Source organism: Ochotona princeps, chromosome 13, assembly GCF_030435755.1.
Source record: "Ochotona princeps isolate mOchPri1 chromosome 13, mOchPri1.hap1, whole genome shotgun sequence".
NCBI classification, from domain to species: Eukaryota; Metazoa; Chordata; class Mammalia; order Lagomorpha; family Ochotonidae; genus Ochotona; species Ochotona princeps.
Genome location: NC_080844.1, coordinates 41,033,324 through 41,321,681, shown reverse-complemented (window position 1 = coordinate 41,321,681; position 288,358 = coordinate 41,033,324). Strand labels below are relative to the sequence as shown.

General features: G+C 41.4%; 7 protein-coding genes across 35 annotated transcripts in view; all 7 read right to left on the bottom strand.

Moving 5' to 3' along the window:
- The window catches only part of LOC131481795 (cytochrome P450 2C14-like), a 19,546-nt gene extending 16,710 nt beyond the window's left edge, over positions 1 to 2,836 (bottom strand). For 2 of the 3 annotated variants that reach the window (XM_058672024.1, XM_058672026.1), the window contains exons 1-4: positions 2,669 to 2,836; positions 1,315 to 1,477; positions 907 to 1,056; positions 7 to 167 (exon numbers count right to left, since the gene is read on the bottom strand). In XM_058672024.1, coding sequence (XP_058528007.1) covers positions 7 to 167; positions 907 to 1,056; positions 1,315 to 1,477; positions 2,669 to 2,836 — 642 coding nt within the window. The remainder of the gene's footprint in view (positions 1 to 6; positions 168 to 906; positions 1,057 to 1,314; positions 1,478 to 2,668) is intronic. The other variant, XM_058672025.1, reaches the window with a different exon arrangement.
- Positions 2,837 to 18,571: 15,735 nt separating this feature from the next.
- Positions 18,572 to 43,083, bottom strand: LOC131481791 (cytochrome P450 2C14-like). 6 transcript variants are annotated; one of them, XM_058672007.1, is made up of 10 exons: positions 42,916 to 43,083; positions 41,567 to 41,729; positions 41,157 to 41,306; positions 40,259 to 40,419; positions 35,614 to 35,622; positions 28,961 to 29,137; positions 24,748 to 24,889; positions 22,903 to 23,090; positions 20,936 to 21,077; positions 18,572 to 18,780 (listed from the first exon to the last, which is right to left on the bottom strand). In XM_058672007.1, the coding sequence occupies exons 1-10, from the start codon at positions 43,081 to 43,083 to the stop codon at positions 18,599 to 18,601; spliced, it is 1,482 nt and encodes a 493-aa protein (XP_058527990.1). In that variant the 3' UTR covers positions 18,572 to 18,598. The 6 variants fall into 6 exon arrangements, with proteins under 6 accessions (XP_058527990.1, XP_058527991.1, XP_058527988.1 ...); XM_058672008.1 differs by lacking the exon at positions 35,614 to 35,622 and adding an exon at positions 34,741 to 34,755 and having other exon boundaries at positions 40,265 to 40,419; XM_058672005.1 differs by lacking the exon at positions 35,614 to 35,622.
- A 9,647-nt stretch (positions 43,084 to 52,730) lies between these two features.
- LOC131481794 (cytochrome P450 2C14-like) lies at positions 52,731 to 76,904 on the bottom strand. Of its 4 annotated transcripts, none has more exons than XM_058672020.1 (9): positions 76,737 to 76,904; positions 74,178 to 74,340; positions 73,770 to 73,919; positions 71,711 to 71,871; positions 65,163 to 65,339; positions 60,957 to 61,098; positions 56,893 to 57,080; positions 55,092 to 55,233; positions 52,731 to 52,939 (listed from the first exon to the last, which is right to left on the bottom strand). In XM_058672020.1, exons 1-9 carry the CDS (start codon positions 76,902 to 76,904, stop codon positions 52,758 to 52,760), a joined length of 1,473 nt encoding a protein of 490 aa, XP_058528003.1. In that variant the 3' UTR covers positions 52,731 to 52,757. The 4 variants fall into 4 exon arrangements, with proteins under 4 accessions (XP_058528003.1, XP_058528004.1, XP_058528006.1 ...); XM_058672021.1 differs by having other exon boundaries at positions 71,711 to 71,842; positions 73,771 to 73,919; XM_058672023.1 differs by lacking the exon at positions 65,163 to 65,339.
- A 9,649-nt stretch (positions 76,905 to 86,553) lies between these two features.
- LOC101528927 (cytochrome P450 2C14-like) lies at positions 86,554 to 213,323 on the bottom strand. Of its 6 annotated transcripts, none has more exons than XM_058672004.1 (9): positions 113,305 to 113,472; positions 111,953 to 112,115; positions 111,543 to 111,692; positions 109,485 to 109,645; positions 104,964 to 105,140; positions 101,443 to 101,584; positions 90,712 to 90,899; positions 88,912 to 89,053; positions 86,554 to 86,762 (listed from the first exon to the last, which is right to left on the bottom strand). In XM_058672004.1, the coding sequence occupies exons 1-9, from the start codon at positions 113,470 to 113,472 to the stop codon at positions 86,581 to 86,583; spliced, it is 1,473 nt and encodes a 490-aa protein (XP_058527987.1). In that variant the 3' UTR covers positions 86,554 to 86,580. The 6 variants fall into 6 exon arrangements, with proteins under 6 accessions (XP_058527987.1, XP_004580103.2, XP_004580104.2 ...); XM_004580046.2 differs by lacking the exons at positions 86,554 to 86,762; positions 88,912 to 89,053; positions 90,712 to 90,899; ... (4 more) ...; positions 111,953 to 112,115; positions 113,305 to 113,472 and adding exons at positions 182,044 to 182,225; positions 184,887 to 185,028; positions 186,906 to 187,093; ... (4 more) ...; positions 211,309 to 211,471; positions 213,156 to 213,323; XM_004580047.2 differs by lacking the exons at positions 86,554 to 86,762; positions 88,912 to 89,053; positions 90,712 to 90,899; ... (4 more) ...; positions 111,953 to 112,115; positions 113,305 to 113,472 and adding exons at positions 182,044 to 182,225; positions 184,887 to 185,028; positions 186,906 to 187,093; ... (4 more) ...; positions 211,309 to 211,471; positions 213,156 to 213,323.
- Positions 147,780 to 173,623, bottom strand: LOC101528381 (cytochrome P450 2C14-like). Of its 6 annotated transcripts, XM_012925436.2 has the most exons (10): positions 173,456 to 173,623; positions 172,167 to 172,329; positions 171,771 to 171,920; positions 167,800 to 167,960; positions 162,711 to 162,887; positions 161,806 to 161,825; positions 158,619 to 158,740; positions 155,279 to 155,466; positions 150,098 to 150,239; positions 147,780 to 147,961 (listed from the first exon to the last, which is right to left on the bottom strand). In XM_012925436.2, exons 1-10 carry the CDS (start codon positions 173,621 to 173,623, stop codon positions 147,780 to 147,782), a joined length of 1,473 nt encoding a protein of 490 aa, XP_012780890.2. The 6 variants fall into 6 exon arrangements, with proteins under 6 accessions (XP_012780890.2, XP_058528010.1, XP_004580100.2 ...); XM_058672027.1 differs by lacking the exon at positions 161,806 to 161,825 and having other exon boundaries at positions 158,619 to 158,760; positions 167,800 to 167,929; positions 171,770 to 171,920; XM_004580043.3 differs by lacking the exon at positions 161,806 to 161,825 and having other exon boundaries at positions 158,619 to 158,760.
- A 10,148-nt stretch (positions 213,324 to 223,471) lies between the features above and the next one.
- Positions 223,472 to 245,555, bottom strand: LOC101520888 (cytochrome P450 2C14-like). Of its 5 annotated transcripts, none has more exons than XM_058671998.1 (9): positions 245,388 to 245,555; positions 244,241 to 244,403; positions 243,775 to 243,923; positions 241,799 to 241,930; positions 236,557 to 236,733; positions 231,959 to 232,100; positions 228,267 to 228,454; positions 226,298 to 226,439; positions 223,472 to 223,716 (listed from the first exon to the last, which is right to left on the bottom strand). In XM_058671998.1, exons 1-9 carry the CDS (start codon positions 245,553 to 245,555, stop codon positions 223,535 to 223,537), a joined length of 1,443 nt encoding a protein of 480 aa, XP_058527981.1. In that variant the 3' UTR covers positions 223,472 to 223,534. The 5 variants fall into 5 exon arrangements, with proteins under 5 accessions (XP_058527981.1, XP_058527982.1, XP_058527979.1 ...); XM_058671996.1 differs by having other exon boundaries at positions 223,476 to 223,716; positions 241,799 to 241,959; positions 243,774 to 243,923; XM_058671997.1 differs by having other exon boundaries at positions 223,476 to 223,716; positions 231,959 to 232,094; positions 241,799 to 241,959; positions 243,774 to 243,923.
- A 21,010-nt stretch (positions 245,556 to 266,565) lies between these two features.
- The window catches only part of LOC131481792 (cytochrome P450 2C14-like), a 22,626-nt gene continuing 833 nt past the window's right edge, over positions 266,566 to 288,358 (bottom strand). Inside the window, exons 2-9 of one of the 5 annotated variants that reach the window (XM_058672011.1) lie at positions 287,257 to 287,419; positions 286,783 to 286,932; positions 284,754 to 284,914; positions 279,461 to 279,637; positions 274,868 to 275,009; positions 271,283 to 271,470; positions 269,316 to 269,457; positions 266,566 to 266,749 (exon numbers count right to left, since the gene is read on the bottom strand). In XM_058672011.1, coding sequence (XP_058527994.1) covers positions 266,568 to 266,749; positions 269,316 to 269,457; positions 271,283 to 271,470; positions 274,868 to 275,009; positions 279,461 to 279,637; positions 284,754 to 284,914; positions 286,783 to 286,932; positions 287,257 to 287,419 — 1,305 coding nt within the window. In that variant the 3' untranslated portion in view covers positions 266,566 to 266,567. The remainder of the gene's footprint in view (positions 266,750 to 269,315; positions 269,458 to 271,282; positions 271,471 to 274,867; positions 275,010 to 279,460; positions 279,638 to 284,753; positions 284,915 to 286,782; positions 286,933 to 287,256; positions 287,420 to 288,358) is intronic. The other 4 variants (XM_058672012.1, XM_058672013.1, XM_058672015.1 and 1 more) reach the window with 4 other exon arrangements.

Here is a 288,358-nt window from a genome sequence, read left to right as displayed (position 1 = left end):
TCTCACCTGTACGCTCAGGACATTACCATTCCTGAAGTTTTCATTGATTTTTCCCATCAAGTTAAGAAATTGCTGGTCTTTATAATCAAAACGGTTCTGGAAAATCACAGAGCAGATCACATTGCAGGGAGCAGCACCCAGGATAAAGGTGGGGTCACAGGGTGAGGCTGAAGAATGAGAAACATTTTTAAGCACCATTAGAAAAGCCATACAAACATCCTACACTTTGAACTATGAAACACAGGTGATTTTAGACTCTAAAACAGTAACTATGTACAAATGACCTGATCAGCATCATTTTCAAAGTGCTGAGAACAACACTACTCCCCTTCCCAGAAAGGACTGTTGACCTCATCCCTTATTGAATGACAGTCTTCCAGCTTCAGGAACACCCAATGCCAGAGGAAACATCACAGCCTCTGTGCGCAGGACTCTGACCCAAGTCAATGTTATATGGAGGCTAAAGGGAAAACCTTAGAGGCCACCCCTAAAACTCGTAATAATTCGAGTTATCAGTGTACAGCCATATCTACCACGGCAAAGAATGCAGTCGCTCACTGTCCTTGCAATGAGTCCATCCAAGGCTATCACTAGACAGGGGAGAGGTTTCTTAAGGACATTTAAAGGGTCAGCCACCAGATCCTAGGATGGCATCAAGTGGCAGTCCCTATCCCCGGGTACTGATGTGGTTAGACTGCTGGGAGCAACCCTACTCCTCCTCTCCCCTCTACTCCCAGTTACAGGGAAAACAAAATCAAAAACTAATGTCTCACTACTTTCCCCCATTCCTCAACTTGCCACACCAATCAGTGGTCCTTATGCACATATATCTTCCAACTACGTAATCTTCATCAAAAAATAAAACAAGTGTGATTTTCAAAGGGAGAAAAAGATAAATAAACTCACCATTGGTTTTCCTCAGCTCCTCCACAAGGCAGCGGGCCTCCTCCTGAACTCGTTCCTCTATGCTCCTCTTTCCCATCCCAAAATTCCGCAGGGTCACAAGTGAGAAGCGCCGAGTGTGCTTCCATGTCTTTCCATTGCTGAAAATGACTCCTGAGAGAAGAAGTGGAAAGTCAAGGAGCATTTCAGGAGAAGAAGAGGAAGCTGGCATTTGAAAACTCTACAGTTAGATCCCCCAGCTTCTGCACTCACCTTCCCAATATCCATTGTCAACACCAACACACATGCATGTAAATAAACTTGAAAACACATGATCGTATATGTGAACATAAAACATGTGAATGTACAAACAGAAATATGTATGTGAACACATGAAAACACACATGTGTAAATGCACATGAGAACACTGACCTAATCCTTTAGTAACTTTGTGATTCACTGGCAAAATCGTTCTTCCAGAAAACTCCTCTCCAAGGTCAATTAGTGCTTCCTTCACTGCTTCATAACCGTGCAACACCACAGTGGGCTTCATGCCCAAATACACAGTGAACACAGGGCCATAGACTTCTGACAGCTGAGGGAGGAAAGAAAAAGAGAAATCTCATTTGGTTTACATTATGTGAATTACTCAGGTTGTATGAACTCTTGGATACTTTTGTTCTGTCAGATACAACATCAACATTCTGGAAGGTATACACAAACATGATGATGATTACAACAGCGCCACACATGGTGGCTCCCAACAACAGCCCTATTGCAGGGAAAATTGGTTTCAGATCGTCCTGGCTACTCAACAAGGATTGGTTAGCGTACCTTCTACATTAATAAGACAACAGTCTAAAGGTTTAGAGATTTGTAATTGTGTCTCCTATGACTAATAAATAGAAGGCCCATATTTAAATTGTGCTTCAGTGACACTGATGCCTGAGAATTTATCAGGACTCATGAGTCAGATCAGACCCTGACCTCATTGTACTATGACGATAATTGGATCACCTACAAGGGCCTGACATGGGAAGCACAATCAGTAGTAAGGAATACTAGATTTATACTCACCCAGGAACCTTGAAAGGCCAGCCAAGTAAAGCTCTATGTGAGTAACTAACACAGAGCGTGTGGGTACCACTGCAGCAGACCAAGAACACACAGACCTGATACAAACATGATTTGACCCCTACTGTGCATTCTCTGAAACAGACGGTGGCTTTCAACGCATCCAAATGCATTCCATTACCTCCCAGAAGACCCTGGTTCATTCTCTCTTTTATTCATTTGTACCATCGAGTATTGTATTCATACAAACCATAGAGTTTTCCTGGACATCAGTAAAAATTTGCATCCCTAACGGTTAAATGACTTACCATAGATTTTTTTCCTTTATATTAGTAATAATTTGTTTTCTTGAAGTTTAATTCCCTTGGTTATCAAAGCAAAACACAAAGAATAAGTATGGATGATTTATCACTAAAATCAGTATTCACAAAACTCTCTGTTAGCAGGGACTTTGAAGAAACAAAAGCAACAATGAAAAGAGTGTGAAACAAATGGCTTTGACTTCACCCTACTGCTTTAAATCTTCTTTACTGACCAAATGCATTACTTTCTTCCAACTAATTCTAATAACATCACATTTAATATTTGGATTCCAATGGATTGTTTCCTTGAAATAAAATACTTTGGTAATTAATCTCCACTCATGCAATATTTTTAAAATTTAACACAAATTATACATTACAAGCACTGGGACATAATAATGCATACTCACTTTGGTTAGGGATTTGCTTATGTCCTTAAAACCTAGCTGTAGGATATTGCCAAGAATTGGAAGAGGAGTGGGACCAGGTGGGAGGTTCCCTCGCCCATGGCTCTGTTTCCAGAGTGAAAAGAGAAGCAAGAGGGAGAGACAAAGCACCAGCACCACCGTGGGATCCATGGAGCCTCCTATTCTTCCTGAGACAAGTGGGAGCTGGCAACCACAGGCTTTTATAAGTAATCCTGGCTCAATACATGTACCTTGACCTATGTACCTACCTGTGGGTTAGATGCGCTTTAACTCTCCTTTGATGAACTTTGGTTCATTGACAAAATGAAAACAAGATGTAATTTTTAGTGTTTTGTTTTTCATTGCTCACTTAGTCCTTTCCAATTCAGAGGTTCTAATCAACTCAGTGTGTTTGTGAAGGGGGTAGGCGGGCAGCACAGGCACTCTTTTGTGGTTTTGTAACCATCCCCAGTGCTTCCAAGCACAGTGAGAAATAAGAATGGATATAATAAAATAGTGCATTGTGGATCCTGTTGCTGGACTCGCCCTGAGCCCCAGAGGCTGGGCAACGCTCGACAGGGCCTCATGTCCTGGGCAGAGGAGCAGACTAGTGGGGGCACGTCTCACCTAAAGGGCTCTGTGCCTCTCAGAGATCCGATTCCATCCTTGAGAGAGTGCAGCTGAGGAAGTGGCTTCTTCAGGGCGGAGTCCCCAGCTGGGCTCAGCTAGAGAGGCCAGACCATAGCGGGCTCAGCTGAACTGGCCGGACTGGTTTTCCCAGCAGGAGCCCGCTGGGAAAGACCTGCCTGTGGTGTTGCAGCCCTCGGCGGAGCAGCGCTTCCGAGTTTGGCACTGGGGCCGCGGTGATCTCCAGCCCAGCACAGGCCGGGGTTGGGGATTTTAGGCTCCGAGCAGCAGGAGCCCTTGCTGTGCTAACCTCAAGCCCTGAAGGAGAGTCTCGGCTCAGCACTGAGGCAGAGACCCCCGCTGTATTAGCCTTGTGACCCAAAGCCCAGGCGCGGCTCGGCAGAGTGAATCTGTAGGGAACTGCCTTTGAGAGGGAGCCACAGGGGAAGGGGCCTGGCACTAGGGCTGGCCCACAAAGCCTCCTGACCCAACTCAGGGCTGTGATCTACAGACCCTGAAAGCAGCTGGTGACTCAGGCAGTAAGCCCTGCTGGGCTCAGCCGGAGACCCCAAACCAGAGCCGGCTCAGCTGAATCACCGCTAAAATCTCAAAACAACAAGAAGTAAAAACACAATGAGGAGAAGTATCAGAAAAAGCAATGACCCAGAGGAAAGATCAAGCACTCCCTCCCAATACAACCAAAAACTAATCCCAATATCTGAGATGCAAGATGAAGACATAGAGGAACTATCAGATAAGGACTTTAAGAAGCTAATGATGAAATTCGTCAGAGAGAGTGAAAAGCGCTGGGAAGAGTCTAAGGCATTCGAAAACCATATCACTGCAGAAATAAATCAAGTCAAAAAGGGAATCCTTGATATAGAGAACAAAATTGAAAGCCTAACCAACAGAATGAACACAGCAGAAGACAGAATATCAGAATTGGAAGACAATCAGAATGAAAGGCAGCAGCTCATCAAACAGTTGGAGACAAATCTAGAGAAAGCCAATAGGTCCATACAGGAAATGAAAGACAACCTCAAAAAATCAAATATTAGAATAATAGGCCTTCCCGAAGGAGTGGAAAAGGAGACAGGCTTGCAACGAGTGCTCAATGAGATAATACAGGAGAACTTCCAGAATACTGGAAATATAAATCTAGCACAAATCCAGGAAGGACAAAGAACCCCCAGTAGATACGACCCAAACAAATCGTCTCCCAGACATGTGGTCCTCAAGCTACCTTCAAGTGAATACAAGGAAACCATTCTAAGACAAGTAAGAAAAAAGGATAAGATTACTTTCAGGGGAAGGGAAATCAGGATCACAGCCGACCTATCAGAAGAAACGCTCCAAGCAAGGAGAGAATGGGGTAAAACCTATCAAATCCTGAAACAAAACAACTGCCAACCAAGAATAATGTACCCAGCAAAGCTCTCATTTATATTTGAGAATGAAATCAAATACTTCAACAGTAAAGAGAAACTCGAAGAATACATCAACACGAAACCAGCTCTGGAAAATCTCCTCAGGAAGGTGCTAAACCCAGAAAGAAAAAATACAAACCAAAATCAAAGATGGCAAATGGGAAGACCTCCCCACTAAAATCCATACAAGAAAAGTCAACCAATCAAAAACTCAAATAGTCGCAAATACACACTTGCACACTTACACTCATGGCAGCCCAAAACCAATTCCTCTCAATCTTATCTCTAAACACAAATGGCTTAAACTCACCAATCAAAAGGCATAGATTAACGGAATGGATCATCAAGCAGCACCCAACTATATGTTGCCTACAAGAGACACATCTAACCAGAAAATCCTGTAAGAAATTTAAAGTGAAAGCATGGAAAAAGACATTTCATGCCAATGGACGAGAAAAAAAGGCTGGTGTAGCTGTTCTAATCTCAGATGACCTAGACTTCAAGCTGTCAGACATCAAAAAGGACAGAGAAGGACATTATATATTGGTGAAGGGACTGATCCATCAAGAAGTAATTACAATCGTGAACATATATGCACCTAATTCCAATGCGCCTAGCTTCGTGAAGCAACTACTTACAGACTTAAGGGGAGACATAGATACACACACAATAATAGTGGGCGATCTTAACACCCCGCTAACAACTATAGACAGATCAACAAAACAAAAACTCAACAAAGAAACAACAGAGCTCGTACAAACATTAGAACAACTGGACTTGGTAGACATTTATAGAATTTTTTATCCTAAGACCACAGATTATACATTTTTTTCAGCAGTACATGGCACCTTCTCCAGGATCGACCACATGATAGGACACAAAGCAAATCTAAATAACTTCAAAAAGATAGAAATCATACCATGTACCCTCTCAGACCACCACGGAATGAAACTGGAAATCAGCAATTCAAAATGCCCAAGGAAATATAGAAACTCTTGGAGGTTGAACAATATGCTATTGAACGAACAATGGGTCAGGGAAGAAATTAAAGATGAGATCAAAAAATTTATGGAAACCAATGAAAACTCTGATACAACATTCCAAAACTTGTGGGACACTGCCAAAGCAGTGCTACGGGGTAAACTCATCGCAATTGGAGCTCATGTCAAGGCCCAAGAGAGGCGCCAAATACAGGAACTAACCACACACCTCCAGGAATTGGAAAAGCAGCAGCAGAAGAGCCCCACACAAAACAGGAAACAAGAAATCATCAAAACAAGGGAGGAAATCAACCAGATAGAAATAAAAAAAACCATACACAAAATCAACGAATCAAAAAGTTGGTTTTTTGAAAAGATAAACAAAATAGACACCCCACTGGCCCGACTGACAAAGAAAAAACAAGAGAAAGCAAGAATTAACAGCATCAAAGATGAAAAAGGCAACATAAAAACAGACATTACAACCATTAAGAACATAATCAGAAATTACTACAAAGCATTGTACTCCAACAAATCAGAAGACCACCAAGAAATGGAAAAGTTCTTAGACTCACACAACCTGCCAAAAGTTAGCCCAGAGGCAACAATCAACCTGAACAAACCCATAACTGAAGCAGAGATTGAATCAGTGATTAAAGACCTCCCAACAAAGAAAAGCCCAGGCCCAGACGGTTTCACTCCAGAATTCTACAAAACATTCCGAACAGAACTAACCCCAATCCTCTACAAACTCTTCAAAACTATAGAAAAGGAAGCAACCCTTCCAAACTCATTCTATGAAGCCAACATTACCTTAATCCCAAAACCGGGCAGAGATCCTACAGAGAAAGAAAACTACAGACCTATCTCTTTGATGAACATTGATGCTAAGATTCTCAACAAAATCCTAGCCAACAGAATTCAAAAACACATCAGACAGATCATTCATCCAGATCAAGTAGGATTCATCCCTGGAATGCAGGGATGGTTCAACATTCGGAAATCCATAAATGTGATACACCACATCCAAAAACTGAAAAACAAGAATCACATGATAGTATCAATAGATGCAGAAAAAGCTTTCGACAAAATCCAGCACAACTTCCTGCTAAAGACCCTAACCAAGGTAGGCATAGATGGAAAAATCCACAACATAATCAAAGCAATATATGCAAAACCCAATGCCAGCATCATACTGAATGGAGAAAAACTGGAACCCTTCCCACAGAGATCTGGAACAAGACAGGGATGTCCGCTTTCTCCGCTGCTATTCAACATAGTTCTAGAGGTACTCGCTGAGGCCATAAGACAAGAAAAAGAAATCAGAGGAATCCAAATGGGAAATGAAGAAGTCAAGCTTTCACTATACGCAGATGACATGATTCTTTATATGGAAGAGCCAAAAGGCTCAACACAGAGACTACTAGAACTTATACGAGAGTTCGGTAGAGTGGCAGGGTACAAAATTAATGAACAAAAATCAACAGCCATAGTGTATGCTAACAGCCCCAAGTTGGAAAAAGATCTAACCAGCAAGATACCATTCAAAGTAACAAAGGAAAGCATGAAGTATCTGGGAATTAACCTAACCAAAAATGTTGGAGACCTATTTGAGGAAAACTACAAACTACTTAAAAAAGAAATTGAACAAGATCTAGAAAGATGGAGTAACATCCCATGCTCCTGGATAGGTAAAATCAATATCATTAAAATGTCTATACTGCCAAAGGCAATATATACATTCAACGCAATCCCAATCAAATTGCCCAAAACATTCTTCACAGATCTGGAAACAATGATTCAAAGGTTCATCTGGAAACACAAAAAACCACGAATAGCTAGAACCATTCTCAAGAACAGGAAGTTAGCAGGGGGAATCACAGTCCCAGACCTCTGGACATACTATAGGGCAGTGGTTATCAAAACAGCCTGGTACTGGCAAAAAAAATAGAGAAGAAGATCAATGGAGCAGAATAGAAACACCAGATGGGAACCCACACAAATACAGCCAAATAATCTTTGACAAAAAGACAAACGACAACCCAGGCAAATGGGAAGGTCTGTTCAATAAATGCTGTTGGGACAACTGGTTGATAGCCTGCAGAAACAAAAAGATAGACCCACATCTCTCACCATATACTAAGATCAAATCCAAATGGATAAAAGATTTAAACCTACATCCAGAAACCTTCAAACTTTTGGAAGAAAATGTTGGAAACACACTGCAACACTTAGGGGTAGGCCCTCACTTCCTAAAAAAGACTCCAGATGCAGTAGAAATCAAGACCAAAATAAACAAGTGGGACCTCATCAAACTAAGAAGCTTCTGTACAGCTAGAGAAACAATCAACAAAGTAAAAAGGCAACCCACAGAATGGGAGAAGATCTTCGCACACGACTTAGGTGATAGAGGGCTAATCTCCAGAATATACAAAGAGCTACAAAACAACCAAAATGTCAAAACAAACAAGCCACTCAAGAAATGGGCACGGGAAATGGGCAAACACTTCACAAAGGAACAAACCCAAATGGCAAATAAACATATGAAAAAATGCTCAAGTTCCCTGGCAATAAGGGAAATCCAAATTAAAACATCAATGAGGTACCACCTAATGCCAGTAAGACTGGCCCACATGAATAAAAGCACCAACAACACTTGTTGGCGAGGTTGCGGGGAAAAGGGAACCCTACTCCACTGCTGGTGGGGCTGCAGGCTGGTACAGCCTCTATGGAAATCAGTGTGGAGAACATTCAAACAACTCAAATACAACATACCGTATGATCCAGCAATAGCACTCCTAGGAATATATCCAGAACAATTGTTTTATGAGAAACCAACATGCACTCCTATGTTCATAGCAGCACAATCAGTAATTGCAAAAACATGGAAGCAGCCAAAATGCCCATCAACAGAGGATTGGATAAGAAAGCTATGGTTCATCTACTCCATGGAATATACTCAGCTATTAAAAAAAACAAACTGCAGTTCTTTGTGGCCAAATGGGCCAAACTGGAAACCATAATGCTAAGGGAAATGAGCCAATCCCAAAAGGTTAAATACCACATGTTTGCCTTAATTTGATATGATGTTATGTATAACAAGTTATGTTATGAATGTTATATGTTGTGTATAAACCAAAATTAAATGTCAATGAGGTGGTCACAGAAGGTGGATAAGAAATCGCATTTACTTTTACCATATTGGTTACTCATTACTATGTCAATTAATTCCATAATGATGTAAATTTTTGCTGATGGTATGTTGGAGCTTTTAATTGATCGGGATGATACTCTGCTGGCTCTGTCTTCAGACCAGAGAGGGTATACCTGGGAGGCCGTTGAATTTGACTGGACAATAAGATGCTGGACTCTATGTTTGGTATATGCTTGCAATGGGGGAATCTCGACTGAACTTGAACTGTGGTTATGCAACAAGGTGGAGGAATCCACCATGGTGGGAGGGTTTGGGGAGGGGTGGGGAGAGTCCCAGTACCTATGAAACTGTGTCACATAATACAATGTAATTAATGAATTTAAGATAAAATTAAAAAAAAAAATAAAATAAAATAGTGCATTGAGAAATGTTCAATGTTATGGTTTATGCATTGATGCCAGTTGTGAATTTGTAACACTGAGGGCAATCCAAGTATTCTGTATATTGTATATAAACAGTTTGTTCCTGTAACACTTTCTGAAATACAAGAATATTTTCCTTGAGAATGAGCACCACTATAAATATTTTCATGTGCTACACTAACAGAGTAATAAACATGATAAGTGAAATAACTCACACTTTCACAACTTGGATGATAGAACACCTTTTCAATTAAATATTCACACCTTGCACCATGAAACACCTTGAATGCAGATAGGACCCTTTATTTCAGGGGAGGAATAGGATCCTACAAACAGGACACTGTAGGGCTCCACAGCTCCCATATGGTATAGCTGGGTTTAGAACGAGATCATTTGATTCCTCACAAGTCAGCTTCAGGGACCACCAGACTGCTCACTGTTTAACAGAGCACTACACTCTCAAAAGAACAAATAAAGACAGGGTTTCTCCACTTGCTTGCACACAGAGGTGACATTCTCTATATAATGAGGACAAAGCCAATCTCAGAAACACAGTGAGAACAGCTGAGGAAACGGTGGGCTCAACCAACTCCAAATCATTTCCACACAGCTCTCCCACTGCTGACATGCCTTGGTATTGTCAGCAATGACATGGTGGGATGAAGAGCACCCAGGAAGAAACTGGGGGCAGAACCACAAGCATGCCCTGAAGTGGAGCCTGAGAGCAAGGACTTCTCCAAACAGATCCAAGGCACAGACGGACCTGCACCACCTGCAGACGCCAATGGCAGATGACCTGGAGTGGGCAAGATTGGAATGGCACTGACACGGAAAGCCTGACTGCATCACCAAGGTGATTGCATGCAAAGGCGTGTTCTTTTGTTTAACATTAAATAAAATTTTTATTACACAAAGGATGTCACATAATTGCATATTTCTCTAGTTTGTACACAATTATTCTCACTCTCCACAGAAAGGCTGGTTCTTCACTTTTAATCTGGTCATGAATAAAATTCTGACTTTTAATTTTAAAAGTACTAAGAACGCTGCAGGTGATTAAAGCTAAAAACAGTATACTTGCACATGGCTCTTGCACACAGTATCAGGAACGTACAAATATTTTAATTGAAAATACAAAATATGGCCAGGCATGGTAACCTAGCTGCTAAAGTCTTTGCCTTGCACATGCCAGGATCCCATATGGGTGCCAGTTCTAATTCCAGCAGCTCAGCTTCCCATCCAGTGTGCTGCTTGTGGCCTGGGAAAGCAGTGGTTCCTGCAGGGTTAGTGCTCAAGTCGAATTTCTCACCCTCTGATTCTTGCTCTCTTCCAACTGAATGAACAGTTCAACAGAGTTCACTGATATTTACTGAATGTCTTACACAGCAATGACTTGCAAATAAACATGAACTTAATTTACAATTGAACCACAAGTTAGTGAAGAAAAGAGGGAAAAAAAATTTCTGTACTTTAGAATAACTGCAAGACAACTTTCACTGCTTGCCTGCACTCTGCACTTGATTCACCTGGTTTGCAGAAAGTGAAATCCATCCCTGTCTTCGCAGACATCAGTTAATAGCTGACAAGTGGGCTTTTCTGTTCCTCCTTCTTTATGTGACCCCTTCCTGACGTTTATTCTTTATATGATAAGAAACACTCACACATAATTAGATGAAAAACGGGACCTCAGATATCTACTAATGTGTCCCTACTCAATTTTATACATATGACATTTTTAAAGGTTTATTTATTTCTACTCCAAAGTCAGATTTACACAGAAGGAGAAAAACACAGAGAGAGAGTAGAGAGACAGTAAGTGGGAGAGAGACAGAGAAACAGACAGAGAAAGCAGACAAGACAAAGAAAGATCTACCATCCCACTAGCTCAATGTAAAAATCGACACCATGCTCACAGCTGGGCTGTCCTCGAGCCTGCAGCTTCATCAGGGTCTCCCATAGGAGTACAGGGTGCTAAGACCTTCAGACTTCATCCACTGCTTGTCCAAACTATTATCAGGTCTCTGGATCAAAAGTGGGACAACCAGGACACAAACCCATATGTGATACCAAAGCCACAGGTGGAGGTTCAGCTTGATAAGGCTCCACACAAACGCTTAGGAATCCCTGTGAGAATTCTGAGATGAAATTTCAACAGAACAGCAGTACCAGACCTTGTTTCAGAAGCCAGATGTCATTCAACGATTCTCACATCGAAGCAATTTCTCATCACTGAACAAATGGATGTCTGGAAGGGCATCGTTTGAAGCCATCCATTGTCAGAGAGGAGCACTAACTTCCTCTAGGGCACAATATAAACTAGAAATGTCTCATATTCAATGACCACCTACCTTGAACCATAACACAGAAAAAAATATTGTAGGCATCCTAAATGTAGAAGGTACATTGTTAAATAATCATGAAGAAACTCTGTGTGATCCACACATCGCTCAAGAAAAAGGCATTTTTCAGACCCTCAGAATCCCATTATGTCTCTTTTCCATTACCATATTCCCACTCCAATATCCTGTGTCATGTTACGTTAATTGGATCTTTTTTGTAAAATTAATATAAATGGAACTGCACACTATGTATTTTTAGTATAGAGGTTTCTTTTTCGTTTTTGAATTGTTACTACTGTCTTCTGTGATACAGTTGGTAGGTATAGGGATGCCTCCCTTTCTCCTTTCTCCTGCCCCATTTTCCCTTCTCAGCATTTCTCTGCCCTTGTAGATTTTGAGGTGCAAATCCTGAGAGTTTGAGAAATGTCATTCAATCTGGGATTGTCTGAAGATTCCTCATGATTAGATGGTGGAATGCAACTTTGGCAAGATCACAAGAAGATATACTTGGCTTCTCTTTGCATCCAATTAGATGGCAAATCATTCAGCTCACTTGTGCCCATTAATGTTTAATCTCACCAAAATCTTGATGAACTTTACACGGTCAACTGAGTGCTCTTAGAAATTGTTGTCTCATTGTACTGGGTCACAATCCAGATACTGGGAATTTAAGATAAGCATCCAAGAGACTGCAATGTGCAGTCATGACTATGATCCACTCAAGAAAATTACCTGATGCAAAGATTACTCAAAATGCTAGACTCTTGGATTCATGAGTGAGTCATTTAGGACATTGAGAGGAATCAGAATTTCTAAGATATGTATGTTAGAAGTGTCTGTTGGGTGCTCTTCTAAAATCTAAGATACTTTGTTCGTGACTTGGAAGCCTTTCACTCCGCACCCTCTACCAGCATGACAGCTGCCAAACCATGAAACAGCTAAACAGCTATAAGCTATAACCTTATAACCTATAGCAAGTTCTAAGTTAAATAGATGTGCTTGTCTTTCACCATTAAGTGCAAGGTGACAGCAACAAGAAATGATACAGGGGTTCTTGGCCGTAGATCATCCACCCAGGTAACATGCTGCAGGAGGCATTCTCTGCAGAGAAGTACCGAGACAGTTATGGTGAACTTGTCCATTTATTAGCAACCAAGCACAAGCATATATAAGGCAGGGGCAGAGAGAATAAACTAGGAGTAGTAACTATGTTGTTATTGGATATAAGTATCTAATACATATTATAAACCTAGCCAATCAGTATATCTGTCATGCACATTGCAATATGGCACTGTGTAGCCCACCACAATTTATTGAACTCGCATGCATCCTCAAGTTGCTTATTTCAGGACTAGCACGAGCTTGCCACAAAGACGCATGTGGGCCAGGGCTGGGCTGAAGAAGGAGGAGACCAGGTTACTGGAAAGCACCCAAATTACCAGAAGAGGTTGAGGAGCAGAAAAGTTCCCAGAAAGCTTTGGATCTTGTCAACTGCGAGGGTCCACAGGGTTCTCTAGGCACTGCCGAGATAGTGGACATATCCCTAGGCATAGGCTGAAACCTAGAGGAGCCAGTCTCTATTCATGTGTGGAAACTTCAAACCTGCAGGCCTTTGCATAGGATAGTAAGATGAGATCCATCCTAGCACTCTGTTGCTCACACAGAGGTCAATGTTTTATTTTACCTTTGGGAAAGGGAGACTGTGGAAAAACAGAAAACCTGACCACAGTCACACACATCATAAATGACAAGAAAATGGATTTGAGGAACCTGTGCCGGCATACCCTAAGTGCACCAGATCATGTCCTGCCTACTCCACTTTCAATTTCCTTCATCTGCCAGAGAAAGCAGCAGAGGAGAGTCCAAGGGCTTGGGTCCCAGCAGCTATGTGGGATGCCTGGATGAAGAGCTCACTCACTTGCTTTCAATCTTTCTCTAACACTGGTTTGAAAATAAATAAATAAATAAATAAATAAATAAATAAATAAATAAATAAATAAACATTCTTGGAAAAGCATGAGATGGATTTGACTCGAGATCTTTTAACATATGTTCTGCTGTGCTACAGCTAACATCACTGTTGCCTGGGCAATGATATTACCAAAACTGAGCAAATTCAACCATGCGTTACACTAAATGAGCATCACTCTACATACTGCTTCACTGAGTTAAGGTCGTGGATGTCTGTACACTTTACAGGGTGATAATTCCATTATTGGCTCTCCTGCTTCCAATACATCTTCCTGCTAATGCATCCAGGAAATTACCAGATACTGAAAAAGGTGTTGGGCCTTGGCACCATTGTAAGACCCAGATGAACTTCTGACTTCTGAATTCTATCACATGCAGCCCTAAATAATGATCATTTGGAGAGAGAACCAGCAGAAAGGAGATCTCCCTTTTCTCTGTGTTCCCCACCACTTTGTGTTTGGGTGTGTGTGTGTGTGTGTGTGTGTATGTGTGCATGCCTGTAGTTCATTCTCCCTCTGTCTCTGCCATTCAGGGCAAAAAATAAAACAAATAAAAAATACAGTAAATACAATACAATACAATATAGTTTTCACAGTAAGGAGATGTCTCTTATTTGATTACTACAGCAATGAGACAGGGGATGCGCAGGTGGGATTTTCCCCTTTTATTCTTGTAGGCTGAGTCTTGCTCAGCACAACTGTGACAAGAACCAGCACAAGAGAACCTAATGAGAAGGACTGTAGAGACTATACTTCTTTCTCAACACTGACCACCCACCCAAGGCTGTTTCTGCTGCTTTTGGTCTCTCACTGTCACCAATGAACACAAAATAATGCACAGCAAGGAAGCAAATTATAGACACAACAATCTTCTCCAATGTTGTAGAGAAGATGGGAGATAGGTATACCATAGCTGACCCACAGGACACAAAGACCACAATACCCAGACCTGAACAGCAAGGGGCACTCAGTGCTCATCTGCATCAGAGCATCACTGCAGTCCTAAACTTTACCTGATCACTAAAGATAATGTTGATACAGAAACATGTGTGTTTTAAGAGAGCAGCACAGGTTTTGTTTGTCTATTTCTAGAAAAATTAAGTCTTTCCAGACCCAGTTACACCATGCTTTATTGATGATGGTGCCATGGATTCTGAAAATTCATACAGTCATAGTCCTCACATGGCTTGGATTCTAATTTTACATATTATAAATCTATCCCTATTAGAGGAATAGAGAAGGTGAACCTCAAACAATCCCTTCCATCCAACGACACGTAAACTACAATTACTATTGTTCACACTGGATCCTGAATACCCATGTCATCATCCCCTCCACCCAGTAAAACATTCAAGTCTGTGGGGTTCACCAACAGTTATTGATTGTGTCAATATTTTATGACAAAACTAAATTTACATAAGTAGTTAATAATTACAGGAGCAATTTCTCAAGATCAGGGTCAAAAATGTTTAGGGTTTAACCTTTAGGACTTGAGTGACTTTATGTCCTGATGAATCCAGGACCTACCCTGTAAATGAATGACTTTTACAAAATACTTTTAGGGTCACAGAAATACTTTGTATGAAATATATAATGTCATACATATGCTACTTAACTGGATTTAATGTGGTTTTATAGAATATCCTAAGTGGATGTATAAAGTATTGCTTTCATTTTTTAAATTTTATTTTTAATATTGTTGACCCAGTTTAGAAATGCATGTCCATGCGGGCCTCCCATTATGGTGGGGTGGGTTAGGCTCAGAGGCACATAGGTGAAACAAATGCTTCAAGGTTTTCTTTCTCCTGTATCCTCAAGGGATGAGGAAGGACATCGTCTGAAAACATCGTACAAACAAACATCAAAACATAAGGTGTTTCTTCAGTGGTTTCGACAGTTCTGAGAAATGCCTGTTTCATTGACTCAGGGTTGAGAAAATCTAAGGTCTATTGGCTGATAAAATCTTACCTTAGTGAATCCACAAACACATGGAACACGCTAAAAAGCTTGGGCAGTAGAATTGGCTTACCTGATGTAGTTGTTTTAAGATTTATTCATTCTTCCTTATTTGAAAGGCATCAGAAACCAAAGAGGCCCAGTCACAATATATGCACTCCAAGGTGAGAGGACACGTCCTGTGATTTTCTCTGTGGCCAGGTCTGATTTCAGTAGTCCAGTCAGAGAGTTCCACAAAAATCCTTGCCTGGGGTGATGTCACACTTGATTTTGACATGTACCAGCCACCTACACTAGTCAACATACTTACCAGCAAATGCAGCTACCTGGTCAGTTCCAACTCAGCCTCAAATCTCATATGAACTCACGGAAGCTGTGGCCCAGCCCAACCAGCCTAAGACACACCCAGTCCTCACACATCTCAGTGCATCCATGCAGCCATGGTTGTTGCTTATCCATACTCTGCCATGGCATAGCATCACCCAAATCACATCTCATCAAGCTGTCATGCACATCCATGGGCACTCGGGCTTAGCTCTCTCCAACCAACCTCCATATACAGTCCTTGTGCGATAAAACATGTGTGGCTGCATTCACCATGCTTGACTGCCCCAAACCTTGTTTCTCATGTTCAACAATGGAAAGTACAGCTTAGCCTACAGGGGAATGCCTACAGTTCTAATGCCAGGCATCTTCTCAGTGCTGGATTTGCACCTGCTAGAGTAGAGTGTGTTCCAGCTGACAAGAATCATACCCAGTCCTGGCACTTGTCAGCTGGCAATGCACCGAGCTTAGCTGTACCATACCCATTCTGTCTCCTTTGTGCTACAGGGTGTTGCTGCCCAGATTGACACGACCAGCCCCAACAACTGGAATTCGCAGTGCACTGAAGTCTAGTCTGACTGGCCCACACCCATTTTGGGTTTCACTCTTGGGTGCGACAACCTAATCCAGCCTGGCCTACACTGATACCCAGCTCTTATGTGATCTCTTGGGTACTGCAGGCGCACACATATTATGTTTCTTGAGAGCATCAACAGATACTGGAACCCAGTCCAGTCTGGCCCAGTCCAGACATACCTAATTGATGCGGCATTTGCCCAGCCTGGTCTAACATAGCTCCACCTTTCACAAACAGCAGTGGGAGATGCAGCGCAGTATGTGGGTCCCAGTGTTCCCCTACCAGGTTAGTTAGTCCTGGATTCTGTGTGTCCTGCCGAAACCTTCAACCCAGTTGCCATGGCACACCCACAGCCTCAGCTCTTGCGGACAGCTGTTGCGGCCCAGCCTGTCCAGGCATGATCCATACCATGTCATGAATCTCCTTTATGCCAGCAGCTATTAAGGCCTCGCCAAGCCAGACCTGGTGCACACATTTGGAGACAGGGGCTGTCTTCCTGCCTGGCCTGGCACACCCCCAACGCCAACGCATGTGCTCAATGAGGGAAAAGGGGAAGTAGGCTGCAGACCAATAGGGGAGTTCCCAAGTTCTCCAACCAGACCTAGACCAATGCCTGTGAATGCAGGTGCCCTGCTTGACATGGTCTGGCACCAGTCTCTGAACTTGCATGCATTGATGAGTGCGGAAGCCTGGCACCAATCGGTATTCTCCCAGCCTCAGTCAGTCCTGCAAGTGTCACAGGTGTTCCTGTCAGCAGAGTTTCATGGTCTAGCCTGAATTGGCCCATCACTACCCCAACTCTCTGCATAATCCATCAGGTGCTATAGTCCCACAGAAGTCAAACCCACAGTTCCCATACAGAATCTGCCCCAAGAACTAGTTCTCTCATGAAGGAGTGGGTATTGTAGTGAAACATGATGTGGCACACCCCCTGCTGTGACATTCACTGGTGGAACTGCAACCCAGTCCTGCCAGGCATATCCCCAGCCCTTGCTTCTTTGGTGAGCACCAGCAGGTTTCAGGTGATGCTGTGTAGTCCAACCCAGGTTTCCCACCTGGATGGGTGCCTTGGCCTGACCCAGACATGACCTGCAGTTTACCCTCTCTAAACCACTCTGTCTCAGTCCCTGCCCTGCCTTTGAGGGCAGTGGCATGTTCCATGGAAGACCCAAGAAATCATTTCTTTCCTTTCAAACATGTCTTCAGCTGCTACTACTCCAATATCCCCAGACTCCTTTCCCAGGGTAATCTGTTGCCAGACCACCACTGCTTGGAGCTGCCCAGGCATGTCCCAGCCTGCTTTCCCCAAGTATGTTGAGAAAAAAAGAGAAAAGAAAGGAAAAGATAATAAGCAGCTATCCTGGCATATTGGTTTAGTTAACACAAATTTGGCATTAACAAGGCCCAGAATGCCACCAGCTCTTCTCTGCTTGTCTCCCAACAGTGTAACGCTTACCTAGGCACAAAGCAACCTAGGCAATTGCCTAGAGCTAGGGATTGAAACTTATGTTTCTCCCCATGATTAATGCTTTCTTTGAGAAGCAGAGTGACTGATAGATGAAGAAAGGCACAGGTACTTTAAGTTTCCCTTTTGTAATCCTTTCAGTATTCCCCTATAGATTGAAGTTACACCTAACACTGTTTCTCTCTTTCACATTAAAGTTATAGTACCTACACATCACAACAGAGTTCCTTTTCTGTTTCACTTTGGGAATATCATTATACAGACCAACATGGGTTCCTAGTAATTGATTTTATTTCACTACATATTCACTACATTATATGCAAAGATGGAATTTGGAAAAATGACTTAACATTTAATAATGCTTTTATTATGGACACTTAGGAAAGAAAGAAATCTGAATTATCAAATACCAATGATCTTCCACCATTTCACACTGATAACATTAATAACACAGCATTAGGCATGGATTGAAACATGTGGCGGTCAAATCAGAAATTACAAGCTACCAGGAATAGCAAACATACATTTATGAAGGACCCAGGAGACTTCCTAGTGGAGAGTAGATCTAGAGAAATGAGGATAAGTCAATTACACAACATGGAAGGAACTGATGCTGGGGGAATGGATCCAGGGTGCTTGGAACAGAAGAGCTATAGATAACAGCAGAGCAGCAGGCCTGTGACCTGCCCTCTTTAGACAGGAAGGAAGCTGAGCTTGTAAAACCGGGGCACACGGGATATTCCACTAACAAGTGGAGTGGTGTCAATGTGCTCTGGGTCAACTTGAGACTTCAGCTTGAAGTTCTGTAAGATGGTGGTCAGGAACAGAAACAGCTCCATGCGGGCCAGGGCCTCTCCCACACACGCTCGCTTTCCTGAAAATAACAAGCACAGAGGATTTTTCATCTAAGCATTGAGTCTGAAATGATCAAAACAAGTATTCAGTAACTAAGTGATTAATGATTGAATTGATAAGTGAGTGGAAGACAAGGTAGTTGGGAGGGTGTTGTGATATTCACATGGAAAGAATAATGAACACTTGCTATACAATAGCCTAATGTAACATCTGTCATTTCTCAACAAATGTTTATTGACTATCAGTTCCATGTCACACATTTAATTCACTATTACCACAATGTAACCACTATGAGCTTATGTGAAGTTTTAAAAGTCACACATTGTGGACAGTAGGTTAAAGAAAGATGGGATGAAGGAAGGACATTCACACATGAGCATAAATATTGATCAAATGGAATGTAACGGTAAGATTTTTAAAGCTCAAGGACTATTAAAGCCATGAGAAACTTTCCACCTTATACTTTCTAATGAAGTATTGAAAACCACTCTAAAGTATAAATAATGAAAATTTTGATCAAAATAAACATTTTTAATTCTAGCTTCCATTAATTAGATTAATTCACTTATGGTCCTTTAAAATTCAGAGGGCCCAAATGGTAGCCTAGTTACTAAATCCTCGCCTTACATGCACTGGTATCCCGTATGGGCACTGCGGTTCTTGTCCTGGATTCTCCACTTCCAATCCAGCTTCCTGCCTTTGGTGACTTCCAATCCAGCTCCCTGCCTGTGGCTTAGGAAATAATGAGAATGTACAAAGCCTTAACACTATGCCACCACTTGGAGGACCGGGAAGAAGTTCCTGACTCCTGGTTTCAACTCCACTCAGCTCTTGTTGTTGCAGGCATTGTACCATTTGCTGAGTGAAACAATGGACAGATCTTTCTCTCTGTCTCTCCTTCGTCTGTAAATCTTACCTTCCAATAATTCAATAATAAATTTTAACAATTCTGCAGAATATTTAGCCAACTATTACCTTTCTGCCTATCAGGACAGTGTATAACTGTGCGGTTCCATAAGACATGCTGTCCATTTAAAACCATTAATGATTATCATGCCCATATCTGATAATGAGGTCAAAATGGTTGTATTGGACCCTCATGATTTATTCCCGATTATGTTCTCGATTATGTTTAGCATCACTCCTTTAGTGTAAGCATCCCCATTCAGCTCTAGACTTATCCTACCCTCATCAACATTGCCAATCCTGCGTTTTCATGCTGTCCCATCGATCTCAAAAGCTCTTCTCTTCTGCTTCCTTTTGGAACCTCTATCTCATGTCCCATGTCAATGACCAGAAGCCACTTCCTCATCTGCCGCCTCAGCAGCCTGTGCTTTCCTTCCTCAAAGCACTCATCCTAATGGGTTGCTATACTCTGGCTACTTCCTTCCTTCAGAATGTGAAGGCAAGTGTCTTAACAGCATTTTATGCACCCTGGGATACTAACTCCCCACAGTTCTAGGTCCATGCTGTAGCAGGATGAGTTAAACCACTGCCTGCATCACCTGCTTCCCAGAACAATGCTGGTTCTATTCCCAAACACTCCACTTCTGCACATTTCTTGATAATGTACCTGGAAAAGCAGTAGAAAATAGCATAAGTTCATGGGACACTGCATGCATGTATGAGCCACTGATGGAGTTCCAGGCTCCAGGCTTTGTCCTGGCCAGACCTACTTCTCGAAGTATTTACAGAGAGAACCAGTAAGTGGAGGATCTGTCTCTCTCCACAGCACCACATCTCTGTCTGTCTCCCAGTCTCTGTAGCTTTGACTTTCTTATAAATGAAAAATAAAGAAATCCCTTAGATCAATCAATGTGAGGACCATCACCAAAGTACATCAAAACTATCAATACATGATAGCTATCACTGTCATGATCAATGAGGAAAGTTTAAATGAGTCTCATTATAAGAGAAACATGTGGCTACTAAAGTATATCTATGTCACCAGAATTCAGTTAGCATATACTTCAGGTTGCTCAGTTTGGAAGAACTGGTCATACCCAAAATACCTTACAAATATAGTTTTACAATCATTAGTAAGATAGACACAAGGAGTGAAACTCTAATCACAAACAATACATCTATTGTTTCCAGCACACAAACTACCCAAGTTTACACAGATTTCAAAAATATGTTCTGTACCCTCTGTTCATTGGAAATAAGTTGGTTACCTGTTGAGAAAGGTACGAAGTAATCACTTTTCCTAAAATTGCCGCTCTTGTCCAGGAAGTGGGCAGGGTCAAACTCCTTTGGGTTGGGGAATTCTTTGTTGTCATTCAGCACAGAACTCAGGGATGGAAATACGATTGTGCCCTGGATAAAACAGACAGAGAAACTGAATTCTGAAGAAGCCAAGTAATTGTAAGAAAGGATGGAAATTGGGCTTGTAAGCGTGGCCTATTGGATAAGGTCCTCGCCTTGATCCCATATGGCCGCTGGTTCTAATCCTGGCAGCTCCACTTCCTCTCTGTCTCTCCTCCTCTCAGTATATCTGACTTTGCAATAAAAACAAAATAAATCTTAAAAAAAAAAAGGATGGAAATCACTTCCTAAATCTCATTCATCTGTAGATGAGAAAACCCATGTGCAAAGGGGTACAGTGTCATTTCAGCCAGACCATGCAATAACCAGGATGAGCTGAAACTCAGAAAAATTATTTCCCTCCAGTAGCATTTGATGTACTGAGCCATTTGAAACTCAGTGGCCAGTTATTCCTCAGTCAACCCAGAATTCCAGCAAGCCTGCACTTGGGTGCCTGCACCCACTTGCTGCTCTAATCTATTCTATGCACAGTAGAAGACTACAAATAAAAGTAATGTAGTGCTTATTTTTATTTTTAAAAACACATGAAAATATTTTGAATGTTTCTAAATGTTTGAGGAAATACATGTATGTACCTTGATGAAATAAATGTGAGAGCAAAGCTTCGTAATTAAACTACAAACTACAAACATCCTGAACCAATACAGCAAATCTAGTGCAGCTGCATAAGATTCAGTGTAAGATAATATGTAAGTGCTTCCTGTATGTACTGATTACATATTGTATAAAAACAGTCCTGAATCAATGGCCATACTTACAGATGCAGAGAATCTACTTCATTCAACCCTACATGCATTCATCATAAAAAGGATTAGGACAAGAGGGTAAATTTTTATTAATGAAAAATAAATTTAAGAAGGTTGCTAGATATCATGTAACAAAAATAAGCCAATTTTATTTCCCTATATCAAAACCAAACAGACTATGAATCTATTTCCAAAAGACTATAATCAATTGAAAAATACCTGCTCTTAATGGAAGATTTTTTTTCTGTGCAAGTCAAAGAAATTAAAATAAAACAACAGTGCTGAAAAATAAGTCGTCTTCCAAATATTGGACATAAGTATGGGTTGCAAAATAATCTGTGAGTTGGAAAATCCAGCATTAAATGTCATCAACTTATTCCAAATTCATCTAAAAATGTATTGCCACTCTGATAGAAGTCCTGAGTGTTGGAAGCTGATAAGCTGATATATTTAACACTTATGTGGAATTGTAAGCACCTAAAAGTAGTACACCTATTTCAACAGTAGAGAAAAATTCTAAGACTCTAGAAATCAAGATTGTAAGGGAAGATTTTTCTTTCAAAGATTCATCTTAATGTATTCAAAACACATACTTACAGAAACAGAGCAAGAATAGTATACAAGGGAGGGAGTGAGGGGCAGAAGGAAACAGAGAAGCTTCATCCACTGCTTCTCTCTTCAAATGGCCACAGCAGCAAGAGCTGGTTCCGATGAAGCTGAAAGTGTCTCCCTGTTGACCTGTGTGAGTGCTTGGACCTACAACTTGGGCAATCTTCTCTGTTATCCCAAGCACATCAGCAGGGAGTTGGAGCTGAAGTGGAACAGCCATGACACATACTGCACATGTGAGCTGCTGACTAACTGACAGAGGAGTCACTCACTATGCCACAATTCTGGGCCTTATGCAGTTTTCATAGCTGCAAACCACAAAGGCACAAATCAATCTATTAAGACACCCCACTTAGGAGGCTCACACTGCTCTCAGGCTGTGCTAAGGGAAAATTGAAATCATTCTCTGTGTGGGGGAACTTCAAGATCACAGACCTGTGGTGTAGGAGAAACAAACTTACCTTGGGGATGATGTAGTTTCTGAATTTAACATCACAGAGCGTTGCATGGGGCGCACTATTAGGGACGAGGTCAATGTATCTCTGGATCTCATGTACGACAGCGTCCGTGTAGGGCATGCGGCTCCTGTCCTGCATGCTGGGGCTCCGGTGTCTGCCAATCACACGCTCAATCTCCTCCTGCACTTTAGCTGAGAAGACACAAGAGAGGAATCAGGGACTAGGATCAGCACAGCCCATGTCTCACAGCACGTGAGGGCTGAGTGAAGCAGGAGGCAGGTGTCCAACAGCCCTGAAGATCAGAGTGTACAGAAAGCATCACTGTAGCAGACACAGGAGGTTCATGGGAAATTCTTCCTCTGAGAAGAATTTCCTCTGAAGAATTCCTCTGAGAATCTTCCTCTGGCCGAATGAAAATACATTTATATGCACAAACTTACTTTGATTAAAGTAATGCATATAACTCATCCACTTGATGAAATGCTAGTCTAAATTAATTTTGAAGTAAACAAAAAATCTTTTCTTAAATATTATTTTGATTGTAATGTCAGATATACAGAGAGGATGAGAGACAGAGAGGAAGATATTATGTCTGAAGATTCACTCCCCAAGCCACCGCAATAGCCAGTGCTGCTCCACAGCCAGGAGCCCAGATCCTCCTCCGGCTCTCCCAAGTGGGCTCAGGGTCCCAAGCCCTTGGACCGTCCTTGACTGCTTTACCAGGCCACAAGTAGGGACTGCATGGGAAACTGGGCTGCCAGGATTAGAACCAGCAGAGCAGACAATGAACTGCCACTGGTAAGACTCTGAAAATAAGCAAGCAAGTCAAGAATTTTAACGCCTTTCTATTCCTGAGTGTTTATATATACTGCTGATATACACATTTATCTCTAAATAAAATCTTTATGATTTGTCTTTACCCTTTAGTCTTCTTAAATGCCAAGACCCTGTATCTTTTTGGATATATTCATCTATTTAATTCAATTTAATTTACAGTGAGAACTTTCCTTGCTGATGGCAGCACCTGCAGGCCTTTCCACGGGTGCTTCCTTGCTCTGACGGCACTTAGGCTGGAGCTTCAAAATCTCACAGAACTGGAGGTCTTGTCATCTGCTCTGTGTGGTGAGAACAATTCAGGATTCACCAGGAAGGATGCTCATCTGTGATTGAACTATCATAGTTTCAATGGGTTTCTGAACCAATACATATATTACGTATATATATATATATGTAATCCAATACACAGAAACAGAAGCTACTAGAGAACGGTAAATGCTTATTTAAAAAGAAAACACATGATTTATAAAAGGTAAACCTTCAGCAGAATTCATTTCTGGACACAAGTTGCTAGGTTGATAAAACCCTTAAACACACCACCTCACCTATATACAAATTTAGTATTAGGAACAAAAACTTTTCAGTGTTGGAAAATGATGTCCCAGCATAGGAACACTAAATTGTCGACTTAACAAAAGACCTCTGAAAGACTAACAGCTATTCAAAGTGTTCTGTTCTCAGGGAAAAACCAGCAGTCAGTCCCAGGGCAGTTCATGAAACCTGTGCCTATGGCAGACCCCTCCGTGAAGCCCAGATGCTTTACCCACAGTTGTTGTCACTGTCCTCAGATTTATGACATTGACTACTGCTCTCATGTCCTCACTGTCCCAGTTACGCTTCCTGTCGTGCACATTGCTCTCATCATTATCCCTTCATCAGAGCTGCACAAACTGCAGCTTCCAGTACAGAATCTAAAGGACAAAGCTGCTCTGAGAGAAACAAGGTGCAGGCTAAGGCCCGGCTTCCCGGTGTCTCTGCTGACCCTGCCATGCTCTCTCCCGGTGCTCATACCTGCGACCTCAGGATGCTTCAGCAGGAGCAGGAGCCCATATCTCAGGGTGGTGCTGGTCGTCTCCGTTCCCGCAGCAAACAAATCAAGCACCGTGATCAACAGGTTCTCAATAGTGAATTCACTCTGTGGATTGTGCTTTTCCTAGGAATTAATTGAAAATTTGATATTGTGCTAGTGCACATTTTATCACACTCAGCCCAAGACAACTCAGATTTCTCTAAAGGGTGCAATTAAGATGGAAAGGACAATATTAAAACACTTTCAGCTGCTGGATCTAGAAGACATTATGTTAAGTGAAAGCAGTTAGACACAGACAGATAATCACTGTATGTTTTCACCCACGTATGAAAATGCAGAATCAAACCAAAAAATTTGATATGAACAATGCAGGACAGATGGAGGGAATTTGATTTATAAAAGTAACGAAGGGTCAGCATTGTGGCTTTGATATTAAAACAATTGCCTGAGATCATGGCATCCGATATGGACAAAGCTTTGCATCTTAATACAAGTCAAATACAATTCTGATTCAGCTCTAGACCTATGGGCTCGGAAAGTCTGTGGAGGGTGACCATACCTGCCTAGGAGATGGTGGATGGCAGGTCTCTTCTCTCTGTAACTTGGTTTTTCATATATAAATTATCCAATCTTCATATTTAAAAAAGAATGGAAGCTGGGTGTGATCCATATGTCAGGACAAGTATTTCAATGCTAATATTGGCAAGGTTAACAGGAAAAGCTGGATATGGTTTTAAGATTATGGCAAATACATCATAACATAGTATGTTAAAAAACAGGGAAACTACCTTGGGATTACAAAAATAATTGGAACTACCTCACAGATTTTGTTTTACAAATTTGAAACTATTCTATTATTAAAATGTTTTCAATTACTGTAGTAAAACCATTGGCCTGTATGTGAGCTCAGTTCAGGGAACTGTCAAATCAGGCCAGGCCACTGCATGCACTGGCACATGCAAGAGCCTAGACAAGTGCCAAGTGTAAGGGCTTTGCAGCAGCATCCACTGGCAAGTGCCAAGAGAGGGTGCAAGTTATGTCAGACTGAACCCCTAAAACACCTGGAAAGTGCAAGATCTGGGACTGGGAGAGGGACATAAGAGAAATTGCAGACCCTCTTCTGCTGGACAGATCCCTGCTGGTAGGCACAAGAGCCAGGTGGACCAGGCTAGACAAGGCAGCAGCACCCATTAGCATACTTGTGGACTGAAATGTGTGGTGGGGTTGGGTGGGCTGAGCTAAACTTCATCACCCATAGGTGTTGAATATGGACCGCAGCTTCCTGCATTCATTAGATTAGGTTTATTAGTGTCAGCTGGGAAATAAATAACTTGAGATCCACTCAATGTCAGATAAATCACTGTGTTGCAAGATATTTTTAATAGAAATTTCATCAGTGTGTTCAGAAAAAAAAATTAGATCGGAGAAATAATGAACCTTAATTGAAAAATACTATAAACAATGTTGAAAAGACTACATGTTTCAGTGTATGAAACCAATACAGAAGAAGCTCTTCAATTTTCCACACAATCTACACATGTTCTAAATGCACATAAATTTACAAATGAAACTCCAGCAAGACAAAGCCCCATAAGTTGATAAACCACAACAACAACTTAAAATATCCACATAAACAGGTACAAACAGCTGTGGGAAACTCAGACATCCATCCCATCCCATGCACTGTGTCACACAAGCCAGAAGCACACCCCAGCATTGACTTTCTTCCCGAGCAGACAAGCTTTTAGACCAAACAGATGGGTACCGATCGTGTATTTCTTAATTCTCTAACTTGGAAGTGGTGTTTCTCTAAACCAAAGAAACAAGTAGAAGTTGTATAAAGGATGCACACACAGCCAATGGATTCATCCTCCATGGGTATGACACAGGATGAAATATGAAGGTCATAATTTCCCCCTTTGTGAGAAAGTGGTGTCACTGCTGACAGGAGAGGGTATAGAGAGCCCGTGTCAGGACGCTGACAGGCACTGCACACAGCAAACCTCTGAAATCCTGAGCAGAAGCCTCCCCTTTCCCCCACCCTGGTCCTAAGTACTCCAATGTACCTAAGGACATACCCATTCATCCTGCAGAGGACTTATGCAGACACTAACTGCCACATATTTATGATTCTCCTGCATCATCAACTACCTGTTTCTACAAGTGCCTGGGCCTTCTCATTCCCAATCCTCCTTAGGTCACAGAAACCAGACATGCAAATGCAGTGGGTCCATATCCAGCAGTGTCTCCCAGTCAGGGATAACAGAGCATTCAGAACATGAGTGCAGGTAGTTTCTGCAAATCCTCTCTCTGGAAAATGGAAAGGGAATGAAGAACAGACAGCCACTCTCAGCCCCATCGGGAGGATACATGATCTGGAATGTGTATCTAACCCCCACATGTACAGCTGCAACTCCACAGCCCATCTTCTATCCTCACTATCTTGTAGCACTACAGAACAAAGCACATCCTCACCTCCTAGTGAGCACTGAAAACAGAGGAAACAGCTGTGAAGAACATGAACTTCACATGGCATCTCAGAATGGCTCCCAGACGGAGGGGTGAGATGCTTGTTATACACAAGGCCAATCTAACAAGATTGGTTGGGGCAGCTCTATTCTCTAATACACAAAAATAATTACAAGGAGCAAGGAAAAGCACAAGAGTGAATTGAAAATATGTGACTTATCTGAGATAAAATTCAAAATGTCATTATAAAAGTGCTCAATTTAGTAAAGAGGGCACATGAACAAGTGGAGAATTCCCACAGAGATGAAAGTGTCTGAAAGATCAAAAGGAAATCATATAGCTCAAGATGAGTGTGACTGGAACTAAGAAGTTCACATTTATACTTGGACAGCAAATGAGAGCAAATACAACAAGGAACCTCTAGTACTAAAGGACTGAAATGTATTGACTGAAATGTGGCTGACAATTCCCCAGAATCAAGAATCCAGTTCTGGAAATAACAAAGGATATCAGAAACAATAACAACAATAAACCTAAGACCAACTCAAGTCACAAAAACCATCAGGAGAAAACTGAATTCCTACACACAGTGTAACTCAGGTAAGATAATAAGTGAAGATTTTCCAGAGAAGAGCAATATATTCGAATATTGAAAGAAAAGCTTAAAAAAATACTATATCTGAACAATGAAGGGGAAAAGTGAGCTTTCACATAATGGCAGAAGTGGCACCAGCCAGTTGCCATTGCCAATAACAGAGTGGCTGAGTCCAAATCCCACCTCGCTCCTGCAGCATTTCCCTGTTAGTTCACACTGGAGCAGGAGGTGATAGTTCAATTAGTTGAGGCCTGGTCCTCTTTAGGGGACAGTAAGACTGAATCCTTGATTTGTTTATTTGTCCTGGTCTCATTCTAATTGGGAATCTCTCTCTCTCTCTCTGTCTCTCTGTCTCTCTCTCTCTCTCTTTCTCTCTCTTTCTCCCTTTCTAAAACCTTTTTTTCTCTTTCCCTCTTCCCCGGATTTTCCCAGTCTGTTCAACTCCTACATTCAAATAAGTTTTACAAAAATGTAAACATTCAAACATATTGGTAACCTGAATAGATAAACTTGATTCCCAATACAGCTCTTAAAAATATCTTGAAAATAGGATGCTGGACTTCTACCATTGTCTATAGTGATGATGTCGTACTTAACAGAATAAACTCAACTGCTGCAAAAAGACAGTCCCAATGTAATAATATGGGAAAATAAGGGGCAGGGAGGGGTGATGGAACAGCAGGAAGGAGAAATCACTGAGTCTATGGAAATGCATTGTGAAATGTAAAACTTCTTTGTACAAAACAACAATCCTGACAGTCGCATTCCAATCAAGAGAAAGAGAGAGAGAAAGAGGGATAGAGAAACCTTCATTCACATTATCCCATATTCTGCAGGATAGGAACATGAGCAAAATCAGTTTCTGTTGGATATTTTAATTTTTTAACTTATTTTTACATTAACTGAGGTGTGTGCATTCCATGTGACCTCAGATACCATCTAGAAGGAGAGACTATACACTCTGTTAAACAATTCATTTCAAATCCCCCATGATACTTAGTCAAGACCCAAAAACACAGCAAGCACCTAAAATGATGGCCAGATACTTCATATCTGATCATGCAGATGTTCTCAATAAGCACAGAAATTACTAATAAGCTAAAATTGCAGAAAAACAAATAATGCTTTACCTGTTCCATTTTGATCAGGAAACAGTCAATGAAATCCCGAGGGTTGTTAATGTCCAGAGATTCTTGATGTTCTTTTACTTTTTCCAACACATAATTTTTTATATAAGTATTATTTCTAATTGTTGTTTTCTGACTTCCAGGAAGATAATCAATAAGAATGGGGAACATATTGCAGAGCTTAGGAAGATAATTTAAAAATGCAATTAGAGTACATTTATTAAACAGCTAAACAACACATAAATCTACAAGTCATAACTTTTCTAGAAAAATGCATCTCTACCTTGAGCAGCACCATTGGAGTGTTTGTGCAGATTAACCCTTGGTGCTGACAAGCAGAAGTAAGGGAGAAAGCCCTGATCCCTTGATCAAAGATGACAATAACCTCTTTACACACATACTAGTTTCATCATCTTTATGTCAGTTCTTACTTATTCTATTAATTCTTCCCTACAAACTTAAAATATAGAGTGGCATGAATGTGATCACTCACATTCTATAGAAAAACGGAGAGAGAAGAATGGTTTAACACGTAAATAACCACATCAGGCTCTGCTATGTCTTTATTGAGCCTGCAGCCTCAAGAATAAAATCACCATTGTGTGAATGGGGTAAAAGTGAAAAGATCAAGTAATGCAGACCAAACTTTCAGGATGAAAATCTGGGCTTAGAGTGCTTAGTTACTTCCATAAATCACAAAATGTGTCCACTCATCACAGGACAAAATTGATATTTTTCATGAATCTTTCATCCCCAACCAATCATTTTTTCCAATAAACCTTGCTTTGTTAATATCCCAAGATTTTCAAAGGTTCTTTGTGGCATCTGTGCTCCCATTCGGCCTCCTTGACATGCCTACTTGGGGTCTTTCAAGCAAACAATACAATGAAAATCCCTCTAAGTCAAATAGTAAACACATATGTGAGAACCAAAACCTTTCAACAGGAACCTGGGATGTCCATGAAGAGTTGTGAGCAGGCTGGTGGGCACAGAAACACCTTGAGAAAACTGGATGTCGGGGAGACTCGCAAGATGGCTGACATAGGAGGAAGACTGTGAGAGTGCTCACAGACAGAGAGGGCTAGAACGCGACAAAAGCGTAAGTGGAGCAGCATAGAACTACAGGGAGGAGAACGTGAAGTTCCCTGGACAGTGTGTAGCCAAAAAAATCAACACAACTTGGAAGAGCAACAAGGGAAAAACAAAACAAAGGGCAGGGTAGACGACTTTCCGCTCCTGACCTGCTGAGTCACTTTTGAGTGCAGACGCTGAAAGCCGCAGACCGACCTGCAGACCGACCTGCAGACGCTGTGGCCATGAGGACCAGCGGTGATTGGAACCCACTGGCACCTGCTCACCATGGTCACCAGGACCCGCCAGGACCTGTGCCCGCTGTGGACATCAGGACCTGGAGTCATCGGGACCCGCCGGCATCAGCCCATCCTGGTCGCCAAGTCCCGCCGGGACTTGCACCAGCCGCAGCCTCCAGGTTCCATCCGCCGCACCCGCTGGGACCTGCAACGGACGCAGTACCCGGGAGACGCATCCGCGGCGAGTGTTCCCACCAGAGGAAGAGGCAGACTGCAAGCACCTGAGGTTTGAGTGAGTTGGGTGGGGACAGTGGTGGGTTGGAGGCTCCGGGAGTTGGCCCCCCAGGGGCATGCACAGAGCCTGAACCCCCTTGGTACTCATCTCCCAGCCCCTCCCCCCCCCGAGATTCCAGCGTCTAGGGATACTGGGCGAGTGCCTTGAAACTGCCAAAACTGTGTCTGGCAGGTGACGCACAGTGATCCTGTGCGCTGAGGAGAAAGGCAAAAGGCACACTGAATACTCCCCCGTGCCTTTGCGGTCTGGCACTCAGCTGGGTGGTGCTATCCCACAGGAACCCAAGCACGCCTCTGGGCTGGGCAGTCCTGTGCTAGCGCTGGGGCGGTCGGTCCCCTGCAAGCGCTGGGGTGGGCGGGCTTGCACAGGAGGCGCTTCCAGAGAGCACCTGGAACACCCCACGCCCTATAGTCCCGTGCTTGGGAGACGAACCAGGAGAGCACTGCGGACCCGCGTGCAGGAGGCGTTCCCAGAGAGCACCTGGAACCTCCACGCCCTGCAGTCCCTGGCACTGGGGACACACCGAGAAAGCACCTAGAATCCTCCGAGACCTGTGATCCCATGCACAGGGGGCGCGCACAGAGAGTGCCTTCACTCCCCCACGCCCTGTGGTAGCATACCTGTAGGGGACGAGCTGAGAGTGCGCTTTGAATCTGCTGGGCCCTGGAAGTGGCGCCCTGAGGTCCAGTGTTCTGGAGACGCACCAAAAGTGCCTTGAAAATTCCCACACCCTGCTACTCCACGCCTGCAGACTCCGATCTCTACAGGATAGTGCTTGGAGACCCCTCAGCACACTGGTGCCTAGGTCTCTCAAAAAAAAAACACTAACACAATGGGAAGAAATACCAGAAAAGGTAATGATCCAGATGAGAGTGCCCACACCCTACCAATAAAGGATCGAAAGCCAATGTCTATTTCGGAGATGCGAGATGAAGACATAGAAGATCTACCAGACAAGGAATTCAAAAAAATAATGTTAAAATATGTCAGAGACAATGAGAAGAATTGGGAGGACTTCAAGGAATTCAAGAACCACATAGCCTCAGAAATACAACAAATGAAAAGTAAAATCCTTGACTTAGAGCACAAAATTGAGAGCCTAACCAACAGAACAAATACAGCAGAAGAGAGGATCTCTGAAACGGAAGACACACAAAACGAACATACCCAGTTCATGAAACAGCTGGAGACAAGTCTGAACAAAGCCAATAAGACCATACAAGAAATGAAAGACAACCTCAGAAAATCAAATATTAGGATTATTGGCCTTCCTGAAGGAGCGGAAAAAGAGTCAGGAATGCAAATGGTGCTCGACGAAATTATACAGGAAAACTTTCAAAACACTTAGAACATGAACCCAGCCAAAATCCAGGACGGTCAGAGGACTCCCAGCAGATATGACCCAAAGCGATCTTCACCCAGACATATGGTGCTCAAGTTCCACTCCAACGAAGACAAAGAAAGAATCCTAAGACAAGTACAAAGCAGAGAAAAGATCACATACCGGGGAAAACCAATCAGGATCACCGCTGACTTCTCTGAAGAGACTTTACAAGCAAGAAGAGAATGGACAAAGATCTTCCAAATCCTGAATCAGAACAACTGTCAACCAAGAATATTGTACCCAGCAAAGATCTCATTCGTATTTGAGAACGAAGTCAAATACTTTCACAGCAAAGAGAAATTAGAAGAATATGCCAGCACAAAACCAGCTCTACAAAATCTCCTTAGAAATGCACTAAATCCAGAAAAAAAGGAGGTGAATCATAAGCAAAGATGGCAAACAGGAAGATCTCCCCACTAAAGTCCACACAAGGAAGGGCAATTACACAGATATCAACACCCACAAAAACAAGTATGGCAGGGCAAAATCACAACCTCTCAATTTTAACTCTTAACACAAATGGCCTGAACTCACCAATCAAAAGGCATAGATTAACAGAATGGATTATCAAACAGCACCCAACTATCTGTTGCCTACAAGAGACACATCTAACCAGAAGAGATGCGAAGAAGCTGAAAGTGAAAGGTTGGAAACAAATATTTCATGCCAATGGGCGAGAAAAAAAGGCTGGGGTAGCTGTCTTAATTTCAGATGATGTGGACTTCAATCTGACACACATCAAAAAGGACAGGGAAGGACATTATATATTGGTGAAGGGACTGATCCATCAGGAAGTAATTACCATTGTGAACATATATGCACCAAATTCAAACGCACCTAGCTACATGAAGCAATTACTCACGGACTTAAGGGGAGACATAGATATACACACAATAATAGTGGGTGATTTTAACACCCCACTAACACCAATAGACAGATCAACAAAACAAAAACTCAACAAAGAAACAACAGAGCTCATACAAACAATAGAACAACTGGACATGGTAGACATTTATAGAATTTTTTACCCTAAGGCCACAGATTACACATTTTTTTCAGCAGTGCATGGCACCTTCTCCAGGATCGACCACATGATAGGACACAAAGCAAACCTAAATAACTTCAAAAAGATAGGAATCATACCATGTACCCTCTCAGACCACCACGGAATGAAACTGGAAATCAGCAATTCAAAATGCCCCAGGAAATACAGAAACTCTTGGAGGCTGAACAATATGCTGTTAAACGAACAATGGATCAGAGAAGAAATTAAAGATGAGATCAAAAAATTTATGGAAACCAATGAAAACTCTGACACAACATTCCAAAATTTGTGGGACACTGCCAAAGCAGTGCTATGGGGTAAACTCATCACAATTGGAGCTCATGTCAAGGCCCAAGAGAGGCACCAAATACAGGAACTAAACACACATCTCCAGGAATTGGAAAAAAAACAGCAGAAGAGCCCCACACACAATAGGAAACAAGAAATCATCAAAACAAGGGAGGAAATCAACCAGATAGAAATAAAAAAAACCATACACAAAATCAATGAATCAAAAAGCTGGTTTTTTGAGAAGATAAACAAGATAGACACCCCACTGGCCCGACTGACAAAGAAAAAACAAGAGAAGGCAAGAATTAACAGCATCAAAGATGAGAAAGGCAACATAACAACAGACACCGCATCCATTAAGGCCATAATTAGAAATTACTACAGAGCACTGTACTCCAACAAATCAGAAGATCACCAAGAAATGGAAAAGTTCTTAGACTTCTACCACCTGCCAAAACTTAGCCCAGAGGCAACAAACGACCTGAACAAACCCATAACTGAAGCAGAGATTGAATCAGTGATTAAAGACCTCCCAACAAAGAAAAGCCCAGGCCCAGACGGCTTCACTACAGAATTCTACAAAACATTCCGAACAGAACTGACCCCAATCCTCTACAAACTCTTCAAAACAATAGAAAAAGAGGCAACCCTTCCAAACTCATTCTATGAAGCCAACATTACCTTAATCCCAAAACCAGACAGAGAACTAACAGAGAAGGAAAACTACAGACCTATCTCTTTGATGAACATTGATGCTAAGATTCTCAACAAAATCCTAGCCAACAGAATTCAAAAACACATCAGACAGATCATTCATCCAGATCAAGTAGGATTCATCCCTGGAATGCAGGGATGGTTCAACATTCGGAAATCCATAAATGTGATACACCACATCCAAAAACTGAAAAACAAGAATCACATGATAGTATCAATAGATGCAGAAAACGCTTTCGACAAAATCCAACACCACTTCCTACTAAAAACCCTAACCAAGGTAGGCATAGATGGAAAAATCCACAACATAATTAAAGCCATATATGAAAAACCCAACGCCAGCATCATACTGAATGGAGAAAAACTGGAACCCTTCCCACAGAGATCTGGAACAAGACAGGGATGTCCACTTTCTCCACTACTATTCAACATAGTCCTAGAGGTACTTGCTGAGGCCATAAGACAAGAAAAAGAAATCAGAGGAATCCAAATGGGAAACGAAGAAGTCAAACTCTCACTATATGCAGACGATATGATTCTTTATGTAGAAGAGCCAAGAGACTCAATACAGAGACTGCTAGAACTTGTACGAGAGTTTGGTAGAGTGGTAGGGTACAAAATTAATGAACAAAAATCAACAGCCATAGTGTATGCGAACAGCCCCAAGATGGAAAAAGACTTAACCAGCAAGATACCATTCAAAATAACAGAGAAAAGTATGAAATATCTGGGAATAAATCTAACCAAAAATGTAGGAGACTTATTTGAAGAAAACTACAAACTACTTAAAAAAGAAATTGAACAAGACCTCAAAAGATGGAGTAATATCCCATGCTCCTGGATAGGTAAAATCAATGTCATTAAAATGTCTATACTGCCAAAAGCAATATATACATTCAACGCAATCCCAATCAAATTGCCCAAAACATTCTTCATGGAACTGGAAACAATGATCCAAAGGTTCATCTGGAAGCACAAAAAACCACGGATAGCTACAACCATCCTGAAGAACAGGAAGTTAGCAGGAGGAATCACAGTTCCGGACCTCTGGACATACTATAGGGCAGTGGTTATCAAAACAGCCTGGTACTGGCACAAAGATAGAGAGGAAGATCAATGGAGCAGAATACAAACACCAGAAGGGAACCCACACAGATACAGCCAAATAATCTTTGACAAAAAGACAGACAACAACCCAAGCAAATGGGAAGGTCTGTTCAATAAATGCTGTTGGGACAACTGGTTGATACCCTGCAGAAACAAAAAAATAGATCCATATCTCTCACCATACACTAAGATCAGATCTAAATGGATAACAGATCTAAACCTACATCCAGAAACCTTCAAACTTTTGGAAGAAAATGTTGGAAACACACTGCAACACTTAGGGGTAGGCCCTCACTTCCTGAAAAAGACTCCAAATGCAGTAGAAATCAAGAACAAAATAAACAAGTGGGACCTCATCAAACTAAGAAGCTTCTGTACAGCTAGAGAAACAATCAACAAAGTAAAAAGGCAACCCACAGAATGGGAGAAGATCTTCACACACGACATAGGTGATAGAGGGCTGATCTCCAGAATATACAAAGAGCTACAAAACAACCAAAATGTCAAAACAAACAACCACTCAAGAAATGGGCACGGGAAATGGGCAAACACTTCACAAAGGAACAAACCCAAATGGCAAATAAGCATACAAAAAAATGCTCAAGTATCTGGCAATAAGGGAAATCCAAATTAAAACATCAATGAGGTACCACCTAACGCCAGTAAGACTGGCCCACATGAATAAAAGCACCAACAACACTTGTTGGCGAGGTTGCGGGGAAAAGGGAACCCTACTTCACTGCTGGTGGGGCTGCAGGCTGGTACAGCCTCTATGGAAATCAGTATGGAGAATATTCAAACAACTCAAATTCAACATACCGTATGATCCAGCAATAGCACTCCTAGGAATATATCCAGAACAATTGTTTTATGAGAAACCAACATGCACTCCTATGCTCATAGCAGCACAATCTATGATCGCAAAAACATGGAAGCAACCAAAATGCCCATCAACAGAGGATTGGATAAGAAAGCTATGGTTCATCTACTCCATGGAATACTACTCAGCTATTAAAAAAAACAAAATGCAGTTCTTTATGGTCAAATGGGCCAAACTGGAAACCATAATGCTAAGGGAAATGAGCCAATCCCAAAAGGTTAAGTACCACATGTTTGCCTTAATTTAAGATGATATGATGTTATGTATAACATGTTATGTTTTGAATGTTATATGTTGTGTATAAACTAAAATTGAAGTATAGGTGAGTTGGTCACAGAAGGTGGCTAGGAACTCGCATTTACTTTTAACATATTGGTTACTCATTACTATGTCAATTAATTCCATAATGATGTAAATTTTTGCTGATGGTATGTTGGAGCTTTCAATTGACTGGGATGATACTCTGCTGGCTCTGTCTTCAGACCAGAGAGGGTATACCTAAGAAGCCATTGAACTTGACTGGACAATAAGATGCTGGACTCTATGTTTGGTATACGCTTGCAATGGAGGAATCTCAACTGAACTTGAGCTGTGGTTATGCAACAAGGTGGAGGAATCCACCATGGTGGGAGGGTTTGGGGAGGGGTGGGGAGAACCCAAGTATCTATGTAACTGTGTCACATAATACAATGTAATTAATGAAATAAAATAATAAATAATTAAAAGAAAAAAAAAAGAAAACAGGATGTCTGCTTTGATGGGAAAACCACCAGCCAAGGGTTTGAATTTCAGCATGATTTCCAGGCACCTGTGCTCTAAATGCTCAATTCTATTTCCAGGAAGACTTCTATGATACTACAATATGAGCAGTTCTGTGGTGTGCAGTCACTTCACCATTTGATATCAATAAAGAAGTCACAGTAGACAGAGCAAAAGTCCCATTTCTCCTCAAACCTTTTACTAAATCAATTCATACTAGACTGAGTCAGCTTCATCAGAACTCTATACCACAGCAAACAGTTTACAGAAACAACAGAAAGCTCAAGGAAACAATAATATTTCAAGAACTTTGTGTCCTGTTATGTGCCATTGGCTCGTCTTACTCCTAAAAGGAAAGTGGACTTCTCAAGGGCAGCCCTGATATCATGGTGGGACTATACTCCACAGCTCCAGACAAAGAGGTTGTGTCTCTGTTATAATTCTGGCAAAGAACATTCAGAGCATGACCCAAGACATTTGTCTCCATTTGTGGTTAATTATGAATTCACTCACATGCAAAAAAGCAAACATTCCTCCATAAACTGTAAGAAAAGCAAATACCCTGCTGCCAACCCTCTGCAAAAGATTGTACTTGAGCTACACAGCACAACATTGAGACCAAAACACGAGGATCTTGGGAGAGAATAGTGTAGACAATTGAGCATTCAAAAGGACCTGAATACTGGGAAACTGACCAAACTGCAAATATACCTTGGCCAGACAGAGGTCTAGGAAGGGAACTGAGAGATGTATTGCACTAGAGGGAAATGAGGAAAGTAAGACCTGAACTTGGAACGCCATGTTCTGAAGAATCAGGAAAGTTGGGGAATCTGACAATGGTCTGAACTTCAGGTTTAAGAGAACAATTTGAGAAATGATGTACATTCACCCTGGTTAAAGAGAACATTCTAAGAAACGAGGCACATTCACCAATGCTGTGATACTGAAAGACCACAAGATGAAGTGTTCCAGGGCCTTTGCTTTTGTGATCTCACACCTGTGTAGGAGAGGTGTGCTCCAACATGCATGGTACATGGGCATGGGGTAGTATCAGGGAACTGTTTCCAGAACGAGTCTTCTACAAGCTGGTACCCACATAACAATGAAAACTGTTGTTGGTGTTATTAAAGAACATACATAAGCGTAACATTTGAGGGAGTACTTACAAAAAAGTATGGAAAGATGAGATACAGAAGTTAAGGAAGAGAGGCAGATGGAGGAGAGAAGATTTGCATTTGTAGCCTCTAAGAATCATGACAACATTGATACAATGATTGTTCAAAAATGCCAGACAATTGGTGGCATAGTTTTGAGGTGAAAATGGCCTTTTCTAAGCAAGAGACACAATCAGCTGCTGGATCACCAAGGGGACACAGGGATAGAGGTGACAATTTTGTGTCACAGAGGGAACACTGCATATGGTTGAGGTAATTCTGACTAAGTGGAAATTTGGGAGGAACAGAAGGCTCTTGTGGTGGAGCTGGCTGCAGCAGCAGGCGAAATTATGGTGGAGGTGATGATGCATAGAAAGTGTGGAGATGATATTAATAGTCGTGGTTAAAAGCAGCAGAGTGGTTGAGGACGAGGATATGGAAACCAAAAATTGAACCTAGTAGAAAATATGATTCCAATGAAATAAATATTGAAGTACCAATGACAATATATTGCTGGTGGCAATATAATAGTTTTGTAAGTTATAATGAATAGCACCTGTAAAACTAAGGATATAGGGCAAGAGGCAGTTTTGGAGGAAGTTGTTAGGGCAGCTTCCGTAGTGGTGTTTCTTCTGGAGCTGGTGGTGGAAGTAGTCGATCAGGTAACTGAAGGATCCAAACCCAACACAAAAGCACTAAGGTTCTTAGCAGGAGAGAGAGAGAGAGAGAGAGAGAGAGAGAGAGAGAGAGAGAGAGAGAGAGAGAGAGAGAGAGAGAGCGCGCAAAGATACAGGTTACTTTGAAACTCATCTGCAGTGCACAGACAACGACAAAGAATCTGCCAAAAAAAAAAAAAAAAAAAACAAAGATGCTTAGCATTAACAAGAATCCTTCTAGTTCATGATGTCATAGCCATAATTTCTCGCCACTATAGCCACTGAATAATGGATATAGTGTCAATTAGATGTATATCATCAAGGCCTTTAACTCTGAAAATTTGGTATTTATTTTCCATTCATTACACCAACTATATAGCCTACACATTCCAACAGAAATTTTTAGCTTGAAACAAAAAGAATTGGGGAGTAGACATTAGGTAAATCTTAAGATTTCATTCTGAGGTCCAATGCAATAGCCTAGCAATTACATCCTTGCCTCGCATCCACTGGGATGCCATATGGGTACCAGTTCATGTCCCAGCTGTACCACTTCCCATTCACCTCTCTGTTTGTAGCCTGTGAAAACAGTAGAGGATGGCCTAGGGCCTTGGGAACCTGCAATCACAGGCAAGACCCAATGAAGCTCCTGGCTCCTGGCTTCAGAATGGCTCAGCTGCAGTCACTGAAGCCACCTAGGGCATGAACCAGCACATGGAAGATCTTTCTCTATATATCATCTTCTGTTTGTACACCTCTATTTCCAAAAATGAGTAACGAATAAATAATGAATATTTCACTTTGGAAAAAATTCCTAATTGTAGTCTCTCTACTCATTTCTCACAACAACTGCCACTCTCACCTTCCTGGTAATACATCCATTGGGAGGCAGCAGGAGATGCGGCAACACTTGCACCCATGCCACCCATAGAAAAAACTCAACAACGTCCCAGATTGCTGACTTCAGTTGGCACACTTTTGCTGATGTGGGCAACTGAAGACAGAATCAGAGGATAGACATTTTGTGTCTATGTGAGACAGTCTGAATCTCCTCCAGTCTCTACCAATCAAGTAAACTCAAAGAAAAATAAACATTTTTAGCAATAAAAAGCACAGAAAGGACTTGAGAAAATCCTGAACGTTCACCAGTGACTGACACTGAGGTTCAGTTTGAACAACATGTATAAGTGGAGGTTAGAGGAGCCCCAACACAGATCCAGGCCTTCTGTCCCCTTTCTCATTTTCCTTCCTTCCCATCACTTCTTTTGCTCTTCTTCTGGCAATTACGTTTCTCCATTATGTATCTCTCCTGCTTGCTCTCTTTCTCATTTTGTATGTGTATGCAACTTTTTGTTTCTCATTTTTCACTTTCACTTAAAGTTTCATGTCTGTCAATACCAGTTACTAAGAAGGTAAGGGAACAGAGAAAGCATAGAACACGCAACACATCAAACACACATTTTCAACGATCTAGAAAAAGTCACTAAAAAACAGCTAATCCTATAGAAAAACAATAATGGTAAACATGCTACTGGGTAAAAAGATAAAACAAAATCCATAAATAGAATTCAACTTTCTCACAAACTTTGATAGAACACATTGCAAAGTGAATGTTGAAAAGTGGAGAAGCTGCACTGTAAGGCACAATTCTGAGCTTGTCACGAAGAAAAGAAAGTTTCATTCGAAACAAAGGAACATCATCTCACCTGTACGCTCAGGACATTATTATTCCTGAAGTTTTCATTGAATTTTCCCATCAAGTTAAGAAATTGCTGGTCTTTATAATCAAAACGGTTCTGGAAAATCACGGAGCAGATCACATTGCAGGGAGCAGCACCCAGGATAAAGGTGGGGTCACAGGGTGAGGCTAAAGAATGAGAAACGTTTTCAAGCACCATTAGAAAAGCCATACAAACCTCCTACACTTTGAACTATGAGACACAGGTGATTTTAGACTCTAATACAGCAGTTATGTGCAAATGACCTGATCAGCATCATTTTCAAAGTGCTGAGAACAACACTACTCCCCTTCCCAGAAAGGACTGTTGACCTCATCCCTTATTGAATGACAGTCTTCCAGCTTCAGGAACACCCAATGCCAGAGGAAACATCACAGCCTCTGTGCGCAGCATTCTGACCCAAGTCAATGTTATTTGGAGGCTAAAGGTAAAACCTTTGAGGCAACCCCTAAAACTCGTAATAATTCGAGTTATCAGTGTACAGCCATATCTACCACGGCAAAGAATGCAGTCGCTCACTGTCCTTGCAATGAGTCCATCCAAGGCTATCACTAGACAGGGGAGAGGTTTCTTAAGGACATTTAAAGGGTCAGCCACCAGATCCTAGGATGGCATCAAGCGGCATTCCCTATCCCTGGGTGCTGATGTGGTTAGACTGCTGGGAGCAACCCTACTCCTCCTCTCCCCTCTACTCCCAGTTACAGGGAAAAAAAATCAAAAACTAATGTCTCACTACTTTACCCCATTCCTTGACCTGCCACACCAATCAATGGTCCTTATGCACATATATCTTCCAACTATGTAATTTTCTGAAAAAATAAAACAAATGTGATTTTCAAAGGGAGAAAAAGATAAATAAACTCACCATTGGTTTTCCTCAGCTCCTCCACAAGGCAGCGGGCCTCCTCCTGAACTCGTTCCTCTATGCTCCTCTTTCCCATCCCAAAATTCCGCAGGGTCACAAGTGAGAAGCGCCGAGTGTGCTTCCATGTCTTTCCATTGCTAAAAATGATTCCTGAGAGAAGAAGTGGAAAGTCAAGGAGCATTTCAGGAGAAGAAGAGGAAGCTGGCATTTGAAAACTCTGCAGTTAGAGCCCCCAGCTTCTGCACTCACCTTCCCAATATCCATTGTCAACACCAGCACATATACATGTAAATAAACATGAAAAAACACGATCGTATATGTGAACGTAAAACATGTGAATGTACAAACATGAATATGTGTGTGAACACATGAAAACACACATGTGTGAAGACTCACATGAGAACACTGACCTAATCCTTTAGTAACTTTGTGATTCACTGGCAAAATCCTTCTTCCAGAAAACTCCTCTCCAAGGTCAATTAGTGCTTCCTTCACTGCTTCATAACCGTGCAACACCACAGTGGGCTTCATGCCCAAATACACAGTGAACACAGGGCCATAGACTTCTGACAGCTGAGGGAGGAAAGAAAAAGAAATCTTATTTGGTTTACATTATGTGAATTACTCAGGTTGTATGAACTCTTGGATACTTTTGTTCTGTCAGATACAACATCAACATTCTGGAAGGTACACGGAAACATGATGATGATTACAACAGCGCCACACATGGTGGCTCCCAAAAACCACACCATTTCAGGGAAAATTGGTTTCAGATCGTCCTGGCTACTCAACAAGTATTCATTAGCGTACCTTCTAGATGAATAAGACAAAAGCCTAAAGGTTTAGAGATTTGTAATTGTGTCTCCTATGACTAATAAATAGAAGGCCCATATTTAAATTGTGCTTCAGTGACACTGATGCCTGAGAATTTATCAGGACTCATGAGTCAGATCAGACCCTGACCTCGTTGCACTATGACGATAATTGGATCACCTACAAGGGCCTGACATGGGAAGCACAATCAGTAGTAAGGAATACTAGATTTATACTCACCCAGGAACCTTGAAAGGCCAGCCAAGTAAAGCTCTATGTGAGTAACTAACACAGAGCGTGTGGGTACCACTGAGGCAGAGTAAAACACACAGACCTGATACAAACATGATTTGACCCCTACCATGCATTCTCTGAAACAGACATGGGTTTGCACACGTCCTAATGCATTCCATTACCACCCAGAAGAATCCTGCTCATTCTCTTTTATTCATTTGTACCATCGAGTATTGTATTCATACAAACCATAGAGTTTTCCTGGACATTAGTAAAAGTTTGCATCCCTAACGGTTAAATGACTTACCATAGGTTATTTTTCCTTTATATCAGTAATAATTTGTTTTCTTGAAGTTTAATTCCCTTGGTTATCAAAGCAAAACACATAGAATAAGTATGGATGATTTATCACTAAAATCAGTATTCACAAAACTCTCTGTTGCAATGGGCTTTGAATAAACAAAAGCAACAATGAAAAGAATGTGAAACAAATGGCTTTGACTTCACCCTACTGCTTTAAAGCTTCTTTACTGACCAAATGCATTACTTTCTTCCAACTAATTCTGATAACATCACATTTAATATTTGGATTCCAATGGATTGTTTCCTTGAAATAAAATACTTTGGTAATTAATCTCCACTCATGCAATATTTTTAAAACTTAAAACAAATTATACATTACAAGCACTGGGACATAATAATGCATACTTACTTTGGTTAGGGATTTGCTTATGTCCTTAAAACCTAGCTGTAGGATGTTGCCAAGAATTGGAAGAGGAGTGGGACCAGGCGGGAGGTTCCCTCGCCCATGGCTCTGTTTCCAGAGTGAAAAGAGAAGCAAGAGAGAGAGACAAAGCACCAGCACCACCGTGGGATCCATGGAGCCTCCTATTCTTCCTGAGACAAGTGGGAGCTGGCAACCACAGGCTTTTATAAGTAATCCTGGCTCAATACATGTACCTTGACCTATGTACCTACCTGTGGGTTAGATGCGCTTCAACTCTCCTTTGATGAACTTTGGTTCATTGACAAAATGAAAACAAGATGTAATTTTTAGTGTTTTGTTTTTCATTGCTCATTTAGTCCTTTCCAATTCAGAGGTTCTAATCAACTCAGTGTGTTTGTGAAGGGGGTAGGCGGGCAGCACAGGCATTCTTTTATGGTTTTGTAACCAGCCCCAGTGCTTCCAAGCACAGTGAGAATTAAGAATGGATTTAAAAAATTGTGCATTGAGAAATGTTCAATGTTATGGTTTATGCATTGATGTCAGTTGTGAATTTGTAACACTGAGGGCAATCCAAGTATTCTGTATATTGTATATAAACAGTTTGTTCCTGTAACACTTTCTGAAATACAAGAATATTTTCCTTGAGAATGAGCACCACTATAAATATTTTCATGTGCTACACTAACAGAGTAATAAACATGATAGGTGAAATAACTCACACTTTCAGAACTTGGATGATAGAACATCGTTTCAATTAAATATTCACACCTTGCACCATGAAACACCTTGAATGCAGATAGGACCCTTTATTTCAGGGGAGGAATAGGATCCTACAAACAGGACACTGTAGGGCTCCACAGCTCCCATATGGTATAGCTGGGTTTAGAACGAGATCATTTGATTCCTCACAAGTCAGCTTCAGGGACCACCAGACTGCTCACTGTTTAACAGAGCACTACACTCTCAAAAGAACAAATAAAGACAGGGTTTCTCCACTTGCTTGCACACAGAGGTGACATTCTCAATATAATGAGGACAAAGCCGATCTCAGAAACACAGTGAGAACAGCTGAGGAAACGGTGGGCTCAACCAACTCCAAGTCATTTCCACACAGTTCTCCCACTGCTGACATGTCTTGCAATTGTCAGCAATGACTTGGTGGGATGAAGAGCACCCAGGAAGAGACTAGGGGCAGGACCACAAGCATGCCCTGAAGTGGAGCCTGAGAGCAAGGACTTCACCAAACAGATCCAAGGCACAGAAGGACCTGCACCACCTGCAGACGCCAATGGCAGATGACCTGGAGTGGGCAAGATTGGAATGGCACTGACACGGAAAGCCTGACTGCATCACCAAAGTGAGTGCAGGCAAAGACGTGTTCTTTTTGTTTAATATTAAATAAATTTGTATTACACAAAGGTTATCACATAATTGCATATTTCTCTAGTTTGTACACAATTATTCTCACTCTCCACAGAAAGGCTGGTTCTTCACTTTTAATCTGGTCATGAATAAAATTCTGACTTTTAATTTAAAAAATACTAAGAATGCTGCAGGTGATTAAAGCTAAAAACAGTATACTTGCACATGGCTCTTGCACACAGTATCAGGAACGTACAAACATTTTTTAATTGAAAATACAAAATATGGCCAGGCACGGTAACCTAGCTACTAAAGTCTTTGACTTGCACATGCCAGAATCCCATATGGGTGCCAGTTCTAATCCCAGCAGCTCAGCTTCCCATCCAGCGTGCTTCTTGTAGCCTGGGAAAGCAGTGGTTCCTGCAGGGTTAGTGCTCAAGTCGAATTTCTCACCCTCTGATTCTTGCTCTCTTCCAACTAAATGAACAGTTCAACAGAGTTCACTGATATTTACTGAATGTCTTACACAGCAATGACTTGCAAATAAACATGAACTTAATTTACAATTGAACCACAAGTTAGTGAAGAAAAGAGGGAAAAAAATTTCTGTATTTTAGAATAACTGCAAGACAACTTTCACTGCTTGCCTGCACTCTGCACTTGATTCACCTGGTTTGCAGAAAGTGAAATCCATCCTTGTCTTCGCAGCTGACAAGTGGGCTTTCCTGTTCCTCCTTCTTTATGTGACCCCTTCCTGACGTTTATTCTTTATATGATAAGAAACACTCACACATAGTTATATGAAAAAAGGGACCTCAGATATCCACTAATGTGTCCCTACTCAATTTTATACATATGACATTTTTAAAGGTTTATTTATTTTTACTCCAAAGTCAGATCTACACAGAAGGAGAAAAACACACAGAGAGAGTATAGAGACAGTAAGAGGGAGAGAGACAGAGAAACAGACAGAGAAAGCAGACAAGACAAAGAAAGATCTACCATCCCACTAGCTCACTGCAAAAATCAACACCATGCTCACAGCTGGGCTGTCCTCGAGCCTGGAGCTTCTTCAGGGTCTCCCCTGGGAGTACAGGGTGCTAAGACCTTCAGACTTCATCCACTGCTTGTCCAAACTATTATCAGGTCTCTGGATCAGAAGTGGGACAACCAGGACACAAACCCATATGTGATACCAAAGCCACAGGTGGAGGTTCAGCTTGATAAGCCTCCACACCAGCGCTTAGGAATCCCTGTGAGAATTCTGAGATGAAGTTTCCCCAGAACAGCAGTACCACACCTTGTTTCAGAAGCCAGATGTCATTCAACGATTCTCACATCAAAGGAATTTCTCATCACTGAACAAATGGATGTCTGGAAGGGCATCGTTTGAAGCCATCCATTGTCAGAGAGGAGCACTAACTTCCTCTAGGGCACAATATAAACTAGAAATGTCTCATATTCAGTGACCACCTACCTTGAACCATAACACAGAAAAAAATATTGTAGGCATCCTAAATGTAGAAGGTACATTGTTAAATAATCATGAAGGAACTCTGTGTGATCCACACATCGGTCAAGAAAAAGGCATTTTTCAGACCCTCAGAATTCCATTATGTCTCTTTTCCATTACCATACTCCCACTCCAATATCCTATGTCATGTTACATTAATTGGATCTTTTTTGTAAAGTTAATATAAACGGAACTGCACACTATGTATTTTTAGTATAGAGGTTTCTTTTTCGTTTTTGAATTGTTACTACTGTCTTCTGTGATACAGTTGGTAGGTATAGGGATGCCTCCCTATCTCCTTTTCTCCCACCCCATTTTCCCTTCTCAGTATTTCTCTGCCCTTGTAGACTTTGAGGTGCATATCCTGAGAGTTTGAGAAATGTCATTCAATCTGGGATTGTCTGAAGATTCCTCATGATTAGATGGTGGGATGCAACTTTGGCAAGATTACAAGAAGATATACTTGGCTTCTCTTTGCATCCAATTAGATGGTAAATCATTCAGCCCACTTGTGCCCATTAATGTTTAATCTCACCAAAATCTTGATGAACTTTACACGGCCAACGGAGTGCTCTTAGAAATTGTTGTCTCATTGTACTGGGTCACAATCCAGATACTGGGAATTTAAGATAAGCATCCAAGAGACTGCAATGTGCAGTCATGACTATGATCCACTCAAGTAAATTACTTGATACAAAGATTACTCAAAATGCTAGACTCTTGGATTCATGAGTGAGTCATTTAGGACATTGAGAGGAATCAGAATTTCTAAGATATGTATGTTAGAAGTGTCTGTTGGGTGCTCTTCTAAAAACTAAGATACTTTGTTCGTGACTTGGAAGCCTTTCACTCCGCACCCGCTACAAGCATGACAGCTGCCAAACCATGAAACAGCTAAACAGCTATAAGCTATAACCTTATAACCTATAGCAAGTTCTAAGTTAAATAGATGTGCTTGTCTTTCACCATTAAGTGCAAGGTGACAGCAACAAGAAATGATACAGGGGTTCTTGGCCGTAGATCATCCACCCAGGTAACATGCTGCAGGAGGCATTCTCTGCAGAGAAGTACTGAGACAGTTATGGTGAACTTGTCCATTTATTAGCAACCAAGCACAAGCATATATAAGGCAGGGGCAGGGAGAATAAACTAGGAGTAGTAACTATGTTGTTATTGGATATAAGTATCTAATACATATTATAAACCTAGCCAATCAGTATATCTGTCATGCACATTGCAATATGGCACTGTGTAGCCCACCACAATTTATTGAACTCGCATGCATCCTCAAGTTGCTTATTTCAGGACTAGCACGAGCTTGCCACAAGACGCATGTGGGCCAGGGCTGGGCTGAAGAAGGAGGAGACCAGGTTACTGGAAAGCACCCAAATTACCAGAAGAGGTTGAGGAGCAGAAAAGTTCCCAGAAAGCTTTGGATCTTGTCAACTGCGAGGGTCCACAGGGTTCTCTAGGCACTGCCGAGATAGTGGACATATCCCTAGGCATAGGCTGAAACCTAGAGGAGCCAGTCTCTACTCATGTGTGGAAACTTCAAACCTGCAGGCCTTTGCATAGGATAGTAAGATGAGATCCATCCTAGCACTCTGTCGCTCACACAGAGGTCAATGTTTTATTTTACCTTTGGGAAAGGGAGACTGTGGAAAAACAGAAAACCTGACCACAGTCGCACACATCATAAATGACAAGAAAATGGATTTGAGGAACCTGTGCCGGCATACCCTAAGTGCACCAGATCATGTCCTGCCTACTCCACTTTCAATTTCCTTCATCTGCCAGAGAAAGCAGCAGAGGAGAGTCCAAGGGCTTGGGTCCCAGCAGCTATGTGGGATGCCTGGATGAAGAGCTCACTCACTTGCGCTCAATCTTTCTCTAACACTGGTTTGAAAATAAATAAATAAATAAATAAATAAATAAACATTCTTGGAAAAGCATGAGATGGATTTGACTCGAGATCTTTTAACATATGTTCTGCTGTGCTACAGCTAACATCACTGTTGCCTGGGCAATGATATTACCAAAACTGAGCAAATTCAACCATGCGTTACACTAAATGAGCATCACTCTACATACTGCTTCACTGAGTTAAGGTCGTGGATGTCTGTACACTTTACAGGGTGATAATTCCATTATTGGCTCTCCTGCTTCCAATACATCTTCCTTCTAAAGCATCCAGGAAATTACCAGATACTGAAAAAGGTGTTGGGCCTTGGCACCATTGTAAGACCCAGATGAACTTCTGACTTCTGAATTCTATCACATGCAGCCCTAAATAATGACCATTTGGGGAGAGAACCAGCAGAAAGGAGATCTCCCTTTTCTCTGTGTTCCCCACCACTTTGTGTTTGGGTGTGTGTGTGTGTGTGTGTGTGTGTGTGAGTGCATGCCTGTAGTTCATTCTCCCTCTGTCTCTGCCATTCAGGGCAAAAAATAAAACAAATAAAAAAATACAGTACAATACAATACAATACAATATAGTTTTCACAGTAAGGAGATGTCTCTTATTTGATTACTACAGCAATGAGACAGGGCATGCACAGGTGGGATTCTCCCCTTTTATTCTTGTAGGCTGAGTCTTGCTCAGCACAACTGTGACAAGAACCAGCACAAGAGAACCTAATGAGAAGGACTGTAGAGACTATACTTCTTTCTCAACACTCACCGCCCACTCAAGGCTGTTTCTGCTGCTTTTGGTCTCTCACTGTCACCAATGAACACAAAATAATGCACAGCAAGGAAGCAAATTATAGACACAACAATCTTCTCCAATGTTGTAGAGAAGATGGGAGATAGGTATAGCATAGCTGACCCACAGGACACAAAGACCACAATACCCAGACCTGAACAGCAACGGGCACTCAGTGCTCATCTGCATCAGAGCATCACTGCAGTCCTAAACTTTACCTGATCACTAAAGGTAATGTTGATGCAGAAACATGTGTGTTTTAAGAGAGCAGCACAGGTTTTGTTTGTCTATTTCTAGAAAAATTAAGTCTTTCCAGACCCAGTTACACCATGCTTTATTGATGATGGTGCCATGGATTCTGAAAATTCATACAGTCATAGTCCTCACATGGCTTGGATTCTAATTTTACATATTATAAATCTATCCCTATTAGAGGAATAGAGAAGGTGAACCTCAAACAATCCCTTCCGTCCAACGACACGTAAACTACAATTACTATTGTTCACACTGGATCCTGAATACCCATGTCATCATCCCCTCCACCCAGTAAAACATTCAAGTCTGTGGGGTTCACCAACAGTTATTGATTGTGTCAATATTTTATGACAAAACTAAATTTACATAAGTAGTTAATAATTACAGGAGCAATTTCTCAAGATCAGGGTCAAAAATGTTTAGGGTTTAACCTTTAGGACTTGAGTGACTTTATGTCCTGATGAATCCAGGACCTACCCTGTAAATGAATGACTTTTACAAAATACTTTTAGGGTCACAGAAATACTTTGTATGAAATATATAATGTCATACATATGCTACTTAACTGGATTTAATGTGGTTTTATAGAATATCCTAAGTGGATGTATAAAGTATTGCTTTCATTTTTTAAATTTTATTTTTAATATTGTTGACCCAGTTTAGAAATGCATGTCCATGCGGGCCTCCCATTATGGTGGGGTGGGTTAGGCTCAGAGGCACATAGGTGAAACAAATGCTTCAAGGTTTTCTTTCTCCTGTATCCTCAAGGGATGAGGAAGGACATCGTCTGAAAACATCGTACAAACAAACATCAAAACATAAGGTGTTTCTTCAGTGGTTTCGACAGTTCTGAGAAATGCCTGTTTCATTGACTCAGGGTTGAGAAAATCTAAGGTCTATTGGCTGATAAAATCTTACCTTAGTGAATCCACAAACCATGGAACACGCTAAAAAGCTTGGGCAGTAGAATTGGCTTACCTGATGTAGTTGTTTTAAGATTTATTCATTCTTCCTTATTTGAAAGGCATCAGAAACCAAAGAGGCCCAGTCACAATATATGCACTCCAAGGTGAGAGGTCACATCCTGTGATTTTCTCTGTGGCCAGGTCTGATTTCAGTAGTCCAGTCAGAGAGTTCCACAAAAATCCTTGCCTGGGGTGATGTCACACTTGATTCTTACATGCACCAGTCAGTTCAGGGTTAGGTTCAGGCTGTCACCTACACTAGTCAACATACTTACCAGCAGATGCAGCTACCTGGTCAGTTCCAACTCAGCCTCAAATCTCATATGAACTCACGGAAGCTGTGGCCCAGCCCAACCAGCCTAAGACACACCCAGTCCTCACACATCTCAGTGCATCCATGCAGCCATGGTTGTTGCTTATCCAGTCTTTGCCGCAGCCAAGCACAACCCAGATCACATCTCATCAAGCTGTCATGCACATCCATGGGCATTAAGCTTAACTCTCTCCAACCAACCTCCAAATACAGTCCTTATGCAATAAAACATGTGTGGCTGCATTCACCATGCTTGACTGCCCCAAACCTTGTTTCTCATGTTCAACAATGGAAAGTACAGCTTAGCCTACAGGGGAGTGCCTACAGTTCTAATGCCAGGCATCTTCTCAGTGCTGGATTTGCACCTGCTAGAGTAGAGTGTGTTCCAGCTGACAAGAATCATACCCAGTCCTGGCACTTGTCAGCTGGCAATGCACCGAGCTTAGCTGTACCATACCCATTCTGTCTCCTTTGTGCTACAGGGTGTTGCTGCCCAGACTGACACGACCAGCCCCAACAGCTGGAATTCGCAGTGCACTGAAATCTAGTCTGACTGGCCCACACCCATTTTGGGTTTCACTCTTGGGTGCGACAATCTAATCCAGCCTGGCCTACACAGATACCCAGCTCTTACATGACTTCTTGGGTACTGCAGGCCCACACATATTATGTCTCTTGAGAGCATCAACAGATGCTGGAACCCAGTCCAGTCTGGCCCAGTCCAGACATACCTAATTGATGCGGCATTTGCCCAGCCTGGTCTAACATAGCTCCACCTTTCACAAACAGCAGTGGGAGATGCAGCGCAGTATGTGGGTCCCAGTGTTCCCCTACCAGGTTAGTTAGTCCTGGATTCTGTGTGTCCTGCCGAAACCTTCAACCCAGTTGCCATGGCACACCCACAGCCTCAGCTCTTGCAGACAGCTGTTGCAGCCCAGCCTGTCCAGGCATGATCCATACCACGTCATGAGTCTCCTTTATGCCAGCAGCTACTAAGGCCTGGCCAAGCCAGACCTGGTGCACACATTTGGAGACAGGGGCTGTATTCCTGCCTGGCATGACACACCCCCAACACCAACTCATGTGCTCAATGAGGGAAAAGGGGAAGTAGGCTGCAGATCAATAGGGGAGTTCCCAAGTTCTCCAACCAGACCTAGACCAGTGCCTGTGAATGCAGGCGCCCTGCTTGACATGGTCTGGCACCAGTCCCTGAACTTGCATGCATTGATGAGTGCGGAAGCCTGGCACCAATCGGTATTCTCCCAGCCTCAGTCAGTCCTGCAAGTGTTACAGGTGTTCCTGTCAGGAGAGTTTCATGGTCTAGCCTGAACTGGCTCATCACTACCCCAACTCTCTGCATAATCCATCAGGTGCTATAGTCCCACAGAAGTCAAACCCACAGTTCCCATACAGAATCTGCCCCAAGAACTAGTTCTCTCATGAAGGAGTGGGTATTGTAGTGAAACATGATGTGGCACACCCCCTGCTGTGACATTCACTGGTGGAACTGCAACCCAGTCCTGCCAGGCATATCCCCAGTCCCTGCTTCTTTGGTGAGCACCAGCAGGTTTCAGGTGATGCTGTGTAGTCCAGCCCAGGTTTCCCACCTGGATGGGTGCCTTGGCCTGACCCGGACATGACCTGCTGTTTACCCTCTCTAAACCACTCTGTCTCAGTCCCTGCCCTGCCTTTGAGGGCAGTGGCATGTTCCATGGAAGACCCAAGAAATCATTTCTTTCCTTTCAAACATGTCTTCAGCTGCTACTACTCCAATATCCCCAGACTCCTTTCCCAGGGTAATCTGTTGCCAGACCACCACTGCTTGGAGCTGCCCAGGCATGTCCCAGCCTGCTTTCTCCAAGTATGTTGAGAAAAAAAAAGAGAAAAGAAAGGAAAAGATAATAAGCAGCTATCCTGGCATATTGGTTTAGTTAACACAAATTTGGCATTAACAAGGCCCAGAATGCCACCAGCTCTTCTCTGCTTGTCTCCCAACAGTGTAACGCTTACCTAGGCACAAAGCAACCTAGGCAATTGCCTAGAGCTAGGGATTGAAACTTATTTTTTTTTCCCCATGATTAATGCTTTCTTTGAGAAGCAGAGTGACTGATAGATGAAGAAAGGCACAGGTACTTTAAGTTTCCCTTTTGTAATCCTTTCAGTATTCCCCTATAGATTGAAGTTACACCTAACACTGTTTCTCTCTTTCACATTAAAATTATAGTACCTACACATCACAACAGAGTTCCTTTTCTGTTTCACTTTGGGAATATCATTATAAAGACCAACATGGGTTCCTAGTAATTGATTTTATTTCACTACATATTCACTACATTATATACAAAGATGGAATTTAGAAAAATGACTTAACGTTTAATAATGCTTTTATTCTGGACACTTAGGAAAGAAAGAAATCTGAATTATCAAATACCAATCATCTTCCACCATTTCACACTGATAACATATTAATAACGCAGCATTAGGCATGGATTGAAACATGTGGTGGTCAAATCAGAAATTACAAGCTACCAGGAATAGCAAACATACACTTATGAAGGACCCAGAAGACTTCCTAGTGGAGAGTAGATCTAGAGAAATGAGGATAAGTCAGTTACACAACATGGAAGGAACTGATGCTGGGGGAATGGATCCAGGGTGCTTGGAACAGAAGAGCTATAGAAAACAGCAGAGCAGCAGGCCTGTGACCTGCCCTCTTTAGACAGGAAGGAAGCTGAGCTTGTAAAACCGGGGCACACGGGATATTCCACTAACAAGTGGAGTGGTGTCAATGTGCTCTGGGTCAACTTGAGACTTCAGCTTGAAGTTCTGTAAGATGGTGGTCAGGAATAGAAACAGCTCCATGCGGGCCAGGGCCTCTCCCACACACGCTCGCTTTCCTGAAAATAACAAGCACAGGGGATTTTTCATCTAAGCATTGAGTCTGAAATGATCAAAACAAGTATTCAGTAACTAAGTGATTAATGATTGAATTGATAAGTGAGTGGAAGACAAGGTAGTTGGGAGGGTGTTGTGATATACACAAGGAAAGAATAATGAACACTTGCTATACAATAGCCTAATGTAACATCTGTCATTTCTCAACAAATGTTTATTGACTATCAGTTCCATGTCACACATTTAATTCACTATTACCACAATGTAACCACTATGAGTTTATGTGAAGTTTTAAAAGTCACACATTGTGGACAGTAGGTTAAAGAAAGATGGGATGAAGGAAGGACATTCACACATGAGCATAAATATTGATCAAATGGAATGTAACGGTAAGATTTTTAAAGCTCAAGGACTATTAAAGCCATGAGAAACTTTCCACCTTATACTTTTTAATGAAGTATTGAAAACCACTCTAAAGTATAAATAATGAAAATTTTGATCAAAATAAACATTTTTAATTCTACCTTCCATTAATTAGATTAATTCACTTATGACCCTTTAAAATTCAGAGGGCCCAAATGTAGCCTAGTAACTAAATCCTCGCCTTACATGCACTGGTATCCCATATGGGCACTGCGGTTCTTGTCCTGGATTCTCCACTTCCAATCCAGCTTCCTGCCTTTGGTGACTTCCAATCCAGCTCCCTGCCTGTGGCTCAGGAAATAATGAGAATCTACAAAGCCTTAACACTATGCGACCACTTGGAGGACTGGGAAGAAGTTCCTGACTCCTGGTTTCAACTCCACTCAGCTCTTGTTGTTGCAGGCATTGTACCATTTACTGAGTGAAACAATGGACAGATCTTTCTCTCTGTCTCTCCTTCGTCTGTAAATCTTACCTTCCAATAATTCAATAATAAATTTTAACAATTCTGCAGAATATTTAGCCAACTATTACCTTTCTGCCTATCAGGACAGTGTATAACTGTGCGGTTCCATAAGACATGCTGTCCATTTAAAACCATTAATGATTATCATGCCCATATCTGATAATGAGGTCAAAATGGTTGTATTGGACCCTCATGATTTATTCCCGATTATGTTCTCGATTATGTTTAGCATCACTCCTTTAGTGTAAGCATCCCCATTCAGCTCTAGACTTATCCTACCCTCATCAACATTGCCAATCCTGCGTTTTCATGCTGTCCCATCGATCTCAAAAGCTCTTTTCTTCTGCTTCCTTTTGGAACCTCTATCTCATGTCCCATGTCAATGACCAGAAGCCACTTCCTCATCTGCCACCTCAGCAGCCTGTGCTTTCCTTCCTCAAAGCACTCATCCTAATGGTTGCTATACTCTGGCTACTTCCTTCCTTCAGAATGTGAAGGCAAGTGTCTTAACAGCATTTTATGCACCCTGGGATACTAACTCCCCACAGTTCTAGGTCCATGCTGTAGCAGGATGAGTTAAACCACTGCCTGCATCACCTGCTTCCCAGAACAATGCTGGTTCTATTCCCAAACACTCCACTTCTGCACATTTCTTGATAATGTACCTGGGAAAGCAACAGAAGATAGCATAAGTTCATGGGACACTGCATGCATGTATGAGCCCCTGATGGAGTTCCAGGCTCCAGGCTTTGTCCTGGCCAGACCTACTTCTCGAAGTATTTACAGAGAGAACCAGTAAGTGGAGGATCTGTCTCTCTCCACAGCACCACATCTCTGTCTGTCTCCCAGTCTCTGTAGCTTTGACTTTCTTATAAATGAAAAATAAAGAAATCCCTTAGATCAATCAATGTGAGGACCATCACCAAAGTACATCAAAACTATCAATACATGATAGCTATCACTGTCATGATCAATGAGGAAAGTTTAAATGAGTCTCATTATAAGAGAAACATGTGGGTACTAAAGTATATCTACGTCACCAGAATTCAGTTAGCATATACTTCAGGTTGCTCAGTTTGGAAGAACTGGTCATACCCAAAATACCTTACAAATATAGTTTTACAGGCATTAGTAAGATAGACACAAGGAGTGAAACTCTAATCACAAACAATACATCTATTGTTTCCATCACACAAACTACCCAAGTTTACACAGATTTCAAAAATATGTTCTGTACCCTCTGTTCATTGGAAATAAGTGGTTACCTGTTGAGAAAGGTACGAAGTAATCACTTTTCCTAAAATTGCCGCTCTTGTCCAGGAAGTGGCCAGGGTCAAACTCCTTTGGGTTGGGGAATTCTTTGTTGTCATTCAGCACAGAACTCAGGGAAGGAAATATGGTTGTGCCCTGGATAAAACAGACAGAGAAACTGAATTCTGAAGAAGCCAAGTAATTGTAAGAAAGGATGGAAATTACTTTCTAAATCTCTATCATCTGTAGATGAGAAAACCCATGTGCAAAGGGGTACAGTGTCATTTCAGCCAGACCATGCAATAACCAGGATGAGCTGAAACTCAGGAAAATTATTTCCCTCCAGTAGCATTTGATGTACTGAGCCATTTGAAACTCAGTGGCCAGTTATTCCTCACTCAACCCAGAATTCCAGCAAGCCTGCACTTGGGTGCCTGCACCCACTTGCTGCTCTAATCTATTCTATGCACAGTAGAAGACCACAAATAAAAGTAATGTAGTGCTTATTTTTATTTTTAAAAACACATGAAAATATTTTGAATGTTTCTAAATGTTTGAGGAAATACATGTATGTACCTTGATGAAATAAATGTGAGAGCAAAGCTTCATAATTAAACTACAAACTACAAACATCCTGAACCAATACAGCAAATCTAGTGCAGCTGCATAAGATTCAGTGTAAGATAATATGTAAGTGCTTCCTGTATTTACTGATTACATATTGTATAAAGACAGTCCTGAATCAATGGCCATACTTACAGATGCAGAGAATCTACTTCATTCAACCCTACATGCATTCATCATAAAAAGGATTAGGACAAGAGGGTAAATTTTTATTAATGAAAAATAAATTTAAGAAGGTTGCTAGATATCATGTAACAAAAATAAGCCAATTTTATTTCCCTATATCAAAACCAAACAGACTATGAATCTATTTCCAAAAGACTATAATCAATTGAAAAATGCCTGCTCTCAATGGAAGATTTTTTTTCTGTACAAGTCAAAGAAATTAAAATAAAACAACAGTGCTGAAAAATAAGTCGTCTTCCAAATATTGGACATAAGTATGGGTTGCAAAATAATCTGTGAGTTGGAAAATCCAGCATTAAATGTCATCAACTTATTCCAAATTCATCTAAAAATGTATTGCCACTCTGATAGAAGTCCTGAGTGTTGGAAGCTGATAAGCTGATATATTTAACACTTATATGGAATTGTAAGCACCTAAAAGTAGTACACCTATTTCAACAGTAGAGAAAAATTCTAAGACTCTAGAAATCAAGATTGTAAGGGAAGATTTTTCTTTCAAAGATTCATCTTAATGTATTCAAAACACATACTTACAGAAACAGAGCAAGAATAGTATAGAACGGACGGAGTGAGGGGCAGAAGGAAACAGAGAAGCTTCATCCACTGCTTCTCTCTTCAAATGGCCACAGCAGCAAGAGCTGGTTCCGATGAAGCTGAAAGCGTCTCCCTGTTGACCTGTGTGAGTGCTTGGACCTACAACTTGGGCAATCTTCTCTGTTATCCCAAGCACATCAGCAGGGAGTTGGAGCTGAAGTGGAGTAGCCATGACACATATTGCACATGTGAGCTGCTGACTAACTGACAGAGGAGTCACTCACTATGCCACAATTCTGGGCCTTATGCAGTTTTCATAGCTGCAAACCACAAAGGCACAAATCAGTCTATTAAGACACCCCACTTAGGAGGCTCACACTGCTCTCAGGCTGTGCTAGTGGAAAATTGAAATCATTCTGTGTTGGGGAACTTCAAGATCACAGACCTGTGGTGTAGGAGAAACAAACTTACCTTGGGGATGATGTAGTTTCTGAATTTAACATCACAGGTTGTTGTATGGGGCGCAGCATTAGGGGCAAGGTCAATGAATCTCTGGATCTCATGTACGACAGCGTCCGTGTAGGGCATCTGGCTCCTGTCCTGCATGCAGGGGCTCCGGTCTCTGCCGATCACACGCTCAATCTCCTCCTGCACTTTAGCTGAGAAGACACAAGAGAGGAATCAGGGACTAGGATCAGCACAGCCCATGTCTCACAGCACGTGAGGGCTGAGTGAAGCAGGAGGCAGGTGTCCAACAGTCCTGAAGATCAGAGTGTACAGAAAGCATCACTGCAGCAGACACAGGAGGTTCATGGGAAATTCTTCCTATGAGAAACTGGGCTTGTACTTTGGCCGTGTTCTATGAAAATACATTTATATGCACAAACTTACTTTGATTAAAGTAATGCATATAACTCATCCACTTGATGAAATGCTAGTCTAACTTAATTTTGAAATAAACAAAAATCTTTTCTTAAATATTATTTTGATTGTAATGTCAGATATACAGAGAGGATGAGAGACAGAGAGGAAGATATTCTGTCTGAAGATTCTCTCCCCAAGCCACCGCAACAGCCAGTGCTGCTCCACAGCCAGGAGCCCAGATCCTCCTCCGGCTCTCCCAAGTGGGCTCAGGGTCCCAAGGCCTTGGACAGTCCTTGACTGCTTTCCCAGGCCACAAGTAGGGACTGCACGGGAAACCGGGCTGCCAGGATTAGAACCAGCGCCCATGTGGGATCCTGGCACATTGAATGGGAGGATTTAGCCACTAGGTCATGGCGCTGGGCCCTACTATAATTCTTTTTAAAAAACAAAAAATAATGACATTTGGCACATGCTAATCATTGTTTTTGAAAAGGAAGTAGATATTTTGTAGGACACTACTCAATAGTATTTGTAAATAGGTTTTTATAATCAGATATACATATGGCTATTGATGTGTGTGTTTAGTGTTAGTTTCTTTGCAATTTTGACTCTTTCATTTGAATTTATCACACAGATGGCTGATTTATCACACAGATGTCTGAACTACCTCAGATGATTATTTCAAAACTTGTGCTCACATTTCTATTGCTTTTGATTAGGTTGCAATTGTTCATATTATGGGATACATTGTGATCATTTCATGCATTGTATTTCGTAATTCACGTTAGTTTAGACTCCAATCACCAAGTAGTTTTTACATTTCCAATGAATATTTTTTCATTACACGTATTCGTGATGTATCAGATTTCAGTATAGAGTATGTTCTGATCAAGACATTGTTCCCTTTGGTCATGAATTTACGTTTACAAACTTCAACCTCCCCTCTTCCATTTCTTCATAAAGACATAGTAAGTCCTCATACACTGTACCCATCCATTCTGCCACACAACACCACAACCTACTCCCACTCTCACGTGGATTTGGTACCAGTTATACCATAATTTGACCTAGGTGTGTTCATTTTGTTCTAAATATAGGATATTGGGGCCACCATTGCTGCTTACTGGGTAGAGGCCACCCCATGCGACATCAGAATCCTTTATGGACACCAACTTGCATCCTGGCTGGGCTGCTCCAACCTGTCTCCACTTCCCATCCCATATGAAACTCCTGCCTCATGGCTTCAGGCTGGTCTAGCTCTGGATGCTATAGTGGAAGATATCTAACTACATCTCTCTCTCTCTCTCTCTCTCTATCTATCTATCTATCTCTCTCTCTCTCCATCTTATCTCTTTTTCCTGACTTGCTCATAAATACATAATTTTAGGACCTGACAAGATTTCTCAATCAGCTAATCATCCAGTTTCAAGTGTCAGCCTCCCATATTGGAATAGTTCGTGTCATGGCAAGTCCACTTCCCATCGAGTACCCTGATTGTGGCATGAAAGGATGGAACGATATTTCTGGACTCTGCACCTGCTTTGGGGACCCAGAAGAAGTTCCTGGCTCCTGGTTTCAGGTCAGCTAGTCTCCAGGCATTGCAGCAGTATAAGAGGTAAATCAAAGGAAGGAAGATCATTCTCTCTGTCTCTCCTTTGCTCTGTAAAACTGCCTTTGCAATAAAAAAAATGCCTTTTACCCCAAAATTTTAGGTAAGTCTTACACACAAAATAAAATATAAGGAATGCTTTTCAAGACAGAAACGCATTCCATTAAGTGTGGGTATGTGTGTTTAATGCTTCATGTATCCATAATTGTCAAGGAGCATCAAGGAGGACTCCAGATCTAAATTATTATAAATAGTGCATGAAAAAACACAGGAATATTGCTATGTATTTAAGATCCTGAGTTGATCTTCTCTGAATCTATACCTCAATATTCAACACCAGGAATATATAATGTTTATTTTAGATTTCTGAGAACTATATTACCATGTGTATGTAAGTAATAACTAATTGCTGATTTTATCTATTTTTACTAATTTCTATCCTTGCTACCAGGGAACATGAGGACAGCTCTCTCCACCCCACATCAGACAAAGTGTCAAAGTGACCCACCTACAGACACGCATGCACACAGGCTCTTCCCTCACTCCGTTCCTCCAGTGTTTATGTCGCACTTTCTGCTACATCAGTGTTCAGCCCACACATCACTGTGGCTTACAGCTCCTTGATTATGGACAAGACAGCTAAGATCTCTGTTGCTCCTTTGTGTGTTCATGCTTAAACTGTTGATTTCAATTCCCAGGTGCAGATACTAATTTAGAAGTCTTGCAAATGCTCTTATGTGTTTTAACTGCTAGTATTCATTATTCTCATTACTGACAGCAACAATTAAATACCCATTTCTCTTAGACCTGGGTGTCTCTCTTTACACACACATTATCCCCTGGCCCACTGTGAAGTGGTGTTTCCAGCTCTGATACCCTACACACTTCCTATTCCTCCCAGATCCCAATGTCAGTCCACGGCCCAAGAAATCTTCTTACATGAACTCAACTGCCTGCAAGGAGACACCATCTAGGGTCTGTCTGCGAAAGGAAAGCAGACAATGAACTGCCACTGGTAAGACTCTGAAAATAAGCAAGCAAGTCAAGGATTTTCATGCCTTTCTATTCCTGAGTGTTTATATACACTGCTGATAGACACATTTATCTCTAAATAAAATCTTTATGGTTTGTCTTTACTCTTTAGTCTTCTGAAATGCCAAGACCCTGTGTTTTTTTGGATATATTCATCTATTTAATTTAATTTACTTTACAGTGAGAACTTTCCTGGCAGATGGCAGCACCTGCAGGCCTCTCCACGGGTGCTTCCTTGCTCTGACGGCACTTAGGCTGGAGCTTCAATCTCACAGAACTGGAGGTCTTGTCATCTGCTCTGTGGGGTGAGAACAATTCAGGATTCACCAGGAAGGATGCTCATCTGTGATTGAACTATCATAGTTTCAATGGGTTTCTGAACCAATATATATATTACTTATATATATATATATGTAATCCAATACACAGAAACAGAAGCTACTAGAGAACGGTAAATGCTTATTTAAAAAGAAAAAACATGATTTGTAAAAGGTAAACCTTCAGCAGAATTCATTTCTGGACACAAGTTGCTAGGTTGATAAAACCCTTAAACACACCACCTCACCTATATACAAATTTAGTATTAGGAAAAAAACTTTTCAGTGTTGGAAAATGATGTCCCAGCATAGGAACACTAAATTGTTGACTTAACAAAAGACCTCTGAAAGACTAACAGCTATCCAAAGTGTTCTGCTCTCAGGGAAAAACCAGCAGTCAGTCCCAGGGCAGTTCATGAAACCTGTGCCTATGGCAGACCCCTCCGTGGAGCCCAGATGCTTTACCCACAGTTGTAGTCACTGTCCTCAGCTTTATGACATTGACTACTGCTCTCATGTCCTCACTGTCCCAGTTACGCTTCCTGTCGTGCACATTGCTCTCATCATTATCCCTTCATCAGAGCTGCACAAACTGCAGCTTCCAGTACAGAATCTAAAGGAAAAAGCTGCTCTGAGAGAAACAAGGTGCAGGCTAAGGCCCGGCTTCCCGGTGTCTCTGCTGACCCTGCCATGCTCTCTCCCGGTGCTCATACCTGCGACCTCAGGATGCTTCAACAGGAGCAGGAGCCCATATTTCAGGGTGGTGCTGGTCGTCTCTGTTCCCGCAACAAACATATCAAGCACCGTGATCAACAGGTTCTCAATAGTGAATTCACTCTGTGGATTGTGCTTTTCCTAGGAATTAATTGAAAATTTGATATTGTGCTAGTGCACATTTTATCACACTCAGCCCAAGACAACTCAGATTTCTCTAAAGGGTACAATTAAGATGGAAAGGACAATATTAAAACACTCTCAGCTGCTGGATCTAGAAGACATTATGTTAAGTGAAAGCAGTTAGACACAGACAGATAATCACTATATGTTTTCACCCATATATGAAAATGCAGAATCAAACCAAAAAATTTGATATGAACAATGCAGGACAGATGGAGGGAATTTGATTTATAAAAGTAACAAAGGGTCAGCATTGTGGCTTTGATATTAAAACAATTGCCTGAGATCGTGGCATCCGATATGGACAAAGCTTTGCATCTTAATACAAGTCAAATACAATTCTGATTCAGCTCTAGACCTATGGTCTCGGAAAGTCTGTGGAGGGTGACCATACCTGCCTAGGAGATGGTGGATGGCAGGTCTCTTCTCTCTGTAACTTGGTTTTTCATATATAAATTATCCAATCTTTATATTTAAAAAAGAATGGAAGCTGGGTGTGACCCATATGTCAGGACAAGTATTTCAATGCTAATATTGGCAAGGTTAACAGGAAAAGCTGGATATGGTTTTAAGATTATGGCAAACGCAAAATAACATAGTATGTTAAAAAGAGGGAAACTACCTTGGGATTACAAAAATAATTGGAACAACCTCACAGATTTTGTTTTACAAATTTGAAACTATTCTATTATTAAAATGTTTTCAATTACTGTAGTAAAACCATTGGCCTGTATGTGAGCTCAGTTTAGGGAACTGTCAAATCAGGCCAGGCCACTGCATGCACTGGCACATGCAAGAGCCTGGACAAGTGCCAAGTGTAAGGGCTTTGCAGCAGCATCCACTGGCAAGTGCCAAGAGAGGGTGCAAGTTATGTCAGACTGAACCCCTAAAACACCTGGAAAGTGCAAGGTTTGGGACTGGGAGAGGGACATAAGAGAAATTGCAGACCCTCTTCTGCTGGACAGATCCCTGCTGGTAGGCACAAGAGCCAGGTGGACCAGGCTAGACAAGGCAGCAGCACCCATTAGCATACTTGTGGACTGAAATGTGTGGTGGGGTTGCGTGGGCTGAGCTAAACTTCATCACCCATAGGTGTTGAATATGGACCGCAGCTTCCTGCATTCATTAGATTAGGTTTATTGGTGTCAGCTGGGAAATAAATAACTTGAGATCCACTCAATGTCAGATAAATCACTGTGTTGCAAGATATTTTTAATAGAAATTTCATCAATGTGTTCAGAATAAAAAATTAGATCGGAGAAATGAACCGTTAATTGAAAAATACTATAAACTATGTTGAAAAGACTACAAGTTTCAGTGTATGAAACCAATACAGAAGAAGCCCTTCAATTTTCCACACAATCTACACATGTTCTAAATGCACATAAATTTACAAATGAAACTCCAGCAAGACAAAGCCCCATAAGTTGATAAACCACAACAACAACTTAAAATATCCACATAAAACAGGTACAAACAGCTGTGGGAAACTCAGACATCCATCCCATCCCATGCACTGTGTCACACAAGCCAGAAGCACACCCCAGCATTGACTTTCTTCCCGAGCAGACAAGCTTTTAGACCAAACAGATGGGTACCGATCGTGTATTTCTTAATTCTCTAACTTGGAAGTGGTGTTTCTCTAAACCAAAGAAACAAGTAGAAGTTGTATAAAGGATGCACACACAGCCAATGGATTCATCCTCCATGGGTATGACACAGGATGAAATATGAAGGTCATAATTTCCCCCTTTGTGAGAAAGTGGTGTCACTGCTGACAGGAGAGGGTATAGAGAGCCCGTGTCAGGACGCTGACAGGCACTGCACACAGCAAACCTCTGAAATCCTGAGCAGAAGCCTCCCCTTTCCCCCACCCTAGTCCTAAGTACTCCAATGTGCCTAAGGACATACTCATTCATCCTGCAGAGGACTTATGCAGACACTAACTGCCACATATTTATGATTCTCCTGCATCATCAACTACCTGTTTCTACAAGTGCCTGGGCCTTCTCATTCCCAATCCTCCTTAGGTCACAGAAACCAGACATGCAAATGCAGTGGGTCCATATCCAGCAGTGTCTCCCAGTCAGGGATAACAGAGCATTCAGAACATGAGTGCAGGTAGTTTCTGCAAATCCTCTCTCTGGAAAATGGAAAGGGAATGAAGAACAGACAGCCACTCTCAGCCCCATCGGGAGGATACATGATCTGGAATGTGTATCTAACCCCCACATGTACAGCTGCACCTCCACAGCCCGTCTTCTATCCTCACTATCTTGTAGCACTACAGGACAAAGCACATCCTCACCTCCTAGTGAGCACTGAAAACAGAGGAAACAGCTGTGAAGAACATGAACTTCACATGGCATCTCAGAATGACTCCCAGACGGAGGGGTGAGATGCTTGTTATACACAAGGCCAATCTAACAAGATTGGTTGGGGCAGCTCTAGTCTCTAATACACAAAAATTATTGCAAGGAGCAAGGAAAAGCACAAGAGTGAATTGAAAATATGTGACTTATCTGAGATAAAATTCAAAATGTCATTATACAAGTGCTCAATTTAGTAAAGAGGGCACATGAACAAGTGGAGAATTCCCACAGAGATGAAAGTGTTTGAAAGATTAAAAGGAAATCATATAGCTCAAGATGAGTGTGACTGAACTAAGAAGTTCAGATTTACACTTGGACAGCAAACGAGAGGAAATACAACAAGGAACCTCTAATACTAAAGGACTGAAATGTATTGACTGAAACGTGACTGACAATTCCCCAGAATCAAAAATCCAGTTCTGGAAATAACAAACGATATCAGAAACAATAACACCAATAAATCTAAGACCAACTCAAGTCACAAAAACCATCAGGAGAAAACTGAATTCCTACACACAGTGTAACTCAGGTAAGATAATAAGTGAAGATTTTCCAGAGAAGAGCAATATATTCGAATCCTGAAAGAAAAGCTTAAAAAAATACTACATCTGAACAATGAAGGGGAAAAGTGAGTTTTGACATGGTGGCAGAAGTGGCACCAGCCAGTTGCCATTGCCAATAACAGAGTGGCTGAGTCCAAATTCCACCTCGCTCCTGCAGCATTTCCCCGTTAGTTCACTCTAGAGCAGGAGGTGAATGTTCAATTAGTTGGGGCCTGGTCCTCTTTAGGGGACAGTAAGACTGAATCCTTGATTTGTTTATTTGTCCTGGTCTCATTCTAATTGGGAATCTCTCTCTCTCTCTGTCTCTCTGTCTCTCTCTCTCTCTCTCTCTCTCTCTCTCTCTTTCCAAAACCTTTTTTTCTCTTTTCCTCTTCCCCGGATTTTCCCAGTCTGTTCAACTCCTACATTCAAATAAGTTTTACAAAAATGTAAACATTCAAACATATTGGTAACCTGAATAGATAAACTTGATTCCCAATACAGCTCTTAAAAATATCTTGAAAATAGGATGCTGGACTTCTACCATTGTCTATAGCGATGATGTTGTACTTAACAGAATAAACTCAACTGCTGCAAAAAGACAGTCCTAATGCAATAATATGGGAAAATAAGGGGCAGGGAGGGGTAATGGAACAGCAGGAAGGAGAAATCACTGAGTCTATGGAAATGCATTGTGAAATGTAAAACTTCTTTGTACAAAACAACAATCCTGACAGTCGCATTCCAATCAAGAGAAAGAGAGAGAGAAAGAGGGATAGAGAAACCTTCATTCACATTATCCCATATTCTGCAGGATAGGAACATGAGCAAAATCAGTTTCTGTTGGGTATTTTAATTTTTTAACTTATTTCTACATTAACTGTGGTGTGTGCATTCCATGTGACCTCAGATACCATCTAGAAGGAGAGACTATACATTCTGTTAAACAATTCATTTCAAATCCCCCATGATACTTAGTCAAGACCCAAAAACACAGCAAGTACCTAAAATGATGGCCAGATACTTCATATCTGATCATGCAGATGTTCTCAATAAGCACAGAAATTACTAATAAGCTAAAATTGCAGAAAAACAAATAATGCTTTACCTGTTCCATTTTGATCAGGAAACAGTCAATGAAGTCCCGAGGGTTGTTAATGTCCAGAGATTCTTGATGTTCTTTTACTTTTTCCAACACATAATTTTTTATATAAGTATTATTTCTAATTGTTGTTTTCTGACTTCCAGGAAGATAATCAATAAGAATGGGGAACATATTGCAGAGCTTAGGAAGATAATTTAAAAATGCAATTAGAGTACATTTATTAAACAGCTAAACAACACATAAATCTACAAGTCATAACTTTTCTAGAAAAATGCATCTCTACCTTGAGCAGCACCATTGGAGTGTTTGTGCAGATTAACCCTTGGTGCTGACAAGCAGAAGTAAGGGAGAAAGCCCTGATCCCTTGATCAAAGATGACAATAACCTCTTTACACACATACTAGTTTCATCATCTTTATGTCAGTTCTTACTTATTCTATTAATTCTTCCCTACAAACTTAAAATATAGAGTGGCATGAATGTGATCACTCACATTCTATAGAAAAACGGAGAGAGAAGAATGGTTTAACACGTAAATAACCACATCAGGCTCTGCTATGTCTTTATTGAGCCTGCAGCCTCAAGAATAAAATCACCATTGTGTGAATGGGGTAAAAGTGAAAAGATCAAGTAATGCAGACCAAACTTTCAGGATGAAAATCTGGGCTTAGAGTGCTTAGTTACTTCCATAAATCACAAAATGTGTCCACTCATCACAGGACAAAATTGATATTTTTCATGAATCTTTCATCCCCAACCAATCATTTTTTCCAATAAACCTTCCTTTGTTAGTATCCCAAGATTTTCAAAGGTTCTTTGTGGCATCTGTGCTCCCATTCGGCCTCCTTGACATGCCTACTTGGGGTCTTTCAAGCAAACAATACAATGAAAATCCCTCTAAGTCAAATAGTAAACACATATGTGAGAACCAAAACCTTTCAACAGGAACCTGGGATGTCCATGAAGAGTTGTGAGCAGGCTGGTGGGCACAGAAACACCTTGAGAAAACAGGATGTCTGCTTTGATGGGAAAACCACCAGCCAAGGGTTTGAATTTCAGCATGATTTCCAGGCACCTGTGCTCTAAATGCTCAATTCTATTTCCAGGAAGACTTCTATGATACTACAATATGAGCAGTTCTGTGGTGTGCAGTCACTTCACCATTTGATATCAATAAAGAAGTCACAGTAGATAGAGCAAAAGTCCCATTTCTCCTCAAACCTTTTACTAAATCAATTCATACTAGACTGAGTCAGCTTTTTCAGAACTCTAGACCACAGCAAACAGTTTATAGAAACAACAGAAAGCTCAAGGAAACAATAATATTCCAAGAACTTTTTGTCCTGTTATGTGCCATTGGCTCGTCTTACTCCTAAAAGGAAAGTGGACTTCTCAAGGGCAGCCCTGATATCATGGTGGGACTATACTCCACAGCTCCAGACAAAGAGGTTGTGTCTCTGTTCTAATTCTGGCAAAGAACATCCAGAGAATGACCCAAGACATTTGCCTCCATTTGTGTTTAATTATGAATTCACTCAGATGCAAAAAAAAACAAACATTCCTCCATAAACTGTAAGAAAAGCAAATACCCTGCTGCCAACCCTCTGCAAAAGATTGTACTTGAGCTACACAGCACAACATTGAGACCAAAACACGAGGACCTTGGGAGAGAATAGTGTAGACAATTGAGCATTCAAAAGGACCTGAATACTGGGAAACTGACCAAACTGCAAATATACCTTGGCCAGACAGAGGTCTAGGAAGGGAACTGAGAGATGTATTGCACTAGAGGGAAATGAGGAAAGTAAGACCTGAACTTGGAACGCCATGTTCTGAAGAATCAGGAAAGTTGGGGAATCTGACGATGGTCTGAACTTCAGGTTTAAGAGAACAATTTGAGAAATGATGTACATTCACCCTGGTTAAAGAGAACATTCTAAGAAACGAGGCACATTCACCAATGCTGTGATACTGAAAGACCACAAGATGAAGTGTTCCAGGGCCTTTGCTTTTGTGATCTCACACCTGTGTAGGAGAGGTGGATGCAGCCATGGCTGCTCCAACATGCATGGTACATGGGCGTGGGGTAGTATCAGGGAGCTGTTTCCAGAACGAGTCTTCTACAAGCTGGTACCCACATAACAATGAAAACTGTTGTTGGTGTTATTAAAGAACATACATAAGCATAACATTTGAGGGAGTACTTACAAAAAAGTATGGAAAGATGAGATACAGAAGTTAAGGAAGAGAGGCAGATGGAGGAGAGAAGATTTGCATTTGCAGCCTCTAAGAATCATGACAACATTGATACAATGATTGTTCAAAAATGCCAGACAATTGGTGGCATAGTTTTGAGGTGAAAATGGCCTTTTCTAAGCAAGAGACACAATCAGCTGCTGGATCACCAAGGGGACACAGGGATAGAGGTGACAATTTTGTGTCACAGAGGGAACACTGCATATGGTTGAGGTAATTCTGACTAAGTGGAAATTTGGGAGGAACAGAAGGCTCTTGTGGTGGAGCTGGCTGCAGCAGCAGGCGAAATTATGGTGGAGGTGATGATGCATAGAAAGTGTGGAGATGATATTAATAGTCGTGGTTAAAAGCAGCAGAGTGGTTGAGGATGAAGATATGGAAATCAAAAATTGAACCTAGTAGAAAATATGATTCCAATGAAATAAATATTGAAGTACCAATGACAATATATTGCTTGTGGCAATATAATGGTTTTGTAAGTTATAATGAATAGCACCTGTAAAACTAAGGATATAGGGCAAGAGGCAGTTTTGGAAGAATTTGTTAGGGCAGCTTCCGTAGTGGTGTTTCTTCTGGAGCTGGTGGTGGAAGTGGTCAATCAGGTAACTGAAGGATCCAAACCCAACACAAAAGCACTAAGGTTCTTAGCAGGAGAGAGATAGAGAGAGAGAGAGAGAGAGAGAGAGAGAGAGAGAGAGAGAGAGAGAGAGAGAGAGACAGTTAGACAGAGAGAGAGCGCAAAGATACAGGTTACTTTGAAACTCATCTGCAGTGCACAGACAACGACAAAGAATCTGCCAAAAAAAAAAAAAAACCTAAGATGCTTAACATTAACAAGAATCCTTCTAGTTCATGATGTCATAGCCATAATTTCTAGCAACTATAGCCACTGAATAATGGATATAGTGTCAATTAGATGTATATCATCAAGGCCTTTAACTCTGAAAATTTGGTATTTATTTTCCATTCATTACACCAACTATATAGCCTACACATTCCAACAGAAATTTTTAGCTTGAAACAAAAAGAATTGGGGAGTAGACATTAGGTAAATCTTAAGATTTCATTCTGAGGTCCAATGCAATAGCCTAGCAATTACATCCTTGCCTCGCATCCACTGGGATGCCATATGGGTACCAGTTCATGTCCCAGCTGTACCACTTCCCATTCACCTCTCTGTTTGTAGCCTGTGAAAACAATAGAGGATGGCCTAGGGCCTTGGGAACCTGCAATCACAGGCAAGACCCAATGAAGCTCCTGGCTCCTGGCTTCAGAATGGCTCAGCTGCAGTCACTGAAGCCACCTAGGGCATGAACCAGCACATGGAAGATCTTTCTCTATTTATCGTCTTCTATTTGTACACCTCTATTTCCAAAAATGAGTAACGAATAAATAATGAATATTTCACTTTGGAAAAAATTCCTAATTGTAGTCTCTCTACTCATTTCTCACAACAACTGCCACTCTCACCTTCCTGGTAATACATCCATTGGGAGGCAGCAGGAGATGCGGCAACACTTGCACCCATGCCACCCATAGAAAAAACTCAACAACGTCCCAGATTGCTGACTTCAGTTGGCACACTTTTGCTGATGTGGGCAACTGAAGACAGAATCAGAGGATAGACATTTTGTGTCTATGTGAGACAGTCTGAATCTCCTCCAGTCTCTACCAATCAAGTAAACTCAAAGAAAAATAAACATTTTTAGCAATAAAAAGCACAGAAAGGACTTGAGAAAATCCTGAACGTTCACCAGTGACTGACACTGAGGTTCAGTTTGAACAACATGTATAAGTGGAGGTTAGAGGAGCCCCAACACAGATCCAGGCCTTCTGTCCCCTTTCTCATTTTCCTTCCTTTCCATCACTTCTTTTGCTCTTCTTTTGGCAATTACGTCTCTCCATTATGTATCTCTCTCCTGCTTGCTCTCTTTCTCATTTTGTATGTGTATGCAACTTTTTGTTTCTCATTTTTCACTTTCACTTAAAGTTTCATGTCTGTCAATACCAGTTACTAAGAAGGTAAGGGAACAGAGAAAGCATAGCACACACAACACATCAAACACACATTTTCAACGATCTAGAAAAAGTCACTGAAAAACAGCTAATCCGGACGGCTCTGGTCCCCGCCACAATTCCAGCCTAGCACAGCCAAGCTTTCCACCACCTACGTACGTCCATGGGGTGAGCGGCTGGCTGGCAGCCAGTGCGCCATTTGGCGCCAGTCTGTGCCTTCTGGCCACCCGGCCAGGAAGTTCTGGAATTTGGTTTCTTTGATATTCTGCATGAATTGCTCCATGCTGAACCCACAGTACTCTGAGAATGTGTATTAGTCCTTAAGATTCTCAATGGCAGTTATTCTTCCTCTAAAGAACCTGTAGTCACTTTATAGTGCAGATTTCCAACACCAGTTCATTCAAAAGGCAAAATTCTGGGCTTGTCCAGCAGGATACCCCATTACCTGATAGGATGTGGATTCAGTCTCAGAGGGGTCACAGAAGGCAGGACTATGACATTGACTGGCATTCGAGAAACATACTAGGGACTAGTATGTGTCAGGTATGCGTGGACCAATTCCCTAGAAACTCTGACCCCATTGGACAGTTTATAAGGGCCGGTGGAGTCTATGCAGGAGGCATGACAGTCTATGGGGCGCGCTGGGATAACCCAGAGCAACCTCCGGCATACTTAACACTGGCTGAGAACAAGCCTGGTTGGGGAGCTTGGGGGATGCCCTGGCTGGGTGGAGCTTACCACTAAGGGCGCAGGAACTGGAGGGGGGTTGAGTTCTGCTTGGGTCACAGTTATAATCCCTTGGCACAAATATGGATTCGGACTTGACGCACCATGCCAGGTGATACCGCAGCACAGTTTGGTGCTCCGGAGGACCAGGATAGATGTGGGACGGGCTCGGCTAGGTTTCAACCCCAACTGCGCCATATATGAGATATATGTGGGTATGGACGAGCCGTGGCTGGGCTGAAACTCTCAACAGCAGGAACCAGAATGCATTGAAGAGCGGTGCTGGCCGAGGGACCTGCTGGTATGCGTGAAGCCTGACATCAGGAAGGGGTCGGATGGAGGAATCTGAACAGTTCCTCTGACAGGACACTGACTCTACAAATAAATGCCAGAAGCATGGAGGTAAACAACCCAGAAGAGGCTTTGGAAAGTGACCCACCTGCATACACTTGGCTCGGGTTGGGGCAGACCAGGCTGAGTCAGTTCACGTCATCCACTGGTAAGCCCGAGCGCTGGAACTGTGCAGGGGCCTGGCCAGGTTTGGTTGCGATAAAACAGTACAAAACACAAAATGCCAAGGCAAAATGGCCTGTGCCAGTAGGGAATGCAGCACCCAACCAGCACACCTCCCACTGGTTTAGGTGAGGGACAAGTGTGTGATGGGCAGAGCCAGGGAGAGCTGCAATACTCATTGGTTCCATTGGAGGTCGGGGCTCAGAATACATCCAACCCAGGGGTAACAACCACCAGCTGATCGGAGTGATGGACTGTGGCGGGCACCATGCTTACTAGTAGTGCATGTAGGAGCCTGGACTGGGAATGCCTCAAAGTTCCTTTGGGGATTCCCCTGAACAAAATGGAGCAATCAAAATATTACCCAAGAAAAGATGGAAGATGGAGTAGATCAATCAACCACCTCAGCTATATGCTTCCAGCGAAAAACTGGACAAGGGGAAACTCTAAGATAGACTATGTCAATCAGTGGACTCTGCACCAGCCTCATTGTACCTGGACTGTTGCTGATGATATGTTGGAGCTTCTAATTGATAGATGTGACGCTCTGCTGGCTCTGCCTTCAAATCTGAGAGGGCCTCCCTAAGAAGCCGTTGAACTTGACTGGACAGAAGGATGCTGGACTCTGTATGGAGTGAGCCTGTAATTAGGGAATCCCAACGGAACCTGAGCTGTGGTTATGCATCATGGTGAAGGAATTCACCATGGGGCAAGGGTTTGGGGTGAAAGGGGGAGAATCCGAGTACCTATGAAATTGTGTCATGTAATACAATGTAATTAATGAATAAAAAAAAACTGATTGGAGAAGCCGGAAAAAAAAAAAACAGCTAATCCTATAGAAAAACAATAATGGTAAACATGCTACTGGGTAAAAAGATAAAACAAAATCCATAAATAGAATTCAACTTTCTCACAAACTTTGATAGAACACATTGCAAAGTCAAAGTTGAAAAGTGGAGAAGCTGCACTGTAAGACACAATTCTGAGCTTGTCACTGAAGACAAAAAAGTTTCATTCTTAACAAAGGAACATCATCTCACCTGTACGCTCTTGGAATTAACATTCTTGAAAATTTCATTGAATTTTCCCATCAAGTTAAGAAATTGCTGGTCTTTATAATCAAAACGGTTCTGGAAAATCACGGAGCAGATCACATTGCAGGGAGCAGCACCCAGGATAAAGGTGGGGTCACAGGGTGAGGCTAAAGAATGAGAAACATTTTCAAGCACCATTAGAAAAGCCATACAAACCTCCTACACTTTGAACTATGAGACACAGGTGATTTTAGACTCTAAAACAGGAACTATGTACAAATTACCTGACTAGCATCATCTTCAAAGTGCTGAGAACAACACTACTCCCCTTCCCAGAAAGGACTGTTGACCTCATCCCTTATTGAATGACAGTCTTCCAGCTTCAGAAACACCCAATGCCAGAGGAAACATCACAGCCTCTGTGCGCAGGACTCTGACCCCAAGTCAATGTTATTTGGAGGCTAAAGGGAAAACCTGAGAGGTCACCCCTAAACACCTAATAACTCAGGTTATCAGTGTACAGTTATATCTACACGGAAAATGAACAGTCAGTTAAGGAAGCCCTGCTGAGGAGTTTTTAAACACATTAAAAGATTGAAGAAAATGGGTGTAGAAACTACAGAAAGAGGAACACTGACAGAAAGGGTTGACGCAATTCAGGACTTTGAAGGAACAATTAAGGACAGCGAGCATCCATGGAATCAAGGAAATTACCCCCCCCCCAAAATGGTAAGAGAATCATTTGCCTAAAATTAAAATGAAGTTATTCAACTTCCATTCAAACTGACATGGCAAACATCACATGTAAATCCAGAAATGACGTTCTTTGAGCCTTTGAGGTGGGAGGAAATGTTCTTCCTCCCTAGGAGACAATGCCCAGCACCACTAATCAGGTTGCACACCTTTTCTTTGCACTAAACCTGTGCTCTTGTGAAATTCTAGATAACTGTGCTACATAGACATCAAAAGTACGCTGTGTCACCATGAATTTTCAATAATGGTCATTGTTTAGATCAATTTTATTATTTCGCATATAGGAAAAGATAAGTAGAGTAAAGTTTTCTATTTTCTTTTGCATTTTGTATTTTACTGAGCAACATTAGAATGAAACTTTTGTTGCATCCAACACAGCAAAAAATTTTAAATGTAAAAAACAAACAGAATTAACATCCTAGATATAATTAAAGGTGAATTCAGTCAAGAGAATATAAGGAAATGACATGGAATTAAATAACATATGGATAAGGAATTAAATAACAGATGGATATTGAATGCATTAAAAAATGTTTAGGCAGTTAAAATCAAAGCCCTACAGACATAAACACTGAAAAATCTCTAAACATGTTAAGATGTTCATTCCACAAATGCAGACCAACTAGTGACAGTATCTGATACTTTGTCATGCTCCATAATAGTGTGATCAAATCATTCCCAGCAGGCACCCTGGTGAAATGATCTAGTTGTATTTTACAATTAAGTCACAGGAATAAAAATATTATTTTCTCTTTGAAAAATTGAGGTTGCCAAAACAAAGCAAGAACAGAAAAAAAGTCTGATGAGGTTTTTATTCCAAGTACTATATAATGATGAGTATGTGAAGCACAACAACTAAATATCCACAACAGCTCCCTGGACTCTGCTTCAAACAGAGTCCCTGGCCCTGATCCCTGCTCCTCCAGGGAGATGAAAACCACGACAAAAAATGCAGTCGCTCACTGTCCTTGCAACGAGTCCATCCAAGGCTATCACTAGACAGGGGAGAGGCTTCTTATGGACATTTAAAGGGTCAGCCACCAGATCCTAGGATGGCATCAAGCGGCAGTCCCTGGCCCCAGGTACTGATGTGGTTAGACTGCTGGGAGCAGCCCTCTCCGCTCCTCTCCCCTCTACTCCCAGTTACAGGGAGGAAAAAATCAAAAACTAATGTCTCACTACTTTCCCCCATTCCTCAACTTGCCACACCAATCAGTGGTCCTTATGCACATATATCTTCCAACTACGTAATCTTCATCAAAAAATAAAACAAGTGTGATTTTCAAAGGGAGAAAAAGATAAATAAACTCACCATTGGTTTTCCTCAGCTCCTCCACAAGGCAGCGGGCCTCCTCCTGAACTCGTTCCTCTATGCTCCTCTTTCCCATCCCAAAATTCCGCAGGGTCACAAGTGAGAAGCGCCGAGTGTGCTTCCATGTCTTTCCATTGCTGAAAATGACTCCTGAGAGAAGAAGTGGAAAGTCAAGGAGCATTTCAGGAGAAGAAGAGGAAGCTGGCATTTGAAAACTCTGCAGTTAGAGCCCCCAGCTTCTGCACTCACCTTCCCAATATCCATTGTCAACACCAACACACATGCATGTAAATAAACTTGAAAACACACGATCGTATATGTAAACATGAAACATGTGAATGTACAAACAGAAATATGTATGTGAACACATGAAAACACACATGTGTAAATGCACATGAGAACACTGACCTAATCCTTTATTAACTTTGTGAATCACTGGCAAAATCGTTCTTCCAGAAAACTCCTCTCCAAGGTCAATTAGTGCTTCCTTTACTGCTTCATAACCGTGCAACACCACAGTGGGCTTCATGCCCAAATACACAGTGAACACAGGGCCATAGACTTCTGACAGCTGAGGGAGGAAAGAAAAGGAAATCTCATTTGGTTTACATTATGTGAATTACTCAGGTTGTATGAACTCTTGGATAATTTTGTTCTGTCAGATACAACATCAACATTCTGGAAGGTATACACAAACATGATGATGATTACAACAGCGCCACACATGGTGGCTCCCAAAAACCACACCATTTCAGGGAAAATTGGTTTCAGATCATCCTGGCTACTCAACAAGGATTGGTTAGCGTACCTTCTAGATGAATAAGACAACAGTCTAAAGGTTTAGAGATTTGTAATTGTGTCTCCTATGACTAATAAATAGAAGGCCCATATTTAAATTGTGCTTCAGTGACACTGATGCCTGAGAATTTATCAGGACTCATGAGTCAGATCAGACGCCGACCTCACTGCACTATGATGATAATTGGATCACCTACAAAGGTCCTGACATGGGAAGCACAATCAGTAGTAAGGAATACTAGATTTATACTCACCCAGGAACCTTGAAAGGCCAGCCAAGTAAAGCTCTATGTGAGTAACTAGCACTGAATGTGTGGGTACCACCGCAGCAGACCAAGAACACACAGACTTGATGTAAAGATGATTTGACCCCTACTGTGCATTCTCTGAAACAGACATGGGTTTGCACAGTCCAAATGCATTCCATTACCACCCAGAAGACCCTGGTTCATTCTCTCTTTTATTCATTTGTACCATCGAGTATTGTATTCATACAAACCATAAAGTTTTCCTGGACATCAGTAAAAATTTGCATCCCTAACGGTTAAATGACTTACCATAGGTTATTTTTCCTTTATATCAGTAATAATTTGTTTTCTTGAAGTTTAATTCCCTTGGTTATCAAAACACAAAAGCAAAACACAAAGAATAAGTATGGATGATTTATCACTAAAATCAGTATTCACAAAACTCTCTGTTGCATGGGCTTTTATAAACTAAACCAACAATGAAAAGAGTGTGAAACAAATGGCTTTGACTTCACCCTACTGCTTTAAAGCCTCTTTACTGACCAAATGCATTACTTTCTTCCAACTGTTTCTTTTTTTATTTATAAACATTTTTTATTAGTTATTTTGCATTATGTGACAGTTTCATAGGCTCTGGGAACCCCCTATCCCTCCCCCTCCCCTCCCCCCTGGTGGATTCCTCCACCTTGATGCAGTATTTCAGTTCAAATTCAATCAAGATTATTTCCTTGCAAACATATACCAAGCATAGAGTCCAGCTACTTATTGTCCAGATGGGTTGAACAGTTTCTTGGGCAGACCTTTTCTGGTCTGAAGTTAGAGCTGGTAGAATATCATCCCAGTAAATTAAGAGTCCCAATATAACATCAACAGCAATTTGCAATGTTATGGAATTGACATGGTTTTGAGTAACCAGTATGTTAAAAAAAAAGAAAAAAAAACAAGTCCTAACCACAACCTATGATTAGCTCATTGACATTTCAATTTTAGTTCATATACAGGACCGGCTGCTATATACCTTAAAATGGCTATAAGGTACCATTCAGCTGTTTCGTGTCTATTTCATTATAGTATTTAGCCATTTGTTGTGTTAAGGTAAAATTTTGCTGATCTTGGAAGATTTTAGGATAATCTAGACTGGCTTGTAACTCTAACAAGACATTTGTGCAGAATATTTTTTTTTTGGGTGGTGTGCAGGAAAATCCTCAACACCATGGTGAGGAGTAACTAATCTTTGTGTCCCACCCAGCGAGGCATGAGCCAATCCATGCCAGCTCTTTCCTGTCAGATTTCAACTTCTACTTTTTGTTGTTAATTTATTTTAGCTTTTTTTTTTTTTTAGTTTGTATGATTGTTTGCTGTGAGGGGTTTTCTAAGCGATCCCGATGGTCATTGCGAGGGAGAGTGGGGGTCCAGAGGTGGAGCCAGGCTCGGACCAGAGAAAGCTCTCCTCCCTGGTCCAGAAGGACATTTATTGTTCTTCTGTTTCTGCAGACCGCTCAGGGCTTCTGGTTGTCTTTCCGATGTCTTTCCGTTGGTTTCTGCACGGTAGTATTTGGACTTCTTCCATCCCCTGCGGAAGCTCCGGTTGGGGGTGGGTGACCTCAGAGTACTCGGCCTGCGAGGGTATCCAATTCCCTGTGGCCTCCTTGGCAGTTGGGATATAGTCCTTGTTGCTCGTATTAATAGTTTGTGGTGAAGGTCTGGGAGTCTTCATGGTTGGGATCCAAGCTTCCTCCTTACCACCTGCTCCACTCTTCTTCCAACTGTTTCTGAGAACACCACATCAAAAAGTTGAATCCCAAGGGACTGCTTTCTTGGAATAAAATACTTTGGTAATTAATCTCCACTCATGCAATATTTTTAAAACTTAACACAAATTATACATTATAAGCACTGGGACATAACAATGCATACTTACTTTGGTTAGGGATTTGCTTATGTCCTTAAAATCTATCTGTAAGATGTTGCCAAGAATTGGAAGAGGAGTGGGACCAGGCGGGAGGTTCCCTCGCCCATGGCTCTGTTTCCAGAATGAAAAGAGAAGCAAGAGGGAGAGACAAAGCACCAGCACCACCGTGGGATCCATGGAGCCTCCTCTTCTGCCTGAGACAAGTGGGAGCTGGCAACCACAGGCTTTTATAAGTAATCATGGCTCAATACATGTACCTTGACCTATGTACCTACCTGTGGGTTAGATGCACTTCAACTCTCCTTTGATGAACTTTGGTTCATTGACAAAATGAAAACAAGATGTAATTTTCAGTGTTTTGTTTTTCATTGCTCACTTAGTCCTTTCCAATTCAGAGGTTCTAATCAACTCAGTGTGTTTGTGAAGGGGGTAGGCAGGCAGCACAGGCACTCTTTTGTGGTTTTGTAACCAGCCCCAGTGCTTCCAAGCACAGTGAGAAATAAGAATGGATATAATAAATTGTGCATTGAGAAATGTTCAATGTTATGGTTTATGCATTGATGCCAGTTGTGAATTTGTAACACTGAGGGCAATCCAAGTATTCTGTATATTGTATATAAACAGTTTGTTCCTGTAACACTTTCTGAAATACAAGAATATTTTCCTTGAGAATGAGCACCACTATAAATATTTTCATGTGCTACACTAACAGAGTAATAAACATGATAGGTGAAATAACTCACACTTTCAGAACTTGGATGATAGAACATCGTTTCAATTAAATATTCACACCTTGCACCATGAAACACCTTGAATGCAGATAGGACCCTTTATTTCAGGGGAGGAATAGGATCCTACAAACAGGACACTGTAGGGCTCCACAGCTCCCATATGGTATAGCTGGGTTTAGAACGAGATCATTTGATTCCTCACAAGTCAGCTTCAGGGACCACCAGACTGCTCACTGTTTAACAGAGCACTACACTCTCAAAAGAACAAATAAAGACAGGGTTTCTCCACTTGCTTGCACACAGAGGTGACATTCTCTATATAATGAGGACAAAGCCAATCTCAGAAACACAGTGAGAACAGCTGAGGAAACGGTGGGCTCAACCAACTCCAAATCATTTCCACACAGCTCTCCCACTGCTGACATGCCTTGGTATTGTCAGCAATGACATGGTGGGATGAAGAGCACCCAGGAAGAAACTGGGGGCAGAACCACAAGCATGCCCTGAAGTGGAGCCTGAGAGCAAGGACTTCTCCAAACAGATCCAAGGCACAGACGGACCTGCACCACCTGCAGACGCCAATGGCAGATGACCTGGAGTGGGCAAGATTGGAATGGCACTGACACGGAAAGCCTGACTGCATCACCAAGGTGATTGCATGCAAAGGCGTGTTCTTTTGTTTAACATTAAATAAAATTTTTATTACACAAAGGATGTCACATAATTGCATATTTCTCTAGTTTGTACACAATTATTCTCACTCTCCACAGAAAGGCTGGTTCTTCACTTTTAATCTGGTCATGAATAAAATTCTGACTTTTAATTTTAAAAGTACTAAGAACGCTGCAGGTGATTAAAGCTAAAAACAGTATACTTGCACATGGCTCTTGCACACAGTATCAGGAACATACAAATATTTTTAATTGAAAATACAAAATATGGCCAGGCACGGTAACCTAGCTGCTAAAGTCTTTGCCTTGCACATGCCAGGATCCCATATGGGTGCCAGTTCTAATCCCAGCAGCTCAGCTTCCCATCCAGTGTGCTGCTTGTGGCCTGGGAAAGCAGTGGTTCCTGCAGGGTTAGTGCTCAAGTCGAATTTCTCACCCTCTGATTCTTGCTCTCTTCCAACTGAATGAACAGTTCAACAGAGTTCACTGATATTTACTGAATGTCTTACACAGCAATGACTTGCAAATAAACATGAACTTAATTTACAATTGAACCGCAAGTTAGTGAAGAAAAGAGGAAAAAAAATTTCTGTATTTTAGAATAACTGCAAGACAACTTCACTGCTTGCCTGCACTCTGCACTTAATTCATCTGGTTTGCAGAAAGTGAAATCCATCCTTGTCTTCACAGACATCAGTTAATAGCTGACAAGTGGGCTTTCCTGTTCCTCCTTCTTTATGTGGCCCCTTCCTGATGTGTATTCTTTGTATGATAAGAAACACTCACACATAGTTATATGAAAAAAGGGACCTCAGATATCCACTAATGTGTCCCTACTCAATTTTATACATATGACATTTTTAAAGGTTTATTTATTTTTACTCCAAAGTCAGATTTACACAGAAAGACAGAGAGAGAGAGAGTAGAGAGAGACAGTAAGAGGGAGAGAGACAGAGAAACAGACAGAGAAAGCAGACAAGACAAAGAAAGATCTACCATCCCACTAGCTCACTGCAAAAATCGACACCATGCTCACAGCTGGGCTGTCCTGAAGCCTGGAGCTTCTTCAGGGTCTCCCCTGGGAGTACAGGGTGCTAAGACCTTCAGACTTCATCCACTGCTTGTCCAAACTATTATCAGGTCTCTGGATCAGAAGTGGGACAACCAGGACACAAACCCATATGTGATACCAAAGCCACAGGTGGAGGTTCAGCTTGATAAGCCTCCACACCAGCGCTTAGGAATCCCTGTGAGAATTCTGAGATGAAGTTTCAACAGAACATCAGTACCAGACCTTGTTTCAGAAGCCAGATGTCATTCAACGATTCTCACATCAAAGCAATTTCTCATCACTGAACAAATGGATGTCTGGAAGGGCATCGTTTGAAGCCATCCATTGTCAGAGAGGAGAACTAACTTCCTCTAGGGCACAATATAAACTAGAAATGTCTCATATTCAATAAACACCTACCTTGCAGCACAACACAGAAAAAATATGCAGGTATCTGAAACGCAGAAGGAAGATTGTTAAATAATCATGAAGGAAATTTGTGTGATCAACACAGGGTCAAGAAGAAGATTTATTCACACACTCCGAATCCCATTATGTCTCTTTTCCATTACCATATTCCCACTCCAATATCCTATGTCATGTTACATTAATTGGATCTTTTTTGTAAAATTAATATAAATGGAACCACACACTATGTATTTTTAGTACAGAGGTTTCTTTTCTTTTTTGAATTGTTACTGCTGTCTTCTGTGATGCAGTTGGTAGGTATAGAGATGCCTCCTTCTCTATCCCTTTCTCCTGCCCCATTTTCCGTTCTCAGTATTTCTCTGCCCTTGTAGACTTTGAAGTGCATAACCTGAGAGTTTGAGAAATATCATTCAATCTGGGATTGTCTGAAGATTCCTCATGATTAGATGGTGGTATGCAACTTTGGCAAGATCACAAGCAGATATGCTTGGCTTCTCTTTGCATCCAATTAGATGACAAATCATTCAGCTCACTTGTGCCCATTAATGTTTAATCTCACCAAAATCTTGATGAACTTTACATGGTCAACTGAGTGCTCTTAGAAATTGTTGTCTCATTGTACTGGGTCACAATCCAGATACTGGGAATTTAAGATAAGCATCCAAGAGACTGCAATGTGCAGTCATGACTATGATCCACTCAAGAAAATTACTTGATACAAAGATTACTCAAAATGCTAGATTGGATTCATGAGTGAGTCATTTAGGACATTGAGAGGAATCAGAATTTCTAAGATATGTATGTTAGAAGTGTCTGTTGGGTGCTCTTCTAAAATCTAAGATACTTTGTTCATGACTTGGCAACCTTTCACTCCGCACCCGCTACCAGCATGACAGCTGCCAAACCATGAAACAGCTAAACAGCTATAAGCTATAACCTTATAACCTATAGCAAGTTCTAAGTTAAATAGATGTGCTTGTCTTTCACCATTAAGTGCAAGGTGACAGCAACAAGAAGTGATACAGGGGTTCTTGGCCGTAGATCATCCACCCAGGTAACATGCTGCAGGAGGCATTCTCTGCAGAGAAGTACTGAGACAGTTATGGTGAACTTGTCCATTTATTAGCAACCAAGCACAAGCATATATAAGGCAGGGGCAGGGAGAATAAACTAGGAGTATAAACTATGCTGTTACTGGATATCAGTATCTAATACATATTATAAACCTAGCCAATCAGTATATCTGTCATGCACATTGCAATATGGCACTGTGTAGCCCACCACAATTTATTGAACTCGCATGCATCCTCAAGTTGCTTATTTCAGGACTAGCACGAGCTTGCCACAAGACGCATGTGGGCCAGGGCTGGGCTGAAGAAGGAGGAGACCAGGTTACTGGAAAGCACCCAAATTACCAGAAGAGGTTGAGGAGCAGAAAAGTTCCCAGAAAGCTTTGGATCTTGTCAACTGCGAGGGTCCACAGGGTTCTCTAGGCACTGCCGAGATAGTGGACATATCCCTAGGCATAGGCTGAAACCTAGAGGAGCCAGTCTCTACTCATGTGTGGAAACTTCAAACCTGCAGGCCTTTGCATAGGATAGTAAGATGAGATCCATCCTAGCACTCTGTTGCTCACACAGAGGTCAATGTTTTATTTTACCTTTGGGAAAGGGAGACTGTGGAAAAACAGAAAACCTGACCACAGTCGCACACATCATAAATGACAAGAAAATGGATTTGAGGAACCTGTGCCGGCATACCCTAAGTGCACCAGATCATGTCCTGCCTACTCCACTTTCAACTCCCTTCATCTGCCAGAGAAAGCAGCAGAGGAGAGTCCAAGGGCTTGGGTCCCAGCAGCTATGTGGGATGCCTGGATGAAGAGCTCACTCACTTGCGCTCAATCTTTCTCTCTCTCACACCGGTGTGAACATAAATAAATAAATAATATTCTTAATAAAGCGTGAGATGGATTTGACTCGAGATCTTTTAACATATGTTCTGCTGTGCTACAGCTAACATCACTGTTGCCTGGGCAATGATGTTATCAAAACTGAGCAAATTCAACCATGCGTTACACTAAATGAGCATCACTCTACATACTGCTTCACTGAGTTAAGGTCGTGGATGTCTGTACACTTTACAGGGTGATAATTCCATTATTGGCTCTCCTGCTTCCAATACATCTTCCTGCTAATGCATCCAGGAAATTACCAGATACTGAAAAAGGTGTTGGGTCTTGGCACCATTGTAAGACCCAGATGAACTTCTGACTTCTGAATTCTATCACATGCAGCCCTAAATAATGATCATTTGGAGAGAGAACCAGCAGAAAGGAGATCTCCCTTTTCTCTGTGTTCCCCACCACTTTGTGTTTGGGTGTGTGTGTGTGTGTGTGTGTGTGTGTGAGTGCATGCCTGTAGTTCATTCTCCCTCTGTCTCTGCCATTCAGGGCAAAAAATAAAACAAATAAAAAAATACAGTACAATACAGTACAATATAGTTTTCACAGTAAGGAGATGTCTCTTATTTGATTACTACAGCAATGAGACAGGGGATGCACAGGTGGGATTCTCCCCTTTTATTCTTGCAGGCTGAGTCTTGCTCAGCACAACTGTGACAAGAACCAGCACAAGAGAACCTAATGAGAAAGACTGTAGAGACTATACTTCTTTCTCAACACTCACCGCTCACTCAAGGCTGTTTCTGCTGCTTTTTCTGCTGCTTTTGGTCTCTCACTGTCACCAATGAACACAAAATAATGCACAGCAAAGAAGCAAATTATAGACACAACAATCTTCTCCAATGTTGTAGAGAAGATGGGAGATAGGTATAGCATAGCTGACCCACAGGACACAAAGACCACAATACCCAGACCTGAACAGCAACGGGCACTCAGTGCTCATCTGCATCAGAGCATCACTGCAGTCCTAAACTTTACCTGATCACTAAAGGTAATGTTGATGCAGAAACATGTGTGTTTTAAGAGAGCAGCACAGGTTTTGTTTGTCTATTTCTAGAAAAATTAAGTCTTTCCAGACCCAGTTACACCATGCTTTATTGATGATGGTGCCATGGATTCTGAAAATTCATACAGTCATAGTCCTCACATTTCTTGGATTCTAATTTTACATATTATAAATCTATCCCTATTAGAGGAATAGAGAAGGTGAACCTCAAACAATCCCTTCCGTCCAACGACACGTAAACTACAATTACTATTGTTCACACTGGATCCTGAATACCCATGTCATCATCCCCTCCACCCAGTAAAACATTCAAGTCTGTGGGGTTCACCAACAGTTATTGATTGTGTCAATATTTTATGACAAAACTAAATTTACATAAGTAGTTAATAATTACAGGAGCAATTTCTCAAGATCAGGGTCAAAAATGTTTAGGGTTTAACCTTTAGGACTTGAGTGACTTTATGTCCTGATGAATCCAGGACCTACCCTGTAAATGAATGACTTTTACAAAATACTTTTAGGGTCACAGAAATACTTTGTATGAAATATATAATGTCATACATATGCTACTTAACTGGATTTAATGTGGTTTTATAGAATATCCTAAGTGGATGTATAAAGTATTGCTTTCATTTTTTAAATTTTATTTTTAATATTGTTGACCCAGTTTAGAAATGCATGTCCATGCGGGCCTCCCATTATGGTGGGGTGGGTTAGGCTCAGAGGCACATAGGTGAAACAAATGCTTCAAGGTTTTCTTTCTCCTGTATCCTCAAGGGATGAGGAAGGACATCGTCTGAAAACATCGTACAAACAAACATCAAAACATAAGGTGTTTCTTCAGTGGTTTCGACAGTTCTGAGAAATGCCTGTTTCATTGACTCAGGGTTGAGAAAATCTAAGGTCTATTGGCTGATAAAATCTTACCTTAGTGAATCCACAAACACATGGAACACGCTAAAAAGCTTGGGCAGTAGAATTGGCTTACCTGATGTAGTTGTTTTAAGATTTATTCATTCTTCCTTATTTGAAAGGCATCAGAAACCAAAGAGGCCCAGTCACAATATATGCACTCCAAGGTGAGAGGACACGTCCTGTGATTTTCTCTGTGGCCAGGTCTGATTTCAGTAGTCCAGTCAGAGAGTTCCACAAAAATCCTTGCCTGGGGTGATGTCACACTTGATTTTGACATGTACCAGCCAGTTCAGGGTTAGGTTCAGTCTGTCACCTACACTAGTCAACATACTTACCAGCAAATGCAGCTACCTGGTCAGTTCCAACTCAGCCTCAAATCTCATATGAACTCACGGAAGCTGTGGCCCAGCCCAACCAGCCTAAGACACACCCAGTCCTCACACATCTCAGTGCATCCATGCAGCCATGGTTGTTGCTTATCCATACTCTGCCATGGCATAGCATCACCCAAATCACATCTCATCAAGCTGTCATGCACATCCATGGGCACTCGGGCTTAACTCTCTCCAACCAACCTCCATATACAGTCCTTATGCAATAAAACATGTGTGGCTGCATTCACCATGCTTGACTGCCCCAAACCTTGTTTCTCATGTTCAACAATGGAAAGTACAGCTTAGCCTACAGGGGAGTGCCTACAGTTCTAATGCCAGGCATCTTCTCAGTGCTGGATTTGCACCTGCTAGAGTAGAGTGTGTTCCAGCTGACAAGAATCATACCCAGTCCTGGAACTTGTCAGCTGGCAATGCACCGAGCTTAGCTGTACCATACCCATTCTGTCTCCTTTGTGCTACAGGGTGTTGCTGCCCAGACTGACACGACCAGCCCCAACAACTGGAATTCGCAGTGCACTGAAGTCTAGTCTGACTGACCCACACCCATTTTGGGTTTCACTCTTGGGTGCGACAACCTAACCCAGCCTGGCCTACACTGATACCCAGCTCTTATGTGACCTCTTGGGAACTGCAGGCGCACACATATTATGTCTCTTGAGAACAACAACAGATGCTGGAACCCAGTCCAGTCTGGCCCAGTCCAGACATACCTAATTGATGTGGCATTTGCCCAGCCCAGTCTAACATAGCTCCACCTTTCACAAACAGCAGTGGGAGATGCAGCGCAGTATGTGGGTCCCAGTGTTCCCCTACCAGGTTAGTTAGTCCTGGATTCTGTGTGTCCTGCCGAAACCTTCAACCCAGTTGCCATGGCACACCCACAGCCTCAGCTCTTGCGGACAGCTGTTGCAGCCCAGCCTGTCCAGGCATGATCCATACCATGTCATGAATCTCCTTTATGCCAGCAGCTACTAAGGCCTGGCCAAGCCAGACCTGGTGCACACATTTGGAGACAGGGGCTGTATTCCTGCCTGGCCTGGCACACCCCCAACACCAACTCATGTGCTCAATGAGGGAAAAGGGGAAGTAGGCTGCAGACCAATAGGGGAGTTCCCAAGTTCTCCAACCAGACCTAGACCAATGCCTGTGAATGCAGGCGCCCTGCTTGACATGGTCTGGCACCAGTCTCTGAACTTGCATGCATTGATGAGTGCGGAAGCCTGGCACCAATCGGTATTCTCCCAGCCTCAGTCAGTCCTGCAAGTGTCACAGGTGTTCCTGTCAGGAGAGTTTCATGGTCTAGCCTGAATTGGCCCATCACTACCCCAACTCTCTGCATAATCCATCAGGTGCTATAGTCCCACAGAAGTCAAACCCACAGTTCCCATACAGAATCTGCCCCAAGAACTAGTTCTCTCATGAAGGAGTGGGTATTGTAGTGAAACATGATGTGGCACACCCCCTGCTGTGACATTCACTGGTGGAACTGCAACCCAGTCCTGCCAGGCATATCCCCAGCCCTTGCTTCTTTGGTGAGCACCAGCAGGTTTCAGGTGATGCTGTGTAGTCCAACCCAGGTTTCCCACCTGGATGGGTGCCTTGGCCTGACCCGGACATGACCTGCTGTTTACCCTCTCTAAACCACTCTGTCTCAGTCCCTGCCCTGCCTTTGAGGGCAGTGGCATGTTCCATGGAAGACCCAAGAAATCATTTCTTTCCTTTCAAACATGTCTTCAGCTGCTACTACTCCAATATCCCCAGACTCCTTTCCCAGGGTAATCTGTTGCCAGACCACCACTGCCTGGAGCTGCCCAGGCATGTCCCAGCTTGCTTTCTCCAAGCATGCTGAGAAAAAAAGAGAAAAGAAAGGAAAAGATAATAAGCAGCTATCCTGGCATATTGGTTTAGTTAACACAAATTTGGCATTAACAAGGCCCAGAATGCCACCAGCTCTTCTCTGCTTGTCTCCCAACAGTGCAACGCTTACCTAGGCACAAAGCAACCTAGGCAATTGCCTAGAGCTAGGGATTGAAACTTAATTTTTTTTCCCCATGATTAATGCTTTCTTTGAGAAGCAGAGTGACTGATAGATGAAGAAAGGCACAGGTACTTTAAGTTTCCCTTTTGTAATCCTTTCAGTATTCCCCTATAGATTGAAGTTACACCTAACACTGTTTCTCTCTTTCACATTAAAATTATAGTACCTACACATCACAACAGAGTTCCTTTTCTGTTTCACTTTGGGAATATCATTATACAGACCAACATGGGTTCCTAGTAATTGATTTTATTTCACTACATATTCACTACATTATATGCAAAGATGGAATTTGGAAAAATGACTTAACATTTAATAATGCTTTTATTCTGGACACTTAGGAAAGAAAGAAATCTGAATTATCAAATACCAATGATCTTCCACCATTTCACACTGACAACATATTAATAACTCTACATTAGGCATGGATTGAAACATGTGGCGGTCAAATCAGAAATTACAAGCTACCAGGAATAGCAAACATACACTTATGAAGGACCCAGGAGACTTCCTAGTGGAGAGTAGATCTAGAGAAATGAGGATAAGTCAATTACACAACATGGAAGGAACTGATGCTGGGGGAATGGATCCAGGGTGCTTGGAACAGAAGAGCTATAGAAAACAGCAGAGCAGCAGGCCTGTGACCTGCCCTCTTTAGACAGGAAGGAAGCTGAGCTTGTAAAACCGGGGCACACGGGATATTCCACTAACAAGTGGAGTGGTGTCAATGTGCTCTGGGTCAACTTGAGACTTCAGCTTGAAGTTCTGTAAGATGGTGGTCAGGAATAGAAACAGCTCCATGCGGGCCAGGGCCTCTCCCACACACGCTCGCTTTCCTGAAAATAACAAGCACAGGGGATTTTTCATCTAAGCATTGAGTCTGAAATGATCAAAACAAGTATTCAGTAACTAAGTGATTAATGATTGAATTGATAAGTGAGTGGAAGACAAGGTAGTTGGGAGGGTGTTGTGATATTCACATGGAAAGAATAATGAACACTTGCTATACAATAGCCTAATGTAACATCTGTCATTTCTCAACAAATGTTTATTGACTATCAGTTCCATGTCACACATTTAATTCACTATTACCACAATGTATCCACTATGAGTTTATGTGAAGTTTTAAAAGTCACACATTGTGGACAGTAGGTCAAAGAAAGATGGGATGAAGGAAGGACATTCACACATGAGCATAAATATTGATCAAATGGAATGTAACGGTAAGATTTTTAAAGCTCAAGGACTATTAAAGCCATGAGAAACTTTCCACCTTATACTTTCTAATGAAGTATTGAAAACCACTCTAAAGTATAAATGATGAAAATTTTGATCAAAATAAACATTTTTAATTCTAGCTTCCATTAATTAGATTAATTCACTTATGGTCCTTTAAAATTCAGAGGGCCCAAATGTAGCCTAGTTACTAAATCCTCGCCTTACATGCACTGGTATCCCATATGGGCACTGCAGTTCTTGTCCTGGATTCTCCACTTCCGATCCAGCTTCCTGCCTTTGGTGACTTCCAATCCAGCTCCCTGCCTGTGGCTTAGGAAATAAGAAGACTATACAAAGCCTTAACACTATGCGACCACTTGGAGGACCGGGAAGAAGTTCCTGACTCCTGGTTTCAACTCCACTCAGCTCTTGTTGTTGCAGGCATTGTACCATTTGCTGAGTGAAACAATGGACAGATCTTTCTCTCTGTCTCTCCTTCGTCTGTAAATCTTACCTTCCAATAATTCAATAATAAATTTTAACAATTCTGCAGAATATTTAGCCAACTATTACCTTTCTGCCTATCAGGACAGTGTATAACTGTGCGGTTCCATAAGACATGCTGTCCATTTAAAACCATTAATGATTATCATGCCCATATCTGATAATGAGGTCAAAATGGTTGTATTGGACCCTCATGATTTATTCCCGATTATGTTCTCGATTATGTTTAGCATCACTCCTTTAGTGTAAGCATCCCCATTCAGCTCTAGACTTATCCTACCCTCATCAACATTGCCAATCCTGCGTTTTCATGCTGTCCCATCGATCTCAAAAGCTCTTCTCTTCTGCTTCCTTTTGGAACCTCTATCTCATGTCCCATGTCAATGACCAGAAGCCACTTCCTCATCTGCCGCCTCAGCAGCCTGTGCTTTCCTTCCTCAAAGCACTCATCCTAATGGGTTGCTATACTCTGGCTACTTCCTTCCTTCAGAATGTGACGGCAAGTGTCTTAACAGCATTTTATGCACCCTGGGATACTAACTCCCCACAGTTCTAGGTCCATGCTGTAGCAGGATGAGTTAAACCACTGCCTGCATCACCTGCTTCCCAGAACAATGCTGGTTCTATTCCCAAACACTCCACTTCTGCACATTTCCTGATAATGTACCTGGGAAAGCAACAGAAGATAGCATAAGTTCATGGGACACTGCATGCATGTATGAGCCCCTGATGGAGTTCCAGGCTCCAGGCTTTGTCCTGGCCAGACCTACTTCTCGAAGTATTTACAGAGAGAACCAGTAAGTGGAGGATCTGTCTCTCTCCACAGCACCACATCTCTGTCTGTCTCCCAGTCTCTGTAGCTTTGACTTTCTTATAAATGAAAAATAAAGAAATCCCTTAGATCAATCAATGTGAGGACCATCACCAAAGTACATCAAAACTATCAACACATGTACCACTCTCATGATCAATGAGGAAAGTTTAAATGAGTCTCATTATAAGAGAAACATGTGGCTACTAAAGTATATCTACGTCACCAGAATTCAGTTAGTATATACTTCAGGTTGCTCAGTTTGGAAGAACTGGTCATACCCAAAATACCTTACAAATATACTTTTACAATCATTGGTAAGATAGACACAAGGAGTGAAACTCTAATCACAAACAATACATCTATTGTTTCCAGCACACAAACTGCCCAAGTTTACACAGATTTCAAAAATATGTTCTGTACCCTCTGTTCATTGGAAATAAGTTGGTTACCTGTTGAGAAAGGTACGAAGTAATCACTTTTCCTAAAATTGCCGCTCTTGTCCAGGAAATGGCCAGGGTCAAACTCCTTTGGGTTGGGGAATTCTTTGTTGTCATTCAGCACAGAACTCAGGGATGGAAATATGGTTGTGCCCTGGATAAAACAGACAGAGAAACTGAATTCTGAAGAAGCCAAGTAATTGTAAGAAAGGATGGAAATCACTTTCTAAATCTCTTTCATCTGTAGATGAGAAAACCCATGTGCAAAGGGGTACAGTGTCATTTCAGCCAGACCATGCAATAACCAGGATGAGCTGAAACTCAGAAAAATTATTTCCCTCCAGTAGCATTTGATGTACTGAGCCATTTGAAACTCAGTGGCCAGTTATTCCTCACTCAACCCAGAATTCCAGCAAGCCTGCACTTGGGTGCCTGCACCCACTTGCTGCTCTAATCTATTCTATGCACAGTAGGAGACTACAAATAAAAGTAATGTACTGCTTATTTTTATTTTTAAAAACACATGAAAATATTTTGAATGTTTCTAAATGTTTGAGGAAATACATGTATGTACCTTGATGAAATAAATGTGAGAGCAAAGCTTCGTAATTAAACTACAAACTACAAACATCCTGAACCAATACAGCAAATCTAGTGCAGCTGCATAAGATTCAGTGTAAGATAATATGTAAGTGCTTCCTGTATTTACTGATTACATATTGTATAAAGACAGTCTTGAATCAATGGCCATACTTACAGATGCAGAGAATCTACTTCATTCAACCCTACATGCCTTCATCATAAAAAGGATTAGGACAAGAGGGTAAATTTTTATTAATGAAAAATAAAGTTAAGAAGGTTGCTAGATATCATGTAACAAAAATAAGCCAATTTTATTTCCCTATATCAAAACCAAACAGACTATGAATCTATTTCCAAAAGACTATAATCAATTGAAAAATACCTGCTCTCAATGGAAGATTTTTTTCTGAGCAAGTCAAAGAAATTAAAATAAAACAACAGTGCTGAAAAATAAGTCGTCTTCCAAATATTGGACATAAGTATGGGTTGCAAAATAATCTGTGAGTTGGAAAATCCAGCATTAAATGTCATCAACTTATTCCAAATTCATCTAAAAATGTATTGCCACTCTGATAGAAGTCCTGAGTGTTGGAAGCTGATAAGCTGATATATTTAACACTTATGTGGAATTGTAAGCACCTAAAAGTAGTACACCTATTTCAACAGTAGAGAAAAATTCTAAGACTCTAGAAATCAAGATTGTAAGGGAAGATTTTTCTTTCAAACATTCATCTTAATGTATTCAAAATACATACTTACAGAAACAGAGCAAGAATAGTATAGAAGGGAGGGAGTGAGGGGCAGAAGGAAACAGAGAAGCTTCATCCACTGCTTCTCTCTTCAAATGGCCACAGCAGCAAGAGCTGTTTCCGATGAAGCTGAAAGCGTCTCCCTGTTGACCTGTGTGAGTGCTTGGACCTACAACTTGGGCAATCTTCTCTGTTATCCCAAGCACATCAGCAGGGAGTTGGAGCTGAAGTGGAGTAGCCATGACACATATTGCACATGTGAGCTGCTGACTAACTGACAGAGGAGTCACTCACTATGCCACAATTCTGGGCCTTACGCAGTTTTCATAGCTGCAAACCACAAAGGCACAAATCAATATGTCAAGACACCCCACTTAGGAGGCTCACACTGCTCTCAGGCTGTGCTAATGGAAAATTGAAATCATTCTGTGTTGGGGAACTTCAAGATCACAGACCTGTGGTGTAGGAGAAACAAACTTACCTTGGGGATGATGTAGTTTCTGAATTTAACATCACAGAGCGTTGCATGGGGCGCACTATTAGGGACAAGGTCAATGTATCTCTGGATCTCATGTACGACAGCGTCCGTGTAGGGCATGCGGCTCCTGTCCTGCATGCAGGGGCTCCTGTGTCTGCCGATCACACGCTCAATCTCCTCCTGCATTTTAGCTGAGAAGACACAAGAGAGGAATCAGGAACTAGAATCAGCACAACCCATGTCTCACAGCAGGTGAGGGCTGAGTGAAGCAGGAGGCAGGTGTCCAACAGTCCTGAAGATCAGAGTGTACAGAAAGAATTACTGTAGCAGACACAGGAGGTTCATGGGAAATTCTTCCTCTGAGAAACTGGGTATTGTACTTTGGCCGTGATCTATGAAAATACATTTATATGCACAAACTTACTTTGATTAAAGTAATGCATATAACTCATCCACTTGATGAAATGCTAGTCTAACTTAATTTTGAAATAAACAAAAAATCTTTTCTTAAATATTATTTTGATTGTAATGTCAGATATACAGAGAGGATGAGAGACAGAGAGGAAGATATTCTGTCTGAAGATTCATTCCCCAAGCCACCGCAACAGCCAGTGCTGCTCCACAGCCAGGAGCCCAGATCCTCCTCCGGCTCTCCCAAGTGGGCTCAGGGTCCCAAGGCCTTGGACCGTCCTTGACTGCTTTCCCAGGCCACAAGTAGGGACTGCATGGGAAACCGGGCTGCCAGGATTAGAACCAGCCTCCATATGGGATCCTGGCGCATTCAATGAGTGGATTTAGCCACTAGGTCGTGGCGCTGGGCCCTACTATAATTCTTTTTAAAAAACAAAAAATAATGACATTTGGCACATGCTAATCATTGTTTTTGAAAAGGAAGTCGATATTTTGTAGGACACTACTCAATAGTATTTGTAAATAGGTTTTTGTAATCAGATATACATATATCTATTGATGTGTGTGTTTAGTGTTAGTTTCTTTGCAATTTTGACTCTTTCGTTTGAATTTATCACACAGATGGCTGATTTATCACACAGATGGCTGAGCTACCTCAGATGATTATTTCAAAACTTGTGCTCACATTTCTACTGCTTTTGATTAGGATGCAATTGTTCATATTATGGGATACATTGTGATCATTTCATGCATGTATTTCATAATTCACGTTAGTTTAGACTCCAATCACCAAGTAGTTTTTACATTTCCAATGAATATTTTTTCATTACACGTATTCGTGATGTATCAGATTTCAGTATAGAGTATGTTCTGATCAAGACATTGTTCCCTTTGGTCATGAATTTACGTTTACAAACTTCAACCTCCCCTCTTCCATTTCTTCATAAAGACATAGTAAGTCCTCATACACTGTACTCATCCATTCTGTCACACAACACCACAACCTACTCCCACTCTCACGTGGATTTGGTACCAGTTATACCATAATTTGACCTAGGTGTGTTCATTTTGTTCTAAATATAGGATATTGGGGCCACCATTGCTGCTTACTGGGTAGAGGCCACCCCATGCGACATCAGAATCCTTTCTGGACACCAACTTGCATCCTGGCTGGGCTGCTCCAACCTGTCTCCACTTCCCATCCCATATGAAACTCCTGCCTCATGGCTTCAGGCTGGTCTAGCTCTGGATGCTATAGTGGAAGATATCTAACTACATCTCTCTCTATCTCTCTCTCTATATCTATCTATCTCTCTATCTCTCTATTTCTCTCTGCATCTTTTCTCTTTTTCCTGACTTTCTCATAAATACATAATTTTAGGGCCTGACAAGATTTCTCAATCAGCTAATCATCCAGTTTCAAGTGTCAGCCTCCCATATTGGAATAGTTCGTGTCATGGCAATTCCACTTCCCATCGAGTACCCTGATTGTGGCATGAAAGGATGGAACGATATTTCTGGACTCTGCACCTGCTTTGGGGACCCAGAAGAAGTTCCTGGTTCCTGGTTTCAGATCAGCTAATCTCCAGGCATTGCACCAGTATAAGGAGTAAATCAAAGGAAGGAAGATCATTCTCTCTGTCTCTCCTTTGCTCTGTAAATCTGCCTTTGTAATAAAAAATGCCTTTTACCCCAAAATTTTAGGTAAGTCTTACACACAAAATAAAATATAAGGAATACTTTTCAAGACAGAAACGCATTCCATTAAGTGTGGGTATGTGTGTTTAATGCTTCATACATCCATAATCGTCAAGGAGCATCAAGGAGGACTCCAGATCTAAGTTATTATAAATAGTGCACGAAAAAACACAGGAATATTGCTATGTATTTAAGATCCTGAGTTGATCTTCTCTGAATCTATACCTCAATATTCAACACCAGGAATATATAATGTTTATTTTAGATTTCTGAGAACTGTATTACCATGTGTATGTAAGTAATAACTAATTGCTGATTTTATCTATTTTTACTAATTTCTATCCTTGCTACCAGGGAACATGAGGACAGCTCTCTCCACCCCACATCAGACAAAGTGTCAAAATGACCCACCTACACACACACATGCACACAGCCTCTTCACTCACTCCGTTCCTCCAGTGTTTATATCTCACTTTCTGCTACATCAGTGTTTACCCTACACATCACTGTGGCTTAACAGCTCCTTGATTATGGACAAGACAACTAAGATCTCTGTTGCTCCTTTGTGTGTTCATGCTTAAACTGTTGATTTCGATTCCCAGGTGCAGATACTAATTTAGAAGTCTTGCAAATGCTCTTATGTGTTTTAACTGCTAGTATTCATTATTCTCATTACTGACAGCAACAAGCAAATAACCATTTCTCTTAGACCTGGGTGTCTCTCTTTACACACACATTATCCCCTGGCCCACTGTGAAGTGGTGTTTCCAGCTCTGATACCCTACACACTTCCTATTCCTCCCAGATCCCAATGTCAGTCCACGGCCCAAGAAATCTTCTTACATGAACTCAACTGCCTGCAAGGAGACACCCTCTAGGGTCTGTCTGCGAAAGGAAAGCAGACAATGAACTGCCATTGGTAAGACTCTGAAAATAAGCAAGCAAGTCAAGGATTTTAATGCCTTTCTATTCCTGAGTGTTTATATACACTGCTGATAGACACATTTATCTATAAATAAAATCTTTTTTTTTCAGTTCATTTTCATTTATTTATATATATATATTTTTTTAATTATTTATTATTTAACTTCAGTAATTACATTGTATTATGTGACACAGTTACATAGGTACTTGGGTTCTCCCCACCCCTCCCCAAACCCTCCCACCATGGTGGATTCCTCCACCTTGTTGCATAACCACAGCTCAAGTTCAGTTGAGATTCCCCCATTGCAAGCGTATACCAAACATAGAGTCCAGTATCTTATTGTCCCGTCAAGTTCAACGGCTTCTTAGGTATACCCTCTCTGGTCTGAAGACAGAGCCAGCAGAGTATCATCCCAGTCAATTGAAAGCTCCAACATACCATCAGCAAAAATTTACATCATTATGGAATTAATTGACATAGTAATGAGTAACCAATATGTTAAAAGTAAATGCGAGTTCCCAGTTACCTTCTGTGACCACCTCACCTATACTTCAATTTTAGTTTATACACAACATATAACATTCAAAACATAACATGTTATACATAACATTATATCATCTTAAATTAAGGCAAACATGTGGTATTTAACCTTTTCGGATTGGCTCATTTCCCTTAGCATTATGGTTTCCAGTTTGGCCCATTTGGCCACAAAGAACTGCATTTTTTTTTTTTAATAGCTGAGTAGTATTCCATGGAGTAGATGAACCATAGTTTTTTTATCCAATCCTCTGTTGACGGGCATTTTGGTTGCTTCCATGTTTTTGCAATTACTGATTGTGCTGCTATGAGCATAGGAGTGCATGTTGGTTTCTTATAGAACAAGTGTTGTGGATATATTCCTAGGAGTGCTATTGCTGGATCATACGGTATGTTGAATTTGAGTTGTTTGAATATTCTCCATACTGATTTCCATAGAGGCTGCACCAGCCTGCAGCCCCACCAGCAGTGGAGTAGGGATCCCTTTTCCCCGCAACCTCGCCAACAAGTGTTGTTGGTGCTTTTATTCATGTGGGCCAGTCTTACTGGCGTTAGGTGGTACCTCATTGATGTTTTAATTTGGATTTCCCTTATTGCCAGGGAACTTGAGCATTTTTTCATATGTTTATTTGCCATTTGGGTTTCTTCCTTTGTGAAGTGTTTGCCCATTTCCCGTGCCCATTTCTTGACTGGCTTGTTTGTTTTGACATTTTGGTTGTTTTGTAGCTCTTTGTATATTCTGGAGATCAGCCCTCTATCACCTATGTCGTGTGCGAAGATCTTCTCCCATTCTGTGGGTTGCCTTTTTACTTTGTTGATTGTTTCTCTAGCTGTACAGAAGCTTCTTAATTTGATGAGGTCCCAATTGTTTATTTTGGTCCTGATTTCTACTGCATTTGGAGTCTTTTTTAGGAAGTGAGGGCCTACCCCTAAGTGTTGCAGTGTGTTTCCAACATTTTCTTCCAAAAGTTTGAAGGTTTCTGGATGTAGGTTTAGATCTGTTATCCATTTAGATCTGATCTTAGTGTATGGTGAGAGATGTGGATCTATTTTTTTGTTTCTGCAGGCTATCAACCAGTTGTCCCAACAGCATTTATTGAACAGACCTTCCCATTTGCCTGGATTGTCGTTTGTCTTTTTGTCAAAGATTATTTGGCTGTATCTGTGTGGGTTTCCTTCTGGTGTTTGTATTCTGCTCCATTGATCTTCCTCTCTATCTTTGTGCCAGTACCACGCTGTTTTGATAACCACTGCCCTATAGTATGTCCAGAGGTCTGGAACTGTGATTCCCCCTGCTAACTTCCTGTTCTTCAAGATGGTTCTAGCTATCCGTGGTTTTTTGTGCTTCCAGATGAACCTTTGAATCATTGTTTCCAGTTCCATGAAGAATGTTTTGGGCAATTTGATTGGGATTGCGTTGAATGTATATATTGCTTTTGGCAGTATAGACATTTTAATGATATTGATTTTACCTATCCAGGAGCATGGGATGTTACTCCATCTTTTGAGGTCTTCTTCAATTTCTTTTTTAAGTAGTTTGTAGTTTTCTTCAAATAAGTCTCCTACATTTTTGGTTAGGTTAATTCCCAGATATTTCATACTTTTCTCTGTTATTTTGAATGGTATCTTGCTGGTTAGATCTTTTTCCATCTTGGGGCTGTTCGCATACACTATGGCTGTTGATTTTTGTTCATTAATTTTGTACCCTGCCACTCTACCAAACTCTCGTATAAGTTCTAGCAGTCTCTGTATTGAGTCTTTTGGCTCTTCTACATAAAGAATCATGTCATCTGCATATAGTGAGAGTTTAACTTCTTCGTTTCCCATTTGGATTCCTCTGATTTCTTTTTCTTGTCTTATGGCCTCAGCGAGTACCTCTAGGACTATGTTGAATAGTAGTGGAGAAAGTGGACATCCCTGTCTTGTTCCAGATCTCAGTGGGAAGGGTTCCAGTTTTTCTCCATTCAGTATGATGCTGGCATTGGGTTTTTCATATATGGCTTTGATTATGTTGTGGATTTTTCCATCTATGCCTACCTTGGTTAGGGTTTTTAGTAGGAAGTGGTGTTGGATTTTGTCAAAAGCTTTTTCTGCATCTATTGATACTATCATGTGATTCTTGTTTTTCAGTTTTTGGATGTGGTGTATCACATTTATGGATTTCCTTATGTTGAACCATCCCTGCATTCCAGGGATGAATCCTACTTGATCTGGATGAACGATCTGTCTGATGTGTTTTTGAATTCTGTTGGCTAGGATTTTGTTGAGTATCTTAGCATCAATGTTCATCAAAGAGATAGGTCTGTAGTTTTCCTTCTCTGTTAGTTCTCTGTCTGGTTTTGGGATTAAGGTAATGTTGGCTTCATAGAATGAGTTTGGAAGGGTTGCCTCTTTTTCTATTGTTTTGAAGAGTTTGTAGAGGATTGGGGGTCAGTTCTGTTCGGAATGCTTTGTAGAATTCTGGAGTGAAGCCGTCTGGGCCTGGGCTTTTCTTTGTTGGGAGGTCTTTAATCACTGATTCAATCTCTACTTCAGTTATGGGTTTGTTCAGGTCGTTTGTTGCCTCTGGGCTAAGTTTTGGCAGGTGGTAGAAGTCTAAGAACTTTTCCATTTCTTCGTGATCTTCTGATTTGTTGGAGTACAGTGCTTTGTAGTAATTTCTAATTATGGCCTTAATGGATGCGGTGTCTGTTGTTATGTTGCCTTTTTCATCTTTGATGCTGTTAATTCTTGCCTTCTCTTGTTTTTTCTTTGTCAGTCGGGCCAGTGGGGTGTCTATCTTGTTTATCTTTTCTAAAAACCAGCTTTTTGATTCATTGATTTTGTGTATGTTTTTTTTTATTTCTATCTGGTTGATTTCCTCCCTTGTTTTGATGATTTCTTGTTTCCTATTGTGTGTGGGGCTCTTCTGCTGTTGTTTTTCCAATTCCTGGAGGTGTGTGTTTAGCTCCTGTATTTGGCGCCTCTCTTGGGCCTTGACATGAGCTCCAATTGCGATGAGTTTACCCCGTAGCATTGTTTTGGCAGTGTCCCACAAATTTTGGAATGTTGTGTCAGAGTTTTCATTGGTTTCCATAAATTTTTTGATCTCATCTTTAATTTCTTCTCTGATCCATTGTTCGTTTAATAGCATATTGTTCAGCCTCCAAGAGTTTCTGTATTTCCTGGGGCATTTTGAATTGCTGATTTCCAGCTTCATTCCGTGGTGGTCTGAGAGGGTACATGGTATGATTCCTATCTTTTTGAAGTTATTTAGGTTTGCTTTGTGTCCTATCATGTGGTCAATCCTGGAGAAGGTGCCATGCACTGCTGAAAAAAATGTATAATCTGTGGCCTTAGGATAAAAAATTCTATAGATGTCAACCAAGTCCAGTTGTTCTATTGTTTGTATGAGCTCTGTTGTTTCTTTGTTGAGTTTTTGTTTTGTTGATCTGTCTATAGTTGTTAGTGGGGTGTTAAGATCACCCACTATTATTGTGTGTATATCTATGTCTCCCCTTAAGTCCGTGAGTAATTGCTTCACGTAGCTAGGTGCGTTTGAATTTGGTGCATATATGTTCACAATGGTAATTACTTCCTGATGGATCAGTCCCTTCACCAATATATAATGTCCTTCCCTGTCCTTTTTGATGTGTGTCAGATTGAAGTCCACATCATCTGAAATTAAGACAGCTACACCAGCCTTTTTTCTCGTCCATTGGCATGAAATATCTGTTTCCAACCTTTCACTTTCAGCTTCTTAGAATCTCTTCTGGTTAGATGTGTCTCTTGTAGGCAACAGATAGTTGGGTGCTGTTTGATAATCCATTCTGTTAATCTATGCCTTTTGATTGGTGAGTTCAGGCCATTTGTGTTAAGAGTTAAAATAGAGAGGTTGTGATTTTGCCCTGCCATACTTGTTTTTGTGGGTGTTGGTATCTGTGTAATTGCCCTTCCTTGTGTGGACTTTAGTGGGGAGATCTTCCTGTTTGCCATCTTTGCTTATGATTCACCTCCTTTTTTTCTGGATTTAGTGCATTTCTAAGGAGATTTTGTAGAGCTGGTTTTGTGCTGGCATATTCTTCTAATTTCTCTTTGCTGTGGAAGTATTTGATTTCGTTCTCAAATACGAATGAGATCTTTGCTGGGTACAATATTCTTGGTTGACAGTTGTTCTGATTCAGGATTTGGAAGATCTTTGTCCATTCTCTTCTTGCTTGTAAAGTCTCTTCAGAGAAGTCAGCAGTGATCCTGATTGGTTTTCCCCGGTATGTGATCTTTTCTCTGCTTCGTACTTGTCTTAGGATTCTTTCTTTGTCTTCGTTGGAGTGGAACTTGAGCACCATATGTCTGGGTGAAGATTGCTTTGGGTCATATCTGCTGGGAGTCCTCTGACCGTCCTGGATTTGGGCTGGGTTCATGTTCCAAGTGTTTTGAAAGTTTTCCTGTATAATTTCATCGAGCACCATTTGCATTCCTGACTCTTTTTCCGCTCCTTCAGGAAGGCCAATAATCCTAATATTTGATTTTCTGAGGTTGTCTTTCATTTCTTGTATGGTCTTATTGGCTTTGTTCAGACTTGTCTCCAGCTGTTTCATGAACTGGGTATGTTCGTTTTGTGTGTCTTCCGTTTCAGAGATCCTCTCTTCTGCTGTATTTGTTCTGTTGGTTAGGCTCTCAATTTTGTGCTCTAAGTCAAGGATTTTACTTTTCATTTGTTGTATTTCTGAGGCTATGTGGTTCTTGAATTCCTTGAAGTCCTCCCAATTCTTCTCATTGTCTCTGACATATTTTAACATTATTTTTTTGAATTCCTTGTCTGGTAGATCTTCTATGTCTTCATCTCGCATCTCCGAAATAGACATTGGCTTTCGATCCTTTATTGGTAGGGTGTTGGCACTCTCATCTGGATCATTACCTTTTCTGGTATTTCTTCCCATTGTGTTAGTGTTTCTTTTTTGAGAGACCTAGGCACCAGTGTGCTGAGGGGTCTCCAAGCACTATCCTGTAGAGATCGGAGTCTGCAGGCGTGGAGTAGCAGGGTGTGGGAATTTTCAAGGCACTTTTGGTGCGTCTCCAGAACACTGGACCTCAGGGTGCCACTTCCAGGGCCCAGCGGATTCAAAGCACACTCTCAGCTCGTCCGCTACAGGTATGCTACCACAGGGCGTGGGGGAGTGAAGGCACTCTCTGTGTGCGCCCCCTGTGAGCGGGATCACAGGGCTCGGAGCATGGGACTATAGGGCGTGGGGTGTTCCAGGTGCTCTCTGGAAGCGCCTCCTGCGCAGGCCAGCCCACCCCAGAGCTTGCAGGGGACCGACCGCCCCAGTGCTAGCACGGGACTGCCCAGCCCAGAGGCGTGCTTGGGTTCCTGTGGGATAGCACCGCCCAGCTGAGTGCCAGACCGCAAAGGCACGGGGGAGTATCCAGTGTGCCTTTTCCCTTTCTCCCAGACACAGTTTTGGCAGTTTCAAGGCACTCGCCCTGTGTCTCTAGATGCTGGAGTATCGGGGGGGGAGGGGCGGGGAGACGAGCACCAATTGTGTTCAGGCTCTGTGCATGTCCCTGGGGGGCCAACTCCCGAAGACTCCAACCCACCACTGTCACCACCCAACTCACTCAAACCTCAGGTTCTTGCAGTCTGCCTCTTCCTCTGGTCGGAATCCTCACCGCAGGTGCGTCACCCAACTGCTGCGTCCCTTGCTGGTCGCGGCGGGTGCAGGCGGCTGGAACCTGGATTCTGGGGCTGGGGCAGTTCCCAGCGGGGCTTGGCGACCAGGGTGGGCAGATGCCGGCGGGTCCCGGTGACTCCAGGTCCTGATGTCCACAGCGGGCGCAGGTCCTGGCGGGTCCTGGTGACCAGGGTGAGCAGATGCCAGCGGGTCCCAATCACCGCTGGTCCTCACGGCCACTGCATCTGCGGGTCGGTTTGCGGGTCGGTCAGTGGGTCGGTCTGTGGATCGGTCTGCGGCTTTCAGTGTCTGCACTCAGAGGTGACTCAGCAGGTCAGGAGCGGAAAGTTGTCTCCCCTGGCCTTTGTTTTGTTTTTCACTGGTTGCTCTTCTGAGTTGTGTGGATTTTTTTGGTTCCAAAGTCCAGGGAACTTCACGTTTTTCTCCCTGTAGTTCTATGCTGCTCCACTTACGCTTTTGTCGCGTTCTAGCCCTCTCTGTCTGTGAGCTCTCTCACAGTCTTCCTCCAATGTCGGCCATCTTGCGAGTCTCCTAAATAAAATCTTTATGATTTGTCTTTACTCTTTAGTCTTCTGAAATGCCAAGACCCTGTGTCTTTTTGGATATATTCATCTATTTAATTTAATTTAATTTACAGTGAGAACTTTCCTTGCAGATGGCAGCACCTGCAGGCCTTTCCACGGGTGCTGCCTTGCTCTGACGGCACTTAGGCTGGAGCTTCAAAATCTCACAGAACTGGAGGTCTTGTCATCTGCTCTGTGACGTGAGAACAATTCAGGATTCACCAGGAAGGATGCTCATCTGTGACTGAACTACCATAGTTTCAATGGGTTTCTGAACCAATATATATATTACATATATATATATATATGTAATCCAATACACAGAAACAGAAGCTACTAGAGAACAGTATATGCTTATTTAAAAAGAAAACACATGATTTGTAAAAGGTAAACCTTCAGCAGAATTCATTTCTGGACACAAGTTGCTAGGTTGATAAAACCCTTAAACACACTACCTCACCTATATACAAATTTAGTATTAGGAAAAAAAAAACTTTTCAGTGTTGGAAAATGATGTCCCAGCATAGGAACGCTAAATTGTCGACTTAACAAAAGACCTCTGAAAGACTAACAGCTATTCAAAGTGTTCTGCTCTCAGGGAAAAACCAGCAGTCAGTCCCAGGGCCGTTCATGAAACCTGTGCCTGTGGCAAACCCCTCCGTGGAGCCCAGACGCTTTCTCCACAGCTGTTGTCACTGTCCTCATCTTTATGACGGTGACTACTGCTCTCATGTCCTCAATGTCCCACTTACGCTTCCTGTCGTGCACATTGATCTCATCATTATCCCTTCATCGGAGCTGCACAAACTGCAACTTCCAATACAGAATCTAAAGGACGAAGCTGCTCTGAGAGAAATAAGGTGCAGGCTAAGGCCCGGCTTCCCGGTGTCTCTGCTGACCCTGCCATGCTCCCTCCCGGTGCTCATACCTGCGACCTCAGGGTGCTTCAACAGGAGCAGGAGCCCATATCTCAGGGTGGTGCTGGTCGTCTCCGTTCCAGCAGCAAACAAATCAAGCACCGTGATCAACAGGTTCTCAATAGTGAATTCACTCTGTGGATTGTGCTTTTCCTAGGAATTAATTGAAAATTTGATATTGTGCTAGTGCACATTTTATCACACTCAGCCCAAGACAACTCAGATTTCTCTAAAGGGTACAATTAAGATGGAAAGGACAATATTAAAACACTCTCAGCTGCTGGATCTAGAAGACATTATGTTAAGTGAAAGCAGTTAGACACAGACAGATAATCACTGTATGTTTTCACCCATATATGAAAATGCAGAATCAAACCAAAAAATTTGATATGAACAATGCAGGACAGATGGAGGGAATTTGATTTATAAAAGTAATGAAGGGTTGCAGACCCTCTTCTGCTGGACAGATCCCTGCTGGTAGGCACAAGAGCCAGGTGGACCAGGCTAGACAAGGCAGCAGCACCCATTAGCATACTTGTGGACTGAAATGTGTGGTGGGGTTGGGTGGGCTGAGCTAAACTTCATCACCCATAGGTGTTGAATATGGACCGCAGCTTCCTGCATTCATTAGATTAGGTTTATTGGTGTCAGCTGGGAAATAAATAACTTGAGATCCACTCAATGTCAGATAAGTCACTGTGTTGCAAGATATTTTTAATAGAAATTTCATCAATGTGTTCAGAATAAAAAATGAGATCGGAGAAATGAACCGTTAATTGAAAAATACTATAAACTATGTTGAAAAGACTACAAGTTTCAGTGTATGAAACCAATACAGAAGAAGCTCTTCAATTTTCCACACAATCTACACATGTTCTAAATGCACATAAATTTACAAATGAAACTCCAGCAAGACAAAGCCCCATAAGTTGATAAACCACAACAACAACTTAAAATATCCACATAAAACAGGTACCAACAGCTGTGGGAAACTCAGACATCCATCCCATCCCATGCACTGTGTCACACAAGCCAGAAGCACACCCCAGCATTGACTTTCTTCCCGAGCAGACAAGCTTTTAGACCAAACAGATGGGTACCGATCGTGTATTTCTTAATTCTCTAACTTGGAAGTGGTGTTTCTCTAAACCAAAGAAACAAGTAGAAGTTGTATAATGGATGCACACACAGCCAATGGATTCATCCTCCATGGGTATGACACAGGATGAAATATGAAGGTCATAATTTCCCCCTTTGTGAGAAAGTGGTGTCACTGCTGACAGGAGAGGGTATAGAGAGCCCATGTCAGGACGCTGACAGGCACTGCACACAGCAAACCTCTGAAATCCTGAGCAGAAGCCTCCCATTTCCCCCACCCTAGTCCTAAGTACTCCAATGTACCTAAGGACATACCCATTCATCCTGCAGAGGACTTATGCAGACACTAACTGCCACATATTTATGATTCTCCTGCATCATCAACTACCTGTTTCTACAAGTGCCTGGGCCTTCTCATTCCCAATCCTCCTTAGGTCACAGAAACCAGACATACAAATGCAGTGGGTCCATATCCAGCAGTGTCTCCCAGTCAGGGATAACAGAGCATTCAGAACATGAGTGCAGGTAGTTTTTGAAATCCTCTCTCTGGAAAATGGAAAGGGAATGAAGAACAGACAGCCACTCTCAGCCCCATCGGGAGGATACATGATCTGGAATGTGTATCTAACCCCCACATGTACAGCTGCACCTCCACAGCCCATCTTCTATCCTCACTATCTTGTAGCACTACAGGACAAAGCACATCCTCACCTCCTAGTGAGCACTGAAAACAGAGGCAACAGCTGTGAAGAACATGAACTTCACATGGCATCTCAGAATGGCTCCCAGACGGAGGGGTGAGATGCTTGTTATACACAAGGCCAATCTAACAAGATTGGTTGGGGCAGCTCTAGTCTCTAATACACAAAAATAATTACAAGGAGCAAGGAAAAGCACAAGAGTGAATTGAAAATATATGACTTATCTGAGATAAAATTCAAAATGTCATTATACAAGTGCTCAATTTAGTAAAGAGGGCACATGAACAAGTGGAGAATTCCCACAGAGATGAAAGTGTCTGAAAGATCAAAAGGAAATCATATAGCTCAAGATGAGTGTGACTGAAACTAAGAAGTTCACATTTACACTTGGACAGCAAACGAGACGAAATACAACAAGGAACCTCTAATACTAAAGGACTGAAATGTATTGACTGAAACGTGGCTGACAATTCCCCAGAATCAAGAATCCAGTTCTGGAAATAACAAAGGATATCAGAAACAATAACAATAAACCTAAGACCAACTCAAGTCACAAAAACCATCAGGAGAAAACTGAATTCCTACATACAGTGTAACTCAGGTAAGATAATAAGTGAAGATTTTCCAGAGAAGAGCAATATTTTCGAATATTGAAAGAAAAGCTTAAAAAAATACTACATCTGAACAATGAAGGGGAAAAGTGAGTTTTGACATAATGGTAGAAGTGGCACCAGCCAGTTGCCATTGCCAATAACAGAGTGGCTGAGTCCAAATCCCACCTCGCTCCTGCAGCATTTCCCTGTTAGTTCACACTGGAGCAGGAGGTGAATGTTCAATTAGTTGGGGCCTGGTCCTCTTTAGGGGACAGTAAGACTGAATCCTTGATTTGTTTATTTGTCCTGGTCTCATTCTAATTGGGAATCAATCTCTCTCTCTCTCTCTCTGTCTGTCTCTCTCTCTCTCTCTCTCTCTCTCTCTCTGTCTCCCTTTCTAAAACCTTTTTTTCTCTTTCCCTCTTCCCCAGATTTTCCCAGTCTGTTCAACTCCTACATTCAAATAAGTTTTACAAAAATGTAAACATTCAAACATATTGGTAACCTGAATAGATAAACTTGATTCCCAATACAGCTCTTAAAAATATCTTGAAAATAGGATGCTGGACTTCTACCATTGTGTATAGCGATGATGTCGTACTTAACAGAATAAACTCAACTGCTGCAAAAAGACAGTCCCAATGCAATAATATGGGAAAATAATGGGGCAGGGAGGGGTAATGGAACAGCAGGAAGGAGAAATCACTGAGTCTATGGAAATGCATTGTGAAATGTAAAACTTCTTTTTACAAAACAACAATCCTGACAGTCGCATTCCAATCAAGAGAAAGAGAGAGAGAAAGAGGGATAGAGAAACCTTCATTCACATTATCCCATATTCTGCAGGATAGGAACATGAGCAAAATCAGTTTCTGTTGGGTATTTTAATTTTTTAACTTATTTCTGCATTAACTGAGGTGTGTGCATTCCATGTGACCTCAGATACCATCTAGAAGGAGAGACTATACACTCTGTTAAACAATTCATTTCAACTCCCCCATGATACTTAGTCAAGACCCAAAAACACAGCAAGTACCTAAAATGATGGCCAGATACTTCATATCTGATCATGCAGATGTTCTCAATAAGCACAGAAATTACTAATAAGCTAAAATTGCAGAAAAACAAATAATGCTTTACCTGTTCCATTTTGATCAGGAAACAGTCAATGAAGTCCCGAGGGTTGTTAATGTCCAGAGATTCTTGATGTTCTTTTACTTTTTCCAACACATAATTTTTTATATAAGTATTATTTCTAATTGTTGTTTTCTGACTTCCAGGAAGATAATCAATAAGAATGGGGAACATATTGCAGAGCTTAGAAAGATAATTAAAAATGCAATTAGAGTACATTTATTAAACAGCTAAACAACACAGAAATCTACAAGTCATAACTTTTCTAGAAAAAGGCATCTCTACCTTGAGCAGCACCATTGGAGTGTTTGTGCAGATTAACCCTTGGTGCTGACAAGCAGAAGTAAGGGAGAAAGCCCTGATCCCTTGATCAAAGATGACAATAACCTCTTTACACACATACTAGTTTCATCATCTTTATGTCAGTTCTTACTTATTCTATTAATTCTTCCCTACAAACTTAAAATATAGAGTGGCATGAATGTGATCACTCACATTCTATAGAAAAACGGAGAGAGAAGAATGGTTTAACACGTAAATAACCACATCAGGTTCTGCTATGTCTATATTGAGCCTGCAGCCTCAAGAATAAAATCACCATTGTGTGAATGGGGTAAATGTGAAAAGATCAAGTAATGCAGACCAAACTTTCAGGATGAAAATCTGGGCTTAGAGTGCTTAGTTACTTCCATAAATCACAAAATGTGTCCACTCATCACAGGACAAAATTGATATTTTTCATGAATCTTTCATCCCCAACCAATCATTTTTTCCAATAAACCTTGCTTTGTTAATATCCCAAGATTTTCAAAGGTTCTTTGTGGCATCTGTGCTCCCATTCGGCCTCCTTGACATGCCTACTTGGGGTCTTTCATGCAAACAATACAATGAAAATCCCTCTAAGTCAAATAGTAAACACATATGTGAGAACCAAAACCTTTCAACAGGAACCTGGGATGTCCATGAAGAGTTGTGAGCAGGCTGGTGGGCACAGAAACACCTTGAGAAAACAGGATGTCTGCTTTGATGGGAAAACCACCAGCCAAGGGTTTGAATTTCAGCATGATTTCCAGGTACCTGTGCTCTAAATGCTCAATTCTATTTCCAGGAAGACTTCTATGATACTACAATATGAGCAGTTCTGTGGTGTGCAGTCACTTCAATATTTGATATCAATAAAGAAGTCACAGTAGATACAGCAAAAGTCCCATTTCTCCTCAAACCTTTTACTAAATCAATGCATACTAGACTGAGTCAGCTTTATCAGAACTCTGGACCACAGCAAACAGTTTACAGAAACAACAGAAAGCTCAAGGAAACAATAATATTCCAAGAACTTTGTGTCCTGTTATGTGCCATTGGCTCGTCTTACTCCTAAAAGGAAAGTGGACTTCTCAAGGGCAGCCCTGATATCATGGTGGGACTATGCTCCACAGCTCCAGACAAAGAGGTTGTGTCTCTGTTCTAATTCTGGCAAAGAACGTCCAGAGCATGACCCAACACATTTGTCTCCATTTGTGTTTGATTATGAATTCACTCACATGCAAAAAAGCAAACACTCCTGCATAAACTGTAAGAAAAGCAAATACCCTGCTGCCAACCCTCTGCAAAAGATTGTACTTGAGCTACACAGCACAACATTGAGAACAAAACACGAGGACCTTGGGAGAGAATAGTGTAGACAATTGAGCATTCAAAAGGACCTGAATACTGGGAAACTGACCAAACTGCAAATATACCTTGGCCAGACAGAGGTCTAGGAAGGGAACTGAGAGATGTATTGCACTAGAGGGAAATGAGGAAAGTAAGACCTGAACTTGGAACGCCATGTTGTGAAGAATCAGGAAAGTTGGGGAATCTGACAATGGTCTGAACTTCACGTTTAAGAGAACAATTTGAGAAATGATGTACATTCACCCTGGTTAAAGAGAACATTCTAAGAAATGAGGCACATTCACCAATGCTGTGATACTGAAAGACCACAAGATGAAGTGTTCCAGGGCCTTTGCTTTTATGATCTCATGCCTGTGTAGGAGAGGTGGATGCAGCCATGGCTGCTCCAACATGCATGGTACATGGGCGTGGGGTAGTATCAGGGAGCTGTTTCCAGAACGAGTCTTCTACAAGCTGGTACCCACATAACAATGAAAACTGTTGTTGGTGTTATTAAAGAACATACATAAGCATAACATTTGAGGGAGTACTTACAAAAAAGTATGGAAAGATGAGATACAGAAGTTAAGGAAGAGAGGCAGATGGAGGAGAGAAGATTTGCATTTGTAGCCTCTAAGAATCATGACAACATTGATACAATGATTGTTCAAAAATGCCAGACAATTGGTGGCATAGTTTTGAGGTGAAAATGGCCTTTTCTAAGCAAGAGACACAATCAGCTGCTGGATCACCAAGGGGACACAGGGATAGAGGTGACAATTTTGTGTCACAGAGGGAACACTGCATATGGTTGAGGTAATTCTGACTAAGTGGAAATTTGGGAGGAACAGAAGGCTCTTGTGGTGGAGCTGGCTGCAGCAGCAGGCAAAATTATGGTGGAGGTGATGATGCATAGAAAGTGTGGAGATGATAGTAATAGTCGTGGTTAAAAGCAGCAGAGTGGTTGAGGACGAGGATATGGAAACCAAAAATTGAACCTAGTAGAAAATATGATTCCAATGAAATAAATATTGAAGTACCAATGACAATATATTGCTGGTGGCAATATAATAGTTTTGTAAGTTATAATGAATAGCACCTGTAAAACTAAGGATATAGGGCAAGAGGCAGTTTTGGAGGAAGTTGTTAGGGCAGCTTCCGTAGTGGTGTTTCTTCTGGAGCTGGTGGTGGAAGTGGTCAATCAGGTAACCGAAGGATCCAAACCCAACACAAAAACACTAAGGTTCTTAGCAGCAGAGAGAGAGAGAGAGAGAGAGAGAAAGAGAGAGAGCGCAAAGATACAGGTTACTTTGAAACTCATCTGCAGTGCACAGACAACGACAAAGAATCTGCCAAAAAAAAAAAAAAAACCTAAGATGCTTAGCATTAACAAGAATCCTTCTAGTTCATGATGTCATAGCCATAATTTCTCACCACTATAGCCACTGAATAATGGATATAGTGTCAATTAGATGTATATCATCAAGGCCTTTAACTCTGAAAATTTGGTATTTATTTTCCATTCATTACACCAACTATATAGCCTACACATTCCAACAGAAATTTTTAGCTTAAAACAAAAAGAATTGGGGAGTAGACATTAGGTAAATCTTAAGATTTCATTCTGAGGTCCAATGCAATAGCCTAGCAATTACATCCTTGCCTTGCATCCACTGGGATGCCATATGGGTACCAGTTCATGTCCCAGCTGTACCACTTCCCATTCACCTCTCTGTTTGTAGCCTGTGAGAACAGTAGAGGATGGCCTAGGGCCTTGGGAACCTGCAATCACAGGCAAGACCCAATGAAGCTCCTGGCTCCTGGCTTCAGAATGGCTCAGCTGCAGTCACTGAAGCCACCTAGGGCATGAACCAGCACATGGAAGATCTTTCTCTATATATCATCTTCTGTTTGTACACCTCTATTTCCAAAAATGAGTAACGAATAAATAATGAATATTTCACTTTGGAAAAAATTCCTAATTGTAGTCTCTCTACTCATTTCTCACAACAACTGCCACTCTCACCTTCCTGGTAATACATCCATTGGGAGGCAGCAGGAGATGCGGCAACACTTGCACCCATGCCACCCATAGAAAAAACTCAACAACGTCCCAGATTGCTGACTTCAGTTGGCACACTTTTGCTGATGTGGGCAACTGAAGACGGAATCAGAGGATAGACATTTTGTGTCTATGTGAGACAGTCTGAATCTCCTCCAGTCTCTACCAATCAAGTAAACTCAAAGAAAAATAAACATTTTTAGCAATAAAAAGCACAGAAAGGACTTTGAGAAAATCCTGAACTTTCACCAGTGACTGACATTGAGGTTCAGTTTGATCAACATGTATAAGTGGAGGTTAGAGGAGCCCCAACACAGATCCAGGCCTTCTGTCCCCTTTCTCATTTTCCTTCCTTCCCATCACTTCTTTTGCTCTTCTTTTGGCAATTACGTCTCTCCATTATGTATCTCTCTCCTGCTTGCTCTCTTTCTCACTTTGTATGTGTATCCAACTTTTTGTTTCTCATTTTTCACTTTCACTTAAAGTTTCATGTCTGTCAATACCAGTTACTAAGAAGGTAAGGGAACAGAGAAAGCATAGCACACACAACACATCAAACACACATTTTCAACGATCTAGAAAAAGTCACTAAAAAACAGCTAATCCTATAGAAAAACAATAATGGTAAACATGCTACTGGGTAAAAAGATAAAACAAAATTCATAAATAGAATTCAACTTTCTCACAAACTTTGATAGAACACATTGCAAAGTCAAAGTTGAAAAGTGCAGAGACTGCACTGTAAGGCACAATTCTGAGCTTGTCACTGAAGACAAGAAAGTTTCATTCGAAACAAAGGAACATCATCTCACCTGTACGCTCAGGACATTACCATTCCTGAAGTTTTCATTGAATTTTCCCATCAAGTTAAGAAATTGCTGGTCTTTATAATCAAAACGGTTCTGGAAAATCACAGAGCAGATCACATTGCAGGGAGCAGCACCCAGGATAAAGGTGGGGTCACAGGGTGAGGCTGAAGAATGAGAAACATTTTTAAGCACCATTAGAAAAGCCATACAAACCTCCTAGACTTCGAACTATGAGACACAGGTGATTTTAGACTCTAAAACAGGAACTATGTACAAATTACCTGATCAGCATCATCTTCAAAGTGCTGAGAACAACACTACTTCCTTTCCAAAAAGGACTGTTGACCTCATCCCTTATTGAATGACAGTCTTCCAGCTTCAGGAACACCCAATGCCAGAGGAAACATCACAGCCTCTGTGCGCAGGACTCTGACCCCAAGTCAATGTTATTTGGAGGCCATAGGGAAAACCTGAGAGGCCACCCCTAAGACACCAATAACTCAAGTTATCAGTGTACAGTTATATCTACCCAGAAAAGGAACAGTCAATTAAGGAAGACCTGCTGAGTTGTTTTTAAACACATTAAAAGATTGAAGAAAATGGGTGTAGAAACTGCAGAAAGAGGAACACTGACAGAAAGGGTTGACGCAATTCAGGACTTTGAAGGAACAATTAAGGACAGCGAGCATCCATGGAATCAAGGAAATTACCCCCCCCCCAAAATGGTAAGAGAATCGTTTGCCTAAAATTAAAATGAAGTTATTCAACTTCCATTCAAACTGACATGGCAAACACCACATGTAAATCCAGAAATGACGTTCTTTGAGCCATTGAGGTGGGAGGAAATGTTCTTCCTCCCTAGGAGACAATGCCCAGCACCACTAATCAGGTTGCACACCTTTTCTTTGCACTAAACCTGTGCTCTTGTGAAATTCTAGATAACTGTGCTACATAGACATCAAAAGTACGCTGTGTCACCATGAATTTTCAATAATGGTCATTGTTTAGATCAATTTTATTATTTCGCATATAGGAAAAGATAAGTAGAGTAAAGTTTTCTATTTTCTTTTGCGTTTTGTATTTTACTGAGCAACATTAGAATGAAACTTTTGTTGCATCCAACATAGCAAAAAATTTTAAATGTAAAAAACAAACAGAATTAACATCCTAGATATAATTAAAGGTGAATTCAGTCAAGAGAATATAAGGAAATGACATGGAATTAAATAACATATGGATAAGGAATTAAATAACAGATGGATATTGAATGCATTAAAAAATGTTTAGGCAGTTAAAATCAAAGCCCTGCAGACATAAACACTGAAAAATCTCTAAACATGTTAAGATGTTCATTCCACAAATGCAGACCAACTAGTGACAGTATCTGATACTTTGTCATGCTCCATAATGGTGTGATCAAATCATTCCCAGCAGGCACCCTGGTGAAATGGTCTAGTTGTATTTTACAATTAAGTCACAGGAATAAAAATATTATTTTCTCTTTGAAAAACTGAGGTTGCCAAAACAAAGCAAGAACAGAAAAAAAGTCTGATGAGGTTTTTATTCCAAGTACTGTATAATGACGAGTACGTGAAGCACAACAACTAAATATCCACAACAGCTCCCTGGACTCTGCTTCAGAGAGAGTCCCTGGTCCTGTTCCAGGCTCCTCCAGGGAGATGAAAACCACGACAAAGAATGCAATCGCTCACTGTCCTTGCAACAAGTCCATCCAAGGCTATCACTAGACAGGGGAGAGGCTTCTTATGGACATTTAAAGAGTCAGCCACCAGCTCCTAGGATGGCATCAAGTGGCAGTCCCCATCCCCAGGTACTGATGTGGTTAGACTGCTGGGAGCAGCGCTCTCCGCTCCTCTCCCCTCTACTCCCAGATACAGGGAGGAAAAAATCAAAAACTAATGTCTCACTACTTTCCCCTATTCCTCAACTTGCCACACCAATCAGTGGTCCTTATGCACATATATTTTCCAACTACGTAATCTTCATCAAAAAATAAAACAAGTGTGATTTTCAAAGGGAGAAAAAGATAAATAAACTCACCATTGGTTTTCCTCAGCTCCTCCACAAGGCAGCGGGCCTCCTCCTGAACTCGTTCCTCTATGCTCCTCTTTCCCATCCCAAAATTCCGCAGGGTCACAAGTGAGAAGCGCCGGGTGTGCTTCCATGTCTTTCCATTGCTAAAAATGATTCCTGAGAGAAGAAGTGGAAAGTCAAGGAGCATTTCAGGAGAAGAAGAGGAAGCTGGCATTTGAAAACTCTGCAGTTAGAGCCCCCAGCTTCTGCACTCACCTTCCCAATATCCATTGTCAACACCAGCACATATACATGTAAATAAACATGAAAAAACACGATCGTATATGTGAACGTAAAACATGTGAATGTACAAACATGAATATGTGTGTGAACACATGAAAACACACATGTGTGAAGACTCACATGAGAACACTGACCTAATCCTTTAGTAACTTTGTGATTCACTGGCAAAATCCTTCTTCCAGAAAACTCCTCTCCAAGGTCAATTAGTGCTTCCTTTACTGCTTCATAACCGTGCAACACCACAGTGGGCTTCATGCCCAAATACACAGTGAACACAGGGCCATAGACTTCTGACAGCTGAGGGAGGAAAGAAAAAGAGAAATCTCATTTGGTTTACATTATGTGAATTACTCAGGTTGTATGAACTCTTGGATAATTTTGTTCTGTCAGATACAACATCAACATTCTGGAAGGTATACACAAACATGATGATGATTACAACAGCGCCACACATGGTGGCTCCCAACAACCGCACTATTGCAGGGAAAATTGGTTTCAGATCATCCTGGCTACTCAATAAGGATTGGTTAGCGTACCTTCTACATTAATAAGACAACAGTCTAAAGGTTTAGAGATTTGTAATTGTGTCTCCTATGACTAATACATAGAAGTCCCATATTTAAATTGTGCTTCAGTGACACTGATGCCTGAGAATTTATCAGGACTCATGAGTCAGATCAGACCCCGACCTCACTGCACTATAGTGATAATTGGATCACCTACAAGGGCCTGACATGGGAAGCACAATCAGTAGTAAGGAATACTAGATTTATACTCACCCAGGAACCTTGAAAGGCCAGCCAAGTAAAGCTCTATGTGCGTAACTAACACAGAGCGTGTGGGTACCACTGAGGCAGAGTAAAACACACAGACCTGATACAAACATGATTTGACCCCTACCATGCATTCTCTGAAACAGACGGCGGCTTTCAACGCATCCAAATGCATTCCATTACCACCCAGAAGACCCTTGTTCATTCTCTCTTTTATTCATTTGTACCATCGAGTATTGTATTCATACAAACCATAGAGTTTTCCTGGACATCAGTAAAAATTTGCATCCCTAACGGTTAAATGACTTACCATAGATTTTTTTCCTTTATATCAGTAATAATTTGTTTTCTTGAAGTTTAATTCCCTTGGTTATCAAAGCAAAACACAAAGAATAAGTATGGATGATTTATCACTAAAATCAGTAGTCACAAAACTCTCTGTTGCAGGGAATTTGAATAAACAAAAGCAACAATGAAAAGAGTGTGAAACAAATGGCTTTGACATCACCCCGCTGCTTTAAAGCTTCTTTACTGACCAAATGCATTACTTTCTTCCAACTAATTCTGATAACACCACATCAAAAAGTTGAATCCCAAGGGATTGCTTTCTTGGAATAAAATACTTCGGTAATTAATCTCCACTCATGCAATATTTTTAAAACTTAACACAAATTATACATTATAAGCACTGGGACATAACAATGCATACTTACTTTGGTTAGGGATTTGCTGATGTCCTTAAAATCTATCTGTAGGATGTTGCCAAGAATTGGAAGAGGAGTGGGACCAGGCGGGAGGTTCCCTCGCCCATGGCTCTGTTTCCAGAGTGAAAAGAGAAGCAAGAGGGAGAGACAAAGCACCAGCACCACCGTGGGATCCATGGAGCCTCCTATTCTTCCTGAGACAAGTGGGAGCTGGCAACCACAGGCTTTTATAAGTAATCATGGCTCAATACATGTACCTTGACCTATGTTCCTACCTGTGGGTTAGATGCGCTTCAACTCTCCTTTGATGAACTTTGGTTCATTGACAAAATGAAAACAAGATGTAATTTTTAGTGTTTTGTTTTTCATTGCTCACTTAGTCCTTTCCACTTCAGAGGTTTTAATCAACTCAGTGTGTTTGTGAAGGGGGTAGGCGGGCAGCACAGGCACTCTTTTATGGTTTTGTAACCAGCCCCAGTGCTTCCAAGCATAGTGAGAATTAAGAATGGATTTAAAAAATTGTGCATTGAGAAATGTTCAATGTTATGGTTTATGCATTGATGTCAGTTGTGAATTCATAACACTGAGGGCAATCCAAGTATTCTGTATATTGTATATAAACAGTTTGTTCCTGTAACACTTTCTGAAATACAAGAATATTTTCCTTGAGAATGAGCACCACTACAAATATTTTCATGTGCTACACTAACAGAGTAATAAACATGATAGGTGAAATAACTCACACTTTCACAACTTGGATGATAGAACACCTTTTCAATTAAATATTCACACCTTCCACCATGAAACACCTTGAATGCAGATAGGACCCTTTATTTCAGGGGAGGAATAGGATCCTACAAACAGGACACTGTAGGGCTCCACAGCTCCCATATGGTATAGCTGGGTTTAGAACGAGATCATTTGATTCCTCACAAGTCAGCTTCAGGGACCACCAGACTGCTCACTGTTTAACAGAGCACTACACTCTCAAAAGAACAAATAAAGACAGGGTTTCTCCACTTGCTTGCACACAGAGGTGACATTCTCTATATAATGAGGACAAAGCCAATCTCAGAAACACAGTGAGAACAGCTGAGGAAACGGTGGGCTCACCCAACTCCAAATCATTTCCACACAGTTCTCCCACTGCTTTCATGTCTTGCTATTGTCAGCAATGACATGGTGGGATGAAGAGCACCCAGGAAGAGACTGGGGGCAGAACAACACGCATGCCCTGAAGTGGAGTCTGAGAGCAAGGACTTCACCAAACAGATCCAAGGCACAGAAGGACCTGCACCACCTGCAGACGCCAATGGCAGATGACCTGGAGTGGGCAAGATTGGAATGGCACTGACAGGGAAAGCCTGACTGCATCACCAAGGTGAGTGCATGCAAAGGCGTGTTCTTTTGTTTAGCATTAAATAAAATTTTTATTACACAAAGGATGTCACATAATTGCATATTTCTCTAGTTTGTACACAATTATTCTCACTCTCCACAGAAAGGCTGGTTCTTCACTTTTAATCTGGTCATGAATAAAATGTTGACCTTTAATTTTAAAAGTACTAAGAATGCTGCAGGTGATTAAAGCTACAAACAGTATACTTGCACATGGCTCTTGCACACAGTATCAGGAACATACAAATATTTTTAATTGAAAATACAAAATATGGCCAGGCACGGTAACCTAGCTGCTAAAGTCTTTGCCTTGCACATGCCAGGATCCCATATGGGTGCCAGTTCTAATCCCAGCAGCTCAGCTTCCCATCCAGCGTGCTGCTTGTGGCCTGGGAAAGCAGTGGTTCCTGCAGGGTTAGTGCTCAAGTCGAATTTCTCACCCTCTGATTCTTGCTCTCTTCCAACTGAATGAACAGTTCAACAGGGTTCACTGATATTTACTGAATGTCTTACACAGCAATGACTTGCAAATAAACATGAACTTAATTTACAATTGAACCGCAAGTTAGTGAAGAAAAGAGGAAAAAAATTTTCTGTATTTTAGAATAACTGCAAGACAACTTTCACTGCTTGCCTGCACTCTGCACTTAATTCATCTGGTTTACAGAAAGTGAAATCCATCCCTGTCTTCACAGACATCAGTTAACAGCTGACAAGTGGGCTTTCCTGTTCCTCCTTCTTTATGTGACCCCTTCCTGATGTGTATTCTTTATATGATAAGAAACACTCACACATAGATGAAAAAAGGGACCTCGGAGAGTGAGGAAGATGGCCGACCATAGAGAGCTGGTGTAGGGCAGTGTGGGGACAGAGGGGAACTGATCCAGCAGAGAAACAAACCAGGAGACACAGAAATGAGGGGATAGGTGTAGGAAGGTCACTGGAGTTCGCTGAAGTAAGAAGATCTACACAGAGTGGAGAGACAACGATAAAAAGGAAAAAAGAGGGGACGGCATGCAGTGAGAATTTTGGTGAGTAGCGATCCCAGCCAGGGGGAAGGCGGCGGAATCTCAGCCTTTCCTGGGAGGACAAAGGCAGTTGGAAGGACAGGTGTCCACACTCACAGGGGCACAGACCACTGGAGTGCAGGAGACCCTAAAGGAGGCTACTGGATTGAACAAAGGGGGCATCATCCCACGAAGATAAGCAGGGGGGGGGGTTGCCCAGAAACTTGCCTCCCAGCAGGTCAGCAACTTTGAGAGAGTGCAGAGGAGACTGGAGCTGCGCTCTGGGTCCGGGTTACAGTAATCCCCAACTGGGCTCCGAAAGGTTGACTAACTGCAAAAGTTTCCAGTGGAAACTGCTGCTGAGCTCAGCCTGAGCATTAGGAGCGGGGCAACACTCGGCATAGCCTCCCTGGACAGAGGTGCAGGCTGGTGGGAGCACAGCTGCATGACTCCCAGGGCTCTGCTCCCAATGGCAGAACACCTTTGAGAAAGTGCAAAAAGAAAAAAAAAGAAGAGAGAGAGAGAGAAAGAACAGCCTTGTAAAGGGGGCAGGGCAGGACTGTGAACTTGAATAGATCCCCTGCTGTGCTCAGCTCAGCAGGAGACCCCAAAGCAAAGCCGGTTCTGCAGGACCTCTGGGCAAGTTCTCCCAGCGGACCTGTGGCCTGAGGTGGTGCAGAGGCCCCAGCTACACACGGCTCCCGCCGGGAGTCCAGGAGGCAGGACCAGCTCTTTAGACCTGTGGCCTGAGGTGGCGCAGAGGCCCTAGCCACACGCGGCTCCCACCCCCAGCCCAAGAGGCGGGACATGGCTCTGTAGACTTGTGTCCTGAGGTGGCGCAGGGGCCCCAGCTACACACGGCTCCTGCCCCGAGCCCAAGAGGCGGGACCGGCTCTCTAGACCTGTGGCCTGAGGTGGCACAGAGGCCCCTACTACACGCGGCCACGGCCCCAGCCCCCGCCTCGAGCCCAAGAACCAAGAAGAGACTCTGTGAACCTGTGGCCTGAGGTGGCACAGAGGCCCAGCTACACACGGCTCCTGCCCCAAGCCCAAGAGGCGGGACATGACTCTGTAGACCTGTGTCCTGAGGTTGCCTAGAGGCTCTGAGCCCAAGAGGCAAAACACAGCTCAGCAGAATCAACGAACTCAGACAGAGGCGTGGAGCAGTGTGGCTTCCAGTGAGGCAACGACTTTGAGTGGGAGCTGCAGGGGGAAGGCCTGGCACTAGGGCTGGGACATAGAGTCTCCTGACCCAGCTCGGGGCTGTGGTCCGCAAACTCCAAACAACAAGCAGCTGGAACCCCCTGCTGTGCTTAGCTATACTTAGGCCAACACTCCATACAGCAGTTGCTGGGTCACACTCGTACAAACATTAGCACCGGGGCAACGGCTCCGGACAAGCAAGTCAGAGGCTAAAATCCCAAAATGGCAAGAAACAACAACACAATGAGGAGAAATATCAGAAAAGGTATTGACCCAGAAGAAAGATCAAGCATTTCCCCCCAAAACAACCAAAAACTAATCTTAATACATGAGATGCAAGATGATGACATAGAGGAATTACCAGAGAAGGAATTTAAGAAACTAGTGATGAGATTCATCAGAGACAGCGAGAAGCGCTGGGAAGAGTCCAAGGTATTTATTGCAGAAATAAATCAAGTCAAAAAGGGAATCCTCGATATAGAACACAAAATTGAAAGCCTAACCAACAGAATGAACACAGCAGAGGACAGAATATCAGAATTGGAAGACATTCAGAATGAAAGGCAGCAGTTCATCAAACAGTTGGAGACAAATCTGGAGAAAGCCAATAGGTCCATACAGGAAATGAAAGACAACCTCAAAAAATCAAATATTAGAATAATAGGCCTTCCAGAGGGAGTGGAAAAGGAGATAGGCTTGCAACGGGTCTTCAATGAAATAATACAGGAGAACTTCCAGAACACCGGAAATATAAATCCAGCACAAATCCAGGAAGGTCAGAGAACCCCCAACAGAGTCGACTCAAAGCGATCCTCACCCAGACATGTGGTCCTCAAACTGCCTTCAAGAGAATACAAAGAAACAATTCTAAGACAAGTAAGAAAAAAAGACAAGATTACTTTCAGAGGAAGGCAAATCAGAATCACAGCAGATCTCTCAGAAGAAACACTCCAGGCAAGAAGAGAGTGGGGTAAAACCTTTCAAATCCTGAAACAAAACAACTGCCAACCGAGAATAATGTACCCGGCAAAACTCTCATTTATATTTGAGAATGAAATTAAATATTTCAACAGCAAAGAGAAACTAGAAGAATACACTAGCATGAAACCGGCCCTAGGCAACCTCCTCAGGAAGGTGCTAAACCCAGAGAGAAAAAATGAAAACCAAAATCAAAGATGGCAAATGGGAAGACCTCCCCACTAATATCCATAAGAAGACAGTCAACCAGACAGAGACTCTAATAGTCGCAAATACACACTTGCACACTTACACACACTCATGGCAGCTCAAAATCAATTTCTCTCAATATTATCTCTAAACACAAATGGCCTAAACTCACCAATCAAAAGACACAGATTAACAGACTGGATCCTGAAACAGAACCCATCAATATGTTGCCTGCAAGAGACACATCTAACCAGAAAAGCCTCTAAGAAACTGAAAGTAAAGGGATGGAAAAAGATATTTCATGCCAATGGACGAGAAAAAAGGCTGGGGTAGCTATTCTAATTTCAGATGATATAGACTTCAAGCTGACAGACATCAAAAAAGACAGGGAAGGTCGCTATTTATTGGTGAGCGGACTGATACATCAGGAAGTAATCACCATTGTGAATATATATGCACCAAATTCCAACGCACCTAGCTACGTGAAGCAATTACTTACAGACTTAAGAGGAGACAATAATAGTGGGAGACATTAACACCCCACTAACAACAACAGACAGATCAACAAAACAAAAACTCAACAAAGAAACAACAGGGCTCGTACAAACATTAGAACAACTGGACTTGGTAGACATTTATAGAACTTTTTACCCTAAGGCCACAGATTATACATTTTTTTCAGCAGTGCATGGCACCTTCTCCAGGATCGACCACATGATAGGACACAAAGCAAACCTAAATAACTTCAAAAAGATAGGAATCATACCATGTACCCTCTCAGACCACCACGGAATGAAATTGGAAATCAGCAATTCAAAATACCCCAGGAAATACAGAAACTCTTGGAGGCTGAACAATATGCTATTAAACGAACAATGGATCAGAGAAGAAATTAAAGATGAGATCAAAAAATTTATGGAAACCAATGAAAACTCTGACACAACATTCCAAATCTTATGGGACACGGCCAAAGCAGTGCTACGGGGTAAATTCATCGCAATTGGAGCCCATGTCAAGGCCCAAGAGAGGTGCCAAATACAGGAACTAAACACACATCTCCAGGAATTGGAAAAACAACAGCAGAAGAGCCCCACACACAATAGGAAACAAGAAATCATCAAAACAAGGGAGGAAATTAATCAGATAGAAACAAAAAAAAAACTATACACAAAATCAATGAATCAAAAAGTTGGTTTTTAGAAAAGATAAACAAAATAGATACCCCACTGGCCCGACTGACAAAGAAAAAACAAGGGAAGCAAGAATTAACAGCATCAAAGATGAAAAAGGCAACATAACAACAGACACTGCAACCATTAAGGACATAATCAGAAATTACTACAAAGCACTATACTCCAACAAATCAGAAGACCACGAAGAAATGGAAAAGTTCTTAGACTTCTACCACCTGCCAAAACTTAGCCCAGAGGCAACAAACAACCTGAACAAGCCCATAACTGAAGTAGAGATTGAATCAGTGATTAAAGACCTCCCAACAGAGAAAAGCCCAGGCCCAGACGGCTTCACTCCAGAATTCTACAAAACATTCCGAAAAGAACTAACCCCAATCCTCTACAAACTCTTCAAAACAATAGAAAAGGAAGCGACCCTTCCAAACTCATTCTATGAAGCCAACATTACCTTAATCCCAAAACCAGACAGAGAACTAACAGAGAAAGAAAACTACAGACCTATCTCTCTGATGAACATTGATGCTAAGATACTCAACAAAATCCTAGCCAATAGAATTCAAAAAATCATCCGACAGATCATTCATCCGGATCAAGTAGGATTCATCCCTGGAATGCAGGGGTGGTTCAACATAAGGAAATCCATAAATGTGATACACCACATCCAAAAACTGAAAAACAAGAATCACATGATAGTATCAATAGATGCAGAAAAAGCTTTTGACAAAATCCAACACCACTTCCTGCTAAAAACCCTAACCAAGGTAGGCATAGATGGAAAAATCCACAACATAATCAAAGCCATATATGAAAAACCCAATGCCAGCATCATACTAAATGGAGAAAAACTGAAACCCTTCCCACTAAGATAAGGAACAAGACAGGGATGTCCACTTTCTCCACTGCTATTCAACATAGTCCTAGAGGTACTTGCTGAGGCCATAAGACAAGAAAAAGAAATCAGAGGAATCCAAATGGGAAACGAAGAAGTCAAACTTTCACTATACGCAGATGACATGATTCTTTATATAGAAGAGCCAAGAGGCTCAACACAGAGACTGCTAGAACTTATACGAGAGTTTGGTAGAGTGGCAGAGTACAAAATTAATGAACAAAAATCAACAGCCATAGTGTATGCGAACAGCCCCAAGATGGAAAAAGACTTAACCAGCAAGATACCATTCAAAATAACAGAGAAAAGTATGAAGTATCTGGGAATTAACCTAACCAAAAATGTAAGAGACCTATTTGAGGAAAAATATAAAGCACTTAAAAAAGAAATTGAAGAAGACCTCAAAAGATGGAGTAACATCCCATGCTCCTGGATAGGTAAAATCAATATCATTAAAATGTCTATATTGCGAAAGGCAATATATACATTCAACGCAATCCCAATCAAATTGCCCAAAACATTCTTCATGGAACTGGAAACAATGATCCAAAGGTTCATCTGGAAACACAAAAAACCACGAATAGCCAGAACCATCCTGAAGAACAGGAAGTTAGCAGGGGAATCACAGTTCCAGACCTCTGGACATACTATAGGGCAGTGGTTATCAAAACAGCGTGGTACTGGCACAAAGATAGAGAGGAAGATCAATGGAGCAGAATACAAACACCAGAAGGAAACCCACATAGATACAGTCAATTAATCTTTGACAAAAAGACAGACGACAATCCAAGCAAATGGGAAGGTCTGTTCAATAAATGCTGTTGGGACAACTGGTTGATAGCCTGCAGAAAAAAGAAACAAAAAGATAGACCCACATCTCTCACCATACACTAAGATCAGATCTAAATGGATAACAGATCTAAACCTACATCCAGAAACCTTCAAACTTTTGGAAGAAAATGTTGGAAACACACTGCAACACTTAGGGGTAGGCCCTCACTTCCTAAAAAAGACTCCAAATGCAGTAGAAATCAGGACCAAAATAAACAATTGGGACCTCATCAAACTAAGAAGCTTCTGTACAGCTAGAGAAACAATCAACAAAGTAAAAAAGCAACCCACAGAATGGGAGAAGATCTTCGCGCACGACATAGGTGACAGAGGGCTGATCTCCAGAATATACAAAGAACTACAAAACAACCAAAATGTCAAAACAAACAAGCCAGTCAAGAAATGGGCACGGGGAATGGGCACTCATTTCACAAAGGAACAAACCCAAATGGCAAACAAGCATATGAAAAAATGCTCAAGTTCCCTGGCAATAAGGGAAATGCAAATGAAGACAACAATGAGGTACCACCTAACTCCAGTAAGGATGGCACACATATATAATACCACCAACACTTGTTGGCGAGGATGTGGGGAAAAGGGAACCCTTCTCCACTGCTGGTGGGACTGCCGACTGGTACAGCCTCTATGGGAATCAGTTTGGTGAATACTCAACTGAAAATCAACATGCCATATGATCCAGCAATAGCACTCCTAGGGATATATCCAAAACATCTCCTACACAAGAAACCAACATGCACGCCTATGTTCGTAGCAGCACAATCTACAATCGCAAAAACCTGGAAGCAACCAAAATGCCCATCAATAGAAGACTGGATAAGGAAGCTATGGTTCATCTACTCTTTGGAATACTACTCAGCTATTAAAAAAAATGAAATGCAGTTCTTTGTGGATAAATGGGCCCGAGTGGAATCCATCATGCTAAGAGAAATGAACCAATCCCAAAAGGTTAATACCACATGTTTGCCTTAATCTGAGATGAAAAGATGACAACTTGGAAGATAGTACCTGTATATTGTAATATTATTGCAATCTCTAACAACCTGCATCCAATATAATAAGATAATGCGATATAATCTATAAACGAACAATTAATGTCAGAATACTTAAGATCTACATCGAAAAACTGTAAAACCTACTATACCCTCAATATGCTATGTTAATCCGTAATGGGGGGGGGGGGAGTGCAGGGAAGCCTTTCAGGACCATAAAAAGAGTGAGGAAAAAGTACAATATAGCCTATCAAGATCAAATCTGGTAATTCATAGACAACAGATTCAAAGCGGCACTAAACAATAGTAAAACTACCATACCAATGCATGAGGGGGGAATCAGGTGTGATCCTGACAACCTCTTAACAGGAGGTCACGTGTGTGGACCAGGGGGGCACTCCAGGGTGGAGCAGGTGGCAAGGAGAAAGCCTGGATCCCAACCATGAAGACTCCCAGACCTTCACCACAAACTATTAATACGAGCAACAAGGACTATATCCCAACTGCCAAGGAGGCCACAGGGAATTGGATGCCCTCGGAGGCCAAGTACTCTGAGGTCACCCTACCCCAACCAGAGCTTCCGCTGGGGATGGAAGAAGTCCAAACACTACCGTACAGAAACCAACGTCATCAAAAAGACAACCAGGATCCCTGAGCGGTCCGCAGAAACAGAAGAACAATAAATGTCCTTCAGGACCAGGGAGGAGAGCTTTCTCTGGTCTGAGCCTGGCTCCACCTCTGGACCCCCACCTTCCCTCGCAATGACCATCGGGATCGCTTCGAAAACCCCTCATAGCAAACAAACAATCATACAAACTAAAAAAACCTAAAATAAATAGACAAACAACAAAAAGTAGAGCTTGGAATCTGACAGGAAAGAGCTGGCATGGATTGGCTCATGCCTCGCTGGGTGGGAAACGAAGATTAGTCACTCTTCAATGTGGTGTTGGGGACTTTCCTGCACACCCCACCCCCCAAAAAAATGTTCTTCACCTTAATTGTTGACAAATGTCTTGTTAGAGTTACAAGCCAGTCTAGATTATCCCCAAATCTGCCAAGATCAGCAAAATTATACTTCAACACAACAAATGGCTAAATACTAAAATGAAATAGACACGAGACAGCTGAATGGTACCTTATAGCCATTTTAAGGTATATAGCAGCCGGTCCTGTATACAAACTAAAATTGAAATGTCAATGAGCAAATCATAGGTTGTGGTTAAGAACTTTTTTTTTTTTTTTAACATACTGGTTACGCAAATCCATGTCAATTCCATAACGTTACAAATTGCTGTTAATGTTATATTGGGACTCTTAATTGACTGGGATGATATTCTATCAGCTCTAACTTTGGAACAGAAATGGTCTCCCCAAGAAACTGTTCAACCCATTTGGACAATAAGTAGCTGGACTCTATGCTTGGTATATGTTTGCAAGGAAAGAATCTTGATTGAATTTGAACTGTAATACTGCACCAAGGTGGAGGAATCCACCAGGGGAGAGGGGCGTGGGGAGGGGTGGGGGGATTCCCAGAGCCTATGAAACTGTCACATAATGCATAATAATTAACAAAAAAAAAGCAAAAAAAAAAAAAAAAAGAAAAAAGGGACCTCAGATATCCACTAATGTGTCCCTACTCAATTTTATACATATGACATTTTTAAAGGTTTATTTATTTTTACTCCAAAGTCAGATTTACACAGAAAGAGAGAGAGAGATAGTAGAGAGAGACAGTAAGAGGGAGAGAGACAGAGACAGAGACAGAGACAGAGAAAGCAGACAAGACAAAGAAAGATCTACCATCCCACTAGCTCACTGCAAAAATCGACACCATGCTCACAGCTGGGCTGTCCTGAAGCCTGGAGCTTCTTCAGGGTCTCCCCTGAGAGTACAGGGTGCTAAGATCTTCAGACTTCATCCACTGCTTGTCCAAACTATTATCAGGTCTCTGGATCAGAAGTGGGACAACCAGGACACAAACCCATATGTGATACCAAAGCCACAGGTGGAGGTTCAGCTTGATAAGCCTCCACACAAGCGTTAGGAATCCCTGTGAGAATTCTGAGATGAAGTTTCAACAGAGCATCAGTACCAGACCTTGTTTCAGAAGCCAGATGTCATTCAACGATTCTCACATCAAAGCAATTTCTCATCACTGAACAAATGGATGCCCGGAACGGCATCGTTTGAAGCCATCCATTGTCAGAGAGGAGAACTAACTTCCTCTAGGGTACAATATAAACTAGAAATGTCTCATATTCAATGACCACCTACCTTGAAGCACAACACAGAAAAATATGCAGGTATCTGAAACGCAGAAGGAAGATTGATAAATGATTATGAAGGAAATTTGTGTGATCAACACAGGGTCAAGAAGATTTTTTCACACACTCCGAATCCCATTATGTCTCTTTTCCATTACCATACTCCCACTCCAATATCCTGTGTCATGTTACATTAATTGGATCTTTTTTGTAAAATTAATATAAATGGAACTGCACACTATGTATTTTTAGTATAGAGGTTTCTTTTTTGTTTTTGAATTGTTACTACTGTCTTCTGTGATGCAGTTTGTAGGTATAGAGATGCCTCCTTCTCTCTCCCATTCTCCTGCCCCATTTTCCCTTCTCAACATTTCTCTGCCCTTGTAGACTTTGAGGTGCATATCCTGAGAGTTTGAGAAATGTCATTCAATCTGGGATTGTCTGAAGATTCCTCATGATTAGATGGTGGTATGCAACTTTGGCAAGATCACAAGCAGATATACTTGGCTTCTCTTTGCATCCAATTAGATGGCAAATCATTCAGCTCACTTGTGCCCATTAATGTTTAATCTCACCAAAATCTTGATGAACTTTACACGGCCAACGGAGTGCTCTTAGAAATTGTTGTCTCATTGTACTGGGTCACAATCCAGATACTGGGAATTTAAGATAAGCATCCAAGAGACTGCAATGTGCAGTCATGACTATGATCCACTCAAGAAAATTACTTGATGCAAAGATTACTCAAAATGCTAGACTCTTGGATTCATGAGTGAGTCATTTAGGACATTGAGAGGAATCAGAATTTCTAAGATATGTGTGTTAGAAGTGTCTGTTGGGTGCTCTTCTAAAATCTAAGATACTTTGTTCGTGACTTGGCAACCTTTCACTCCGCACCCTCTACCAGCATGACAGCTGCCAAACCATGGAACAGCTTCACGTACAGGCCGTAACCAAACCTATAGCAAGTTACTCACTAAACAAATGTGTATGTCTTTAGCACTAAGTGCGAAATAACAGTTAAAAAAAGAGCTCAACATTTTATTTTTCTTTTGGGAAAGGGAGACTGTGGAAGATCAGGAGACCTGATAAGGGTCATAAATGACCAAAAAACAAATGCATTAGAGGGATCAGTGCTGTTTTACAGCAGATTATTCGCCTGCAGTACCAGCACACTGTATGAGCACAGGATCTTATCCTGCCTATGCCGCTTCCCACCCAGTTAATGTGCCTGACAAAGTATCCAATGTGGTCCAAGTGGTTTGTTCCCAGCACCTATTAATATTCCTTCATGAAAAGCTCTCCCTCTTTATCTCTCTCTCTCTCATTCTCTCTATAACTTTGTTTTCTGTATGAAAATACATTATCATTTTCAGATATGTATACACTTACTTTGATGAAATTAGTAGATATAAATCATTGTCTTGATGAAATACTAATCTAAATTAACGTTCAAATAAACAAATAAATCTTTTTTAAAAAAGATTTATTTATTTTTATCACAAAGTCAGATATACAGAAAGGAGGAGAGACAGAAAAGAAGATCTTCTGTCCGATGATTCATTCCCCAAGTGACCGCAATGGCCAGTGCTATGCCGATCCGAAGCCAGGAGCCAGGAACTTCCTCCAGGTCTCCCACGTGGGTACAGGGTCCCAAGGCTTTGGGCCGTCCTCGACTGCTTTCCCAGGCCACAAGCAGGGAGCTGGATGGGAAGTGGAGCTGCCGGGATTAGAACCGGTGCCCATATGGGATCCAGGCACGTTCAAGGCGAGGACTTCAGCTGCTAAGCCTTGCCACCAGGCCCAAATAAATCTTTAAAAACCAAAAAAATGATACTTGGGACAAGGGAACAACCCTTATTTTAAAATAACAGATATTTTGCATGACAGTAATGAATAGTATTTGTAAATAGAATTACATAAACAGGTATGTTTGTGACTATTGATGTTTGTGTTTACTTTGAGTTTATTTGTAGCACGAACTCTTCCATTTGCAATAAGCAAACATGGCTGCATGGAACTACTATAGAAGACTCTTCCAAAAGTTGTGCTCACATTTCTTTTGCTTTTGCTTATGATTTAGTTGTTCATATTTATGGAATACAGTGTGGTCATTTCATGTGCATACTTTGTAAATCAAGTTGATATTCATTTCCATCACCAAATTTTTATTTCCAATTATCATTTTGTCATTACACATACTTATGGGATATCAGATTTCAGTATAGAATATGTCCTGATTATGACATTGTTCTCTTTGATTATTTTAGGTTTTCAGCCTTCTACCTCCCCCTTCCATTTTTTCATAGAAATAAAGTCCTCATGCACTGTACTAATCCACTGCGCCGCACAACACCAGAACTTACCCTAACTGTCAAGCTGGATTTGGTACCTGTTACCATAATATGAACCAGGGTTTTCACTATGCTATAAATATAGGATATTGGGGGTCAGTATTGCTGCTTAGTGGGTAGAAGCTGTCCCTAACACTCAATCAGCCATTTGTGTCCAGGGTGCTCCAACCTGTCCCCGCATCCCAATGCCAGATAAGGATCCTGGCACATGGCTTCAAGCTGGAATGCCCCTGGATACTGTAGTAGAAGATATCTAATTATCTCTCTCTCTCTCTCTCTCACTCATTTTCTCTTTCTTCTCTCATGCTTTCAATAAAAGCTCCCTACACAATGGCTCAATCAGCTAATCGTCCATTTGCAAAGTCAGGTTCCCATATTGGCATCAGTTTGCATCATGGCAATGGCACTTCTCATACAGCTCCCTGATTGTGGTTTGGAAAAGCACTAGAAATTGGCACAAAACCTCTGGACCCTCCACATGTGTTTGAGACCCAGAAGAAGTTCCTGGCTGCTGGGTGCAGATTTGGTTAACTCCCGCCATTGCAGCCATTTAAGGAGTGAACCAAGAGAAGGAAGATCTTTCTGTCTCTCTTCTCTGTAAATATGAATTTGCAATAATTTTTTAAAAATTAATAAGGCTCAAAAAATGAAATAAAATATATCCATTAAGTGTGGGTATGTGTGTATAACATTTCCCATATCCAGAAAATGTCAAGGGGCATCAAGTAGGACTCCAGACCAAAGGGATTATAAATAGCACAAGAGAAAACATAGGAATATGGCTATCTATTTAAGATGCTGAGTTGATTTTCTCTGAAACTGTACCTCAATATTCAACACCAGGACCACATAATGCTTATTTTAGATTTCTGAAAACTATATTTCCATGTGTATATAATGAATCTAATTGCTGATTTCATCTATTTTTAATTTCATCTATTTTAACTAATTTCTATCCTTGCTACCAGGGAACATGAGGACAGCTCTCTCCACCCCACATCAGACAGTGTGTCAAAGTGACCCACCTACAGACACGCATGCACACAGGCTCTTCCCTCACTCCGTTCCTCCAGTGTTTATATCACTGCTACATTGGTGTTCACCCTACACATCACTGTGGCTTATAGTTCCTTGATCACGGACAAGACAGCTAAGATCTCTTTTACTCCTTTCTATGTTCAACTTATACTGTTGATTTCAATTCCCAGATGCAGATACTAATTTAGAAGTCTTGCAAATGCTCATATGTGCCCAGGAAAATTAATTAATAAAAACATCTGTTCCAAAATAAAAGTAAGCTCTATCCCCAGAAATCAATATTAGTGAATGGGAAATATGTGACTTATCTGACACAAAATTCAAAATGTCATTATAAAAGTGCTCACCATAGTAAAGAGGGCAAAGTGTGAACACATGAATAAGTTGAGAATTTCCATAGTAATGAAAGTGTCTGAGAGATCAAAAGGAAATCATATAGCTCAAGATGAGTGTGACTGCAAGTAAGAAGTTCCAATTGACAGATTTGACGGCAGACGAGATGAAATACAACAAAGGACCTGTGATAAAGGCAGGTCACTAAATACCTTTCCATCTGAGGAGCAAAAGGAAAAATGAGTGAACAAGAGGAAGGGAGAGTAAGAGACTAGAAGCCACCAGAAAGCAGAACACCATACATGTTCCAAGCCTGTCATTAGGAGAAGAAAGCATAAACAGGACAGAAAGTGTTCACTGAAATTTGGTAGATAATTCTCTCAGAAAAGAAATGACAGTTCGGAAAGATCAAAGGATACCAGAAAAGATGATTCCTATAATACTAACACCAACTCAAGTCACAGTCAAATTGCCTGAATGTAAACACAGTTTCAAAATCATCAAAGAAAACTGACTTGCTACATACAACGTAACTCATGTAAAACTTTCAGGGAATCTTTTTAAGCAGACAACTCCCAGATGACAAGCAATATATTCAATCCCCGAAACAACAGCACAACTTTTTTTTTTTTTTAAAACTTATTGCTGTGAAGATAAGACACCAGCTTTTTTTATTTTATTTTATTTTAATTACAAAGTCAGATATACAGAGAAGAGGAGAGATAGAGAGTTAGTGGTGCTGCCGGGATTAGAACTGGCAACCATATGGGATCCCAGCGCATTCAAGGCGAGGACCTTAGCCACTAGGCCACGCCACTGGGCCCACAACAGCACAACTTTAAAAAAACCAAAAAAAAACCAAAAAACAAAACCACTCTCCCTAACAATACTATCCTTGAAAAAATAAAGGGAGAAATGAAATTTAACCTGGTGACAGAAGTGGCACTAGGCAGCTTCAAATCCCAATAACAGAGTGGTAGAGTGAAATCCCAATTTGCTACCTCTGCACTTTTGTGAATGCACAGCAGGTGGTACAGGTTGTAGGTCAGTTAGTCGGTCCTGGCCACCCTCCTGGGAACAGTTAGATTGAATCCCTGACTACTTTCTTTGTTTTGTTTCCATGCTGATGGAGGATGTTTGTCTCTCTCTCTCTCTCTCTCTCTCTCTCTCTCTCCCTCTCTTTCCCACCATTCCTCTCAGCCAGAGGCGAGCCCCAGCAGAGTTCAGAGCTCGAGAAGAGTGTGTGGAGTTGGTGATAAGACATGGACACTGTCACTTGGTGCCCTCTCTTGTAACAGCTCAAGAAGCTGTCCTTTTTATATACTCAAACACGCTACAAGCCTCTGCACAATTGTTTGATTGTTCTATTTTTTACTTCATGTCTAAGTGGGTATGCACAGATGTTTGATAAGCAAGACATCATTCCTTCTTCAGTAGTAGTCATTGGGTGACAGTCAGGGCTCCAGGACCAAGGCACATATGATTACCTACTAATTAGTAATACATCCCTACCATGCTTCTGTTGGCTTCTATTTCTACAATTTACCCATTATTTAATGGGAAAAATATGTCACAAGGAAAAAAAACATAAAAATCCAAGACAAGTTAAATTTCCCCTACAACTATAGGCTCTACAACCCCATAAACAATGAATAATTAAAAGTATATTTCTTTAATAAAAGCATCCTTAATTCCTTTAGCTAAAAATTATAAAAGTGGCTAAAATAGTTACATTTTCTATGCTCCAAAGAAATTGCAAAGACAGGCTAGCCTTTAAGATAACAGTAACTACATTTATTGCCATTGCAGTTTCAGCTCTTACTCCCATCACTTACATTAATTTTAGGATATTTATCAAGCCATTTCCCAGAAGGTGAGCTACATGTCTGGGCCAGATTCGGAGGCAATGATTAAGTGCCCAATAAGGTGTGCTCCTGTGTGTAAATTGTCAAAGGCCCACTCACCAAGACATTATCAATGACATTAACTCTCATGCTTACATCGGTTGCAAAAACCATCTCACAGGGGCAAACAACAGTGCCTCAATAGATTACGGAATTCTTGGTGGGGTGTTTGAGTGTCCGTGCAAACAGGGGGTGAAACTGCGTCAAGGTGGTCAGAGAGAAATCTACCCGGCCCTGCCAAACAGCTGGAAGTTCCCCTGTTCTCTTCACATCTTCATGTCATCCACTCCTACTGCACAGACCCTAGCATCTCTCCTTCCTTCCAGCCTCGCTTCTTTCTCTCTCTCCTTTTCAAATAAATAAACAAATGTTTTGAAGGAAAGTGGGATAACGATATTCTCAGAGAAACAGAAAGCAAATAAGTGTATTGACCTTAGAGCTACATTCAAGAAAAGCTAAAGCAGCTTTATCAAGCAGAAAAAAGAGAATCCTAATTACAAACTTGGAAATATATCAATATATGAGACTCATTGGCAAGAGTGAGTACACTGTACTCAAAACATTTTAGTACTATATAAGTAACAGGAAAGTTAATTGTATATTCATGAAACAAATCTAAAGCTTAAACTCTTTAAAAACTACAATAGTGGGGCCTATGGTGACATACTGTGTTAACCTGCCACTGGTAATCGCAGTTCAAGTCTGGCAGCTCCACTACTCAGCTCGATCCCTGCTAATGGGCCTGGGAAGCCAACAGAAGATGATCAAGATTGGGCCGTGTCACTCACACTGGAAATCCAGATGGAAATCTTGGCTCCCGGCTCCAGCATGGACCAGCTCCAACTACTGAAGCCCCTAGCAAAGTGAAGTACAAATGAATGATCTGCTTCTCGGACCCTTTCTCTTTTGCTGTGTAACTGACTTTCATAAAAATAAGCATATCTTTTTCCAAATAAATATCTGCAATATTTAGGTAAGGAATGCAAACTATAAGGCAATGTAATTTTTAACAACAAAACACACAGCGTATTTCTACAACGCTGTGCTGGGTGATTGTTTCTTGACTAAGACTCCAAAGCTCAGACACCAAAAGCAAAGAAGGACCAATGGCACTCCACAAAACTGACAAGCTACACAGCAGAGGAAAATATAACAGACAGAGAGACAACAAACACACTGGTGGGAGGAGATAATCTAGCACGATACACTGGACTAGAAACTACTATTTAAAATATGTAAGGAAATCTACTCAATGAAAGAAAAATAAATAACCTCATTTTATATATATATATATAGCTTGTCTATATCTTACATCTGTGTGCATACGTATATGATGTGTATATATATGTGTATATATATGTGTATATATATATACACATCATATACATATGCACACAGATGTAAGATATAGACATATATACACACACACATATATATACACATATATGTATATATATATATATATATATATACGTATACACAGAGAGAGATACAAGTGTACACACACAACTTTGGCAGTCCTTTCTCCGCAGATTTGGATGGGAGTGATACAATTTTCTCCAGTTTAACAGGTGTGCTTAACCCAAGTCAGTCAAATTTATGATATTATTATTCCTTATTTAAAATTGAATTTGGGCACAGAAAACACATCAGAACATTCAGCTTACTTTGAAAGAAGTTCAGAGTGCCTTTTCAGTCTGGAGACTTAAAACGGTTATGTCCAAATAAGAGTCATGTGTGAACAGTTAATGACCCACCTTAGCATTTCACAGACTGGTGAGAAATCTGGGTCATTAACTGTCTTTAATTCTAAATCTTATACGTTTTTGTTTATATTTTAATCATAAGTACTTTTTTTTTAGGAAAGTCCAGGTCCTTGGTCCGCATAGTAGAATTATAAAGCAAGTGTGTTTTTGCACAGCACATGTGGTATGTTATTTATACATATAAGGAATTTAGATCATGGATTTGAAAAACAACATCCATTTGTGTCTTGTGTGTATGTGATAAGTTCACGGGAGAACACAGTGCTTTTATATTGGAAATGAAAGTTTTTAAATGGCTTTGCCTTGTAACAAGTTCTCTGGGACTTTTTGATCTTTGTCACTATCATTGCTAATATTAAAGAACCTCAAGATCAGAATTCCAACCACTTGTCCTTTGTTCATTGCTAAGTGCAATATTTTCTGCCATTGTAATTTCTGCTTTGCCTGCTTAGCTAAGTAACTGTGTGAGTTTGCAGGCCTAGCAGCCTGCATACGACAAGTCACTATGACAGAGCATTGCTCAAGGCAAAGACCCCATAGCAGCCTGTGTGACACAGGACAAGTCATACTGACAGAGCATTGCTCAAGGCAAAGACCCCATAGCAGCCTGTGTGACACAGGACAAGTCATACTGACAGAGCATTGCTCAAGGCAAAGACCCCATAGCAGCCTGTGTGACATAGGACAAGTCACTATGACAGAGCATTGCTCAAGGCAAAGACCCCATAGCAGCCTGTGCGACACAGGACAAGTATACTAACAGAGCATTGCTCAAGGCAAAGACCCTGGTGTACCTTTTAGATAAGACTTGTTCCCTTACAATATGCCTCATAGCCATTGTCCCTTAACTTCCCACCACTTGGCTTAGCCTGCCAGCTTGCTTGTTTGAAATCTGCTGCACCAATAGAAACCTGCCAACTTGCTCTGTCTAAAAGTTAACAGTTAAACTGACCAATCATAACTGTGTAATTGTGAGGAATTAGCCTGAAGCGTATAAACAACCCTACACTGTCCAGCCTCGGGGCTTCCCAGTCCTGAACAACTGCATCGGGGACAGCTGGAAGCCCAGGCTAGCCTGAATAAATTGCCGGTACGCATTTGCATTGATGTTTGACACCTGGTAATTCCCTTGGGGAACTCAAGACCCAAGCATCATCACAGTAGAGCTGTCATTTTCACCACAGACCCTAGGACAGCATATAATACTGTGAATGCTGTCCCTGTCACAGCAGATCCAGACTTGTCACTGTTACTGCTGTCAAGGTCATGGCAGGACTGTCACAGTCACTGCTGATACGGGCACAACAATATGATTATGGTTATGATCAGAGACCTCTACCTCTGCCTGTAAGGAGTTATTCCAATATCCTTCCCTGGACCCAGCGCCATTCCTTCTTCCTCATAGCTCATGAAGTTCGCGCAGATCCAGCCGTCCACCAATCAGATGTAACCTGGCATTCCACCTGAACCCCACCCCAATCTTCCAGCCCCCTCCCCAACTCCGCCCACTCGCCAATCATCCCTAGGCATTCACCTGCTGGCGCCAATCCCCTAGGGGCCTGGCCTCAATCCCTCCCAATCCCCACCCCCTACACCTGGCAGACAAAAAGGCCCCCCCAGGTGCGGCTCTCTCTCTTATCCCTCCTTCTCTGGTCTCTGTCTCTGCTCTCTCTCTCTCTCTCTCTAGTCTCTCTTACCCTCCCTCTCTGGTCTCTCTGGCCTCTCCTCCTCTCTTTCTCTTCTCTCTCTCTCTTCTCTCCCCTTCTTTCCTGATCTTCACCACCTCTACCCTGTTCCTGCCCCATTGGAATAAACCTCCTAAGATACCTCGTTGCATCTGGTGTGTTTCAGCTCACGGTAAAGAACCAGGTTGTGGGAATTAACTGCGCGTAATAATATCATAATATCCTATGAACTAGAACTCTCCAATCTTTTAAATAACTAACACTGCCCCCTCCCCAGGTTTCCTCACAAAGAATGTTGGACAAATAACAGTTTACTCTCTTAACACCTTTTGCAGTAGCATAATTCTTGTCCCAGGTGTACTGTTACTGTGGAGTTACTCCCTTTGGTGATCCCCGAGGGTTTACAGAGCAAACATGTATCACCTTAGAAGGTCCAGTCACCATATTTGCTGTGGATATGAAAGCAGCCATTACCAAGAATCTTTGCATGGTTTGTTCCTACAAGATCATTTTAAATGGAAACTGAACTCCAAATGTGGTTGCTTAACCAGTTGAACTGCTGGTCATTTTGTTCTAGAGGAATCCTGGTGATTTTACAACCAGGAGAAAGGCCAGATGTGGAACCAATCTCATCCAACAGTAGAGAATCTTGCTTCACTTTGGGCAGTTCCTAAGCATGCATGCAGAGGTTTGAGTCAGCGTCTGTATGACCTCTGTTGTGGCTGTTCCTGTTCTAAAGAGATGGTGTGCTTTCAAGGCCTTGCTGTGCATGGTTTCCTGGATGCCTGTTGTAGTCTTCCTGAAGGCTCCTGCCTTTGCTGTTGGATGGGAAACCTTGCTCTCCCCTCTGTCTCTGACAGCAGCTGAGCTGCCTGGTCCTGAGGGCATGCCCGCTTCTCACTGTGAGGCCTAACCTTTCTCAGCTATTCTGTGTGGTTTCCTGTGGACTCCTAAGAATCCTGTGTGTCAGTCACTCTCCAAGGTGAGCCTGACTCCTGGAGCCCACACTGAAATGCTTGATACAGGAGTCGCCTGTATGAATGGTACAGAACATGCTGTGGTGACTATGGGCTGGGAAATGAATTTCAGTGACTTTAATATACCCCTGATTTCCCAGTTTACACAGGAATGCAAAGGACAGTGATGACATCAATAACAATGATGATGATGTCAATTGTTGTTCAGTTTATTGCCTTTAAGTCTGAGGTAAGGGGAAAGGTTTTTGCTATTTTGCTATTTCCCCCATTTCTTTGGTGGCTTACACCACACCTAGTGACACTGTGACTAATTCTGCTCCCTTGTCTGTGTAAATTGGGCTTCATTTTTTTTTTTTATAGGGAAGTGGGTAATACTATTATGTCCATATTGTTTCCATCATGTATCTTAGGTAAAGGGGGGTATTGAGGGAGAAGCTCCACCCGTTTTCCCATCCACCCCAAGTCCCGGATGTGGGGCATGCTCTGAGATATTTGCTCAAGTGGTTTTAATAGTTCTCCAGTTATGAATTGCTGCCAGTTTCATTCGATGAAGTCGTCCACTGATTGATATGGTCCATCATAAAGTCTCCGTTTGCCCAGCATTTCGCTGCCAACATATAGCTGAGATGAATGATTGACATGTTCTGTCTTCTGTCTTTTCTTGGTTAGAGTTCTGAGTCCAGCAGTTCGATTGGGGAGATCTCCAAAGAAACTTTGAGGTATTCCCAGACTAGTTTCTTGTATATTCTAGCAAGCACAGGGCCCGGCACAGTCCATCACCCCGATCAGCTGGTGGTTGCAATTGCTGGGTTGGTTCTGTTTTCGGTCCCGAGTTGCACTGGAACCAATGGGTGTTGCAGTCCAGTCTGGTTCGGCCCTTACATAAACCAGTGGGAGCTGCAGCCTAATCGGGGCGACCCACAATAACCCCCACCAGGCCCGCCCCTACCCTGGTTTGCCAGTATGTGTAGCAGAAAACCAGTCTGTCCCCCATCCCATTTGGCTCTGGTACTTGTCAATGGGTATTAAAGCTTAGTTCTATCTAACCAACTCAACCATCCAGCCCTCACAGATGTTGTTGAGTGCCTCTCTATCTAGCCATCCCAGCCCCCATCCTAGTTTTCATGCCCTCCCATGGGACTAGTGACCCAAGAAGGGGGAACCCACTTTTTCCCTCCCAGGTCTCTCTGTCCCGGTTTATGCACTCTTTAGGTGGTTCTGTGATTTGACTTGACAGAATTAGTCCCCAGTGCCAGCTTCTGCCAGCTGATGCTGCGGCTATGCCCAAATATCCCTCACCCACACTAATTTATGCTTGCACCCACGGGAATAATCAGCCCAGCCTGGCTTTTCCCTGATCTAGTCCATATGCAGCGCACAGGTGATGTAGCCTTGCTTAGTCTGGTCTGTCTATCCCAGCCCACGCTCTCCAGTGGGAGTAGCTGTCCGGCGAGGGGACCAGCCCCTTAATACCCCTGCCAGTTCTGCCCCTCCCTTCCTGGATCTCACGTGTGCTGGTTGGGTGCTGCATTCATATCCAGTTCAGGCAACCATGCCCTGGCATTCCATAATGTGTACTTGTTTTGTCGCAACCAAACCCAGCTCATCCCACACTCTGTTCTAGTGATCGGATTTGCCAGTGGATGACATGAACTGATGCAGCCTGGTCTGCTCCTGACCCATGCTGAATGTGTGCCAGTGGGAAACTTTCCATGGCCTATTCTGGGCTGTTTCCTATCATGCTTCTTGCACTTACCTGCAGGGACTGTGTCCTGCCAGAGGAGTTGCCCAGGCTCCTCCATCAGAACCCCTCCCAATGCCAGATTTTGCGCATGCCAAGGGGTCCTTGAGCCAACCCAACTCAGTTCATCTCCTATCCTAGCAGGAACAGTGGCTTTTCCTGGCTGGCTTTCACCCCATTCTGGTTCTTGTTGTTGTATGTTTCAGCCCGGCCATGGCTCGTACATACCCACATACAGCTCACACATGGCTCAGTAGGGGATTGAGACCCAGCCTAGTCAGTCCCACATCTACCCTGGTTCTCCATGACACCAGATGGTGTTGGGATCTGAACCTGCCTGGTGCATCCAATCCCAGCCCACACTAGTGCCTCGGGTGACTACAACTGTTTCCTAGATAGAATGCAGCCCCCATTCCAGCACATGCGCCCCTTGGTGGGAACCTCAACCCAGTTAGGGTGTCCCCTTACCTCCCCGATTGGGCCTGTTCCTAGCTGTAAATCATACACCTGCCCGTGGTTGCTCTGAGGACTAGTAGGTGCAAGAGCCTAGCTCAGCATGACCTGTGCTCCATCCTGGTTTCTAGTTTTGCTTGTAGGCAAAGGTTTGCTCAGTCCTGCCCAGTACATTCCGTTCCATTACCAATTTACACATTTTGGAGCTACTATGCCCTGCTTGTCCGACCCCCAGATCTGGACGACGTGTTCACCAGCGAGGGCTATGACTCGCCAGGGGAGCTTCCCAAGTTCCTTCACTTGATCCACTCCCAGACCCAGTTTACATACATGCCATTGGTTTTTAGGCCAGTACCCGGTGTACTCTGCCCTCCCATTTGGCCTTGTATGAGCTGGTGAATGTTGCAGCCCGGCCCACCCCACAACCTATTCAGGATGCACATTTGGGTGCTGCTGCCTTGCTCAGTCCAGTCTGTAGCGGGTCCCTTTGCCTGTGATTGATGGCAGGCTCCTTGGCCACACCTAGCTTAGTCCATAACCACCCAAACTTTTAGGTTTACCAGTGGGGCTAAACTTTCTACAGGGTGTGGCCCACACATCCTGCACAGAATCCACCCCAGGATAAGGTTCTAGAGTGCTAGTTAATATTATGGCCCTGCCTAATGTGACCAGTCTCCTGAACCATCATCATGTCAGGCAAAAAAAAAAAAAAAAAAAAATCCTGCTAGACAAGCCGGAGCTTAACTGTTGCATGATAGGTGTTCAAAGCTCAGCATTATTAAGTTATTAGAAGTTCTTCAAAGGAATAGTTACTGACATTGGGAATCTTTAGGATTGACTCAGATCCCAGAAACAGTGGGGTCAGCCTAGAGTTATCTAAGCAGCGATTTGAACATCCATTACCCCAGAGCTCCCCGGCCGGGCGGCCAGCAGGCACAGCCTGGCACCAATTGGCACACTGGCCACCCGGGCCCAGCTCAGCATGAGCACATGCTGGCTGGGATCAGGATCCGAGCAAGACGCTCTCTCCTGCAGCCCCCAATTGGGCTTCATTTTAGGCTCATGTTTCAGGTCTGAATGCATTGCTTGTGTTTTCTGGTATGTGAATGTCAATTTCTTGTTCTAGGAATTCAACATTAATTTCCAAAATTACCATAGGACTTGTGACAACACAAGACATGAATATGTGTATAAGATTCATTGGCCTTTCTCATTTATTTGCTCTATTATTATTGTATTGTGTCTGTGTGTGTGTGTGTGTGTGTATGTGTGTGTGTGTGTGCGCGCGCGTGCCTGTGGTGTCAGGCTGCCACATAAAGCTTCAAAGAAAACCTTGAAAGCAATCCATCCTTTTTTGTATGCTCTATTCTAAGTAGGATGCTCAATGTACCTAATAAAATTGCATGGTAAAGATACTTGGTTTTTTTTCTTTTCTTTCTTTTCATTTTCTTTAAAAATATTTGTTCTGGGCCCAGCAGCATGGCCTAGTGGCTAAAGTCCTCGCCTTGAACATGCTGGGATCACATATGGGCGCCAGTTCTAATCCCAGCAGCTCCACTTCCCATCCAGCTCCCTGCTTGTGGCCTGGGAAAGCAGTCGAGGACAGCCCAATGCATTGGGACCCTGTATCCGTGTGGGAGATCCAGAAAAGTTTCCTGGTTCCCGGCTTCGGACAGGCGCAGTACCAGCCGTTGCGCCTACTTGGGGAGTGAATCATCGGACAAAAGATCTTCCTCTCTGTCTCTCCTCTCTGTATATCTGACTTTGTGATAAAAATAAATCTTTAAAAAAATTTGTTCTAAAACAGATTTTTAAAAATACTTCTAATGATCATGACACATATTTAAAAAAATTATTGTTCAGAAACACTATTTTTCAAAAAGTGGGAAAGATTGTGAGATGAAAAAGGCCTTTTCCAAACAGGAGGCATAGTCAGCTGCTGGACCACCAAGAGAGGACTGGTGTGGACCTGACAAATTTACAAGTCATGGAGGAAACATTGGAGGTGATGGAGGTGATTGTGGCAATGGAGTAAATGTGGGTAGAGGAGCAGGCAGTTGAGGTGAAGGTGATGGGAGCAGGGGATGCTATGGAGGAGGTGATGGCAGATACAAGTTTTGGAGATGATGTTGATAGTCCTGGTTACAGTAGCAGAGGAGGCTTTGGTGGTAAAAGGTCAGAATATGGAAAGCAAGGGGGGGTGACCTGGTGGAGGAGAAAATAATGATTAAAATGAAGAAAGAAACTTTTGGAGGTGATGGTGGAAATTACAGTAATTTTGGAAGTTATAGTACACAGCAACAATCAAATTATAGGTCTGTGACAGGAGGCATTTTTGGAGAAAGTAGCTTGGGCAGTTTCTATGGTGCTGATTATGGAATTGGTGGCAGAAGTGGTAGACCAGGTAACCAAAGGTCCTAAACACAACGAAAAAGGACTACAGTTCTTAACAGGAGAGTGAGAGCAAGGAGTTCTCAGCAAAGCAATGGGTTACTTCGACACAGTCATCCCAGGGGCACACGCAATTGTAAAACACCTGCCACAAAAGTTACTCAGCTTACACAAGAAAACCTTCTGGTCAGGATGCCATGGTCACAGTTGACCAATAGGGCAGCTGTTACTTCATGCAGTGTAGTGTCAATTAGATGTACATCGTCAGGGGTCTTTTACTTGCTGTAGCTTTGCAATTTTTTTTCATTGCATCAGGTATATATTGCCTACAAATTGTAAAATACAGTTTTTAAACTAAAAAAGTAGGAATAGAGGAGTGGGCATTTAGAAAATTTTAGGATTTCAGCTGGTACACATTTCTAATTATAACTCCCCTCATGTCCAAAATTAACTTCTTTTTTTTTAAGATTTATTCATTTTTATTGTAAAGTCAGATATACCGAGAGGAGGAGAGACAGAGAGGAAGATCTTCATTGCACTGGTACTCCCTAAGTGACTGCAATGGCCAGTACTGCACTGATCTGAAGCCAGGCCCATGAACTTCCTCCAGGTCCCCCACGCAGGCTCAGGATACCAAAGCTTTGGGCTGTCTTCCACTGCTTTCCCAGGCCACAAGCTGGGAGCTGGACGGTAAGTGGGGCTGCCAGGTTAAAACCGGTGCCCAAATGAAATACTGGCGCATTCAAGGTGAGGTCTTCAGCTGCTAGGCCACCGTGCTAGCAGAATTAATTTTCAAATTCAGCTTCCTGCTAATGCCTTCTTGAGAGGCAGCAGATAACAGCTAGGTAGTTGGTCCATACCACACCTAGAAAAGTTGGTTCCAACTCCTGATGTCAGTTTGGCACACTTTTGGTAGCTGTGGGAAAATTGAACTATGAATCAGATGATAGAAAGTCTGTGTCTCTGAATCTCTTGCAATCTCTGTGCCATTCAAGTAACATGAAAGAATTTTTCTTTAACTTTAAAAAAAGAAAAGACTTGAGCAAACCCTGAGCATTTGCTTTTGACTGAAACCAGCACTCATTTTATGAGACTGACACGCTGCCCAACAACCAGAGTTCATGTCACTCAACAATAAAAGTGAAATTAGGAGAGTCCCAACACAGCTCCTGATTTTTTCCCCTCTTTCTTCTTTCTTTTCCTCCTTTTTCTTCCCACCACCGCACTCTCTCTCTCTCTCTGTGTCTCTCTTACACTCACTCTTTTCCTCATTGTGTATATGTGTCTATCTCCCATTTTTCACTATAGCTTCAGGGTCATATCATTAAAAGCCAGCTAAACTCAAGCAAAGGGGACAGGGGATACATAACACACACACAGTACAACTATATACATATTTTTTCTCAAAATAGTCTAGAGAAGTCACTAAACATACCGACAACTTACTATTGAGATGTTCATATGTTTTTTGTCTTTCAATTCATTAATGTGGTGTGTTATCTTTATTGATTTGCATAGGTTGAACCATCTTTGCCTAGTTAAATGATGTCCAGTTAAATGACCATTTGATGTTGGTTTCTTTTGGCTATTATTTTGTTGAGGATTTTTGTGCCTATTTTTTTCAGACACATTGGTCTATAGTTCTCTTTTTTATTGTGTTTCTATCTGGCTTTGGTATCAAGGTGATACTGGCTTCATAAAAGTATTGAAGCATTGCCTTCCTTTCTATTGTTTGGGATAGCTTGGGGAGGATTGGGATCAGTTCTTCTTGAAACATATGGGATTTTTTTCCATTGGCTGTATGGTTGTGGCCAGTGAAACTCAGGCCAGGCCAGGCTAGAGACTCAAAATTTTTTTTTCCACTGGCTGCATAGCTGTGGCCAGCATAACTTGGGCGGGGCAGCATGGGCACCAATCACACTGGGCAAAGCCCTCAGGGTGTCTGGTGGTATGCTCTGAGAACCTAGGGGCGTATGGTTGCATGGAGACTAAGCATGGTACAGGTGGGGGCAAGCAGGAACCTGAGGGCTCATTTCCAGTGAGGAATGACTTCTGAGGGATCTTCATGGACAAAGCCACTGTACTTGAAGCTCTAAATCCTGGTACCAGCAGCGAGAGTCAGAACAGGGAATGGGTAATATGAGATTGGGCCATGACGTTGACCATTAAGTCAGGTCTGGGGGTAGAATCTGGAGGAGTATGTGGGCTCATCCATGTAGAAGAGCAATTTCTACTGGTCTGCACAAGATCTATAGCTGAGTACAGGCCTGTTTGGGGGAGCTAAGGAGACACTACAGGTAGGGTCGGACTTTCCCTGGTGAGCATGAAAGTTGGAATGGGGCAATAGGCTGGGCTGGACATGGCAGCAGTCTCCCCCGGTATGGATGTGAACTAGATTTGGGGAATGCCAGACTAGGATAGACTAAAGCATCCACTGGTACTTATGAGACCCAGGGTGGGTATAAAATGGGCTGACTAGGTTGCGGCTCCCAATGAACCACATGAGAGCTATGTCTGAACATGGACCACGTATGGCTGGACTGCAACATGCAACAGTAAGAGCCAGAATGATTGTTGCCTGATTGGGCAAAGCCACAGTTCCTGCCATGACAAAGGGTGGACAAAATCAACCTGGAACAAGGACCCACTGATGTGCACAAGATCTGCCAAGGGTAGGAGATCTGATAGAAGAGCTTTGGGAACGTCCTTGTCAGGATGTAGTCGCTTAGGTAAGCGCAAGAATCAAGGGGAGGAGCAGCCCAGATGAGACCAGTTGCAGTACCCACTGGCATCATGTGGGTCAGGTCTGGGGGTCGAGCCAGGCTGGGCCAATTCATGACAGCCACTGGCATATCCAAGAAGCAGGGGGTGTGCAGGAGGAGCTAGTTCAGGGCATAACACCAGCCAGTTCACACTCAAGCCAGAACAGGGGACAGGTTGGACCAGGCTAGGGAGCAGCAGACATCAACAGGAGCTGGAACTGGGGGCAAGATAGACCAAGTCAGGCTGAGGTACCTGCTGGTAGATGCCAAGATGAGATGAGACATGCCAGTAACAAGAAGCACTGCAGAAACAATGCTTTGTTCTCCAGTCACCTCCACACAAGACCATTCCTGCTGCTTTTGGTCTCTTAATGTCACCAGTCACCACCAAATAATGCACAGAAAGAAGTAATAATAAGCACAACAATCTTCTCCAATGTTGTAGAGGATGAGAGATAGAAAACCATAGCTGACCTACAGGACACAAAGACCACAGTACACAGACCTGAACAGGAAAGGGAACTTAGTGCATGTCTGCATCAGAATATCAAGGCCATTCTAAACAAGGTTTAGACAGAACCATGTGTGTTTTAAGATAACAGCACAGTTTTTGCTTCTCTATTTTAAAAAAGTTAAGTCTTTTCAGGCCCAGTTACACAATGCTTTATTCATCATGATAACAAAAATTTTGGAGATTACACAGTCACAGTCATCACATCGTTTGGAGTCTACTGACTTTTCTTAATATAAAACAACCCCTGTTCAAGGAATGCAGAGGTGTACAACAGTGAGTCCCATACTGCCCAAGGACACAAAGAATACAGGTAATACAGCTCACACTGAACCCAGAATACACCTGCCTTGCTCGCTCTAATACAATATGTAATTCCAGGTAGTGGGTTTCATAAACAATTATTGATGTGTGCTAAGAGCCAATATTTTGTAAAAATGGAATTCACTTGATAAATTGAGTTGATAATTACAGCAGCAATGTGGCAAGAGAAGGGTCGAAAAAGTTTATGGTTTAACCTTTAGGACTTGAGTGACTGCATGTCCTGAGAAGTCCAGAAACAACTCATTAATAAAAGGATAGGACTGCATTTTAAAAAGTTCAATCAGGGTCACAAAAGTATTCCTATGGAGTACTTCAGTGCCATACATAAACTCCACACACATAAACAACCTCTCCCACAGTCAGTAACATCATCTGTTAAAAATCAACAAACCAGCAACATGGCATGCCAGGGAAGGACACTGTGACACCAGCACCACCTTTGGGCAACAGTGTGAGACCTGGCAGCTAGACTCATGATCCAACTCCAGCTGATGGCCCTGGAAAAGCAACACAGTATGATAGAGGTACTTTGAGATCCACCACCCAGGGAGCAGGCCTACTTGAAACTCTCAGTGCCCTGTTTTACCTGACCCAGCACTAGACATTGCAGTCTTCTGACATGTGAAACAGTAGATGCAAGGTATTGCTCTGTGTCTCCCTCACTCTCTTACTCTGGATTTCAAATGAGTAACTCAATCCTTTTTAAATATTCAACAACCCAGCAATGACACATCAGAGTTCACAATTTACGTTGGGTTTACTCTGTTTTGTACATGTCTTTCTTCTAACTAACATGTAATGAATTTTGTATAGCACCATGTTATTGAACAGAATAGTTCCAATGCCAGACAACTTGTTATGCATCTTCTTGTTCAAAATAGAGTTTTCCACAAGTAACCTTTTTCATAGACACAGAGTTTGTCTGGATACCAGACAAACTGGTTTCTTTGACCTAGGTGTATGCATAAATTTCTGCCATGTATCTTCATGTCTTAAAATATCTTCTTCTTTAAGGATTTGTTTGTTTGCTTCTTCACATATATTTGTATGAATGAGTAAGAGTGCAAGAAGGAGTTGTCATGTCCACTGATGCTTCTCAATGAGACAGCCAGAACTCAGACAGGCAAAATCTAGGAGCCAGAAATTCCACACAGTTATCCGTCATGAGTGGCAGAGACCCAAGTATTTGGTCCATCTTCCACTGCCTTCCCAGGTGCATTGGTAGAGAGTTGGATCAGAAGTAGAGTGCCTGGGATTGGATGTCAGCATCACAAATGGTGACTTAATAATCACACTGCACCATAATGCAGGCCCCAAGAATGCAATTACTTCCAACACTAAATACTACTTCATTATTTGGTGTGCTGTAGTTTATTTATCCATTCAGTTAGCACAGAATATCTTAATGACCTTCAATTTTTGAAAGTGATGTTTTGCAGGTTTTTGTGTGAGATGCATGATTTGAACTCATCTGAATAAAATACTAAGGAGTATAATACCTGGATACCATTAAAAGGCAAATAATACAATGCAATTTGGCATAACTATATTTTTCATGGCATGATTCCATAGGCACAGAGATTTCCCTCGTGACTCCCGCATCATTCCTTCCCTCTACCTGTCTTCCCTCATAGTATTACAATAGCTCAGACCTTCAGGAACTGAAGGAAAACATTCTGCTATGTAAATGTGTCATGGCATTGTAGGTATAGAGAATGGCATACTATTCTATGGTCAAGATATGTTGAAGAGTTTTTGGGGGGGACTCCTGTTTTTCAGAATCATGGATGCATACCGCAACATATCTTCACTTTCTGATATGCTACTCTCCGATATATTGTTCATCTACAGAATACATGCATTTATTATTTATCTATAGATCTGTTCAACTGAAAGTAATTATGGTCTTTGATCTAGAAATTCCTAAGGTGAAGGAACAAATCACTGCTTTCTGTTTTTTAAATTTTGTTTGTAATTTTGTTCACCCAGTAGAGTGAAATTCATGCCCATGTGGTCCGACCATTATGGTGTGGAGGGTCAGGCACAGAGGAACATAAGTGATACACATGCTTCAGGACTCCTGTGTCCTCAAGATAGGAGTGGGAAAGTCACTTGTCAACATCATAAAACCCTGATACAGAGAAGAGTGTTTTGAGGGTGTTACTTCAGTGCTATTGACAGTTCTGAAAAACTGCCCATTTTTATGGTTCAGGGTTAAGAAAATCCTTCCAAGGTCTAATGGCTGATAAAATCCACCTTAGCGAATCCACAAACTCATGGAACATGCTACAAAGTCTAGACAGTAAAATTGTCTTGCCTATTGTTATTGTTGATTTAAAATTTATTCATTCTCCTTTATTGGAAATGTATCAGCAACTGAAAAGGCCCAGTGAAAATATATGCACTCCAAGGTCAGACCACATATGCTGTGACTTTTCTCTGTGTGGCCAGGGTCTGAGTCCAGCAGTCCAATCAGAGTTCCCCAAGAAACTGTTCCTGGGTTAAGGTCAGACTTGACTCTTACATGCACCAGCCAGTTCAGGGTTACGCTCAATCTGTCACCTACACTAGCCAACACACATAACAGTAGATGCAGCTACCTGGTCAGTTCCATCTCACCCTCATATCTCATGCGTAATCATTGAAGCTGTGGCCCAGCCAGACCAGTCCAAAGCACACCCAGTCCTCACACATATCAGTGCATCCATGTAGCCATGGTTGTTGCTTATCAGACTCTGCCATGGTCTAGCATGACCTAGCAAACATCCCATCAAGTTGTCATGCACATCTATGGGCACAGGGGTTTAGCTCACGCCAACCATACCACAAACCCAGCCCACATGACTGCAAACATGTGTCGTTGCCTTGTCCAGCCTTGGCTGCCCCTATCTGGATTCTCATGTTCACCAATGGAAGGAACAGCTGAGAAGGGGAGTACCCATCTTTCCCTGCCAGACTTCTTCTCAGTGCTGAATCTCACACCTGGCATACGGTAGCATGGTCCACCTGAAATGACTTATACCAAGTTCTGGCACTGCTGCCTATCTTGGCTGCACCATACCCATTCTGTCTCCTGTGTGCTGGAGTGTGTTGCTGCTCTGACTGGCATGACCAGCCCCCAGAACTGGCACTCAATGATGCATACTAACATCTAGCCTGACTAGCCCATACACATTTTGGTTTTCACTCTTGGGTGCTACAACCTAAACCAGCCTGTCCTACACTGACACCCAGCTCTCATGTGACTTGGTGGGTACTGCAATCTACCCAAACACATTATGCCTCTTGTGAGCACCAACAGATGCTGTACCCCAATCCAGTCTGGCCCACTCCAAGCCCAGATAATGGATGTGGCAGATTTGCCCAGCCTGGTCTGACATGGCCCCACCTCTCAGATACACCAGTGGGAGCTACACTGGTAGGTAAGTTACCAGAGTTCCCCTATCAGGCCAGTTAATCCTGTATTTTACCTGTACTTTACCCTGTATTTTACCTGGTTGAGAGTGTCAACCCACAGTCTCAGCTCTGGCTGTCAGGTGTTATAGCTCTGGCTGTCCGGGCATTGTCCACACCATGTCATGAATCTTCTTTATGCCAGCAGGTGCTAAGGCTTGGCCAAATCAGATATGCTGGCAAGGACTGCATAATCACTGGCCCGGAACAAACCCCAGCTCTAACTCCTGTGCTCCACAGAAGGGGCTGCAGACTAGTAGGACATTTCTTCAAGCTCCATCAGGAGTCATATCTCAGCCCTGCCTATCATGCATGCCAGTGAGGGCAGTGTCCCTGCTTGACAAAGTCCGCCCTCAGTCCCTGAACCTGCATGAACTAAAACGTGTAGTAGCCTGGCACTAACCGGTCTTCTCCCAGCTCCAGTTCCATGAGTGTCACCTGAGTTGCTTTCAGGAGAGTTTCATGTTCCAGCCCAGATTGGCCCATCACCGCTCTGGTTCTCTGCATAGACCATCAGATGCTATAGTCCCACAGAAGCAAACCCATAGTTCCCTTCCAGAATCTGTCCCCAAACTAGTTCTCTCATGATGTGGTGGGGGCTGTGGTCTAGCCTGATGTGACACACTCACTGCTCTGACATTCACTTGAGTCTACTGTGGCCTGCCAAGCTTTGTTGAACACCAGCAGCAGGTGGCAGGTGATGCTATTTATTTAGTCCAGTCCAGGTTCTCCACCTGGGTGGGTGCCTTGGCCTGACCCAGACATAAGCCCAAGTTTACCCTCTCTAACCACTCTTTCTCAGTCCCAGGCCTCCCTGTGAGTATACTGGCCTGTTCCATGGAAGACCCCAAAGCCATTGCTTTCCTGTCAAACATGCCTTCGACTGCTCCCACTCCAATATGTTCCCAGACTTTCTTCCTGGTAATCTGATGTGGAACCATCTCAATCTGGAGCTGACTCAGTCTGACTCACCTGCCTTTCCCCACTATCTTGAGGAAAATGAAAAAATGGAAAAGATAATAAGCAGTTATGCTAGCATATTGTTATAAATAACACAAATTTGGCAATTGCAAAGCCAAGAACATCCACCAGCTATTGACAGCTTTTGTTTCAACAATGTAACACTTAACTAGGTAAAAAGCAACCTAAGAAACTTCCTAGAGCTGGGGAATGAAACTTATCTTTTTTTTTGAAGTAATAATTTCTTTGAGAAGCAGAGTGAGTGATAGATGGAAAAATGCATAGGTACTTTAAGTTGCCATTGGTAACACCCTCAATATTCTCCCATTGTTTGAAACCACACCTAACATAGTTTCTCTCTTTCACATGCAGATTTTAGTACCTACAGATGACAACAGAGCTCCTTTTCTGTTTCACTTTATGCATCTTTGGGAATATCATTATAAGAACCAACATGCTCTCATGGGATTTATTTTCTTTCATTTCTTATTCATATTATATACAAAAGAAAGAAAATCTGAAAACTAATTTAGCACATAATAATGCTTTTATTTTGAACACATAGAAAAGAAACAAGTATAAATTATCAAATGCCAATTATCTTCCACAATTTCACAGTGATAACATATTAATAACTCAACATTAGGCAGGGATTAAAACAGGTAGTGGTCAATTCAGAAATTACAAACTAACAAACATACATTTTATGAAGGACACAGAAAACTCCCAGGTGAAGACTAGATGTGGAGAAAGAATAACATGTCAGAGTAGAGAACATGGAAAGAACCCATAATAGAAGAAGGGGCCTGTGTTCCTGGATCAGGATAGCTGTAGACCACAGGAGAGCAGCTGCCCCATAACCTGTCCTCTTTAGACAGGAATGAAGCTGAGCTTGTAAAAGGGGAGAGCACGGCCTTCCTCACTAACAAGTGGAGTGGTGTCAAAGTGCTCTGCATCCACATGAGGCTTAAGGCTAAAGTTCTGTAAGATGGTGGTCAGAAACAAAAACAGCTCCATGCGGGCCAGGGACTCTCCAATGCATGCTCGCTTTCCTGAAAATTAAAAGCAGAGAGGATTTTTCATCTAAATCTTGAGTACTAAAGCATTCAAACGAAGCATTCAATAACTTAGTGGTTAATGACTGAATTGATGGATGGGTGAGTGGAAGCTAGGCTAGCTGGGAGGATGATGCAATATACACATGGAAAGAATAAAGAACACTCGCTGCACTTGCTATACACGTAACATCGTGTAACATCTGTCATCTCTCACTCAACAAATGCTTATTGACTATCAGTTTCATGTCACGTATTAATATAACGACTCTGAGCTTATAAAAGATTTAAGAGACACATGTTTTGGACAGTGGGTTAAAGGAAAGTGAGTTCAAGGAAACACAATCACATAAACATCAAAAAAAGTTCATGAAAAAAATGGAATGAAAAGGTAAGCTCGTTGAAACACAAAAATTATTAAATCCATCATCAACTTTCCACCTTACGTATTTCAAGGAAGTATTGAAGCCCACTTTCATGCACGAATAGCAAAAATTTTCTTCAAACTAAACGTTTTTAATTCTACCTTTCATTACATTAAATCAATTCACTTTGGCCCTTTAAATTCAGACAGAGGGCCCAAATGGTAGCCTAGTGGCTGAATCCTCGCCTTACATGCACTGGGATCCCATACGGGCACTGTCCTGCTTGTCATGGCTGCACTACTTCCAATCCAGCTCCCTACTTTTGGCCTGGAAAATGAAAAGAAGATGACACAAAGCCTTGACACCCTGCAAGAAAATGGAGGACCTGCAAGAAGTTCTGGCTCCTGGTTTCAGAGAAGTTCAGCTCTATTTCTTGCAGCCATTGCACCACAGGGCCAGTGAACCAGTTGACAAAAGATCTTTCTCTATGTCTCTCCTTCTCTGTGTAAATCTGACTTTCTAATATATTAATAACAAATTTTAAAACTCCTGCACAATATTCAGCCAACTATTCCATTTCCACCAGAACAGTATAAAACCACATTTAAACAGCACAAGTTCTCAGTCTAAAATCATAAATTATTCTCATTTTCATACCTGAGAACGAGGTCCAAATGGCTGTGTTGTACCCACATAATCTGTTCTCAGTTGTGTCAAGTATCATTCCTTTGAGTCCAAGTGTTCTCCACTCAGTCCTAGGTGTATTCCATCTGCATCAGTCTTAGTCCATCCTTCATTTCAATGCTGTCCCACTAACCTAAGAAGCTCTTCTCTTCTGCTTCCTTTTGGAACCTCTACCTCATGTCCCATGTCAATGAACTGAAAACACTTCCTCATCTGCCGCCTCAGCAGCCTGTGCTTTCCTTTCTCAAAGCACTCATCCTAATGGGTTGCTATACTCTGGCTACTCACCTCCTTCCCTCATGTGAATGTAAGCCTCTTTACAGCATTTTATACACCCTGGGATACTAACTCCCCACAGCTCTAGGTCCATGCTATAGCAGGGAAGGTGAAACCACTGCCTGCATCACCTGCTTCCCAGAACAATGCTGGTTCTATTCCCAAACACTCCACTTCTGCCCGTTTCCTGCTAATATACCTGGAAAAGCAGCAGGAAATAGCATAAGTTCAGGGGACACTGCACGTATATATGAGACCCTGATGGAGTTCCAGGCTCCAGGCTCCAGGCTCCAGGCATTGGCCTGGCCAGCTCTGGCTCTCCTGAGAATTTACAGAGAGAACCAATAAGTAGTAGTTCTGTCTCTCCCCACAGCACAACCTCCCAGTCCATCCTTCTCCCAGTCTCTGTAGCTTTGTGTTTCTCATAAATTAAAAATTAAGAATTCCCTTAGCTCAAAGTGAGGACCATCACAGAAGTACCTCAAATTAACCAACACATGTACCACTCTCATGATCAATGAGGAAAGCTTAGATGAGTCACATTCTAAGAGAAGCATGTGGGTACTAAAGTATATCTACACCAGGATTCAGTTAGCATATACTGCAGGCTTCTCAGTTTGGAAGAACTGGTCACACCCAAACCAATATCTTAAAAAAAAGTTTTACAATCATTAGCAAGAAAGGCACAAGAGCAGGACTTCAGATCATGTACAAACAGCACATCTATCAGTTCTACAAAACAAACCACCTACTGTGATTACAAAAGTCTATTCTGTGCCCTGGGTTCACATGAAAATAAATTGGTTACCTGCTGAGAAAGGCACGAAGTAGTCACTTTTCTTAAAATTGCTGCTCTTGTCCAGGAAGTGGCCAGGGTTAAACTCCTTTGGGTTCGGGAATTCTTTGTCATCATGCAGTACAGAAGTCAGTGATGGAAATATTGGTGTGCCCTGTGTAAAACAAACTGAATCATGAAGAAACCAAGCAATGGGAAGGAGGATGGAAATCACTCCCTAAATCTCTTTGATCTGTAGATGAGAAAACCCATGTGCAAAGGAATACAGTGTCATTTCAGCCAGAGCACCCAATACCCAGGTGAGTTGAAGCTCAGGAGAACAATGACTTTCCTCCAATAGCATTTGATGTGCTGAGGCCTTGAGAAATCAGTGGCCAGTCCCTCCTCAGGCCACCCTGTATTCCAGCAAGCCTACACTTGGGTGCCTGTCCTCACTTGCTGTTCTGATCGGTTGTTCTACTGCAAAGTAGGTGACTATAAATAAAAATAATGTACTGTGTGTGTTTACTTTTAAAATATACATGAGAGAATTTTAAATGTTTTCAAATGTTTGAGGAAGTACATATATCTATCTACCTTGATATACTTCTTGAAATAAATGTGACAGCAAGGCTTCAAAAATGTAACTACAATTATCCTGAACCAATACAGCAAATCCAGTGCAGCTGCATAGGATTCAATGTAAGATAATATGTAACCGCTTCCTATATTTATTGATTATATATTGCATAAAGACAATTCTGAATTAATGACCATATTTATAGATTCAGAAAATCTACTTCATTCAACCCTACATGCATTCATCATAACAAGGATATCTTTTTATTTTATTTTTATACATTTTATTATTATTCTTATTATTTTATAGTACAGTTTCATATTCCCTTATCCGCTCCCCAGTTCCCTCCCCACCCAGTTCCTCTATATCATTACTAACATATAGTTCTTCATACTCAGTCATATGTCCATCATTGCGGGCATAGACAATGGCAGACAGTCCAGACTTCTACTGTCAAGATATAGTAAACAGTTTCATTGTAAGTCCATCTTTGTATGGAAGCAGAAATGCATACCACACTACATCCTCACATCTGAATGTTAGTCTCCATTTCACAGCTAATGTACATCCCTTAAATGAAAAGTCATGTTTCAAAATCAACAATAGAAAGAAAAGAGGAAATTTACAATGCCATGAAGTTAAATGAAATGTTACTAGATATGACAGTCTCCATTACACAACTACTGTACATCCCCTTAAATGAAAAGTCATGATACAAAATCAACAAATAGAAATTTACGATGTCTGAAGTTAAATAACATGTTACTAGATATGACAGTCTCCATTACACAGCTACTATTCATCCCCTTAAATGAAGAGCCACAAAACAAAATCAACAACAGGAAGAAAAAAGAAATTTGCAACACCAAGAAGTTAAATAACATGCTATTAAATGACTAATGTGTAGCTGAAGAAATGAAAATCAAGAACATTCTTGAAGAAAATTATGCTACCGTATGATATACAAGTCATTCAATGATTTAATCAGAAGGAAGTGTTTTGAAGAGATGAAACTAACAGAGAATAACAAAACCCATGTGATATAGTTTCTGCTAATCTTTGTTGAAGTGTGTCTCCTCCAGACAATAAACAGATGGGTTTTGTTTTTTAATCCAGTCTATAATCTATGGCATTTGATTGAGCTTAAGCCATTTACATTCAGCGTTTAATATACATAGATGATACTTTGGTCCTGTCATTTTAGCAAATGGTTGTTCATTGGTTTAGTCTTCTGTTGTCATTTTACTGGGATGTTCTTCCCATTTGCCTTTGGTTTTGGTAGGTGCTATTCCTCTTCTGTGTGAAGAGAACATCTTGAAGGATCATTTGTAGGGCAGGTTTGGAAGAGGCAAATTCTTTTAGCTTTTCTTTACTGTGGAAGAATTTCATTTCATTTTCAAAGACAAAAGAAAGCTTTGCTGGATATGTTATCCTGGGCTGACAATTTTTTTCTTTTAGAATCTGGAGTATGTCACTCCATTCTCTTCTTGCTTGTAGAGTTTCCTGTGAGAGATCTCCTGTGAGCTTAATTGGCATTCCTTTATATGTCAATTGATTTTTTTCACTTGCACATTTAAGGATCTTTTCCTTATGTTCAATTGAAGAGAGCTTGATGATCATGTGCCTTGGTGAAGATCGCTTTTGATCAAGCCTGTTGGGAGTTCTGTGCCCCTCCTGGATCTTGTTTTGCAATTCTTTCTCCAGATTAGGGAAATTTTCCTTTATTATTTCATTAAATATATTTGCAAACTCAGCTTCTCTTTCTGCACATTCTGGGACTCCCATAACTCTTACATTTGGCCTCTTAATAGTGTCTTTCAATTCTTAAATACTTTTTTTGGCCTGATCCAGCTCTGCTTCCAGCTTTTTGTTTGCTTCCCCCTGGTGACAGGAAATACCTTCCAATTCTGAGATTCTTTCTTATGCTTGCTTCATTCTGTTTTGGAGACTCTCCACTGTACTCTTAACTTGCTCTACTGTGTTCTTAATTTCTGACATATCAGCCTTGATTTGCTTTGTGGCTTCCTTAAATTCTTTGAACTCTTGCATGAGCTTCTCATTGTTGATCAGAATCTTTAAAATGAGTCTTATGGATTCTGTGTGTCCCATTTTCTCGATGTCTTCCTCAGTTAACTCTGAGGTTGGCATAGTGTTTTGCTCCCTTGCAGGAGAGTTTTCAGTAATATTCATCATGCTTTTGTCTCTTCCTTTGCTCTTGATCATTGTGCTTCTGGTTAGCAGTCTTCTCCTAGGGGTAAGTTTCTAAGCTGTGTCACCCACAGGTCTACAATGCGATTTTACTTATTGCAGTTGGTACACAACTCTTTGCTTGCAGCCACTTGTGCCACAACCTCCAGCAAGACCAGGTTTGGGTTCTTATGTCAGATTTCCATCGTGGTCTCCACAACCCCAGCTCTTGGCTCACCACTCTCCACCTTCAGTGATATCGTGGTGAGGCTGCACTGTTGTCTCTGCAACCTTTATCCCACTTCCGGTTGGAGCAGGTCCCAGGATTAGAGAGACACCAGGTGTCCTACATAATTAGGTTGTTGGTTGCGCTGATCTTGTCGGAACCTGTTGGACATTAGATCTGGGTGCCACACGGACCTATTTTGACCCGTACGATGACACAGTCAGTATTATTTTCCTGCAGGACCAGTGCAATCTCGAACCTCGGCAAGTTTTCGCGAGCTCAGCACATGCGCAGTTCACTGTTGTCCCCTGCAGTCCCAAAGCTATTGCCACAGTGCCCAAAATGGCGCCTGCCATACAACCACCAAGGTTCTTGATTTGCTGGCCATCAGATGCGAGGGCTATCCCAGACCTGCCCTGAGTGGAACCCGTAGAATGCCATGTCGTTGCAGTTCACCCAGACAGAAATGAGCTCACTCCCAGCTCAGCGCATGCTCAGTCCTCTCCCTCGGCCTTTCCTCCTTACGCTAAATGGCGCCCATTTCAGCTCTAGGGGGCTGACTGGACTGTGAAATCCACTCTGTTCTCGCACTGCCCATCTGAGATCTGCTGTTCTGTCTCTGCTCCTGGTCAAATGAAACGGACCAGCAGAATGGACAGTTCTTTGTCTGGGTTCACCACCCGAGCTCCCAGCGAAAGTCCCTTGCCACCTGGTTGCTGGTGGAGTTCCAGTTGCTGGTGGAGTTCAGATGGCCATGCTGAAATATCAGTCTCTGCAACACCACACCACTGTATCCACTGCTTTCCTGTGTCTGTCAGTCTCCAGGTACCCCTCTGCTGTTGTTCTGTCCTTTCCTGAAATGTGTCCTCTCTGCTTCATCCTGGTTAAATGTTTTTCCATCTGTATAAACGTGTCCTTACCCTATTCTGCCATCTTGATTCATAACAAGGAAATCTTACAAAGGGGGAAACTTCACTGCTATGACAAAAATCCACTAAACACTTAAGAAACATTGTCATTAGTGAGATTTTAAACCTCCACGTCTCCCAGGGCTCCACAATGCAACAAGGATGCCCATGTTTATGCCTTCTGCTAAACACGGTGCTAGAAATCACTCCAGGCAACTATTGCAGTCATGAGAATGGAGGAAAAATAATGAGAAGAGGTACATTGCAACAGATTGCAGAATTCTATCCACAGAACTTACACAGGATCTCTTGGTTTTCTATTGGTAACAAACAAATTTAAGGTTACTAGATAACATGTAACAACAGTAAGTCAGTTATATTTCCATACACCAAAAACAAATAACTAAGAAGCTATTTCCAAAAGCACTATAATCAAATTAAAACATATCTATTTTAAAGGAAGACTTTTATCTGTGTAAGACAGATCATTGAAATTAGAACAATACTGGCAAAAACTAAGTCACCTTCCAAATATTGGGATAAAGGATGGGTTGGAAAATAATCTATCAATTGAAAAAATCAGCTTGTCATATATCAATTTATTCCAAATTGATCTAAAAATGTAACACCACTCTGATACAAATCCTAAAAGAGTGTTGGAAGTTGATAAGCTGATACATTTAACACTTACATGGAATTACAAGCACTCAAATGTAGTACACCTATTGAACAATTAGAGAAAAATTCTAAGGGTCCAGAAATCAAGATGTGTAAGGGAAGACTTCTCTTTTCAAGAGTCATCTTAATGTATTCAAAGCACATACTTAGAGAAAGAGAAGAAGAATGGTATAGAAGGGAGGGAGAGAAGAACAGAAGTAAACAAAGAAGCCTCTATCCACTGGTTCATTCTTCAAATGGCCACAGCCATGGTTCAAGAGCTGGACCAAACTAAAGCTGAAAGCTTCTCCCTGGTCTCCTGTGTTGGTGCTGAGACTCCTGTGTGGGTGCTGGGCCATCTTCTGTTACTATCCCAGGCACATCAGCAGGGAGGTGGAGCTGAAGCGGAGCTGGCACGGCACTTGTTGCACATGTGAGCTGCTGATTAACAGAGGAGTCACTCACTATGCCACAACTCTGGGCTTTATCCAGTTGTTAATAGTTGCAAACTACAAACAGTACAAATCAATCTGTTAAGACACCCCACCTAGGAGGCTCACACTGCTCCAGGCTGAGCTAGTGGAAAATTAAAACCCTTCTCTGAGTTGGAGAATGTCAAAATCACTGATCTGTGGTGTAGGAGAAAAAAATCTTGCCTTGGGGATGAGATAGTTCCTGAATTTAACATCGCAAGTCGTTGCACGGGGTGCACCAACAGGGATGAGGTCAATGTATCTCTGGATCTCATGTACTACAGCGTCCGTGTAGGGCATGCGGCTCCTGTCCTGCATGCTGGGGCTCCGGTGTCTGCCAATCACACGCTCAATCTCCTCCTGCACTTTAGCTGAGAAGACACAAGAGAGGAATCAGGGACTAGGATCAGTACAACCCATGTCTCACAGCAGGTGAGGGCTGAGTGAAGCAGGAGGCAGGTGTCCAACAGCCATGAAGATCAGAGTGCACAGACTCAAGAAAGCATCACTGTAGCAGACACAGGAGGTTCCTGGGAAATTCTTCCTCTGAGAAACTGGGCATGGACTTCAACCATGTTCTATGAGAATACATCTGCTTAAAGTAATACATATGTTTCATTCTCATGGGCCCGGCGTGGTGGCCTTGTGGCTGACATCCTCACCTTTAATTCACCAGGATCCCTTCTGGGTACAGGTTCTAATCATGGTAGCCCAATTACCCATCCAGCTCACTGCTTATGGCCTTTGTGGGAAAGCAGTGAAGGATGGCCCAACACCTTGGCATCCCACGCCCTTGTGGGAGCTAGAGGACTTTCCTGGCTCCTGGCTTCAGACCAGCGCAACACTGGCCGTTGTGGTCACATGGGAGTGAATTAGTGTATGGAAGATCATCCTATCTGTCACTCCTCTCTGTATATTTGACTTTGCAATAAGAATAAATAAATATTTTAAAATAAAGTAATATATACTTTCATTCTCTTGGTGAAACACTAATCTACATCAACTTTCAAATAAGCAAAAAATCTTTTTAAAAAAACAAAAGAATAGGCGCTGGGATTCCACCCGGCCCCCCCCAAACCCTCCCCCACGGTGGATTCCTCCACCTTGTTGCATTACCACAGTTCAAGTTCAGTTGAGAATCTTTCATTGGAGGTATTTACCAAGCATAAAGTCCAGCATCTTATTGTCCTGGTAAGTTCAAAGGTTTCTTGGTAAGACCATCTCTGGTCTGAAGGTAGAGCAGGCAGAGTATCATCCCAATCAATTAAAAGCCCCAACACAATATTTACAACAGTTTACTACATTATGGTATTAATTGACATGGTATTGATTAACCAATATATTAATAGAAAAATGCAGGTTCTCAACCACATCCTGTGACTTCTTCATAGACAATCCAATTTTGGTTTATATTCAGTTGGGTTCTATACACCTTAACATGGCTATAGATTACTATTCAGCTGTCTCGTGTCCATTTTCTTTTTAGTATTTAGCTATTTATAGTGTTGAAGCATGATTTTGCTGAACTTAGTTGGTTTTTTTTTTGGGGGGGTGGTCTGAACTGGTTTATATCTCTAACAAGACATGTGTCAACAGTTTAGGTGCAGAACATTTTTAGGAGCGGTGTGCAGGGAAATTCATGTCTAAGGTATTATAAATATCACAGGAAAAAACACAGTAATACAATCATATATTTAAGATGCTGAGTTGATCTTCTCTGAATATATACCTAAATGTGGAATACTGGGAGCATAAAATGTTTATATCAGATTTCTGAGTCACTATTCAGATTACTAAATAATGACTGTAATTGCTGATGTTATCTGTTTTAAATAATTTCTATCCTTGCTATCAGGGGACAAAGAAGGAACATTCTACAACACAATCAAAGCAATTTATGAAAAAAATTGCCATCATCATTCTAAATGGGAAAAGATTTGAAGCCTTTCCACTAAAATCTGGAACAACACAGGGATGTTCACTGTCAACACTACTCTTCAATATAGTATTAGAAATCCCTGCCAGAGCTATTAGGAAAGAAAAAAGAAGTAAAGGTATTCAGATTGGAAACAAGGAATTGAAATTATCTATATTTGAAGATGACATGATTCTCTACAGAGGAGAACCAAAAGATTCAGTTAAGACACTGCTAAAACTCATAAGAGACTTTGGCGGGAAAGCAGGATACAAAATTAATAAACAAATCAATGGCACTAGTGTACACAAAGAATTCTATGGCTGAGGAAGAAATTGTAAGTAGAATCCCTTTTAAAATAGTGGAGAGGAAACACAAATACCTAGAAATTAAGCTAAATAAATATATAGAAATAAAAATCAAGCCCGAAAAATCACCATTCCAGACCTCAAGACATACTACACAGCAGTTGTCATCAAAACAGTCTGGTACTGGTACAGAAACAGAGAAGAAGATCAATGGAACAGAACATACACACCACAAAGGAGCCCACACACACACAGCAGACTAACCTTCAGTGAGAGAACAGAACACAATACAGGGGAAAAGCATGGTCTCTTCAACAAATGCTACTGGGACAATTGGATAGCAGCCTGCAGAATTAACAAGCAAGACCTGCACCCACCACATTATACAGAAATCAGCTCTAAATGCACCAAGGACGTAAATCGACACCCAGAAACTATCAAACTATTAAAGGAAAATATAGGACACACTCCACAAGAAATAGGAACAATGAAAGACCTATTAGAAAAGACGCCAAAAGCACAGGCAGTCAAAGCCAAAATGAACAAATGGGACTATATAAAACTAAAAGGCTTCTGTACAGAAAAGGAAACAATTAACAAAGCGAAGAAACAACCAATGGAATGGGAGAAAATCATTGCACACTACACAAGTTATAGGGGACTAACGTCCCAGGATTTACAAAGAACTGCAGAAACTCAAGGACATTTTTTAAAAAATCCTGAAAAAAAATGGGCAATGGAAAAAAAAAGAGACATTTTGAAAAGAGCAGATTCAAATGGCTAACAAACGTGTATGAAAAGAAGCCCAGGCTCCCTAACCATCAGAGAGATACAAATGAAAACCACAGTGAGGTACCACCTAACACCACTCAGAGTAGCCTACATTCAGAACTCAACTAAAAACACTAAATTGTTCAGACTAATGCAATCTTTAAAAGACTATCAACCATTTACCATGTTCTGCTTTCAGGGAAAAAACAGCAAAGTGTCCCAGGGCACTTCTTGAAGCCTGTGCCTGCGGCATACCCTGCCGTGGAGTCCAGACACTTTCTCCACAGCTGTTGTCACTGACCTCAGCTTTATGACGGTGACTACTGCTCTCATGTCCTCATTGCCACAGTCACACTCCCTCTCGTGCACATTGATCTCATCATTATCCCTTTATCAGAGCTGCACAAACTACAGCTTCCAGTACAGAATCTAAAGGACAAAGCTGCTCTGAGAGAAACAAGGTGCAGGCTAAGGCCCGGCCTCCCAGTGTCTCTGCTGGCCCTGCCATGCTCCCTCCTGGTGCTCATACCTGTGACCTCAGGATGCTTCAGCAAGAGCAGGAGCCCATATCTCAGGGTGATGCTGATGGTCTCCGTTCCCGCACCAAACAAATCAATCACCGTAACCAACAGGTTCTCAATAGTGAATTCACTCTGTGGATTGTGCTTTTCCTAGGAATTAAGTGAAAACTTGATAATGTGCTAGTACATATCATCACAAACAGCCCAAGACACTTCTGATTTCTCCAAGGGTCACTGTTAAAATGTATTAAAAACATTCTCAGCTGCTTGGAACTAGAGGACATCATGTTAAGTGAAAGCAGTTAGACACCGAAAGATAATCACTGTATGTTCTCACCCATACATGAAAGCGCAAAACCAAACCAAAAAACTTGATATGAACAATGCAGGACAGATGGAGGGAATCTGATTTATAAAAGTAAGGGAAGGCCAGCATTGTGGCTTTGACATTAAAACAATTGCCTGAGGTGCTGGCACCATGTATGGGCAAAGCTTTGTATCTTTATACGAATGAAATACAAACTTGACTCAGCTCCAGACCTTGGCCTGGGAAAATCTGAGGAGGGTGACCATACTTGCATAAGGACACTGACATGTAGCTCCTCACTCCTGTTTTCAGTCTGGGCCAACTTGTTATAGCCGACTGGGAGTGCACCAGCAGAGGGAAGATATTGCGCTCTCTCTCTCTCTCTTTCTGTGTGTATGTATTTGTGTGTTTGGATTGATGTGGGTGGCAGGTCTGTAACTGTAATGCCTTTCATTTATAAATAAACACATTTTTATATAGGAAAAAAAGGAAAAGAAGCTGAGTGTGATCTATGCATCAGGAAAAATATTTCATGCTACTATGGTCAATGTTAATGGGGAAAGCTGGATATGGTTTTAAGATTGTGGCAAATACATTGTAACAACAAAAGATGTTACCAAGAGGGAAACTGCCTAGGGATTACAAAAATAATTGGAACCACATCACAGCTTTCATTTTATAAATTTGAAACTGTTCTAAAGTTAAAATGTTTACAAATACTGTTATACAACCATTGGCCTGCATGTGAGATGGGTTTAGGGAAGGGCCAAACAAGGCCAGGCCACCGCATGCACTGGCACATGCAAGAGCCAGGATAGTGCCAAGTGTAAGGACTTTGCTGCAGTATCCACTGGCAAGTGCCAAGAGAGGGTGCAAGTTGTATCACACTGAACCTCTGTAATACCTGAAGAGTGCAAGATCTGGGACTGGGAAGGGGACATAAGAGAAATTGCAGACACTCCTCTGCTGGACAAATCTCTGCTGGTGGGCACAAGAACCAGGTGGACCAGGCTAGACAAAAAAAACAAGACCCATCAGCAAACGTGTGGACTGGAATGTGTGGTGGGGTGGGGTGGGCTGGGTTAATCTGCAACATCCATAGGTGTATACAAGAGGCTGATTGGGATGTGGCACAGACAGAACTATTCTGCTGTAAATACTGCCACACACAGGATCGGAGCTGGTAATGGCCATGGTGGAGGTGATAGGCTTCAGTTCCCACTGATGTGTGTAAAGTCCAGGTCTTTGGCAGGCTGAGTTGGCTGGACTGCAGGACCCATAGGTTTAGAAATGACATGGGGCTGAGGATTGAACTGGCCAGGCCAGTGCAGTCACCACAATGTGTATAATCTATAGCAGGGGACAGATTGAATTGGACTCTGTACTAGCTGGCACATGCAAGAACCTGGGGTCATCACTCTTAATCAAAACACACGTGAGTGTAAGAACAGGAGATGGTTCAGATCTCGCTCTGGAACGTGAGTGTTTCAGCATCCCTGAGAAGATACCTGAACCAAGTGTAGCAAGAAAAAACTTCAGGTCCCTGAATCCATTAGATGAGGTTGATTCGTGTCAGTTGGGAAATGAATAACTTGAGACTCCCTCAATGTTAGATAAGGTTACTGTGTTACAACATATTTTAATTGAATTTTCATGTGTATCTTTATAGCATAAATGTCTTAATTCAGAAATATGAACCATTTGGTGACAATATTATAAGTTAGATTCAAAAGATTGCAATCAGGCCCGGCGGCGTAGCCTAGCAGCTAAAGTCCTCGCCTTGAACACACCAGGATCCCATATGGGCACCGGTTCTTGTCCCGTCGGCTCCACTTCCCATCCAGCTCCCTGCTTGTGTCCTGGGAAAGCAATAGAGGACAGCCCAAAGATATGGGATCCCGCACCCGTGTGGGAGACCTGGAAGAGGTTCCTGGTTCCCGGCTTCGGATCGGCGCAGCATCGGCCGTTGCGGTTCACTTGGGGAGTGAATCATTGGATGGAAGATCTTCCTCTCTGTCTCTCTTCTCTGTATATCTGACTTTGTAATGAAAATAAATAAATCTTTAAAAATAAAAGATTGCAATCTTCAGTGTATGAAACTAACAAAGTGGAGGACCCTAGGTTTCCCCACCATCTATGCATGCTCTAAATAAATATATATTTACAAATTAAATCCCTATAAGGCAAAATCAGATAAGTAGAGAAACTACAGCATGACAACTGAAATAATTCCCATCAAACAGCACAAAGAGCTGTGGGAAACTCAGATTTCAATCCCATCCCATGCACTGTGTCGCACAACCAGATGCACACCGCAGCACTGACTGTCCTCCTGAGGAGACAAGATTTTAGAAAAAAGACACAAGGCCCTAACACAAGGGTACTGATGGTGTACCTCTGATTAAAAGGACTGAAATGTATCCACCCATATTTTCGACAATTTTCCGGAATCAAAAATCCAATGCCTAAAATAAATAAGAGAGCAGAAAAGGTGACAAAAATAAAACTAACACTGACTCAATCACAATCAACTTGCCTGAATTAAAATACAGTTTCAAAATCAGCAAAGGAAAACTGGCTTCCTATACACAATTAAACTCAGATAAGACAATTATAGTAAAGTCTCACAGCAGACAACTCACAGAAGAGCAACATACTCAAATAATAATAATAAAAAAAAAAGTTTCCCTAACAATACTACCCTCGAAATGAAGGGAAGAAGTGAGTTTCAGTATGGTGGCAGAAGTGGCACCAGTCAGTTGCCATTGCCAATAACAGTGGCGGAATCCAAACCCCAACTTGCTCCTGCAGCATCTCCCTGTTAGTTCACACCAGGAGCAGGAGGTGATAGTTCAATCAGTTGGGTCCTACCCCCCCATAGGGGACACTAAGGCTCAATTCTTGATTTCTTGATTTGTCCTGACCTCATTTTGGTGGTGAATCTAATTCTCTCTCTCTCTTTCTCTCTTTCCCTTCCTCCACAACTCTGTCTCTGTCCCACTTGCTCCTATCTGCCTGTCCCAGTCTGTTTAACTCTGACTTTCAAATAAGCTTTATAAAAACATAAACATACAGGCATGCCGGTAAGCTGGCTAGATTAAAACCTGGTTCACAAAAAAGAACTCCCTATACAACTGTTAAATAATTAGATGCTGAACTTTCTACCATTGTCTCTAACTACAATGTCTTGAAAAACGTACTTACCAGAATGAACTCACGCCTGTTTATACTGCTGTAATAATATGGGGAAAGAGTCGGGGGGAGTGAGGAGGGATGGAATGGGAAGAAGGGGAAATCGCTGAGCCTATGGAAATGCACTATGAGATGTAAAAAAAAATTTTTTTACAAAATAACTCACCTGAGAGTGACAGTCTACTCAAAAAAAAAAAAAAAAAAAAAAAAAAGAAAGAAAAGAAAAGAAAAGAAAAGAAAAAGAAAAGAAACAAACAGAATACCCTGAATGGCATTATCCCATACTCTGCAGGATAGGAACATGAGCAAAACCGGCATGTCTGAATTTCTGTTAGATATTTAGATATTTTAAATTTACTCCTTGTTTATACATTAACTGAGGTGTGTGCATTCCACGTGACCTCAGATACTATCTCGAAGCAGACCTTATGCATTCTGTTAAACAATTCATTTCAACTCCTCCATGATACTTAGTCAAGACAAATAAACACAGCAAGTGCCTAAAATGAAGGCCAGATATTTCGTATCTGATCATGCAGATGTTCTCAATATGTACAGAAATTATCAATAAGCAACAAGATGCAGACAAATGACATTTTACCTGTTCCATTTTGATCAGGAAACAATCAATAAAGTCCCGAGGGTTGTTAATGTCCAAAGATTTTTGATGTTCTCCTACTTTCTTGAAACAAAAATCTTTTACAAAATTAGAGTTATTCATTATTGTTTTCGGATTCCCAGGAAGATAATCCATAAGAATGGGGAATATATTGAAGACCTTAAAAAGATAATTATGAAAGCAGTTTTAGTGTATTTATTAACAATATAGATACAACACACAAACCTATGAATTAAAATTTTCCTACAAAAAAGCATCTCTATCTTGAGCAGCACCATTGGAGTGTTTGTGTACATTTACCCTTGGTGCTAAAAAAAGAGAAGTAATGTACAAAGCCCTGGTCCCTTAATCAAAGATGACAATAACTTCTTTACGCACGTATTAGTTTCATCATCTTCATGTAAGTTCTCTCTTAATACATCTACACCTCCCTAAACACTTGAAATACAGAGTGGCATGAATGCAACATTCACATTCTACAGAGAAACTGAAAAAGAAGAAACGCTTGCCAACTGGATCTCAAGTTAACACACTGCCATCTCTACACTAAGCAAAGATCCTAAGGAATAAAACCACCATTGTGTAAACAGAGGAAATGTGAACACAATAAGGAATCCAGACCAGCATTTTCTGGATAAAAATCTGGGCCTTGAGTGCTTAAGTCACTTCTAAAAATCACAAAATGTGTCCTCTCATCTCAGGACCAAATTATGATAATTTTCATGCATCTTTCATCCCAAACCAATCATTTTTCCAGTGAACCTTGCTTTGCTAACATTCCCAGCCATTTGAAGGTTCCAGGTGCAATCTATGCTCCCATTCCGCCTCCTTGATACTCCTAGTTGGGGTCTTTCAGGCAAAAAATACAAGGAAAAGACCTCTAAGTCAAAGAGTAAACACATATGTAAGAACCAAAAGCTTTCAACAGGGATCTTGTCTGTAGATGGTCATGAACAACTGGTAGGCAAACATAAAAGGACTACTGAGAAGCCATGTCAGGTTTGATGGGAAAACCACCAGCCAAGGGCTTGAATTTCAGCACCATTTCCAGACATCTGTTGTCTAAAGGGCTCAACTCTATACCCAGGATGACTTCTGAGATACTACAACATGAACAGGACTGTGGTGTGCAGTCATTTCACCATGTCACATCCATAAGGAAGTCACAGGAGACAGATCAAAGTTCCATTTTTCCACCAACCTAAACTAGACTGAGTCAGCTTTGTGTCCCGTTATTTGCCATTGTCACTTCTACCGCCTAAAGTGACAGTGGACTTGGCAAGGGCAGCACTGTTTCCAGAGTGGACTCTGCTCTCCAGTTTCAGGCAAAGGGGCCGAGTGTCTGTTCTAAATCTGTAAAAGAACACCCAGAGGGTGACCCAAGATATTCGTCTTTATTTACATCCAATTTCAAATTCACTCAGGATGCAAAGAAGCAGACATTTCTCCAAAAACTGTATGAAAAACAGCCTACAGCAAAAGATTACAATGGAGATACACATTGCAACACTGAGGTGGAAAGAAGAGCTGGGGAGAGAATAAAGCAGTAAATTAGGACATTAAAAAGTGCCTGAATACTGGGAAATTTACCAAACTGCAAACATACCTTGGCAAGACAGAGGCTAAGAAAGGAGCTGAAAGACAATTAACTAGAAGAAAATGAGGAGCATAAGCCTGAATATGAAGCTTCATGCTCCTAAGGAACTAGAAACGTTGGGGAATCTGACGATGGTGTGAGTTTTGAGGTTTAAGAGAACATTTTGAGATATGAGGTACGTTCACCCATGCTGTGAGACTAAGACACCTCCAGACAAAATGTTCCAGGGCCTTTGATTTCGGGATCATATTGCCTTGTAGAAGACGTGGATGTAGCCATGGCTGCTGAAACAAACAAGCTGAATGCACATGGGGTGGGATGAGAGAGCTGTTTCTATATGAGTCACCTGCAATCTGGTGCCCACTTAATAGTGAACACTTGTTGGCGCTATTTAGGAATATGCAGAATGTAACATTTGAGAGACTACTTAACAGAATATGGAAAGATGGGAGACACAGAATTAACGAGGAGAGGCAGATCCAGAAGACAGAATTTGTATTTGTAACTTTTAAGAACCTTTGTAACTTTTAAGAACCATGACAATGTTGATAATATCATTATTCAGATATGCCAGATATTTAGTGGCATAGTTTGAGGTAAAAATGGCCTTTTCTTTTTTTTTAAGATATACTTATTTTTATTAGAAAGTCAGATATATAAAGAGGAGGAGGGGAGACAGAGAGCAAGATCTTCTGTCCATTGATTCACTCCCCAAGCAGCCGCAAAGGCCAGTGCTGCACTGCTCTGAAGCCAGGAACTTCTTCCAGGTCTCCCACATGGTTGCAGGATGCCAAGACTTTGGACCATCATCAACCTCTTTTCCAAGCCACAAGCAGAGAGCTTGATGGGAAGCAGAGCTGCCCAAATTAGAACTGGCACCTATATGGGATCCCAACACGTTCAAGGCCAAGACTTCAGTCGCTAGGCCACTGTAGGTATTTGAGGTAATTCTGACTCATTGGACATTTGGGAGGAACAGAAGGCTCCTGTGGTGGAGGCTGCAGCAACAGGGGAAGTTATGGAGGAGGTGATGATGCATAGAAAGTGTGGAGAAGATATTAACAGTCAAGGTTATTGCAAAAGATTGTTTGAGGACCATGATATGGAAACCAAATATTGGACCTCGTGGAAATTATGATTCCAATGAAACGAATATTGAAGTACCAATGATGCTGGTGCAATACGATAGTTTTGCAGCTATAACATTATGGACCCAGGACAAGAGGCAGTTTTGGAGGAAGTAGCCTGAGGATTTTCTATGCTGTTGGTTCTGGAGCTGGTGGTGGAAGTGGTCGATCAGGTAACTGAAGGATCCAAACTCAACAGAAAAACACTAAGGTTCTTAACACGAGAGAGAGCAAAGATAGAGGTCACCTTGAGTGCATAGACAACTGTAAAGAATCTGCCAAAAAAAAAAGTTGCTTAGCATTAACAAGAATCCTTCTGGTTCAGGATGTCATAGCTACAATTTGTCAAAAGTATAGCTCCTGTTTAATGAATATAATGTCAATTAGATATACATCATTGGGGTCATTAACTCTGTAGCTTTGTTGTTTATTTTCCCTTCATTACATCAAATATGTAACCTAAAACTTGTAAGACAAAAATTTTAGCTTAAAACAAAAACAATTGGGGAATCAGCATTCGGTAAATCTTAAGATTTCACTTACTGGCACAGCGCAATAGCCTAAAAGGTATATCCTTGCTTTGCATCAACAAGGATGTGTACCAGTTCATGTCCCAGATGTTTCACCTCCCATCATGCTCCCCACTTGTGGTCTGTGAAAGCAATACAGGATGGCCAAGGTCTTGGGAACCTTCACCCTCATGGAAGACAATGATGAAGCTCCTGGCTGCTGACTTCAGGTTGGTTCAGATATGGCCATGACAGGCACCTAGGGCATGAGCCAGCTAATGGAAGATTTTTCTGTATGTATCTCCTACTCCCTATATAGCTGTCTTTCCAATGATTGATTGATAGATGATAGATTGATAGATGATAGATAGATAGATAGATAGATAGATAGATAGATAGATAGATAGATAATTTCAGTTGGGACACATTTCTAATGTAATCTCTCTACTCATTTCTCATAACAACTGCCACTCCCACCTTCCTGGTAACACATTCACTGGGAGGCAGCAGGTGATGCCTCAATACTTGTACCCATGCCACCCACAGAAAAAAAAACCAACAGCGTCCCGGATTCCTGACTTCCGTTAGCATACTCTTGCTGTTGCGGGCAATTGAAGAGGGAATCAGAGGATAGACATTTCGTGTCTATCTGATCCTGTCTGACTCTCCTCCAATCTCTGTCATTCAAGTGAAGTAAGAAAATAAATATTTTTAATTAAAAAACACAGAAACGACTGGAGAAATTCCTGAGCTTTCACCTGTGACTGACACTGAGGTTCAGTTTGATCAACATGCACAAGGGAGGTCAAGAGCCCCAACACAGATCCAGGCCTTCTTTCCTCTTTCTCAATTTTGCTCGTTCCTTCCTTCCTTTGCTCTTATTTTGGCACTTTTCGCTCTTTTATTTACTTATCTCATGCTTGCTCTCTTTCTCATTGTGTATATGTATCCAACTTCTTCTATTGCTCATTTTTTTGCTTTCACTTAATATTTCATCTGTGTCGCTGAATGGTACCCTATAGCCTTTTCAAGGTATATAGCAGCCGGTCCGGTCCTGTATATAAACTTAAAATTGAGATGTCAATGAGCTAATCATAGGTTGTGGTTAGGACTTGTTTTTTGTTATTTTGTTCTTTGTTTTTTGTTTTTTTTGTTGTTGTTGTTGTTGTTTTTTTAACATACTGGTTATTCAAAACTATGTCAATTCCATAATATTGCAAATTGCTGTTGATGTTATATTGGGACTCTTAATTGACTGTGATGATATTATACCAGCTCTGACTTCGGACCAGAAATGGTCTCTCCAAGAAACTGTTCAACCCATCTGGACAATAAGTAGCTGGACTCCATGCTTAATATATGTTTGCAAGGAAAGAATCTTGATTGAATTTGAACTGTAATGCTGCATCAAGGTGGAGGAATCCACCAGGGGGGAGGGGAGAGGGGGAGGGGGATTCCCAAAGCCTATGAAACTGTCACATAATGCTAAATATTAATTAAAAATAAATAAAAAAAATATTTCATCTGTGTCACAGAAAGTTCCCAACAAGCTAAAGGAACAGAGAAGGCGGAGAACACACAGGGCAACAAATGCACATTTTGAACAGTCTAAAGAAGTCACTAAGCTATTAGCTAATCTACAAGAAAACAAAATAATGGTAAAAGGAGTCATTGGCTAAAATTAAAAAACAAAACAAAACAATAAACAGGATTTAACTTCCTCACAAACTACTTACTATAAAACACACTGCAAAGCAATGGTTGAAAAGTGGAGAAGCTGCACTACAATGTACAAAGACAAGAAACGCTTCAGCAGAAAGAGGGGAACACCATCTCACCTGTACACTCAGGGAATTTAAAATGCTGGAGTTTTCAATTAATCTTCCCATCAAGTTAAGCAATTCCTGGTCTTTATAATCAAAACGGTTCTGGAATATCACGGAGCAGATCACATTGCAGGGAGCAGCAGTCAGAATAAAGGTGGGGTCACACGGTGAGGCTGAAGAATGAGAAACATTTTTAAGCAATGAGTCTATTCAAGTGATGACTAGACAGGGAAGAGGTTTCTTGACAATATTGAAAGGGTCAGCCACTAGATCATAAGATGACATCAACTGGAAGCCTAGGTACTGATGCATTAATTCTGTTGGAGCAACCCTCTCCTATTCTCTCATCTCTTTACAATTACAAATACAAAAAAAGAATCGGAAATAATTGTCCTATCCACTTTCCTCCATTCCTCGACGTCGTGTAACAATAATCAATGGTTCTTGTAAACATGTATCCTTCTCAACCATGTAAGTATCATTGAAATATAAAATATTTTTGAACTAATCTTACAGTTGAAGGAGCTACAAACACAACAACAAAGCAATTACAACAGTAGTAGGACAAAAAAAAAAAATAACCAAAGAGGTGGAGGAAATTAACCAAATAGGGACCAAAAGAACAATACATAACAGCCACATATCCAAGAGCTGGTTCTTTGAGAAAAAAAATAACAAAGTAGACTACTCATTGCCCAAATAATCAAAATAAGGACGGAGAAGTTAAGCATCAGAGATGAAAAATGAAACATAACAACAGAGATACAGAGAATCATTAAGAACTATTACAAGCAGCTATATGCCAGCAAATCAGAAGAGCTAGGAGAAACAGATAGATTTCTGAACACATACAATCCACCAAAACTGAATCATGAAGCAATTAATAATCTGAAAAGACCTATAACACAATTGAGATTGAATCAGTAATTAAAGCCCTATGAGCCAAGAAAAGCCCTGGACTAGATGGCTTCAGTACTGAATTTTACCACACATTTCAAGAGGTTCTTACCCCAATCCTGCACAAGCATTTCCAAACAGAGAAAGAGAGGCAATCCTTCCAAACTCTTTCTATGAAGCCAATATCACCTTAATACAAAAGCCAGATAGAGACACAACAGAAAAAAAGAACTACAGACTAATATCCTTGATGAAAATAGACACAAAGATCTTTAACAAAATACTAGCCAGCATGACCCAACAGCACATCAGGCAGATCATGCACCCAGAGCAGCTGGGATTCATCCCAAGCAGGCAGGGGTGGTTCAACATTTGTAATTCAATAAATGTGATACATCACATCAATCACATGAAAAATAAAAAACAAATGATCATCTCAACAGATGCAAAGCAGGCATTTGATAAAATTCAATATCACTTCATGCTAAAAACCCTAAGAAATATAGGTATAGAAGGAACATTCAATAACACAAGTAAAAAAAAAATAAATGAAAAACCCAATGCCATCATGATACTAAACAGGGCAAGATTGGAAACTTTTCCACTAAAATCTGGAACAAGACAGGATGTCCACTCTCACCTCTACTCTTCAATATAGTATTAGAAGACCTTGCCCGAAGTGTTAGGCAAGAAAAAAGAAGGGAAGTAATTCAGATTGAAACAAGGAATTGAAACTATCGAAATTGGCAAATAACATGATTCTCCACATAGGAGAATCGAAAGACTCAGCCAAGAGACTACTGGAACTCAGAAGAGACTTTGACAGTGTAGCAGGATACAAAATTAATGAACACTAATCTATGACACCAGCATAAACAAAAAATTCCATTTCTGAAAAAGAAATTATAAAGGCGGTCTCCTCTAAAGTAGTGGAGCAAAATCTTAAATACTAGGATTTAACCTAAGTAAATATGTGGAAGAACTCTGTAATGAAACTATAAAACATTTTAAAAAGAGAGATAGATAGAGGAACACATTGGAAAATGGAGAAACATAGCATGTTCCTGAATTGGTAGGATCAACATCTTCAAAACGTCCATATTACCAAAATAATATACAGGTCCAAATGCAATCCCGATTCAAAAACCAACAACATTCCACTCAGAAACAGGAAAGAAGGCACAGACATTCATCTGGAAACACAAGAGACCACGAATAGCCAAATCTATCCTGAAAAATAAAAATCAAGCTGGAGGAATCTCCTTCCCAGGCCTCAAGACATACTACATGGCAATGGTCATCAAAACAGTCTGGTACTGGTACAGAAACAGAGAAGAAGATCAATGGAACAGAACATACACACCACAAAGGAGCCCACACACATACAACAAATCTTATTTGAGAATTAAAAACTGGATAGCAGCTCATAGAGTAAGAAGCATGACCTACACCTATAACTTTATACAAAATAAGCTGTAAATGGATTAAAGACCTGAACTGACACTAAGAAACCATGGAACTACTAAAGGAAAACATAGGAAGCACTATCCAAGATACAGAAATAGAGAAAGACCTTTAGGAAAATTCACTAAATTGCTGGCAATCAAAGACAAAATGAACAAATGGGTCTACATCCAGTGGAGAAGAGGCCACACAGAAAAGGAAACGATTAGCAAAGTGAAGAAGCAATCAATCAAATGGGAGAAAATCTTTGCACACTACATAACTAATAGGGAACTAAGATCCAGGTTTCTTCCAGGAACAGTGAAAAACAAAATCTGCGACGAAATGGGTGAAGGAAATGAAGACATTTTTCAAAAGAACAAACATGAATGACTAACAGACATATGAAAAGAAGCTCAGGCTCCATAGCCATCAGAGAGATACAAATGAACACCACATTGAGGCTCCACCTAATTCCAGTGAGGCTGCCCTACATTCAGAACTCTACTAACAATACCTTCTGGCATGGATGTGGGGAGAAAGGTACCCTCCTTCAATTCTGGTGGAAGTGCAGGCTAGTACATCCACTACGGATATCAGTATGGAGAGTGGTTAGAGAACTCCAAACAAATCTGCCATATGACCTACTCCTCCCTCTTCTAGAAATATATCCAAAGGAGATGAAAACTGCATATGAGAAGGGGATCTGTAATCCTATATTTACCACAGCACAATCGACAATGGCAAAGACATGAACACCATCCAGTTGACCATCCAAAGAAGAGTACTTTCAGAAACTGTGGCACATCTACTCAATGGAAAATTACTCAGCCATTAAGAGAATGAAATTCTGCCATTTGAGACTAGATGGTCCCAACTAGAGACCATTATGCTCAGTGAAATAAATCAATCCCAAAAGGACAAAAATCAGGTATTCTTTCTGATATAAGACAGCCTTCATGCCAACTGGAACATCAATAACCATTTCCATACTGTTTTTGCTGCATCCATGTGTCTTAATGTTTTTATTTTTAATTTTCATTTGTTCCCTAATGATTTCTTTTCCTTTGTCAAATGCATCACTGTTTCATGGATCACACAGTAGCACCATTTTACCCAAGAGACTTTTGTGTTTTCCTTTTCATTGCTTCACCCTTGTGCTGGTAATTTAATGGCATGTTTATTTTCCTCCATGGTGCTGTAATTTTTTTTGTTTTAACTCCATACCTGTTGTTGACTATGTTTTGTGGCTTCTCATTTAAGGGAATGTATTGTGACAGCGTAATAGGGACTACCATATCCAGATATGATGATACAATGCAATACGCATCTCTACTACCAAATCAAAGATGGACACCCAATGAAAATGTTGGACATATCCAGACAACAGGCTGCTGGACTGTCAGGCATTTCCTGTACCAGAAATGCCAAGACACACTTCAATAGCAGACTGGTGGATTTTTAACTGCTAATAAATGTCTATGACATTGCAAAACATACGAAAAGTCATTCAAAGGTAGGGAAATCCCAGACCATAAGGAATTTTATCAAAAATTTTAAAAAATAGATAGATAATAGAAAAAATAATAGAAAATTCATCTTAAAAGTAAATAAATAAATAAATGAAAATAAAGGCCATTCACCATTGCTTTTCCTCAACTCCTCCACAAGGCAGCGGGCCTCCTCCTGAACAAGCTCCTCTATGCTCCTCTTCCCCATCCCAAAATTCCGCAGGGTCATGAGCGAGAAGTGCCGGAGCTCCTTCCATGTATTTCCATTGCTGAAAACGAGTCCTGAGAGGAGAAGTGGAAAATAAGGAGGATCCCATGAGAGGAAGAGGAAGCTGGCATCTGAAAGCTCTGTGGAAGGAACCTCCAAATGCCGCACCCACCTTCCGAATCCCCATTGTCACCAACACACATGCATACATGTTAACTGACACAAAACATACATAATCACATGTGTGAATATAAACACACGTGAATATGTGTGTGGACACAAAAAGACACATATGTGAAGATGAACATTAGAACACTGACCTAATCCTTTATTTACTTTCTCCAATATTGGCGGAGTATTTCTTTCAGAAAACTCCTCTCCAAGGTCAATTAGTGCTTCCTTCACTGCTTCATAACCGTGCAACACCACAGTGGGCTTCATGCCCAAATACACAGTGAACACAGGGCCATAGACTTCTGACAGCTGAGGGAGGAAAGAAAAAGAGAAATCTCATTTGGTTTACATTATGTGAATTACTCAGGTTGTATGAACTCTTGGATAATTTTGTTCTGTCAGATACAACATCAACATTCTGGAAGGTATACACAAACATGATGATGATTACAACAGCGCCACACATGGTGGCTCCCAAAAACCACACCATTTCAGGGAAAATTGGTTTCAGATCATCCTGGCTACTCAACAAGTATTCGTTAGCATACCTTCTAGATGAATAAGACAAAAGCCTAAAGGTTTAGAGATTTGTAATTGTGTCTCCTATGACTAATAAATAGAAGGCCCATATTTAAATCGTGCTTCAAAAACACTGATGCCTGAAAATTTAGCAGGACTCATGAGTCAGATCAGACCCCAGTCCCTGCTGCACTGTGACAATAATTGGATCACCTAAAAACCTCCTGCCATGGGAAACTGACTCAGTAGAAAGGAATATTACATTTATACTCAGCCAGGAACTGTGAAAGGCCAGCCAAGTAAAGCTCTACTGGTACAACTAACACTGAGAGAGTGGGCACCACTGAGGCACAGCAGGAACACACAGACCTGATGTAAAGATGATTTGACCCCTACTGTGTATTCACTGTCCCAGATGGTGGCTTCGCACACGTCCAAATGCATTCCATTACCACCCAGAAGAGCCTACCTCATTCTCTCTTTTACTCAATTGTACTTAAGAACCATAGAGTTTTCCTGGACATCAGTAATAATTTGCTTCCCTAATGGTTAATTCTCTTGGTTATCAAAGCAAAATACAAGGAATAAACACTGATGATTTTTCACTAAAATTAATAATCACAAAACACCCTATTGCCATTGATTTTCAGGGAAAAAGCATGTGAAACAAACAAACACTGGATTTTATGATTTTGACTCTACCCTACTGCTTTAAAGCTTCTATACTGACCAAATGCATTACTTTCTTTCTTCCAACTGTTCCTGAGAACACAACATCAAAAAGTTGAATCCCAAGGGATTGTTTCCTGGGAATAAAATCCTGCAGTAATTAGCTTCCAACCACACAGAATTTTTGAAACCTTGAGTAGATTACATATCATTTACAAACCACTGGAACTTAATAATGCATACTTACTTTGGTTAGAGACTTGCTCATGTCCTTAAAACCTAGCTGTAGGATATTGCCAAGAATTGGAAGAGGAGTGGGACCAGGCGGGAGGTTCCCTCGCCCATGGCTCTGTTTCCAGAATGAAAAGAGAAGCAAGAGAGAGAGACAAAGCACCAGCACCACCGTGGGATCCATGGAGCCTCCTCTTCTTCCCGAGACAAGTGGGAGCTGGAAACCACAGGCTGTTATAGAACTCCCTGCTCATCACGTGTGCTTGACCTGTACTGCCGCAGGTGGGCTAGATACACTTCAACTCTCTTTCAATGAACTTTGGTCCATTGATAAAGATTAAAACAAATATTATTTCATAATATTTAGTTTTTCACTGTTCCCTTAGTCCATTCCAACTCAGAGGTTCTGCTCAACTCAGCGTGTACGGGGCCACAGATGCACTCTTGTTTCTTTTGTAACCAGTGCTAGTGCCTCCAAGGACACCAATAATTACGAACTGAAAAATAAAATAACACTTTGAAAAATTGCTCAATTTCTTTCTATTACATTGAAGTCATTTGGGATTTCATAACACTGAGGGCAATCCAAGTATTCCATATCCTGTATATAAAGGGTTTGTCTCTATAATGCTTTCTGAAATACAAGAATCTTTCATGGTGATTGGGCACCACCACAGGTATTTTAATATGCTGTTACTAACACTAGATAGCTGAAATAATTCACACTTCCACAACTTCTATATCAAAACACTTACCAATTAAATATTCACTCCTTCTGCCATGAAGCACCTTGAATGCAGATAGGATCCTTTATTTCAGGAGAGGAAAAGGAGTCTAAAACAGGACATTGTAGGGCTCCACAATTCCCGTGTGTACAACTAAGTTTGGAACCAAGATCTTCCCATGTTTCACACTTCAGATTCTTCAAGAGCAGTTTTAGAATTAAAATCTTACTCTGAAGGGATACCTGATTGTTCATTGGGTAACAGAGCTCCACACTCTCAAGAGAACAAATACAGACAGGGTTTCCCCACTGGCCTTCATGCAGTGGTGAAGCATTCTCAGTGTAAATGAGGTCAACGCCAATCTCAGAAACACAGAGGGAACAGCTCGGAAAATAGTAGGCTCAACCAGCTCCAAACCATTTCCACACAGCTCTTTTGCCGCTCACTTGGCTTGTCATTGTTGGCATCGACATGATAGGATGAAGAACACCCAGGAAGGGATCCTGGGGGCAGAACCACACGCATGCGCTCCAGTGGAGGCTGAGACCAAGGACTTCTCCAAACAGATCCAAGGCACAGAAGGACCTGCACCACCTGCAGATGCCAATGGCAGATGACCTGGAGTGGGGAAGAGTTGAACAACACTGACAAGGAAAGCATGACTGTATCACCAAAATGTGCACACACAAAAGCATATTCTGTAAAAACACCATAATTTTGGTCATCATAGTTATTTCAATTTACATTTCTTATGTATGTGTAAATTGTACAGCATTGTATGCATTTTTTTACATATGTAGCAAAACAATTACCAAAACCAAACCTATTTTCATATCTATTTACACAATAACATTTTCCAAAAAAAGAACACTTGGTCTATTAAAATTTAGAATATTTTAACTACAATTCTCACACTTCACATTGTCCCTTTAAACTTACATATTGTCCCTAAGTACAAACTCATATTCTTTTTCTATTTTACGTTATCTTCCTCCATCTCCAGTGACAACAATCTAACCATGCACTTATATTTGGCTTATTTTTACATTCTGCCTACAATATATTTTATCTATAATTGTTATAATTCTCCTAGTACAGAGTTCTGCAAAAGGTCTATGTTTATCATGAATGCTGGTGTTTCCCCTATTTTGAATGAATCATATTCCACTATATACATGTACTTATCCTGGAATTTTTATTTAATCAACTCAACTGGTATGGACACTTATGCTCTTTCCACATCTTGGTTTCCATGAATCGTGCTGTGATATTGCAGTTATTTTTAACTGCAGTAAGGAAAATCAAGTGGTTTTCCATACACAATGTTTAATTCTTCATACTTATTGGGATTCAGAAAATTGAATGATCAATATCATACCATTTGGATTCTCAACAATTGTTTCATAAGACAAAATTATTGCCCTTTTAAAAAATGCAACACTTTGGCCAAGGAAGTGCTTCCTGCAGGAGGTAGAGCTGACGTGAAATTTCTCATGCTCTGACTCTTGCTACCTTCCAACCAACTAGGTAATCAGCTAGACAGGATTCACTGGTATTTACTTACAGTCTTACACAGCAATGACTGGCAAGTAAGCATGAATTTAGTTAATAATTGAAGCACAACTTAGTGAAGAAAAGAGAAAAATGGATCTGTATTCTAGTTGACTTGGAAGCCAGCTTTCACTGCTTGCATATAATCTGCACTTGAGTTTCCTGGTTTGCATCACTGTCTTCACAGCCATCAGTTCATAGCTGACAAGTAGGTTCTCTGCTCCTCCTTCATTTTATTTGGCCCCTTCCTGATGTTTTGTTTGTTTAAAGGATGAGAAATAGTCACACATAATTAGATGAAAAGAGAGAACTCAGATATCCACTAACATGTCCCTACTCAATTTTAAGAATGTGAAATTGTTTAAGAATTTGTTTATTGTGACTTAAAAGTCAGATTTACAGAAAAAGAGAGAGAGAGAGAGAGAGAGAGAGAGAGAGAGAGAGAAAGAAACACGATGGAGAGACAGAATGTGTGAAAAAAAAAAGAGACAGAAAAAATTGAAAGAGAGAGATCTTCCATCCAAGGCTCATTCCCCAAATAGCATAGCCAGAGCTGGGTTGTACTAAAGTCAGGAACTTCTTCAGGTCCTCCGTGGGAGTGCAGGGTCCAAACGTCTTAGGATATCCTCCAATGCTGGCCCAGGTTATAAACAGCAACCTGGATCAGAAGTGAGACAACCAAGACACAAACTGGCACCCATATGTAAATCTGAAGCTCCAGGTGGAAGTTCACCCTGAGAAGACACTACACCAGCACACAGGAATCCCTATGAGAATTCTGAAATAAAATTTCCCTAGGACATCAGTATCAGACCAGGCATCATTCAAGGATTCTCACATCAATGAAATTTCTCACCACCGACACAATGGCCAATGACGACACAAATGACCGGGAATGCATCATTGGAAGCCATACATTGTCAGAAAGGAACACAGACTTTTTCCAGGCACAATATGAACTAGAAATGTCCCATTCAATAAATACTTGCCTTGAAGTAGAACACAGAAAAAATATTGCAGGCATCGTAAATGTAGAAGGAGATCAATAAATGATATGTCTGCGTGATCAATGTATTGCTGGAGAAAAAGGTATTTCTCAGACTCTCAGAATCCTATTTTGTCTCATTTCTATTACCATATCCCCTCTCCAATACCCTGTGCATTGTCAGAGGTTAGTTTGCCCTTTTGTAAAGTTATTATAAATGGAATTGTACACTAAGAGTTCCTTTGGCATCAAGGTTTTTCTGTTTTTAATTGTTATTATTTTCCGTGACACAGATTGGAGGTATGGGGATTCCTTCCTTCCTCCCACTCTCTCCCTTCACATTTTCCCTTATGAATATTTCTCTGAGCATGTTGTCTTTGAAAAGTATAGCCTGAGAGTTTGAGAAAAATCAGTCAATCTTGGGCTGTCTGAAGATTTCTCATGGTTAGATGGTGGATAGGCAGTTTTAGCAAGATTGTGACAAGATGTATTTTTGCTTCTATTCGCATCCAATTGGAAGGTAAATGATTCAGCTCACTTGTGCCCATTAATTTTTAATCTTACCAAAAACATGATGAACCTTACTCTGTAGACTGATTGCTCTTAGAGGTTTTGTGTTCATTGTCCTGGGTCACAATCCAGATACCGGGAATTTAACATAAGCATCCAAGAGATTGCAATGTGCAATCATGACTATGAACCACTGAAGTAAATTACTTGATACAAAGAGTACTCAAAATGCTAGATTCTTGCAATAATGAACCTTGCACTATTGAACCTTTAGGACATTGAGAGGAGTCAGAGCATTCTCTGACATGTAAATTAAAACTTTTCATTGCTTACTCTTCTAAAAATCGAAGATACCTTGTTCATGACGTGGAAATTTTTCACTCAGTACCCACTACCAGCATGACAGCTGCAAAACCATAAAAGACCTTTACGTACATGCAGTAACCAAACCCGTAACAAGCTACAAGCTGAACAAACGCATATGTCTTTCACCATTGAGTGCAAAATAACAACAGAAAGGAGAGGTCAATATTTTATTTTTCCGTTTGGAAAATGGAGACTGTGGGAGAACAGGAGACCTGAGCAGGGTTATACAGATCATAAATGACAAAAAAACAAATGGGCACAGGTCATGCCTTGCCTGCTCCACTTCCAACACAGCTAATGTACCCGAGAAAGCATCAGAGGATGGTCCAAGTGCTTGGGTCTGAGCATCTATGTGCGAATCTCCATGAAAAGCTTCTCTCGCACTCTCTGTAACATCGGCTTTCAAATAAATTAATCTTTTAGGAAAATGGAAGAAGAATTTGACTTGAGATTGTTCTCACATGCATTAAGGCTTGAGTATTACAGCTTACTCAACAGCTTCCTGGACAATAATGTTAGTGAAACAAGGCAAATTCAAACATTCGTTACAATGAATGAAATGCACTCAGTTCATAAGCTCAGTGTATGCGACAGGCATACTTACAGTGGGTTAAGGATATGCATGTCAATGCACTTCCTGGAGTGACAACTCCATCTGTGGCTCTTCTGTTCCCAATCCAGCTTCCTCCTGATGCTTCCAGGGAAGCACCAGACACTGGATGAGTTCTGGGGCCCGAATATAATTAAAAACCCAGATTGAATCCCTGGCTTCTGAATTCTATCAAGCCCAGCCATGAACATGTGGGCTTTTAGACAGTGAACCAGCAGAAAGTTGACCTTTCTTTTCTCTCCCTATCTTTCTCACTCTCTGTCAATCTCTCACTCTCTCTCCCTCTCTCTATCCATTACTCTCTTTTGTGTGTGCGTGCATGCATTCATGTGGTTCTCCCTTTGTCTCTGCCATTCAGATAAATTAGCAAATACAATACAGGTCTCTCACTGTCACCAATAACCACAAAATAATGCACAGCAAGGAAGCAAATTATAGACACAACAATCTTCTCCAATGTTGTAGAGAGGATGGGAGATAGATATACCATAGCTGACCCACAGGACACAAAGACCACAATACCCAGACCTGAGCAGGAAGGGGCACTCAGTGCTCATCTACATCAGGATAACACTGCCATTCTAAACTTTACCAGAAGACTACAGACATTGTTTACACAGAGCCATGTGTGTTTTAAGATAACAGCATGGCTTTTTATTGTCTTTTGAAAGAAAAGTTGTCTCCAACCCAAGAACACAATGCGTTATTCATCGTGATGACAGGGTTCTGGAAATTTACAGAGTGTACACCCACCACATGGTTTGGCATTGGCTTGGATTCTAACTTCGCTTAATATAAAGCTATCCCTATTAGAGGAACAGAGAAGGTGAACCTCAAACAGTCCCCTCCTTTCAAGGACACGTGTACTACAGTTACTACAGCTCACACTGGAATCTGAATACCCATGTCGTCATCCCCTCCACCCAGTAAAACATTCAATTCTATGGGATTCACCCAACAGTTATTAATCACTTCCTAAGTGTCAATATTTTACGATATATGCAACTTACTTAGCAAATTTGGTTAATAATTACAGCAGCAGTTTGTCAAAGTCAGGGTCAAAAATTTTAGGGTTTAACCTTTAGAACTTGAGTGACTGCGTGTCCTGATAAGTCCAAAACCAACCCTGTAAATAAATGCATAGAACTGACTTTTAGAAAGCACTTTAGTGAACACAGAAATACTATGTATGAAGTATACAGTGTTGTGCATATCCACCACAGACCCAAACAGTCTCTCTCACAATCAATAACGCCAGTCAATAAGGTTCAATAGATAAAAAAAACAAAAACAACAAAATCGGCACCAGCAACATGGCATACCAGGTATGGATGCTATCACAGCAGCACCCACTACGGGCAACAATGTATGACCTGAAAGCTAGACTCATTATCCAACTCCAGCTGATGGCCTAGGTAAAACGATAAATGATGGCTCAGCTCTTTGGACCCAGCTGAAGCTCCCAGTGCCCTGTTTTGCCTGGCTCAACACTGAATATTTCAATCTTCTGGCAGGTGAACCAGTATATACAAGATATTGCTCTGTGTCTCCCTTACTCCATTACTCTGAATGTCAAAATGAATAACTGAATCCTTTATAAAATTTCAACAGGACAAAACTAACACATCACAATTCATATTTTACCTAGAGTTTACTCTGGTTTGTACTTTCCTTTATTCTAACTAATAGGTAATGAACTGTATATACCATTATACTATCTGAAAGAATAATTTCACTGGCCTACAACACTTTGTTCTCTGCGTATGCATTTCTTTCTTCAATGTAAACCCCTCTCCACAAGTAATATTATTCATACCCGCAGAGTTTGCCTGGATACCACAGCATATAAGCATTATACACTGGTTCCTAATGTATGCATATATTACTTCCATATATTTTGTGTCTTAATAACTCACTGCTTTTTTAAGGATTGATTCTTTATTTTTGTATTTATATGAATGAATGAGAGTACAAGAGGCAGTCTACCATCCACTGGCTTACTTCCCTAGTGACTGAGACAGTCAGATTACAGCTGCAACCCAGCTGCCCTGGCACAACCACAGTCTCAGCTCCCCCTGGCAGGTGTTGCAGGCATTGTCCACACCATGTCATGAATCTCCTTTACGCCAGCAGGTGCTAAGGCCTAGCCAAGTCAGACCCAACCCACACATATGCTGACAAGGACTGCATAATCACTGGCCCGGTTCAATCCCCAGCTCCAACTCCTGTGCTCCACAGGGAGCTGCAGACTAGTAAGGGAGTTCCCAAAGTTCCCCCACTAGGCCTAATCCCAGCCTGGCTCTCATTCATTCCTTGAGGGTAGGGCAGTGTCGCTGCTTGATATGGTCTGCCCTCAGTCCCTGAACTTGCATGCACTGACAAGTGTGGCAGCCTGGCACCAACTGGTCTTCTCCCAGTCCTAGACCCAATGAATGTCACATGAGTTTCTGTCAGGACAGTTTTATGTTCCAGCCTGGATTGACCCATCACCACTCCAGTTCTCTGCATAGACCATCAAGCGCTACTGTTGCACAGAAGTGAACCCACTGTTTCCCTACAGAATATACCCCCACAAACGTGGGTGCTATATTCCAGCCTGATGTGGCACAACCCCTGCTCTGACATTCACCTGCGGGGACTGCAGTCTATCCCTGCCAGACATGCCCCTACACCAGCTTTGGTGAGCACCAGCAGGTGACAGGTGACTCCATTTAGCCCAACCAGGTTTCCCACCTGGATGGATGCCTTGGCCTGACCCAGACATGACCTCCTGTTTACCCTCTCTAACCACTCTTTCTCAGTCCCTAGCCTTCCGGTGAGTGTAGTGGCCTGGTCCCTGGAAGACTCTGAAAGCATTTCTTTACTGCCAAACATGCCTTTAGCTGCTCCCACTCCAATATGTCCCAGGACTCCCTTTCTCAGGAAATCTGCTGTCTGACCACCACCAGTTGAGGCTGGGGAGGTATGTCCTAGCCACAACTCCCCTATCTTCCCCCATTATCTTCATAAAAGAAAAAGACAAACAAAGAAAAATAATAAAAAAAAAACTAGCCAGCATATTAGTATACTTAAGAAAATTTGGTATTTACAAGGCCCAGAACACCCACCACCTATTGGCTGCTTTTCTTCCAACAGTATAACACTTACCTAGTACGAAGCAACCTAGGCAATTACCTAGAGCTGAAGAGTGAAGCTTTTTAATTTTTTCAATATTAATTATTATTTCAGAAACAGAACCATTGAGAGAAATGAAAAAAGACATAGGTATTATAAATTGCCAATGATGAGACTTTCAATATACCTCTATAGAATGAAACCACTCCTGACATCATTTCTCACTTTCACATGCAAATATCCAGTTCCCTCAGATGACAACAAACAGAGTTTCTTCTCTGTTTCACTTTCTGCATTTTGGGGAATATCATTATAAATGCCAACATGGTCTCCTAGAAATTGATTTTCTTGCACTTATTCACGTTGTATACAAACAAAGAAATTCTGAAAACTGATTTAACATTTAATAATACATTTATTATGGACACTGAGGAACAAAATAAGTCTGAATCATCAAATGCCAAATATCTTTCACTGTTTCACAGTGATAACATATTAATAACAACATTAGATAGGGATTAAAACATGTGGCGGTCAATTCAGAAATTAAAAACTACCAGAAATAGCAAACATACATTTTATGAAGGACCCAGAAAACTTCCTAGTGGAGACTTGATCTAGCGAAAAGAAGACATGTCAGAGTATAGAACATGGAAGGAACCCATGCTGGGGGAAGGGGTCCAGGGTGCCTGCAAGAGGACAGCTGTAGACCACAGCACAGCAACCCCGTGACCTGCACTTATTCAGACAGGAATAAAGCTGAGCTTGTAAAAAGGTGGTACATGGATAAATCCACTAACAAGTGGAGTGGTGTCAATCTCCTTTGTATCAACTGGAGGCTTCAGGGTAAAGTTCTGTAAGATGCTGGTCAGGAACAAAAACAGCTCCATGCGGGCCAGGCCCTCTCCCGCACACACTCGCTTTCCTGAAAATAACAAACACAGAGGATTTTACATATAAATATAGAGTTATGAAACAATCAAAAGTGTTCAGTAACTAAGTGCTTAATGACTGAATTGAGTGGTGGGAGGCTGGGTGGGTGGGTGGAAGACAGGCTAGCTGGAAGGGTGATGGGGTATACACATGGAAAGAATAATGAACACTTGCTATATGCATAGCCTGATGTAATATGTCATCTCTCACTCAACAAATGCTTATTCACCATCAGTTCCGTGTGACATATTTAATTAACTATAACCACAATAAAACCACTTCACATTTATTCAGAGTTATAAGAGACACATATTGTGGCCAGTGGGTTAAAGGAAAATGGGATGAAGGAAGGACACTCACACATGATCTTCAAAAAAAGGTCATGATCAAATGCAATGCAAAGGTTAGTTTATTAAAGCTCAAAAACTATTAAAGCCATCAGAAATTTTCCACTTTATACATTTTAACAAAGTGTTGAAAGTCACTCTAATGCATCAGTAGCAAAAACTTTGATAAAAGTAAACATTTTTAGTTCTATGTTCCTTTAACTTAAAATTATAGCTCTAAAAAAACTGACCAGAGGGCCATCACATTAGCCTAGTATCAAAATCCTCGCCTTGCACACGCCATGATCCCGTATAGGCAACAGTTCAGATATCATCTAATCCACTTCCCATCCAGTTCCTGCTTGTGGCCTGGGAAAGAGCTAGAGGATATCCCAAATCCATGGAAACCTGCACCCACATGAGAGACCTAGAAGAAGCTACTGGCTCCTGGCTTCAGCTCAGCTGAGCTCAGCTCAGCTCCAGCCGTTGCAGACACTGGAGGAGTGAACCAGTAACAGAAGAACTTTCTTCTATCTCTGGCACATTCTTTCTGTAAATCTGACTTTCCAATAAAAATAATAAATTAAAACAAAATGCACAGAATATTCAGCCAACTATTTTCTTTACACCAGAACAACGTAAAATCATATGTTCACACAGGATATGCTCTCAATTTAAAACCATAAATGATTCTCGTATCCATACCTGAGAACGAGGTCCAAATGGCTATACTCAACCCTTATAATCTGTTCTCGGTTGTGTTCAGTATCACTCCTTTGGGTCTAAGCATCCTCCACTCAGCTCAAGGTGCAACCCTTCTGCGTCAACCTTAGTCCACCCTGCATTTCCATGCTGTCCCACTGACCTAACAAGCTCTTCTCCTATGCTCCTTTTGGAATCTATGTCTCACATCTCTGCCTCTTTATGGTGCAGTGGGCCCAAGTTCTCCCCCTAGGTCTCCTTTTCCTTCATGATCCACTACATCATGAAACACAATGAATATCACTCCCTATTTCCTTATCTACACAGGTAAAATAAGAGTCCATTGGGAAGAGCTTGGACTTTGACATGTTGGAAGTACAATGGCAAAAGAAAAGCATGGGAAACAACAGAGGAAAGGATGGGGACTACATGTGTACACACAATTCACACGTGCAGCTGTGGAACACAAACACCCAATGTAAATGACCCTGTGTGCTGGCACAAAACCTGCTCTGCGCTCTAGCAGGAGCCTTCACATTCCCAAGCCTTCCCTGGTCTACATCACTTGCACAGTTCTGACCTTGGAGCTGCAGGGAGAGCTCCATTCCTGAGCTTTGTTGTCTTGTACAAGTGTCCTGATTTCTCTTTTCCAGGTTATCAGCCTCCTCTGAGGCAGATCAGATTCCATCTCTCCAATTAGAAAATCATGGAACATGCATGAACAGAAAGCAGTTTTCTCTTTAGCCACCTCAGCAGTCTGTGCTTTCCTTTCTCAAAGCACTCATCCTACTGGGATGCAATACTCTAGCTACTCACCTCCTTCCCTCATGTGAATGCAAGGGTCTTTACAGCATTTTATGCACTCTCAGATACCAACTCTCTACTGCTCCAGGACAATGCTGTAGCAGGGAAGGGTAAACCACTTGCCCACATCACCTGCTTCCCAGGAGGGTGCTAGTTCTATTCTCAAACACTCCACTTCTGACAGTTTCCTACTAATGTACCTGGGAAAGCAGCAGAAGATAGTCCAGGCCCTTGTAACACTGCATGCATGTAATAGACTGATGGAGTTCCAGGTTCCTAGTTATGTCTTTGTCCAGTCCTGACTCTCGGCAGTACTTAGATAGAGAACCAATAAGTGGAGGACCTGTTTCTCTCCCCAGCACTCCCTCTCTATCTTTCTCCTAGTCTCTGTAGTGTTGTCTTACTTTTAACTTATTTTTAAAAATAAGGAAGTCCCTATAACTCAAACAAAATGAGGGCCATCGCAGAAGTACCTCTAAGTGATCAACACATGTACCATTCTTATGATCAATGAGGAACGTTTAGATCAATCACAATATAAAAGAAACTTCTGTGTACTAATACATGTATCTATTGGCATATATATTCAGTTAGCATATCCTGCAGATTTCTCAGTTTGGAAGAACTGCTCAGACACATATCAAGATCCTACTAATCTGATTCTATGATCATTATCAAGGAAGACACAATGCCAAAAGAAATGGGACTTCTGATCAGGCACAAAGAGCACATCTTCTAGATCACAAACAGAACATACACATTAACATTGATTGCAAAAATCAATTCTGTACCCTGTGTTTACATTGAAATAAATTGACTACCTGTTGAAAAAGGCATGAAGTAGTCACTTTTCTTAAAATTGCCGCTCTTGTCCAGGAAGTGGCCAGGGTCAAACTCCTCTGGCTTAGGGAATTCTTTGTCGTCATGCAGCACAGAATTCAATGATGGTAATATTTGTGTGCCCTGAAAAAAGAAACAGACAGGGAAACTGAATGCTGAAGAAGCCAAGGAATGGCAAGAAAGAATGGAAATCACTTAGTGAACTTCTTTAACCTATAGATGAGAAAATTTTTATGAAAAGAAATACAGTGTCCTTTCATCCAAACATCACCAGGATGAGCTGAGGCTTGGAAGCAGTGATTTTCATCAAATGGCATTTTAATTACTAGAGAACAACTACTCTGCAGTCCACCCTGTATTCCATCAAGCCCGCATTTGTGTGCCTGCCCGCACTTGCTGCTCTAACCTTATGTTTGCACAGCAGATGAACATAGATAAAAATAATGTATTGTGTATCTTTGCTTTAAAAATACAAATGAAAGGATTTTGAATGTTTTGAATGTTTTTAAACATTTGAGGAAATATACACATTTACCTTGGTGCAATTTGTGAAATCATGTGACAATAGAACTTCATAAATGTAACTACAAAAATCTTGACATTTTAGCAAATTCAGTGCAGCTGCATCAGGGTAAGACAATATGCAAATGCTTCCTATATTTACTGATTACATATTGTATAAAGACAGTCCTGAAGAAATGGTCATGTTTATACATGCAGAGAATGCACTTTGTTCAATTACATATGCATTCATCGTAACAAAGAAAGAGGGCAAGGGGGGAAACTTCGCTGCTATGATAAAAATCCATGAAATGCTGAAGAAATATTCTCATTAGAGAGATGTTCATCCTCCCATCTCCTAGATCTCCACAATGCAACAAGGATGCCCATGTTCATGACGTCTGCAAAACACAGCGCTAGAAATCACTCCAGGCAAGTGTTACTTTAATACAAAATGGAAAATAAGACAAATATTGAAATAGATGGCAGAATTCTAAGGATGGAAAACACATGACACCACGACTTTTCATTAATGACAGATAAATTTAAACAAGTTACTAAATATGTAATACAAATAATAATCAGTTCTATTTCTTTATATCATATACAAGTAAACTATGAAAATATTTTCAAAAGACTGCGGTCAGCTGAAACACACCTCTTCTCAAGGGAAGAATTTATCTGTGTAAGTCAGAATAATGAAAATGGAACAATAATGGTGAAAACGAAGTCATCTTCCAAATATAGGGACATAAGTAGGAGTTAGAAAATAATCTATGAATTATTTTCTGTCATGTATCAATTTATTTCAAATTGATCCAAAAATATAATGCCATTCTGATAGAATTCCTAAAAGAGTGTTGGAAAATAACAAGGTAGCATGTTGGGCATGTATGTGGCAATGTCAACGTCAAAAGCAGAACATCTCTTTAACAAGTAGAGAATATTATAAGGAGCCACAATTAAAGATATCTAATGTAAGATTTTTCTTTTTAAAATTCATTTATATGCATTTAAAGCACATATATACAGGAACAGAACAGAAATGGTAAGGAGGAAAGGGAGCAAGAAACAGAAGGGAGAACCTTCTATGCACTGCCTAACGCTTCAAATGGCCACAGAAGCTAAAACTGTGCCAAATAAAGCTGAAAGCTTCTGCTAACCCTCCTCTGTGGGGGTTAGTGCCCAAGGACTTTGGCCATCTTCAGCTGCTACTCCAGGCACGTAGGCAGGGTGTTGGAACTGAAGTGGAACTGCCATGAAACATGTTACACATATGGTCTACTGACTAACAGACAGAGGAGTCACTCACTATGCCACAACTCGGGTCCTTATGCAGTTAATAGCTGCAAACCACAAACAGTACAAATCAATCTATTACGACACCCCACTTAGGAGGCTCACACTGCTCCAGGCTGAGCTAGTGCAAGACTGAAACCCTTCTCTGAGTTGGAGAATGTCAAGACATCAGACCTGTGGTGTCGGAAGAACTAACTTACCTTGGGGATGAGATAGTTTCTGAATTTAACATCACAAGTTGTTGCATGGGGCAAACTATTAGGAATGAGGTCAATGTATCTCTGGATCTCGTGTATGACAGCGTCCATGTAGGGCATGCGGCTCCTGTCCTGCATGCTGGGGCTCCGGTGTCTGCCAATCACACGCTCAATCTCCTCCTGCACTTTAGCTGAGAAGACACAAGAGAGGAATCAGGGACTAGGATCAGTACAACCCATGTCTCACAGCAGGTGAGGGCTGAGTGAAGCAGGAGGCAGGTGTCCAACAACCCTGAAGATCAGAGTGCACGGAGACTCAAGAAAGCATCACTGTAGCAGACACAGGAGGTTCCTGGGAAATTCTTCCTCTGAGAAACTGGGCTTGGACTTGGACCATGCTCTATGAAAATATATTTAGCTTTTTCAGATATGTGCACACTAAAATTGATTAAAGTGATACATACATTTCATTCTTTTGATGAAATACTAATCTGAATGAACAAATAAAGAAACAAGAGTTTCTAAAAACAAAAAATAATGACACTTGGGACATGGTAACCAGCATTATTTTGAAAAAAAGGATGCAAATATTTTGTAGGACACTAACGAAGAATATTCATAAATAGAATACTGTAAACAGATACCTATGTGACAATGGATGTGTGTGTTTAGTGTGGATTTATTTGCAATATGGACTCTTTCACTTGTACTTGTCACACAGATGGCTGATTAGAACTACTGAAGAAGATTCATTCAAAATTTATGCTCACATTTCTTTTGTTTTTGCTTATGATGCAATTGTTCATATTTATGAAATGCACTGTAATCATTTCATGTGTGCATTTTGTAAATCAGATTCATTGTCATTTCCATCACCAAGTATTTTCTAAATTTCCAATGAACATTTTCTCACTACATGTATTCATGGGATGCCAGATTTCCATATAGAGTATGTCTTGATCAAGACATTGTTCTCTTTGGTCATGACTTATGGTTTGCAGCCTTCAACCTCCCTTCTTTCATTTATTCATAAAGACAGAGTAAGTCCTCACGCACTGTACTCATCCACTGTGCTGCACAATGCCAGAAATTACCCCCACTGTTAAGCTGGATTTGACACCTGTTTAATATGATCTAGGTTTTTTCATTTTGCTCTAAATGAGCAAAATATTGGGACTACCATTGCTGCTTACTGGGTAGAGGCCACCCCATGCAACATCAGCATCCTTTATAGTGGAACTCATAAGGGACTTTGACAGGGTAGCAGGATACAAAATTAATGAACACAAACTGATGGCACTAGAGTACACAAATAATTCCATGGCTGAGAAAGAAATTGTAAGGACAGTCTCCTTTAAAATAGTGGAGAGGAATCTTAAATACTAGGATTTAAACTTCTAAATATGTGAAACAACCCTGTAATGAAACTATAAAACATTAAGAAAATAAAGGAAGAGAGGCAAAATTTGGAAAATGGAAAAAATTAACATGTCGCTGACTTGGCAGGATCAGCATCATCAAAAAGTCACAGATTATCAAAAGTAATATATAGATTTCAAGGCAATCCCAATCAAAATCCCAACAACATTCATCTCAGAAATAGGAAAGAAGGCACAGAAGTTCATCTGGAAACACAAGAGACCACGAATAGCAAAAGCTAATCTGAAGAACAAAAATCAAGCTGGAGGAATCACCATCCCAGACCTCAAGAATACTACACAGCAGAGGTCACCAAAACAGTCTGGTACTGGTACAGAAACAGAGAAGAAGATCAATGGAACAGAACATACACACCACAAAGGAGCCCACACACATACAGCAAACTAACCTTCAATGAAAGAAAACTGAACACAATGCAGGCAAAAAGCATGTTCTCTTCAACAAATGCTATTGGAACAACTGGATAGCAGCCCACAGAGGTAAGAAGCAACACCCACACCTCTCACATCACACAAAAATTCTAAATGGATCAAGGACCTACACTGACAATAAGAAACCATGAAACTGTTAAAGGAAAAACATAGGAAGCACTATCCAAGATACAGAAATTAAAAATTCTTAAAAAGACATCAAAACACAGGCAAAGACTTAATGTTCAAATGAAATTACTTCTGAGAAGCTACTGTACAGCAAAGGAAACAATTAACCAAGTGAAGAAGCAACCAACTGAATGGGAGAAAATCTTTGCACACTACATAACTAATAGGGAACTAAGATCCAGGTTTCTTCCAGGAACAGTGAAAAACAAAATCTGCGACAAAATCGGTGAAGGAAATAAAGAGACGTTTTTCAAAACAACAAACATGAATGACTAATAGACATATGAAAAGAAGCTCAATAAAAGGCGAAAGATTTATACGAACTGAAGAGAAACCAGAGCTTCCCCAGGGGATGAAAGAAGTCCAAACACTACTGTGCAGAAACCAACGTCATTGGAAAGACAACCAGAAGCCCTGAGCGATCCACAGAAACAGAAGAACAATAAACGTCCTTCGGGACCAGGGAGGAGAGCTTTCTCTGGTCCGAGCTTGGCTCCACCTCTTGACCCCCGCCCTCCCTCGCAGTGACCATCGGGATCGCTCCGAAAACCCCTCACAGCAAACAATCATACAAACTAAAAAAACCTAAAATAAATAGACAAACAACAGAAAGTAGAGCTTGAAATCTGACAGGAAAGAGCTGGCATGGATTGGCTCATGCCTTTCTGGGTGGGACACAAAGATTAGTTACTCCTCACCATGGTGTTGAGGATTTTCCTGCACACCCCCCCCCCCAAAAAAGTGTTCTGCACCTTAATTGTCAACAAATGTCTTGTTAGAGTTACAAGCCAGTCTAGATTATCCTAAAATCTTCCAAGATCAGCAAAATTATACTTCAACACAACAAATGGCTAAATACGAAAATGAAATAGACACGAGACAGCTGAATGGTACCTTATAGCCATTTTAAGGTATATAGCAGCCGGTCCTGTATATAAACTAAAATTGAAATGTCAATGAGCTAATCAGAGGTTGTGGTTAGGAACTTGCCTTTTTTTTTTTTTTCTAACATACTGGTTACGCAAAACCATGTCAATTTCATAATGTTGCAAATTGCTATTGATGCTATATTGGGACTCTTAATTGACTGGGATGATATTCTACCAGCTCTAACTTCGTACCAGAAATGGTCTCCCCAAGAAACTGTTCAACCAATCTGGACAATAAGTAGCTGGACTCTATGCTTGGTATACGTTTGCAAGGAAAGAATCTTGATTGAATTTGAACTGTAATACTGCATCAAGGTGGAGGAATCGACCAGGGGGTGGGAAGGGGCGTGGGGGGGTGGGATTCCCAGAGCCTATGAAACTGTCACATAGTGCAAAATAATTAATAAAAAAAGATAGGTAACACTTCCAAGAGATTGCATAAAAAAAAAAAAGAAAAAAAGCTCAGGCTCCATAGCCATCAGAGAGATACAAATGAACACCACATTGAGGCTCCACCTAATTCCAGTGAGGCTGCCCTACATTTAGAACTCTGCTAACAATACCTTCTGGCATGGATGTGGGGAGAAAGGTACCCTCCTTCAATTCTGGTGGAAGTGCAGGCTAGTACATCCACTACGGATATCAGTATGGAGAGTGGTTAGAGAACTCCAAACAAATCTGCCCTATGACCTACTTCTCCCTCTCCTAGGAATATATCCAAAGGAGATGAAAACTGCATATGAGAAGGGGATCTGTAATCCTATATTTACCACAGCACAATCTACAATGGCAAAGACATGGAAACCACCCAGTTGACCATCCAAAGAAGAGTACTTTCAGAAACTGGCACATCTACTCAATGGAACACTACTCAGCCATTAAGAGAATGAAATTCTGCCATTTGAGACTAGATGGTCCCAACTAGAGACCATTATGCTCAGTGAAATAAATCAATCCCAAAGGGACAAAAACTACATGTTCTCTCTGGTATAAGACAGCCTTCATGCCAACTGGAACATCAATAACCATTTCCATACTGTTTTTGCTGCATCCATGTGTCTTAATGTTTTTATTTTTAATTTTCATTTGTTCCCTTATCATTTCTCTTCTTGTATTCGTCCCTTGCTCATGGATCACACAGTAGCACCATTTTACCCAAGAGACTTTTGTGTTTTCCTTTTCATTGCTTCACCCTTGTGTTGGTAATTCAATGGCATGTTTATTTTCCTCCATGGTGCTGTAATTTTTTTTTGTTTTAACTACATACCTGTTGTTGACTATGTTTGGTGGCTTCTCATTTAAGGGAATGTATTGTGACAGTGTAATAGGGACTACCATATCCAGATATGATGATACAATGCAATACGCATCTCTACTACCAAATCAAAGATGGACACCCAATGAAAATGTTGGACATATCTAGACAATAGGATGTTGCCTGTCTGACATTGTCTGAACCCTCAATATCAAGCCACAGTTAAATAACACAATAATGGACTTATGGCTGGTTACGGAGCACTACCCTATTTTAAGAATATTGGGAAAATCAGTTAGTGTGTGGGAATTTGGAGAGGGGACAGGGAAATCCCAGACCCTTTGAAAGTGTACCATAAAATTTAAAATTAAAAAATAGCAAAGACAAAAGAAAGAAATTCCCTAGTCTGCAGACTTAGATAATAGATGAAAGAGAGGTGCTTCCTCTCCCAGACAGGTGAATAGGAATTAATAGGCTGAGGAAAGCAACCTGCTAGAGGAGCGAATTGTGTATTACCAGATCCCCTCTTGCTGTTGAAACATAAATTCCTCAAACGCCCCTCCCTGATGCATACATAACCACCTCTCTTCAAAAGTCTGATACAATTGGGCCCAGTGCAGCAGCTTAGCAAATAAAGTCCTCGCCTTGTACCTGGTGTGAACCCATACGAATGCCAGTTTTAACCCTGCAGCCCCGCTTCCCATTCAGTTCCATGTTTGCAACTGTGAAAGTAGTTGAGGACGGCCTTGGGATCCTGTATCCACAGGAATAAGCACCTGACTCCTGACTTCCAATTAGGTCAGCACCAGATGTTTTGGCCACTCAGCCTCTCTGTATACCTGACTTTCCAATAAAAATAAATAAATCTTTAAAAAAAAAAAAAGAGTTTGATGCTGTTAAAAAAAAAATAAAACTTCAGTTATTGACCATAAAAAAAGTTAAATATGTAGGCAAAGCTTTTTCTGGACTCAGTTGGCTAAGTTAACAAATCCCTTAACATTACCTGCCTCAAATGCACACAAATTTATATACTTTTCACCTTTCAAAATACCTCCAGACTAAGGAAATTTTCTCAGATTATTTCCTCAAGTTTGTGGCATATGCACTACGATTCATATATAAACTTTCAGTCTTGGTGTATGCTGTCCCAGCTAAAGAACACTAAATTGTCAGACCTATGAGAGATCTCTGAAAGACCATTCAAAGTGTTCTGCTCTCAGGGAAAAACCAGCAGACAGTCCCATGCCACTTCATGAAGCCTGTGCCTGTGACAGACCCCTCCGTGGAGCCCAGACACTTTCTCCACAGCTGTTGTCACTGTCCTGAGCTTTATGACGGTGACTACTGCTCTCATGTCCTCACTGCCCAGTCACTGCTCTCATCATTATCCCTTCATCGGAGCTGCACAAACTGCAGCTTCCAGTACAGAATCTAAAGGATTAAGCCTTGCTGAGATAAACAAGGTGCAGGCTAAGGCCCGGCTTCCCAGTGTCTCTGCTGACCCTGCCATACTCCCTCCCACTGCTCATACCTGTGACCTCAGGATGCTTCAACAGGAGCAGGAGCCCATATCTCAGGGTGGTGCTGGTGGTCTCCGTTCCCGCAACAAACAAATCAAACACCGTAACGAACAGGTTGTCAATAGTGAACTCACTCTGTGGGTTGTTCTTTTCCTAGGAATTAAGTGAAAAATTGATATTGTGCTACTGCATTGGACCACAAACAGCCTAAAAGAGTTAAATTTCTCCAAAGGCACTATTAAGATGAAAAGGGCAATATTAAAACACTCCCCACTGCCTGGAACTGGAAGACATCATGTTAAGTGACAGAAGTTAGACACAAAAAAAGCATCGCTCTATGTTTTCATCCATATATGGAAACTGAAAACTAAGCCACAAAAACTCTAAGATGAACAATGTGGGAGCAGATACTGGTGATGCAGCACAGATGGAAGGATTTTGATTTATAAAAAGTAAGGGATGGTGCAGCATTGTGGCTAGGTGTGTAAAATCTGTGACACTAGCATTTCACAGACGCTGTGTTATATCCCAGGTGCTCCAGTTCTGATTCCCACTCACGACCTACAGCTGGGAAGAACTGTGAAGGAAGACCCGTGTGCCTGGGCTCCTTCACACATGCGGGAGGCTGAGATGTAGCTCCTTGCTCCTGTTTCAAACAGACCCAACCCTGGATTTGTAGCTAGCTGCAGAGCTGGCTTGTGGAGGTAATATTCTATGTTTCTTTCTCTCTCTCTCTCTCTTGTGTATAGAGGGTTGGGGAGAAGTTTTTCTGTAATTTATCTTTCAAATGTAAATGAACAAATCTATTTTAAAAAACAGAAGGAAGAGAAGCTATATATGGTCCATTAGTGATGACAAATATTTCAAGCTAATACAGCAGGTATTGATAATAGGGAAAGCTGGCTATGGCTTAAAGATTGTGGTAATATAACAGGTAAGATGTTAAGAACAGGGAAACCCATATGGGGAGTCATGACAACAGTTTGAACTACTACACAGTTTTTGTTTTGTAAATTTAATACTACTCTAAAATAAAAAGGTTTAAAATTAATGTAATAAAAACATGATAAGGCCACAATGTATTAATTTAACCGATCTTATTCTTTGAGTCACCATCCCTTGCTCATCTCAATGTGTTTCTCAGCTTCTCTTGCAGCTGTGTTGGTCAATCAACCAATTTGGTACCAATAGCATGAGTGACCATTTGATGTCACATCCTCTTTTCTTCCTATTAAACAAAATGTGTGTGAGCATAGGACCAGGAAATTGTACAAATGTCACTTTGACACATGAGTGTTTCAGCATCGCTAGCAGGGCACCTGAACTAAGTGTGCTGACAAAAAAAAAAGTCAGGAACCAGAATCCATGGGATCAGGACTACTGGTGTCAGTTTGGAAATAAATAACCTGATTCTCACTCAATGTGAGATAAACACACTATATTATAGGATATTTTTCATTGGCATTACTTCTATTTGTTCACAGTCAAAAAAAAATCTTAATTCTGAGAAATGAGCCAAATCTTCAGTGTGTGAAAACAACACAGAGGAGACCCTTCAAATCAGATGAGTCAAGAAACCCCAACTTGACAACAGAGAAAACACTCACATCAAACTGGTACACACAGTTGTGGCAAATTCAGATATCAGTCTCATCCCATACACTGTGTCACACCATCCAGACACCCCAGCATTGACTTTCTTCATGTGAAGGCAAGTTTTTAGACCAAACAGACAAGGTCCTAACAAAGAGTCCCCATAGTATTCTTCTTAATTCAATAACTAGAAATGGTTTCTCCAAAAAAATACAAGAAGTAGTGGTTTTATAAAAGTTGCACACACACGACCACAGGATTCATCTTCCAGGATTAGAAATCAGGATAAAATATGAAGGTCCAAATCCCCTTTGTGAACATATGCTTCCAGAGACACCACTGCTGACAGGAGAGGGTATAGAGAGCCCGTATCAGGAAGCTGACAGGCACTGCACACAGCAAACCTCTGAAATCCTGAGCAGAAGCCTCACATTTCCCCACTCTAGTCCTAAGTACTCCAATATATCTAGGGACCTACCCTTTCATCCTGCAGGAGACTTATGCAGGCACTAACTGCCACAATCTTCATGATTCTCCCGCATCAACTACCTGTTCCTACAAGTGCCTGGGCCTTCTCATTCCCAATCCTCCTTAGGTCACAGAAACCAGACATACAAATGCAGTGGGTCCATATCCAGCAGTGTCTCCCAGTCAGGGATAACAGAGCATTCAGAGCATGAGGGCAGGTAGTTTCTGCAAATCCTCTCTCTGGAAAATGGAGAGTGGAGAACAGAGAGTGAGCCACTCTCAGCCCCATCGGGAGGATACATGATCTGGAATGTGTATCTAACCCCCACATGTACAGCTGCACCTCCACAGTCCATCTTCTATCCTCACTATCTTGTAGCACTACAGACAAAGTACATCCTTACCTCCTAGTGAGCACTGACAACAGAGGAAACAGCTGTGAAGAACATGAACTTCACATGGCATCTCAGAATGGCTCCCAGACGGAGGGGTGAGATGCTACTTCATGGCCAATCTAACAAGACTGGCAGGAGCAGTTCTTTTATCCAATGAATAGAAGCTATTACAGGGAGTCCAACTAAATTATTAATAGATATATCTGCTCCAAAATAATAGCAAGCTCTCCCTCAAGACATACATAGTACTGAATTGGAAAGGACATCAGAAACAATAAATCCAATAAACCTAAACTCAACTCAAGTCACAATTAAGTTGTTTAGATGTAAGGACAGAGTTTCAAAAATAATTAAGGAAAAATGTAATTCCTACACACAAGTTAACTCAGATAAGACTATTAAACATTATCAGATGACTCACAGTAGATACTCAAAAATGGAAAGAAAAGCAAAAATGCTTTTAAAAAATTTTTTCCCCAACAATATTCTTGAAAAATGACAGGGACGGGCTCGGCAGTGTGGCCTAGTGGCTAAGGTCCTCGCCATATGGCTGTTGGTTCTAATCCCAGCAGCTCCACTTCCTCTCTATCTCTCCTCCTCTCAGTATATCTGACTTTGTAATAAAAATAAAATAAATCTTAAAAAAAAAAAGAAAAGAAAAATGACAGGGAGAAGTGAGCATTGAGAGCATTTGCCACTTCCAACACCTGAGTGGTAGGGACGAAAGGACAGCTTGCTGCTACTGCATTTTCCTTTCAATGCACTCCAGGAGGATCAAGTGATAGCTCAATTTGTTGGGTCCTGGCCACCCACACTGGGAACACTTAGATTGAATTCCTGATGGCTTGCTTTGTCCTGGCCCCATCCTGATGGGAGATCTGTTCTTTCTCTCGCTCTATTCCCTTTTCATTCTCCTTCCTCCTTCCAGCTTCACAGATGCAAGACCAAACGTTCATCATCAGTGGAAATACAAATTGAAATCATAATGAGATGCCACCTTTACCTGCTAGAATAGATATTTTTAAATTAAAGAATATCATTGTTAACAGATGTGGAAATATTTTGAAAACGCTTCAGATAAGAACTTTACCATCTAAACAATTTTTAAAAGTATATTAACCCAATTGAAATGAGGAATAGATATGAAAAAACATTTCTACAAGTAGGTGTACATATAACCAGCAAGATCATGAAATGATACTCCACACACCATATACTAGGGAAAAGCAATTTCCAACCAAAATGAAGGAACGTTCATAGTCACTGGGATGACTAGATTAGAAAAGACAAATAATAAGAAGCATTGCAAAGACATGGAGAAACTGCAATCCTCACACTGAGTATAAGAAGCGATATATGATTTTGTGCCTAAGTTATCTTCTAATCATTTAATATATTTAGCTGTCACATTTAGATGGTTGATACAGCCTCGATTCTTTTTTATATATACATTTTATTGTTATTGCTATCATTTTATAATACAGCTCCATATTCCCTTAGCCCCTCCGCAATTCCCTCCCCCCCACCTAGTTCCTCTATATCATTACTAAAGTATAGTTCTTCATACTCAGTCATATGTCCATCATTGCGGGCATGGACAATGGCAGAGAGTCCAGAATCCTATTGTCAAGATATAGTAAACAGTTTCATTGTAAGTCCATCTTTGTCTGGAAGTAGAAATGCATACTACACTGCATCCTCACATCTGGATATTAGTCTCCATTTCACAGCTACTGTACATCCCCTTAAATGTAAAGTCATGATACAAGATCAACAATAGAAAGAAAAATGGAAATTGACAATGCCATGAAGTTAAATGACATGTTACATGTTACTAGATATAACAGTCTCCATTACACAGCTACTATGCATCCCCTTAAATGAAAAGCCACAAAACAAAATCAACATCAGGGAGAAAAAAGAAATTAACAACACCAAGAAGTTAAATAACATGCTATTAAATGACTAACGTGTAGCTGAAGAAATGAGAATCAAGAACATTCTTGAAGAAAATTATGCTACTGCATGATTTAATCAGAAGCAAGTGTTTTGAAGAGATGAACCAACAGGAAACAACAAAACCCATGTGATACAGTTTCCACTGATCTTTGTTGATGTTTGTCTCCTCCAGACAATAAACACATGGGTTTTGTTTTTTAATCCAGTCTATAATCTATGGCGTTTGATTGAGCTTAAGCCATTTACATTCAGCGTTTAATATACATAGATGATACTTTGGTCCTGTCATTTTAGCAAATGGGTTGTTCATTGGTTTAGTCTTCTGTTGTCATTTTACTGGGATGTTCTTCCTGTTTGCCTTTGGTTTTGGTAGGTGCTATTCCTCTTCTGTGTGAAGAGAACATCTTGAAGGATCATTTGTAGGGCAGGTTTGGAAGAGGCAAATTCTTTTAGCTTTTATTTACTGTGGAAGAATTTCATTTCATTTTCAAAGACAAAAGAAAGCTTTGCTGGATATGTTATCCTGGGCCGACAATTTTTTTCTTTTAGAATCTGGAATATGTCACGCCATTCTCTTCTTGCTTGTAGAGTTTCCTGTGAGAGATCTCCTGTGAGCTTAATTGGCATTCCTTTATATGTCAATTGATTTTTTTCACGTGCACATTTAAGGATCTTTTCCTTATGTTCAATTGAAGAGAGCTTGATGATCATGTGCCTTGGTGAAGATCGCTTTTGATCAAGCCTGTTGGGAGTTCTGTGCCCCTCCTGGATCTTGTTTTGCAATTCTTTCTCCAGATTAGGGAAATTTTCCTTTATTATTTCATTAAATATATTTGCAAACTCAGCTTCTCTTTCTGCACCTTCTGGGACTCCCATAACTCTTATATTTGGCCTCTTAATAGTGTCTTTCAATTCTTCAATACTTTTTTTGGCCTGATCCAGCTCTGCTTCCAGCTTTTTGTTTGCTTCCCCCTGGTGACAGGAAATATTTTCCAATTCTGAGATTCTTTCTTCTGCTTGCTTCATTCTATTTTGGAGACACTCCACTGTACTTTTAATTTGCTCTACTGTGTTCTTAATTTCTGACATATCAGCCTTGATTTGCTTTGTGGCTTCCTTAAATTCTTTGGACTCTTGCATGAGCTTCTCATTGTTGATCAGAATCTTTAAAATGAGTCTTATGGATTCTGTGTGTCCCATTTTCTCGATGTCTTTCTCAGTTAACTCTGAGGTTGGCATAGGGTTTTGCTGCTTTGCAGGGGAGTTTTCAGTAATATTCATTGTGCTTTTGTCTCTTCTTTTGCTCTTGATCATTATACTTCTGGTTAGCAGAGTCTTCTCCTTGGGGTAGGTTTCTAAGCTGTGTCACCCACAGGTCTACAATGCGATTTTACTTATTGCAGTTGGTACACAACTCTTTGCTTGCAGCCACTTGTGCCACAACCTCCAGCAAGTTCCAGGTTTGGGTTCTTATGTCAGATTTCCACCGTGGTCTCCACAGCCCCAGCTCTTGGCTCACCACTCTCCACCTCCTGTGATACTGTGATGAGGGTGCAACCTGTGTGTTGTCTCTGCAACCTTTCTCTCACTTCCGGTTGGAGCAGGTCCCAGGATTAGAGACTCCAGGTGTCCTCTATGATTAGGTTGTTGGTGGCACTGATCTTTTCAGAACCTGTTGGACATTAGGTCTTGGTGCCACACGGACTTATTTTGGTTGGTACAATGCCACAGTCAGTATTATTTTCCTGAGGGACAGCGCAGTCTCGGACCTCAGCAAGTTCTTGTGAGCTCAGCACATGCGCAGTTCACTGTTGTCCCCTGCAGTCCCAAAGCTATTGCCACAGTGTACAAAATGGCGCCTGACGTATCACCACTCCTGTTCTTGATCTGCTGGCCGTCAGGTCTGAGGGCTACCCAGACCTGCTCCAGATGGAACCCATAGAATACCACGTCGTTGCAGTTCACCGAGTCAGAAATGAGTTCACTCCCAGCTCAGCGCATGCTCAGTCCTTTCCCTTTCCCCATTACGCAAAATGGTGCCCAATTCAGCTCTAGGGGGGTGACTGGGCTATGAAATCCACTCTGTTCTCGCACTGGCCGTCTGAGATCTGCTGCTCTGCTCCTGGTCAAATCAAACGGACCAGCACAGCCTCAGTTCTTTAAGGGGTTAATATAGTTAACTTATTGGTCAGCAATTCTACAACCAATGTATATTTGAAACAAATGAAACATAGCTTCACAAAACCTGGCACAAAAATGTTCATAGCAACATGAATTACACTAATAAAAAGTAGAAATCACAATGAGCATCAGCTGATGAGCGGAAGCATTAAAGGTTATACACTTACATTGGAATATTACGCAACTCAAAATAAATGACATACAGAAACACGATGCACTGTAAATGAATTTCAAAGCATTATGCTAAGTGAAGGAAGCCAGTCTCAAAAGACCATAAACACAAATATTGTAGATGCAATAGAAGTAACTACTATACCATATGAGATTTATTTTTGAAATGTAATGAAAACATGCCAAGATTGACTGTAGGGTATGTAAACAGAGCTTTAAAATACTGAAATCAGATATTTCATAGCCAGGCCTTGAGTTGCATCCTCAACTTACAGATCATTCTAGCAGACTACCAGGGTCATTTACTCTACATGAGCCAGCATTCAAAGTTTGTTCTTGTTCATTTCTATACCTGATCAAATGAGAACTCACCATACCAGCACTCAGCCTGCAATCCTCAGTGCTGGCATGGGGAGTTCTTGGCCTATCACACCCAAACCATTTGTATTAACATCCATGTAAGTGTTCTCTCCACATATATGCCACACACACCTTGGAGCCTCTCATCATCCCCTTCTATCCACCTAAAAGCCCTTTTATGCACCTCACTGCAAATATTTGAAAATGAAAATGAAACTTTCAAGCTCCAGCATGTGGACTACAAGGTTAAGCCACTATTGAGATGTTGGCATCCAATAGCAGGGTGCCAATCGGAGTCCAGCTGCTCCATTTATGAATCAGTTCCAAGCTTATGCACCTGAAACAGCAACAGATGATGGCCCAAATACTTGAGCTCCCTCCTGGCAGCCAAGTGGGAAACTCAGATAAATTTGAAGGCTATTGGCTACAGTCATTTAAACAAATGAGCCAGCAGATACAAAATTTCTACCTACCTATCTCTCATCTATCTACCTATCTCTCATCTATCTTGCTATCTCTTTTCTCGCTCTTTCACTCTCTCTCTCTCTCTTTCACTCTCTCTCTCCATGTTCCTGTCTTCTGTGTGCCTGCCTTCACATAAGTTTAGTAAAAACTTAAACTTGCAGATCTTCAAGAAGCCTAGCTAGATTAAAATTTGATATCCCATTCTGCCAAAATTTGTAGGATAGAAACAGGGTCACATTCACTTTATGTTTGTTATTTTGATTTTTTTAACTTGTTTGCTATCCATATTAATCCAGCTATGTGCATTTCATGTGACTTCAGATAATGAGTATCTAAAACAAAGCCCATAAATTCTGTTAAATTACTGAATTTAACTCTTCCATGATACTTAGTCAAGATCCATTAATGCAGCAAGTAACTACACTCCTGGTCATGTATTTCATTTCTGACCATGATAACAGTCACAACAAGTACAGAAATTATCAATAAGGCACATAATGCAGACAAAGAAATGACTCTTTACCTGTTCCATTTTGATCAGGAAACAATCAATGAAGTCCCGAGGGTTGTTAATGTCCAGAGATTCTTGATGTTCTTTTACTTTCTCCAAAACGTAATTTTTTATATAAGTAGTGTTTTTAATTGTTTGTTTTGAATTCCTCGGGAGATAATCAATAATAAAGGGAAACATATTACAGACCTTAAAAAAACAATTATGAGAGTAATTTAAGCACATTTATGATATGTACACAACATATAAACCTATGAATTAAAACTGTCCTAGATAAAAACAGCTCTGTTCTGAGAGCTCCAGCAGCAACTAGAGCACCAGTGGCATCCAGGTGGGAAAGGGAGTTCAGCAGGAGTTTGGGAAGTGAACACAGGCAAAGAACTGCCCATTCAGCTAATCTGTTTTACATGACCATGGGCAGAGAAAGAGCTCCAAGAGGCAATGCAGGAGCAGGGTGGATCTGACAACCCAGACCACCACCAGTGCTGCATTAGGCAACAATTCATATAGTGGGGCAGGGAATGTGAATCTGGCCAGCACACTCATTTCTGGCACACTGCACTGATCCACAGGGAAAGCAGTGCCAACTTCACATCCTGCAGGTTCATAATGGGTTTGTGTGGAGCCCAGACCTAACAGCCAGTAGCCCCAGAGCTCTACCAGTGCCACATCAGGTGCCATTTTGTGCACTGGGCAATGGCTAAGGTAGAGGGGAGGAACAACAGCAAAGTGCACATGAAATAAACAGTAGTGATCAGGCACCATTTGTTCATGGGGTCAAAGGCTGTGGGACTACAGGGAAAACACTGAGCTGTACAAGCACTAAACTAGGAACAAAATTACTTCCAGCTCAATGCATTGCACTAGCCTCCTGAAGAAAACAGTTCCAATGTCGCATTCTATAAGTATCACCCAAAATATATCCGGGTGGCACCAGGACGTAATGGCTAGAAGGTGTAGGCAAGTTTAGCCTAAAACACAGTTATTTCGAACAGCTGGTGTCTCTCTAATCCTGGGCACTGCTTGAACCAGAAGTGGGAGAATGACTGTATAGACAATGGTGTGGCCACAACACAGGATCACAAGAGGTGGGGAATGGTAAGCCAGCAGTTGGAGCTACACAGGGAGTCAGTGTTGAAAGCCTAGCACAAGAACACAGTCCTAAAACTTGATAGAAGCAGTGGCACAACTACAAATGGAGATTTAGGTGCCAAACTCAATCAATAAAGTTGACCCATGCACGGATGGGTAACACAGCTTAGAAACCATTCCTAAGGAGATGGATCTGCTAATCAAAACTGCAATGGCCAAGAGCAAAAGAAGAGACAGAGACACAATGAATATTACTGAAGACTCCTTTGCAAAGAAACAAAAGCCTCCACCACCCTCAAAGTTAACTAAGGAAGACAGCAATAAAATGGGGGATAAAGAATTCAAAACACTTGTTATAAGGTTTTTTAATGACAATGAGTAGCACATACAGGAGTTTAAGAAATTTAAGGAATACATCACACAGGAAATAGCAATACTGAAACAAAATCAAGCAGAACTATTGGAAATAAAAGGCATAATAGAGAAAATTAAAAATTCAGTGGAAAGTCTCAATAACAGAATGAATGAGGCAAAAAAAAAAGAATCTAGATTTTGAAGATATTACTTGTCACAATGGGGAAACAATCGAAAAGCTGGAAGCAGAACTGGGTCAAGCTAAAAAATTATTCAAGAATTAAGACATTGCTAAAAGGACAAATATAAAAATTACAGGAGTTCCAGAAGGTGCAGAAAGAGAAACTGGGGTTAAAGCTGTATTCAATGAAGTAATAAAACTTCTCTATTATGGAGAAAGAATTGAGAAACAATATCCAGAAGGGACACAGAACTCCAAACAGAGTTGCCCAAAAAGTGATCTTCTCCACAACACATAGTAATCAAGTACTCTTCAGTCAAACATAAGGATAAGATCCTTAAATGTGAACATGAAAACATTCAAGTGACGTACAGTGGAATCTCAATCAGACTCACAGCTGATCTCTCAGAGGAAACGTTACAGCCCAGAAGAGAATGGAGTGGCATATTTCAGATTCTAAAACACAAAAAAAATTCAGCCCAGAATAATGTACCCAGCAAAGCTTTCCTTTGTATTTAAAAAATGTAAGCTCTTATTTGTCTTTTAAAATATCTGTTGTTTACAGGAGACACCTCTCACCAACAAAGATCAGTAGAAACTGAAAGTGAAAAGAAACAAAAAGATATTCGAAACTAATCGTAAGGAAAAATGAGCTGGTGTAGCCATTCTTATATCAGATATTATAGACTTTGATGTGAAAAAAAATTAAAAGAGGCGAAGAAGGACACAACATAATAATCAAAGGATCCATCAAGCAAGAAGAGATCCCCATAATGAATGTATATGCACCAAATGCCAGGCAGCATTGCCACGTAAAAAAAATATTAAAAGATTTAAAGGGAGAAATACAATAACAGTGGATACCTTAATGCCCCACTAACATCAGTGGACAGATTGACAAGACTGAAACTCAGCAAGGAAAAAACAGAACTTATCCAAGCACTAGAGCAAATGGACTTAGCTGATAGCTAACAAACCTTTCATCCTATAGATAGAGAATACACGGTTTTTTTCTCAGTACATGGAACCTTCTCCAGTTTATAGGCTACAAAACAAGCCTCAGCAAATTCTTAAAAATCTAAATTATACCATGCATCTTTTCAGACCATCATGGAGAGAAATTAGAGACAAATATATCAAAACATTCAGGAAGACATCCAAATACATGGAAACTGAATAATATGCTACTAAATGAGCAATGGGTTCTCTCATCCTGTATTGACAGCAGCACAATCTACAATTGCAAAGACATGGAAAAAACCCAAAGAGGAGTGGTTAAAGAAACTGCGGCACATCTACTCAATGGACCACTACTCAGTCATTGGAAAGAATGAAATTCTACCATTTGCAACCAAATGGTCCCAACTAGACACCATTATGCTCAGTGAAATAAGCCAGTCCCAAGAACAAAAATACCATATGGTCTCTCTTATATAAAGCAACCTTGAGGCAAAATATAAGATCAATAGCCATTTCAATTTTTTTTGCTGCAACCCATGGGATTTGATATTTTTGTTGTTACTTTCATTTCTTCAAAATAGTTTCTTTTCTCTTATTTAATTCTTCATTGACTCATAGATCATACAGTAGCATTTTTTCCAACAAGGTTTTGTCTTTTCTGTTTTATTTCTTCATCCACACATTGGTCATTCCATGTTATTTAACTCCATGGTATTGTAAATTTTTTAACTTTATTCCTGTTCTTGATTTTTTTTGTGGATTTTCACTTAGGAATATATAATAACAGCATAATAAAGACTTGCACATACAGATGTGAAGATGTTGTGCAGTATGCATCTCTGCATCCAAATCAAAGGACTCTCAATAAGATTGTTGGATGTATCTTGACAATAAGATGCTGGAATGTCTGTCACTGTTTGTAAGAACAATGTCAGGACACACTTCAATAACAGGATGATGGACTTAGAGTGCTTATAAAGGATGTAATAATATGGAGAAATCAGTTGAAGGAGAGAATTTGGGGAGGTGGTAAGGGAAATCCTTGACACCTATGGAATTGTATCATGAAGTTTAAAATTAAATAGAAGGGGAAAAAACAAAAGAACAGCTCTGCCTTTAGCAGCACCATTAGACTGTCTGTAAATTAGACCTTGGTGCTGACAAAGAAAAGTAAAGGAAATGTCCCTGGTCCCTTGATCAAAGATGATAATGACCTATTTACACAAATATTAGTTTCATTATCTTCATGTCAGTTCTCATTTAATGCATCAGCTTTTTCCTACAGACTCAAAATATGGACTGGCATGAATGTGATCTTTCACATTCTGTAAAGGAACAGAGAAAGAAGAAAAGCCAAAGATCGACAGGCTCTGCTGTTTCTACTACAAGCAAGCAGCCTCAGGAACAAGATCACCATTGTGTGAATGGGAAAGCTGTAAAGACACAAATTAATCTTGATCAGTATTTTTGGGGTGAAAAAGTGGGAATTAGAGTGTTTAAGTTGCTTCTGTATCACAAAATGTGTCAGCTCACAACAGGAGAAACTGCAATTGTTTTCAAGAATCATTCATCTCAAACAAATCATTTTAGCAGTTAACAAATCATTTTAGCAGTTAACCTCAAACAAATCCTGTTACCCATTCATAGTTCCCAGGTAGCATTACTGCTTCCAAGCATTCAACCTCCTCAACACCCCTAGTTGGAGATTTTCAGGAAGCGTTCTCTTAAGTTTCACAGTAGACACATATGTGAGGACCAAAAGCTTACAGCAAGGGCCTGGGCCCTCCATGAAGGTGGGGGGACATGAGCAGACTGGTGGACAACCATGGAGGGACCACCTAGAAAGCGAGCTGTCAGGTTTGATGGGAAAACCATCAGTCAAGGGCTTGTGTTTCAGCATAATTTTCCAGACAATTGTTCTCTAAATGGCTTAACTCTATTTCTAGGAACTCATCTATGATACTACAATATGAACAGCATGTGGTCTTCAGGCTCTTCACCATTTGACATCAGTAGAAACATTAGGACAAACAGCTCAAACATCTAATTTCTCTAAAAAGTAAGTTAAACCAAACAAAATCAACCAATCAGCTTTATCAGAATTGTAGACAACAGCCAAAGGATTTTAGCAGCAAAAGAAAGCTGCAGGAAAGAGTAAATTATAATGTCAGAAAAGCTTTCTGTCATTAATATTTGCATTGTCTTATCTACCTCCTAAAGTGACAGTGGTCTTGGCAAAGGCAGCCCTGCTCCCAGAGTGGACTCTGGTCTGTGGTTCCAGACAAATGGGTTGTGTCTGTGCTCCAAACCTGTCAAACAACGTCTTGAAGATGACCCTAATTGAGAATTCACTCAGAGTGCAAAGAAGCAGACAAATGGATACCCTGTGGCAAAATTTCACAATTGGTGCACACAATATAACACTGAGCCCAAGAGAAGAAGAGCTGGGAGAGAATCATGTGGGTTATTAGAGCATTAAAGTACCCAGTACGTCGGGAAGTTTACCAAACTGCAAACATATACTGGACAGACATGTAAGAGAACGTTTTGAGAAACGAGGCACATTCCCAGATGCTGTGGTGCTGACAGACTTCCAAATGAAACGTTCCTGGGGTTTTGCTTTCTTGATCTCACTCCTGTGTTGAAGAGGAGGATGCAGCAATGGCTGCTCAAACACGCAAGGTAGATGGGAAAGGGGTGGGACCAGGGAGCAGTTTCCAGAATGGGTCTCCTGCAATCCAGTACCCATCACACAGTGAAGACTATTGTTGATGCTGTCTAGGAATATGCAGAAGAATAATATTTGAGAGAAAAACTTACAAAAGTATGGAAAGATGAGAGACACAGAAGTGAGGTAGGCAGATGCAGTGGAAATTTAAGAAGAGCAGAAGGCTATTGTGGTAGAAATACTGTCAGCAGGGGGAAATTATGGAGGAGTTATGGTGGATTGAAGGTTTGGAGATGGTGACAGCAGCAAAGTAGGCTATGGTGGTTGAATCCAGGATATGGAAACCAAACATTTGAATTGGTGGAGGAATGTATGATTCTGATGAAGGTAAAATTTTATATGTACCTAAGATGTTAGTGGAAACTATAATGGTTTTGTAAATTATAATGACAGCAGCTATAAAATTATAGACCCATGACAGGAGGTGTTTTTGGAGGAAGTTGGTTGGGCAGTTCCAATGATGGTGATTTATGAAGTTGGTGGTGGAAGTGATGGATCAGGTATCAGAGGGTCACAAATACAGCAGAAAAGGACTACACTTCTTAGCAGGAAAGAGAGAGCAAGCAGTTATCAGCAAAGCTATGGGTTACTTCAGAACAGTCATCCCAGCTGCAAAAGAAACTTTTACTTCAGCTTAAACAAGAAATCCTTCTGGTTCAAGATATCATGGCCACAATTTATCAAAAGTTTAGTTTTTGCTTAATGCAGTGTAGTATCCATTAGATGTACATTCTCAGGGTCTTTTAAGTGTTATAGCTTTGTTATTTTTTTTCCTTTCATTGCATCAGATTTATAGCCTAAAAATGTAACACAGGTCTTATAAACAAGAATGGGGGAATAAGCATTAGGTAAACTTTAAGATTACATTTGGGAAATATTCCCAATCAGCGCCCCCCTGCTAACATCCCAAATCACCTGCTACTATCACCTTCCTAGTCATGCGGCCTGTGGAAGAAAAAAGGTGCTGCCTCAAGCACTTGGCTCCATGCATCAAGGAAAAAACAAATTCAACTGTGCCCCAGATTCCTGACTTCAGCGCGCACACATCTGGCTGTTGTGGGCAACTGAAGAGTGAGTCAGAGGACAGACACATTGTGTCTGTCTGACCTGTCTGAGCCTTATCAGTTCTCTCCTATTAAAAATAAAATGAGAAAAAATATTTTTAATTAAAAAAAAGAGAGAGCAGAAAGTACTTGAGTAAATCCTGAGCTTTGAGAAAATCTTGAACTTTCACTTGTGACTGATCCAAGGTTTAGTTTGATCAACAAGTCAAGAGTGAGGTTAGGAGAGCCCCAACACAACTCCTGTCTTTATTTCCTCTTTTTCACATTTTTCTTCCTCCCTTCCTTCCTTTATTCTCTCCTTTCTGTGGAAGATCGTCCCTGGATCTCTGTCTGCCTAGCCCATGTGGGAGGCCAGAGGCACATGGCATAGTGTCCTTGGGATAACCCCTGAGTCTTGGCTAACTCCAACCTGGTCTGCACACTGGGCATGCAGCAAGAGCAATGGCCTGCACCCCAGTCTCTCTTCTCTACCATTTGATAAATTGTGCTAGGACTTCCTTGGTAAACAACTCTAGGAAGTCAAATGTTACATTCATACTGTTTTTCAGCATGTAACAAGTTTGCCCTGAGACACAGCTTCCTGTGCTTCCTGACCTTAATTTCATTGGAAGGTCCAGAGGGACAGACATAACTGCTAGCCAGTCACAATGTCATTGTTGGTTGGGAGAGGACTGTCAGGACCACCCTTCTTCAGCCCCCTTTTCCTACCCAATATAAGCTTGTGACTTGTTTCAAATAAACGGACATCCCTCACCACCAGTTTGCCTCTGGTGTTCTCTGCTGCAGAAGAATGGTGTTGCCTCACACTTTGGTGGTCTGGAGGCCTACTAGACAGAAGACCTATCTATATTCCTTCTTTCCTTCCTTCCTTTCTTACTTCCTTCTTTCTATCCTTCCTTTCATCCTTCTTTCCTTCCTTCATTCCTTTCCTTTTTCCTTTCTTCCTTCCCTTTTACTCTTGTGGCCATTTAGGGAGCTAATCCTCAGATGGAAGATATTTTTTTATCTGCCTCTAATTCTCTCTGTAAAATCTGCTTTTCTGATAAAAAATAAATAAATTTTTTAAAAAGGAAGAAAAAAAGTGCAGAGACTGCACTGCAATGTACAATCCTGAGCTTGTCAGTGAAGAGAGGAAATGTTTCATTAGAAAGAGGGAACACCATCTCACCTGTACAATCTTGGAATTAACAAGTCTGAAGTTTTCATTTAATCTTCCAATCAAGTTAAGAAATTGCTGGTCTTTATAATCAAAACGGTTCTGGAAAATCACAGAGCAGATCACATTGCAGGGAGCAGCACCCAGGATAAAGGTGGGGTCACACGGTGAGGCTGAAGAATGAGAAACATTTTTAAGCACTATTAGAAAAGCCATACAAACCTCCTACACTTTGAACTATGAGACACAGGTGATTTTAGACTCTAAAACAGTAACTATGTACGAATTACCTGATCAGCATCATCTTCAAAGTGCTGAGAACAACACTCCTCCCCTTCCCAGAAAGGACTGTTGACCTCATCCCTTATTGAATGATAGTCTTCCATCTTCAGGAACACCCAACGCCAGAGGAAACATCACAGCCTCTGTGCACAGGACTCTGACCCAAGTCAATGTTATTTGGAGGTCAAAGGGAAAACCTGAGAGGCCACCCCTAAGACACCAATAACTCAAGTTATCAGTATACAGTTATATCTACCCGGAAAATGAACAGTCAATTAAGGCACAAAATGTGAGACCTGTTATACACATTCAATACTTGTGGAAATGTATGTGGAAACAGTGCAGATGAACACTGCGAGAAAGGGTTGACATCATTCTGGTGTTTGGCAGAACAAATATGAGCACCTAACATCCATGGAAGCCAAAAAAATTATTCAAAAATATTAGAAAATTTGTTTGCCTAAAATTAAGGTAGAAATCTTTCCTTTGAACTGACATGGCAAACACCACAGGTAAATTGTCTTTTGAACATTTGACATAGAAGGAAATGTACTTCCTCACTAGGAAACAATGCCCAGCACCACTAACCAGGCTGCACACCTTTTCTTTGCACTAAGCCTGTGCTCTGTGGGTTTCTAGATTTTTGCACTACGTAGCATCAACGGAATACTCTGTTGCCATAAATTTTTCATGTCACCATCAATTTCATCATTTTACATATAAAAATAATGTGAAGGAAAGTTTTATCTCTTTTTTTATAAGCAACATAGAGTGAAATTGTTACAATCAAGACATCAACAAACTTTTCACCTAAAAAAAAAAAACAGAATTCACATCGTAAATATAATTAAAGGTGATTTGAATCAAGAGACTATAAGGAAATGATTGTGAATTAAATAATAGAAAACATGTTTTCTTAACTGCTCTGATCAGGTTCTTTTTAAATTAAAACACACCAGGGCATCATGTTTTCAATAACAACTGTGATTTTAACCCGGAAAATGAGTAATAACTGGAGGTTATTAATTTGAAATATTGTGTGTGCATGTATATGAGAGAGAGAGAATGAGAAACAGAGAGAGAACATGTTTTTCAACCTCTCATTTCACTGGGGAGACAATGAAAAATGAGAGAAGTTTAAATTCCAAGAAGGTAATCCAATGCACCGTGACAAGCACTTCATAGAGGAAGGCTGGCTGTGGTGGCGGAATAATTAGCATAAATGACCAGCGTCACATCAGCTGCTTTGAAACGCCCCTGGGATTTTGATTTTCCTGAGATGTGGGGAGGCCAGAAGGACAGGAGATAATGGGTCTAGAAAAGAGGGAGGTGCTCCACAGTTCTCCCAGAGGAAGAGGCCTGAGGACATGCAGGGTGGCACCAGGTGTGGTTGGGAAGGAACCAGGGAAAGCAGGAGCCCAGCATTTATATCAGCCTTGGTGGGAAGGAATGAGGAGACAAAGTGCTATGCTTGTGTATATCTGGTTAGATCATTTGAGCAGTTTTAAAATCCCTGGGCCTTATCAGGGCAGTGGGGATTCCTTAGCAATTCACTACCAGAAAAATATTGGCTTGGGTGTGAGTTGGATAGATGAGACATTTGAAAAGAATGGGCTCTAGATAGGTTGATCTGTGTATCAAGATGTAAGAACTATAAAAATAAGTTATATAAACAAGGTGACTAATAATAAAATTCCCTACTGCTGTGCCTTAGTTATGCTTCCCTGATAACCAGACATGTCCCAAAGAAAACACATTTTCCACTGGTCTGTGGGTCTGATAACACTGAGATATTTTCTACCAGGTAACTGCTTGGCTGATGGTCAGCCACTACTATACAATCCTGTATAAAAAGAGACAGTGCTTGGGAGTAGTAGATTAACCCAATGCCTGTAGTTAGTTCTTGCATTCCATAAGGTGCACTTTGAATCCAGGCTACTCCACTTCAAATCCAACTGCTTTCCAGAATGCCTGGGAAAGTGGAAGAAGACCCAATTGCCTGTTTTCCTGCATCCATGTAGAAGACTTGGGAGAAACTCCTGGCTCCTAGCTTATTTCAACTATTTGGGAGGAGAAAAAGTGGATGAAAATTCCCTCTCAATCTGTAATTCTGCTTTTTAAATAAATAAAATAAGTCTTTTTAAAAAGAGGGAGAGCCAACCCTTGCTGGTTGCTAGTGCTGTACAATCACCAATGCTACTGTTCCCAGGCTCCGCTCCAAACACACCTTGCAACTCCAGGGAGCTGACAACCAGGAAAAGTTGAAATGGCAAGGCTATCACTAGAGAGGACATGTAAAGGTCACCCACTGTTGGTTTGCCTCAGATCCTCCACAAGGCAGCGGGCCTCCTCTTGAACTCGCTCCTCTATGCTCCTCTTCCCCATCCCAAAATTCCGCAAGGTCATGAGAGAGAAGCGCCGGGTGTCTTTCCATCTCTTTCCATTGCTGAAAATAACTCCTGAGAAGAGAAGTAGAAAGCAAAGGAGGATTTCAGGAGAGGAAAAGGGAGCTGGCATCTGAAAATTCAGCAAGTGGAGCCCCTGACTTCTACATACCCCATCACCATTGTCACCACCACACACATTAACACACACACATGTGAAGAGACACATACAGAGGCACACATGTGAACACTCCTGAACACATCTGTGAACATGCAAACATGGGAATACAAGGCAATGAACATATGCATGTGAACACAAATATAAACAAACAAATGAACACACGCATATGAAAACTGACCTAATCCTTTATTAACTTTTTCGTTCATTGGGGGAATATTTCTTCCAGAAAACTCTTCTCCAAGGTCAATTAGTGCTTCCTTCACTGCTTCATAACCATACAACACCACAGTGGGCTTCATGCCCAAATACACAGTGAACACAGGGCCATAGACTTCAGACAGCTGAGGGAGGAAAGAAAAGTTCTCACTTGGTTTACATTATGTGCATCACTGAGCTGGTATGAACACCTTCCTGTCAATCATCCTGTTCTGTCAATTACAACATCAACATTCTGGAAGTTATGCACAAACATGCTGAAGATTACAACACATCCATACTTGGTGGCTCCCAACACCCATGCTGCAGCAAGGGAAATCAGTGTCAGATTATCACAAATAGTCAAAACCAAAGCAAGGGCTACTTGCTTTACTTCACAGAAAAAAGAGAGAGCATTTAAGATTTTACAATTTGTTTACCCATGACTAACACATAGAAGTCTCACATTTAAATTGTGTTTTGGCAGACACTGATGCCTGAGACCTTATCAGGATTCAGTGTTCAAGTCTGAACCAACACACAGCAGCAGTGCCACATGCTTCGGATTACCTACATAGCAGGTGTCCACATTTATGCTCATGCAATAAACCTAATTTAAAATCTATGGGTAAAAAAAAAAAAAACCTATGGATGATACTAACACAGAAAAGGGGGCACCACTGAGGCAGAGCAAGAACACACAGACATGGTGTAAAGATAATTTGACCCCTACTGTGCATTCACTGTCCCAGATGGTGTCTTTGTGCAGGTCTGAAAGCATTCCTTTACCATCCAAAAGACATTAACTCATTCTTTCATTTATTCATTTGTACTGAAGAACCATAGAGTTTTCCTGGAAATTAGTAATAATTTGCTTCCCTGTGGTTTAATTCTCTTGGTTCTCAAAATAAAATAAAAGGAATAAATAAATATTAGATGGTTTTTCACTAAAATCAACAATCACAAAACACTGTATTGTCATTGACTTTTAGGACACAAAATCATTAGTAAAAAAGTGTGAAACAAACTAGAAAGCACTAACTAAACAAACTAAAAGCACTAGATTTTATGAGTCTGACTCCACCTTAAAACACTAAGGTCTCTGATCCGGTGCAATAGCATAGTGGTTAAAGTCCTCGCCTTGCACGTGCCAGGATCCCATATGGGAGCCAGTTCTAATCCCGGCGGCCCAGCTTCCCATCAAGCTCCTTGCTTATGACCTGGGAAAGCAGTTAAGGATGGTCCAAAGCCTTGGGACCCTGTACCCACGTGGGAGACCCGGAAGAGCTCCTGACTCCCAGCTTCAGATCAGCGCAGTATTGGCCCTTACAGTCACTTGGGAAGTGAATCATCGGACGGAAGATCTTCCTCTCTGTCTCTCCTCCTCTAGGTATATCCGTATTTCCAACAAAAATAAATAAATCTTTTTTAAATTTTTTTACATTTTTTTATTGCATTTCATTTCATGCCCTCCCCCCATGGCGGATTGCTCCACCTTATTTCAGTATTACAGTTCAAATCTTGTCTTGTTTCTTTCAATGCAAGCATATGCCATGCATAGAGTCCAGTATCTTATTGTTCAGCTCAATTCAACAGTTTCTTGGGGAGCCCAAAATCTTTAAAAAAAAAAAAAAAACTAAAGTCTTTGCACTAGCCAAATGCAATATTTCATTCAGCTACTTCTGATACCAACACATTAATAATTTGAATTATAGGTGAGGGTTGCTTTTAAATAAATTACTTTAATTATTTGCCTTTAGAATTATATTATCTTTACATCTGAGCTTAACTATTAACACAAATTACTGGGCATTAATAATGCATACTTACTTTGGTTAGGGATTTGGTTAAGTTCTTAAAATCTATCTGTAGGATGTTGCCAAGAATTGGAAGAGGAGTGGGACCAGGCGGGAGGTTCCCTCGCCCATGGCTCTGTTTCCAGAGTGAAAAGAGAAGCAAGAGGGAGAGACAAAGCACCAGCACCACCGTGGGATCCATGGAGCCTCCTCTTCTTCCCGAGACAAGTGGGAGCTGGCAACCACAGGCTTTTATAATGACTTCCTGCTCATTACATGTACCTTGACCTGTATTCCACCATGTGGGTGTGATGCACTTTAACAGCTCTTTCAAGTGAACTTCAGCCCACTGATAGAGACTAAAACAAGTTGCCACTTTTCCTTGTTTTGCTTTTCATTGCTTCCTGTATCATTGTTCCAACTCAGAAGTTCTGGTTCACCAGAGTATGCTGGGGCACAGGCACTCTTTTATAGTTCTAATGGGCAGTGGTTCTAATGGGCAGCCAGAATTAAGAGATAATGCAATAAATTATTGGATTGAAAAATTGTCCAACATTCTCATTTATTACATGAATGTCATTTGCGATCTCACAAACTGAGAACAATCCATGTATCCCATGTCTTATGTAACACTAGAATATTTTCCTTGAAAAGGAGTACCACTTCAAATATTTTAATGTACTATACTAACATGAGAGTACTAAGCGTGATAAGGAAAATAACTCACACTTTTACATCTTGAGTAACTAAACAGCTCATACAGCACATACTCATACCTTTAACCATTAAACCTCTAAAACAATCACATGAGTGCAAATACTATTCACTGTCCTATTTTCAATGAGGAAAGGGGGACTCTCAGGAACAGGGCACCCAGAGGCTCCCACAGCTTGCACATGGCTGAACTGCATTGGAACTGAGGTTTGCCCATGTCCATCGTGGTGCCTTGTGCCTCACACTTCTGCTTCTCCAAGAGCAGTTTTAGAATTAAAATCTTACTTCAAAAGAGTGCCAGACTATTCACTAAGTAACAGGCCCGACATTCTCTAGAAAATGCGTACAAAATATTGGTTCTCTACTTCCCAATACTGCACAAAAAACTTGCTCAGAGTCACTGAGGGAAAAGGGGATCTCAGAAAGGGCTGGGAAATGATGGCTTCCCCTTCCTCCAAGCCATATCCACAAACAACTTTTCTGCTGCTTTCCGGGTCTATCATTATAACAACGGCATGGTAGGAAAAGGAGCACCCGGAAAGGGAGCTGGGGGCAGAACCACACGCATGCCCTGAAGTGGAGGCTGAGAGCAAGGACTTCTCCAAACAGATCCAAGGCACAGACGGACCAGGACCACCTGCAGACGCCAATGGCAGATGACCTGGAGTGGGCAAGATCGGAATACCACTGACATGAAAGGCTGACTGCACTTCACTAAAGTGTGTGCTTACAAAGGCATGTTCTGTAAAAATCAAGGTATTTGAAACTATAACCACAGTCATATCTATTTCAATTTACTTTTGTTATATTTGTATAAGGTGTACAACATGATGTTTATGTATATACATAGCAAAATCACTTAGTTACTTTTTTCTATTAAAAATATGGACACTTACTCCATTATCAAATGTGTCAAGATATCAGGTCTACGGGGTCCAGCGGCGTGGGCTAGCGGCTAAAGTCCTCGCCTTGAAAGCCCCGGGATCCCATATGGTCGCCGGTTCTAGTCCCGGCAGCTTTGCTTCCCATCCAGCTCCCTGCTTGTGGCCTGGGGAAGCAGTCGAGGACGGCCCAATGCTTTGAGACCCAGAGAAGGTTCCTGGTCCCCTGCTTCAGATCGGTTCGGCACCGGCCATTGCGGCTCACTTGGGGAATGAATCATCGGACGGAGGATCTTCCTCTCTGTCTCTCCTCCTCTCTGTGTATCTGACTTTGTAATAAAATAAATAAATCTTTAAAAAAAGAGAGAGAGATAAGTGGGACAACCACAGGACACAAACATACACCCATATGTGATGCCACAGCCAGAGGTGAAGGTTTAGCATGATAAGCTGCCACACCATCCCTTAGAAATTCCTATGAGAATTCTGAGATAAAATTTCCCTAGGACATCACTGTCCATCTTGTTTTAGAAGCCAGGCATCATTCAAGGATTCTCACATCAATAGAATTTCCCACCACAGACTCAATGGTCAATGATGACATGGCTGCCTGGAAGGGCATCATTGGAAGCCATCCATTGTCAGAAAGGAACACAGACTTCCTCCAGGACACAATATGAACTACAAGTGTGTGTGTGTGTGTGTGTGTGTGTGTGTGTGTCAGTCTGTCTGTGTATTTAAGTGGTTCTTTCTTTGTCTCCAGCATACAGGTAAATTAACAAATACATACAGGCTTCAAATAAAGAGAAGTTCCTTATTTCACTCCAACATTAATGAGACAGTACACACATAAAAGGAAAAAAGACAGGTGGAATTCTCCTGTTTTATCACTGACGAGATAAGTATTGCTCAGCACCATAGTGACAAGAACCAGCACAAGAAAATCTACCATGAAGGAATGTGGAAATTATGCTTCCTTCTCCACAGTCACCTCCACACAAAGCTATTTCTGCTGCTTTTGGCCTCTCACTTCACCAATGAACACAAGATAATGCACAGCAATGAAATAAATTATACACACAACAATCTCCGACGTTGTAGAGAGGATGGGAGATAGAAAACCATTGCTGACCCACAGGACACAAAGACCACCATACCCAGACCTGAACAGCAAGGGGCACTCAGTGCTCATCTGCATCAGAGCATCACTGCAGTCCTAAACTTTACCTGATCACTAAAGACAGTGTTGATGCAGAGCCATGTGTGTTTGAGGAGAGCAGCATGGCTTTTGCTTGTCTTTCTAACGAGAAAAATTAATTGCTTTCAGACCCAGTTACACAATGTTTTATTCATCAGGATGACAGGGAGTCTGGAGATTTACTTAGTCACAGTCATCACATGGTTTAAAGTTTACTGTCTTTGCTAAGATACGAGCCCAGTGGCCTAATGGCTAAAGTCCTCGCCTTCCACACGCTGGGATCCCATTTGGGCGCCGATTCTAATCCTGGTAGACCCCATTCCCATCCAGCTCCCTGCTTGTGCCCTGGGAAATCAGTCGAGGACAGCCCAAACCTTGGGACCTGTGCCCCTGTGGGATACCTGGAAGAGCCCAGGGCTTCTGGCTTAGGATTGGCTCAGGTCCAGCCATTACGGTCACTTCGGGAGTGAATTGATGGACAGAAGATCTTCCTCTCCATCTCTCCTCCTCTCTTTTATCTGACTTTGCAATAAAAATAAATGAATCTTTAAAAAAAAGATATAACTATTCCTATTATAGGAATGTAGAAGTGAACCTTAGAGAGTCCCCTCCTGGCCAGGACACACAGATTACAAGTACTACAGCTCACTCTGGATCATGAATACACCATCTAGCTCCCTTTAACCCAGTAGAACATTCAAGTCTGTGGGATTCACCAACAGTTATTGCTTGTGTGCTAAGAGTCACTCTGTTATGATACAATGCAATTTACTCAATTAGTTATTAATTACAGCAATGTGTCAAGATCAGGATAAAAGTAGTTCAGGGTTTAACCCTTAGGACTTGAGTGACTACATTTCCTGATAAGTCCAAAACCAACCCTGTAAATGAATGCATAGACCTGACTTTTAAAAACTACTTTCAGGATCACAGAAACACTATGTATGATGCATACAGTGCCATGCATATCCTCCACACACCCAAACAGCCTCTCCCACAATCAATAATGCCAGTCAATAAGGTTCATTAGATAAAATTCAACAAACCAGCACCAGCAACATGGCATGCCAGGTAAGGATGCTGTGACACCAGCACCCCATTTGGGCAACAGTGTGTGACCTGGCAGCTAGACTCATGATCCAACTCCACCCGATGGCCTTGGAAATGTGATAGAGTATGGCACAGGTACTTTGACCTCTGCCACCCAGGTAGAACACCCAGATTGATGCTCCCAGTGCCCTGTTTTGCGTGGCCCAGCACTGGACATTGCAGTCTTCTGGCAGGTGAACCAGGAAGAGTAAGATATCTCCATGTCTCTCCCTTGCTCTCTGTAACCCTATTTTTTCAAAATGAACAACTGAATCCCTTTATAAAAATCAACAAGTCAGGCCTGGCATGGTGGCCTGGCAGCTGGAGCCCTCGCCTTGCATAAGCCGAGATCCAATAGGGGCATTGGTTCCAATCCAGTGGCCCCACTTCCCATCTGGCTCCCCGCCTGTGGGATGGGGGCAGTCGAGGACAGCCCGAAGCCTTGGGACCCTGCATCCACACGAGAGACCTGGCAGGGGCTCCTGGCTTTGGGTTGGTTCTGCTCCTTCTGTTGTGGGTGCTTGTGGAGACAGTCAGTGAACGGAGGATCTTCTTCTATGTCTCTCCTCTCTTTTATGTCTGCCTTTCCAATGAAAATAAATAAAACATTTTAAAAAGCAATAAGCCAACACTGACACATCAGAGTTCATATTTCACAAAGGGTTCACTCTGTTTTATATGCTCCTTTCTTCTAACAGACATATAATTAACTCTATATACCATTATGCTATCAAATTTCATAGGTTCACTGCCCTCTATCTGAAGGGCTCTGTTTTCTCTCCTCGCTGGGTATCTGAAATTCAATTTGGCCACCAAATTATCCATGCTAGATAACTTCCACCACTACAATGACAAGCAGATAGATTTCCTATGTTTAAACCTTCTTTTTCTCCATTTTAACCCTCTGCCTAAACTCCTCTACATTTTTCTTTTGACTTTACCCCACCCAGCCACCCTCCAGGCCTAAACTTTCTCTAGCCCTCTCTCCCACTCCTACCCCCATCCCTTAGTTGAGAGGGGCAGAGTAAGGGATAAACGAATTAGCATTTATTTTTAAAAAAAGAAGAAGAAAGAAAGAAAAAGGAAAAAAAGAAAAGCAATGTTACTTACCAAATTTGTTCTGTAGCATAATTTAACATTATGTGTAAAAATAATCTAAAATTGTTCTCACACACTGTTAAATTCTTCCGAAGCATGAGATAAACCTATGTTCTCTTATCACATGTTATACAGAATATTTTCAGGTTAAAGCATGTTGAATAAGGGATGGGAAGTCATGAAAAGTTTGCGAGGAATACATCTTGTATGATTTATGTATAATGTAATTGATCATTGTTCTTAAAATTGCCTAGGGCATTTCCCAAATATTTCTCATTGAGCTCTGCTTTTGCTAATGTACAGTCCAGGTTAATTGTAAACCTGTATTCAAATCTGTTTTAAATATATAGCAGACATCAAACCTTTGGGCAAATGATTTTTAGAGCTGTTATTTGATAGTTTTCACTTGATAATGTTATTGTTATATGTAATTTATCTGGTGTTTCCAACCCCTTTCTTCACTCCTCTCTCTGACTCTGAGGACTCAGGCTGCACAGTTTGATCTCCAGATCTTGAAGGGATGGCTAACTTGTTAGATCAAGAAGCACAATTATCTTCTCATGGCCATTACCTTAAAACTGTCTATATATGCCTGTGACTATAAATTTCTAGCTCAGTCCATTAAGAATTTAGGGATAGAATTGAGCATCCCCTTGGCTGACATCCCAAGGCTGTCTCTGTGGCCCACTTTAACTGGGGCCCAGAGGAAGAGTAGTGAGTTAGGCAGCAGGAGGTTCATTAATGTGGCTTATGCAGTAACCTGTTCTCCAGCAGACCCAGCATGGCCAGTCCAGCCTCCAGTAGCACCTGCTTGCAATGTGGGAAGCTAGAAGATTGGACAACCAGATGCAAATGATAGAAGTGGTTTTCAAAGAATCCTGTCAACTCTGCTAAGAGCCAGGCCACTAGAAATGGAACTGTCCTAGGAATCAAAGAATTCCTGGGTCAGAACCATCGTGGGCCACAAGCTAGAAAACCCTTCACTCTACCCAGCTCCTGAAGCATCCATTGTTATGGAGGGATGGCCTATGGTCAGTGCCATCACAGATAAAGCCGTATATTTCATCTAGAGACACCACCTGTTGTGTATCAGCCTCCTTTTCAGGCCAGCTCTCCTCTGTCCAGCCAGGTAATGGGAGTCAATGGCATGTCTCCCCATAAACTTTCACACCTCCTTTATGATGTCTCTCTCAATACCCCACGTGAAGCGGTAGATGGTCCTGGGCCTCACATAACACCTGGCCAGACCTTAACGGTCACCTAATTATCTAACCCTCCTGTCAACATCTGGATTTAGATAATAGCCAAACTTTCCTGGATGCTGCCAGAACTCCAATGCACATGTGTAAGACCTCAAAAACAGCTTTTGCTAGCTGACACCATATCCATGAGGGCCCCTATCAACCAGAACCCTGGCTTTACCATAGGCCCTTACTTTGCTCCTGCTCAGATCAGAAAGGCCAGAATAGTCACCTTAGTGCCTGATAACAGCCCGAGTCCCCAGAAGCAGATGGAGGGAAAGAAGGTAGCACAGAGCTGGAAGCAGACCAGACTACCTCCACCAGAAAATAGACACTAAAGATCAGAAGCAAACGTTTCTCTTTCTCACAATCATACATGTTTTCTTGTTACTACTTTTTATATCCTGTCTGTTTTTCCAGGCCTCGCTAGACAGTCTTAACCAATTTTTCATGTGTGTTCTAGCCTAAACAACCCACTAATTCCATACAACAAAAGACTGGAATATTGGAGCTGAGCAGAAGTGACCCCAATACCCTGCCAAAGCCAAATGGACACTCCATCTGAGAATGGTTGGAATATGGAGTCTGCATGGAAGGTCAACATTGGCCATGATGATCCATCCACCACAGAGATACCCACAAGAACTTCCTCAAGACCAACCCTCAGAGACTTCATATTCCAGCGAGCTTTAGGAAGCACTCAGGCCATCTTTTCAAAAGGACTTTTGGTAACTAACGCTTCCCTCCATTCCTGCGTCATTCACTCAAATGTAATTTTTTTTTCTAATCAAGCTGTTAACCAGTTTCTTTTGCAGTGCTTACAACGTCTCTCCATCTCCCATTCCTCCCACCGGGTTGTAACCACCACAGAGAGAACACTGCGCACAAACTCAGCTTGGAAGCAAGGGAGGAATGTGAGGAGTGATTTGAACATGCCATCTTTGACTGGGTGCAATGTCCTGCTTCCCCTTCCTAACAGCTCATGAAATTCACGCCGTTCCATTTATCCACCAGTCAGATGTAATCTTGCACCTTGCCTGTGTTGTGCCGGATTTGGAGATCCCCAGGAAATAGAGTCTGAAGTCGATGTTAACGCATAAAGGTAGTCTATCCTGGTTAACCCAGGTTTCCCAGCCTTCCCCACCCAGCCGAGGCTGCAGCAGGAACAGCAGAGAAGAAAAAAGAGAGCAAGGTTGAACAGCACAGGGTTCTTATCCATTTCAGGCCAATTCCATATAATCATACAGTCATGATTGGTCAGTTTATGTGTTCACTGTTTTAAAAAAAGAATAAATTGACAGGCTTCTATTGGGAGGTTTGAAGCACACAACTTTCAAAAAGTACAAACTGATGGGCTATAGGGCAGTGAATCTTACCTAACACCAGAGACCTTCTTTCTGAAGATTACTCTGCCTATGTGACCTGCCAGGTATCCTGCCGGGTGTCATGTAGACTATCGGGCCTGGAGTTCACACAGCCCCCAGCCAAGCATGTATGGCAGAAATCACAAAAGCAGAAAATCCTTAGGTTCTTCACCTGATATTCCCACTCCCCAATCTCTGGCCCCTCCTCCTCCGCCCACCTACCTGTGGCTCAGATAATCTCAGCCACAAGTCCTTGGGGCCAGATCGCACAGCCTACACAGCCCTTCCCTTCTCTTTCCCCCTCTCTCTTCCCTTCTCTTCTTACCTGGCTCTTTCTTGTCCTCCTCATCTTGTTCCTTCCCCTGCCCTGGCAGCCCCCATCCTGCCACCATGCAGGAGATGTGTCCCTTCCAGTTTTCTCCGCCTCCACCCTTGCTCCTGTTCCTACCCTGCTGGAAAAAAGGACTTACTAAACACCTTGCTGCATCTGGGATTTGGGCTTGAGGTAAACATCCTGAATAGAGGACGTGGCTGTGGGAATCAGCTGTGTATAACAATGTAAAAACTTTCGGTGCACTAAAAACCTGACTATGTGTTGGCCTGGAAACTGTGCCTCAGGCCATAGAGCAGTAAGCTTTAAGCCACACCCACCAAGTAGCAGGGCAGGGGCCTGGGATGATTGCCCACAGCCCAGCATTCCAGCCAAACAATTTCCCAAGAAACCTTACCAGGGTGATCTCAGACTTGACTCTTATGTGCACCAGACAATGCAGGGTCAGATTTTGTCTGCCACCTACACCACCAATGAACATACCGGTGGATACAGCTGCCTAGTCACTTGTGCTACACCCCATATCTCATGAACATGGACAGATGTTGCGGCCTGGCCCATCCAATCTGCCACAGGCCCAGTCATCAGTGGGTCCTGAAGCCTATTAATGGTGACCCCTAAAGACCCTCACCAGGCCAGATCTACTCATGGACTCATGGTTGTTGCATGTGTCAGTCTCTGCTGCAGCCTAGTTTGGCCAGACCACATCTCATTCAGCTCTTGTGCATAACCATGAATGCTGGAGCTTAGCTCAGCCCAACCTACCTCGTACTCAGCCCTCATGCATGTCAATAGCTGTCTCTGCCTTTTTCGGCCAGGCCTACCCCACCTTACCAGTGGTTGGTACAGCTTAGCAGGCACAGTTCCCCTGTCAGGCATGTTCCTGATGCTGGAACTTGTACTTGCCCAAGGGTAGTATGGTCCAGTTACATGATACATACCCACCCCTGGCACTTACCAAATGGCACTACAGCCTAGTTCAGCTGGCCCTCACCATTCTACCTATCATGTGCACCAGTGGGTGCAGAAACCTGGCCTAGTCCAGTCTGCCCCCAGACTGTCCCACCTTAGTCCCAACTCTTGGGCTCATTAGTGGAAGCAGCAACTTAGCAAAACATGCCTGAAGTTCCCTCACCCAGACAGCTTCCAGACCAGGTTCTTGCATGAATCAGCAGGTATTATGGCCCAGTCTCAAATGGGCCACACCTAGTCTCCACATTCACAAGCAGGTGCTATAGTCTGGCTTAACATGGCCTACCCTCAAACCCAGCTCTCACTGTTGGGAGCAACAGCCTAAATAAAGAAAGAGAAAAGAAAAGAAAAGAAAAGAAAAGAAAAGAAAAGAAAAGAAAAGAGAAGAGAAGAGAAGAGAAGAGAAGAGAAGAGAAGAGAAGAGAAGAGAAAAAAAAGGAAGGAAAGGGATAATAAGCCACTTTTCTGGCATATTGTGTATAGTTAACACAAATTTGGCATTAATACATTCCAAAATGCCCGCCAGCTATTGGCTGCTTGTCTCCCAACAATGTAACACATACCTAGGTACAACCTAGGCAAATACTAGAACTGGAGATTGAAAAAAGGGACCAAAAGAATTGAAGAAAGACATGACAAATTTTTTAAACATGCTTTATTATTTCTTTAATTGGAAAGTCAGATATACAGACAGGAGGAGAGAGAAAGAGGAAGATGTTCTGTCCAATGATTCACTCTCCAAGTGGCTGCAACAGTCAGAGTAGCGCCGATCAGAAGCCGGAAGCCCAGAGCCTCTTCCGGGACTCTCACTGGGGGAAAGGTCCAAAGGCCTTGGGAAGTGGAGCAGCCAGGATTAGAATCGGCGCCCATATGAAATCCCGGAACATGCAAGGTGAGGACTTTCGCCACTACGCTACCATGCCAGTCCTAAGACATGAGCTTTTAAGTGGCCATTGGGTGATCCCTTCAATACTTCCATGAAGATTGAAACCATACCTGACAGTTTCTCTCTTTCATGTGCAAATATCCAGTACCCACAGATGACATCAAGCAGAGCTCCTTTTCTGTTTCAATTTCTGTATCTTTGGGACTATCGTTACAAGGATCAGCATGGTATAATGCGACTTACTTTCTTTCAATTCTTATTCATATTATATACAAAGAAAAAAACTCTGAAAACTAATTTACCAATTAAAAATGCTTTTATTCTGAACACATAGATAAGCATGATTTATTGAATGTCACTTATCTTTCATTATTTCACAGAGATAATGTAGGAAACACTCAGTATTAAGCAGGGATTAAAACATGTAGTGGTTAATTCAGAAATCACAAGCTACCAAGAATAGCAAACACAGATTAATAAAGGGACCCAGAAAGTTTCCAGGTGGAGACTAGATCTGGAGCAACAAGGACATGTCAGAGAAAAGAACATGGAAGGAACCCATGCTGGGGGAAGGGGTCCAGGGTGCCTACAAGAGGACAGCTGTAGACCACAGCACAGCAGCCCTGTGACCTGCCCTCTTCAGACAGGAATGAAGCTGAGCTTGTAAAACCGGGGCACACGGCCTATCCCGCTAACAAGGGGAGTGGTGTCAATCTCCTTTACATCAACTGGAGGCTTCAGGGTAAAGTTCTGTAAGATGCTGGTCAGGAACAGAAACAGCTCCATGCGGGCCAGGCCCTCTCCCACACACACTCGCTTTCCTGAAAATAACAAGCACAGAGGATTTTTCATCTAAACATTGAGTCTGAAATGATCAAAAGAAATATTCAGTAACTAAGTGGTTAATGACTGAATCAATGGGTGGGTGGAAGACAGGCTAGCTGGGAGGGTGATGGGATATACACATGGAAGGAATAATGAACACTTGTTATACAGATAGTCTCATGTAACATCTGTCATTTCTCACTGAACAAACGCTTATTGACTATCAGTTTCATGTCATAAAATTAATTAACTGTTGTGAAAATCTAACCATTCCATATTTATACAATGTTTTAAGAGACACACATTGTGGGCAAAGGGTTAAAGGAAGATGGGTTAAGTAAGGACATTACACATGAAATTCGAAAAAGTTGGATCAAATGGAATGCAAGGCTAAGTTTAGTAAACCTCAAGAACTATTAAGCCATCAGAAACTTTCCACCATACACATTTTAATGAAGTATTGAAGACAAATCTAATGCATGAATAGCAAAAATTTTGCTCAAAATAAACATTTTAAATTTTATTTTCCATTAAATTAAATTAAATTAATACACTTATAACTCTGTAAGATACAGGCAGAGGGCCTGGCACAGTTGCCTAATGGCTAAATCCTTGCCTTGGATGCACATGCACCGGGATCCCATATGCGTGCCGGTTCTAATCCTGGCAGCTGTACTTCCCTTCCAGCTCCCGGCTTGTGGCCTGGGAAAGGAGATGGCCCAAAGTCTTGGAACGCTGCACCCACATGAGGGACCTAGAAGAAACTCCTGGCTCCTGGTTCCTGCCTTCACACCAGCTCAGCGCTGGCCATTGAGACACGTGGGGAGTGAACGAACAAACAGGAGATGTTTCTCTGTCTCTCTTTCTCTCTGTAAATCTGACTTTCCAATAAATTAATAATAAACTTTTAAAATTCTGCAGAATATTCAGACAACTATTTTTCTTAGAACAGTGTAAAGCCATATGTTCACACAGGATATGCTCTCAATTTAAAACCATAAATGATTCTCATATCCATACCCAAGAATGAGGTCCAAATGGCTATACTCAACCCTTATAATCTATTCTCAGTTGTGTTCAGTATCACTCCTTTAGGTCTAAGCATCCTCCACTCAGGTCTAGGTGCAACCCTTCTGCATCAACCTTAGTCCACCCTGCATTTCCATGCTGTCCCACTGACCTAACAAGCTCTTCTCCTATGCTCCTTTTGGAACCTATGTCTCACGTCTCTGCCTCTTTATGGTGCAGTGGGCCCAAGTTCTCCCCTTAGGTCTCCTTTTCCTTGATCCATTGAGTCAAGGGCGCTATTGAATATTATTTTCTATTCCTTTTTCAACTCTTATGAAATAAGAATCCATTAATAAGAACTCAGACATTGAAGTTCTGAATATGCAATGCCCAATGTAAAGTATGGAAACAACAGAGGTAAAACTCAAATAGGGACTACATGTGCAAACACTCAGTTCACACGTGCAGCTGTGGAACACAAATGCCCTAAGATGATTTTGAATGTCGGCACCTGAGCTCGCCGGCAGTCCCTGTGAGGAGCCTTCACATTTCCAAGCCTTCCCTGGTCTACATCACTTGCACAGTTCTGACCTTGGAGCTGCAGGGAGAGCTCCATTCCTGAGCTTTGTTTCTTGTACAGGTGTCCTGATTTCTCCTTTTCAAGTTATCAGCCTCCTCTGAGGCAGATCAGATTCCATCTCTCCAATTAGAAAATCATGGAACATGCATGAACAGAAAGTTGTTTTCCCTTTAGCCGCCTCAGCAGCCTGTGCTTTCTTTTCTCAAAGCACTCATCCTACTGGGATGCAATACTCTGGCTACTTACCTCCTTCCCTCATGTGAATGCAAGGGTCTTTACAGCATTTTATGCACTCTCAGATACCAACTCTCTACTGCTCCAGGACAATGCTGTAGCAGGGAAGGGTGCTTGTCCTATTCTCAAACACCCCATTTGTGCCAGTTTCCTGTTAATGTATCTGGGAAAGCAGCAGAAATCCATGGGACACTGCGGGCATGCATGTAATCGACTGATGGAGTTCCAGGCTGCTGGTTTGGGCCTGGCCCAGGCCTGACTCTAGACACGACTTAGAGAACCAATAAGTGGAGGATCTGTCTCTATCCCAGCAACCCCGCTCTATGTTTCTCCTCATCTGTAGCTTCGTCTCTCTTACAAATTATTTTTTACAAAAAGAACTTCTTAGACCTTAGTGGAAGTGAAAACCATCAGAGATGTACCTCAAACCAATCAGCACATGTACCATTCTTATGATCAATGACGAAAGTTTAGATGAGTCACATTCTAAGACAAACTTCCGTGTAAAGGCGTATTTGCAGGCAGAATTCAACTAGCCTATATTACAGGTTTCTCAGTTTGGAAGAATGCCTCAGACACATCCCAAATTCTACTGATTGGATACTACTGTTATTAGCAAGAAAGACACACAGACACAAAGAGTGGGACTTCTGATCATGCACAAAGAGCACAAGTACCACCTCCCCAAGGCAAACCACCCACTGACTGCAAAACTCTATCCCATACCCTGTGTTCACATGGAAATAAATTCTTACCTGCTGAGAAAGGCATGAAGTAATCACTTCTCTTAAAGTTGCCACTCTTGTCTAGGAAGTGGCCAGGGTCAAACTCCTCTGGGTTGGGGAATTCTTTCTTGTCATACAGCACAGAACTCAGAGATGGTAATATTTGTGTGCCCTGGATTAAACAGAGATATGGAATCCCGAAGAAGTCAAGGAATGGGAAGAAATGATAGACATCATTTTTAAATCTCTTTGATCCTGGTTTGGAGAAAACCCATGGGCAGAGGAATATAGTGTCATTTCAATCAAAACATGCAATAACCAGGATGAGCTGAAGCTCAAGAACAATGATTTCCATCCAATATTATTTGATGTACTGAGACTTGGGAAAACAGTGCCAGTCACTCCTCAGGCCATTCTGCATTCCAGCAAGCCTGCACTTGGGTGCCTGCCCTCACTTGCTGCTCTCATCCATTCTTCTATGCACTGCAGTTGACTATAGATAAAAATGATGTGCTGTACATGTTAATTTAAAGAAAATGAAAGAATTTCAATGTTTTCAAGTGTTTGAGGAGATACACAAGTTTAACCTAAAATTGTAAAATGAATGTGTGACAGCAAAGCCACATAAATATGACTACAAACACCCTGAGCAAATGTAGAAAATCCAGAGCAGCTGCATAGGAATCAGTACAAGATAATATGTAAGTGCTTCCTGCACTTATTGATAAAGACAGTCCTGAATAAATGGCTATATTTATAGATGCAGAGAATCCACTTCATTCAACTGTGTATTCATTCATCATAAGAAGGTAATAAGACAAAGGGGAGAAATCCCAGCTAGGATAAAAATCCACAAAACATATCATAACCATTCTCATTAAACAGTGTTAAACCTCCACCTCTCCTAGAGCTCAACAATGCAACAAGGATGCCCACACTCATGACTTCTGCTAAACACAGTCCTAGAAATCACTCCAGGAAGTATTGCAATAAGGAGAAATGACAAGAAAGATATTGCAGCAGACTGAAGAACTCTACGCATGAAAAGTACACATGGACCCACAACTTTTTATTAATGACAAATGAATTGAAGATTACTACATATCATACAACATAAAATATAATTAGTTATATTTCCTTAGACCAGAAAAAAATGAATCTATTTTAAAAATTACTACAATCAACAGGCAAACATCTGCTCTCAAGGGAAAATTTTATCTGTGCAAGTCAGAGTAATGAAAATAGAACAACAGTGGTGAAAACTAAGTCATCTTCCAAACAAAGGGACATAAGTATGAGTTGGAAAAAATCTATGACCTGGAAAATTAATCTTATTTATTCCAAATTGATCTCAAAATGTAATACCACTCTGATTGAAATCCTAGAAGAGTGTTGGAAGTTGATAAGCAAATACATTTAACACTTACATGGAATTGGAAGCACCTAAAAGTAGTACACCTTTTATAAAAGTACAGAAAAAGTTTGTGTCCAGAAATCAAGATGTATAATGGAAGATTTTTGTTTTTAATATTCACTTGAATATGTTTGAAACATACTTACAGAAAGACAGTAAGAATAGTAAAGAAGGGCAAGAACAAAGGTGACAAGGAAAAAAGAGGAGCTTCTATCCACCTGTTCACTCCTCAAAGGCCACAGCAGCCAGAGCTGGGACAAACCTTGTGGTGCTGGGGCCCTAGGACTTGGGCCCCCAGCTACTGCTACGCCAGGCAGGATGTTGGAGCACAAGTGGAGCAGCCATGACACCTGTTGCACATGTGAGCTGCTAAGAGACAGAGGATTCACTCACTGTGCCACAACTCGGGGCCTTATGCAGTTGTTAATAGTTGTAAACCACAAACAGTACAAATCAATCTATTAAGACACCCCACTTAGGAGGCTCACACTGCTCCAGGCTGAGCTAGTGCAAGACTAAAACCCTTCTCTGAGTTGAAGAATGTCAAGACATTAGACACCTGTGGTGTAGGTAGAACTAACTTACCTTGGGGAAGAGGTAGTTTCTGAATTTAACGTCACAGGTTGTTGTATGTGGCACACTATGAGGAATGAGGTCAATGTATCTCTGGATCTCATGTACTACAGCGTCCGTGTAGGGCATGCGGCTCCTGTCCTGCATGCTGGGGCTCCGGTGTCTGCCGAGTACACGCTCAATCTCCTCCTGCACTTTAGCTGAGAGACACAAGGGAGGAATCAGGGACTAGGATCAATACAACCCATGTCTCACAGCACGTGAGGACTGAGTGAAGCAGGAGGCAGGTGTCCAACAGCCCTGAAGATCAGAGTGTACAGAAAGCATCACTGTAGCAGACACAGGAGGTTCCTGGGAAATTCTTCCTCTGAGAAACTGGGCTTGGACTTGGACCATGTTCTATGAAAATACATTATCTTTTTCAGTGTAATGTACACACTTGTTTAATTAAAGTACTACATATAACTTATTCACTTGATGAAATACTAATTTAGATTAACTTTCAAATATATCTTTTGAAAAACAAAAACCATGTTGACACCTGGGACATGATAATCACTGTATTTTTTAAAAGGAAAAACATTTTTGTAGGACAATAATGAATAGTATTTGCAAATATAATATTTGTAAATAAAATTCTGTAAACAGATAGGGATGTAACAATGGATATGTGTGTGTTTAGAGTGAGTTTATTTGCAACATGGACTCTTTCATTTGCGATCAGCAAATATGACTGGTTAAAACTACTGCAGGAGATTCTTCCAAATCTTCTGCACACATTTGTTTTGCTTTTGAGTACGATGCAATTATGCATATTTATGAAATACACTGTGATCATTTCGTACATGTATTTTGTAAATCAGGTTCATTCGCATTTCCATTACCAAGTATTTTTTAAATTTCCAATTAACATTGTCATTACATGCATTTTGACATATCAAATTTCCATATACTGTGTCCTGATCAAGACATTGTTCTCTTTGGTCATGACTTTAGGTTTGCAGTCGTCAACCTCCCCTCTTTCATTTGTATATAAAGACATAGTAAGTCCTCATGCACTGTACTCATTCATTGTGCCACACAACACCAGAACTTACCCCAACTGTCAAGTGGATTTGGTACCTGTTATAGCATAATATGATCTAGGTCTGTTCATTTTGCTCTAAATATACGATATTGGAGCCACCATTGCTGCTTACTGGGTTGAGGCCACCCCATGCAACATCAGCATTCTTTATGGACACCGCTTTTGTACAGGCTGGGTTATTCCAACCTGTCCCCACTTCCCACCCCAGATCTAGCTCCTGCCTCATGGCTGCAGGCTGGTCTGGCCCTGGATGCTACAGTGGAAGATAGCTAACTACATCCTTTCTCTCTCTCTCTCTCTCTATCTCTCTCTCTCTCTCTCTCTGGCTGTCTCTCTCTCTGGCTGTCTCTCTCTCTCCCTGGCTTTCTACTAAAGAAATGATTTTAGGGCCTGACAAAATTTCTCAATCAACTACTCATCCACTTTCAATGTCAGGTTCCCATATAGGCATCAGTTTATGTCATGGCAATTCCACTTCCCATCAAGTACCCTGACTGTGGCTGGGAAAATCAGAAGATGGCACAAAACCTCTCGACCCTGCTCCTATTGTCAGACCCAAAAGAAGTTCCTGGCTCCTGGCTCTAATCTGCTCAGCTCCAGCCATTGCAGCCATTGGGGGACTGAAACAAGAAGAGGAAGATTTTTGTGTCTCCTTTTCTCTGTGTATCTACCTTTCCAATTATTATATTTTGAAAAAATTTTTTAAAAATGGATCTCAAAAACAAAATTTAGCATAAGTTGTACTATCTAAGCGAGGAAAACATTCCATTAAGTGTGAGTATGTGTGTAATATTTTATGAATGCACAAAATATCAAGGGGCATCAAGGAGGATTTCATGTCTGAAAGTTAGCTATATCTTTAAGATGCTGAGTTGATCCCCTCTGAATATATACCTAAATAGGGAACATTGGAACATAAAATGTTTATTTTAGATCTCTTAGAATCATATTCACATTTGTAAATAACGACTCTAGGTGCTGATATTATCTGTTTTAAATAATTTCTATTCTTACAGCCAGGAGACATGAGGACAGCTCTCTCCACCCCACAACAGACAGTGTGTCAAAGTGACCCACCTACAGACACGCATGCACACAGGCTCTTCCCTCACTCCGTTCCTCCACTGTTTCTGCTACATCAGTGTTCACCCTACACATCACTGTGGCTTAACAGTTCCTTGATTATGGACAACTAAGATCTCTTTTACTCCTTTGTATGTTCAAGCTTAAACTGTTGATTTCAATCCCCAGTTTCAGATACTAATGTAGAAGTCTCGCAAGTGCTATTGTGTATTTCAAGCAGCTAATATTAATTTTCTCATTACTGACAGCAGCAGGTAAACAGTCACTTCCCTTAGCCACAGCTGTCTCCCCTCACACACACATCATCCCCTGGCCCACTGTGAAGTGGTGCTTCCAGGTCTGTGTCCTACACCCTTCCTGGCCCTCCCAGCCTCCAGCATGAGCTCTCCTGGTTCCAGGACCCATGACTCCCTCTGCATGATTTCAGGTGCCTGCAATGAGACAGCCTCTAGGGTCTACTGCGAAAGGAAAGCAGAAAATGAACTGTGATTGCTAAGACTCAGAAACTAAGAAAGCAAGTCAAGAATTTTAATGCCATTCTCATCCTCAGTGTTTATATAGACTCTCATATACCCATTAGCCTCTGAATGAATTACTTTATGGTTTTCCTTGAATCCTGGTGTTCTGAAATGCCAGGATCCTGTGTTGGGTGGAAATGTTCATCTATTTAATTTAATGTAATTTACGGTGAGAACTTTCCTTGCAGATGGCAGCACCTGCAGGCCTTTCCACGGGTGCTGCCTTGCTCTGACGGCACTTAGGCTGGAGCTTCAATCTCACAGAACTGGGGATCTCATCATCTCCTCTATGTAGGTGAGACAAACAATCCAGGATTCACCAAGAAGGATTCTCAGCTGTGATTAAGTTATACTATGTTCAGTGGGTTCTCTGAACAATATATACATATATATACATATATATGTGTGTATATATATGTAAGACCTCATACACCGAAATAGAAGCTACTAGAGAAAGGTAAATGCTTATTTAAAAGGAAAAAAACATGTTTTGTAAAGATAAACCTTTAGCAGAATTCATTTCTGGACTCAAGTATCTAGGTTGATAAAATCCTTAAACACACTACCTCAATTATATAAAAAATTTAGTATTGAAAAATATCTTTCACTCTTGCAGTATGATGTCCCAGCATAAGAAAATTAAGTTGTTAGACTAATGAAAGATCTCTGAAAGATTAACAGCTATTCGAAGTGTTCTGCTCTCAGGGAAAAAACAGCAGACAGTCCCATGCCGCTTCATGAAGCCTGTGCCTGTGACAAACCCCTCCGTGGAGCCCAGACGCTTTCTCCACAGCTGTTGTCACTGTCCTGAGCTTTATGACGGTGACTACTGCTCTCATGTCCTCACTGACCAGTCATTGCTCTCATCACTATCCCTTCATCAGAGCTGCACAAACTGCAGCTTCCAGTACAGAATCTAAAGGATGAAGCTGCTCTGAGAGAAACAAGGTGCAGGCTAAGGCCCGGCTTCCCGGTGTCTGTTCTGGCCCTGCCATGCTCCCTCCCACTGCTCATACCTGCGACCTCAGGGTGCTTCAGCAGGAGCAGGAGTCCATATCTCAGGGTGGTGCTGGTGGTCTCCGTTCCCGCAGCAAACAAATCAAACACCGTAACCAACAGGTTGTCAATAGTGAACTCACTCTGTGGGTTGTGCTTTTCCTAGGATTATTTGAAAACATGATATTATACTAGCATATTGCATCATGTTTAGGACAAAAAAATATCTGCCTTCTCAAATATAAACTTATAAAATGGAAAGGGCAGCATTACAACGCTTCCAGCTGCTAGGAACTAAAGGACATCAAGTTAAGTGAAAGCAGTTAAACATAGAAACATAATGACTGTATATTCTCACCCCTATACAGAAGCTCAAAACTAAACTAAACTAAGAAACAAAACTCAATTTAACAGATAGAGGGGATTTGATTTATAAAATAGAGAGGGTCATCTTTGTGGCTTTGAGGTTAAACTATTTATCAGAAAGCTGCCATCCCATGTGGACACTGCTTTGTATCCTGGCTGCTTTACATCTGATCAACCTCCAGACCTACAATCTTGGAAAGGCTGAGGAGGATGACCCATGTCCTTCAAATACTGCAGGCATATGGGAGACTGAGATGTAGCTCCTGGCTCCTGGTTTCAGCCTACACCAGCTGGCTGTAGCCAGCTAGGAGTTGGTCAAACAAGGAAAATTCCTCTCTCTCTCTCTCTCGCTCTCTCTCTCTTTCTCTGTTTCTCTCTTTCTCTCCCCCTTTTACTCTCTCTTTCTCTCCTTCTGCATGAATGTTATTGTATTAGGGTCTTGACCAGGTCTCTCCTCTCTGTAACTTTGTCTTTCAAATATGAATAAATAAATCTTCAATCAAAATGAATGTGGGAGTGATCCATGAATGATGACAAATATTTCATGCTAGTATGGCTCATATTAATAAGGAAAATCGGTTATGGTTAAAGCTCGAGGCAAACGTATCGTAACAACACAGAATGATAAAAAGAGGGAAACTGCCCAGGGATTATGAAAATAATTTGAACTACCTCATAACTCTTGTTTTGTAAATTGGAAATAATTCTAAAATTAAAATGTTTTTAAATATTGTAATAAAACCATTGGCCTGCATGTGAGTTGGGTTTAGGCTGGGACACTGCATCCAGTGGCACAAGCAAAAACCAGGATAAGTGCCGAGTGGCAGGGCTTTGCTGCAACATCCACTGGCAAATGCCAAGACAGGGTGCAAGTTGTGTCAGATTGAACCACTTTATCCACTGGAGAATGCAAGATCTAGGACTGAGAGTGGGACTTAGGAGAGAAATTGTGAACATTCCTCTGCTGGACAGCTCCCTGATAATAGGCATGAGAGCCAGGGTTGGGGATGGACTAGGGTGGATAAGGCGGCAGCACATATTGGCATATGTGTGGACTGTATTATGGGGTGTCATCTGCTGAGCTAAGCTTCAACACCCATAGGTGCATGCAAGAGCCTGATTGGGATGTGCCATGGGCCAGACTAGTCTGTTGAACAAACTAGCACACAGGACCTGGGGCTAGTGGTTGGCATGGTGGAGGTGCTTGCAAACTTATCCCAGTCGGCTGTAGTTCCCACCCCTGTATGCAAGGGCCACATCCATGACAAGTTGGATTGGCTGGGCTTAGAGCACACATAGGTTTGCATAAGATATGGAACTGGGAACAGAACTGACCAGGCAACTGTAATCACCATTGTGTGTACAGTCTGCTGTGGGTGACATACTGAACTGGCTGGACACTGTCGTAGAGGCATCTAGGTTTCCACACTATCTATGCATTTATAAATAAATAAAAATCCACAAATTAATTCCCTAGAAGACAAAGCAATATAAGTTGAGGAACCACAACAACTGAGAAAACATCCACATCAAGCTTTACAGACAGCTGTGACAAACTCAGATGTCAATCCCAACCCACGCACTTTGTCACACAATCCAAAAACATACTCCAGCACGGACTTTCTTCAAGAGGAGACAAGACTTTAGACCAAACACACACGAGTACCCATGGTGTGCTTCTTAATTCAAAAACTCTAGGAGAAGTAGTGACTTTCCAAACCACACAAAGGAAGAGCAGCCTTGCATAGGGATGCATACATGCCCACTGGATTCATCTTCTAGGATTAGGACACAGTATGAAATACGAGGAACCAAATTTCTCTCTTGACGAGCATATGCTGCCAGTGACACCACTGCTGACAAGAGAGCTGCACGTGACGCCATCTCATGAGGATAAAAGACACAGCACACACTCCAATCTCTGGAATTCTGAGCAGATGCCTGACATTTCCCTAGCCTTGCCCTAAGTACTCCAGTGTACCTAGGGACATATCCATTCATCCTGCAGGGGACTTATTCAGGCACTGGCTGCCACAATCTTCATGATTCTCCTGCATCATCAACTACCTGTTTCCACAGGTGCCTGGAACTTTACATTCCCAACCTCTTTAGGTCACAGAAACCAAAGACACAAATGCAGCAGATCCGTATCCAGCAGGTTTCTCCCACTCAGGAATAACAGAGCATTCAGAACATGAGTGCAGGTAGTTTCTGCAAATCCTCTTTCTGGAAAACGGTAAGAGTGGAGGACAGAGAGAGAGCCACTCTCAGCCCCACTGGGAGGATACATGATCTGGAATGTGTATCTAACCTCCGCATGTACAGCTGCACCTCCACAGTCTGTATTCTATCCTCACTATCTTGTAGCACTACAGGACAAAGCACATCCTCACCTCCTAGTGAGCACTGAAAACAGGGGCAACAGCTGTGAGGAACATGAACTTCACATGGCATCTCAGAATGGCTATCCAGATGGATGGGTGATATGCTTCCTGCTCACATGCCCAATCTAACAAGACTGGGAGGAGCAGTTCTCTTATCTACCACTTAGAAACCAACACAAGGTACCCAGGGAAATAAACAATAGATACATGTGTTCCCAAAAAAATAGTAAGCTCTATCCCCAGAAGCCAATAGTAGGAAATAGGAAATATGTGATTTATCTGACACAAAACTCAAAATGGCATTATCAAAGTGCTCACCATGGTAAAGAGGGCAAAGTATAAACACATGAATAAGTTGAGAATTCTTGCAGAGATGAAAGTGTCTGAAAAATCCGAATAGAAGTCATATAGCTCAAGATGAGTGTGACTGAAATTAAGAAGTTCAGATTTACACTTTGACAGCAGACGACATATAGAACAAAGGACCTCTAATACAAAAGGACTGAAAAGTATTCACACAAATTTGGCAAACAAGTCCTCAGAATCAAAACTCCAGTTCTGAAAATAACAAAGAACATGAGAAACGATGACACCAATACAACTAGCACCAACTCAAGTCACAAATAGCTTGCCTGAATGTAAACATCATTTTAGAATCATCTAGGGAAAACTGACTTCCTATACACAATCAAACTCAGGTAAGACTGTCAGTGAATTTTTCAAGTGGACAACTCACAGCAGAACAATATATTCAAACCTTGAAAAAAAAGAAAAGCAAAAAATACATACAAATAAATTTAAAAGGCACTTTCCCCAACTAACAAACCTTGAGAAATGGAGGGGAGACGTGAGTTTTGACACAGTGACAGAAGAGGCACCAGCCAGATGCCACTTTCTGTTATGGAGGGGTAGAGTCCAAATCCCAGTTTGCTACTAATACACACCAGGAGAAGAGGGTGCTAGCTCAGTTAGCTGGACCTGGCCATCCTCATGGGGGACACTAAGACTGAATTCTTGGCTTCTGGATTTGTCCTGGCCACAGTCTCAGGATGAATCTGTTTCTCTCTTTTTCTCTCTCTCTTTCTCTCTCTCCCTTCCTCCAAGCCTCCTTCTCTTTCCCTCTACCTCCTATCTGTCTGTCTTTCCTACTCTATTTAACTCTGACCTTCAAATAACTTTCATAAAAACATAAACATTCAGACATATGAGTAACCTGGCTAGATTAAATCCTTGATTCACTAAAAGAAGGACTCTCAATATAACTGTTAAATGTATCTTGACAGTAGAATGCTGGACTTTCTACCATTGTCTAACCACAATGTCAGAATACACACACATAGCAGAATGATGGACGGGTGACAGGTGCTGAAGGACAATACTGTCATCATAACACAGGGAACAGCAGTTGTGGTAGGAAGGAGAAAGGGAATAGGTAGAAGGGGAAATCGCTGAGCCCAAAGAAATGCACCATGATATGTAAAATTGTTTTTTATAATATAACTCACCTGACAGTCACATTGTAAAAAAGAAAAGAAAAAAAGTATTGACTCACATTATCCCATACTCTGTAACATGGGGATATGAGAAGCCCCAATTTATGTTGGATATTTTGTATTTTATCTTGTTTTATATATTGGCTAAGACATGTGCATTTTCTGTGCCTCAAATAATTGTCATCTAAAACAAAATCCATACATTCTAGTAAAAAACTCATTTTAATTCGTCCAGGAAACTTAGTCAAGATCCTTAAACAGAGCAGATAACTATAATAGTGGCCACGTATTACTTACCTGATCATTTGGATATTTGAAGTAAGTACAGAAATTATCAATAATCCACAAAACGCAGACAAATAAATGACATTTTACCTGTTCCATTCTGATCAGGAAGCAATCAATGAAGTCCCGAGGGTTGTTAATGTCCAGAGATTCTTGATGTTCTTTTACTTTCTCCAAAACATAATTTTTTATATAAATAGTGTTTTTTATGCTTGTATTGGGACTCCCAGGCATAAAATCAAGAAGAATAGGAAACGTATTGCAAATCTTAAAAAGATAATTATAAAAGTAATTTTAGCACAATTATTAAAGACATATACACAACACACAAACCTGTAAATTTAAACTTTCCGAGAAAAAGCATCTCTACCTTGAGTAGAACCATAGGAATGTTTGTGCAAATTAACCCTTGGTGCTGACAAGGAAAGGTAAAGGACAAAGCCCTGGTCCCTTCATAAAAGATGACAACAATTTCTTTACACACCTTGTCAATTTCAACATCCTCATGCCAGTTCTCACTTAATACATCAACACTTTCCTACAAACCCAAAATATAGCCTGGCATGATTGAAACTTTCACATTCTATAAAGAGAGAGAAGAAAGGCTTGCCAGCCAGGAATCAAGCTCAGACACTTGTGTGTTGACATTGAGCATGTAGCCTCAAGAATAGAATCACCATTGTGTGAATGGGTGAAGACATCAAAGAGTCAAAACCAGCATTTTCTGCATGAAAATCTGGGAACTAGAATGCTTAAGTTACTTCAATAACACGAAGTGTCATCTCACCACAATACAAAATCATAACATTTTTCATGAGTCATGCATCTCAAAACAATCATTTTGCTACTAAACCTTGCTTTGTCAACACGCCCAGCCATTCAAACATTCTAGCTAGAATCTGTGCTCCCATTCAGCCCCATTGACATCCCTAGTTGAGGTCTTTCAGGCAAACAAAACAAGCAAAAGACCTCTAAGTCGTACAGTAGATATACATGTGAGAACCAAAAGCTTTCAACAGGGACCTGGACTGTCTGTGGGGAGTCATGTGAGGCTGGAGGGAAAACACAGAAGGACCTCCAAGAAAAGGAGCTCTCAATATTGGTGTGAAAACCACCAGACAAGGGCTTGAATTTTAGCACCATCTGTTCTCTAAAGGGCTCAACTTCATACCCAGAAAAACTTCTATTATATTATAATACAAACAGGACGGTGGTGTGCAGTCACTTCACCATTTGATTTCAACCAAGAAGTTTTAGTAGACAGATCAAAAGCCCCATTTCTCCATAAACAGTTTTGTAAAACCACCTGAATCAGCTTTATCTAAAGATGATGAAAACAACAGAAAGCTGAAGGGAAAAAATTAATTTAAATATTCTAAAAATTTTGTTTCCTTGCATTTGCATTGTCCCTTCTCCCTCCTGACGAGACTGTAGTCTTGGCAAGGACAGCACTGATCTCAGCGTGGGACTCTGGTCTGTGGTTCCAGATAACAAGGTTGTGCCTCTCTCCTAAATCTGCAAAAGAACATCTAGAGGCTGACCCAAGACATTCGTTCTCATTTACATCTAATTTTGTATTGACTCAGCTGCAAAGAAGCAGACTTTCCTCCAAAAATTGCAAGAAAAATGGACAACCTACAACAAAAGATTACAACTGAGGAACACATTGCAACACTGAGATGGAAAGAAGAACAGCAGAGGACAGAATAAAATGATCAATCAGGGCATTCAGAAGTGTCCGAATACTGGAAAATTGACCAAACTGCAAATATATCCAGGCAAGACAGAGGCTAAGAAAGGAGCTGTGAAACATATCACGTTAGAAGAAAATGAGCAAAGTAAGGCCTGAATATGGAGCTTCTGGTTTGAGAGAACATTTTGAGAAATCAGGCATGTTCACCGTTTAACGTTCCCGGGCCTTTGATATCATGATCTTGCTCCTGTGTAGCAGGGGTGGATGTGGCCAAGGCTATTCAAACACACAAGGTACATGGGCATGGGGTGGAATCAGGGAGCTGTTACCAGATGGATCTTCTGCAACCTGGTGCCCACCTAACAGTGAAGACTGTTATTGGTGCTATGTAGGAACACGCAGAAGCATAACACCTGAGACTACATACAAACCTACACAAAGATTGGAGATGCAGAATGAAGAATGGGAGGCAGAAGCAGAAGAGTGGATTTGCACTGGTAACCTGTAAGAATCATGACAACACTGATAACATTATTGCTCAAAAACATCAGAAGGTTAGTGGGCATCGTTTTGAGGTGAAAATGGCCTTTTCCAAACAAGAGACACATTCAGCTGCTGGATCACCAAGAGGACATGGGGTGGATGTGACAATTTGAATCACAAAGTAAATATCATCTTTGGTTGAGGTAATTCTGGCATAGTGGAAATTTGGGAGAAGCAGGAGGCCACTATAATGGAGGAGCTGGGAGCAAGAGAAGTTATGGAGGAGGTAACGCTGGATAGGAGGTGTGGTGATGATATGAATAGTCATGCTTACAGTAGTAGCTGAGGATCAGGATATGAAAATGAAATTATTGACCTGGTGGAAATCATGATTCAAATACAACAAATTTTGAGATACCTATGATGTTGGTGGCAACTATAATAGTTTAGTATGTTATCGTGGATAACAGCTGTAACATTATGGACCCAGGACAGGAGGCAGTTTTGGAGGAAGTTGTTTGGGCAGCTTCCATAGTGGTGGAGTTGGTTCTGGGGCTGGAGGAGGAAGTGCTGGATCAGGTAACTGAAGGTTCCAAACCCAACAGAAAACACTAAGGTTCTTAGCAGGAGAGAGAGCAAAGATAGAGGTCACCTGGAGTGCATAGACAACCGTAAAGAATCTGTCAAAAAAAAAAGTTGCTTAGCATTAATAATAATCCTTCTGGTTCAGGGTGTCATAGCCACAGTTTGTCAAATGTATAGCTACTGTTTAATGAATATAGTGTCAATTAGATGTACATCATCAGGGCCTTCTAATTCAACAGCATAGCTATTTTTTTCCTTTGTTTCATTAGACATATAGCCTAAAAATGGTAAGACAAATTTTTTAGTTTAAAACAAAAAGAACCTCCCTCAGGGTTACCACTCTCACTGGACAGCATGAAAGCCAGGACAGGGCAGGCATGGCTAGACAGAAAGGCACCTGCCAGCAGGTGTATGGGTTGGATAGTAGGTTGGTTGGGTTGAACTAGGCTTCAATGCCCTTTGACATGTGTGAGAGCTAAATGGGATGTGGGACAGACTGGACAAGCCTGCGGTACATACTGGCAACCATGGGAACTAGGGTAGGGGGCAGAACTGTTGGGGGTTATACGGAGTGGTCCCAACTAGGCTGCAGCTCCAACTGGTTTGCGTGAGGACCGAGTAGGAAGTGGGCAGGATCAAGCCGGACTGCAACACCTGTTGGTTCACGAGGAAGACAGGGCTGGAAACAGAAAGCACCCAGCAATCGCAACAACCAGCCTGTGCATAAGCTGATTGGGGTGACAGAATTTGCTGGACTCTGGACTAGCAAACTCATGCAAGAATCAGGTCGGGATCATCTCAGATGAAGTTTCTTTGGAGATCCCTCCAACCGAACTGCTCATCTCAGAACCCCAACCATGAAGAGACTGTCAGCCAGTGGACTCTGAATAGGTTTCATTGCAATTGGAACTATGAGATTGGCAGCAATCCAGAACTGATGAACTATCAAAACTGCTTGAGCAGGACCTTCAGATCGAGCCTCCCGTTGGGGATCTGGGATGGGTGGGAGGTTGGGTGGGGCTTTTCCCTTTGTTACTCCCCTAACCCCAGATACAGGGGAAAATGATATTAGTGTGGAAACAATGGTATTACCCACTTTCACCCTGTAGCCCTTGACCCTTTGTACCCTAATCAACTAAATAAGATTATTAAAAAATTAATTTAAAAATAAAGCAAAAAGAATTGGAGACTGGGCATTAGATAAATTTTGAGATTTCATTTGAAGGCCCAGCACAACATCCTAACAATTGAACTTCACCTTATATTGTCTAGGATCCTGTAAGGACACCCACTTGAACCACTACCCACACAGCTCCCTACTTGTGGCCTGGAAAACACTATAGAATGGCCCTAGGCCTTGACTCTGCACCTGTGCAGGAGACCTAGATGAAGCTCCTGGCTCCTGGCTTCAGAGCGGCTCAGCTTATGCTGCTGTGGCCACCTGGGTAGTGGACCAGTGGACAACAAAGTTTTCTCTCTGTATTTTCTCTCTATATCTGTATTTCCAATAATTAATTTGTTACTTAATAAAGATTTCACATGGGACATATTCCTAACTTTAGTCTCTGTGCTCGTGTCCCAAAACAACTGCCACTCACACCTTCCTGGTAACACATCCACTGGGAGGCAGCAGGTGATGCTTCAATATTGCATCCATGCAACCCACAGAAAAACTCAACCATGTCCCAGATTCCAGACTTGAGTTGGCACACTTTTACTGTTGCGGACGATTGAAGAGGAAATCAGAAGATAGACATTTCGTGTCTATCTGATCCTGAGTCTCTCCCAGTCTCAGCCATTCAAGAAAACTCAAGGAAAATGATGTTTCATAATAATTTTTTAAAAACTGAAATAAAAAACTTGAGAATCCTGAGCATTCACCTGTTACTGACACTGAGGTTCAGTTGATCAACATATAAAACAGAGGTCAGAAGAGCCCCAACACAGATCCTGGCTTTCTTTCCTTTCTCACTTTCTCACTTTCTCCTGCTCCCTTCCTTCCTTTATTCATTTTTGTCCCTCTCTCTCTCTCTCTCTCTGTCTCTCTCTCTATATATATATATATATGTGTGTGTACGTATATATAGAGAGAGAGATGTATATATATAGTATATATAGACGTATATATAGTCTATCTCTCTATATATATATACATATATATACATATCACTTCATACTTGCTCTCTTTCTCATTGTATATATGTAATGAATATTTCCTGTTTCCCATTTTTCACTTGCACTTAAAGTTTCATCTCTGTCGATGCCAGCTGCAAACAAGGTAAGGGAACAGAAAAGGTGTAGAACACACAGAGCAACAGACACAAAATTTTAACAGTCTAGAAAAAGTCACTATGCAAATAGCTAATCTGAAAGAAAAATATGATAAAAAGAGCCACTGCCCAAATTGAAAAAGAAAAAGAAAAACCCCTAAACAGAATTTAACTTCCTCCCAAACTACCATAAAACATGTTGCAAAGTCAATGTTGAAAAGTGGAGAACTGCAATGTACAATCCTGAGCTTGTCAGTGAAGAGAGGAAATGTTTCATCAGGAAGAGGGAACACCATCTCACCTGTACAATCTTGGAATTAACAAGTCTGAAGTTTTCATTGAATTTTCCCATCAAGTTAAGAAATTGCTGGTCTTTATAATCAAAACGGTTCTGGAAAATCACAGAGCAGATCACATTGCAGGGAGCAGCACCCAGGATAAAGGTGGGGTCACACAGTGAGGCTGAAGGGAAAACATTTTTAAGCACCATTAGAAAAGCCATACAAACCTCCTACACTTTGAACTATGAGACACAGGTGATTTTAGACTCTAAAACAGTAACTATGTACAAATTACCTAACCAGCATCATCTTCAAAGTGCTGAGAACAACACTCCTCCCCTTCCCAGAAAGGACTGTTGACCTCATCCCTTATTGAATGACAGTCTTCCAGCTTCAGGACTGTGCGCAGGACTCTGACCCAAGTCAATGCTATTTGGAGGTTAAAGAGAAAACCTTAGAGGCCATCCCTAAAACACCAATAACTCAAGTTATCAGTGTACAGTTATATCTATCCTGAACAGGAACAGTCAATTAAGGAAGAAATGGTGAGGGATTTTTGCACATATTCAATAATTAAGGAAAATGGGTGTAGAAACTGCAGAGAGAGGAACACCAAGAAGAGAAAGGGTTGATACAATTCAGGGGTTTGATGAAACAACTAAGGACAGCTAGAATTCATGCAAGCCAGGGAAAACAGCACAAATAAAAATTGACAAAAACCTGTTTGCCTAAAATTACAATGAAGTTAGACAACTTCCAATCAAACTGGCATGGCAAACACCACATGTAAAATGAGGAATCACCTCTTTAGAGCCTTTGAGGTGGGAGGAAATGTACTTCCTCGCTAGGAAACAATGCCCAGCACCACTAATCAGGCTGCATACCTTTTCTTTACACTAAGTCAGTGCTCTTGTGGAATTATAGATTATTGTGCTACATTGCCATTAACAGAATACTGTGTCACCATGAATTTTCAATATGAACCATCACTGAGGTCAATTTCATCATTTTACATACACAACAAGATAAAGTTTTCTATTTTGCTTCGTGTTTTGTATTTATGTGAGCAATATTAGAATTAAATTGCTATAACTAAGACATAACTAAATATTATATGTATAAAAATTTGACATCATGAGATAATTAAAGGTGAATTGAATCAGGAGAATATAATGAAACGATATGGAATTAAATGACACATGGATAAGAAAGTAAATAACAGATAGATATTGAGTGCTTTAAAAGAGTGCTAGGCAGTTAAAATCAAAGCCCTACAAACACTGAAAATCTCTTAGATCATGTTGGGAGGTTCACACTACAAATGCAGGCCAATTAGTGATAGTGTCTGATGCCTTTTCATGCTCCATTACGGTGTTATCAAGTCATTCCCATCATGCACTCTGGTGAAATGTTCTAGAATATTGTTCCACAATTGTGTTACAGGAATAAAAATACTATGTTCTCTTCAAAAAATAACGGTGCCAAATCAAAGCAAGAACAGAAAAAAATCAGATGAAGCTTTTATTCCCAAAACTGTGTAATGATCAGTATGTGAAGCACAACAGCTAAATATCCACAAGAGCTCCCTGGACTCTGCTTCAAACAGTCCCTGTTCCTCTAGGGAGATGAAAACCACGACAAAGAATGCAATCGCTCACTATCCTTGCAGTGAGTCCATCCAAGGCTATCACTAGACAGAGAGGTTTCTTATGGACATTTAAAGGGTCAACCTCCAGATCCTAGGATGGCACTCCCCATCCCGGGTACTGATGTGGTTAGACAGCTGGGAGCAGCCCTCTTTCCATCTTTCCCTTTTACTCCTAGTACAGGAAAAAAAAATTTTTGAAGCAATTGTCTCATCCAAATTCTTCCATTCCTCGACCTCCCCCCACCAACGGTGCATATGCACATACACATTTCTCAATTATGGGAGCATCATCAAAAAATAAAATAAATGTTGTTTAAAAATAAGCAATAAAAAATAGGGCCACTCACCATTGGTTTTCCTCAGCTCCTCCACAAGGCAGCGGGCCTCTTCTTGAACTCGCTCCTCTATGCTCCTCTTCCCCATCCCAAAATTCCTCAGAGTCATGAGTGAGAAGCGCCGGAGATCTTTCCATCTCTTTCCATTGCTGAAAATGACTCCTGAGAGAAAGAGAAGAAGTGGAAAGTTAAGGAGGATCCAAGAAGAGGAAGAGGAAGCTGGCATTTAAAAGCTCTACAGGAGGATCCCCTAACTTCTGTATCAACCTTAAACATCCCCATTTTTACCACCAACACACACACACAAACATATTACCACACATGCGACCATGTGCATGTAAACAAACATGTAACACACAACCATGCATGTGAACATACACTCATGTGACAACATGTAAGCAAATATGGACAATAACAATAAACATGCCAACATGCGAACACATGTAAACACACATGAACACATAGATGTGAACACTTACCCAATCCTTTATTAACTTTGTCATTTATTGGCAAGCCGTTTCTTCCAGAAAACTCTTCTCCCAGATCAATTAGTGCTTCCTTCACTGCTTCATAACCGTGCAACACCACAGTGGGCTTCATGCCCAAATACACAGTGAACACAGGGCCATAGACTTCAGACAGCTGAGGGAGGAAAGAAAAGTTTTCACTTGGTTTACATTATGTGCATCACTGAGCTGGTATGAACACCTTCCTGTCAATCATCCTGTTCTGTCAATTACAACATCAACATTCTGGAAGTTATATGTCTATGTCTTATGAATAATAAAGAGAAGGCCCATATTTAAACTGTGCTTTGGTGACACTCATACCTGAAAATTTATCAGGGCTCATAGTTAAGATAGGACCTCCCACCCAGCTGCACTATGACAATAATTGGATCACCTACAAACCTCCTACCATGGGAAGCTGACTCAGTAGTAAGGAATACAAGATTTACAGTCACCCATGAACTCAAAAGGCCAGCCAAGTAAAGCTCTATGTGAGCAACCAGCATACAGAGAGTGGGCACCACTGAGGTACAGCAAGAACACACAGAGCTGATGTAAAGATCATTTGACCCGTACTGTGTATTCACTGCCACAGACAGTGTCTTTGCACACGCCCAAATGCATTCCATTACCACCCAGAAGACCCTGGCTCATTCTATCTTTTACTCACTTGTACTGAAGAACCATAGAGTTTTCCTGGACAACAGTAACAATTTGCTTCCCTGAAGTTTAACTCTCTTGATTACCAAAGCAAATACAAGAAATAAACACTAGATGATTTTTTCACTAAAATCAGCTATCACAAAACACTGTATTAACATGGACTTTGAGGAAGCTAAGCCATTAGTGAAAAGAGCGGGAAACACTGGATAAACCCAGACACTGGATATTATTATTTTGACTCCACTCTACTGCTTTAAGGCTTCTATACTGACCAAATGCATTACTTTCTTACAACTATTTCTGAGAACACAACACCAAAAAGTTGAATCCCAAGGGATTGTTTCTTTGAAATAAAATACTTTAGTAATTAGCTTCTAACCATACAGAATTTTTTAACCCTGGAGTAGATCACTTATCCTTTACAAACCACTGGAGCATGATAATGCATACTTACTTTAGTCAGGGATTTGTTGATATCCTTAAAATCTATCTGTAGGATGTTGCCAAGAATTGGAAGAGGAGTGGGACCAGGCGGGAGATTCCCTCGGCCATGGCTCTGTTTCCAGAGTGAAAAGAGAAGCAAGCAGGAGAGACAAAGTACCAGCACCACTGTGGGATCCATGGAGCCTCCTCTTCTACCTGAGACAAGAGGGAATTAGGACAAGAGGGAATTAGACAAGAGCTATTATAGAACTCCCTGCTCATCACGTGTGCTTGACCTGTACTGCCTCAGGTGGGCTAGATGCACTTTAACTCTCCTTTGAATGAACTTTGGTCCATTGATAAAGATGAAAACAAGATGTTATTTCCTAATGTTTAGTTTTTCACTGCACCCTTAGTCCCTTCCAAGTCAGAGGTTCTGGTCAATTCGGTGTGTTGGGACACAGAAATTCTTCTGTGGCCTTTTTAACCAGCCCTACCCCAGTGGTTTCAAGAGCCATGAGAATGAAGAACTGATATAATGAAATAACAAGTTGAAAATTGCTCAATTTATTTTTTATTACATTGATGTCATGTGGGAGTTAATAACACTAAGGGCAATCCAAGTATTCCATAAATTTGTTTATGAAGAATTTGTTGTTCCTATAACACTTTCTGCAGTACAAGAATTCAATACAAGTTCAATTTCCTTGAAACTGGGCATACCCCAAATTTTAAATTTGCTATACTAACAGAGTACTAAGCATGACAGGTGAAAGAACTCATACTTCTACAACTTCGATGACAGAACAGCTTGACAATGAGATATTCACACCTTCTACCGCGAAACACCTTGAATGCAGATAGGACCCTTTACTTTAGGGGAAGAATAGAATCATATAGGACTGCCAGAGACCAACTCCAGATGACTTGAGAGCTTGCAAAGGATGCATGTATTATTGAGAAGACAAGAGAAAGGAGGCATGAACCACTATGGCATGAAGCTCATTATGGACAACTCAAAAAAGCTGCCTTTTTATTTACAGAAATCATCATAAGCTTTTGCACAGCATCCATTCATTTCACTTTTATTTCATGGTTAAAAGAATGGTTACAAAAACAATTCTAAAAACATTATATTGTTTGACTTCAAAGAAAACATTTTCAGTAAACCATTACTCATTCAAACCTGCAGTCACCCAGCTGAAGCCAGGAACTCCACAATTGGCAGCACATGCAGTTACATAGTAACAAGTGGTTTACTTATATCCAAAATCAATTTTCACTAAATCTAAACTAACATCACTTAACATGTCAAGAATACAGAATAGAAAACAAAGCTCATAGGTGAAAGGAGTTTATAAAGGCATAAACCATAGATTCCTTATTAAATCTTATAATCAGTCATGTACTAATTACCATTTCCTTTACCTAGTACTGATTCAATTGCTTTTGTTTTGTTAAAGGGCAGTGAAACAGGATCAGGACAACTCAGCCCTTCTATGAAGAGAGGGCCTATACAAGAAACTTCTTTTTATCTTTACAAACTGTCTTTTTCCCCTAAATATAAGTGCCAAATAAGGTAGAAGTTTTAGACCACTTTTCTTTGGGCGTTCACATTTGTCTCCCTTTAGAAGATGTCCCATATACTTTCTGCTTTCCGTGGTGAGAAACCGAAGTGCGTCATTTCATGTGTTGTAGCAGTTCAAGGCTGCACGGTAAACAATTACCATCTGTTCCAAGATATTATCAAGCCATTGCTTAAGGAAAATATTACTTATATCACAGCAAGCTCCAGGACAAAACTGGGCACATTACAGGATGTTTGGGGACATTGTGGGCTCAATTCTACTATTGTACACTTTTAGCTGTGTGTCATTGCCTTAAGTTGCTAAAAGCAACAGCAACATTCTTAAGAGAATTCCATGAAATATTAGAGAGGTGATCAAGTGTCCATACAATGAGGTGAGGCAGCAATGAGGCGATTAGAGACATTCTGCCGGGCCTTACCATGCAGACAGAAACTTTTCATAGACTTACTATCTGAGAAGCGGGACTCATTACAAAATACATGCCATCTGACCCAACTGCTTGGCCCTCTGCATTTCCCCCTCTGTTATAATCAAATTGAAGGGTACAAAGTTCCCTGTGTGTGGTTTGAAGTAATACATTAGACATTGGATGAAGACTGGGACAAAAAAAAAGGAATAGTACAAGAAGAAGAACAACTAGTGTAGTTCCCAATAAAAAAAAAAAGAAGCAAACACTTTATCAGAAACAAAAGATATAATAGATTGTAAAAATTGATTAGTAACATCTCCTGCAGAGAGAGCTTGAGGATGAGAATGGGAGATGGCAGAAATTTGGGAGTGTAGTTGTTGAATACTAAGAGTAGTGGAAATACTGTTCCATATATTTTGAAGTTGATGGGGTTTTTTTTTGTTTTTGTTTTTGTTTTTGTTTTATTAATTACTTTGCATTATGTGGCACATTTTTATAGGCACTGGGATTCCTCCCCCCCTCCCCAAACCCCCCCACGGTGGATTGCTCCACCTTGTTGCATTACCATAGTTCAAATTCAGTTGAGATTCTTTCTTGGAGGTATTTACCAAGCATAAAGTCCAGCATCTTATTGTCCTGGTAAGTTCAAAGGTTTCTTGATGAGAACATCTCTGGTCTGAAGGTAGAGCCAGCAGAGTATCATCCTAATCAATTAAAAGCCCAAACATAATATTTACAACAATTTGTAACATTATGGTATTAATTGACATGGTATTGATTAACCAGTATGTTAATAGAAAATTGCAGGTTCTCAACCACATCCTGTGACTTCTTCATTGACATTTCATTTTGGTTTATATTCAGTCAGGTTCTATACACCTTAAAATGGCTATAGATTACTATTCAGCTGTCTCGTGTCCATTTTCATTTTAGTATTTAGCTGTTTATAGTGTTGAAGCATGATTTTGCTGAACTTAGTTGTTTTTTTGGGTGGTCTGAACTGCCTTACAGCTCTAACAAGACGTGTGTCAACAGTTTAGGTGCAGAACATTTTTAGGAGTGGTGTGCAGAGAAATCCCCAATACCCCAGTGAGGAGTAAATAATCTTTGTGTCCCACCTAGTGAGGTATGAGTAAATCCACGCTGGCCATTTCCTGTCTGGTTCTATGCTTTCGTTGTTGTTGTCTGTCTATCTAGTCTAGGGTTTTGTTTGTTTGTTTGTTTGTATGTTTGTATGTTTTGAGGGGTTTCTGGAGAGATCCCGATGGTCATTTCGAGAGGGTGGGGACCCAGAGCCGGAACCAGGTAAGGGCCAGAGAAAGCTCCTCTCCCTGGTCCTGAAGGAAGTTTATTATTCTTCTGTTTCTGCGGGCTGCTCAGGGATCCTGGTTGTCGTTCTGATGACGCTGGTTCCTGCACGGCAGAGTTTCGACTTCTTCCATCCCATGTGGAAGCTCCAGATGGGGGTGGGTGACCTCAGAGTTCTCGGCCTCCAAAGACACTCCATTTCCCCGTGGTCTCCTTGGCAGTTGGGATGTAGTCCTTGTTGCTCCTGTTGATAGTCCGTGGTGAGCATCTGGGAGTCTTCAGGGATGGGATACGAGCCTCCTCCTGTCCACCTGCTCCACTCTGGAGTACCTCCCCGCTCCATGCACATGACCTCCTGTTAAGATGCTGTCAGGATCGCTCCTGATTCCCCCCTTATGCCTTTGTAGCTTTACTATGGTCTAGTGCCGACTCGAGTCTGTTCTATATGAGTTTTAATATCATCCCAAGACATCTGTGCATCATTATTAATAAAGGAAAGTAATACAAATCCATTTATAATTGCCGTGGCAAGTGGTAGTAAATCTAGTTTTTTAAGTGTTAAATTTCATTGCCAATGTAAATGACAGCTTTTTTAATGCATTGGTTTTTATCCATACTTCTTTGTGTGAATAAGACATAGCTAATATTACAAGAAAGATAATTAATATGATCAGCTGTATGAACTTGTTGCACTAACATAGTGGCAGAGGCTGCAAGAGACCCTGTAAGAATAATAAATGGAATGATAACTAAAATTAAGAAAAAGTATAAAACATTGAGAATGTGACAAGGCTATAGAAATTGATTGGAAAGCATGAAGGGCAGCAGCATCCTACCATGGTTCAATTAAATTTTCTGGTAACAGTACATATGAGTAGTTACTTCTCAAAGTAACAAATTTGGCAGACATTAGGAAAGAATTAAGGCAATTGGTAACAATACAGTTGGTGCATTTGCCTCGGAGGAAGATGAATCAGGCAGGCAACTCCCAGGCAAGCAGAATGGAAGTTTGGTAGAGATAGCAGCGGATGGCATCTTTTGTGGGATGGGATGTAGTCCTCAGGGGCTGACACAGGAGTTGAGGAAGATGGGACATGATGTCGAATCATCCTGTCCGAGATCCAAATTGGCGTGCCTGAGTTCTGTGGAAAAACAAAGCATATCCTCTTCTCGGGAGTTAGAAGAAAATCAGGTTCTTTTTATTGTTCTGCGAAAAGGTCTTTCCATTTTACTGAAGGTTTAAGGGAGAGTCCAGTATGAGAACAATGTCAAGAGAATGAGCTGTCACCATACTGATCCAAATTAAGATGATTAAACACGAAGCATGATTAAAATATGATGAGGAGATGAATGCTTAAATTTGCCCCGTTGTAATTTAGAGATCTGAGTTTTTAAAATTTGGTTAGAACATTTAACTATGGCTTGGCCTTGGGGTTATAAAGAACCTGAGTGGATTGTGAAATAGAAAACAGAACAAAATCCAACTGTCCAAAGCTGGCAAAGTGGAAACTGAAATCGAAGTGTTATGGTATTCTGATGATGAAGAGCATGATTTTTTTTTTTTTTTAGCAACTTGAACTCTTGTACCACAAGAGTTTCAGTTAATCAGTTGGTGAGTGCATTGTTTTCATGAACCAGTTCAGGTAGATTAGAATCAGCTCTCACATGGTCCACAAAAAATGGCATATGTCTAAAGTGAATTAAGTCCTGTAACTGAGTAAGCAAGTTAATAATAGCAATATGCCAGTTAAAGAAATAGTCTCTATGTGTGGAAAAAGCGTGTCAATATAAAATGAATCAGGACAAAAATTAAAAGCAAAATTATTTAAACATGTAGATGCCTCAATAACAGCACAGAGTTCTACTGTTTGGGCAGAAATTTCTTTGGTTTTGGGTTTTTACGTAAATAGTAGGAAATTTTTCCCATAGTGATTAAAAGTACAATTTGCCATCTCTCATCCTCAGATATTAAATAGAGAAGTTGTTTTTAACCATAAGGGACAATTATTTCATCTACATCTTTACCAAAAAGCTCCTTACTTCTATTACGTCCCTTTATAATCAAGGTGGAAACCAACACACAGCATGGAAGAAAGGTGTAGCCACTCTAAAGATCCTTGTTGCTACAGCCATCCAGTTGGGATATAAACAATGGGTAAAATAATTAACTGCCAATAAAAATCAAAATCAATTTTAAAAATTCTATTTTGAGATAATCTGGATTCAAACAATTGCAATGCCTTTTTGCCTCATCTGTCAGTTGCTGTGGATACCATGGATTAGAGTTCACTCTTAATATATCAAATAAAGGTTGAAGATCAGCACTAATTAATTTTAAAATAGGATATAATGAGTTTATATCTCCCAAAAGGTTTTTTTTTAACATCATGAAGAGTTATTAAATTATCCATTCTAAGTTATAGAGCTTAGGGTGAAACAAAGTCATAATGTATTTATCACCCTAAAAATGTATAAGGAGGTTGCACTTGAATTTTTATTTTTATTTATTTATTTTTTGCAATTGAATTCTTAATGGAGATATTATTAAGCCATGGCTAGTTAAAATTTCGATTATTTAGTAAGGGTTTCTTATAGGAAAGCTCTGTATTTGTGAGAAATTAAAATATCATCCATGTAATGAATAACATAAACAGATGGAAAATATTTTCTAAATTTTTGTAAGGCTAGGTTTACAAATTTTTGACATAAGATGGGACTATTTTTCATACCCTGGGGCAAAACTTTTTGCTGAAATAGCTGGAACAACCATTTTAAATTAGTCAAAGACAGGCTAAGGGCAAATTTAGGCTTATCATTTGGGTGACAGGGAATAGTAAAGGAACAATCTTGTCAGTTTAACTTAACAAGTTCCCAATCTTAGGAATTCGTATAGGAGAAGGCAGCCCAGGCTGTAAAGAGCCCATAATAACCAGAGTGGCATTGACATTTTGTAATTCCATTAACATTCTCCTCTTTCATGACTTTATTTTAATAACAAACACAGGGAAATCCAGGAAGTAAAACAAGTTTTATATGTCCATATATTAACAGTTCTCTTTTTAATTCCCTAAAATCCAGTATTTTTCCTTTTTTTACATTTTATTATTATTATTATCATTTTATGATACAGTTCCATAGACTCCTGGGATTTCCCTTATCCCCTCCTCAATCCCCCCCACCTACTTCCTCTGTATCATTACTAAAGTATAGTTCTTCATACACAGTCATATTTCCATCAAAGCAGGCAAGGACAATGGCAGAGAGTCTAGCATTCTATTGTCAAGATATAGTAAACAGTTTCATTGTAAGTCCATCTTTGTCTGGAAGTAGAAATGCATACTACACTGCATCCTCACATCTGGATGTTAGTCTGCGTTTCACAGCTACTGTACATCCCCTTAAATGTAAAGTCATAATACAAAATCAACAATAGAAAGAAAAATAGAAATTTACAATGCCATAAAGTTAAATGACATGTTACTAGATATGACAGTCTCCATTACACAGCTACTATACATCCCTTTAAATGAAAAGCCACAAAACAAAATCAACATCAGGGAGAAAAAAGAAATTAACAACACCAAGAAGCTAAATAACATGCTATTAAATGACTAACATGTAGCTGAAGAAGTGAAAATCAAGAACATTCTTGAAGAAAATGATGCTATTCTATTATCTACGAGTCATTGAATGACTTAATCAGAAGAAAGTGTTTTGAAGAAATGAAATTAACCGAAAATATCAAATCCCATGAGATATAGTTTCCGCTGATTTTTGTTGTTGAAATGTGTCTCTTATAGAAAACAAATAGATGGTTTTGTTTTTTAATCCAGTCTACTAATCTATGACGTTTGATTGAGCTTAAGCCATTTACATTCAGGGTTAATACGTACAAGTGGTATTTTGGTCCTGTCATTTTAGGAATGGGTTGTTCATTGATTTAGTCGTCTGTTGTCATTTTACTGGAATGTTCTTCCCATTTGCCTTTGGTTTTGGTAGGTGCTATTCCTCTTCTCTGTCAAGAGAACATCTTGAAGTATTATTTGTAGGGCAGGTTTGGAAGAGACAAATTCTTTTAATTTTACTGTGGAAGAATTTTGTTTCATTTTCAAAGGCAAAAGAAAGCCTTGCTGGATATGTTATCCTAGGCCAACAATTTTTTTCTTTTAGAATCTGGAATATGTCACTCCATTCTCTTGTGGCCTATAGAGTTTCCAGTGAGAGATCTCCTGTAATTTTAGTTGGCATTCCTTTATATGTCAACTGATTTTTTCATGTGCACATTGAAGGATCGTTTCCTTATGTTCAATTGAAGACAGCTTGATGATCATGTGTCTTGGTGAAGATCTCTTTTGATCAGGCCTGTTGGGAGTTCTGTGTCCCTGCTGGATGTTGTTTCCCAATTCTTTCTCTAGATTAGGGAAATTTTCCTTTATTATATTTATATTCCTTTATTATATATATATAAATATATATAATATATTTAATATATTTCATTAAATATATTTGTAAAACCAGTTTTTCTTTCTGTACCTTTTGGGGCTCCCATAGCTTTAATATTTGGCCTCTTAATAGTATCTTTCAATTCTTGAATACTTTTTTGGCCTGATCCAGCTCTGCTTCCAGCTTTTTGTTTGCTTCCCCATGATGACAGGAAATATCTGCCAATTCTGAGATTCTTTCTTCTGCTTGCTTCATTCTACTTTGGAGACTCTCCACTGTACTTTTAATTCACTCTACTGTGTTCTTAATTTCTGATATATCAGCCTTGATTTGCTTTATTGCTGCTATTTCTTGTGTAATGTGTTCCTTAAATTCTTTGAACTCTTGTACATGCTTCTCATTGTTGATCAGAAGCTTTATGATGAGTTTTCTGAATTCTGTGTCCCCCATTTTCTTGATGTCTTCCTCAGTTAACACCAAGGTTGGCATAGGGTTTTGCTCCTGTGTAGGGGAGTCTTCAGTAATATTCATTGTGCCTTTGTCTCTTCTTTTGCTCTTGGTCATTGTACTGTTATGGGGTGCAGCCACTGAAACCCAGCAACCATTGACAGTGGGCAAATGAAATTTGGATGTTTCCCATACCCTTTGTCCTGAAGATGGGTCTTAACAGCAATGAATTCCATCTTCAACCGCTCCCCCCACGTCCTAATTTAGAAGTCCAATTAGTCCAGGTGTTTTTAGCTACAAGTCCAGTTCCTGTTCCTGCCCATCCCAACAAGCACTAATCAACTCCTTAGCCCACAACAGTTAGGTATTTGCTTCTGCCCACCTGTGACTCACCTATCAACTGAGAGGGGACGGTATTGCATTGCTGTGTAACCACTCCCCTCACAAGCACCTTTAAAGATCTGTGAAGTGGGGGCTTTCTCTCTGTTTCTGGTCAGGTGCTTACGTTACTCTGGCACCTCAACCCTTGGATGACAAAGAACAGGCAATCCCCTGAGCATGGTCCCTGTGTACTGCTTAGATGGGACAATGGATATAGTAATGTTGTTTCTGGTTTGTGTGCTGTCAGGTGTTTTAGGAGAGGTGAAGCCTAGCAGTAGTAGAATGTGGGCAGAGAATCCAGGGAAAGGGTGAATGTCTGCAGCTTTGGAAGTGTGGCCAGGTTATGCATTGCATGTCTCTTTGGATGACTTATATTGTTGGGGAAGCTGGGACATAGGTCTTCAGCTTAATGGATGGACTGAAGAATAGTGACCATTGTTTCTCTTTGGATTATGATGGGGTGGATTATGATTGGTTGGGTTGCCATATGGACTTGTGATTTCCTATTTCTAGTATACTCTATTATCACCAAGCTTGGTTAATAAAGACTCCTTAATAAACCTTAGACATGTCTGTTGTGATCTTGGTCGCACCCCGCAACAGTATTTCTAGTTATCAGATTCTTCTCCTTGGGGCAGGATTCTAAGATGTGTCACCCAGAGTTCTACAGTTTGATTTTACTTATTACCATCGGTACACAGCTCTTTGCTTGCAGCCAATTGTGCCACTCCCTCCAGGACTGGATTCTGATGTTAGATAGCCACCATGGTCTCTGTAGCTTCAGCTCCTGGCTCACAACTCTCCTCCTCCTGTAATATCATGCTGGAGTTGCACTGTTGTCTCTACAACCTTTCTCCCACTTCCGGTTAAAGCAGGTCCCAGGATTAGGGAGATACCAGATGTCCTATATAGCTAGGTTGTTGATGGTTCTGATCTTGCCAGAACCTGTTGGCCGATAGGTCTGGGTGCCACACGGACCTATTTTGAGCCATAAGAAGCCACAGTCTGTATGATTTTCCTGTGGGACCAGTGTAATCCATTGAACTCTGTGAGTTCTCATGAGCTCAGCATATGCGCAATTCACTGTTGTCCCATGCAGTCCTAAAGCATTTGCCACAGTGTACAAAATGGTGCCTGATGTGCCACTACTAGAGTTCTTGATCTGCTGGATGTCGGGTCTGAGGATGTAACCTGTAGAATGCAACGTTGATGCAGTTCACTGAGTCAGAAAGAAGTTCACTCTGAGCTCAGCACATACTCAGTCCTTTCCCTTGCCTTTGCCTCCTTCTGCAAAACGGCGCACAGTTCGGCTCTAGGGGGCTGACTGGGCTATGCAATCTACCCTGTCCTTGCATTTCCCATCTGGGATCTGGGGCTCTGTCTCTGCTCCTGGTCAAGTCAAATGGACCAGCAGGACAAACAGTTCTTTGTCTGGGTTCACCGCCCAAGATCCAAGTGAAAGTTGCTTCCCACCTCATTGCTGGTGGAGTTAGAGCTGCTGGTGGAGTTCAAATCGCCATTAGCTGAATGCCACTGGAGTATCAGTCACTGCAACACCACACCATTGTGTCCGCTGCTTTCCTGTGTCTGTCAGTCTCGAGGTACCCCTCTGCTGTTGTTCTGTCCTCTCCTAATTCCTGGAATGTGTCCTCTCTGCTTCATCCTGATTAAATGTTTCTCCATACATTTAAACGTGTCCTTACCCTATTCCGCCATCAGATTCCACCACCCCCATTTTGCTTTCCAGCATAACTCTGAGCTTGTTGTCTTTGAAAAGCATGGACTGAGAGTCTGAGAAATGTCACTCAATATGAGGTTGTCTGAAAATTCCTCATGATTAGATGCTGGTATGCAACTTTGGCAAGATGATTAAATGATATACTTGGCTTCTCTTTGCATGCAATTAGATGACAAAGGAATCAGTTCACTTGTGCCCATTAATGTTTAACCTTACCAACAACTTCATGAACTTTACATGATCAATTGAGTGTTTTGAGACATTGTGGTTTCATTGTACTGGGCCACAATCCAGTTACTGGGAATTTAAGATAAACATCCAAGAGATTGCAATGTGTAGTCATGACCATGAACCACTGAAGTAAATTATTACTTCGTGCAAAGCTTACTTAAAATGCTACATTATTGAACTAATGAACAGTGAGTTGTTAGGACATTGAGAAGAACCAGAGTAGTCTATGAAATGTATGTTAGAAGTGTCCGTTGCGTGCTCTTCTAAAATCTAACATACTTTGTTCCTGACTTGGAAGCATTCACTCAGTACCCACTAGCAACATGACAGCTACCAAACCATGAAACAGCTTCTCATACATGCAGTACCCAAACCTACAGCAAGTTATAAGTTAAACAGATGTGTATATCTTTCACCACTGAGTGCAAAATAGAGCAGAAAGGATAAGTCATTATTATGGTCATACTGATCATTAATGACACACACAAAAAAGAACCAAGGCTGTTGCACAGCTGCTTATTCGCCACCTGCAGTGCCAGCATGCCATGTGGGCACCAGATCATGTCTTGCCTACTCCACTTACAACCCAGCTAATATCCCCAAGAAAGAATCAGAGAATGGCCCAAGTGATTGGGTCCTGGCATCTATGTGGGAAACCTCCATGAAAAGCTCTTTCTCTCTCTCCCTCTCTCTCTCTCGAGTCCGGCATAGTAGACTAACGGCTAAAGTCCTTGCCTTCCACACACCGGAATACTAATCCCAGCTGCCCCGCTTCCAATGACAGTGGTCTGGGAAAGCAGTCTAGGACTGTCCATAGCCTTGGGACCCAGCATCCATGTGAGGGACCAAGAAGAGGCTCTGAGTTCCAGGCTATTGGCTTCAGATGGGCTCAAATCCAGCTATTGCAGATGCTTGCAGAGTAAATCAAAGGAATGAAGACGTTTTTCTTTGTCTCTCCTCCTCTCTGTATATCTACTTTTCAAAAAAAGTAAAATTAGCCTTTTTTAAAAATATCTCTCTCTGTAACTTTGACTTTCAAATAAATAAACAAATCTTTCAAGAAAACCACAGAGGAATTTCACTTCAGATTTTCTGATATGTGGTATGAGTACTACAACCAACACAATTACCTGGACAATAAAGTTAGCCCAAAAAGGCAAATTCAAACATTTGGTACATTAAATGGACACCCCTCTGGTCATAAAGCTCAGGGTGTGGGGCAGGTTTACAGCTGCAGTGGGTTAACCATGATATCCACACACTTACTGCAGTGACAATTGCATTACTGGCTCACCAGCTTCTAATCCAGATTCCTGCTAATGCATTGAGAGAAGTACCAGATACCGGATAAGGTCGTGGGTCCTGCCACCAGTGCAAGACCCTGATGGTTCTTGGCTTCTGAATTCTATCAAGCCCTGCCATGAACACGTGGCTTTTAGCAAGTGAACCAGCAGAAATGGGACCTGTCTCTCTCTCTCTCTCTCTCTCTCTCTCTCTCTCTCTCTCTCTCTCTCTCTCTTCTCTAGTGTGTAGGTGCACAGATGCACACTGATGTGGTTCTCCCTTTGTCTCTGCATTTCAGGTAAAACAAACAAGGTGTAGGCTTCAAGGTGTCGGGAAATCATTATTTGATCCAACAATAATGAAACAAGACACACAGAGAAGCAAGGAAAACAGGTGGAATTCTCCCATTTTGTCACTGAAGGGGTAAGACCTGCCCAGCACATCAGGGGAAAGAACCAGCACAAGAGAATCTACTGAAAACGAATGTAGAAACTACACTTCCATCTCCACAGTCACCTCCACACAAGGCCATTTCTGCTCCTTTTAGTCTCAATTCACCAATGAACATGAGATAATGCACAGCAATGAAACAAATATACACACAACAATCTTCTCCAGTGTGGTAGAGAGGATGGGAGATAGATATACCATAGCTGACCCACAGGACACAAAGACCACCATACCCAGACCTGAACAGCAAGGGGCACTCAGTGCTCATCTGCATCAGAGCATCACTGCAGTCCTAAACTTTACCTGATCACTAAAGACAGTGTTGATGCAGAGCCATGTGTGTTGGAAGAGAGCAGCATGGCTTTGGCTTGTCTTTCTAAAGAGAAAAATTAATTGTTGCTTTCAGACCCAGTTACACAATGCTTTATTCATCATGATAACAGGAGATTTACAGAGTCATAGAAATCACATGGTTTAGAGTCTACAGACTTTGCTTAAGATAAAACTCTCCCTATTAGAGGAATGTAGAGGAGAACCTCACAGGGTCCCCTGCTTCCCAAGGACAGCACACTACAGCTACTGCAGCTCACGCTGGAGCCTGAAACCACTGTCTTGTTTCCTTTAACCCAGTAGCATTCAAGTCTGCAGGATTGCCCAACAGTTATTGATTGTGTGCTAAGAGTCACTCTGTTATGATAAAATGTAATTTGTTTGATAAGTTTAGTTAATAATTAAAACAACAATTTGTCAAGATCAGGGTCAAAACAGTTTAGGGTTTAACCTTTAGGACTTGAGTGACTTCGTGTCCTGATAAGTCAAGAACCAACCCTGTAAATTAATGCTTAGACCTGACTTTTAGAAAGCACTTTCAGGATTACAGAACTATTGCCTACGAAGTACTTCAGTGCAATACATATCCTCCACACACCCAAACAGCCTCTCCCACAATCAATGTCACCAGTCAGTAAGGTTCATTAGTTAAAATTCAACAAACCAGCACAAGAAACATATCATACCAGGTAAGGATGCTGTGACACCAGCACCCCATTTGGGCAACAATGTGTGACCTGGGAGCTAGACTCATGATCCAACTCCACCTGATGGCCTTGGAAATGTGATAGAGTATGACACAGGTACTTTGACCTCTGCCACCCAGGTAGAAAACCCAGATTGATGCTCCCAGTGCCCTGTTTTGCGTGGCCCAGCACTGGACATTGCAGTCTTCTGGCAGGTGAACCAGGAAAGGTAAGATATCTCCATGTCTCTGCCTTGTCTCAGTAGCCCTGTTTTTCAAAATGAATAACTGAAAATATTTTCAAAAATCAAGAAGGCAACACTGACACATCAGAGTTCATATTTCACAAAGGGTTCACTCTATGTTGCACACTCCTTTCTTCCAACTAACATTCAATGAACTGCATATATCATAATGCTATCAAACAGAACAGTTTCACTGCCCTACCACACCTTGGTCTCTGCTGATGCATCTCCTTCACCAAGGTTAAACCCCTCTCCACAAGTAAGCTTCATATCAACAGAGTGTGCCTGGATACCACAGCATATAGGCTTTATGTACTGGTTGCTTACACTTAGGTATATGCATAAATTTCTTCAATGTCTTAATAACACATTATTTTTTAATGATTTGCTTTTGAGTGGAAATCCCAGTGTACACAAAATTATAGTACATAATTCAAAAATTCAAAATAAATATATATATGAAAAAGAATTTGCTTGCTTATTTATTTATGTGTTTATTTGAAAGAGTGAGAGTGCAAGATGGAGTTTTCCCATCCACTGGTTCACTTCCAAAATGGCTGAGACAGCCAGATCTCTGCCAGGTTGATTCCAAGAACCAGGAATTCTATGCAGCTCTCCCTCAGGAGTGGCAGGGACCCAAGTTCTCATTCCATCTTCCACTGCCTTCCTGGGTACATTGGTAGAGAGCTGGATCAGAAATAAATTACTGAAATGGAATGCCAGCATCACACTTGGTGACTTAATTAAACTGTGCAATACACAGGCCGCAATAATACACTCCCTTCTAGCACTAAATTGTATTTCATAGCTTGTATATGCTGTAGTTTGTTTATCCATTCAGTTAGTGCAGAATATCTTGATGACCTTCAGTTTCTGAAAATGATGCAGAAAGCTGCTGTAAACACCCTTGTGCCGGCTTTTCTGTAGACGTAAGATTCCCACTCATCTGAATAAAAACTAACGAGTGTAACAGCTGGGTAACATGATAAATCAAACTTCTTTTTGAAAAACTGAACTTTGGCATTGCTGCTTGCAATGATTAATAGAATGCAATGTTCCACATTTGGCTGAAATTTGGCTCTATCCATCCTTTTTTTTATAATTTAGCCATTGGGTAGATGTTTAATGGCATCTTATTAATGATATATTATATAATTCCCTAATCTTGTCTGATGGTCCAGTTTCTCAAGCACTTCTTTGACTCATGAGCCTACGTGGATAGATGACTAATCAAGTATTTGGGCTGGTTTTCTAGTCAGGTTCTCCATTTACTCACTGTTGAACACTGGAATTTTTCTGTGTATTTTAATCACAGTCCTTTTATTAGGTGTGTACTATATAAATATTTATTATTCAAATGCTTACCATTCTCATTTTGTAGTGTTTCATCATATCAAATACGTTTTCTTCTATGGACATGACCATGTATTTCTTCATTAAATTGATGTGAAAGGATATATTTGTCAAATTCCACAATTGAATCATTGAAGCTACTAGAAATAAATCACACTTGGTCATGTGGTATAACTGATTTCGTGCACTGCTGGATTATTTACATTTTGCTGAGGATTTTTATATATGGTTTAATTAGATATGTTGGTCTTTAGAGGGTAGTGCGGTCCAGACTGTCAGAACTCACACCCAGTCATGGCACTTGCCAGCTGGCAACCCAGACTGCCTCATCTGGCCAACAACCATTCTGATTCTCACGTGTACCAGCAGGTGCTGCAGCCTAACCTAGTCTGGCTTACCCCAGAACGTCCAACCACAGTCTCAGGTCTCATGCTCAACAGTGGAAGCAGCAACCCAGCTAAGGAGGCCCCGACGTATCCACAATCTGGACAGCTTGCAGCCAAGGAATCTTGCATGGATCACCCTATGTATGGTCTAGTCTCAGAAGACCCACGTCAAGTCTCTGCATTCACAAGCATGTGCTACAGCCGGCTTGGCCCCACCCACCCGCAATACTAGCTCTCACTGGTGGGTGCAGCATCCTTGCCCAGCCTGGCCCACCCACAGCCCTCATGTGAACTGGAAGATGTAGTGGTCCAAGCTGGCCTGAACTCTACCCTATTCCAACTTGCACTCATGCCAGTGTGTGGTGTGGATGACCCTCCCCACCTGGGCTCAGACTCAGCTCACACATTAGCCAATGAGTGCTACAGCCCAGACTGCTATAGCCTGTTTCCAGCCCTGGTTCTCATGCCCATCGGCAGGAGCTGTCCTTGCAAGAGAGTTCCCCTGTTGCCCCTATCAGGCCTGCTCCTAGCAATGGAACTCCTGTGTGCTGGAGACTGATGTGACCAGCACCCAGAACTGGCACTCATCAGTGGGTACAGAGGTCTAGCCTGACTCACCTGCACCCATTCTGGCTCTCACTCATGGGTGCTATAGCCTAGTCCAGCCTGGCCCACCCCTACACCTGGCTCTTGGCACTGCAGCCTACCCTGACCTGTCCCACACACATTCTGTCTCTTGTGAACACCAACAGATCCTGGAGCCCAGTCCAGTCTGGCCCAAACCAGACCCAACCCACAAGCATGCCATTGGATGCTACAGCCTTGTCCAGTCTCGTTTGTCATAGCCCCAGCTCTTGCAAACACCAGTGGGAATTGCAATCCAGTAGGGTAGTTCTCAGAGTTCCCTTACCCGGCCTAACCCAGCCCTGGATCTTGCAAGTGCTGGCAGGTATTTGGACACAGACTGTCATGGCACACTCACATTATCAACTCATTCTGGAGGATACTGTATCCCAGCCTATCCAGGCATGGTCCACACCCTGCCCTGGCTCTCATTTATGCCAGTAGGTGCTAAGACCTAGCCCTGCAAGACTCAAACCTAGATGTTAGTTGTTTCACTCCCCAAGTAGCTACATTGGCCAGAGGTGACAACTAAGCATATTTACCTAGCCTGACCCACCTCTAGCCCTGACTTCAGTGTGCCCACATGAGAGCTTCAGACTAGTAGGGGAGTTCCCCAAGATGCCCAACCAAAATTAACCTCAACCCTGGATCTCATGCATGCCAGTGGGGACAGTGGTCCTACATGTCATTGTCTGTCCTCAGTCCTGCCCTTATGTGCACTAACAGATGCAGTAGCCTGGACTCAACTGGTCTACCACCAGGCCCCAGTCCCCATGAGTTTCACATGAGTCCTGTCAGCTGAGTTCCATGGTCCAGCCTGGCATAGCCCATCACTGCAGCAGCTCTCTGCAGAAACCATCAGGTGCTGGTGGCTGCTATTGCCCAGCCTAGTGTTGAACACACTATGATCTGACATTTACTTTGGGGTGCTGTGACCTAGCCCTGCCAGGCATGCTCCCAACACCAGCTTTAATGAGCACCAACATGTGGTAGGTGATGCTAGTTAGTCCAGCCCAGGTTTCCCACCTGGATGAGTGCCTTGGCCTGACCCAAACATGACCTCCAGTTTACCCTCTCTAAACCACTCTGTCTCATTACTGGCCTACTTGTGAGTGTAATGGCCCTGTCCGTGGAAAACCCAAGAAATCATTCCTGGCAAACATGCTTTCAGCTGCTCCCACTCCAATGCTCCCACACTCCCTTCCCTGGGCAATCTGCTGCCAGCCTGCCATCACCTGGGGCTGCGGAGGCATGTCCCAGCCTGATTTCACTGCCTTCCCCCACTATCTTGAAAAGAAAGAAAACAGACAGAAAAAGAAAAATAAGAAAAGATAATAGGCAGTTATGCTGGCATATTGGTATAGTTAACACAAATTTGGCATTTACAAGGCCCAGAACGCAAGACAGCTATTGGCGTTTTATCTCCCAACAGTAAAACACTTACCTAGGTACAATAAGCCTATGCAATAGACTAGAGCTGGGAATTCAAACTCTATTTTTCAGGACTGATAATCTATTTGAAGAGCAGAGTGACTGGCAGATGAAGAAAACAATGGATACTTTATTTTTTTTAATTTTGATTTTTTTTAATTGACACAGTTGCATTATGTGACACAGTTTCATAGGTACTGGGATTCCCCCCACTCCTCCCCTCAGCAAACCCTCCCCCCGTGGTGGATTCTCCATCTTGTTGCATTACCACAGTTCAAGATCAGTTGAGATTCTTTCATTGCGAGCACATACCAAGCACAGAGACCAGCATCTTATTGTCCAGAGAAATTCAACGGCTTGTTGGGGAGACCATCTCTGGTCTGAAAGTAGAGCCGGCAGAGTATCATCCCTATTAATTAAAAGCCCTGACATAACATCTGCAACAATTTATAATGTTATGGAATTAATTGACATACTATTGAGTAACCAACATGTTGAAAAAAAAATGCAAGTTCTTTACCACATCCTGTGACTCCTTCGTTGACATTTCAATTTTAGTTTATACATGACCGGGTTCTATACACCTTACAATAGCTATAGATTACTAATCAGCTGTCTCGTCTCTATTTTCATTATAGTACTTAGCATTATATAGCATTAAAGCATAATTTTGCTGAACTTGGCTTTTTTTTTCTGGGTAGTCTACACTGGCTTATAACTCTAACAAGACATATGTCAGCAGTTTAGGTGCAAAACAGTTTTAGGAGGGGTGTGCAGAGAAATCTTCAATAACCTAGTGAGGAGTAACTAATCTTTGTGTCCCACCTAGTAAGGCATAAGTGTATCCACGCTGACGGTTTCCTGTCTGATTCCAAGCTTTCCTTGTTGTTCTCTATCTAGTCTAGAGTTTTGTTTGTTTGTTTGTATGTTTTGAGGGGTTTCTGGAGCAATCCTGATGGTCATTGTCAGAGAGGGTGGGGACCCAAAGTCGGAACCAAGCAAGGACCAGAGAAAGCTCTCCTCCCTAGTCGTGAAGGAAGTTTACTGTGCTTCTGTTTCTGCGGACTGCTCAGGGCTCCTGGCTGTTGTTCCAATGACCTTGGATACTGCAAGGAAGGATTTGGATTTCTTTCATCCCATGTGGTGGATCCAAGTGGGAATGGATGACCTCAGAGTTCTTGGCCTCCAAAGGCACTCCAATTCCCCATGGTCTCCTTGGCAGTTGGGATGTAGTCCTTAGTGCTCATACTGATGGTCCTTGTTGAGAATTCATGAGTCTTCAGGGATGGGATACAAGCCTCCTCCTGTCCCTCCCTGCTCCACTCTGGGGTCCCCCTCTGCTCTGTGCATATGACCTCCTGTTAAGAGGTTGTCAGGACCGCTCTGATTTCCCCTTATATGTCTTTGTAGTTGAACTATTGTTTAATGCTGATTCCAGACTGTTGTCTATGAGTTACCAGTTATGATCCTGGTAGGTTATATTTTGCGTCTTCCTTACACATTCTAGGGAGATGGAAGATTTCTCTGCTCTCCCTCCCCACTGTGGGATAACATAGGTTATTAAAAGTGTATTAGCGGGCCCGGCGGCGTGGCCTAGCGGCTAAAGTCCTCGCCTTGAAAGCCCCGGGATCCCATATGGGCGCCGGTTCTAATCCCGGCAGCTCCACTTCCCATCCAGCTCCCTGCTTGTGGCCTGGGAAAGCAGTTGAGGACGGCCCAATGCATTGGGACACTGCACCCGCGTGGGAGACCCGGAAGAGGTTCCAGGTTCCCGGCATCGGATCGGCGCGCATCGGCCCGTTGCGGCTCACTTGGGGAGTGAATCATCGGACGGAAGATCTTCCTCTCTGTCTCTCCTCTGTATATGTCTGGCTGTAATAAAATGAATAAATCTTTAAAAAAAAAAAAAAAAAAAAAAAAAAAAAAAAAAAAAAGTGTATTAGCTTTTACAGTTCTTTGATATAGATCGTAAGCAGTCTGACTTACATTGATTGTTGGTTCATTGGTTACTTCAAAATATTTTATTGCATGTGACATAGGCTGCTTGAGGTTGAGATATTACATTTCACATATACCGTTTTTCATATTAACTTCATATCATCTTAAATTAAGGCAAACATGTAGTATTTAACTTTTTGGGATTGGCTCATTTCCCTTAGCATTATGGTTTCCAGTTCGGCACATTGGCCACAAAGAACTGCATTTTGGGTTTTTTTAATACCTGAGTAGTATTCCATGGAGTAAATGAACCATAGCTTTCTTATCCAGTCTTCCGCTGATGGGCATTTCGGTTGCTTCCATGTTTTTGCAATTACTGATTGTGCTGCTATGAACATAGGAGTGCATGTTGGTTTCTCATGAAACAGGTGTTTTGGATATATTCCTAGGAGTGCTATTGCTGGATCATATGATATGCAGATTTTGAGTTGTTTCAATATTCTCCATACTGATTTCCAAAGAGGCTGTACCAACTTGCAGCCCCACCAGCAGTGGAGCAGGGTTCCCTTTTCCCTGCAACCTCGCCAGCAAGTGTTGTTGGTGTTTTTTTGTATGTACGCCAATCTTACTGGCGTTAGGTGGTATCTCATTGATGTCTTAATTTGGATTTCCCTTATTGCTAGAGAACTTGAGCATTTTTTCATGTGTTTGCTTGCCATTTGGGTTTGTTCCTTTGTGAAATGTCTGCCCATTTCCCGTGCCCATTTCTTAAGTGGCTTGTTTGTTCTGGTATTTTGGTTGTTTTGGAGTTCTTTGTATATTCTGGATATTAGCCCTCTATCACCTATGTAGTGTGCGAAGATCTTCTTCCATTCTGTGGCTTGCTTTTTTACTTTGTTGATTGTTTCCCTTGCTGTACAGAAGCTTCTTAGTTAGATGAAGTCCCATTTGTTTGTTTTGGTCTTGATTGCTAGTGCTTTTGGAGTCCATTTTAGGAAGTAACGGCCTACACCTAAATGGATACTTTAAATTGCCCTTTGGTAATCTATTCAATATTCCCCTGTAGATTGACAGTTTCCCTTTTTCATACAAATATCTAATACGTATAGATGACAAGGCGCTCATTTTTTATTTCACGTTCAGCATCTTTGTGCTGTCATTATAAGGACCAGCATGGTCTCCTGGGACTTGATTTTCTTTCATTTCTTGTTCACATTATTTGCAAAAGAAAAAAAATCTAAAAACTGATTTAACAGTTAATAATGGTTTTATTCTGGACACTTAGGAAAGATATGGTTTGAATTTTTCAATGCCAATCATCTCCCAAAACTTCACAGTGATAATGCATTAATAAATCAACATCAGGCATGGACTGAAACAAGTAGTCATCAATCCAGAAATTACAAGCTACCAAGAATAGCAAACAGACATTAATGAATGACCCAGAAGGATTCCAGATGGAGACAAGATCTGGAGAACTGAGGACATGTCAGAGTACAGAACATGGAAAAAACCCATGCTGGGGGAGGAGGTCCAGGGTGCCTGCAAGAGGACAGCTGTAGGCCACAGCACAGCAGCAGCTGTGTGACCTGCCCTCTTTCTTTTCTAATATTTATTTTTTTATTACAAAGTCAGATATACAAAGAGGAGAAGAGACAGAGAGAAAGATCTTCTATCCGATGGTTCACTCCCCAAGTGACTGCAACAGCCGGTGCTGTGCCAATCCGAAGCCGGGAACCAGGAACTTCGTCCAGGTCTCCCACAGGGGTGCATGTCCCTAAGCCTTGGTCCATCCTTGACTGCTTTCTGAAAAACAAGCAGGGAGCTGGATGGGGAAGTGGAGCAGCCGGGATTAGAACCGGCGTCCATATGGAATCCTGGCGCGTTCAAGGCGAGGACTTTGGCCACTAGGCCACAGTGCCGGGCCGGCCTGCCCTCTTTAGACAGGAATGAAGCTGAGCTTGTAAAACCGGGGCACACGGCCTAACCCGCTAACAAGGGGACTGGTGTCAATCTCCTTTACATCAACATGAGGCTTCAGGGTAAAGTTCTGTAAGATGCTGGTCAGGAACAGAAACAACTCCATGCGGGCCAGGCCCTCTCCCACACACACTCGCTTTCCTGAAAATAACAAGCACAGAGGATTTTTCATCTAAACATTGAGTCTGAAATGATCAAAAGAAATATTCAGTAACTAAGTGGTTAATGACTGAATTGACAGGTAGGTTTAAGACAGGCTAGCTGGGAGGGTGATGGGATATACACATGGAAAGAATAATGAACACTTGCTATTCAGATAGTCTCATGTAACATCTGTCATCTCTCACTCAACAAATGCTTATTGACTATCATTGCATGTGACATATTTAATTAAGTATTACCACAATATGACCACTCCAAGTTTATACAAAGTTTTAACAGACACATTATTTGGACAGTGGGTTAAAGGAAGATGGATGAAGAGAGCACATTCACACATGAACTTCAAAAAATACTGGATCAAATGGAATGCAAGGCTAAGTTTATTAAAGCTCAAGAACTATTAAGCCATCAGAAACTTTCCACCTTACACATTTTAATGAGTTATTGAAGACAAATCTAATGCATGAATAGCAAAAATTTTGGTCAAAATAAACATTTTTAATTTTGTTTTCTGCTAGCTTAAATTAATGTACACATATCCATGCAAAGTTCAGGCAGAACTCTGGGTAGAGTTCCCCACATCCTTGCCTTGCACACACTGTGATCCCATATGGGCAACGGTTCATATCCTGGTTGCCCGACTTCCTATCTAAGCCCCTGCTTGTGGCCTGGGAGGGAGAAAGAGGATGGCGCAAAGCCCTGGCAACCAGCACCCACATGGAGAACCCAGAAGAAGCTTCTGGCCCTGGCTTCAGCTCAGCTCAGCTCAGCTCAGCTCCAGCCATTGCAGACACTGGAGGAGTGAACGAACAGACTGCAATTCATTCTCTCTGTAAATCTGACTTTCCAATAAATTAATAATAAACTTTTAAAATTCTGTAGAATATCAGACAGCTATTTTCCTTCCATCAGAACAGTGTAAAACTATGTGTACACACAGGATATGCTCTCAATTTAAAACCATAAATGATTCTCATATCCATACCCGAGAATGAGATTCATATGGCCGTGCTCGGTTATGTTCAGTATCACTCCTTTGGGTCTAAGCATCCTCCACCCGGCTCTAGATGCAACCCTTCTGCATCAACCTTAGTCCACCCTGCATTTCCATGCTGTCTCACTGACCTAACAAGCTCTTCTCCTATGCTCCTTTTGGAACCTATGTCTCACATCTCTGCCTCTTTATGGTGAGTGAGCCCAAGTTCTCCCCCTAGGTCTCCTTTTCCTTCATGATCCACTACATCATGAAACACAATGAATATCACTCCCTATTTCCTTATCTAAACAGGTAAAATAAGAGTCCATTAGGAAGAGCTTGGACTTTGATGTGTTGGAAGTACAATGGCAAACGAAAAGCATGGGAAACAACAGAGGAAGAGATGGGGACTACATGTGTACACACACAATGCACACAGTGTACTGTGGAACAAAAACACCCAATGTAAATGACCCTGTGTGCTGGCACAAAACCTGCTCTGCACTCTAGCAGGAGCCTTCACATTCCCAAACCTTCCCTGGTCTACATCACTTGCACAGTTCTGTCCTTGGAGCTGCAGGGAGAGCTCCATTCCTGAGCTTTGTTTCTTCTACAAGTGTCCTGATTTCTCCTTTTCAGGTTATCAGCCTCCTCTGAGGCAGATCAGATTCCATCTCTCCAATTAGAAAATCATGGAACATGCATGAACAGAAAGTTGTTTTCCCTTTAGCCGCCTCAGCAGTCTGTGCTTTCTTTTCTCAAAGCACTCATACTGAGTAATAGCAATACTCTAGCTACTCACCTCCTTCCCTCATGTGAATGCAAGGGTCTTTACAGCATTTTATGCACTCTCAGATACCAACTCTCTACAGCTCCAGGACAATGCTGTAGCAGGGAAGAGTAAACTACTGCGTCCCGGAAGGGTGCTTGTCCTATTCCCAAACACCCCACTTGTGCCAGTTTCCTGTTAATGTATCCGGAAAAGCAGCAGAAGTCCGTGGGACACTGCGGGCATGCATGTAATCAACTGATGGAGTTCCAGGCTGCTGGTTTGGGCCTGGCCCAGGCCTGACTCTAGACACGACTTAGAGAACCAATAAGTGGAGGATCTGTCTCTATCCCCAGCAACCCCGCTCTATGTTTCTCCTCATCTGTAGCTTTGTCTCTCTTACAAATTATTTTTTACAAAAAGAACTTCTTAGACCTCAGTGGAAGTGAAAACCATCAGAGATGTACCTCAAACCAATCAGCACATGTACCATTCTTATGATCAATGACGAAAGTTTAGATGAGTCACATTCTAAGACAAACTTCCGTGTAAAGGCATATTTGCAGGCAGAATTCAACTAGCCTATATTACAGGTTTCTCAGTTTGGAAGACTGCCTCAGACACATTCCAAATTCTACTAATTGGATACTACTGTTATTAGCAAGAAAGACACACAGACACAAAGAGTGGGACTTCTGATCATGCACAAAGAGCACAAGTACCACCTCCCCAAGGCAAACCACCCACTGACTGCAAAACTCTATCCCGTACCCTGTGTTCACATGGAAATAAATTCTTACCTGTTGAGAAAGGCATGAAATAATCACTTCTCTTAAAGTTGCCACTCTTGTCCAGGAAGTGGCCAGGGTCAAACTCCTCTGGGTTGGGGAATTCTTTCTTGTCATGCAGCACAGAACTCAGAGATGGCACTATTGGTGTGCCCTGGATTAAACAGAGATACGGAATCCCGAAGAAGTCAAAGAATGGGAAGAAATGATAGACATCATTTTTAAATCTCTTTGATCCTGGTTTGGAGAAAACCCATGTGCAAAGCAATATAGTGTCATTTCAATCAAAACATGCAATAACCAGGATGAGCTGAAGCTCAAGAACAATGATTTCCATCCAATATTATTTGATGTACTGAGACTTGGGAAAACAGTGCCAGTCACTCCTCAGGCCATTCTGCATTCCAGCAAGCCTGCACTTGGGTGCCTGCCCTCACTTGCTGCTCTCATCCATTCTTCTATGCACTGCAGTTGACTATAGATAAAAATGATGTGCTGTATATCTTAATTTAAAGAAAATGAAAGAATTTCAATGTTTTCAAGTGTTTGAGGAGATACACAAGTTTAACCTAAAATTGTAAAATGAATGTGTGACAGCAAAGCCACATAAATATGACTACAAACACCCTGAGCAAATGTAGAAAATCCAGAGCAGCTGCATAGGAATCAGTACAAGATAATATGTAAGTGCTTCCTGCATTTATTGATAAAGACAGTCCTGAATAAATGGCTATATTTATAGATGCAGAGAATCCACTTCATTCAACTGTGTATTCATTCATCATAAGAAGGTAATAAGACAAAGGGGAGAAATCCCAGCTAGGATAAAAATCCACAAAACATATCATAACCATTCTCATTAGACAGTGTTAAACCTCCACCTCTCCTAGAGCTCAACAATGCAACAAGGATGCCCACACTCATGACTTCTGCTAAACACAGTCCTAGAAATCACTCCAGGAAGTATTGCAATAAGGAGAAATGACAAGAAAGATATTGCAGCAGACTGAAGAACTCTACGCATGAAAAGTACACATGGACCCACAACTTTTTATTAATGACAAATGAATTGAAGATTACTACATATCATACAACATAAAATATAATTAGTTATATTTCCTTAGACCAGAAAAAAATGAATCTATTTTAAAAATTACTACAATCAACAGGCGAACATCTGCTCTCAAGGGAAAATTTTATCTGTGCAAGTCAGAGTAATGAAAATAGAACAACAGTGGTGAAAACTAAGTCATCTTCCAAACAAAGGGACATAAGTATGAGTTGGAAAAAATCTATGACCTGGAAAATTAATCTTATTTATTCCAAATTGATCTCAAAATGTAATACCACTCTGATTGAAATCCTAGAAGAGTGTTGGAAGTTGATAAGCAAATACATTTAACACTTACATGGAATTGCAAGCACCTAAAAATAGTATAGCTTTTATAAAAGTACAGAAAAAGTTTGTGTCCAGAAATCAAGATGTATAATGGAAGATTTTTGTTTTTAATATTCACTTGAATATGTTTGAAACATACTTACAGAAAGACAGTAAGAATAGTAAGGAAGGACAAGAACAAAGGTGACAAGGAAAAAAGAGGAGCTTCTATCCACCTGTTCACTCTTCAAAGGCCACAGCAGCCAGAGCTAGGACAAACCTTGTGGTGCTGGGGCCCTAGGACTTGGGCCCCCTGCTACTGCTACTCCAGGCAGGATGTTGGAGCTCAAGTGGAGCAGCCATGACACCTGTTGCACATGTGAGCTGCTAAGAGACAGAGGATTCACTCACTATGCCACAACTCGGGGCCTTATGCAGTTGTTAATAGCTGTAAACCACAAACAGTACAAATCAATCTATTAAGACACCCCACTTAGGAGGCTCACACTACTCCAGGCTGAGCTAGTGCAAGACTAAAACCCTTCTCTGAGTTGAAGACTGTCAAGACATCAGACCTGTGGTGTCGGAAGAACAAACTTACCTTGGGGATGAGGTAGTTTCTGAATTTAACGTCACAGGTTGTTGTATGGGGCACAATAATAGGAATGAGGTCAATGTATCTCTGGATCTCGTGTACGACAGCATCCATGTAGGGCATGCGGCTCCTGTCCTGCATGCAGGGGCTCCGGTGTCTGCCAATCACACGCTCAATCTCCTCCTGCACTTTAGCTGAGAAGACACAAGAGAGAGTCAGGGACTAGGATCAGTATAACCTATGTCTCACAGCAGGTGAGGGCTGAGTGAAGCAGGAGGCAGGTGTCCAACAGCCCTGAAGATCAGAGTGCACGGAGACTCACAGAAAGCATCACTGTAGCAGACACAGGAGGTTCCTGGGAAATTCTTCCTCTGAGAAACTGGGCTTGGACTTGGACCATGTTCTATGCAAATACATTATCTTTTTCAGTGTAATGTACACATTTGTTTGATTAAAGTACTACATATAACTCATTCACTTGATGAAATACTAATTTAGATTAACCTTCAAATAAATCTTTGAAAAAATGAAAACCATGTTGACACTTGGGACATGGTAATCACTATATTTTTTAAAAGGAACAATATTTTTGTAGGACACTAATGAATAGTATTTGCAAATACAATATTTGTAAATAAAATTCTGTAAACAGATAGGGATGTAACAATGGATATGTGTGTGTTTAGAGTGAGTTTATTTGCAACATGGACTCTTTCATTTGCGATCAGCAAATATGACTGGTTAAAACTACTGCAGGAGATTCTTCCAAATCTTCTGCACACATTTGTTTTGCTTTTGAGTACGATGCGATTATGCATATTTATGAAATACACTGTGATCATTTCATACATGTATTTTGTAAATCAGGTTCATTCACATTTCCATCACCAAATATTTTGTAAATTTCCAGTTAACATTGTGTCATTACATGTATCTTGAGATATCAAATTTCCATATACTGTGTCCTGATCAAGACATTGTTCTCTTTGGTCATGACTTTAGGTTTGCAGTCTTCAACCTCCCCTCTTTCATTTGTATATAAAGACAGAGTAAGTCCTCATGCACTGTACTCATTCATTGTGCCACACAACACCAGAACTTACCCCAACTGTCAAGTGGATTTGGTACCTGTTATAGCATAATATGATCTAGGTCTGTTCATTTTGCTTTAAATATAGGATATTGGAGCCACCATTGCTGCTTACTGGGTTGAGGCCACCCCATGCAACATCAGCATTCTTTACGGACACCAACTTTTGTACAGGCTGCGTTATTCCAACCTGTCCCCACTTCCCACCCCAGATCCAGTTCCTGCTTCGTGGCTACCAGCTGGTCTGGCCCTGGATGCTACAGTGGAAGATAGCTAACTACATCCTTCTCTCTCTCTCTCTCTCTCTCTCTCTCTCTCTCTGGCTGTCTCTCTCTCTGGCTGTCTCTCTCTCTCCCTGGCTTTCTACTGACTGTGGCTGGGAAAATCAGTAGAAGATGGCACAAAGCCTCTCGACCCTGCTCCTATTGTCAGACCCAAAAGAAGTTCCTGGCTCCTGGCTCTAATCTGCTCAGCTCCAGCCATTGCAGCCATTGGGGGACTGAAACAAGAAGAGGAAGATTTTTGTGTCTCCTTTTCTCTGTGTATCTACCTTTCCAATTATTATATTTTGAAAAAAACTTTTAAAAATGGATCTCAAAAACAAAATTTAGCGTAAGTTGTACTATCTAAGCGAGGAAAACATTCCATTAAGTGTGAGTATGTGTGTAATATTTTATGAATGCACAAAATATCAAGGGGCATCAAGGAGGATTTCATGTCTGAAAGTTAGCTATATCTTTAAGATGCTGAATTGATCCCCTCTGAATATATACCTAAATAGGGAATACTGGGAACATAAAATGTTTATTTTAGATCTCTTAGAATCATATTCACATTTGTAAATAATGACTCTAGGTGCTGATATTATCTGTTTTAAATAATTTCTATTCTTACAGCCAGGAGACATGAGGACAGCTCTCTCCACCCCACATCAGACAGTGTGTCAAAGTGACCCACCTACAGACACGCATGCACACAGGCTCTTCCCTCACTCCGTTCCTCCACTGTTTCTGCTACATCAGTGTTCACCCTACACATCACTGTGGCTTAACAGTTCCTTGATTATGGACAACTAAGATCTCTTTTACTCCTTTGTATGTTCAAGCTTAAACTGTTGATTTCAATCCCCAGTTTCAGATACTAATGTAGAAGTCTTGCAAGCGCTATTGTGTATTTCAAGCAGCTAATATTAATTTTCTCATTACTGACAGCAGCAGGTAAACAGTCACTTCCCTTAGCCACAGCTGTCTCCCCTCACACACACATCATCCCCTGGCCCACTGTGAAGTGGTGCTTCCAGGTCTGTGTCCTACACCCTTCCTGGCCCTCCCAGCCTCCAGCATGAGCTCTCCTGGTTCCAGGACCCATGACTCCCTCTGCATGATTTCAGGTGCCTGCAATGAGACAGCCTCTAGGGTCTACTGCGAAAGGAAAGCAGAAAATGAACTGTGATTGCTAAGACTCAGAAACTAAGAAAGCAAGTCAAGAATTTTAATGCCATTCTCATCCTCAGTGTTTATATAGACTCTCATATACCCATTAGCCTCTGAATGAATTACTTTATGGTTTTCATTGAATCCTGGTGTTCTGAAATGCCAGGATTCTGTGTTGGGTGGATATATTCATCTATTTAATTTAACTTAATTTAATTTAATTTAATGTAATTTACGGTGAGAACTTTCCTTGCAGATGGCAGCACCTGCAGGCCTTTCCACGGGTGCTGCCTTGCTCTGACGGCACTTAGGCTGGAGCTTCAATCTCACAGAACTGGGGATCTCATCATCTCCTCTATGTAGGTGAGACAAACAATCCAGGATTCACCAGGAAGGATTCTCAACTGTGATTGAGTTATTCTATGTTCAGTGGGTTCTCTGAACAATATATACATGTACATATATATACATATATATATGTGTATATATATGTAAGACCTCATACACCGAAATAGAAGCTATGAGAGAAAGGTAAATGCTTATTTAAAAGGAAAAAAAAACATGTTTTGTAAAGATAAACCGTTAGCAGAATTCATTTCTGGACTCAAGTATCTAGGTTGATAAAATCCTTAAACGCACTACCTCAATTATATAAAAAATTTAGTATTGAAAATATTCTTTCACTCTTGCAGTATGATGTCCCAGCATAAGAAAATTAAGTTGTTAGACTAATGAAAGATCTCTGAAAGACTAACAGCTATTCGAAGTGTTCTGTTCTCAGGGAAAAACCAGCAGACAGTCCCATGCCGCTTCATGAAGCCTGTGCCTGTGACACACCCCTCCGTGGAGCCCAGACACTTTCTCCACAGCTGTTGTCACTGCACTGAGCTTTATGACGGTGACTACTGCTCTCATGTCCTCACCGCCCCAGTTATCCCTTCATCGGAGTGCAGCTGCCAGCACGGCGTCTCAAAGACAAAGCTGCTCTGAGAGAAACAAGGTGCAGGCTAAGGCCCGGCTTCCCGGTGTCTGTTCTGGCCCTGCCATGCTCCCTCCCACTGCTCATACCTGCGACCTCAGGGTGCTTCAGCAGGAGCAGGAGTCCATATCTCAGGGTGGTGCTGGTCGTCTCCGTTCCCGCAGCAAACAAATCAAACACCGTAACCAACAGGTTGTCAATAGTGAACTCACTCTGTGGGTTGTGCTTTTCCTAGGATTATTTGAAAACATGATATTATACTAGCACATTGCATCACGTTTAGGACAAAAAAATATCTGCCTTCTCAAATATAAACTTATAAAATGGAAAGGGCAGCATTACAACACTTCCAGCTGCTAGGAACTAAAGGACAACAAGTTAAGTGAAAGCAGTTAAACATAGAAACATAATGACTGTATATTCTCACCCCTATACAGAAGCTCAAAACTATACTAAGAAACAAAACTCAATTTAACAGATAGAGGGGATTTGATTTATAAAATAGAGAGGGTCATCTTTGTGGCTTTGAGGTTAAACTATTTATCAGAAAGCTGCCATCCCATGTGGACACTGCTTTGTATCCTGGCTGCTTTACATCTGATCAACTTCCAGACCTACAATCTAAGAAAGGCTGAGGAGGATGACCCAAGACCTTCAAATACCGCAGGCATATGGGAGACTGAGATGTAGCTCCTGGATCCTGGTTTCAGCCTACACCAGCTGGCTGTAGCCAGCTAGGAGCTGGTCAAACAAGGAAAATTCCTCTCTCTCGCTCTCTCTCTCTCTCTCTTTCTCTCTGTTTCTCTCTTTCTCTCCCCCTTTTACTCTCTCTTTCTCTCCTTCTGCATGAATGTTATTGTATTAGGGTCTTGACCAGGTCTCTCCTCTCTGTAACTTTGCCTTTCAAATATGAATAAATAAATCTTCAATAAAAAGGAAGGTGGGAGTGATCCATGAATGATGACAAATATTTCATGCTAGTATGGCTGATATTAATAAGGAAAATCGGTTATGGTTTAAAGCACGAGGCAAACGTATCGTAACAACACAGAATGCTAAAAAGAGGGAAACTGCCCAGGGATTATGAAAATAATTTGAACTACCTCAGAACTCTTGTTTTGTAAATTGGAAATAATTCTAAAATTAAAATGTTTTTAAATATTGTAATAAAACCATTGGCCTGCATGTGAGTTGGGTTTAGGCTGGGACACTGCATCCAGTGGCACAAGTAAAAACCAGGATAAGTGCCGAGTGGCAGGGCTTTGCTGCAACATCCACTGGCAAATGCCAAGACAGGGTGCAAGTTGTGTCAGATTGAACCACTTTATCCACTGGAGAATGCAAGATCTAGGACTGAGAGTGGGACTTAGGAGAGAAATTGTGGACATTCCTCTGCTGGACAGCTCCCTGATAATAGGCATGAGAGCCAGGGTTGGGGATGGACTAGGGTGGATAAGGCGGCAGCACATATTGGCATATGTGTGGACTGTATTATGGGGTGTCATCTGCTGAGCTAAGCTTCAACACCCATAGGTGCATGCAAGAGCCTGATTGGGATGTGCCATGGGCCAGACTAGTCTGTTGAACAAACTAGCACACAGGACCTGGGGCTAGTGGTTGGCATGGTGGAGGTGCTTGCAAAATTATCCCAGTCGGCTGTAGTTCCCACCCCTGTATGCAAGGGCCACATCCATGACAAGTTGGATTGGCTGGGCTAGATCACACATAGGTTTGCATAAGATATGGAACTGGGAACAGAACTGACCAGGCAACTGTAATCACCATTGTGTGTACAGTCTGCTGTGGGTGACATACTGAACTGGCTGGACACTGTCGTAGAGGCATCTAGGTTTCCACACTATCTATGCATTTATAAATAAATAAAAATTCACAAATTAATTCCCTAGAAGACAAAGCAATATAAGTTGAGGAACCACAACAACTGAGAAAACATCCACATCAAGCTTTACAGACAGCTGTGACAAACTCAGATGTCAATCCCAACCCACGCACTTTGTCACACAATCCAAAAACATACTCCAGCACGGACTTTCTTCAAGAGGAGACAAGACTTTAGACCAAACACACACGAGTACCCATGGTGTGCTTCTTAATTCAAAAACTCTAGGAGAAGTAGTGACTTTCCAAACCACACAAAGGAAGAGCAGCCTTGCATAGGGATGCATACATGCCCACTGGATTCATCTTCTAGGATTAGGACACAGTATGAAATACGAGGAACCAAATTTCTCTCTTGACGAGCATATGCTGCCAGTGACACCACTGCTGACAAGAGAGCTGCACGTGACGCCATCTCATGAGGATAAAAGACACAGCACACACTCCAATCTCTGGAATTCTGAGCAGATGCCTGACATTTCCCTAGCCTTGCCCTAAGTACTCCAATGTACCTAGGGACATATCCATTCATCCTGCAGGGGACTTATTCAGGCACTGGCTGCCACAATCTTCATGATTCTCCTGCATCATCAACTACCTGTTTCCACAGGTGCCTGGAACTTTACATTCCCAACCTCTTTAGGTCACAGAAACCAAAGACACAAATGCAGCAGATCCGTATCCAGCAGGTTTCTCCCACTCAGGAATAACAGAGCATTCAGAACATGAGTGCAGGTAGTTTCTGCAAATCCTCTTTCTGGAAAACGGTAAGAGTGGAGGACAGAGAGAGAGCCACTCTCAGCCCCACTGGGAGGATACGTGATCTGGAATGTGTATCTAACCTCCGCATGTACAGCTGCACCTCCACAGTCTGTATTCTATCCTCACTATCTTGTAGCACTACAGGACAAAGCACATCCTCACCTCCTAGTGAACACTGAAAACAGAGGCAACAGCTGTGAGGAACATGAACTTCACATGGCATCTCAGAATGGCTATCCAGATGGATGGGTGATATGCTTCCTGCTCACATGCCCAATCTAACAAGACTGGGAGGAGCAGTTCTCTTATCTACCACTTAGAAACCAACACAAGGTACCCAGGGAAATAAACAATAGATACATGTGTTCCCAAAAAAATAGTAAGCTCTATCCCCAGAAACCAATAGTAGGAAATAGGAAATATGTCATTTATCTGACACAAAACTCAAAATGGCATTATCAAAGTGCTCACCATGGTAAAGAGGGCAAAGTATAAACACATGAATAAGTTGAGAATTCTTGCAGAGATGAAAGTGTCTGAAAAATCCGAATAGAAGTCATATAGCTCAAGATGAGTGTGACTGAAATTAAGAAGTTCAGATTTACACTTTGACAGCAGACTACATATAGAACAAAGGACCTCTAATACAAAAGGACTGAAAAGTATTCACACAAATTTGGCAAACAAGTCCTCAGAATCAAAAATCCAGTTCTGAAAATAACAAAGAACATGAGAAACGATGACACCAATACAACTAGCACCAACTCAAGTCACAAATAGCTTGCCTGAATGTAAACATCATTTTAGAATCATCTAGGGAAAACTGACTTCCTATACACAATCAAACTCAGGTAAGACTGTCAGTGAATTTTTCAAGTGGACAACTCACAGCAGAACAATATATTCAAACCTTGAAAAAAAAGAAAAGCAAAAAATACATACAAATAAATTTAAAAGGGACTTTCCCCAACTAACAAACCTTGAGAAATGGAGGGGAGACGTGAGTTTTGACACAGTGACAGAAGAGGCACCAGCCAGATGCCACTTTCTGTTATGGAGGGGTAGAGTCCAAATCCCAGTTTGCTACTAATACACACCAGGAGAAGAGGGTGCTAGCTCAGTTAGCTGGACCTGGCCATCCTCATGGGGGACACTAAGACTGAATTCTTGGCTTCTGGATTTGTCCTGGCCACAGTCTCAGGATGAATCTGTTTCTCTCTTTTTCTCTCTCTCTTTCTCTCTCTCCCTTCCTCCAAGCCTCCTTCTTTTTCCCTCTACCTCCTATCTGTCTGTCTTTCCTACTCTATTTAACTCTGACCTTCAAATAACTTTCATAAAAACATAAACATTCAGACATATGAGTAACCTGGCTAGATTAAATCCTTGATTCACTAAAAGAAGGACTCACAGTATAACTGTTAAATGTATCTTGACAGTAGAATGCTGGACTTTCTACCATTGTCTAACCACAATGTCAGAATACACACACATAGCAGAATGATGGACGGGTGACAGGTGCTGAAGGACAATACTGTCATCATAACACAGGGAACAGCAGTTGTGGTAGGAAGGAGAAAGGGAATAGGTAGAAGGGGAAATCGCTGAGCCCAAAGAAATGCACCATGATATGTAAAATTGTTTTTTATAATATAACTCACCTGACAGTCACATTGTAAAAAAGAAAAGAAAAAAAGTATTGACTCACATTATCCCATACTCTGTAACATGGGGATATGAGAAGCCCCAATTTATGTTGGATATTTTGTATTTTATCTTGTTTTATATATTGGCTAAGACATGTGCATTTTCTGTGCCTCAAATAATTGTCATCTAAAACAAAATCCATATATTCTAGTAAAAAGCTCATTTTAACTCTTATAGGACACTTAGTCAAGATCCTTAAACAGAGCAGGTAACTACAATAGTGGCCACGTATTACTTACCTGATCATTTGGATATTTGAAGTAAGTACAGAAATTATCAATAATCCACAAAACGCAGACAAATAAATGACATTTTACCTGTTCCATTCTGATCAGGAAGCAATCAATGAAGTCCCGAGGGTTGTTAATGTCCAGAGATTCTTGATGTTCTTTTACTTTCTCCAAAACATAATTTTTTATATAAATAGTGTTTTTTCTGCTTGTATTGGGACTCCCAGGCATAATATCAGGAAGAATAGGAAACATAGGGCAAATCTTCAAAAGATAATTATAAAAGTAATTTTAGCACAATTATTAAAGACATACACACAACACACAAACCTGTAAATTTAAACTTTCCGAGAAAAAGCATCTCTACCTTGAGTAGAACCATAGGAATGTTTGTGCAAATTAACCCTTGGTGCTGACAAGGAAAGGTAAAGGACAAAGCCCTGGTCCCTTCATAAAAAATGACAACAATTTCTTTACACACCTTGTCAATTTCAACATCCTCATGCCAGTTCTCACTTAATACATCAACACTTTCCTACAAACCCAAAATATAGCCTGGCATGATTGAAACTTTCACATTCTATAAAGAGAAAGAAGAAAGGCTTGCCAGCCAGGTATCAAGCTCAGACACTTGTGTGTTGACATTGAGCGTGTAGCCTCAAGAATAGAATCACCATTGTGTGAATGGGTGAAGACATCAAAGAGTCAAAACCAGCATTTTCTGCATGAAAATCTGGGAACTAGAATGCTTAAGTTACTTCTATAACACGAAGTGTCATCTCACCACAATACAAAATCATAACATTTTTCATGAGTCATGCATCTCAAAACAATCATTTTGCTACTAAACCTTGCTTTGTCAACACGCCCAGCCATTCAAACATTCTAGCTAGAATCTGTGCTCCCATTCAGCCCCATTGACATCCCTAGTTGAGGTCTTTCAGGCAAACAAAACAAGCAAAAGACCTCTAAGTCGTACAGTAGATATACATGTGAGAACCAAAACCCTTCAACAGGGACCTGGACTGTCTTTGGGGAGTCATGTGAGGCTGGAGGGAAAACACAGAAGGACCTCCAAGAAAAGGAGCTCTCAATATTGGTGTGAAAACCACCAGACAAGGGCTTGAATTTTAGCACCATTTGTTCTCTAAAGGGCTCAACTTCATACCCAGAAAAACTTCTATTATATTATAATACAAACAGGACGGTGGTGTGCAGTCACTTCACCATTTGATTTCAACCAAGAAGTTATAGTAGACAGATCAAAAGCCCCATTTCTCCACAAACAGTTTTGTAAAACCACCCTGAATCAGCTTTATCTAAAGATGACGAAAACAACAGAAAGCTGAAGGGGAAAAATCTTTTTAAACATTCTAAAAATTTTGTTTCCTTGCATTTGCATTGTCCCTTCTCCCTCCTGACGAGACTGTATGTAGTATTGGCAAGGACAGCACTGATCTCAGCGTGGGACTCTGGTCTGTGGTTCCAGATAACAAGGTTGTGCCTCTCTCCTAAATCTGCAAAAGAACATCTGGAGGCTGACCCAAGACATTCGTCTTCATTTACATCTAATTTTGTATTGACTCAGCTGCAAAGAAGCAGACTTTCCTCCAAAAATTGCAAGAAAAATGGACAACCTACAACAAAACATTACAACTGAGGCACACATTGCAACACTGAGATGGAAAGAAGAACAGCAGAGGGCAGAATAAAATGATCAATCAGGGCATTCAGAAGTGTCCGAATACTGGAAAATTGACCAAACTGCAAATATATCCAGGCAAGACAGAGGTTAAGAAAGGAGCTGTGAAACATATCACACTAGAAGAAAATGAGCAAAGAGAGGCCTGAATATGGAGCTTCTGGTTTGAGAGAACATTTTGAGAAATCAGGCATGTTCACCGTTTAACGTTCCCGGGCCTTTGATATCATGATCTTGCTCCTGTGTAGCAGGGGTGGATGTGGCCAAGGCTGTTCAAACACACAAGGTACATGGGCATGGGGTGGAATCAGGGAGCTGTTACCAGATGGATCTTCTGCAACCTGGTGCCCACCTAACAGTGAAGACTGTTGTTGGTGCTATGTAGGAACACACAGAAGCATAACACCTGAGACTACATACAAACCTATGCAAAGATTGGAGATGCAGAATGAAGAATGGGAGGCAGAAGCAGAAGAGTGGATTTGCACTGGTAACCTGTAAGAATCATGACAACACTGATAACATTATTGCTCAAAAACTTCAGAAGATTAGTGGGCATTGTTTTGAGGTGAAAATGGCCTTTTCCAAACAAGAGACACATTCAGCTGCTGGATCACCAAGAGGACATGGGGTGTATGTGACAATTTGAATCACAAAGTAAATATCATCTTTGGTTGAGGTAATTCTGGCATAGTGGAAATTTGGGAGAAGCAGGAGGCCACTATAATGGAGGAGCTGGGAGCAAGGGAAGTTATGGAGGAGGTAACACTGGATAGGAGGTGTGGTGATGATATGAATAGTCATGCTTATAGTAGTAGCTGAGGATCAGGATATGAAAACAAAATTTTTGACCTGGTGGAAATCATGATTCAAATACAACAAATTTTGAGATACCTATGATGTTGGTGACAACTATAATAGTTTAGTATATTATCGTGGATAACAGCTATAAAATTATGGACCTAGGACAGGAGGCAGTTTTGGAGGAAGTTGTTTGGGCAGCTTCCATGGTGGTGTTGGTTCTGGAGCTGGTGATGGAAGTGGTCAATCAGGTAACTGAAGGTTCCAAACCCAACAGAAAAGCACTAAGTTTCTTAGCAGGAGAGAGAGCAAAGATAGAGGTCACCTGGAGTGCATAGACAACCGTAAAGAATCTGTCAAAAAAAAAAAGTTGCTTAGCATTAATAATAATCCTTCTGGTTCAGGGTGTCATAGCCACAATTTGTCAAATGTATAGCTACTGTTTAATGAATATAGTGTCAATTAGATGTACATCATCAGGGCCTTCTAATTCAACAGCACAGCTATTTTTTTCCTTTGTTTCATTAGACATATAGCCTAAAAATGGTAAGACAAATTTTTTAGTTTAAAACAAAAAGAACCTCCCTCAGGGTTACCACTCTCACTGGACAGCATGAAAGCCAGGACAGGGCAGGCATGGCTAGACAGAAAGGCACCTGCCAGTAGGTGTATGGGCTGGATAGTAGGTTGGTTGGGTTGAACTAGGCTTCAATGCCCTTTGACATGTGTGAGAGCTAAATGGGATGTGGGACAGACTGGACAAGCCTGCGGTACATACTGGCAAGCATGAGAACTAGGGTGGGGGGCAGAACTGTTGGGGGTTATGGGGAGTGGCCCCAACTAGGCTGCAGCTCCAACTGGTTTGCGTGAGGACCGAGTAGGAAGTGGGTAGGATCAAGCTGGACTGCAACACCCATTGGTTCATGAGGAAGACAGGGCTGGAAACAAAAAGGACCCAGCAATCACAACAACCAGCCTGTGCATAAGCTGATTGGGGTGACAGAATTTGCTGGACTCTGGACTAGCAAACTCATGCAAGAATCAGGTCGGGATCATCTCAGATGAAGTTTCTTTGGAGATCCCTCCAACTGAATTGCTCATCTCAGAACCCCAACCATGAAGAGACTGTCAGCCAGTGGACTCTGAATAGGTTTCATTGCAATTGGAACTATGAGATTGGCAGCAATCCAGAACTGATGAACTATCAAAACTGCATGAGCAGGACCCTCAGATCGTGCCTCCCGTTGGGGATCTGGGATGGGTGGGAGGCTGGGTGGGGTTTTTCCCTTTGTTACTCCCCTAACCCCAGATACAGGGGAAAATAATATTAGTGTGGAAACAATGGTATTACCCACTTTCACCCTGTACCCCTTGACCCTTTGTACCCTAATCAACTAAGTAAGATTATTAAAAAATAATTTAAAAATAAAGCAAAAAGAATTGGAGACTGGGCATTAGATAAATTTTGAGATTTCATTTGAAGGCACAGCACAACATCCTAACAATTGAACTTCACCTTATATTGTCTAGGATCCTGTAAGGACACCCACTTGAACCACTTCCCACACAGCTCCCTACTTGTGGCCTGGAAAGCAGTGTAGGATGGCCCTAGGCCTTGGGACTCTGCACCTGTGCAGGAGACCTAGATGAAGCTCCTGGCTCCTGGCTTTAGAGCGGCTCAGTTTATGCTGCTGTGGCCACCTGGGTAGTGGACCAGTGGACAACAAAGTTTTCTCTCTGTATTTTCTCTATATATCTGTATTTCCAATAATTAATTTGTTACTTAATAAAGATTTCACATGGGACATATTCCTAACTTTAGTCTCTGTGCTCGTGTCCCAAAACAACTGCCACTCTCACCTTCCCGGTAACACATCCACTGGGAGGCAGCAGGTGATGCTTCAATACTTGCATCCATGCAACCCACAGAAAAACTCAATCATGTCCCAGATTCCAGACTTGAGTTGGCACACTTTTACTGTTGCGGATGATTGAAGAGGAAATCAGAAGATAGACATTTCATGTCTATCTGATCCTGAGTCTCTCCCAGTCTCAGCCATTCAAGAAAACTCAAGGAAAATAATGTTTAATAATAATTTTTTTAAAAACTGAAATAAAAAACTTGAGAATCCTGAGCATTCACCTGTTACTGACACTGAGGTTCAGTTGATCAACATATAAAACAGAGGTCAGAAGAGCCCCAACACAGATCCTGGCTTTCTTTCCTTTCTCACTTTCTCACTTTCTCCTGCTCCCTTCCTTCCTTTATTCATTTTTGTCTCTTTCTCTCTGTCTCTCTCTCTGTCTCTCTCTCTCTCTCTCTCTCTCTCTATATATATATATATATATATATATATATATATATATGTATATATATATGTACATATATATAGAGAGAGAGATGTATATATATAGTATATACAGACGTATATATAGTCTATCTCTCTATATATATATACATATATATACATATCACTTCATACTTGCTCTCTTTCTCATTGTATATATGTAATGAATATTTCCTGTTTCCCATTTTTCACTTGCACTTAAAGTTTCATCTCTGTCGATGCCAGCTGCAAACAAGGTAAGGGAACAGAAAAGGTGTAGAACACACAGAGCAACAGACACAAAATTTTAACAGTCTAGAAAAAGTCACTATGCAAATAGCTAATCTGAAAGAAAAATATGATAAAAAGAGCCACTGCCCAAAATGAAAAAGAAAAAGAAAAACCCCTAAACAGAATTTAACTTCCTCCCAAATTACCATAAAACATGTTGCAAAGTCAATGTTGAAAAGTGGAGAATTGCAATGTACAATCCTGAGCTTGTCAGTGAAGAGAGGAATTGTTTCATCAGGAAGAGGGAACACCATCTCACCTGTACAATCTTGGAATTAATAAGTCTGAAGTTTTCATTGAATTTTCCCATCAAGTTAAGAAATTGCTGGTCTTTATAATCAAAACGGCTCTGGAAAATCACAGAGCAGATCACATTGCAGGGAGCAGCACCCAGGATAAAGGTGGGATCACACAGTGAGGCTGAAGGGAAAACATTTTTAAGCACCATTAGAAAAGCCATACAAACCTCCTACACTTTGAACTATGAGACACAGGTGATTTTAGACTCTAAAACAGTAACTATGTACAAATTACCTAACCAGCATCATTTTCAAAGTGCTGAGAACAACACTACTCCCCTTCCCAGAAAGGACTGTTGACCTCATCCCTTATTGAATGACAGTCTTCCAGCTTCAGGAACACCCAATGCCAGAGGAAACATCACAGCCTCTGTGCGCAGGACTCTGACCCCAAGTCAATGTTATTTGGAGGCCAAAGGGAAAACCTTAGAGCCCACCACTAAAAACCCTAAAACACCCAATAACTCAAGTTATCAGTGTACAGTTATATCTATCCTGAAAAGGAACAGTCAATTAAGGAAGAAATGGTGAGGGATTTTTGCACATATTCAATAATTAAGGAAAATGGGTGTAGAAACTGCAGAGTGACGAAAACCAAGAAGAGAAAGGGTTGACACAATTCAGGGGTTTGATGGAACAACTAAGGACAGCTAGAATTCATGGAAGCCAGGGAAAACAGCACAAATAAAAATTGACCAAGACTTGTTTGCCTAAAATTACAATGAAGTTAGACAACTTCCAATCAAACTGGCATGGCAAACACCACATGTAAAATGAGGAATCTCCTCTTTAGAGCATTTGAGGTGGAAGGAATGTACTTCTTCAATAGAAAACAATGCCCAGCACCACTAATCAGGCTGCACACCTTTTCTTTACACTAAGTCAGTGCTCTTGTGGAATTATAGATTATTGTGCTACAGAGCCATCACAGAATACTGTGTCACAATGAATTTTCAATATGAACCATCACTGAGGTCAATTTCATCATTTTACATACACAACAAGATGAAGTTTTCTATTTTGCTTCATGTTTTGTATTTATGTGAGCAATATTAGAATTAAATTGCTATAACTAAGACATAACTAAATATTATATGTATAAAAATTTGACATCATGAGATAATTAAAGGTGAATTGAATCAGGAGAATATAATGAAATGATATGGAATTAAGTAACAAATGGATAAGAAATTAAATAACAGATAGATATTGAGTGCTTTAAAAGATTGCTAGGCAGTTAAAATCAAAGCCCTACAAACACTGAAAATCTCTTAGATCATGTTGGGAGGTTCACACTACAAATGCAGGCCAATTAGTGATAGTGTCTGATGCCTTTTCATGCTCCATCATAGTGTAATCAAGTCATTCCCATCATGCACTCTGGTGAAATGTTCTAGAATATTGTTCCAAAATTGTGTTACAGGAATAAAAATGCTATGTTCTCTTTGGAAAATGAGGATGCAAAAACAAAGTAAAAACAGAAAATAGTCCTGTGAGGCTTCTATTCCAAAAACTGTGTAATGATCAGTATGTGAAGAACAACAGCTAAATATCCACAGAAGCTCCTTGGACTCTGCTTCAAACAGTCCCTGCTCCTCCAGGGAGATGAAAACCACGACAAAGAATGCAATCGCTCACTATCCTTGCAGTGAGTCCATCCAAGGCTATCACTAGACAGGAGAGAGGTTTCTTATGGACATTTAAAGGGTCAGCCACCAGATCCTAGGATGAGTTCAAGTGGCAGTTCCCATCCCAGTACTCATGTGGTTAGGCAGCTGGGAGCAGCCCACTCTCCATCTATCTCTTCTACTCCCAGTACAGATGGAAAAAAAAAATTAGAAGCAATTGTCTCATCCAATTTCCTCCATTCCTCGACCTACCCCCCCTCAACGGTGCAAATGCACAAACACATTTCTCAATTATGGGAGCATCATCAAAAAATAAAATAAGTGTGGTTTAAAAATAAGTAATAAATAAAGGGCCACCCACCATTGGTTTTCCTCAGCTCCTCCACAAGGCAGCGGGCCTCCTCCTGAACCCGCTCCTCTATGCTCCTCTTCCCCATCCCGAAATTGCGCAGGGTCATGAGTGCGAAGCGCCGGGTGTCTTTCCATGTTTTTCCATTGCTGAAAATGATTCCTTAGAAGAGAAGAAGTGGAAAGTTAAGGAGGATCCAAGAAGAGGAAGAGGAAGCTGGCATTTAAAAGCTCTACAGGAGGATCCCCTAACTTCTTTATCAACCTTAACAATCCCCATTTTTACCACCAACACACACACACACAAACACACACACACATTACCACACATGCGACCATGTGCATGTAAACAAACATGTAACACACAACCATGCATGTGAACATACACTCATGTGACAACATGTAAGCAAATACGGACAATAACAATAAACATGCCAACATGTGAACACATGTAAACACACATGAACACATAGATGTGAACACTAACCCAATCCTTTATTAACTTTGTCATTTATTGGCAAGTCCTTTCTTCCAGAAAACTCTTCTCCCAGATCAATTAGTGCTTCCTTCACTGCTTCATAACCATACAACACCACAGTGGGCTTCATGCCCAAATACACAGTGAACACAGGGCCATAGACTTCAGACAGCTGAGGGAGGAAAGAAAAGTTCTCACTTGGTTTACATTATGTGCATCACTGAGCTGGTATGAACACCTTCCTGTCAATCATCCTGTTCTGTCAATTACAACATCAACATTCTGGAAGTTATATGTCTATGTCTTATGAATAATAAAGAGAAGGCCCATATTTAAATTCTGCTTCAGCGACACTGATGCCTGAGAATTTATCAAGTTCACAGGTAAGATCAGACACACCCCCCACCCAGCTGCACTATGACAATAATTGGATCACCTACAAACCTCCTACCATGGGAAGCTGACTCAGTAATAAGGAATACAAGATTTACAGTCACCCAGGAACTCAAAAGGTCAGCCAAGTAAAGCTCTATGTGAGCAACCAGCATACAGAGAGTGGGCACCACTGAGGTACAGCAAGAACACACAGAGCTGATGTAAAGATCATTTGACCCGTACTGTGTATTCACTGCCACAGACAGTGTCTTTGCACATGCCCAAATGCATTCCATTACCACCCAGAAGACCCTGGCTCATTCTCTCCTTTATTCACTTGTACTGGAGAACCATAGAGTTTTCCTGGACATCAGTAACAATTTGCTTCCCTGAAGTTTAACTCTCTTGGTTATCAAAGCAAATACAAGAAATAAACACTAGATGATTTTTTACTAAAATCAGCTATCACAAAACACTGTATTAACATGGACTTTGAGAAAACTAAGCCATTAGTGAAAAGAGCGTGAAACAAACAAACACTGGATTTTATTATTTTGACTCCACTCTACTGCCTAAAAGCTTCTATACTGACCAAATGCATTACTTTCTTTTTTTTAAGTACAAATGAAACATTTATTGATTAAAATACATTTGGTTTCTGTCTCATTTTTTAAGTTATTGTGGTAATAATTTTGGATGATGGCCAGAAGCTCAGAGGAAAATGTTTAACATTCTC

Bases quoted from the DNA above. Each gene is read 5' to 3' on its own strand.
- LOC131481791 (XM_058672007.1), bottom strand. From the start codon at position 43,083: ATGGATCCCACGGTGGTGCTGGTGCTTTGTCTCTCTCTCTTGCTTCTC. The intron at 24,890-28,960 runs GTAAAGCATTAT...ATTAATTCCTAG, and splicing joins TCCTGATCAAAATGGAACAG to GAAAAGCACAATCCACAGAG. The intron at 21,078-22,902 runs GTAAGTTTGTTT...TGTTTTATCCAG, and splicing joins GAAACTACATCATCCCCAAG to GGCACAATCGTATTTCCATC.
- LOC131481794 (XM_058672020.1), bottom strand. From the start codon at position 76,904: ATGGATCCCACGGTGGTGCTGGTGCTTTGTCTCTCCCTCTTGCTTCTC. The intron at 74,341-76,736 runs GTAAGTATGCAT...TTCCTCCCTCAG, and splicing joins TAAGCAAATCCCTAACCAAA to CTGTCAGAAGTCTATGGCCC. The intron at 52,940-55,091 runs GTAACCACTTAT...TGTTATTTTCAG, and splicing joins CTTCGTACCTTTCTCAACAG to GAAAGCGAGCGTGTGTGGGA.
- LOC101528381 (XM_012925436.2), bottom strand. From the start codon at position 173,623: ATGGATCCCACGGTGGTGCTGGTGCTTTGTCTCTCTCTCTTGCTTCTC. The intron at 172,330-173,455 runs GTAAGTATGCAT...TTCCTCCCTCAG, and splicing joins TGAGCAAGTCTCTAACCAAA to CTGTCAGAAGTCTATGGCCC. The intron at 162,888-167,799 runs GTGAGATGGTGT...TATCTTTTTAAG, and splicing joins TAAATTCCCTGAGTGTACAG to GTCTTCAATATATTCCCCAT.
- LOC101528927 (XM_004580046.2), bottom strand. From the start codon at position 213,323: ATGGATCCCACGGTGGTGCTGGTGCTTTGTCTCTCCCTCTTGCTTCTC. The intron at 200,938-208,295 runs GTGAGATGGTGT...TGTTTTTTTAAG, and splicing joins TTAATTCCAAGATTGTACAG to GTCTGTAATATGTTTCCCTT. The intron at 182,226-184,886 runs GTAGTCAATTTA...TGTTATTTTCAG, and splicing joins CTTCATGCCTTTTTCAACAG to GAAAGCGAGTGTGTGCGGGA.
- LOC101520888 (XM_058671996.1), bottom strand. From the start codon at position 245,555: ATGGATCCCACAGTGGTGCTGGTACTTTGTCTCTCCTGCTTGCTTCTC. The intron at 228,455-231,958 runs GTATGAGCAGTG...TGTGTCTCTCAG, and splicing joins GAAGCACCCTGAGGTCGCAG to CTAAAGTGCAGGAGGAGATT. The intron at 223,717-226,297 runs GTAAGAATTTAT...TGTTATTTTCAG, and splicing joins CTTCATGCCTTTCTCAGCAG to GAAAGCGAGTGTGTGTGGGA.